This window comes from Bubalus bubalis, chromosome 2, assembly GCF_019923935.1.
Source record: "Bubalus bubalis isolate 160015118507 breed Murrah chromosome 2, NDDB_SH_1, whole genome shotgun sequence".
NCBI lineage: Eukaryota > Metazoa > Chordata > Mammalia > Artiodactyla > Bovidae > Bubalus > Bubalus bubalis.
The window spans coordinates 148,269,593-148,557,950 of NC_059158.1; the positions used below are offsets into that span (position 1 = coordinate 148,269,593).

Genomic DNA, 288,358 nt, shown 5'->3' on the forward strand with positions numbered 1-288,358 from the left:
CCCTGGAGCCAGCAAGAGCCTCAGAGCCACTGGGTTCCAGCTCACAGCCCGGCTGTACACAGAATGAGCCGCCTTCCCAGACCAGCCTCAAAAGGACCCACTCCCGGAAACTTTCCTGGCCCGGTGATATGGACCTACACACTGTCCATACTCTTCCCCTATACCCTGGATGCCTCTCCTCTCTTTCTGTGTGTCAGGTCCGGTGCTAAATGTCCTGTCTGCATTATTTCACTGAAATCTCACCACAGCCCCATAACCTGATGACTATTATTATCCCCAGAGAGAAGGAGATAACGACTTGCCCGAGGTCACCGAGCATCATAGCTGAGGAGCCAGGAATCTAACAGTTGCAATAACAGCACTGGTAAACACTGCCCTCTTGGCTTCAGGGAGCACCTCTGTCCATTCACTCTATGGACATTTCGGGTTGAGGGTGAGGAGGCAGGGAGGCTGTGCTCCAGCAGCTCCAGCATCTAACAGAACACTTGGCATATGGGAGGCCTCCAAAAGGTTTGTTGACCAAAGAGGGCAGCAGGGAGGGCTCTAACTAGCAGACATTCTTTGTGTGCTTGTGGGTCTCAGACTTCAGGCTACATCAGGATCCCCTGTGGGGGAAATTGTTAAAATACAGGTCTCCCCTCCTGTCCCCATGTACCCCAGTCATGAATGAACTGAGAATGTGCACTTCTAATACATCCCCAGCTGATGTTGTGAAGCTGGTCTGGGGACCACAGTTTGAGAAGTGCTGCTTTGGTTCCTGCATAATGTTCACATTGCATCAGGGATTCCATTCCTGCCATTATCTCTGGTTTTGTTATTGTTGTTGGTTGTTTTTGTGGTGTGAGATCAGAAGTTTTATTAAGGAGAAATTAAGGGTGAAAAGTGTTGGCCATTGTTGTTGTTGTTCAGTCATTAAGTTGTGTCTGGCTCTTTGTGACCCCCATGGCCTGCAGCACATCTGGCTTCCCTGTCCTTCACCATCTCCTGTAGTTTGCTCAAATTCATGCTCATTGAATTGATGGTGCCATACAACCATCTTATCCTCTGTTGTCTCCTATTCCTCCTGCCTTCAATCTTTACCAGCATCAGGGTCTTTTCCAAAGAGTCAGCTCTTTGCATCAGGTGGCCAAAGTATTGCAGCCTCAGCTTCAGTTCTTCCAATGAATTTTTAGGGTTGATTTCCTTTAGGATTGATTGGTTTGATCTTGCAGTCCAAGGGACTCTCAAGAGCCTTCTCCAGCACCACAGTTCAAAAGCATCAATTCTTTGGTGCTCAGCCTTCTTTATGGTCCAATTCTCACACCCATACATGACCACTGGAAAAACCATAGCTTTGACTATATGGACCTTTGTTGGCAAAGTGATGCCTGTGCTTTTTAATATGCTGTCTAGGTTTGTCACAGCTTTGACCATAATGAGAAATAATCTTAGATTCTTTCCTACTTTAAAAAACAGTCTTAATCAAACAGTGATTTATATCTGATTTAAAAAATAAGATGCTCAGTGATATGCCCAACTAACAACACTGCAAACAATGACGTGCTTTAGAAAATATCTAGATAGAGTCTTTTATTTGGGAAGACTGTCTTGGAGAGTTCTTTTCTCATCAATTTTTGTGCCTCTTAATTTTATGTCATGAATATTGTATACTTTAAAGTGAAATGCTCCCCAGTGGAAGAATTGAATAAAGAGGATTTTAATTCTAAAGTCCTTTTGGTGAGAGCATCTTGGCGGATGGGTAAGAAGTTGAGGAACCCACCCCTGGGGACCCCCAATGTGTTGGCTCAGGAGCTAGTGCCTTGGGTCCCAACATGGTGCCAGGGAACAGACAGGACTCTCTGCACTGGGGGAAACTGCCTCCCTGCAAATAAAGGGTTCTGTCTCGACTCAGTTCTCTAGGAACCAACCCTGTTTCTTGAGCTAGTCCTTTCAATTAGTCAGGTATTCAGCATCCATTGGTAAGTCACTATCGTCATGTCGGGGGTGCAGCAGACTCCTGAAATGCCCCCTTTTCTCAATTAAAGGCAACTTTCCCTCCAGCTTTGGTGCAGCTTTCTGAATGGAGAGGTTGAGGATGATGCACCCTGGCAGTGCTCACTCTTGTGTGTTCTTGTCTCCTGGCTGCATGGGCTGGCATGAATAGGGTAGGGGGTACTGTCCTCCGAAGAGACTGGGACCCCTGCTCCCTAAAGAAGGAGAAAGGGAAGCTGGAATGGAACCATAGCCCTTACGGTATGTCAAGCCTTCAGCAGGACCACCTTATTTTGTAAAAGCTTTTCCGTCAGAACAAACAAAACAAAACAAGGTATTTGGGGGACCATGAGATAAATTTGATTTGGGATCGAGCAGCAGATGATAACAAGAAATTATTACTACTTTTGTTCAGTGTGTAATGGCATTGTGACTCCATAGAAGAAAAATAAACATCTTTTGTAGATGTGTGCTAAAGCACATCAGCATGAAATATCATTATGTCTGAGATTGGCTCTGTGATATTTTCTCAAAAAAAGAAGAAGAAAAACAAGAGTAGGTGGAACAAACAAGGCAAACATCGAATAATTTTTATTTTTAAAAAAGTTTATTATTACCTCCAAATATCCCCATGGTGGGCTGCATATGAGCTGACTACTGGGGTTCCGGGGGGACAGGTTTGGGGCCAATGTGGGCAGAGCTAGTTCCCAGGACTTTCTGGTTGTTGGACCACATGTTGGTTTTGATATACGTTTGCCACAAGTACTGGCACTTGGCAAACTCCATCAGTCAGTGCCAGGCCTCTGCTGTCCCCGTTCCCCTTGGTGTGGAATTGAACTTGCATGAGCAAGAGGTATTTCCTGAGATGTCTATCGTTAGACATCTCCTCTGGGCGCTGGGACTGCAGTGGCTGCTTCCTTGGTGGCCTCACTCCTGGGCAGCAGTGAGCAAGCCATCTGGGGAGCTTGACCCAGTTTAGAATTCACATTCACTTCCCTGCCTGTGCAATTGGAATTTATTTCCTCTGCAAAAGGCTTGAATCTCAGAGCAAAATACCTCCAGCTGGGCTTGAGTATGCGTGCAGTGATCCTAATGGAGAAAGATTCTGGTTTATTTTCCTAACAGCGTGCACCTTGCAGTCTCCTTGGAACCCGGCGTTATTAAGAGGGTGCCATCACAATGCAGCACGGAAGCTAAGGCAATTTGGATGTCCTTGGGCCCCAAATTAATATGTGCTTTGTATAGTCTTGTAATCTGGAAGGCAATTTTCCATAACACAGTGAGAGATGTTCCTTTTATACATTTGAGATAATTTAGCTCAATGTTCATTTGAAAAAATGATGGTGCTAATAGCGGCTCTTCAGCCTCAGAACAACAGACCGTCCTGGGAGCACAGAAGCCATGGACAGTGATTCTCGTATCAGGCTGTCTGGAAGGGATTGGATAAAAGCTGGAGGAATTTCCCCCAGACCAACAGCTGCCTGAGATTGTATGGCAGGATCTGAATTACTGTATGAACCCATGAACTTGAACTGATTGGCTTAAAACCAATAGCTCTTAATGGAGGAATATGAGATAGAGCAGGGGGCGAGGGGGTTATTATGAATTTCCTGATTGTCCAGGTAAATTGTAAGTCATTGCACATAAATCAGAATTTCTGTATGCTCAGCTGTGGGAACAGTTTGTTCTTCCTGCTGGACCTTTCTGTCCAAGCTATGAAGGAATAGATGCAAACAAGGGAGGATAAATGAATCTGCTGTGTGGGTTTTGCCTTGGGCTTCCTATTATGTACCAGGGGCCATTGTTCTCTTGGGGAAGGAATCCTCTACTCCAATCAGAATCCAATACAGTAATAAAAATCCACTTTAAACACCCCCCCACACACACACAACCTGGCCCCACTCAAGTCAGTAATGTAATTTTTAAGGATGCTGCTTTAGAACAAGTCCCAAGTTCATTTCTACTTGCATCCTTGCCCTTTGGAAACACTGTCTTTCTACAATGATTCTCAATAAAGTCTTTGCTGTGGAGGTTGCCCCTCTGGTAAGCACTGTGGGAATGGAGCAGATCACATCTTTTATAAGACTGAACCATTTGTACAAGTGCTCCATCAATGAGGAATATTTGTCATCATCAAAGTTACTGACTTCATAAAAGGAGAGGGGAAGAACTAAGTTTCCATTCACCTGCAACTGGCAGGTGGAGAAGGCAATGGCACCCCTCTCCAGTACTCTTGCCTGGAAAATCCCATGGACGGAGGAGCCTGGTGGGCTGCAGTCCATGGGGTCGCTAAGTGTCGGACATGACTGAGCAGCTTCACTTTCACTTTTCACTTTCATGCATTGGAGAAGGAAATGGCAACCCACTCCAGTGTTCTTGCGTGGAGAATCCCAGGGATGGGGGAGCCTGGTGGGCTGCCGTCTATGGGGTTGCACAGAGTGGGACACAACTGAAGTGACTTAGCAGGAGCAGCAGCAACTGGCAGGAGAGCTTAAAGATTGTCAGTTCAATATATGCCTGGATTCAGAATGACTGTGGTTTAATTAAAGTCTATAGTTTTTCCACGAAGCCAAGGCAAATCTAGACACGGCTCAGGTTTTTCTGAATCTCCAAGGCCTTTCTGGGGAAGAAGAACCTAGTGATTTTCCATTTAAACAACACTGTCTGGAGTGATAAGTTTCATGTTTGTCAGGTGGGCCTGACCTGGGAGCAGACTGTCACTTGCATACATTTGAGGACAATTGCAGCATAATGAGGAGGAATGAAAAAATGAAAGGAAGGGTACAGGACTTTCTTTGTAGGCCAGCTTAGTCACCTGTGGCCATGACTTCTATTCACCTGGCCGTCTGGCAATGGTATATACTGGATAAATAGACACTAACCACACCCCGGAAGAAAATGAAGAGGGTATAAAGTTCAGGTTTTATGAGAACAATGGCAATCTATGAGCAGCAGGTTCCAAAGTACTGTGCCTGTTCGGTGTCTGTTGGGAGGAAGGGAGACAACAGCTGTGAGCTGGAGGGCAACTAAGACTGCTCAGTCCCCCTGCATACCTTTGACATCTTTCCCACTGTGGACTTCCAGTATCCCAAGCACTTGGCTATTTCAGGGAAACTTGTTTCATTCAGTCTGCTGCTGCTGCTAAGTCGCTTCAGTCGTGTCAGACTCTGTGCGACCCCAGAGACGGCAGCCCACTAGGCTCCCCCGTCCCTGGGATTCTCCAGGCAAGAACACTGGAGTGGGTTGCCATTTCCTTCTCCAATGTATGAAAGTGAAAAGTGAAAGTGAAGTCGCTCAGTATTGTCCGACTCCTAGTGACCCCATGGACTGCAGCCCACCAGACTCCTCTGTCCATGGGATTTTCCAGGCAAGAGTACTGGAGTGGGTTGACATTGCCTTCTCTGTTCATTCAGTCTAGTGGGTTTTAACTTTTAGGATGCACAGGGCTCACCCAGGGAACTTTAAAAAAAAATACAAATACTCAGGCCCCATCCAGAAAGATTTGCATTCAGTTGTCTGCAATGGGACCCTGAGTATTTTTGTGTTACTCCTGTGGGAACCACCGATTAAAGTCATCATCTAGTGGCTTCATCAAAGGACATGACTGGAAACGATTCAGGGAGATTCCAGTCACATCTCCTGAGGGTGGGGAGAGAGGAACAGAATGGTGTCTCTTTCCACCCTTTGGAAATGACTTGTGATAATGCGAAAACTTCCTGCAGTTATCCAGTCACTCAGGTTTGCTGCCACTGCGGGAAGGCTAACCCGGCCTGTAAATCACAGGAATCAGGGCTCTGGCTGCACTGTCTAGTTTGGTTCAGTGAAACATTAACTTGTTTCTTTTTATTGTGGATTGTGGCAGGTTGCTTGTGAAGATGAGGTCCAGTTGCTCCTTGGACGGAATGGGCATGAGCTCCAGTGGCTTTCCTGGGGGTGGAGGAGGGGGAGCTGGGCATGAACTTGTTTAGGTGTGTCCTAGAGAGTGAGGCTCAGAGTCCACCTGTGGTAAATGTTTAACCAGAAGCACCTTTTCTGGTCTCTTCAATGTCTTTGAGTAGGTGAATTTCAATGGGGCGTTTGAAAGTTTCCGAGTGGACAGTTGTGCCCATGGTCTTTTTTGTGGCCATGAGGGCCAGCCCTGGGGAAGGTCATGTAGATATTTTCCATCACCTCTCGGCTCCCAGAGGGCTGCTGTCCTCAGAGACAAGTCTCCTCTACTTTCACTCTATGCTCTCAGAGTATGGTCTTCATGGTCTTTGGGAATGACCAGTGGCCTTGCCTACCATCTGGCACTTGCTCCTCTAATTTGGAGAGTGCAGTGGTGATGAAAGCTTGGGGAAAAGCTGGGATAGATGCTCCGTGTGGGAGCTGGGGTGGGTTTGTCTCAGATGAGAAAAAAATCATGGTCTGTTTCTGCCAATGAGGCCTAGACCACCACATTTGCAATTTTTTCAAAGTTTCACTATATTTTTCATAAGCATAGGAAGGGCTGATGAGAATATTGAGGTTGAAGAAATCAGGAAAAAATGAAGTCTATAAGATTAATATTAAGAGCTATTTTATATATCTATATAGCTGAATCATTTTGCTGTATACCTGAATCTGACATTGTAAACCAACTACAGTTAAAAAAAAAAAAAAAAAGTAAAAATCTTAAGAACTATTTCAAGGTCCCAATAGCTCACTTTCAATAAAGTTTAAATCTTGACTTTGAATTAACATCCAGCGCTCATCTTGGGCTTTTACCACCCCCGCAAAAACAGCATTTGAATGGAGTTGTTATGAGAGGAGAAAGTACTTTCTGCATTGTTTATTGGGACAGAGATGACTTTATACATCAGGAACTGGTGCACTTAAATTATATGACAGATGACTGTAAAAACTAGGGGTCTTATCCACAACACAGTTTCTTTTTTTTATTATTACAGTTATTGATATTTTAAAAAATGATGTAAACAAAACTATGGATAACTTATGCCCAAACAAAAGGCAATCAAATCCAGAAGACAGAAACAATACATATATAAGTTACAGTAGATATTACAAATAGCTCAACACAGAGTGACAGAGTAATAGCCCAAGCCCCAAGTTTTAGACAGTTCTGTACAGCATGAACAGAAATAAGGGAAAATGACATCTATCTGACCCAGGAGCGTTAAGAACAAGTTGTGCAAAGACTTCCGCACCCCACGTTCAATACTCTTCATTTGCAACCTACACATTTCCTCTCTTTTTACTGTTCTCTAAAGATAGATTTTTTTCCCCCCTTGAATGTTCTAGGATAGGCTATTCACAATAGGATCCTGAGAGGTGACCAAATCAGAACCTAAGCCTCTGGTGGTGAAAGCCTAATGTAATAGCTTGCTGGACTGCCCACGCCACGTAGAAATGCCTTCACCACAATCCATCCAAGAGGCCTCTCATTTCCCACTTGGAAGACAGGTGGCAAAATAAAAGAAACCCTTTATACAGTAAAGGAAAAGAAAATCCTTATGTTTGTGTAATTTTTTTCACCTGAAAAAGGCTAAGTTCACTGACTTTACAGATTGGAATCTGAATAACCAGTTTAATTTCTCTACCCATTGGCCTTGACATCATGACATTCCCCTGAGTTTGGTTCATGAAAAGCAAGCAAGCAAACAAAAGGAGTAATTTGAGAAACAGCATAAAACAGAGTCAAAACATTATATGGTTGTATTTTTGTGTTTCCTGGGTGTCAATGGCGCCAAGGAGTGTTTCCACTAGTCTGCTCTGACAATGTGCTTCCAACAGGAACCCTTGTACTCATGAGGTTAAGGCACCAGGTTAAATGAAGGTGAAAGGTCTGACATGTGCATGGAACATGTGGGCTCCGAGTGTGCCTGTGTCGAGAGCAGCCAGCAGGGAAGAAGCAAGGTGATCCATATTGAGGCAAAGGACCCTGCAGGCTTCAAGTGGGTCTGCTAGTCTAGACTAGAAGCACGAGGCAGTACTGTAAGGCACTCCTACGGGGAAAAAGACATGAATACGATGGTCAGTGTGAGGGGCCACGAGCCGCAGAGGTCCACCAGCCAGTTTACCAGGCCTGAATCTGGGCTCAGGACTGCGGCAAGGAAGGTCAAGGGAAGGGAAGAGAGGCTGGTCTGCAGCTCAGCGGCCTAGGAGGGTATCTTATTGTGCTAAGAGTTGCCATAAGCGCCTGAATCTTCTACCTGGGTAACAACTGGCTTCACTGCAGACCTTCCTAACAAGATGGCGTCTCTCTCTACAGGGAAAATCCAAACAAAACAGCAGCTGTCTCTTCACTCAGGGTTAACAGTGCCTTCCATCACCTTGGAGGCCACTGCAGGAGGAAAGGGCTCTATTGCATGATCCCTTGGAGCCCATTTAGAATAAAAGCCCTGACGACTGTGGGTGTGCTTGAGACGGTGTTCCACGCTTTTCTCTTGACTTTTGTCAATGACTTTTGACAATGGATTGGGGTACTGGTACTTCACTGTTGAAACACTGTTCCCCATGATAGAAATCCCATTTGTCTGTTTAAATGAGCTGAGCAGGGCTTGTTCACCTGTCACTGGGTTCAAGTAGTGAAGTAGGGCAGTGAGTTCTACTAGACACAACACTCGGAACTGTTGTTAATGCCCAGGTGTTGGCAAGGACCAGGGAAGGGAAAACAGAGAGTGGTTCCAACAACTCAGTTCAGGCCAACGAGGGCACGTTCACTTCTTTCAGTTTTGCCCCAACTCTCTACTTTTCTCACATTGTCTTAGAGCAAGAAAAGTAGTGAGACAGGAACCTCAAGCAAATAAGGGGGCGGGGGAACTGCACTTACCTCTCTTTACTGGGAGAAGTAAAAAAAATAAAAAAGAAAATCACCTTGTGTTGACTCCAGGCAGTATTAGAATCAGGAGCTGAAGATTTACTTCACAGTCTAGTTACTTCAGTCAAGAGCAGCCTGTCAGTGGAGGTGAGGAACACTGCCCCCACACAGCAACAGCAGCGTTGGCTTAACCCTAAATTAGGAGCAGAGTGTATCTTGGCTTCCTCAGATCATGCCTCTATTTGCAGAAAATGCTCAGTGCGGCTTCACACAAGTCCTACCCTGATGCAACGATTTACGTGTGGCCCTTTCTGGCTCATGGGTAGAGACAAAGCCACAGGTTTGGAAGTCATGCCTTTTCGAGAAGGCATGGGAAGAAACTATCCAGTGTCGGTGTGCAGTGTGTACAGATGCACAGACAAAAACAGACGCTGGACCCCACGCAAGGGGACTCACTGCAGCTTAGCAAAGGTGGCCTCCGTGCAGCCAGAAGGAAGCCAGGCACAGTCCCTCAGCAGGGGTCTGAAGGACACCACTGGGTTGGCTGGAAACCACAAATCCCAAGTCCTAGCGATATTCCCTTCTTGGTGGAGGCCTAGTCTGGAAGAATCCAAAAGCGATTGCCTTCTCAGCTCATCAAATATTAAAGCTCCTAGAGAGATTACTCTTAAGCACAATGATCATGAAGATGACCATAATACAGTCCCCTGAAAAGGCAATGAGGCAAAGGGGGAAGATGGGAGTTTTATGTGGCTTTCACATACAGAGCTTTCAACCTGAAGAGCCACCCTGGAAAGAACATGACTCCCATCCCAGTTGACTGCTTTTTAAGTACTTTGCGGCCTTCCTGCTGCGGTGCAAACTGAGGTCTATTTTAGGAACCGGCTTTTTTACTGCAGGGTGAGATGCCAGCATTTCACCAGACTCGGACTGTCCCACAATTGAGTTTCTGGCACAGTGAGGAGGGATTTCCTCAAGTGATACACCAGGGAAGGGGCCTTTCAAGAGAAAAGAGGTTCCCTGAAGTTGGCTGCCAGCCCTAGGAGATTAATGGGCCATTTTCTCCTGGGCTTTATGTACAAGATATTTAATATGGGATGAAAAATGGACCATGAGGGAAAGCAGGTATTAGCTTAAGTCTTAAGGAGGTGGTAATCCACAGATTTGCTTTCGTTTCGACAGTTTCTTAGTAGTGGAACAATTACCTACAGTGCACCAAGTAATTTGTTAGGGTCGAAAACAGTAAGGGCGTTCAGGTGTGCGCTAAGGTATCCTGGGTTGAAAACAGCAACTTTGAATTTTCGTGGCAGACCCAACTGCTAAGCCAGCTCTGCCCTGTCCGTTCATGTTTGGGGGTTGGTGGCTGAGTGTGTCATGCAGGCCTGTGGCTGGCACCGGCCAGGCTGTCGGGGCTCCACAAAGAGGAGGGAAATGGGCTGCTGGGGTATGCTTCCAGCTCTGGTAGCTGATGGTGATAGCACATTTATCATTTTTTTTCCCTTTAGAAAATAAGCAACAATGTGGGTAGGAAGTTCTCCTTAGAGGTTCACAGGGATTGCCACTATTCTGCTGGGCCTCGAAGCAACCCTGGTAAAAGCCAAGACCTTGGGAGCACAGACCCAGAGTATCAAGCGGACTCTCGGTGGGTCTGACCCTGGGGCCTGTGAGACAGGACAGGAAATTCTGTACATGCAGCCAACGTGCTAGAAGGGAGGAGATGGCCCTGTACTCTGGGTCTCCAATTGCAGTGTGCTAGGGATGGCCTTGCTGACAGTTGGAGTCACAGATACATTAATTACGGCGAAGGCAGAAGTAAGCTACAGTGACAGGGAGCTGGGGGCGGAGGGAGAAGGCACTTTGCCGTCGGAGCACATCTGTTTTATAATAAGTGGGTCTGTAATTCTCTTGTGAAAGAACACGTTTTGCTATCTTCTCTGAGGCTGGAATATATAAATACTGTATTTCACGAAGGGGAAGAGGAAAGGGGAGATGATCAAATTTGTTTGTCTGTTTGCCAAGCGCTTGTTTGAGATTTTCCACCCTTTTTCTTTTGTGTGTAACAGTTTCTATAGAGTGGGGTGGGGCGGGGAGAGGGAGTCAACTTGTTTTTCTAAAAGTAAAAGGCACCGTAAGGCGTCTCATGAATGGGGCCCCGGCCTTTTAATAATTTTTCATGCCTTGGCTACAGCTACTGTATAATCAGAAGATAAATGCATGAGTGGTGCTGAGCTATTAACGTTGAAATGTGTGGTCTGGGGCCAAAGGAATGGGTGTGGGTTGAGAGGTGAAATGCTCATACCCAACGGTCTGCACAGAAGTGAGTCTGAAATGTCACATCTCCAAATGAACAGAAGCATCATGAGCTGGGATCAGAGGGAGCCAGGTGTGGGAAAAGGAGCAGTGGGGTTAAATGTCGCATGGGCTGTGTGAACACTGGTTCTCTAGGTCCTGCTAGGAGTGTAGCTACTAAACCATGGAGGCTTTGAAGGCATCTGCTTAGAGGAACGGTAAGAATCTTCTCATATAACCTACTGAGAATTGCTTAAATATAAGCTTATTTTTTGGTTCTGGAAAGAGTTAAGGTGGAAGGAATGGGAGCCATGCTTCCTGGTGCCAAGCTATCTGCCATTTTGGTCACCGTGGCCACTGTGCTAAGAGGGTGCTGCAGAGGGAGAATACCCCCCTGCCAAGTGCCTAAGCAACTCATTCTCATTCTCATTCCTTATTAGCTTAGCACTTTGCATCTCACTTCACGGGGGCAAGGATGCATGTGCGTGTATATATATATAGTTAAATAATATTAGATTTAATTCCTTAATTATATTTGTCAGTTTGGTATTTTCTTCATAGTCTAAAGTTGGTACTGTGAAGTTCCAAGGTGCTCTGATTTTTCAAAACAATTAAGAAAGTATGAAAGCAGACGTGGTGACATTGACAAATGAAAGGTCGGAGTGAAAGGGCAATGAAGAACAATAAAAATAAATAAAGTGTAATGAATAGGTGGGAACTCCCCACACAGGATTCTGTGAAAAGAAAACTGCAGATCCTCTCTTGGAATGTGTGGACTCTACACCCGACCTCCTGGTCTACAAACTGATGTATTTAACAATCCTAAGCAATTTCCTCCAGCCAGCACCATTAAAAAAAAAAAAAAATCATCCTGTCACCCATGGAACTCCTGGAAAACTGCTCTTCAGAGCCATATTTCCAGCCTGGCAAATATGGTCACGTCTCTGGGCGGGTGTTGGGATTCGTACCAGCAAACAGATGGACAACATGTAGGTTACTGAGGTCTCTTGTCAGGAAAAAGTGCTTTCTGAGATTAACTTCAGAACAATTTAGCTCCTCTAATAAATTAAGGACACACGCTTTCTGTCAGAGGGAGCCTGCACTCCTGATTTCCAAGCTGTTTAACTCAGCTTAGGGGATCCCAGCCTTTGCGAAGACACGGAGGTGAGAGCCGGGACATGGGCTCCTGGAAGGATCCAGGAGTCACTGCTGTGTTTTGAAGCTTTTCTTATGAAACTTGATGATGGGTGCTTGCCTCATTTACCTCATCCTCTGTGAAGGCTAAAAATAAATAACACAAAAATAACTCAAAGGACTCTTCTGGAGAAAATGCTTTCTCCTATGTCTTGTGTAATAAATGGCTCCTGAGAGCCCACAATGTCTGAACTATAGAGCCTTGTGTGTAAACCATGTTTGGCTTGGGGGCAAAGCAGCTGAAATTCATGGCTAAGTGTAATCCCGCTATTGGTAACCTCTTGAGCCACAAAGCTCCACGGACCTTTAAGACAATGACTTATACTGAACATACGTACAGGACGTATAGGTATGTGTGCGTGTACATTTATAAATATATATATCTAGCTGAGGATGAGACATTAACTTCCCCCAGAGGGGTCTAACTGTCTAGTTTGGAAGCCACTGGGTCTGATGGATGGTTGAGAGGTCACCGCCCGGCCTTGGACTCCTGCTGAGTCAGGTGTTCTGGTAGGACAGCTCAAACATGTTGCAAGCCTCCTCCAGGCTCTCGTCCATGTTCAACCTCCGCCAGAAAGACTTCTGCTTCATCTGCAGCTCTCGGCGGACACATCGCGGGCAGGGGACAGACTTCTCTTTGCATTCAGCGTGGAAAACAGCTCCACAGCTTTCACACCTGCAAGAGCCAACCACGGAGATGATGAGTAAGGTTGAAGTGAGCAGGGCAGGAGGCTGGAAGTCCAGACCTCTGCACAGCTCAGGTCACAGCCATTTATTCCTGACCCCTCAAAGAGACATGACTCATAGAAGTGGGTTCTTTCCTTTTCCAAAAGACTCAAGGTTGAATTTCATTTGAAAAACATGTGGTTTTTTTTTTTTTTTTCTGATTAGAACTACCTGGGGACAGGCTTATGTTTTCTGGGTGAAGGAGAGTCAGCAGTCAGTTAGCAATTTTGTGATCATGGTTACAATTGACAGAGCTCTAGAAGCTCCATGTGTTAGCTCGACTGAGAAAGAAGTGGGGATAGTGACTCTAGGGTGAAGTGACAAAATAAGAGTGGAGTGCCCTGCCAACTGAAAACACTCCCAACACCAGTGACAGCCCCTGTGTCACAGCTGTGAAAATGTGGCTCCTCACTTCCGCTAACAAGAGCCAAGCGGTTGGTTCCCTGTCACCCCCTACCTTTATCTGACACTTTGGAAAGGGTCAAAATGGCATATTTTCAATTTCTGAATGATAGACTGTGGTCTGTTGCTCTTTTGAGTTTTGTTTTTTTAAATTAGAAACTCCCTCAAACCTTTCTATATCTAGCTTCATAACACGTGGGAACAGTAAAGCATGAGAGAGTGGGGGAGAGATCTTGTTTTTTAAGAAAAACAAAAAACACACAAATGCTGTAATTTATAGAGAGGAGACATTCCAGGTGGATGATGTTGTTTGGCTTGGTGGAAGCCTGTAGGAGTCTAAATGGCTTGTTTTTACTGCAAAGCCTTTAATAATGAGTAACTGACAAGCTTCCCTAGTGGCTTAGATGGTAAAGATGCCTGCAATGCAGGAGACCTGGGTTCAATCCCTGGGTCAGGACGATCCTTGGAGGAGGGCATGGCTACCCACTCCAGTATTCTTGCCTGGAGAATTCCATGGACAGAGGAGCCTGGCGGGCTACAGTCCATGAGGTTGCAAAGAGTCAGACGTGACTGAGTAACAGTTTTCTCACTTTCAACTGACAAGCACAACTATAGCTGCTCCATTGGGTGGCTTGCCAGTGAGGATTAAGTTCTCATCCTTCCTCACGTGAGTGACAACCTAGGACCTCATCCCAGGAGCCCAGGGAACCGGGCCTGTGTGATTTTGCTCCACCGGCAGTGTCCATGCAGGTTCAATGACGGCTGTGAAGGAGCCAGTCCTCAGGGCTCGGCCTTATGCCTCCTACTTTTCTTTGAGTTTCAGACCTGGCTGTGAGATGGTCTTTGGAGCATCACTCCCTGGCCTGCTATTGGCTCAGGATTCAGAAAGTTTGGTCAAAGGAGGATCTTCCCACCCACCCTGGTACCCAGGAGAGAAGGCAGGGACTTAGAGGGAGAGGCACTAGCGTGGGGGGAGGGGCTGTATCTACCAGCTCAAATCTGTATCTGTATCTATCTTAAATCCGATAAATCTGTATCTATCTGTATCTACAGATTAAAAGACAGAAGCTTCACTGTACCCAGTGGTCTCTACCTCCAGCTCAGCTATCTGGTCTAAATACTGCATAGCAGTGGTTAAGTAGAGCAGGTAGGGTGAGACGGCCTAATGCCAATCTATCTTCAAATCACATTCTGCCTATAGGACTGCCATGGATGGAACTGTGTGCCCCCCAAATGCCTATGCTGATGCCTCAACCTCCAATGTATCTGTATTTGGAGATGGGGTCCTAGGAAGTAATTTAGCTTCACTGGAATCATAAAGATGCGTCCTGATCTGATATGATTTGTGTCTTCATAAGAAGAGAACTAAAGAGGAACTAAAAGAGCCTCTTGAGGGTGAACGGTGAGAGTGAAAGAGCCAGCTTAAGACTAAATATTAAAAAAACTAAGATCATGGCATCCGGCCCCATTACTTCATGGCAAATAGCGGGGGAAATGGTGGAAGTAGTGACAGATTTCCTTCTTTGGGCTCTAAAATCACTGTGGATGGTGACCTTAGCCATGAACTGCTTCTTGGCAGGAAAGTGATGACAAACCTAGACAGGGTGCTGAAAAGCAGAGACATCACTGCCAACAAAGGTCATAGAGTCAAGGTTATGGTCTTCCCAGTGGTCACATACAGCTGTGAGAGCTAGACTGTAAAGAAGGCAGAAGGCCAAAGAATTGATGCCTTTGAACTGTTGTGCTGCAGAAGACTCCTGAAAATCCCTTGGATAGCAAGGAGATCAAACCAGTCAATGGAAATCAACCCTAAATACTCACTGGAAGGACTGATGCTGAAGCTGAAGCTCCAGTATTTTGGTCATCTGATGCAAACAGATGACTCACTGGAAAAGTCCCTGATGCTGGGAAAGATTGAGGGCAGAGGAGAAGAGGCTGTCAGAGGATGAGATGGCTAGATGGCATCACCGATGTGATAAACATGAACTTGGGCAACTCCGGGAGATGGTGAGGGACAGGGAGGACTGGCATGCTGCAGGCCATGGGGTCACAAAGAGTCAGACATGACTGGGTGACTGAACAACAACAAGAAGGACAACAGAGAGCCCCTTCTCTTCCCGTCTGTACTCAGAGGAGAGGCTATGTAAGGACTGAGGCAGGAAGGCAGCCGTCTGCAAACCAGGAAGAGAGCTCTGGCCAGAAACCAAGCCCTGCTGAACCCTGACCTGGGACTTCCAGCTGCCAGCACTGTAAGAAATAAATCCAGTCTGTGGTATTCTCTATAACAGCCAAAGCTGACTAAGACAGTGACCTTGAGGAAGTTACTTCACTTCCCTGAGCTTCAATTTCCTTATCTGCTAAGTTGGATTTCCATTAACATGTACCTCGTCTGGTGCTGTGTGGCTCAAATGAGATCACAGATACAGCGTTTGCACAGTTCCTGGCACCTGGTTAACACTTAATAACACAGCTGAGATGGCTTCTTCCAGTGTCAGCAGCTACTTGCTGCCTTCCTGCAAGTCTTCATTTCAGCCTGATTTCACCTATGCCACCGTGGTGACCTGAGGGCACTCTGATCAACCCCGTCATTTCAGAGAGAGGAAACCTGAGGTTCTAAGAGGGGTAGTAGTTGTCTCATGAGGACACAGCGAGTGAAAGCCAGAGCAGAGACTAGAACCCAGGACTCCCGGTAGCCCAGCCAAGGCTTGTACCCGAGGGCTGCTTATCTAAGTGAGAGTAGTGCGTGATCACAGAAGGACATGTGGGGCTTCAAGTTAGAATCCTTATGTCCAAATCTCTAATCTCTCTTTGAGTGACCTTGGGCATGGAATTTATATTCTTGGTACTCACAATGACTTCCTTCCTAGTCAGTGGGGTTCTCAGACGAAAACGGGTGGATGTATGTGGAAGGGCCAGTCACATGGCAAGTGGTTCGAGGAGCAAGCGAGGGGGCACACCAGCTCCCATGGTGACACTGGCACCTGCCTTCTTGCCTGGAGCTGCCGGGCTGCCAGGGTGAGGGCATCATTATCATCTCTCTGGCCTCAACCCCTCCCTCCTTCCCAGGAAGAGTGCAGGTGGGGAATGAAGGGCAAATGCAGGTGTCCTTGGGCCTCTCTTGTCTGGCTGGCTCCTCCCTGGTGGCCTTGTCCTCAGTGGGTCACACCTCTGTAACCTCCTACTACTGAAGGGAGATGAATGATAACTTTAATACATTTCCTCCTTCCTGCCTCCTCGATCCTGCTGAGTTAGTGACTTACACACCTAGGGATGTTACCCTAGGGAATGACTGATAAGGAGACAACCGCTGGTTTCCTTCAGTACCACTCCCTGTCTCTGCTGATACCCCTCTCCCACGCCACTGTGAGTGGAGAGGTTTGAGTCTTATCAGATATTTCTGGTGCAACAAACACCCATGGGGTGATGGAGGGACACCTGCTCTTTCTAGCCAAAGGTCACTAACTGGAAAATAAAAATAGTGTAAGATAAAAAAATGAATGATTTCAAAATAGAACCAAGTCCTATTTATTTTTAACAATCTGTAACCCAGCAGGCATCTTTTGACCGGTTTAAGTGGATAGACTTATCAATGACGTTCCCAAATTCAGAGATTGTACTGTTAAATTCCCACCCCCCCCTCCAATCCTCCCTTTACAGAAAAGGAACAAGGGCAGGAGAAGGAAGGAGGAAGAGATACTCTCACGTAAGAGTTATGAGCTCTGTAGTAAAAATGTAGTATGCAGTGTTTATTTACATTAAATGTAATGTTTATTTACATTAAAAATGCAATATAGAGGTATTAATTATAGGTATTCTTTTCTTTGAGAATAGGACTTTACTAAAAAGAACCTTTCATGCTAAAAAGATTCACTGACCCCTTAGTTTTTACTGAATTTCTTAACTGTATTAAAAATACAAAATACAATTAAACATAACTTTTAAGGAACATGTCTTTTATATAAGGCAAAGCTACCAATGTATTTGCCTGGGCAGAAAATTGCTACAGATAATGAAAGAGCAACGTCCCTTTGGCATTCCTCAGTGATATATCAAATGAAAGCCAGCATCTTCATTTCTGAGTCATCCAGTCCAGCAGTCAGCAGCGTTTTGGATTCTGCTGTGGCCCCTGGAGAACAAAGATCGTGTAGCCTCCCTTTCCAGTGTCGTGTCATAGAGGATGTGACTGCATAGACATATACTTGCTATAACCAGGGCCATGCAATAGATTTTCCTATTTTTTTCTTGAAAGCATTCACTGCTTCACTTAATCCAGGGATCTCAACCTTGGCACTAGTGATGTTTGGGACTTATAGTTCTTTGTTGTGTTATTCTGAGCACTGTGGGCTTCCCAGGTGGCGCTAGTGGTAAAGAATCTGTCTGCCAGTTTAGGAGATGCAAGAGACATGGATTCGAGCCCTGGGTTGAAAGATCCCCTGGAGGAGCAAATGGCAAGCCACTCCAGTATTTTTGCCTGGGAAATACCACGGACAGAGGAGCTTGGTGGGCTACAGTCCACAGGGTCGCAAAGAGCTGGACACGACTGAGCACAGACACCACCACCACCTTCTGAGCACTATAGTATGTTCAGTATTATCTCTGGACTCTGCCCACCTGATGCTAGTGGCAAACCCTGCTCTTCCCGTCAATGCCTCCAGGCACTGCCAAATGTCCCTGGGGTAGGATGGAGGGCAGGCAGGGGTAGGAAACCTTCTGGGTTGAGAACCGTTGACTCAACCTATCTGGATAAGGTATCATAGAGAGGGTACCCAGGGAGTACATAAACAGCACCCTCTCCAGGTGGAATGTGCAAGTATTTCATGCGGGCTTACAGTGGCAACCCACTCCAGTACTCTTGCCTGGAGAATCCCATGGAGCCTGGTAGGCTACAGTCCATGGGGACACGACTGAGTGACTTTACTTTCACTTCACAATCAAATTAACCAATAAGGTCCAGTGTAGTGTGTTTATTCACATCATTTTCACAAATATATATTTTAATATATCACTTGATTAAAATAGCTGAAACTCACTTAGCATTAACCATCCTATGGTTTCTAAAATTGGTTTAGGCCATCATTTAAGAAGTCCACACCCATGGCACAATTCTGTGTATTGACTGTGCTGTGCTGTGCTCCGTCACTCACAGTCGTGTCCAACTCTTTGCAACCCCCTGGACTGTGGCCCGCCAGGCTCCTCTGTCCATGGTGATTCTCTAGGCAAGAATACTGGAGTGGGTAGCCTATCCTTTTTCCAGGGGAACTTCCCAACCCAGGAATTGAACTGGGGTCTCCTGTGTTGCAGGCAGATTCTTTACCAGCTGAGCTACCAGGGAAGTCCATGCATTGACTAGCAACCCTCAACTTTCTATCAGCTCACTTTGATTTTTCCATTCTCCCCAAAGGCCATCTTGGTGACTGACCCTGCACCACATTTATCCCCTCTTTGGCCAAGAACTTCCAAGGTATTTCTCTGTGGTGTTCCTTCCTTCTTTGAGCCCTATCTAAGCCATCTAGAGAACCAAAACTAAATACTTTTCTATTTGCCCTATAAAATAAATCTCTTTTACCTAATTGTAAAGCAGTTCAGTTTCAGTGACTTCTGAAATGGAAAGGAGACCAGTAAAATATCAGTGAGGCCACTTACTGCAGAAGGGAGAGCACAGTGAGAGAGAGTAATCCTGAAATCCTGTCCCTAGCATTACTGGGATCTTGGAGAACTTACTTCATCTCAGAACCTCACTTTCCCCAGAAGGCTATGAGAAAGCTGGATTAGATGGTATTTAAGGTTCCTTACAACCCACTCCAGTGTTCTTGCCTGGAGAATCCCATGGACGGAGAAGCCTGGTAGGCTGCAGTCCATGGGGTCGCACAGTCAGACACGACTGAAGCGACTTAGCAGCAGCAAGGTTCCTTACAACCTGCAGATTTTGTGCAGGGGAAAAAGAGCTACTCTGGGTTTTATCTTCTTCTTTCCAAACTTCCATGGCCCCAAGTCTGTGGATGAATGAGTGGGAATGTAGCCCTGCTGGTCCCTTCTCAGAAAAATCTCAAACTGACAAGCTGGGAATGAATGAGCCTTAACATGAGATGAGCCTTAAAGTGAAGAGTGAGATTTTAAATGTTATTTGCATTCATTAGTCAAGTGATGAAATAGCTGATATGTACTAGTACATACAACTCTGATCATCAGGAATTTGGCCAAGAGAGTTGACCTTCAAATAAAATTTCAACTAAACATTAAGGACTTCTCTCTAAGTTTTCTCCCAATCTTCATCAGCATCCCTTTTCCCCAAGAAAAATCCCCAGAATTGTTCAATGTTGCGGGGTTTTTATTTTGTGGGGGTGAGGACTGGCTAGAGGCAGTAGTCATTCACCAGCCTGCATGGAAGTACTTACTTTTGTGTTTTAAACATTGGGACAGCCACACTGGAGAGGACCAGGTGCCGATCAGTACAGTGTATGCCAGAGGATGTGTGAGGAGAAAGGAGGAACTCAAGGTTCGAGTCTGCGGAAGCCCTAGGGGTCAATACCATTAATGATTGGTGCGCCCCTCGCAAACTGGTTCCCTTCCTTGGAATGGGGCAGAGGAATATCTCCACCAGCTAGAGGAAACAGAAATCTCATTCTATGTCTTAATAAAGGCATCATCAAACAAGACTCTATTGTTCAGTCGCTAAGTCGTGTCTGACTCTTTCCAAGCCCACGGACTGCAGAGGCTCCTTTGTCCTCCACTATCTCCTGGTCACTCAAAGTCATGTCCATTGAGTCGGTGATCCTATCTAACCATCTCATCCTTAGCCGCCCCCTTCTCCTTTTGCCTTCAATCTTTCCCAGAATCAGGGTCTTTTCCAATGAGTCAGCTCTCCACATCAAGGGGCTAAAGTTTGGAGCTTCAGCTTCAGCATCAGTCCTGATGAATATTCAGGGTTGATTTCTTATAAACAGCCCTAAAACTTGGCTTACTGGCCTACAGCAAATGAAAGAGAGGTCCAGAACCTAGAAATTGAATAGTCAATTGCCAAGAGATTGGACAGACAGGATGTTCTTATTACAAGCTATCAAATTCAAGAAAACTCACCTGTGACAAAACTAACAGAACTAAATATGTGCAGGGGAAAAGGCTTGCTTCTCGAATACTATGGCAAAGAAGCAAGAATTTCTGGCTGCTGAGAGTTTCCTGTTCTGGAATGCTGATGATGTGAAACCAATTAGAGACAGGCTGATGATGGCTTTGTCTGTGCCCTTCCAGCTTCTAGCTGCACACAGGGAGGTCACAGGAAGCCGCTAGAGGCCTCTGCCCCAGGTTGAGGTCACCGAGATGCTTCTACTCTGTGCATGTTGGGTTCCTCCCTGGCTGCATTTTTATTTTTGGCTCAGGCAATGACCTCAGATATTTCACTAGGATTGAAATTCAGGCTTAGCTTGGTTGGATCTCTGACAAGGGAAAGACAGGCCCACAGAGCAGGGTGAGCTCTGGCTGATTTCCACTCAGTGGAGCCCATGACGAAAAGGGTGGGGCACAGAGTAAGTGCACATTATCAGGCATGTGTGTGCGGTTTGGGGTATGGCTGCTATGTAAGACGCCTCACAGCGTCACTAGTTATTATCGGTTTTTCTCAGAAACCAAGATGATTATTCAAATCTCTTGGCTAAGGGAGGTAGTTATTGGGGCCTGGTTATTTTCATGTTTGGGGTTGGTGTTTCCTTCTGTTCTTGAGTCAGTAAATGGATGTCAGCAAACAATTTATAATTTGCTTAAATAGGAAACCAGCCAGTATCATATACAGCATGTCTGTCTCTGTGTGTGTATGTGTGCTATGCCTGTACTTATATATCTATATATATGCTGTTTAGAAGAATACACAGAATATGTTACTAAACATTCAAAGGTAAAATGAATTAAATATGATTTAACTAGATAATACAATCTAATAGATTCATTCTTTTGAATGAATGAATGAATAAGCAAGCCTTGTGCTGGGATAACCAGAAATCCATTCCCCAGGTACCCCTCAGTTCTGGCCTCCCACTCCCCCCCCCCCCCGCCTCCCCCCCACCCAGAAGCCGGTGGGAGTGGGGAGGGAGACAACAAAGGGTCTGGCTCTTTGGAGAGTGAGGGCAGGGATGAACTGCATCTGGGTCCATCACATTTAGGGTTGATAACTGTGATTTTTTTTTTTTTTTTGGCTGGGGGGTAGGGAGGTGGGTAGTGAAAAGGTATCCCCTATAGTTTGATTGGAGTTCTATGAGACTAGAAAAGATCAAAGATCCAGTGCCTTTGGCTAAATGTCAGGCAGATTTAGGCAGTTATGTGCTAATTTGTAAAGCTATCCCAGTAGTTCTGAATTGTAAAATGCACAAATTAGATATTTAAATCAGACACCTATATGGCCCTTTGCCCCTATTTTTACATAAATTATCCTTAAAATAGCTCTCCTAGTTGTATTCCCTTTTTAAATAAGCCAGTCAGTAAATAGATAAACATGAAATGAAATAATAAAATAACTGGTGGATTCTCTGGTTCCAGAACTAGTAAATGGTGGGTCAACTTTGGCTGTGATTTCTGTCTTCTGACTTAATTCTAGCCCTCTCTCCACAGTTACTAGACACATGGCCCTTAAGTTACTTAGTATATCCCCAAATACCTGCTAAGACTCAAATCTGGGAAGAACAATTGGTATGCCCTGAAATGATCTTTTTATTTACCTTTTAATCCCTGAAGTTAATTAAGGAAGGTTTTTTTCCCCTGATTACAGCCCACAAAGCATTTGGCTTTCACAGGTCTTGCACTTTTAGTTTGTAAACCCAAGCTCAGCTAATACCTTTGACAAGAGCTTTACTGAAAATCTTGGCTTTGAAAATAGAATGTAAACAAGTGTTAATTAATTCATTTGCTAATTTTGCTACCCTACTGGGGACAGTAACTCACCATTATCTTTAGTGCTAATGCTTAATAAATGCTTCTTGCTAATTTGCAGGTGGTGACAGGACTTCTCGGTAATACTCCATGTATGTAAAATCATAATAGATTTGACCCGAATGAAATATCTTTTTGGAGATAGGGAAAAACTGGAATTTCTGACACTTCTAAGTTTTTTTTTTTAATGGTTCACCTGGCAGTTAATATCATTCTCAACAGACAAATGTCCATTACTTCAGGAAAATCTTGTTTTAATATTAGAAAAAGTAAACTGAAGGAGGATTTTAAAATTTTCTACAATTTTTGTGAACAGCTAGGATATATCACGATTGTAGCCATTAAAAAACCATAAATAAGAGCAATGGCTTTCTGTGAAAACCTCTAAAGTAGTTCAAAATATCTAAGAGTCCAAGAGATGTTTAGAAATATCTTGCTACATCTAAGATAAAGACAGTAAATATAAGAATATTATTAGGCTAATGCAGATTTAAAAAAATATATACAAAATTATCATATGTATATAGACTGCTGTTTAATTTACCAGCCTACCTTTAAAATATAAAACTGAAAAATTTAACTGTCAAGGTTTGAAGTAAAACCTCTTTAAAAGAAACAATAATTTATAAAGATAGATACCAAGATTCTGATGGGATTTACTAGTATTTAACATACTACATTTCAGTTCCTCAAGACACTTAATGGAACACAAATAAAAGAAACTGTCAAGCATGGGCACATTAGAAAAATGCAAAAAAGTTCAGAAGGTAAATCTAGTTTAAACAGTATGATTAGTTGCTTAGGAATAAGTTAAATGATGTAAATTTAAAAGGAGAAAGGCACTCAAATAAAAGACCCAAAGTGTTTTGTCATTACTTATTTCCCTATTTGTCTCTTCTCATCAATATAATTTTCTACAATACAGTATTACTTTATTTTCGAATACTCAATGTGTTCTAGGCCATTGGTTCTCAAAGTGTGGTCCCTGGACTAGCCAAACCAGCATCACCAGAGAATTTGTTAGATATGCAAATTATTGGGTTCCACGCCAGACTTACTAAATTATAAACTACAGGGTGGGGCTTGTTACTCTATTTTAACCAGCCCTCCAGAGAATTCTGATGAATAAAAAAGTTCAAAAACAACTGCTCTAGGCCAGTCATTTCCAAAGGCAGTTGCTCTAGTTGATATATTAGACAAAGCCATTCTATGTATTCTTGGGGTTCCCTGGTGGCTCAGATGGTACAGAATCCACCTGCAGTTTGGGAGACCTGAGGTTTGAACCCTGGGTCAGGAAGATCCCCTGGAGAAGGGAACAGCTACCCACTCCAGTATTCTGGCCTGGAGAATTTCACGGACAAGAAGCCTAGCAGGCTACAGTCCACAGAGTCACAAAGAGTTGGATATGACTGAGTGACTTTCACTTTTCATTCTAAATACTTAGAACAAAAACATGGACTTAGCAAAATGAAATAGGAAGTGATGTTAATTACTGTTTTTACATAGGACTTTACATTTCATGTCTATTAATATTTTCCTATAGCTGATAAGTAAGCATCTCATTTTATTTGCTTTTATCACAAAATGGAGTTGTTCTTATATTTATTGGCCACTTGCATATTTTTTCTGTATATTGGTTTGCGTCCTTTGCATTTTCTAATGACTTTTATAGATTTCTTTTTTTTATATTCAGGAAATTAATGCTTTGTCACATGTGTGGTAATATCTCTCCAAGTTTCCTGTTTACATTTGCCTTTATCTGTAAAATTTTAGGCATTTAACTTTTTTTTTTTTTTTTGGCATTTAACTTTAAAAAAATGTATTTAAAAGCATTTTGCTTTCATGGCTTCTGGATTTGTGTCAAGTTTAAAGAGACCTTCCCCATTTTAACATGATAAAAATATTCACCCTTCTTTTCTTCTAGTACTTTATGGGTTTTTGTTTTGTTTGTTTAATATATTAACATATTTGATCCATTTGGAATTTATCTTGACGTAAGGACTATGGTAAAATCCAACATTATTTTTCTTTCTCCAATGGTTATCTGGTTCCCAGTTCCTTTTATGGAATGATCCATTTTTGTGTTACTAATTTGCTGTGCTACCTTTATTGTGCATTAAATTTCCTTATAACTTGGATTTATCTCCATGCTTTCTGAAATCCTATTCCACTGATTTATTTTCCTATGCCAACACTATACTGTTTTATTTTTTAATTTTATTTTTAAAAATATTTTAATTTATTTATTTGGTTGTGCTTGGTCTTAGTTGTGGCATTCGAGATTTTCAGTCTTTGTCACAGCATGTGAGATTTTTAGTTGCAGTATGCAAACTCTTAGTTGCAGCATCTTGGGATCTAGTTCCCCGACCAGGGATCAAACCAGGGCCCCCTGCAATGGGAGCACAGAATCTTAGCCACTGGACCACCAGGGAAGTCCAAACAGTATACTGTTTTATAATACATTCGGATATCTGGTAAAAAACAATCTCCCTTCAAGTAAACAACTTTAGAAGTAATCTCAAGAGTTATAATTAACATAACTAATTAATTATAATTAATATAATCTAAAGAGTTAATCAATCTAAAGAGGGCTTCCCTCATAGCTCAGTTGGTAAAGAATCTGCCTGCAGTGCAGGAGACCTGGGTTCAATCCCTGGGACGGGAAGATCCCCTGGAGAAGGATATGGCAGCCCACTCCAGTATTCTTGCCTGGAGAATACCATGGACAGAGGAGCCTGGCAGGCTACAATCCATGGGGTTGCAAGAGTTGGACAGGACTTAGCAACTAAACCACCACCACTCCCCAAAGAGTTATAAGATTCTATCTTGACTCTATTAAGTTCAATGCTGCCCATCTTTATGTTTTTTTAAATGAAAAACTGTGAAGAAGGCTGAACACCGAAGAATTGATGCTTTTGAACTGTGGTGTTGGAGAAGACTCTTGAGAGTCCCTTGGACTGCAAGGAGATCCAACCAGTCCATTCTGAAGGAGATCAGCCCTGGGATTTCTTTGGAAGGAATGATGCTAAAGCTGAAACTCCAGTACTTTGGCCACCTCATGCGAAGAGTTGACTCATTGGAAAAGACTCTGATGCTGGGAGGTATTGGGGGCAGGAGGAGAAGGTCATGACAGAGGATGAGATGGCTGGATGGCATCACAGACTCGATGGATGTGAGTCTCAGTGAACTCTAGGAGTTGGTGATGGACAGGGAGGCCTGGCGTGCTGGGATTCATGGGGTCGTAAAGAGTCGGACATGACAGTGACTGAACTGAACTGAACTGAAATGAAAAAAGTTGAAATGTATATCATCAACTAATTAAATTTATATTATAATTTTATTTCTTGTATTTGCTGCTGCTGCTAAGTCGCTTCAGTCGTGTCCGACTCTGTGTGACCCCATAGACGGCCTCCCACCAGGCTCTACCGTCCCTGGGATTCTCCAGGCAAGAACACTGGAGTGGGTTGCCATTTCCTTCTCCAATGCATGAAAGTGAAAAGTGAAAGTGAAGTCGCTCAGTGTTGTCTGACTCCTAGCGACCCCATGGACTGCAGCCTACCAGGCTCCTCCGTCCATGGGGTTTTCCAGCAAGAGTACTGGAGTGGAGTGCCATTGCCTTCTCAATTTTATTTAAAAAGAGATGCAGCAGTATAAACATATCAGGTAATCAAGGACCAATTCTGACTTTTTTTCAGTCTTTAGATATTTGACATTTTGAACATCTCAGTTATTTATTTATTTTTATTTTTATACAGTGACAAAAGTATTAACTTTTGGTGGGTTAAACTAATAGACTGTGTACATGTTTATTAGATTAGAAAACATGGTTTAACTGTTCAATAATGTATAAGGTTTTAGCCTAGTGTGCTTGAACCAAACGTGTTGAAAAAATAATCTAATAATGCGTAAAACACTGAGAGAAAAATGCATGAAAAACATGCTTTTTTTTTTTAGCAGCTCCTTTCATTCAGTGAGAACATTATTTGAAAATTTCACTTCCAGTCTACATATTAGTAAAAGCTGGATGGGGATGGAACCCAGGTCTCCCACATTGCAAGCAAATTCTTTACCATCTGAGCCACCCAGGGAAGCCCAAGAACACTGGAGTGGGTTGCCATTCCCTTCTCCAGGGGAGCTTCTGAACCCAGGAATCAAACTGGGGTCTCCTGCATTGCAGGCGGATACTTTACCAGCTGAGCTACCAGGGTAGCCCCTGAAACTGATAACACAGTAATAAAAAAATGTTATGAATAGTTATACTATGTACACAAGTAATAAGCAGACACATTAGACACCAGGAAGTCACTGCAAATTGTATTTCTTTCAACGCTGTGTATATTCACTCATAAGACAGGACTAGGGTGGAGAAGGCTAGAGGGTTGTATATCAGCAAAGGAAACTCTCAAGGGGAGCAATGTGGTCATTCACTGGGAGAAGCCAGTGGGTGCCTTTCGCTTAGGTCTGGTTAACAACGTGCTTGCTAACTAATAACTAAGCCTTTCAGTGTCTCTGGGTGGTGATTTGGGCAAGCCCTCTAGACCCCTCAGTGAGAAAAACTGAAGCAGGAAACTTTTGTGGGGTTAGGTGGGGAAAAGGGTTAAGAACTGCTCTTAGGTACTTCTAAGCATTAGGGTTTGCCCGATTAGGTCTATCTTTTTCTTTTTTTAAATTTATTTATTTTTTGGCTGTGCTGTGCAGCTTGTGAGATCTTAGTTCTCTGTCCAGGGATTGAGCCTGAGCCCCCACACTGGAAGCAAAGAGTTTAACCACTGGACCACCAGGGAAGTCCCAGGTCTCTCTTTACTAAATAGTGGACCTTACGTAACTCTCAGGAAAGAGGAGGAAGGCAAAAGTCACCTTTCATGCTTGCTGCTTTGACATTCACATCACTTGTGTTCCTTAGCCCCTGGGCTGGTGCCTCTTTCTGACTGCATGAAAATCATGCCATGCCTCAGGTTAACTCAGGCTTCACTCTTCTACCCTAATGTCATCCTACCCAACTCCACCCCTTGTCTTCCCAGGGAAATTCTGCTTGTTTCTTCATTCCCATTTCTGAAGTTTTTCTTCCCAATCACTGATATAAGCTGCTTTCCTACCTAAGTCTTTTAATTTAAATTTCCTTTCTCTCCACCACCTCCTTCTAGCAAAAGAATGCGTCAACTCCCCTCTTAAAGAAGAGCTTTAAGATACTTCAACTTCCCCATGTTCAACCCTAACTAGATCTTTTAGCTTAAGTTACCTTACTTCAAATTAGTGGCTTCCAATGTTTCCAGTGCAGTCTTTAAACCAGTCACTGATTCATTATTTGCAAGCCAGTCTACTATGTTACCAGTTTTATAAAAGGCATTTCCGTTTTTCACATGAATTATTTTTTAAAAAATATTTACTTGGCTGTTTTGGCTCATGGGATCTTCGTACGTTGTGTCACGTGGGATCTCTTGCACATGGACTCTAGCTGTGGTGTACGGGCTCAGTTCCCTGACCAGAGATCGAACCGGCATCCCCTGCACTGCAAGCCGGATTCGTAACCACTGGACTACCAGGGAAGTCTCATGAATCACTTCTTTTAATACTCTCTTTCCCTGTTCTCTCATCAAAAAGTTCTTCCCATTAATTTTGGTGAGAGCACGCACCCCCACCCCCATCCATCAACAGAAGTCAGTGAAACTAGCTAGCTAAGGATACATAGTAAGTAGTCTTTTACCCTCACCCTCCTAGGATGCTTTGTGCCTCCCTCAAACTTCAGGCAAGTGCTGATAACACAGTGAGGCAGAAAGGATACTGTACTATTTGACAGCCTGAATCTCCAACTACCTATGGGAATGGTATTGTAGGGGATGCTGGCATCCATGGATGGTGGAGTGGAATGGGGAAGGGGAGTGTGTTGCAGGGTGTGGGGGCGATGCGTAAATGATTGCTAAGCTCCCCAAGTTCTATGCTCTGATACAATTCAGTCTAAAGAGCAACTTTTGTACAGAGTGCAAAGGTCTATGAACTGTGCCTTTAACTCTGTTTTATGTACTATGAGAGAATCAGGAACCAAGCAGACGATTATTAATGGTAGCTATAGGTGGCATAGGCAGATGTTTGCTGATGCAGCATTGAGTGGTTTAATATTCAAAATACTGAAAGGATTTCATAAAGATATGATAACGCTCATTAGATGCTGAAATAAGAACAAGAAAACAACTTTAACAGGATACTATTTGTACTTCTATAGTTGGATGAAAAAAGTCTCCAACCATCATGAACATATACTGACAAAACCAAGATACTATTGTACCTCTTGTAATTCTAAAGTATAAAAACAGTTCATTTCAAAACATATTGCTCAGTCTGAAAAGTCAACATTTTTTATATGGAAAGGTAAATACTCTTTCTCTTCTCCATTGTGTATTCAGGTTACTTATTTACAGTCCCACAGAGAAGGAAAAAGCACACACTAAGAAGTGACCTAAAAGATATTTTGAAAATTAAGTTACCTGGGTAGCTTAGCAAAGCTCAAGTTTTTGACAGTGAAGTCTCCACTGGGCCAATAAAACACATCTGCCCCTAATATATAATTGAATGTTAGCGATCACTTGATAAAAGTCAGATATCTTGGCAATGTCTACATTTAAGCAGGCAAATTCCCTGAAATGAGCTTAAAAGCTGTTTAAAATAAAATAGGTAAGTACAGGTTTGAAAAACCAAAGTAAAATAAACCATTCATTCATAAATTATTTATTGAGCATTGATATTAAGAAGAGATGGCAAGAATACACAGAAGAACTGTACAAAAAAGATCTTCATGACCCAGATAATCACAATGGTGTGATCACTGACCTAGAGCCAGACATCCTGGAATGTGAAGTCAAGTGGGCCTTAGAAAGCATCACTTACGAACAAAGCTAGTGGAGGTGATGGAATTCCAGTGGAGCTATTTCGAATCCTGAAAGATGATGCTGTGAAAGTGCTGCACTCAATATGCCAGCAAATGTGGAAAACTCAGCAGTGGCCACAGGACTGGAAAAGGTCAGTTTTCATTCCAATCCCAAAGAAAGGCAATGCCAAAGAGTGCTCAAACTACCGCACAATTGCACTCATCTCACATGCTAGTAAAGTAATGCTCAAAATTCTCCAAGCCAGACTTCAGCAATATGTGAACCGTGAACTTCCTGATGTTCAAGCTGGTTTTAGAAAAGGCAGAGGAACCAGAGATCAAATTGCCAACATCCGCTGGATCATAGAAAAAGCAAGAGAGTTCCAGAAAAACATCTATTTCTGCTTTATTGACTATGCCAAAGCCTTTGACTGTGTGGCTCACAATAAACTGTGGAAAATTCTTGACGAGATGGGAATACCAGACCACCTGATCTGCCTCTTGAGAAATTTGTATGCAGGTCAGGAAGCAACAGTTAGAACTGGACATGGAACAACAGACTGGTTCCAAATAGGAAAAGGAGTATCTCAAGGCTGTATATTGTCACCCTGCTTATTTAACTTCTATGCAGAGTACATCATGAGAAACGCTGGACTGGAAGAAACACAAGCTGGAATCAAGATTGCCAGGAGAAATATCAATAACCTTCAGATATGCAGATGACACCACCCTTATGGCAGAAAGTGAAGAGGAACTCAAAAGCCTCTTGATGAAAGTGAAAGTGGAGAGTGAAAAAGTTGGCTTAAAGCTCAACATTCAGAAAACGAACATCATGGCATCCAGTCCCACCACTTCATGGGAAATAGATGGGGAAACAGTGGAAACAGTGTCAGACTTTATTTTTCTGGGCTCCAAAATCACTATAGATGGTGACTGCAGCCATGAAATTAAAAGACACTTACTCCTTGCAAGGAAAGTTATGACCAACCTAGATAGCATATTCAAAAGCAGAGACATTACTTTGCCAACAAAGGTTCGTCTAGTCAAGGCTATGGTTTTTCCTGTGGTCATGTATGGATGTGAGAGTTGGACTGTGAAGAAGGCTGAGCACCAAAGAACTGATGCTTTTGAACTGTGGTGTTGGAGAAGACTCTTGAGAGTCCCTTGGACTGCAAGGAGATCCAACCAGTCCATTCTGAAGGAGATCAGCCCTGGGATGTCTTTGGAAGGAATGATGCTAAAGCTGAAACTCCAGTACTTGGCCACCTCATGCGAGGAGTTGATTCATTGGAAAAGACCCTGATGCTGGGAGGGATTGGGGGCAGGAGGAGAAGGGGACGACAGAGGATGAGATGGCTGGATGGCATCACTGACTTGATGGACGTGAGTCTGAGTGAACTCCAGGAGTTGGTGATGGACAGGGAGGCCTGGCATGTGCGATTCATGGGGTCACAAAGAGTCGGACACGACTGAGCGACTGATCTGATCTGATCTGATCTGATTCTAGACATAGAGGATGGAGCAGTGAGCAAAACAAGAGTCCCTTAAGAATCCTACAGTATTTCTAAATGGTGGACTGAATCAATATTTGAATTTATATCTTAATCCCTTTGGGTGGATTGTATTAAAAAAAAGCAGTCAACTTCCCTGAAAACATCATGACAAACTATCAAGAGACTAATACAAAATGGACCTGAAGTAAAGCTCTCACAAGCTCTTACTTCTTTGGTCAATAAGAGCTTAAAACAGTGTCGTATGCCTGCTATGTAGAGGGGTAGGGGATGGCTTGTTGAGGGTCACAAAGCAACTGAGTGGCAGAGTTAGGAATGACATCTAGACTTTCAAGTCATCAGTCCAGTGATTTTTCTGAGGACTGCTGCTGCTGCTGCTGCTGGTAAGTCGATTCAGTCATGTCCAACTCTTTGCGACACCATAGGCGACAGCCCACCAGGCTCCCCCATCCCTGGGATTCTCCAGGCAAGAACACTGGAGTGGGTTGCCATTTCCTTCTCCAATGCATAAAAGTGAAAAGTGAAAGGGAAGTCGCTCAGTCGTGTCCGACTCTTAGCAATCTCATGGACTGCAGCCTACCAGGCTCCTCCGCCCATGGGATTTTCCAGGCAACAGTACTGGAGTGGGGTGCCATTGCCTTCTGAGGACTAGCCTGCCTCTATTTATTAAGTGGATCTTCACAATTTTAGAGCCAGTTACATTTTTTTTCCCTGTAAAATTACCCATTAGTGAAAATATATAGGTTAAATATGACTATTTTCCTGGTTCTACTATGATGTGATAAAAAGACTGGATACAATCTCAGTTTTATTAAAAAATATATATGCATACATGAGTATGGAGAATTCTCTTCATTATATTTTTATGTACTTTAAGCATTTTCTATAATGAACATCAATCACTTTTACAGTTGGAAAGGTAAAACAGGAGTTTTAAATAACTTGCCCCTACTCCAAACCACAAAAAATTAGGTTAACTGAAACGCTTAGAGAAAAGATGATTAACACAATGTTAACCAGACACGTAACCAGAAACTTGGTAAGAAATGTGTCTGGGGGAGACAACAGCCATCTATTCAAGTGACCAAATGGCTTCAAAAAACAATAGTGGCCTCACCAGCTAGGATTGTGTTTACAAATGCATGGTATTTATCAAGTGGCTTAATGGCATAAAGGGTCAGGTCAGCCCTGAGGATTACACAAAAGTCTTGCCTGTATCAGCAGACGTTCCGAAACATTTCAATGTGTGAATATAGGAGCCACGAGGCCAAGGTGAAATGTTATTTACCAAGTTACTCTTTGACCAAAGTTTAAAAGCCGAAACAACGAGCATTGTGCTGCAGTTTTTATCAAGGAGAACCTTTACTCACTCAATAAATACACTGAAGAGCAGGCAGTCATGTAGCCTAAGAGGAGCAGAATTCCATCTTGTAGGTCAGTCTCCTTCTGCCCCTCACAAAATCTGTATGCTCTCTGGGCTTCAGTGTTTCTACGCTAAAAATGTTGACATGGTCTCTACAGGTCCTTCCATCTTTGTTAGCTTTGATTCTAGAACGCAGGCAGGGGAGTTAGAGAACTATGGAGAAAGTTCTTTAATATGCTCTTCCTCAACACCAGAGGGAGAGAGAGAGTGGGGGAGAGAGAGAGAGAAAAAGAGAGAGAGAGAGGGAGAGGGAGAGAGAGAGAAAGAGATAATAGAGCAAGAGAGAGAAACACTAAGCAGATGCAAACCACCGGTTCCTCAGCAAAGGCACCTAGGAGGAGTCGTCCAAATTCCCTCGAGCTGCTGGGAGAATCCCACACCTCATTACAATACTTGCTGAGTGGCTGCGTCCCAAGAAAAGCCACAGAAAGGAAATATCATTAAAAAAAGCGTATATGCATTGGGGGGAAGCTGTTCCCTCCCTAACACCCGACTCAGCCAAGGCTGTTGTTCCCTATTGTTGAACAGGATGTAACAGGACTGCCAAGCACAGCCCAGGAACCTGCTAATTAGGTGCACCGACAGTGTTTGTTTTGGAACCATTTACCAACAGAGGAATGTGTCAGGCTGATTAATGAAAAAAGGGTATGTAATGTATGTGTATTCGAGTCCAGATGAGGGTATAATCCAGGTATTTGGTCTGTTTGTGCAGGGACTCACAGAAACTGAAGGCTGAGCAAATTGGAAGCTATGAGGGAAGACCAGCGTCTGCGTGGTGCTTCTCCCGCCTCCTCCTGCGGAGTTTTCTCCTACTCCCCTGACTCCCACCAAAAGATTCCTGCCCAAACGTGAAACTCTCTTTCATGAAATGACAAAACTCTAATGGGTTGCCCAGAAAAATGGAAGAGCCTTTGTAAGGTCGCTGACAGATTCCGAGTTTGATAATTTTCTAGGCACGGTAAGTGGCAACTTAGGCAAAGCCATCTCCACAGTTACCTTCCATGAACAAATCAAAGGAAACTAGGGCGGTGGGAAACACAGCTCTTAATGGACTGTTGAAGATGTGCTAAGAACTGCCCATCTCAGCATCTTCTATGTGAAGAAGTAATTCTATAGTTCATAATAAAGCAGTTTTCTTTCTCTAGTTTTAAACAAACCTTTTAAAGGTTGGACTATACAGTTAGTTACTTGAAGCTTCATGTCTTGATGAAGCTTAAAGAAGGGCAGAGGGTGCCAAGACAAAGAACAAAGGCCATGTCCCAACAAGTTCAGGTCCTGAGGGGCAGGATGATGTGAATTGCAATGAGATGCAAAATGACAAAGGCCAATTCCAGAGGTCAAGGTGTTGGGAGGAGTCCCTGTGCTCTTCAGTACAAGCTAGACATTTCTGGAGTTTGGCCAAAATGGATGAAAGTGATGGGGCTTGAACTGAATTCTTTAGGAGACTTTTTTTCTTTCTTCTGTAAGCTAACCGGACAAAGGGCTTGCCAGATGGCTCAAAAAGCAAAGAATCTGCCTGCAATGTGGGAGACCTGGGTTTGATCCCTGGGTTGGGAAGCTTCCCTGGAGGAGGGCATGGCAACCCACTCTAGTATTCTTGCCTGGAAAATCCCCGTGGAGGGAGGAGCCTGGCAGGCTACAGTCCATGGGGTCACAAAGAGTCGGACACCACTGAGCAACTAAACACAGCACAACTTGACAAAATAGATTTTAAAAGTGAAAAAGAGGATAAGGCCTCTTAGAAACTCACTCACTATGGGCTGTTCCATTCGGCCAGTGTTTGTTCTCAATAGACTACTGTACGGAATGTTCTGTGAATGTGTGCAGACTGGATGTGGTGTCAGAGTACGTTAACTCAACCGGTAAGAGTTTGGTGTTGGTAAGATCAGGGTCCTGTATGCAATCGTGGTTTCTTGAAGGAGGGGAGGAAGTTGCTAACTACTAGCTAACACTCAGTCTGCTTCTCCAAGTCCCTAGTGCTTTAACAAAACATGTAACCCTTTCAGAAGACTAACCAGGGAGCCACAGATGCCCTAACACAGGAAGAACACATGCTCGGGGATGCCTTCCCAGGACAAGGGCATGTCATCACTTTCCCTAGGCCAACACTCATGCCAGAGAAATACTTGAAATGATAGATCAGCTGCTTCAACCTTATGTAGAAAGCTGCAGTGTTAGTTCAGACTTAAACTATGTTCCTCTGAGTGTTAGTCGTTCAGTCACGTCCGACTCTTTGCAACCCCATGGACTGTAGCTCGCCAGGCTCCTCTGTCCATGGGATTCTCCAGGCAAGAATACTGGAGTGAGTAGCCATTCCTTTCTCCAGAGGATCTTCCCAACCCAGGGATTGAACCTGGGTCTCCTGCATTGCAGGAAGATTCTTTATTGACTGAGCAACCAGGGAAGCCCAATGCTCCTCTAGCTTCATAAGTATTTTTTCCAGGTTTATTGAGATATAGTTAACATATAATATTGCATTAGTTTCAGGCATACAATATGATAATTTGATGTAGGTACATGTTGCAAAAGGATCACCACAATAAGTTTAGCTAACTCCATCACCTTACATAGTCACAATTTTTTTTTTCTTGTGCTGAGAACTTTTAAGATATATTCTCTTAGCAACTTTCAAATATATGACATAGTGTTGCTATCTCCAATTCAATCTCTGGATTGGGAAGATCTTCTGGAGGAGGAAATGGCAACCTACTCCAGCATTCTTGACTGCGAAATTCCAAGGACAGAGGATCCTGGTGGGCTACAGTCCATAGGGTAGCAGGGTCAGACATGACATAGCGACTAAGTCTGCTGCTGCCAACACCACCATGCTATACAGTATTCATCTTATAAACGGAAATCTGTACCTTTGACCCCCTTAACTCATTTTGCCCACTCCATACCCACCACCTCTGGCAACTGCTAATCTGCTCTGAGTTTGCTTTTTTAGATCCCACATTATAGGTGATATCATACAGTATCTGTCTTTCCCTGTCTGACTTTTTTCACTTAGTGCCAGTATTATAAATTCTCTTAACTAATCACTGCAGATGGTGACTGCAGCCATGAAATTGAAAGATGCTTACTCCTTGGAAGAAAAGTTATGACCAACCTAGACAGCATATTAAAAAGCAGAGACATTATTTAGCCAACAAAGGTCTGTCTAGTCAAAGCTGTGGTTTTTCCAGTAGTCGTGTATGGATGTGAGAGTTGGACTATAAAGAAAGCTGAGTGCCGAAGAATTGATGCTTTTGAACTGTGGTGTTGGAGAAGACTCTTGAGAGTCCCTTGGACTGCAAGGAGATCCAACCCGTCCATTCTAAAGGAAATCAGTCCTGAATATTCATTGGAAGGACTGATGCTGAAGCTGAAACTCCAATACTTTGGCCACCTGATGCAAAGAACTGACTCATTTGAAAAGACCCTGATGCTGGGAAAAATTGAAGGCAGGAGGGGAAGGGGATGACAGAGGATAAGGTGGCTGGATGGCATCACCGACTCAATGGACATGAGTTTGAGTAACCTCTGGGAGTTGGTGATGGACAGGGAGGCCTTGTGTGCTGCAGTCCTAGCGTCACAAAGAGTCGGACACGACTGACTGAACTGAACTAATCAGTTTTTTAAAAAAGCTCTGTCAGTATTCTTAATGAACACACATAACATACTTGGGAGAGCTGAACCAAACAGTAAATAGTTATGGGATGTTTACTATATGAAACCCACCAAATTCATGTGGTGGTGGTTTAGTCACTAAGTCATACCCGACTATTAAGACACCGTGGACTGTAGCCTGCCAGGCTCCTCTGTCCATGGGATTCTCTAGGCAAGAGTACTGGAATGGGTTGCCATGTCCTTCTCCAGGGGATCTTCCTGATCTAGGAATTGAACCGGGGTCTTATGCGTTGCAGGCAGATTCTTTACTGAGCTACGAGGGAAACCAAATTCATGTATTAATGTGTAATGTTCTTATAGTACTCTACATCAAAAGTGAAAATGAAAATCAAAATGTTAATTGCTCAGTTGTATCCAACTGAGTCACCCTATGGACTGTAGCCTGTTGGGCTCCTCTGTCCACGGAATTCTCCAGGCAGGAATACTGGAGTGGCTAGCTATTTCCTTCTCCAGCGGATCTTCCCAACCCAGGGATTGAACCAGAGCTTCCCTTGTGGCTCAGACGGTAAAGAGTCTGCCTGCAGTGTGGGAGACCCGGGTTTGATCCCTGGGTCAGGAAGATCCTCTGGAGAAAGAAATGGCAACCTATTCCAGTACTCTTGCCTGAAAAATCCTATGGATGGAGGAGCCTGGCAGGCTATAGTCCATGGGGTCACAGAGTCAGATGTGACTGAGTGACTTCACTTTCTTTCTTCTTTTCCTGCACTGCAGGCAGATTCTTTACCATCTAAGCCACCAGGGAAGCCCATTCCATATCTAAATACAGCCCCAAATGGGAGTGGGGTCATTAAATCTTAAAGTGCAATGTTTTCCATACTGGAAAACCTCTGGGGATGGCTTGTCTGTGACATGAAAAATTCAACACGGCTGAATGGATCAGATTGAAAGGATGGAACTGATTTATGATAGCTGGTATATTTTGTTAAGTCTTATGTTAAAATGCATGCTGAGTATTATCTAAGAGGAAGCATTTATGTCCTTGTGATGTGGAAACATTTCAAGATTGAGGACTGGCACCTTCATAGACCTGTGTGAAGGAGGATGGCCTCCTTAGCAGCATTCTGTCCTTAGTAACAAAAGAAGATCAGTGATATACAGAGATATTGGCAAGAAAGCTGGATAGAAGGTAATTTTAAGATTAAAAAAAAAACACACACCTAAGTTCTGGGTCATTCTGTGGGTTTATGTGACTTTTTTGCTTTTATACTGATTGCTTTCCCTTACATCTTAGGGCTGTTATCGGTCTAATCTTCTGATTTGTCTTTCAGAGAATTTAGAACCCTTATTGCTTACTCTCCATCAAGAAGGCTGTGTTTTGTCATTCCTCCTTCCTCAGGATGTAGACCTGGACCTTTGTTTTCACAGAAGGTCCCTCTCTCCTAGAGCTGAGCTCTCTTTTCAGTCCTCTACAGGGGTAAATGCTGGATTAGGCTCAAGTAAAGCAGTTTTGTGATTCTGGATCTTTCTACTGTATTCAAAATCTTGCAACCTGAATTTCAGTGTTTTCCTATTTAAAGGAGAGAGGTATGTATTTAATCTGGGATGTCCCTTCCTAAAACTGATAAAGGCACGCCCTCATTCCACAGGTACCCCCGGCTGCACATGGCCTGCCCCGGCTGCACAGAGGGGGAAGCCTGGCTGCGGTCCCCTTTCCCAGCTCCCCCGCCCCCTCAGGATAGCCCTTTGGGGGTTCACAAAACAAAGGCAGAGCTTTCCCCCAGCCCAATCTAACTCCAGCTCACTGCTCCAAGTATATAAAAAAAAAATCCAGGTTGGCAAATAAAGGGAAAATTGTAAAGAACAGTTTTGCGAGGAGGTTTCTTTAATAACAGGTACATACGATTTTCAAATTTCTTTTAGGGGGTATGCTGCAAAAACAGTTTGAAGACTATAGGTACAGAAAAAAACAGTGATGTACAATGAAAAAAGCACAGATTTTAGAGTCAGATATATCTGGCTTCATGTTTTGGCTTTATCTCTTGGGCCAAGTTAATTGCCTCCTCTGAAACTAGGTTTCCTCATTATAAAAATGGAGGTAACAATACTTCCTCAGAGGACTGGTAGAAGAATTAAATGATGAGATATGAAAACTGCTGGCACTAGTAAGTATTAGTGCGATTCCCCTACAAGCCCAGAATAGTGGCTATGTCAGCGAGAGGTGCTGTTCTAAAAATTAATACTAGGGTTTTATTTCTAAATTATACATTTTTGAAGTTTCCTTCTGCAGAACAATTTATTTAATAAGGAAAAGAAAGTCTTAAGAGTTGACCAATGTTTGATAATGTTGTTGTTTAATCACCAAGTCATGTCCAACTCTCTTGTGACTCCATAGACTGTAGCCCGCCAGGCTCCTCTGTCCATGGAATTTTCCAGGCAAGAATACTGGAATGGGTTGTCATTTCCTTTTCAAGGAGATCTTCCCGATCCAGGGATCGAACCCACATCTCCTGGATTGGCATGCAGATTCTTTACCACTGAGGCACCTGGGAAGTCCTGGTGATATATGGCCATAATCAAATAAGCATGTTAGAACTGGGTATATGCTGATACTGAAGTGCATAAATCAGTGCTTTAGAGCTCAACGTGGAGTTTTCTCCTCTGTTTGGAAATTGTGGAACATCTTTCTACTCACAATGCATGTCATTCCCCTTAGTGGAACCCCAGGTCGACCCCCTCCACTGTGGCTCCTCCCACATGTGAACGCAGCTGCCTGGTGGCTTGTCTGTCTCTTACTGGAGACTGTCAACTATTTGTGAGCAAGGAGCACGCCGGGTTCACTTTGTGTCTCCAGAACCCAGCCCAGTGCACAAACATAATATGCTCAGTGAATCATTTATTGAAGGAATGAATAGTTCTAATGCTTGTGGAATGTTCTTTACTGAATTGTAATTATGTTGTTCACATGATAGTTGGGTCTGAAAGGATATTAAATATAGTTCTGAGGGCACAGGGGTGCTGGATTTAGCAAGATGGTTTAGATACGTATGTGGTAACAATTTCACTAAAACTAAATTTCTAGCATTTTCACGTATAGATTTTTAAAACATATTTTACTATGGAAAATGTCAAACATATTCAGAAAGTAGAGAGGATAGTATAATAAACCTCTGCATACCTATCACCTAGTTTCAATGATTATCTCGTTCATCTATATTTATCTTCTCCCTCCCACCATCAGATTATTTTGAAGCAAATCTGATTTATTATCACTTCATCTGTAAAGATTTCAGTTATACATAGATTTTAAAATTTATCCCACTATTCAAATTTATTTTTATTTATGTATGTGTATGTTGCTCAGTTGTGTTCAACTCTTTGTGACCCCATGGACTGTAGTCTTCCAGGCTCTTGTCCATAGAGTGTTTCAGGCAAGCATACTGGAGTGGATTGCCATTTCCTTCTCTGGAGGATCTTCCTGACCCAGGGATTGAACCTGGGTCTCTTGTGCCCCCTGCATTGGCAGGTGGATTCTTTACCACTAGCACCACCTTTACTTAGTACACCTTTATAGATATGTTTTAAATCTGCAACTCTATTTCTGATTATAGTTTTCCTTCAGTAAATCTTTTATTAGGGTTTGTTTGTCCTTTTCCATTGACATGTATAATCCACTCCCAGCATTTAAGTGGAAATTGAACCCCATGAGAAAGCTCAGCAGGTTCCTGGAAAGTATTATGAACCTGGAGTTCCAGGAAGGCTCAGAGCTCCTTCAGACTCAGACATCTGTGCAAGCAAGTTAAGGGAACTGAATCTGACTAAGGGAGAAACAGAGGATTCCGACTGTATTCCTTCCTACAGGGTAAAGGCCTTATGAGCCCATGGCCGTGCAATGTGGTCATTTTGGTTGTGAGAATCCAGCATCTTGGATCATGACAACAGGTATCTTAGAGAAGGGATTCTTTCTCCTGCATATGACTCAGAATCACATGGGGAGTCTTTGAAGATACTGATTCTGGGGATTTAAATAAGCCAGATCTCACAGGAGATTCAAATGTGCAGTGAGAGGAGCACCTCCATCCTGCAAGAGACAAGTACCAAGACTGAGGGCTCTAAACATGTGTGCACCCCAGCACCCTGATTTTGGTTTCTAATATTCTCTATTAAAAAGGAACCGGGGCCCCCTGAAGAAATGGCTGCTTCTATGATTAGGGCAGGAATTATATAAGATGAGCTGGAAGCATTGGGCAGTGCTAGAAAGTAGGGAACTGCTCAACACCAAAACCTCCATAATCAACTATGATATGCCAAGGAGCCATAGGAGCCAACTGAGAGTTAAATGGCTAAAACTGGAACAGTTTGAGTAACACAAGTAAATGGTATTGGATAACCCAAAGTACAAAATAAATACTTTTTATTTATTTTATTTATTTTGGGCTCCCTGGTGGCTCAGATGGTAAAGAATCTGCCTGCAATGCAGGAGATCCAGGTTCGATCCCCTGGAGAAGGAAATGGCAACCTACTCTAGTATTCTTGCCTGGAGAATTCCATGGACAGAGAAGCCTGGTGGGCTACGGTCCATGGGGTCACAGAGAGTCAGACACGACTGAGGGACTAACACACACACACACATAAAATAAATATGCATGAGTCCATACTGATATGAATAAATAATTGAAAAAATAAATGGGAAATAAGAAACAAATCTCTTAGGCAGAAGAATTCCAAATGACTTTGTACATATTCCACTTATATAAGTCCCCACTGCTTAAGTGTGGGTCAAACATACTGACTTCCAGAAGGAAAGTATAAAAAGGAGATGGGAGTGGGTGGGGGGATGAATAACTTTGACGTGGAGACACAAAAACTATAGTGATCAGTCATGTTCATAGTATGTATCCATGATATGATATCATGATGAAAATGACACTACCTCTTTGTTCTTCCTCCCAAACATACAGAACCTGGTATAATCATAAGACAGACAATAAGTATGTCCCAATAGAAGGACTGTACAAAATACCTGACCAGTACCCTGCAAAACTGTCAAGGCCATGAAAACAAAGTCTGAAAGACTGGTACCACCACGAAGCAGAGAATGATGAAGCAATTAAATGTAATGTGACATTCTGGAACAGAAAGATGACTAGGTAGAAACTAAGGAAATCAGAAAAAAAAAAAGCCTATGGATTTCAGCTAATAATTGTATATCAATATTGGTTCATGAATTGTAACAAATGTACCATACTAATGTAAGGTGTTAATAGTGAAAACTGGGTATGGAACATAAAGGACTTTTCTGTACTATCTTTGTGATTTTTCTGTAAATCTAAAGTTGTTCTAATAAAGTTTATTAAAACTTTTCAGCTTTGACCTTTGAGCCAAATGTTCTGCTGAATGAACTGTTTTAACAGGTTTTATTTTTTAGGATAGGGCTTCCCTGGTGGCTCCCCAGTAAAGAATCCACCTGCTAACACAGGAGATGTAGGTTTGATCCCTTGGTCAGGAAGATACCCTAGAGAAGGAAATGGCAACCTGCTCTGGTGTTTGCCTGGAAAATCCCATGGACAGAGGAACCTGGCAGGCTATAGTACACAAGGTCCCAAAGAGTTGGACACAACTTAGCAACTAAATGACGACAACATTTTGAAGGTTCAGATTTACAAGAAAACTGAGTAGGTAATACAGAGTTCCCATATTATGACTGACCTCCAGTTTTCCTGATTATCAACATCTTGCATGGAGAAGGCAATGGCACCCCACTCCAGTACTCTTGCCTGGAAACTCCCATGGACGGAGGAGCCTGGTAGGCCGCAGTCCATGGGGTCGTTAAGAGTCCGACACGACTGAGTGACTTCACTTTCCCTTTTCACTTTCATGCATTGGAGAAGGAAATGGCAACCCACTCCAGTGTTCTTGCCTGGAGAATCCCAGGGACAGGGGAGCCTGGTGGGCTGCTGTCTATGGGGTCGCACAGAGTCGGACACAACTGAAGCGACTTAGCAGCAGCAGCAGCAACATCTTGCGTTAGTGTAGTAGTTTGTTACAATTAATGAACCAATATTGGTATATTATTAACTGAAGTCCACAGTTTAAAATAAAGAGTTATTCTGTGTTGTACGGTTCTATGAATTTTGACAAACATATAATGTCATGTATGCACTATTACAGAATCATATAGAATAATCTCATTGCCCCCAAATTTCCTGTGCTTCACAGGAAATTCCTATTCATTCCTCTCTACCCCCTCTCAAGAGCCTGGTAATCATTGATTTTCTTATTGTCTGTATAATTTTGCCTTTTTCAGAATGTCACATACTTGGAATCATACAGTAAGTAACTTTTTCAGATTGGCTTCTTTCACTCAATAATATGCATTTAAGTTTCCTCCATGTCCTTTTGCGGCATAATAGCTCATTTCCTTTATCCCTGAATAATACTGCACTATATGGATAAACCACAGTTTCTTTATCCATCCACTTAGTAAAGGACAACTTGGTTGTTTCCAATTTGGGGCAATTAGGAATAAAGCTGCTATAAATACCCATGTGTAGATTTTTAAGTGAACGTAAATTATAAACTCATGTTATTTAAAGGTATATTGTTAATTTTCAAATATTTGGGTATTTTGCAGGTATCTTTCTATTATTGATTATAGTTTAATTTCATTATGGTCTGAGACATACTTGTATAAATTCTATTCTTTAAAATTTGTCCAGATGTGTTTAATGGCCCAGAATGTGATCTCTCTCTTAGTAAATATTCCATGTGAGCTTGAGAAGAATGCATATTCTGTTTTTGGATGGACCACATGAATTGACATGGATGTCCATTAGATTCACTTGGTTGATAGTGCTTTTCAATTACTATACATTCACTGATTTTCTGCTTATGGGATCTGTCAGTTACTGACAAAGGGGTGCTGAAGTCTCTAGCTATAATAATTATTACTTGCTCAGTTGTGTCTGACTCTTTGTTTCCCTATGGACTGCAGCCCACCAGACTCCTCTGTCCACGGGATTTCCCAGGCAAGAATACTGGAGTGGATTGCCATTCTCTTCTCCAGGGGATCTTCCCAACCCAGGGTCTCCCACATTGCAGACACCAGGGAAGCCCAACTATAATAATGGATATACTTAAATATAATTGTGGATTCATCTGTTTCTCCATGCAGTTGTTGGTTTTTGTCTCATGCATTTTTGACTCTCTGTTCATACACACTAAAGATGGTTTTTTATTAAGAACTGATCCAGTTATCATTATATAATGCCCCTCTTTATCATGGTGTAAAGAATTGGTATTATTTCTTCCAATATTCAACAAAATTCACCAGTGAAGCCATTTGACTTCTTCATGGGAAGAAGAAGAAAAAATTACTATTTCAATTTCTTGTTGAAGGCCTATTCATATTTCTATTTCTTCTTGAGTCAGTTTTGGTACTTTGTCTTTCTAGAAATTTATCCATTTAATCTAAGTTGTCTAACCTGTTGGCATGAAGTTGTTTATACTGCCTCTTAAAAATTCTTTTAACTGCTATACCCTTTTTCTTTCCTGATACTGGCAATCTGAATCTTCTCTCTTAATTTTTTGGTCAGCCCACCTAAAAGGCTATCAAGTTAGTTAATCTTTTCAAAGAACCAATTTGTGGTTTCATTGACTTATTGTTTTTCATTTCATTGATATCTTCTCTAATCTTAATTCTTTCTTTCCTCCTGCTTGCTTTGGATTTACTTTGCTTTTCATACGTTTCTTAAAGTGGAATTTTAGGTTATTAATTTGAGACCTTCTTTCCTCTTTTCTGATATAGGTGTTTATAGCTATAAATTTCTCTCAAAGAACCACTTAAGCTGCATTCCATACATTTTGATATTTTGTATTTCATTTTCACTCATTTAAAAATATTTTAGGGATGTCCCTGGCAGTATTTAAGACTTTGCCTTCCAATGCAGGGGTTGCAGGTTCAATCCCTGGTTGGGGAGCTAAGATTCTACATGCTTCACAGCCAAAAAACCCAAAACACAGAACAGAAGCAATATTGTAACAAATTCAATAAAGACTTACAAAATTATTTTAACATTTGATACATTAAAATGCTGAACTTAATGCTCTTAAAATTTTTTTTTAAATTTCTCTTGTGGTGGATTTCTTCTTTGACACATGTGTTTTTAGAGCACATTATTTAATTTCCAAATACTTTGGGGTTTTTCAAAATTTTTTTCTACTGGAGATCTTAATTCCATGTTTCAGAGAACACATCTGGTATGGTTTTAATCTTTTAAATTTATGAAGACTTCTTTTATGGCCCAGAATATATAGCATATTTAGTTGGAAGTATTTTTTTAATTTTTACTTTTTTATTAAACATTTTTTATTGCAGTATAATTCACATAAAACTCACTCTTTTAAAGTGTAAAATTCACTGCTTTTTAGTATATTCACAAGACTGTATAACCATCACCACTATCCAATTCTAGAACATTTGTATCACCCCCCCCCAATAAATCCATGCTCATTAGTAGTTATTCTCTTTCCCCCTTCCCCAGGCTCTAGGCACCTACAAATCTACTTTCTGTCTCTATAGATTTGTCTTTTGGGTACATTTCATATAAATAGAACATATATGGCCTTTTGTGTCTGGCTTCTTGCACTTAGCATAATGGCTTCAAGGTTCATCCACTCTGCAGCATTACTTCATTCCTTTTTAGATGGGATAATATTTCACTATGTGGATATATCACATTTTGTTTATCCAGTCATTAGCTGATAGGCATTTATATTGTTTCTAATTTTTGATTACTATGAATACTGTTGCTACGAACATTTGTATACAAGTTTTTGTGTGGTATACATTTTTAAGAAGTATATAATCTTTAGGCTATGAGCTAAATAACAGTACTCAGGAATCTGGAAGCAGAAGTGTGTGTGTGTGTGTGTGTGTGTGTGTGTATGTGTGTAGGGAATCTTATGTTTCTGTGTCTGTCTTTCTGTGTGTGGGACCTAGATGTTTACAAATAGTCTTTGGGTTTAAGAAGAGGCCAGAAGGGCTGAGTGGACTCTTAATATCTTAGCTTTACCACACATGCTTCAGCTCTCCCTGGCTAAGTGCCTCACCTTCTATTCTGAACCACAGAGTAAGTGAGCCCAGCAGGGTGGGAAATGAGCCATGACATTCATGCCCAGAGAAGCCAATGCACTTATGCACAAACAATGTATATTCCTATTATGCTTTTGGAATAAAAGGAAAAGTGATATGTATCATTTTATGACTCAAGAAACAGGCAACAGGAAAAACCCCGCTCTTAAGTCAGGGGAAAAAAGTCATCCATCAATCAATGGAAGTGATGATACCCAAATATTACTTTGGTTAGAAAAATAATCCCACATGGACTCCCACTTTTCTCTCCTTTGGATCCTAAAACTTCACCACTAGACTGTGGGGCATCTATAGAGAAGAGCGTGTGGCGAGCTAGACAGCTGTTCACCAATGTCCTCTGGTTTTCTTCCTAGTCATCCATCCAGTTTGGGGCTTCCTCTGAGACTACAATTTCCATAGCCTATCACTTGACCCTGGGATGGTTGTGAGAATTCTTCCACCCCCATCTTTATTCTAAAAAATGAAGCTGAATACTCTTTGTTACCAAATAAGGCAGATCTAGACTATGGTTTTTTTGCAACTTTGTTATATCATTCTGGATAAAGGAAGCATGGTGAGTTGGAAATAAAATAGGAAACCAAAGGGTAAAAAATATTCTCCAGGAAAACGGGAAATCTGATGCAGAGGCAGAGACAGAGACACAGTGCTTGACTAAAAGTTGGCCTGATCTGGCCCATTCACTGCATGTGACATATTCAGGTATACTGTTATAAGACAAGAGATTCCATACCTGCTTGTTGAAATATCCTCAAAAGGGTAGAGGATCTCTCCATTGTTACAGATTTCACAGATGAACCCCTTCTGGCTACAAAGACTGCAGCTGTACACATGCGAGGTGGCAAATTTAATGACCTTGCCCAAGAATGGAGCCAGCTTTCCCTCTATTACCTGCAGAAAGAGAAACAGAACAGGGAAGAAAGCAAATTTGTTGAGAACAAAAAGTCTTGTAGATGCAGGACTGGAATTCCTTTCCTTTACACAACAGGAAAACCTCTAATTATAATTTCTCAGCAACTCTGAGAAAGAAAAGACATAGTATTTTTGCTCCAAAAGAACTCTCTGGCTTAAACCACTGGGGGTTGAAAAATGAAGATGTTGAAAGTTCTTTTGTATTACTCTTTTTCTGTAGTGTGTTGTAGCGGATAGAGGACCAACAAACGGGGAAGCCTACTTTCATAGACACAGTTATGGTGTCATATACGAGGAGTGTGGCGGATTTCCCCAAACAGATTGAAAACACACAGGGTAACTACTGATGTAGAATTTTATGTTATGTTATATATTCAATAATATCTGTTTCCTAATGAGTTAATAGAATAGTTTTTTTTTTTTTTTTCCACCAGCTCACCTAAGAACATGTAACAAATGTGGAAAAATAGGTTTCTCTTGCTGCTGCTAAGTATCATAATAACAGATGTTGCAATTTGGCAGTCTGAGGACTATATTTAGCCTGAAGATGTTTTTTTTAAATCTCTTAGTGTTTAAAAAAATGAGCCAATTTAATAATTGGGGGGGGGTTACATAAAAATTCAGATTTTTGGCTTCTTTTGAAAAATCATTAGATCTGGCAAAACTAGGCCTGGATTCCAACATGATGATGATCCCGGCTGTGAGTAGAGGCTGCTGGCTCCTGCTGAGACATGTGCTCTTCAACTGACACTTGACTCCACAAGGTCCCAGTGTCTTGTCTTGAGTCTGCCTGCCTCCCATGGTCCTCTCCCCTCAAACATTCATGAGTTTGGAGCCGATGGTTCATCAGAGCCCCCCTCCCTTAACTAATAATGCACAGGCTTCAAAGACTTTAGCAGTTCCTATATTAACAAGATAAAATCTGCCTTTATTTCTCTCTTACTGAGGCATGTGCATATATATGCTGATTTTGATATAAGAAAAAAATGAAGATTGAATTTAATTTGGAAATAGCTGGAAATAGATGGATACTTTCAAATGAACCATAATTAAAATGAGAATTCTACATAAAAATAACATCTGAGAGCAGTAAATTATACTTAAAGAGATATTACAAGGTTGCTGCTGCTAAGTCACTTCACTCGTGTCCAACTCTGTGCGACCCCATAGACAGCAGCCCACCAGGCTCCCCATCCCTGGGATTCTCCAGGCAAGAACACTGGAGTGGGTTGCCGTTTCCTTTTCCAATGCATGAAAGTGAAAAGTGAAAGTTGAAGTCGCTCAGTCGTGTCCGACTCTTAGTGACCCCATGGACTGCAGCCTACCAGGCTCCTCCGCCCATGGGATTTTCCAGGCAAGAGTACTGGAGTGGGGTGCCCTTGCCTTCTCCGTTAAGGTAAACAAATAGTAGTGCTGATAATACAAAAGTAAAAGACTATAAGGAATATAAAAATGTATTCTGCAATTTCTTTACACACTAACAATGAAATATCAGAAACAGAATGTAAAAAACCACCCCTTTTAAAACCACATCAAAACAGCAAAATAAAATACTTACGAATAAACCCCACCAAGAAGGTGAAAGACTTATATACTGAGAACTACAAAACATTAATAAAGGAAATTGAAGATGATTCAAAGAAATAGAAAGATATCCCATGCTCTTGGATTGGAAGAATTAATATTGTTAAAATGGCTATACTACCCAAAGTAATCTACAGATTTAATGTGATCCTTATCAAATTAACTGTGAAATTTTTCACAGAACCAGAACTGATAACCCTGAAATCTATTGGCCCTTCCCTGGTGGCTCAGACAGTAAAGAATCAGCCTGCAATGTGGGAGACCTGGGTTCAATCCCTAGGTTGGAAAGATCCCCTGGAAAAGGGAACAGCTATCCACTCCAGCATTCTTATATACTGAGAACAACAAAACATTAATAAAGGAAACTGAAGATGACTCAAAGAAATAGAAAGATATCCCATGCTCTTGGATTGGAAGAATTAATATTGTTAAAATGGCAATACTACCCAAAGCAATCTACAGATTTAATATGATCCCTATCAAATTACCTATGACATTTTTCAAAGAATCAGAACAGATAATACAAAAATTATCTATACAGAATGATAAAAAGCCCAGATTTCCCAAAGCAATCCTGAGGAAAAAGAACAAAGCAGGAAGCATAACTTTATCAGACTTTAGACAATACTACAAAGCTACAGTAATCAAAACAGTATGGTACTGGCACAAAAAGAGACATATGGATCAATGGAACAGAATAGAGAGCCCAGAAGTAAACCCACACACCTATGGTCAATAAATATTGACAAAGAAGGCAAGAATATAAAATGGGAAAAAAGACAGCCCCTTTAGCAAGTAGTGCTGGGAAAGCTGAACAGCTGCATGCAAATTAAATTTGAACACACCCTCACACCATATACAAAAATAAACTCAAAATGGGTTAAATACTTAAATATGACATAATACTCCTAGAAGAGAATATAGGCAAAACATTCTCTGACATAAATTGTACCCATGTTTTCTTAGGTTAGTCTCCCAAGGTAACAGATATAAAAGCAAAAATAAACAAATAGGACCTAATCAAACTTATAAGCTTTTGTACAGCAAACAAAACCATAAATAAAACAAAAAGATAACCCATAAACTGCAGAAGACATTTGCAAATGATGTTACCAACAAGAGCTTCAGTTCAGTTCAGTCGCTCATACATGTCCAACTCTTTTTGACCCCATGGACCACAGCACACCAGGCCTCCCTGTCCATCAACTCCCGGAGGTTACTCAAACTCATGTCCATTGAGTCAGTGATGCCATCAAACCATTTCATCCTCTGTCATCCCCTTCTCCTGCTGCCCTCAATCTTTCCCAGTATCAGGGTCTTTTCAAATGAGTCAGTTCTTTGGATCAGGTGGCCAAAGTATTGGAGTTTCAGCTCCAACATCAGTCCTTCCAATGAACACCCAGGACTGATCTCCTTTAGGATGAACTGGTTGGATCTCCTTGCAGTCCAAGGGACTCTCAAGAGTCTTCTCCAACACCACAGTTCAAAAGCATCAATTCTTTGGTGCTCAGCTTTCTTTATAGTCCAACTCTCACATCCATACCTAACCACTGGAAAAAACAGCCTTGACTATACAGACTTTTGTTGGCAAAATAATGTCTCTGCTTTTTAATATGCTGTCTAGGTTGGTCATAACTTTCCTTCCAAGGAGTAAGCATCTTTTAATTTCATGGCTGCAATCACCATCTGCAGTGATTTTGGAGCCCAAAAAAATAAAGTCAGCCACTGTTTCCACTGTTTCCCCATCTATTTGCCATGAAGTGATGGGACCGGATGCCATGATCTTAGTTTTCTGAATGTTGAGCTTTAAGGCAGCTTTTTCACTCTCCTCTTTCACTTTCAAGAGGCCCTTTAGTTCTTCACTTTCTGCCATAAGGGTGGTGTCATCTGCATATCTGAGGGTATTGATATTTCTCCCAGCAATCTTGATTCCAGCTTGTGTTTCTTCCAGCCCAGTGTTTCTCATGATGTACTCTGCATATAAGTTAAATAAGTAGGGTGACAATATACAGCCTTGACGTACTCCTTTTCCTATTTGGAACCAGTCTGTTGTTCCAAGTCCAGTTCCAACTTTTGCTTCTTGACCTGTATGCAGGTTTCTCAAGAGGTAGGTCAGGTGGTCTGGTATTCCCATGTCTTGAAGAATTTTCCACAGTTTATTGTGATCCACACAGTCAAAGGCTTTGGCATAGTCAATAAAGCAGAAACAGATGTTTTTCCTGGAACTCTCTTGCTTTTTCCATGATCCAGCAGATGTTGGCAATTTGATCTCTGGTTCCTCTGCCTTTTCTAAAACCAGCTTGAACATCTGGAAATTCAGGGTTCACATATTGCTGAAGCCTGGCTTGGAGAATTTTGAGCATTACTTTACTAGCATGTGAGATGAGTGCAATTGTGCAGTAGTTTGAGCACTCTTTGGCATTGCCTTTCTTTGGGATTGGAATGAAAGCCAACCTTTTCCAGTCCCGTGGCCACTGCTGAGTTTTCCACATTTGCTGACATATTGAGTACAGCACTTTCACAGCATCATCCTTTAGGATTTGAAATAGCTCCACTGGAATTCCATCACCTCCACTAGCTTTGTTTGTAGTGATGCTTCCTAAGGCCCACTTGACTTCACATTCCAGGATGTCTGGCTCTAGGTGAGTGATCACACCATCGTGATTATCTGGGTCATGAAACTCTTTTTTGTACAGTTCTTCCATACCATTTCTGTCCTGTATAGAGCCCATCTTTGCATGAAATGTTCCCTTGGTATCTCTAATTTTCTTGAAGAGATCTCTAGTCTTTCCCATTCTGTTGTTTTCCTCTATTTATTTGCATTGATTGCTGAGGAAGGCTTTCTTATCTCTCCTTGCTATTCTTTGGAACTCTGCATTCAATGGGTATATCTTTCTTTTTCTCATTTGTGTTTCATTTCTCTTCTTTTCTGGAGAAGGCACTGGTGACCCACTCCAGTACTCTTGCCTGGAGAATCCCATGGACGGAGGAGCCTGGTAGGCTGCAGTCCATGGGGTCGCTAAGAGTCGGACACAACTGAGCAACTTCACTTTCACTTTTCACTTTCATGCATTGGAGAAGGAAATGGCAACCCACTCCAGTGTTCTTGCCTGGAGAATCCCAGGGACGGGGAAGCCTGGTAGGCTGCAGTCCATGGGGTCGCGAAGAGTCAGACATGACTGAGCGACTTCATTTTGACTTTCACTTCTCTTCTTTTTGCAGCTATTTGTAAGGCCTCCTCAGACAGCCATTTTGCTTTTTTGCATTTCTTTTTCTTGGGGATGGTCTTGATCCCTGTCTCCTGTACAATGTCACGAACCTCCGTCCATAGTTCATCAGGCACTCTGTCTATGAGATCTAGTCCCTTAAATCTATATCTCACTTCCACTGTATAATCATAAAGGATTTGATATAGGTCATACCTGAATGGTCTAGTGGTTTTCCCCACTTTCTTCAATTTAAGTCTGAATTTGGCAATAAGGAGTTCATGATCTGCATCACCGTCTGTTCCCGGTCTTGTTTTTGCTGACTGTATAGAGCTTCTCCATCTTTGGCTGCAAAGAATATAATCAATCTGATTTCAGTGTTGGCCATCTGGTGATGTCCATGTGTAGAGTCTTCTCTTGTGTTGTTGAAGAAGGTGTTTGCTATGACCAGTGCATTCTCTTGGCAAAACTCTATTAGCCTTGGCCCTGCTTCATTCTGTACTCCAAGGCCAAATTTGCCTGTTACTCCAGGTGTTTCTTGTACTGTTACCACAGTCAATTTTAGAACATTTCCTCCACTCTCCTCCAAATCCCCACACCCATTAGCAGTCACTAATCTTTTCTCCCTAACCCATTCCACAAGCAATCTCTACTTTCTGTCTTCATAATTTTACCTACTCTGGATATTTCATGTAAATAGAATAATATATATAATATGTGGTGTTCTTTGACTGGCTTCTTTCACTAGGCATAATGTTTCAGGGTTGGTGTTGATTTTTTTTTAAACATTATTTATTTATTTATTTTTGGCTGCACTGAATCTTCATTGCTTTATGTGGGTTTTCTTTAGTTTCAGTGAGTGAGGGCTACTCTTCATTGCAGTATGTGGGCTTCTCACTGCAGCAGCTTCTCTTGTGGAGCATGGGCTCTCGGCATGCAAGCTTCAGCAGCACGCAGGCTCAGTTCTTGCAGCTTGAAGGCCCTAAAGTGCAGGCCCAGTAGTTGTGGTGCACCCGTTCAGCTGCTCCACTGCATGTGGAATCTTCCTGGACCAGAGGTCAAACTTATGTCCCCCACATTGGCAGGCGGATTCTTATCCATTGTGCCACCAGGGAAGTCCTGATTTAATAATGAAATAAGATTCTAGTTTTATTTATGGATGATAGCCTTTTTCCTTGAATCTATCCAGCATATATACTAATCAGGTTTATACATTACTTTCATTGTGTGTTATCTCTTCCCTCAAACCTTTGGTTGAATTCTTATTTTACCATTAGTAAAAACTCTTCATTCATTCATTTCAGAAAATTGCATTGAATTTGCTTGAATTCAATGCATAGTCGGCATTGAATATACTTGGCTATTGATAGAAGCATTAACTAGACAAAACTGGAGCTTATATTTTGCCTGGTGTACAAGTGTCTCCATAGGCTAATTCCAAACTGTCTATCCAAATTCATTTTCCATTCCTTGGTATTTATGTTCTGTTGTGAGGGAACTCTTCCCTGTGTAGAATATGCTTGTTCTTGTTTCTGTGCCTTTGCCAATGTATTTCTTCTATCGGGAGTTTCACTTCTTCTCTTAACACTTACTTAAATGTCACCCAGGATTCATGGCTCAGATCTATTCTGGCTTGATCTGGACAGTCATCTTTGGCTACTTCACCTGCCATGGATCTCTTGTGCTTCATATAACTTATTTTTATAACCACACAATTTAATATGGAAATTGATGTTCTCCTGTATTTTTTGCTATCCTTTAACATTTGATTGTTTTGCTTTTCCAACTGTAGATTGAAAATGTAAAAGTGGAGGTACTACCTATAAAATGGTGATTTTGTCCATAAAAGTAAAATGGTGATTTTACTTATAAAAATGGCAATTTTATGTAAAGCAGCCTAAAAGAATGTAAATTGCTTAAAGGCAGACTGAATCTCACACTAGTCTTAAATCCCCTCTCTCTGCCAGGCATCTAGGTTCTTGCTGAATGATTGAGGGTGCTTTCCAGTCTTTTTCCTTTGCTGCAACAGTCATATCTTTGCGCTATTTTTGTGTCACAACATTTTGAATCATTCCACTGTGTGATTTGGGGAGGAGAGTGAAGAACATGTGAACTTGGTGGCAACTCAGCTAATTAGAAACCCTTTTTGCTTCTTTACACTTAAGTAATCGGTCTTCCTATTTGTCAGGTGAGGTTCAGGGCCATGTTTCAAAGTGCTGAAGTTGCTAGAATTTTTTCCTTCAGAAAAGCAAGGTAATACTCTGTAAGTTTATTTTAGAATTGACAAACATTTCTTTAATATTACAGGGAAGAAAACTTTATACTGATTTCAAAGGGTAAAGGTAAAATTTAGGAGATTTAATCTTGTTTTGAATATAACAACTAGCAATACTTGGAAGCTATTCCGGCTTCTGGTCTAGAGGCTTCAGCACTAACAGAAGCAGGGTCCAGGTATCTGGAGCTCATATCTCACAGCGATATCTTTACTTGAGATACTTGCTTAAAAAGAAGTAAGATATCCTACCATCTCCTCCTGCCCTCAAGAATCGTGCTTTTCATTCCCACTTTCCTAGCCAACCTGGTGGGGTGTTGAGGTTAGGACCATATTCCACAAACACCAGGAAGATGGAAGCCTCAAAGAAGACCAAAGCTTGAGGAGCCTTTCTTTTTCACTTTTTCCCGGTCACAGGTTAATATAACTTTACATCCTTCCATCACAAGTCACAAGGCCATTCAGCTTTAGCATTTAGAAGACTGGTGGTTTGTTAACCAGGCCCTCATTTGGATATGTTGTAAGTGCTGGTGAAATAGACCTCTGAGATGAGGTTTAGTTATCCTAGGCTTAGTTATTTTCCCCAAGTGCCTGTTATTGTGAAGAAAATCATGACAAAGTAATTAGCAGAAAACATAGGTAGCTCTTCATCCACCTCCTCAATCTCCCTCATCTTCTCCATACACCAAATTGTTCTATCTCCTTGAGAAAAAGGCGTATGTCCAAAACACAGTGAAATAGTTTGCTTCTGTTTTCCATTAAACTTAATTTCTTGTATGAAAGAAAGTCCTAGTCTGATTTAATTTGGAGGTACTGCATATATGATTATTCCAGGGGTATCATAGGGCCTTCGTGTTCAAAGAATACACACTTCCATTTGTAACTTAAAATTATGTGTCTTTTTTATTGCACTGTACAATAAAGACAAATGCAATATCAAGCTGATACCTTCTTCAGGAGTTTTCTATTTTTGACTTTCACATTCTCTCTACAAATTATTTTCACTCTATCAACTCAGGTACTTCTAGAACTCCAGGAATAGTCAAATATCACTTTCCATGATCCCACAAACTGAGAAATACACCAAATATGCTTACCCTTCTTGTGTGACAGTAGCCCACGAAAGCTGCTGGTCGAACTTCCAGCTCAAGGATACACACATTTCCCCACCTCTTCTATTCTGGTCAAGATGGTCAGCACTGGAATTTGAGGCCTATGGCTTTCTTGTAGACTAAGACAACAGACTTTATTTGATTTGCCTTCTTGCAGAGCAATCAAAAATTACAATTAAGTTAAAAAATAACCTAGTGCTGCCTTCTCCAAACCACAGTTTCAGAAACAGCTGCTCATTACTCATGTGTGGCACCAGGAAATTGCAGTGTCATGTTCAAGGTCTGCAGCCAATAGAGATCTGTGGGATTGGGAAAAGGGCACAAATGATTCTTTTATGTCCATTACCTTCACTCCCTTGGCACCATCACAAAATTCAAAATCTACACTGGGAGAAAGACGGAGCACTAGGGGACTTAGACAAGAAACAAGAAAGAAAAATCTCCTTCTCATGGAATGTATGCATCAACGAATTCCTTCCCCCTGAATTGCAAGTTACCTTCCATTTCAATACTGGCATTCCTCTGCCATTGTGTAGCATCTAGATTCTGGACAACTGTTGGGAAGACTTTGATGGGGAGGGCTGCTGCACTTGACAAATGGCCCCTCCTCTGAAAGTCTAACCAAAAGACCCCATTCATGTTCAACAAAGCCACCTGCCACTTACTAGTAACAAGCGAGCTTGGCGAAATGGAAGAATCAAAATTGTCACACACTGTAAAATGATTTCAAATATAATTTCGTTTGCATTTGCTTGGCCAGAGAATTCTGAAAGACAGCACTCACTGTTTTCTTTTTGAGTGACATTTCTTAGCGTTAACAGGTGGGGACAGTGATGGTTAGTGATCTAGGCCTGGTGAGTTCCTGAAGATTTAGGAAAAACAGTTTGTGGAATCTGCTCAAGTTTGGAAAGCTAACACATGCAAGAATAATTCTGCATTCTCATTTGATTCTAAATTTTACTCCTTTTTTCTTAAAAAAATTGATATGTAATGTTATATTAGATTCAGGTATACATTGTAATGATTTGGTATTTGTATATATTGCAAAATATCACCACAGTAAGTCTAGTTAACTTAATTTTATTCCTCTTAGTAATAAATCCTTAAAAACAGAAAATAAAAAGAGTACTACCATATTATTTTTCTTAAAAACAGAAAATAAAAGGCATAGGGGATTTTCCTATTTCAAAAAGTTTGTTAAAATCCCATTTCTCCATAATTAGCCTTAAAGCTCCTTATCATGGCTCAATGCTGGGATGTTTGCAGAAAAACAGGAAACTGTGTCTTCTCTAATTAGCTGCTCCACACCCTTCTTTATCCATTATGGGACTGTTCTAACAGGACGAAGGTTCTGGCTAATCAAATACTTCACTCATGGTGGATTATGATGTCAACATTGAGTTCTTATCTGATTCTCTTCCAAGGGTGACAATCTCTACTTAGATTCTGGAAACTATGTTATAATTTGGGTTGTCTGGGTTGACGTAATTGGGTCGATTTGTAAGTGGCCATCACCATTTCTATCAAGCAAATGCAAACGAAATCAAATTATACTTTGCATTCTGGTAGAAACTATCTCCGGAGAAGGCAATGGCACCCCACTCCAGTACTCTTGCCTGGAAAATCCCATGGATGGAGGAGCCTGGTGGGCTGCTGTCCATGAGGTCGCTAAGAGTCGGATACGACTGAGTGACTTCACTTTCACTTTTCACTTTTATGCATTGGAGAAGGAAATGGCAACCCACTCCAGTGTTCTTGCCTGGAGAATCCCAGGGACAGGGGAGCCTGATGGGCTGCCGTCTAAGGGGTCGCACAGAGTCGGACACGACTGAAGCGACTTAGCAGCAGCAGCAGCAGAAACTATCTCAGGGACTAAAAGAATTTCAACTTTCTCCAATGGCTGAATGGTAAAGCTGAACCCAAGAACATAAATTTCTTAATTCACAAAAATATATAGGATGGGGTCTAAAGTGTCTCAATGGCTATAGGCTCGTGAAGCCATAACTTCATGGAACATCAGTAGAAGCATTTGCAAAGAGTAAGTACAATTATGTGGCCCACATATTTGAGCCCCAAAGCAGGCCATATGGTCTCATATAAATGTATGTGTACTATTTACAGGGAAAGTAGATTAAGATATTTTAAGTTGAGACAGTTCAGGAAATTCTTATGGTATGATCAGCAGAATCTTACTTCTCTATTGAGTTAATTAGCTATGTGTCTAATATAAACCTGATTTAGGTCACAACTATTCATTTTGGCCCAGTTATGTCATTATTACTCACTGAAAAGTATACAAGGAAAGGCTCTAAGTCAGCAGCCCCCCAAGCTTTTTGGCACCAGGGACCATTTGATAGAAAAAAGTTTTTCCACATACCAGAGATGGAGGTGAGATGGCATCACTAACTCAATGGACATGAGTATGATCAAACTCCAGGAGATAGTAAAGGCCAGGAAAGCCTAGCATGCTGCCATTTATGGGGTTGCAAAGAGTCCGACACGACTGAGCAACTGAACAACAGTGAGAGGTTGGGTAGGATGTGGTGGGAGGGGGATGGTTTTGGGATGATTCTCATAAGGAATGAGCAACCTAGAGCCTTCACACGTGTAGTTCACAATAGAGATCATGCTCCTATGAGAACCTAATGCTGTCACTGATGTGACAGGAGGCTGAGCAATGTGAGCAACGGGGAGCAGCTGTAAATAGAGATGAAGCTTCACTTGCTGCTTGCCGCCGCTTACCTCTTGCTCTGTGGCCCGGTTCCTAACAGGCCATGACCAATACTGGTCTGTGGCCCAGAAACTGGGGACACCTGCTTTAAATGATTTCTTTAACTTGGCTAAAGGGGCCCAGAGAGGTGATGGGGAGCACCCTGGTAGCTCAGATGGTAAAGAATCTGCCTGCAATGCAGGAGATTGGGGTTCAATCCCCGGGTTAGCAAGATCCCCTGGAGAAGGGAATCACAACCCACTCCAGTATTCTTGCCTGGAGAATCCCATGGACAGAGGAGCCTGGCAGGCTATAGTCCATGGAGTTGCAAAGAATCGGACACAACTGAGCGACTAACACACACACACACACATACAAGGGAAAAACTAAGGCCCAGGGAGGTGATGGGGAGCTAAGATCACCTAGCTGGGTTATGTCAGGCCTTGGCACCCCCACTCCCGTCTCCTTAAGTATTCTTCACTGTTCTCAGAAGGGGCCCTAATGAGGGCATCTAGGGTCAGAGTGCAGCCTTGGGGTTTGGTTCAGCCTGGGAATCCTGAAGTCATTGGATAACCACGGAGCCATCATATAGAAATGGAGGATTTCTAAACCGACTCAGTCCCTACATGGAAATAAGATGCGTGGGCTAGATTGGTCCAGGTTTACTCCCACAGTTTTGATCTGAACTGGATCTGTCTTTGGCTTATGTAAGGATTTATTTTCCAACATATTTACTCCTTGTACAAAAATTCTCTTAAGTAGTCACATCTTGTGTAAATTTCTAAACATGGAGTATCATTCTTATTATTGAGTGAAGGACTGGGAAATTCATGAATTAAAGTAACATGAACTTCAATTAAAAAAATTAAAAAAGATAAAGTAACATGAAATTCTATGATGAAAATGGGCTTATTAACTTAAACCCTAGGCTATTTACCAAGAGAAGTAACTTTATTAAAGGAAGAAGCAACTACGGCTGGAAAAAACCAAAGCAAACTAATTCAACTCCCTGAAAGCATGTATGTAACAGAAAGTGAAGAAACAGTGCTTTTTAGAGGGACCTGTTGAGGACATCTTACCAACAACAAAAGACCCCATGTTTAAAGAAGTAGAGAAACAGAGGAGAAATTAAAGCAATGTTACTTGATCATGCATGGGAATGACCCACTAAGGGTTAGGAGAGACATAAAAGGTAGAAAGCAAAGAACGAAAGGAGAAGTATGTAAAGGATGGAGTTAAAAAAAAAAAAAGTTTTTTTTTTAAAAAGGGAAAAGCAACTGAGACGCTCACGAAGAGAAAAAAGGATTGAAACTGATTTGAGATCTGAAATGGGAGCTAAACATCTTGACTTCTCTTCTCAGTTCTGTCCCCACTAAGCTGTCTGACCTTTTTAATAAGTCCCTTAATTTCTCCATGCCTCAGTTTCCTCACCTACAAAATAAAGTGATCATACTAAGTTATTCAAAACTAGATGATCAATAAGGATTTCTCTCAGCTTGAAGATCCTATGATTTTGTGACTAACAGACAGGGAAAACATCAAAAGAAGCTTGTTGAATACCCCCAGGAATGTAGAAAGGAAATGTCTGGGGAGATAGATAAAAGGTGAGTTTAACCAGACTAATTAGAAGATACCCAAGGAAATTTTCAAAAGAAGTAAAATAATGTCACCAGCTTTTTATTCCTCTGCTTGCTGAGCGCCATTCAAAGAGAGTTAATGCTTTTCAGGAATCATGCCCTCCCAGGTGTGCAACCAGATATCAGTTTTCCTGATGAAGTCTGCAAATCCTTTCATCAATGCATTTAATTAGTTAATGTTTAGATAGCACTTAGGGATGAAAAGTACAATATAAGTTCCCAACATTATTATTACTTAACAGCTTTTACGAGACCATCAATGCCTAAGATTAAATGAGAAACAAAAATGAGTTCCTGACTAGAAGGTTGTGATCTAATAAACTACTGGGTCACTGATGTGAGGAAAAACAAACCCTGCACATAAGTGGAAATAGGTGTTCTTTATTAGCTTGCATGCCATTGTCTTTAAGAATGTGGGCAGGTTTTTATTCTTTGCCTCAAGGTGTCAATAAGTAGCAAACCACCAGTCAGTACTGATTATAACTTCACACATCCTGTTTTTGAAGATTATCTGCTATGTTTGTGGTGTTTATGTTGTATATCTGTATACCCAGGATATGGATTCAAATACATATGGAAATTTAGTATACAGTGAAAGTGAGGAGAAAGAAATTATTTAGTAAATGATCGTGGGGCAACTGTTTAGCCATCAGAGAGGAAAAACAAAGCTGAATCTCTAATTCACTTCATAAAAAAATGTAATTCCAGACAAATGGAAAATTTAAATATAATAATAAACCATAAAGGTATTTTTAAAATTATAAATATATTAGAGAAAAATATTAGATAAACACTTATGTGAGTAAATGTTTTATAACCTTAGAAACCATAGAAAAGTGATAAATCTGAATATGTAATATTAGAAAATTAGTTACAATACAAAATACCATTTACAAAGTCACATGACAAAAAATTGGGAAAAATATTTCCTACTTAGATAAAAAGAATGCCAATTTCCTTAATATAATTTAATTATAGGTTAATGAAATAAAAAGGCAATTAACAAAAAGTACATATGGCCAATATAATATAAAAAAGATATTCAACCTTACTTACAATGAAAAAAATGCAAATCAGAATCATAGTGGGAAGTTATTTTTTATTTATCAGGATGGTTAGGATTAAAAATATTATTAACATAGAAAGTTAATGTGGATATAAGAAAACAATCATTCTTAAGACACTGAATGGAAGAAAAAATTGGTTTCTCCTTTTCAAAAAGCAAGTGGCAATATATATCAAACTGCAAAGCATGCATACCTTCTGACCTGGCAGTCTCATGTTAATGAACTTACCCTACAGACCCATTCACACAACTGTACAAGAACATGTATGAGTGTGTTCACTGCAGTACTGATTCTAACAGAGAAAAACACCACAGGTTAAAATATCAAGGTAACTCTATATTATGTATCTAATAAAAGAGTGAGGTAAACCTTTATGCATACTGAATGGGCACATGTGCCCAATGTCCACAGTATACTCTTAGTTGGAAAAGGCAAAATGCAGAAAGGTAGTATAGTTTGATCCCATTTGCAAAGAAATAAAAATATTCACATGTGTATACAGGAATGTCTGGAAGAAGATAGACCAACTATAAAACAAAAGCTACCTCTGCAGAGTGTGATGTGAAGAAGAGAAAGGCAGATGTTAAAAATAGAATTCTGCAATTATCAGAGAAATCAATACAATAATAATCCCATTTACAATTACATCAAAAAGAATAAAATACCAAGGAGGTGAAAGACCTAGACACTGAAAACTATAAGACCTTAATGAAAGGAATTGAAGATACAAGTAAATGGACAGATATTTCATGCTCATGGATTGGAAGAATCACTATTGTTAAAACATCCATACTATCCCAAACAATATACAGATTCAGACCCTATCAAACCCTATCAAAATTCCAAGGGCATCTTCTACAGAAACAGAACAAATAATCCAAATATTTGTATGGAGTCACAAAAGACCCTGAATAGCCAAATAATCTTGACAAAGATGGAAGCATCACACTCTAATTTCAAAATATAATACAGAGCTATATTAACCAAAACAGTATGGTACTGGTATAAAAACAGACACATTGATCAATGGAACAGAAATAAACCCATGATATATATTCAATTAATTTATGAAAAAGGAGCCAGGAATATACACTGGGGAAGGGGGAGCCTCCTCAGTAAATGGTGCTGGGGAAATGGAACAGCAAAATGCAAAAGAATGAAACTGGAACACTATCTTATACCACTTACAAAATTAACTCAAAATGTATTAAGAACTTGAATGAAAGATCTAAAATCATAAAACTCCTAGTAGAAAACATGGACAGTAAGCTCCTTGACATCAGTCTTAGAGATGATTTGTTTTAATCAACACCGAAAAGCAAAGGCAGCAAAAGCAAAAATAAGCAAGGGAAACTATATCAAACTAAGAAGCAAAGAAAACCATCAACAAAAGGAAAAGACGAAATCAAATGGGAGAAAATAACTACATATCTGATAATGTTAATATCCAAAATATATAAAGAACACATACAATTCAATAGCAAAAAAAAAAAAAAAATCTGATTTAAAAATGGGCAGAGGATCTGAATAGACATTTTTCCCAAAGAAGACATACAGATAAATAGTTACATGAAAAGGTGATCAACATCACTAATCATCAGAGAAATGTGAATCAAAATCATAATGAATCCTCTGGTCCCTTCAGTGGTCCCTCCCTCTCCCAGTTGAGCAGGCACTTGCTCCCAGCACCCAAAGGCACCCAAACTCCTCCTGGTGCCCAAATGGTTTCCTCTCCCCCAGCAGCCCCTCAGTCCTCTGGGAGCAAGTGAAAGGGAACACTCAGTGCACTGCGGGTGGGATATGAAATGGTGTAGCTGCTTTGGAAAACAGCCCAGCATTTCCTGAAATAGTTTAAAACAAAGAGGTACCATATCCATTCCTTTGTATATACTTAATGATAGGAGCATCAAGAACACAGGTCCACCAAGACTTGTACATGAGTGTTTATAGCAGCATTATTTGTAACAGACAAGAAGTAAAAACAACCTAAGGTCCCTCAGCTGATGAATGGATAAAGAAAATGTAATATATATCCATTCAATGCATGGCAATTCAGTCACAAAAAGGAATGACTTAACTGATACAGTCCACAACATGGGTGGACCTTGGAAATACGATAGTAAGTCCCCTTCAGCACCATCCTTCAGCTCCACCATTTCCCACCTCCTTTCCTTCCTTCAGTCAGTAACTCTTCTTGCCTATTCACTCGATGCCAGCCCCAGTAGGTCAGTTGTTATACTGTACTACTGTACTTTTCAAGATACTGTATTGTAAGATTAAAAATATTTTCTTTATAAAAAAACAACAACACAATGAGATACTACCTCACACCTGTTAGAATGGCTATCATAAAAAAGACAAGAGTTGGTATAAATGTGGAGAAAAGGGAATCTTCGTGCACTGTCGGTGAGAATGTAAATTGGTGCAGCCATTATAAAAAATGTTACGGTATGGAAGACCCTCAAAAAATTAAAAAACAGAACTACCATATGATACAATAATGCCAATTCTGAGTATTTATCCAAAGAAACCAAGACAAAAGACAGATGTACTGCTATGTTCACTGCAGCATTATTTACAATAGCCAAGATATTGAGGAGGTCATGGCAACCCACTGCAGTATTCTTGCCTGGAGAATCCATGGACAGAGGAGCGTGCAGGGCTACAGTCCATAGGGTCTCAAAAAGCTGGACATGATTGAAACGACTTAGCACACAGCACAAGATATGGAAGTGACCTAAGTGTCCATTGATGGATGAATGGATAGAGATGTGAGGCATGCATGTGTGTGTGTACATGTTTGTGTGAATATATATATATAGAGTGTGTGTGTGTGTATATATATTCAGCCATAAAAAAGAGTGAAACCTTGCTATTTGTGACAACATGGATGAACCCTGAGGGCATTATGTTAAATGAAATAAGTCAGACAGAGAAAGGCAAATACAGTATGATCTCCTCATATCTGGAATCTAAAACAAAACAAGCTAGCTTATAGTTACATAAAACAAATTGGTGGTTTCCAGAGGCAGTGGGTGGGGAGTAAGTGAAATAGGTGAAGGGAGTTAAAAGGTACAAACTTCCATTTATAAAATATATAAATCATGTGGATATAATTTACAGCATCATGACTACAGTTAATGACACCATATTGCATATTTGAAAGTTGCTAGGAAAGTAGAAGAAAAGAAATTCTGTAACCTACTGTGGTGATGATCATTTTGCAATATATACAAATAGTGAATACTCCATTGCACACCTGAAGCTATCATGTTATATGTCATTTAAACCTCAATTTTTTAAAAAAAAAACCTATCACAGATACTCACACAAAGATAAATTCTTAAAACTAACAGAGTAACAGTAAGAGTGGAGACGGAAGAAAAATTTTTAAGAAAAAATTGAGTGGTAACATTGGAAGAGCACGTTTGGTGACTGTGTGAATGATGTTTGTGATAAAGAGTTAAACTCTGCTGGTATTTGACTGCAAATAGCTTTTAAGCCTCGCACCTGCTTCTTGTGCCCCACACCTGGGTAAGCTGATAAGGAAGCCCAAACACCTACCGGAGATTCAAACCACCCTCTCTCCTGCCTTCTGATGGCAGTCCTCACCTGGCCCACTCTCAACCACAATAAAAGCCCCAAGCCAGTGTGCTTTACCTGCTCTCTGCAGCCATTCTGGACCAGCCTGAGACTGCTCTGCTCATCCCAGAGACCTCAAATTATATGTAAGTAATAAACCTTTTCGTACCTTCAAAAAATATATATGTGTATAATTTTGTATTTTTTAATGTTTACATGAATACGTGTGGCCGCTTCTTATAGTAAATGCTTAAATTGTTGAAAGAGAAAACAATGACAGTGCCACAAAGCGTGGCTTTAGAAATATGTATACATGTAATTTGCATAGTATAAATATTACAGAAATGTAAAGAACCTTCATTTTTTTGGTTTTATATGACCTGTGTTTTCACTTATCCCCATAACATGTTTATTTCCACAAAAGTTCTTGAAAACTGCCTATCAGTAAACCTGTCATGGCCAGATCAGACTCAATGCTTGTATCCAAGGAGACCTGTCCGTCTAATCAGAATGTTCTCTTGACTTATGGGTTTTTAGGTTTGGGAAGGTAACACTGCCCTGCTCAATTAGAATGATTTATAAGATATGCATAGTGTCAATAGCCGTATCTAATTCTAGGCAATTTAAGGTTGGTTTTTGTTTACATAATTATCACTGAATTCTAGACATTTAATCTTATCTTTTTAAATACCTAACTGGGAGTTAGTAAGTAAGCAGTTGGTTAGGATGAATATTGCATTTTCTACCAATGGCGTTTAAATGTTTAAAATGCCCTTCTCTAGCTCTGCTGGGTCTCCTGCTCTATCAGAATTGACTCTCCCCCTCAACGCTTCATCCCTGGAGGCACAGTACTTGATCTGGATCACCTGCTTGGTCTCGCAATTCCTCCTGTTTTAGATTGTGTTTTTGCAATCAACAGGAGAAACAGAATTGGTATCAGATTTTAAGAATCCATTCCCCATCTATTCGGAGGTCACAATCATTCCACACCTCCCGGTGCACCTGCAGGTGAAGTGTGTCGCCCGGTTTGAACACTCTCACCACTTCATTTGGTGTCAGTCCGAGAAGGGTCAATGTACCGACTAACCTGCTTTAGATGTGGCCTTGAGAACGAAATGAGAATGGTGGTTTTACAACAGGAGGACATTCAAAGATAAGATGAGCTTCAAAGAGAAAAGCACTCTGAATAGTATTCCCACCTGTGACACATTTAGAGGCTCAGTAAGACCGAAATGGAAAAGTGCCCTAAGATAGGAAGCCCTGTAAAAGAGCAGACTTTACCGAGGGCCAAGGGCGGGCAGTACTTGGATGCAATCTCAAAATGACAGAATGATCTCTGTTCGTTTCCAAGGCAAACCATTCAATATCACGGTAATCCAAGCCTATGCCCCAACCAGTAATGCTGAAGAAGCTGAAGTTGAACAGTTCTACGAAGACCTTCAAGACCGTTTAGAACTAACACCCAAAAAAGATGTCCTTTTCATTATAGGGGACTGGAATGCAAAAGTAGGAAGTCAAGAAACACCTGGAGTAACAGGCAAATTTGGCCTTGGAGTACAGAATGAAGCAGGGCAAAGGCTAATAGAGTTTTGCCAAGAGAATGCACTGGTCATAGCAAACACCCTCTTCCAACAACATAAGAGAAGACTCTAACATGGACATCACCAGATGGTGAACACTGAAATCAGATTGATTATGTTCATTACACCCAAAGATGAAGAAGCTCTATACAGTCAGCAAAAACAAGACCAGGAGCTGACTGTGGCTCAGATCATGAACTCCTTATTGCCAAATTCAGACTTAAACTGAAGAAAGTAGGGAAAACCACTAGATCATTCAGGTATGACCTAAATCAATATGATTATAGAATGGAAGTGAGAAATAGATTTAAGGGACTAGATCTGATATAGAGTGCCTGATGAACTATGGAATGAGGTTCATGACATTGTACAGGAGACAGGGATCAAGACCATCTCCGTGGAAAAGAAATGCAAAAAAGCAAAATGGCTGTCTGGGGAGTCCTTACAAATAGCTGTGAAAAGAAGAGAAGTGAAAAGCAAAGGAGCAAAGGAAAGATATAAGCATCTGAATGCAGAGTTCCAAAGATTAGCAAGGAGAGATAAGAAGAAAGCCTTCCTCAGCGATCAATGCAAAGAAATAGAGGAAAATAACGGAATGGGAAAGACTAGAGATCTCTTCAAGAAAATTAGGAGATACCAAGGGAACATTTCATGCAAAGATGGGCTTGATAAAGGACAGAAATGGTATGGACCTAACAGAAGCAGAAGATATTAAGAAGTAGTGGCAAGAATACACAGAAGAACTGTACAAAAAAGAGCTTCATGACCAAGATAATCACGATGGTGTGATCACTCACCTAGAGCCAGACATCCTGGAATGTGAAGTCAAGTGGGCCTTAGGAAGCATCACTATGAACAAACCTAGTGGAGGTGATGGAATTCCAGTTGAGCTATTTCAAATCCTGAAAGATTATGCTGTGAAAGTACTGCACTCAATATGCCAGCAAATTTGGAAAACTCAGCAGTGGTCACAGGACTGGAAAAGGTCAGTTTTCATTCCAATCCCAAAGAAAGGCAATGCCAAAGCATGCTCAAACTACCGCACAATTGCACTCATCTCACACGCTAGTAAAGGAATGCTCAAAATTCTTGAAGCCAGGCTTCAGCAATACGTGAACCATAAACTTCCAGATGTTCAAGTTCATTTTAGAAAAGGCAGAGGAACCAGAGGTCAAATTGACAACATCTGCTGGATCATGGAAAAAGCAAGAGAGTTCCAGAAGAACATCTATTTCTGCTTTATTGACTATGCCAAAGCCTTTGACTGTGTGGATCACAATAAACTGAGGAAAATTCTGAAAGAGATGGGAATATCAAACCCCCTGACCTGCCTCTTGAGAAACCTGTATGCAGGTCAGGAAGCAACAGTTAGAACTGGACATGGAACAACAGACTGGTTCCAAATAGGAAAAGGAGTATGTCAAGGCTGTATTTGTCACCCTGATTATTTAACTTATATGCAGAGTACATCATGAGAAACGCTGGGCTGGAAGAAGCACAAGCTGGAATCAAGATTGCCAGGAGAAATATCAATAACCTCAGATATGCAGATGATACCACCCTTTTGGCAGAAAGTGAAGAGGAACTCAAAAGCCTCTTGATGAAAGTGAAAGAGGAGAGTGAAAAAGTTGGCTTAAAGCTCAATGTTAAGAAAACTAACATCATGGCATCTGGTCCCATCACTTCATGAGAAATAGATGGGGAAACAGTAAAAACAGTGGCTGACTTTATTTTTTTGAGCTCCAAAATCACTGTAGATGGTGACTGCAGCCATGAAATTAAAAGACGCTTACTCCTGGAAGGAAAGTTATGACCAACCTAGATAGCATATTCAAAAGCAGAGACATTACTTTGCCAATAAAGGTCCATCTAGTCAAGGCTATGGTTTTTCCAGTGGTCATGTATGGATGTGAGAGTTGGACTGTGAAGAAAGCTGAGCACCAAAGAACTGATGCCTTTGAACTGTGCTGTTGGACAAAACTCTTGAGAGTCCCTTGGACTGCAAGGAGATCCAACCAGTCCATTCTAAGGGGGATCGGTCCTGGGTGTTCATTGGGAGGACTGATGCTAAAGCTGAAACTCCAGTACTTTGGCCACTTCACGTGAAGAGTTGACTCATTGGAAAACACTCTGATGCTGGGAGGGATTGGGGGCAGGAGAAGGGGACGACAGAGGATGAGATGGCTGGATGGCATCACCGACTCGATGGACATGAGTTTGAGTAAACTCCAGGAGTTGATGATGGACAGGGAGGCCTGGCGTGCTGCGATTCATGGGGTCGCAAAGAGTCGGACATGATTGAATGACTGAACTGAAGAGCAGGCAGACGGTGATCCAGCATCTAATACCCTTCTTCACAACATCCAGATGGCCTGCCTTTCTTGGTTTCAGCATCTTCACACTCCTGGGCTGGAAGAAGACAGACTCTCCTCTACATTCATTAGCTACTGCTACAGGCAGCTCCAGCAAAGAGAAACTATCCACAATTCAGAAAATTGTATGAGTTCTAGAGGTTTGTTTTCCTTGGGCTTCCTGTCCTTCAGAAACATGGTTCACTGAAATAAGGATTTCACTTGTTGTTCTTCAGTCGTCCAGTAGTGTCGGGCTTTTTGCAACTCCACGGACTGCAGCATGCCCAGCCTCTCTGTCCCTCAAAAGTTTGCCCAAGTTCATGTCCATTGCATTGGTGATGTCATCCAACCATCCCATCCTCTGACACCCTCTTCTTCTGCCCTCAATATCTTTCCCAGCATCAATGAATCACCATTAGCATCAGGTGAACAAAATATTGGAGCATCAGCTTCAACATCAGTCTTTCCAATGAATATTCAGGGTTGATTTCCTTTAGGATTGACTGGTGTAATCTGCATGCTATCCAAGGCACTCTCGGGAGTCTTCTCCAGCACCACAGTTTGAAGGTGTCAATTCTTTGGCATTCTGTCTTCACAGTTCAGCTCTCACAACTGTACATGACCACTGGGAAGACCATAGCCTTGACTATACAGGCGTTTGTTGGCAAAGTAATTTAGTCTTTGCTTTTCAAACACTGTCTAGGTTTGTCATAGCTTTACTGCTGAGAAGCAATCGTTTTGTGATTTCATGACTGCAGTTACTATCTGCAGTGATCTTTGGGGAAAGAGGAAATGTCACTACTCCCTCCTTTTCCCCTTCCATCTGCCATGAAGTAATGCAGCCGGATGCTATGATCTTAGTTTTTTTAGTATTTAGTTTTAAGCCGGCTCTATCACTCTCCTACTTCACCCTCATCAAGAGGCTCTTGAGTTCCTCTTTGCTTTCTGCTACTAGAGTGCTACTAGATATCATTCGCATATCTGAGGTTGTTGATGTTTCTCCCACCTATCTTGATTATGGCTTGTAACTCATCCAGCCCAGCATGTCTCATGATGTGTTCAGTGTATAGGTTAAATAGGGTGACAGCCGACAGCTCTGTTGTACTGAGAGAAGAGGTTTCATTGGTTATCTAATTTATTAAACTGAGGTATAACACAGATAAGGAGCATGGATCTGAAGTATACAGTGCAATGACCTTTTAAACTTATGTGGGAAACTCCCTGTTTTCTTGGCCTCCAGCCCCAACCACTCCAACCCATTCTCTGTGCCATCATCAGAAGGATCTTTCTAAAATACAGATTTGACCAAACAATAAAAATAATGACATCAGCTCTTGTGCCACCCCCACAGCAGTGATTAACTGTTAATATGTGCCAGTCATGGCTCTAAGCTTTTAAATTCATGATTTCCTTTAAGATAATACAAGTCAAGCACTTGGAACATTGGCAGGCATGCAGTGAATATTACTCGCAAGAGCCCTAAAAGGTCATTATTGTACAGCACATGGAACTCTGCTCCATGTTATGCAGCAGCCTGGATGGGAGGGGATTTTGAGGGAAAATGCATACATGTGTATATATGGCTGAGTCCATCCACTGTTCACTTGAAACTAGCACAGCTAACTCCCAATACAAAATAAAAAGTTAAAAAACAGTCCTAGAAGGTCAGTATTTTTATTGTTAATAATTTATAGGAAATAGAACTGAGGCTTAGAATGCTTGAGTCATTTGCCCAAGGTCACCCAGCTTGGATGTGTAGAGCAGGGAGCTGGACTCTCAGAGCCCAAGTGCTAACCACGAGGTGTTAGTGCTGTCCTAGAGTTGGCATTCCCTTAACGAGAACTCCCAAAGCCTCTTCAGCCCCTATGGGATGAGGTCTCAACTCCTCATCAGGCCCCACAAGGGATTCCCACCAGCTGGGTGCAGCCCGTGTTTCCACACTTGCTTCTGGTTTTTATCTACCTTGCATCCATCTCCTGCTCTCAGATGCCTGCCTACTCATCATTCCCTGAAAAAATTTTGATTTTAATAGCTATCATCATTGCTCTCAGCATGTGTGAGTTCTGGGTGCTTCTGTATCTATTTCCAATTCTTACTGCAACTGTCCGAAATAGTATCACACTCATTTTACATATAAACTGAGACACAGGAAGATTACGGTACTTGTTTCACGGTCAGTGAAAATGAAACGTTAGTCACTCAGTCATGTCCAACTCAGTGATCTCATGGACTGTAGCCTGCCAGGCTCCTCCATCCGTGGAATTCTCCAGGCAAGAATACTGGAGTGGGTTGCCATTCCCTTCTCCAAGGAATCTTCCCGACCCAGGGATCAAACCAAGGTCTCTTGGTCAGATCAGATCAGATCAGTCGCTCAGTCGTGTCCGACTTTTTGTGACCCCATGAATTGCAGCACGCCAGGCCTCCCTGTCCATCACCAACTCTCCGAGTTCACTCAGACTCACGTCCATCGAGTCAGTGATGCCATCCAACCATCTCATCCTCTGTCGTCCCCTTCTCCTCCTGCCCCAATCCCTCCCAGCATCAGAGTCTTTTCCAATGAGTCAACTCTTTGCATGAGGTGGCCAAAGTATTGGAGTTTCAGCTTTAGCATCATTCCTTCCAAAGAAATCCCAGGGCTGATCTCCTTCAGAATGGACTGGTTGGATCTCCTTGCAGTCCAAGGGACTCTCAAGAGTCTTCTCCAACACCACAGTTCAAAAGCATCAATTCTTCGGCGCTCAGCTTTCTTCACAGTCCAACTCTCACATCCATACATGACCACAGGAAAAAGCCATAGCCTTGACTAGACGAACCTTTGCTGGCAAAGTAATGTCTCTGCTTTTGAATATGCTATCTAGGTTGGTCATAACTTTCCTTCCAAGGAGTAAGCGTCTTTTAATTTCATGGCTGCAGTCACCATCTGCAGTGATTTTGGAGCCCAGAAAAATAAAGTCTGACACTGTTTCCACTGTTTCCCCATCTATTTCCCATGAAGTGATGGGATCAGATGCCATGATGTTCGTTTTCTGAATGTTGAGCTTTAAGCCAACTTTTTCACTCTCCTCTTTCACTTTCATCAAGAGGCTTTTGAGTTCCTCTTCGATTTCTGCCATAAGGGTGGTGTCATCTGCATATCTGAGGGTATTGATATTTCTCCTGGCAATCTTGATTCCAGCTTGTGTTTCTTCCAGTCCAGCATTTCTCATGATGTACTCTGCATATAAGTTAAATAATCAGGGTGACAATATACAGCCTTCATGTACTCCTTTTCCTATTTGGAACCAGTCTGTTGTTCCATGTCCAGTTCTAACTGTTGCTTCCTGACCTGCATACAAATTTCTCAAGAGGCAGATCAGGTGTTCTGGTATTCCCATCTCTTTCAGAATTTTCCACAGTTTATTGTGACCCACACAGTTAAAGGCTTTGGCATAGTCAATAAAGCAGAAATAGATGTTTTTCTGGAACTCTCTTGCTTTTTCCATGATCCAGCGGATGTTGGCAATTTGATCTCTGGTTCCTCTGCCTTTTCTAAAACCAGCTTGAACATCAGGAAATTCATGGTTCAAGGTGTCTTGAGCTGTAGGCATATACTTTACTGTCTGAGCCACCTGGGAAGCCCCATTTCATGGTCAGAGAGCCCATCAAAGTTGGAGTCTGAACTCAGGCTGTCTGACTGCTATGTGTGATCCATCCTACTCTGCTGCCATTCCCTTCAAGCCACACATTCTCATAACTGGCTCAAGTGTCACCTGGTTTCTAAGGCATTTTTGACTCTAGCCACCAATGTACCTGTCTTGCTCTGTTGCTTTCCACAGGTACAAAGAGATGACTCGTTAAAGAAGAATGGCCCATGCTCCATGTCTATTCTAGGCCTTTCCAAGTGCATTCAACCTCTTCATTAAAAAAGCTGAAACTGAATATTTATGGAATATTCCCAATGCAGGCCATGGAACCCAACACTGCTGTCCAGACAAACTGGCAAGTCTTAGGCCAGACGGGGTTATGATCTGATGGCGTGAACACAGAGGGCAAATGGTGACGTTTCTAACGGCATGAACACAGAGGGCAAATGGAGAAGTTGCTGCCAGTTAATCATCATGTGTACTTTAGCAGAACCTCTTGGGCTGTGTGATTCATGCACTCCTGGGACATGGATAATTCCTGAGAGATGAGCTAGCCAGCTCCTCAAACCTGAGGACAATGGGAGGATGAATTCTGTGGGCCACTGGAAAGGCCGGAGTGGGCAATTTTTGAATTGATCTTGAAAAGCATTTTATCATTGTAATAGCTAACATTCTTGTTGATTATGTAGAATGAAAAATACCAAAGCATTTGAACATTTGATACATGTTCAGTTTCTTTTGTACCTAAAAAGTGAATATTAATGTGCAATCTGTGAAAGTCTCACAACTTGATGGGGGGTGACTGGCTCTGCAATGACCTCCTGACAAATTGTGGCAGCATTTGGTTGTCATCATTCAATCATACCTGTAGTTACGATTATAAAATAAGTCACTTGATTCTTTAGCACATTATTCTTCCATAAATTTAAACTAATACTTTATTTTTTTAATCTTTTTTTATTTTTTAAACTTCAAACTTTTTATTTTGTACTGGGGTATAGCTGATTAACAATGTGGCGGTAGTTTCAGGAGAACAGTGAAGGGACTGAACCATACATATACATGTATCCATGGATGGGAGGGGGTTTGGGGGAGAATGGGTACATGTACATACAAACTAATACCTGTTTTAAATTCCAAGCTAAAAAATCTCATTGTTAAGAAGACAGAAATCCAATTCAGAATGAGCACAATTATTAAATTACAAAGTATATTGGGTGGACAAGGTAATTCCAAAGTTGATCTAGAAAAATAAAAAGGCAAGTATAAATAGGACAATTTGAAAAATGAGAATATGAGATTGTATTTATACTGCTGCTGCTGCTAAGTCACTTCAGTCGTGTCCGACTCTGTGCGACCCCATAGACGGCAGCCCACCACGCTCCCCCGTCCCTGGGATTCTCCAGGCAAGAACACTGGAGTAGGTTGCCATTTCCTTCTCCAATGCATGAAAGTGAAAAGTGAAAGTGAAGTCACCCAGTCGTGTCCGACTCTTAGCGATCCCATGGACTACAGCTTACCAGGCTCCTCCACCCATGGGATTTTCCAGGCAAGAGTATTTATGCTACCAGACATCAAAATATATCATACAATTCAAATAATTGGTGCTGGCATCAGAATGGCTATTGAGGAAATAGAAGTGACTGCTCAGAAACAGATCCTAGAATATATATGTAATTAAATTATGATATATATGGAATAAAAAGCACAGGAAGGATGGATTACTTTAAAAAATGGAGCTGAAATCACTGCTTAACCATTTGGGGGAAAATCAAACTATAGCCTCACTTTATATCAAGAAGTAGAACAAATCCCAACATTACATTATTAAATATATAAAGTTATCTTTAAAAAGACAAGAACATGCAACATGCAAATGATGATTATCTGATCTGAGCATGGTGAAAGGCTTTTCAGCCTTTAAACCAATAGAAAAGAATCAAGGGGAAAAACAGACAGATCTGGACATATAAGAGTTAAACTACTGAGCGAAGAAACATCATATATAAAATTCAAGGGCAAACAACCAAACTACAGAAAATACCACACATAAAGTATTGATAGCCTAATATAGAAGGAACTCACATAAACTGAAAACACAGCTTATCCCCAAATGGTCAAAAGATATGGTCAAACAACTCATGAAAAAAAATAGTTTTAGCAAGAAACATATAAAATGTTTAGCCTCACAAATAAAAAGTAGATATGCAAAGTCAAACAAGGAGAATTTTTTTCTGCTTCTAATATTACCAAGTATTTGCAGTTTTTAAACAACAATGGCTAATGCTCCAGTGTTAGAATTTGCTTACACTGTTGGTGTGGGTATGTGCTGTGCTGTGCTTAGTCGCTCAGTCGTGTTCAACTCTTTGCAACCCCATGGACTGTAGGTGGCCAGGTTCCTCTGTCCACGAGGATTCTCCAGGCAAGAATACTGGAGTGGGTTGTCATGCCTTGCTCCAGGGGATCTTCCCAACCCAGGGATTGAACCCAGGTCTCCTGCATTGCAGGAGGATTCTTTACTGTCTGAGGCACCAGGGAAGCCCTGGTGTGGGTATAAGTGAAGTTGCTCAGTCGTGTCCGACTCTTTGCGACCCCATGGACTGTAGCCTACCAGGCTCCTCCATCCGTGGGATTCTCCAGGCAAGAGTTCTGGAGTGGGTTGCCGTTTCCTTCTCCAGGAGATCTTCCCAACCCAGGGATCGAACCCGGGTCTCCCGCATTGCAGGCAGACGCTTTACCATCTGAGCCACCAGTTGCATCTAGAGCTTTTCAAAAGTTCAGATCCTCTACTTTAGTAGTTCCTCATTTGAATTTATCTTAAATAGTCAGAAACAAAATGATTTTGGCACAAGGATGTATATCATAGTGTTATTTGTAATAATACAAAATTGGAAACCCCACAATGTCCAATAAAAAGGAGGTTAAATTAGCTATAGCAATGGGGATTTTAACATAGGAGTTAACAGTCTTCAGAAGTACTGGGTATTTGTGAGTTAAAAGCAAGATAAAAGTTTATATGCTCTGATGAATGGCCATGCTTTACCCCCACTCATGCATAGAACAGAGCTTGCCAGATATGTACCTCAAAGTTAACCTTGGTGGGGGGGTTCACAGCTCCAGTAGCCAGCCCTGGCGGGGTCTGTGAGCTCCTTTAATTCCCACATCATCATCCTAGGGATCTTAACACCCCTGTTTCTATACAAACACTGAGTAGTGGAACCCAGAGTCGGGTTTTCAAGGCCTGGGATCTGAACCTCTCTGCCATGCTGCTTGGGCGGTTCTTTTCTCTTCAGTATCTTCCCAAACTTTCTGCAATGAGTACACTTTTATAATGCAGAAAAAACCCACAGCTTTCAAAACAGTGAATCGAGGCCAAGAGCCCCTGGAAGTTTTGTGTTCTGTTCTGTTCCGACAGCCCACAGTGTGGGAGACAGTTCTGCCATTCTTCCCCCGGCTCTGGGTTCTCCTTCCATTTCCTTCCCTTTCTTCTACTCATTCCAGTGTAAATCATGGAGTCACTCAGCCTAGAGATGGAGTAAAGGCCTTGGTGCACTGCAGAGCCATTCCAGGGCCAGCCTGGCTACTCGTTTTCTTTCCTTTGCCTCCTTCTTTTCCTTCCCTCCTGCCTTTTCAGCAACCCCTGTGAATAAGCCTGGTTCAAAGTTCTGGCTTAACAAAACAAACCAGGGCATCCTGGGGTTAACTGTGGGCTGGCCTTTCACAGTTCTATGATTAAATTGCATTTTTCAGTGGTTCTGCCTTTAAACTCCAAGTCTTTTAAAGAGAAATTTAAGGAGAGCAAAACATAGGAAACAGTGCCAAACACCAATAACATATTTTAGTTGTTTGGGGAATGGGCAGCTTTAGAAACCACAAATTCCCACTTATGCAAGGGCGACTTGAGCTTTTTCTTTATTGCTTAGTGACAGAAGCCTGGCTATAGACCATAGTCAGAGTTGTTCTCTTGTTTTCTTTTCTCTTTCTCTCTGAAAACAGTTATAAAAGGCCTGAGCTATCACAAGAAGAGTTGGCTAATCCAACAGCTCTAATCAAATACCAAAAATCATTTTCCACTGATGCAGTTAGTTCAGATTAAAAGGCAGATCCAAGTCTCGGTCTTAGTAACCTGCTATACCTGCTCAACAAGCTCAATCACATGGAAACACACACTCAAAATGGGAGGCTCCACCCGTTTGACTTTACCATCAATTGGCAGGGCTTTGGTAGCATGTGTTTAAATAGAAATCCGTCTCCTTTCTCCCAAAGAAAATAACTGAAAATGGAAGATAAGATGTGAATATTGTTTTGTGACTATGCTTTCCAAAACAAGGCTGGCACAACACAAAATGGAAAGAATCCCAGAGAGCTCTCTTCTGTGGCCTTATATCTATTCTGACTATCAGGAACAATGAATTCTAATGCCAGAATCTGATGATGAGGTTCTTAAAAACCCCCGCCATTGGAGGCTGGATGAAGGTGTGACCCAGCCAGTCCTAGGGCATGAACTGGTAAACTGTACTACATTCTCACCAAATAAATTGGAAATAAGGTGCCAGTGAGGTTGGGTTTTCATACTCATTCCTCAAATTACTAGCAAATGTGAACTAGTCCCACTTGAGAATAAGAAGATAGCAATGAAGTTCTAAAACAACTTCTTTATATAGAATACATGAAGTAAGCATGTGTAAGGTGTACACTATAAGTCAGGGAAACAGCCTTGGAATGAAGCAGCTGACAGTTATCTGAAGTAGCAACCAAGTAACATGGGTATAAGAGTTAAGTTTTATATTTACTATTATTACTTTTGGCCATGCCATGAGGCACATGAGATCTTAAGTTTTCTGACCAGGGACTGAACCTGCATTCCCTGCATTAGAAGCATGGAGTGTTAACCACTGGACTGCCAGGGACGTCCAGAGATTAATTTTACTAAGTAAAGGCTAAACTCAACAGATTCCATAAAAGTTGCAAACAAAAAAACCTAGAAAGTAAGAACTACAAAAAAGTAGAAAAAAGCTGAAAATATCCTCTTATAATAAAACACCAGCAAATTGAATCCAGCAACATGTAAAAAGAGTTATATGTTATGACCAATTGGGATTTATCCCAGGAATGCAAGGTTGGTTTAACATCTGAAAATCAAACAGTATAAGAGTTTGATTATATTAAATCACCACATTAACAGAATAAAGGACAAAAACCACATAATGATCTCAATAGATGCAGAAAAATCATTTTACAAAATCTAGTATCTCTCCACGATAAAAATACTCAACAAGTAGGAAAAGAAGTTTGTATAAGATTGAGTAACATACCTAACTGAGAGAGTCAGTTCATTCTGAATAGTGAAAAACTAAATGTTTTCCCCTCTTTTCTCAAGAAAAGACTTACCATATCTATTCAACATTGTACTAGAGGTTCTAGCCAGTAATTAGGCAAGAAAAAGAAATTTAAAACTCTAGATTGAAAAGGAAGATCTAAAACCATCTCTAGTCTCAGATGACAAGATCTGGTATAAAGAAAAGCTAGAAACATTTTGCTGACATGAAAGTCATAAAAAGAAAACTATTATATTTTTGAACAAGACTCTGTAACTATATCCATGTAGGTTGCTTATACTCTTACAGAGTCTGACTGATTAACACTATCCAGTTCAGAGTTATGGAAACACTAGAAATCCCATTCAACAAGCTAAAATGGTAATATTACTGTCAGAGCATATAATAAATTCCCATTTCAACATAAAGAGGTATATATGTATTTTTATTAGGAGAAAATCAGTTTCTCTTCCCCTATCTATCAAACATATTAAATATTATTTAAGTACCTACTGAAAATATCTTAAAAAGTATCACTGAGTAAGATTCCAAATGGCTGAGTTCAGTTCAGTTGCTCAGTCGTGTCCAACTCTTTGTGACACCATGGACTGCAGCATGCCAGGCTTCCCTGTCCATCACCAAATCCTAGAGCTTGCTCAAACTCATGTCTATCGAGTTGGTGATGCCATCCAATCTCATCCTCTCTCATTCCCTTTTGCTCCTGCCTTCAATCTTTCCCAGCATCAGGGTCTTTTCCAATGAGTCAGTTCTTCACATCAGGTGACCAAAGTATTGGAGCTTCAGCTTCAGCATCAGTCCTTCCAATGAATATCCAAATGATGAGCCTGCCCGAATATCCACAGATTTCATTCTGGCCCTGTCTCCTGCAGGTGTTCTGAGTCATCGCTACTCACAAGGGAACAAAGATGACATCAATGTGATAGGCCTGTTCCAGCTCCCTGTGCACTAGATAGTAAAAGACTCCACATGGACATGTGGCTTCAAGTTGACTGGAAACAAGCCATGGCCACCCATGGCTAAAACTGAGGCCAAAGGGTAGATGAGGATGAGAACCTACATGTTTCCCTAAAAAGATCCTTTAAGGCACAAAGGAAAGCCAAGTTAAGGAGAAGACTACTCAGACATCTTAGGGTTAGTAAAAAATAAAAGCTCCATGTAATCCAGTAATATCCACTAGTCTACAGAGTGATCCAGGTGCTTGGGAATGTCTTGGTCTGAGCCTAGTTTATATTCGCAGCACAATGTCAATGGCAGTGATCCTGTTGCTTTGGGTTTGCTGACCAATGCTAGTCTTGAACTTGCCAGATCTTCCCTGGCTAACTCATACATAACCTGAAAAACCACTTTAAATCTTGCTGGAGTCCTTCAACTTTGCTTCTTGTTTGTATTTTGGCCCTATAGACAACCCTTGCAGCTCTAGTCTCCTTGACTTGGGCATTTGGGCCTCCTCCTTTCCCTTTTACAAATCCTTCTGTATCTCCAAATGTAGCTCCTCTTTCTAGACCAACTTTGAAATCTCATGTAAAGTACTAATGTGTTGATTAAAACAATGAAGAAACAGATAGAAAAAAAAAAAAACCTTTTAAAATTTTCTTAAATCTGTCCAATTTTTTAGCTTCTCTTTCTCTTGAGTCCCAGAAACAGCAGCAGCAACATTAAAGAAAAACAAAGCAAAACAAACACTAACTTCTTAAGTATTTCTCAACCATGCTCTGAACTTGCCAGTTTGGAAGTGAAAATGAAATAAACATGTTAGCAAGTATAAGTATTCTAATAGACTGGTTGCTTACAACAGTTATTTCAGATATCTCATCTTTCAAAAAAATTTTATTAATAAGTAGCACTGCAATCCTGGCAGGAAAACTATAAACCTAGAGAAAAGATGTAACAGAATTCCATAAAAGGAGCTATTTAATCATTTCCCTGAAGAAAATGCTTGAATGCACTTTATTATTATTTTTTTTAATGCACTTTAGAAAGAATTGGCATGACTCCACATCACCCTGTCTGAAGTACTCAAAGCTACTTGGGCGACTGAAAGGAATCATACTATGAGAGTGACTGAGCAAGAGCATCCAGGTTTCATGTTTTCTGGATCAGTACAATTTTTAAAGGGGCTTCCCTGGTGGCTCAGGGGTAAAGAATTCACCTGCAATGCAGGAGACACAGATTCGACCCCTGAGTTGGGAAGATACCCTGAAGAAGAAAATGGCAACCCACTCCAGAATTCCTGCCTGGGAAATCCCATGGACAGGGGAGCCTGGCAGACAACAGTCCATGGGGTTGCCAAAGAGTTGGACATGACTGAGAGACTAAAAAACTTTTAAAAAAGTGCCCTGTTTTTAATTTTGCCTAGTAAGGACACGAAGAGCAGCACTATCACCACATTTCACAAGAGAGGACAAATTCACCACATTATATTTTTCTCCTTTCCTCATGACCTGGTGAGAACTCTGTCCCAGATGAGTTTTCAATGCACAGAAGAAAATTGAGATTTTTGTGTGATAAGGGAATAAGGATCTCACTATTTGCCAAAACTATTGCTTTAAAGTGAATTTCAAAATAGAAGAATTGGGAAAGTTTCCAAACTTCAATCATGTGAAAATACCTTCACAGATGTTTTCAAAGCAGCATTTCCACTTGCGTTCAGTTCAGTTCAGTTTAGTTGCTCAGTTGTGTCCGACTCTTTGCGACCCCATGAACCGCAGCATGTCAGGCCTCCCTGTCCATCACCAACTCCTGGAGTCTACCCAAATCCATGTCCATTGAGTCGGTGATGCCATCCAACCATCTCATCCTCTGTCGTCCCTTCTTCTGCCCTCAATCTTTCCCAGCATCAGGGTCTTTTCAAATGAGTCACCTCTTCGCAGCAGGTGGCCAAAGGATTGGAGTTTCAGCTTCAACATCAGTCCTTCCAATGAACACCCAGGACTGATTGATCTCCTTTAGGAAGGACTGGTTGGGTCTCCTTGTAGTGTAGAGTCTTCTCCAACACCACAGTTCAAAAGCACCAATTCTTCGGCATTCAGCTTTCTTTATAGTCCAACTCTCACATCCATACACGACCACTGGAAAAACCATAGCCTTGACTAGATGGACCTTTGTTGACAAAGTAATGTCTCTGCTTTTTAATATTCTGTCTATTGGTCATAACTTTCCTTCCAAGGAGTAAGCATCTTTTAATTTCATGTCTGCAATCACTATCTGCAGTGATTTTGGAGCCCCCAAAATAAAGTCTGACACTGTTTCCACTGTTTCCCCATCTATTTCCCATGAAGTGATGGGACTGGATGCCATGATCGTTGTTTTCTGAATGCTGAGCTTTAAGCCAACTTTTTTACTCTCCTCTTTCACTTTCATCAAGAGGCCCTTTACTTTCTTCTTTACTTTCTGCCTTAAGGGTGGTATCATCTGCATATCTGAGGTTATTGATATTTCTCCTGGCAATCTCAATTCTACCCTGTGCTTCTTCCAGCCCAGTGTTTCTCATGATGTATTTTGCATGTAAGTTAAATAAGCAGGGTGACAATATACAGCCTTGACATACTCCTTTTTCTATTTGGAACCAGTCTGTTGTTCCATGTCCAGTTCCATCTGTTGCTTCTTGATCTACATATAGGTTTCTCAAGAAGCAGGTCAGGTGGTCTGGTATTCCCATCTCTTGAAGAATTTTCCACAGTTTATTGTGATCCACACAGTCAAAGGCTTTGGCATAGTCAATAAAGCAGAAATAGATGTTTTTCTAGAACTCTCTTGCTTTTTCCATGGTCCAGTGGATGTTGGCAATTTGATCTCTGGTTCCTCTGCCTTTTCTAAAACCAGCTTGAACATCAGGAAGTTCATGGTTCACGTATTGCTGAAGCCTGGCTTCAAGAATTTTGAGCATTACTTTACTAGCGTGTGAGATGAGTGCAATTGTGCAGTAGTTTGAGCATGCTTTGGCATTGCCTTTCTTTGGGATTGGAATGAAAACTGACCTTTTCCAGTCCTGTGGCCACTGCTGAGTTTTCCACATTTGCTGGCATATTGAGTGCAGCACTTTCACAGCATCATCTTTCAGGATTTGAAATAGCTCAACTGGAATTCCATCACCTCCACTAGCTTTGTTCATAGTGATGCTTCCTAAGGCCCACTTGACTTCACATTCCAGGATGTTTGGCTCTAGGTGAGTGTGAGTGATCACACCATCGTGATTATCTGGGTCATGAAGATCTTTTTTGTACAGTTCTGTGTATTCTTGCCACCTTTTCTTAATACCCTCTGCTTCGGTTAGGTCCATACCATTTCTGTCCTTTATCGAGCCCATCTTTGCATGAAATGCTCCCTTGGTATCTCTAATTTTCTTGAAGAGATCTCTAGTCTTTCCCATTCTGTTGTTTTCCTCTATTTCTTTGCATTGATCGCTGAGGAAGGCTTTCTTATCTCTCCTTGCTATTCTTTGGTACTCTGCATTCAAATGGGTATATCTTTCCTTTTCTCCTTTACTTTTGGCTTCTCTTCTTTTCACAGCTATTTGTAAGGCCTCCTCAGACAGCCATTTTGCTTTTTTGCATTTCTTTTTCTTGGGGATGGTCTTGATTCCTATCTCCACTTTTGTTAATTAATTTCAATTGAGTCACTGTTTGCTTAAGTAAATACATTTTAAAATGACAGTCTTATATGAATACCATAAATGGATGGCCAGAATCCCTTATAAAATCATGATAACTTAACTGCTGAAAGGCCCTGAACTTCCAGATAACTCTGAAAGGGAGATATACAGGTATTAGGGGTTCAAGTCCTCCCAGGACTAGAATGAGACTTTGCTTGATACAACCTCAAGGAAATGTCATTTAATGCCATGACCACGTACTGCCTAAAAGCATATCTTATACCAACTAATGGGGCTTCCCTGGTGGCTCAGAGGGTAAATATCATTTTATTACCCTCTTATGGTAGATGTTCCATAGAATCAGAGGTATCCTTACATAGTAATTAAGAGCAATGGCTAACTCGGTTCAAATTTGGAGACTTACCCATGTACCAGCTAGTAACCTTCAGCAAGCCATTTACCTTCTCTGCTTAGGTCTTCATCTATGAAATGGGGATAAGAATAATACCCACTTCATTGTGAGGGTCAAACTAGCATCTACAGGTAAAGTTCTTTGAATGGTAAGTGACAGGTATTAAGAGCTCAAAAATGTTAACAGTTATTCTTATTCTCCTACACTTGGAGGAATACCAAAACGTCTAGGCATCTATTAGACTATATCAAGCCTATAGTGATACAGTAACATGTTTCTGGAGAAAACATATAGCTAGAGAATAAGAATGACAATTCCTTTGCTAATTTGCATTAAAGTGAATAACTTGGTACACATGTATCTAAGGCAACTCATTGTTCCTTTGGTTTGTTTCCTTCCATGGCCCATTTTCTAGGTCAAGAGCAAGTCTGAATGATATATTTTTGCCTCTAAGGCAGAGAACACAATGCATTTGACACAAAAAGATTACACCATAGAGAAAGGCTTTCAGAATCTTAACTGCAAGTCACTACTTAGGTAAACAAGACCATCCAAATATACTAGGCTTCTAAGTATGAAATTAATGTCATCTCTATTTAGAGTAAACAATAGAATTAATGTAGGATTGAACCCTCAGAGTGGGGGGATTTAACCCTCACATGTTATGATTTAATTTATATTATGAAACACAGTTCAGAAGGACTTACTCATTACCAAGTCATCAAATAAATGAGCTAACATCAAAAAGCAGGAGTTCTAGGGGGCTCCTAAGATGGATTAGTTGGTCTTGAACAAGAAAGACATATATTAACATATCCTAAGCTGTTGCCTTTCATGTGTCTCATCCCTTTTGTCCCTGGGACTATATTTGGCACAGTGGGAACAGCAGCACTGCCAGGGCGGTCAAGTAGAAAGACAGGGTATTAATTTAGTAGATCTTGGTCAAGGTTAGGGCAAGAGATAGTGGACAAGTATATATTTAGTTTATTAAACTACAAGATAAGGTCAAATTGAAAATTTATAGTTAATCTCTGGATCTTCTAATGGGTCTACTTGATGGAGATCTCCTTCAAAGGAGCTGGATTTTAAAAATATCTTCCCCAGTTTGTTCACTGTAGATCAGTTTCTGCCATTGCTACAAGATAGTTCTTGGTAGCATCTTTTTCTCCCCCTCTCCTCCACTCAACTTTGGCTGTTTCTTCCTCTAAGGTCTCAAGTTGAACATCTCAGCTTTTCCTTTTTGCTGTCATGATCCTCCATTTGTAACTTGCCTCCCTTTTCTCTACAGCCCCTTTCCTCGAAAGGCTTCTCTTCGGATGAGACCAAGTTGTCATCCTCAATGTCCGTGCTCTTCCAGGCAGGTCTCCCAACTTTTCTAGTGAATTCAGCATCAAACATTAACTACTCTTCCTAAAAAATGCTATCTTCCCTTTCTTCTCTTCCTTCCCTACCATCAAGGATATTTTTTTGAAAAATTCCTTCACTCTACTTTTATGTCTATAAGTGACAGAATGTTCCAAATTTTGGAAGTTTGGAATTAGGTCACATCTTTTAATTTTCCTTTGTACCTTTTCCCTAGCACTTCTTTTAGAAGCTTAGCTTGAGTTCTTTAAGAAACCAAAGAGAGCTGAATAAGCTCAGATGCAGGGCTTCCCTGGTACCTTAGTCAGTAAAGAATCTGCCTGCAATGCAGGAGACATGGATTCGATCCTGGGTGGGGAAGATCCGTGGAGAAGGAAATGGCAACCCACTCCAGTATTCTTGCTTGGAAAATCGCATGGACAGAGGAGTCTGGCAGGCTACAGTCCATGGGGTCACAAGAACTGGACACAACTTAGTGACTAAACCACCACCACCACCAAGCTCAGGTGCAAAGCAGTGAATTCCCTTCCCCTTTGTTTACTGAATTTGCATCTGGTCTGGGTATATAATCACAGAATGCCGAGGACTGGAGCTCAATTAACCTAAACTACTAGCAGCAGCTCTAGCTTTCAGTGAACCCTACACCCTACGTATAAATGGCCTCTGGCAGTTCAGTTCAGTCGCTCAGTCGTGTCCGACTCTTTGCGACCCCATGAATCGCAGCACGCCAGGCCTCCCTGTCCATCACCAGCTCCCGGAATTCACCCAAACTCATGTCCATCGAGTCGGTGATGCCATCCAGCCACCTCATCCTCTGTCATCCCCTTCTCCTCTTGCCCCCAATCCCTCCCAGCATCAGAGTCTTTTCCAATTAGTCAACTCTTCACATGAGGTGGCCAAAGTATTGGAGTTTCAGCTTCAGCATCAGTCCTTCCAAAGAACATCCAGGACTGATCTCCTTTGGAATGGACTGGTTGGATCTCCTTGCAGTCCAAGGGACTCTCAAGAGTCTTCTCCAACACCACAGTTCAAAAGCATCAATTCTTCGGCACTCAGCTTTCTTCACAGTCAAACTCTCACATCCATACATGACTACTGGAAAAACCATAGCCTTGACTAGATGGACCTTTATTGGCAAAGTATGTCTCTGCTTTTCAATAGGCTATCTAGGTTGGTAATAACTTCCCTTCCAAGGAGTAAGCGTCTTTTAATTTCATGGCTGCAATCACCATCTGCAGTGAGTTTGGAGCCCCCAAAAATAAAGTCTGACACTGTTTCCACTGTTTCCCCATCTATTTCCCATGAAGTGATGGGACCGGATGCCATGATCTTAGTTTTCTGAATGTTGAGCTTTAAGCCAACTTTTTCACTCTCCTCTTTCACTTTCATCAAGAGGCCCTTTAGTTCTTCTTTACTTTCTGCCATAAGAGTGGTGTCATCTGCATATCTGAGGTTATTGATATTTCCCCTGGCAATCTCGATTTCAGCCTGTGCTTCTTCCAGCCCAGTGTTTCTCATGATGTACTCTGCATAGAAGTTAAATAAGCAGGGTGACAATATACAGCCTTGACGTACTCCTTTTCCTATTTGGATCCAGTCTGTTATTCCATGTCCAGTTCTAACTGTTGCTTCCTGACCTGTACACAGGTTTCTCAAGAGGCAGGTCAGGTGGTCTGGTATTCCCATGTCTTGAAGAATTTTCCACAGTTTATTGTGATCCACACAGTCAAAGGCTTTGGCATAGTCAATAAAGCAGAAATAGATGTTTTTTGGAACTCTCTTGCTTTTTCCATGATCCAGCGCATGTTGGCAATTTGATCTCTGGTTCCTCTGCCTTTTCTAAAACCAGCTTGAACATCTAGAAGTTCATGGTTCACATATTGCTGAAGCCTGGCTTGGAGAATTTTGAGCATTACTTTACTAGTGTGTGAGATGAGTGCAATTGTGCAGTAGTTTGAGCATGCTTTGGCATTGCCTTTCTTTGGGATTGGAATGAAAACTGACCTTTTCCAGTCCTGTGGCCACTGCTGAGTTTTCCAAATTTGCTGGCATATTGAGTGCAGCACTTTCACAGCATCATCTTTTAGGATTTGAAATAGCTCAACTGGAATTCCATCACCTCCACTAGCTTTGTTCATAGTGATGCTTTCTAAGGCCCACTTGACTTCACATTCCAGGATGTCTGGCTCTAGGTGAGTGATCACACCATTGTGATTATCTGGGTCGTGAAGATCTTTTTTGTACAGTTCTTCTGTGTATTCTTGCCTCTATACTCTGGTGTAAATTAACGCCTTTGAATCTGTCTGATTCCTTTACAATGATCTGAATGGGTAAATAGTGCCTTAGAAATATCACTCCACCACTAAAATAAGGAACAAAATCTTCATATTCATTCACAGGGCACCTGCAGAATGCTGGGCACTGTTCCAGGCGCTCAGGATATGGGTGAACAGCTCCAACAGGTCCTGTTTTCCTGGAGCAGTGACTTCCTGAGAGTATTTAAAGGCCAAGGAAAATGATTACAGTCACTCTGGTCAAGGAAATCAGCTTAAAACCATCCTATTAAAGAAGAGGGGGGCAATTCATTGGTGGATGGGCCACTGTTGATAAAAGCTCCACCTCCCTGAACTAGGATACACATTTAAGAGTGGGCAGGAGGTTTCAAAAAAAAAAATCTTAACCCAACCCAAAAGATAATGGGAATCATCTGTTCTGCTCTCATGTACAAACCTATAATTTATGGAAAGATGGGAAAGAGAAAGTCCCTGAGGAGACCCAGCCAAGTTCTGCAGTGAAAATTCAACTATACTCAATGCTCAGACTGGAAGAGGTGGGGGTGGAGCGGAGCAAGAAGCCACAGGAAAAATAACACGTCCTGAGGTGGCCAGCTCCCTCTCCTTTCCGACTTCCAAGGCCATTCCTGGGACAAGCTGCCTTCCTCCTCTTCTCCTGCCACCCTCAACCCTTCCCATTCATGGGTGATTGCTTTTTCTTCTTTATTTTTCAGTCATTTTTTAAGGATCCCAAACTGGCTGTGGTGCTCATAATTCCTGTCACAAGGTAATGTCAACAGTATAAATTACAGGGCATCCAAGGAAGCAGGTAGTTAAGATCAAGTGCGAACGTATGTTATTAAATTAAAATGGAGTTACCAGGAATCTTCAAATTATGGAGAAGAGACCATTTCCTTAAATATATGGCTGTGTATAATATATATTTGCATATATATTTGTGCACACTTACATATAAAGTAATTTACTATTAAAAAATATGCTATACAACCCGATAGCAGCAAAGGCCATCATTAAATGCAATGTCACGAGCAGTGTCACTCTTCCAAATTCTGATTTTGCATTTCCATTCTATATCAGAATGGCTACATACTGTCTTTTTTTTTTTTTTGGTTCTTCTATTGGGGTATTGTTACTTAGCTTTATAATACTGCCTTTAAAGAGTATGGTTATTAATAAGTTGACTACTATTTTCAATGTAATTTTTTTAATGCCAGTATTAGTGCTGTGCTACTTGAAAACATTTTATTACACTTAATAATTCGCTAAGGTACCTCAATAAAATGTCAATGTATACTTTATTAGTTTCCTTATCAGCCATGTAAGGTAAATTATAATCCATGTCAGAGATGAAGAAATTGAAGCCATCTAAACTATGAGAGATTGGTGGTAGAGGCGGAAGTAGGATTTGAAATAAATGTCAAATTGTCCAGGGAGGGAATTCCCTCTGAACCATTTCAGAATTTCTATTGTCAGTTAAGGTGTCCTTCCTATTCACAGACAGCTAGAATTGCTAGTCAGACTAAAAAATCCAGATAGAGAAGCACCGGCATCATAGGGCGCAGCCTAAAGGCTCATCAGTGTTATAAATCTGCTGAACCTCGTTAATATTACGGTGAGGGACTTTCCACAGCAGCGTCTGTGGAGCATTCACTATACACCAGGCATTCTTCTAAGCACTTTATGTATTTGTGACTTGCTTAACTTCGCCGTCTTGTGAGGGAGGTACTTTAATCATCCTCATTTTAATAACTGTTTAACTGACTTGCTCAAGATCACAAGATGCAAACCCAGGCTGTCTTGTTGCCAGCCTCTGTGCTCTCAACTACTGGGCTACACGCAGAGGGCATGCCGCAGCCACACAACAGGCCATGGTTATTCAAAGCTTTACTGCAAAGACAGGTGTCTGAACTCAGAACCAAATAGCCCCAAAGCTAAAAAACAAAAAAGATAAATGTTAGTGAGGTCTTCAGTTCACAAAGGCTCACTATGCAACAACAGCCTGTAGTAACGCACAACCCCTTTCGAGTTCATTCTCATCCTCGTCTTGCTCTTCTAATAACTGATTAATTCAGCAGATGTTTACTGGGCACTTCCTCTTGCATATAAGATAGAGACTGCATTCAAGGTTGACTCTTTCACTTATAGTAGTAGAGTTAGTGGCCCAGTCATGTCCTACTCTTTGCAACCCCATGGACTACAGCCCACCAGGCTCCTCCATCCATGGGATTTTCCAGGCAAGAATACTGGAGGAAGGAATTGCCAGGGTTGCCATTTCCTTCTCCAGGGGATCTTCCCGACCTAGGGATTGAACCTGGGTCTCCTGAATTGCAGGCGGACTCTTTATGGTCTGAGCCACTAAGAAGCTTTCACTTATTTATGGATTGCTTTAAAAGTTCCTGTGAACAGGCCTAAGAGCTAAGTAACTCAGGTGACATTTTATTTGGGGAGCGTGTCTTGTAAAGAATCATACAACTACCCTTTCTGCTCCCAGCCTGGGGACTGAGGACACCCCACTGGGCCAGCTCCTCCAGATCCTGCACGTGAAGGGTGGATCTTTCTTCCTAAATGAATCTCTTTCAGCGCCCTACCCACTGGCACGTGTGTCTTGTCATATGCATTTTTAATTCAGTGCATCACGGTTCTAACAGTTAACAAATACCTGAAAAGTTGTAAAATACAGTCCATAAATCAAAGGGTGCCAGTAGTTTCCTGAGACGCTCATGATCATTTGAAAGTATTCTTTTTTTTTTTTTTTTTTTTTACTGTGGTAACTATACATAGCATAAATTTTACCATTTTACCATTTTTAGGTGTATCTGATTACTTTTGAATACACTTCATGGATTACTCTTCTAAATACTATAAACTACTACATCTTAACCTTTTCATGGGTAATAAAATCACCATCCAGATATTAAGCTGGTTTTCCTAATGAACTAGCCATAGTACTGTCTGAGAGACCAGCTTCTCTCTGGATTGGGGGCACTTCCATCCTTGGGGGTGCCCCTTTCCTCTCCACCGTTGATGGACTCAGAAGCTAGCTCTGAGGTTTGAAGTTTCTTTGCCTCCCTCATCCTAAGCAGCTGAATCAACTTCTCTCTCCACCCCTTTCATTATCCCATTCCATCCACCCCTTTGCCATCCATGGGGTGGAGACTCAGCTTACAAGTGTGCAGAAGAAAACCCCAGAAGCAAGAAACTAGAATAACTTGCCCCTGCTAACAAAACAAACCAGAAAACACAGTAGAGGCCAAGACCTCACAGTCGCTGAGTTCCAAATCCTTCCTTATCCAAAGGAGACAGACTGCCTGCCTCTCTATTCTAAGCTCAGGCAATGTGGCTTAAGCAAACTCATAGGAGGAATTCAAGCCTCAAGATCCATTTTCAGCTTCTCCCGGATCCCCATGTGCCTTTTTATCCTTACTCCATCTTGGCCAGCCAAATGTGAAAGCCTGTGTAAAGACCATTACATGCCTCACTTTGAAAGGGCTTTAATGCCCTTATGAACTAACTCCCGGCTGAAATCTTTGGTCCCATGGAAACAGAGAAAGCAGCAGCCAGTTGCAAAACAAAACAAAACAACAAAAAAGAGCTGTTATCTCTGTGTTAAATTAAACTCAGATCTGCTTAATATCTTGGCCAACTTATGCCACAATTATTTTGGCCCTTTCTGCCACCCCAAAGTCTTCTGTGGCCGAAATGCACCGTGGTGCTGCTGTCTGACACTGTGCCAGCAGGCCTGTGCCAAAGCCAAGTAACACCCTTCCTTCTTGGGGTTTTGGGGGAGCAGGGGAGGGTTGCTAATTCCTTTCGTGACCACTGACTAAGAGCTGAGTGGCCAACAATTTGGTAAATTATATACACACCTAAAATGTCAGCTGCATCAGAGATTTTTGCTCTCTATCTTTCCAGTAGCTGAAGGGAAGAGAACCTTGAGGCTAAAGGCAATTCTAGACGAGTTGGGTTTCCTAACCACATTCAGTAGGAGGGATATTCGCAGGACTCCAGGCATTCAGGATCCCCAGCAGCAAAGAATCATCTTTGATAAGTGTATATGCCAATGATTCAAACCAATGGAAAAGGCTGGGAATTAAAATGAGTCACAGTTATAAACACACACACACACACGAAAGAGGAGAGAGAGGAGCTCAGCCACAAAAGTCCTTTTTGGAATCAGACTAGCTGTAAAATACAAAAACACGCACAACACGGGTCAGCCGGTTTTAATGTAGAATGTGTTAACTCCAAACTTTTGAAATGCAAAAAGCAAATTCATAGCCCAAAGAATCCGTATGTGTTTAGCCCTGCATTCCCTTTGGAACTGTAAGTTAATATATTCTGTGGATAATCCATTTCTGTGTTCTAGAAACTCGTTGTTTTTGACATCTACAGGTCAATGGGTTAGACAGTATGGAGATATTTTGACCACCATGGCAGAGGTCAGAATGCAAACATTTTAGGGGGTCTGGCCCATGTAGGGGAAGCTGGACAGGGGACTGGGCCTGACCACTATGATCCCAGTGTCTCCACTAAGTGTCCTGGGCTCTGGGACTCTTGCCACACATGGTGCTGGCCCTCTGGCACCTCATTCTCATCCCCTTTGCTTAGAATTCCCTCCCTCCACCCACTGGAAAGACTTGGTGGGGCTTTGGCAATGGCAGGGCTTGGCCTTGCCACCTGGGGGATCTCGCTACCAGTTTGCATTTAGAAATAAGAGAGTGTCAGTGCTTGAAGCAGATGGTACAGTGTACTGCCTTGGAGTGCGTGCCCTTAGTGAAGGGACTCCTGTAGCTAGTGGGTAGTAGTTATTGGTTTTTGTTTTGATAAATCTGAAAAATTTCATACAAAATTGAAAAAGTTTGAAAAATAAGAGTATGTGCTAAAAACAGGACGGCCTGGGTTTGAACCCCTGCTTCTCTGCTTTAACTAGGAGGCTCTGGACAAGTTCATCCCACTAGCAAAAGATGAATAATAATACACCTGTCTTAGAGGGCTGTTGTGAGGATTACATGAGTTAATCCATGTAGATTTTGAATAGGATTTGGCCTAAAGTAAGCACTCAAAAATAAAAGTAACTAACATCTCTTGAAAGTGAAACTGAAAGTCGCGCAGTTATGTCTGACTCTTTGCTACCCCATAGACAAAAAGTCCATGGAATTCTCCAGGCCAGAATACTGGAGAGGGTAGCCTTTCCCTTCTTCAGGGTATCTTTCCAACCCAGGGATCGAGCTCAGGTATCCCGCATTGCAGGCAGATTCTTTATCAGCTGAGCCACAACGGCAGCCCAGCATATAATAAAAAGTAATTATTGTTAATCTAAGTATTAGTACAACCTCCTTATTTTACAAAGATTTTAAGTGCCCAGGATAGAATGTGACTTGGTAAGAGCTGGTGCAAGGTGCTCAGTCATGTTTGACTCTTGGTGTCCCCAAGGACTGTAGTCCGCCAGGCTCCTCTCTCTATGGAATTCTCCAGGCAAGAATACTGGAGTGGGTAGCTGGGTAGCCATTTCCTCCTCCAGAGCATCCTCCTCACCCAGGGATCAAACCCACATCTCCTGCATCTCCTGCATTAGCAAGTGGATTCTTTACTACTAGTGCCACCTGAGATACCCTAATATGTATAAGCAAGGATAGGCTTCCCTGGTGGCTCAGACAGTAAAGAATCTGCCTGCAATGCAAGAGACCTGGGTTTGGTCTCTGGGTTGGGAAGATCCCCTGGAGAAGGGAATGGCTACCCATTCCAGTATTCTTGTCCGGAGAATCCCATGGACAGAGGAGCCTGGTGGGCTACAGTCCATGGGTCACAAAGAGTCAGACAGGACTGAGAAACTAACACTTTCACTTTTTAAAGGATAGGCTGCTGTTATTACTGTGGATAGTGGGTTTCCTGAATGTTCCTCTCTCTCTCCTTGCTGCGACATGACAGTGGAATGAGCGCTTGGCCTTCAGTGAGATTGTGTCTTAACCACTCAGGAGCAAAGCCCTCAGGTTGAGAATCCTGGCTCTTTCTAGTCCCTTTCTTCCACTTGTCAGATGATGAGTTCTTGCCTCCAGCACGCAGTAGGCAGAGAAAAGAGAAGAAGGGGAAACTCCAACCAGTAGTTTTATTATCCATTATTGCTGAGACTTTTTCTGCACCCTTGACCTCTGCTCCAGCCAAGAATCCATTCACAATATCCTGCCTTGTTGTCAGGTCTACGCCTTCCCTTATGAATGCCCTGTCCTTTTATTGTCTGAGCTGCAGTGGGCTCTATGCTGTTAGCCTGCCAAACACCAACCCACTGATCACCAGATAACCTGAGCGACGCTGCCCATCTTAGGAGCAAACCCACTAAATGGCATATTATCTTTCATATGTTTTTATTGGCCTACTTTTGTATGCTGGGCATTATTTCTAATTGCCAATAGGTTATAAGGTATTAGGAAGACAATTTATCTGTTGAAGTACTGATGCTTTCTAATTGTGGTGCTGGAGAAGACTCTTAAGAGTCCCCTGGACAGCAAGGAGATCACACCAGTCAATCCTAAAGGAAATCAACCCTGCATATTCATTGGAAAAACTGATAATGCAGCTGAAGCTCCAATACATTGGCCACCTGATGCGAACAGCCAACTCACTGGAAAAGACCCTTATGCTGGGAAAGATTGAAGGTTGGAGGACAAGGGGGTGGCAGAAGATGAGATGGTTGGATGGCATCATCGAATCAATGTACATGAGTTTGAACAAACTTTCCGAGGTGGTGAAGGACAGTCCTGGTGTACTGCAGTCCATGGGGTTGCAAAGAGTCAGACATGACTTAGCGACTGAACAACAACAAAGGTATATACAAAAATCAGTATATTTGACTTATTTTTGTAAGCTGTCATTTAGATTGTATTTGTGAAAATGCTTAGAACTTCTATTTAATGACAAAAAGTTGAAATACCAGTTGACCTTTGGCATATGCAAATCTTGCCATTTGTTGCTTAGAACTGAAGGAGCTGAGAGCTGGCTCTCCTCCCAGGTTTCTGGCTATGCCCCAAGCTTGGTTGTTTTACGCACACTGACTGGGAAACCTCAGAAAGTAGGTACAGGTAGAGTGGCTTCCACAATTTAATTGCTTCTCAAGGATCCTAAAATCATAGAACCAGGGCCGTAGGGCTGGAATGGGCTGTAAAAATTCTTAATTCAACCTTTTCACTTCACAAATGAGGAAACTCAGGACTCAAGAAGTGAGGTGATCAACTTGGTTTTTATCCAAATAACACCTGTGATTCTCCTCTTGGGAACAGAGATAGTACAAAGCCAAAGTCAGAGAAAAAAGTGGTCCAAAGTTGGATGTAGTGTATGAATTTGTCATTTAAAGATGCCATATAGCTTTAACCAGAGGGTTAACAGGGTTGAGAATAATCCCTATGAGGGTTAAGTTAAAAATCTGTTAAAGAAAAGAAACTTGGATTTTATAAGCTATGAGAAGTGACAAGGATGGAGATATTTTCAGAGGTAAGCTGTGTTTCCATTCCTCACTAAGACTTAATAGAACACATGGGTTCAGGGAGATGCAGAGGATTTCAACACAATTCAACATCAGTTAATTCTAGGAGTAAAGGCCCTTCAGTCCAGCTCCCTTCCACCTCAGTGTTAAAGGAAGCTAGAAAGCCAATTACTCTCACAGCAGGGCCTCTCCCATACTGCATGGAAGAACATACTGCAAACCTGTGTGCTTTACAAGCAAGTAAAACTATAATTGCAGGTGGGAAAGAACATGGGTTCTCTTTGTTTCTGCCAACATTTCAGTCTAGCAAGCTCCTCCCTTCTATAGCTGCAGAAATAGCACAGACTTATTTTTTTTAGCACACAAAATATGTATTCTATGGCTCTATAAAACTTAACAGAATGCTTTTTGTTAACATTGAAAAGATAATCTCTGCACGGCCCACCAAAAGGGCATGCATTCTTCAGAGACAGGTGCTTAAGGTGCCCACCTTTATCTGGAAAGCAACACCCACCTTCTGGTTTAAGCTTGGAAAGTCTCTCAGCAAGACTAACAAAGGTGGCAAGGGTGGGAGGGTAATACCTGGCTTGCTCCAGCAGAGCCTTGGGGAGATCTTGCTGCCTGGGAGAAAGGGGTGGGATGGAGGGCTATCCAGGTGCAATCCCCCTTATGGGGTCACTTGGGAGGTCTGGTCCACGACTGCCCTGGAGGCAGGAGAAAGCTTTCCCTACCAGGGTGCTGCTCCATATGGTGACTCTGCTTCCCAGGTGGACCCAGTAGTAAAGAACTCACCTGCCAATGCAGGAGACATCAGAGATGTGGGTTCAATCCCCGGGAATATCCCCTGGAGTAGGAAATGGCAACTCGCTCCAGTATTCTTGCCTGGAGAATCCCATGGACAGAGAAGCCTAGCGGGCTACAGTCTGTCGGGTTGCAAAAGAGCCAGACACGACTGAAGCAACTTAGCATGCACACATGCAGCTGCTGCCGCATCGGAGGAACCTGTGGCCTAGAGCCCCCTGCAGAATCTGAGAGGCAGAACTCAGGGTGCAGCCAGCATTACTTATGTCCTCACAACTGCAGTCCAGTGTCCACAGATGCAGAGTCGTGGTGCCGCTGAAGAAAGCTGCAGAGGGCCGTTTACAAAGGTCCACGTCTCCAGGCAGCACTATACCAGTAGGGTACCACGGGCACATCTCCTCTCTCTTAAACCCTCTCTGTTAAGCAGGGTTCTAAGGGTCGTACATATCAACTTCTTTAAACCTCATAAGCACATTTCAGGGTAGGTACAATTACTATCCCTGCTTCAGAAATGAAGTGCTTCTTCTTTTTTTACTTAAAATTTTTTAAAATTAAAAAAAAATTTTTTTTAGAGGTTTTAAAATATTTTGGCTGAATCATCCAGGATCTTAGTTTCCTGACCAGGGATTGAACCCATGCCCCCATGTAGTGGAAGTGCAGAGTCACTTCCACTGAACCACCAGTGAAGTTCCTGAAGTGCTCCTTGAGGCACCAAGTGAAGTGACTTGCCCAGGGTCACCTAAGCGAGTCTGGGGTGAGCGTCTGAATGTGGGCAGCTGGTTTCCAAGGCTCCATGTATAATCGCTGCACTGTTCAGCCCTTCTGCGATGCCTAAGGTCAGGTATCATCCCTCTTTTGGAGACCTTTGCTCCAGGCAGAAACTTCATCCCCTGTTGGCCTCACACTGGCTTGCTGGTCTCCTAAAACTTCCTGACAGCCATCTTAGTTTTGATTTCTAATTAATTTTCCACCTCAGAAAGCAGTGCCAGGGAGGGGGGGAATCTGGGATACTTTTGAAAATGATTTATTAACCAACAGTTCGAGGAAATGGAGGGCTTCCTGGCTGCCACCTGACCTCTGTCTGTGGCCTTCCTAATGTTTGCATTACTGCCCTGACCTTGCAAAGTGACCTGGAATAGCTTGCCTGCTTCCTTTTGCATGTCCACTTTCAGAGCCCAGCTGTCAGCCTCTGCGAGTCTGTCAGTGAGTATCTCAAGGGTTTGAAATGGGGTGTGCAGCCTTTGGAGGAGCACAATCTAACACTAAGCTCCAAATTCCTTCCCATAATTGAGCATTCATTAGTTTGACGGAACAAAAGCTGGCATTCTCTCTTATAAAGCAGGGGTCAGAACCAGTAGCTGTGTTTTGTTTGGCCTGCAGAGTGTTTAAATATTGAGAAATTTCACATAAAAATACAGATTTCCGGCTCCTCTTGGAAAAAAGGGAAGGGATGACAGCTCTGGGGCTCAGAGGAACAGCTGTCCCCTTCAGAGGGGACAATCCCTGGCTTCTCAGCATGACCCGCAGTCTCACCCTTGGCCTGCTTTGGGCATGGGTGCTGCTTTCCTGGCCTCTGCAGGAAGTGGAGTCGACAAAACACTGTTCTGAAACCATACTTTCCTCCCTTAAAGTGTGGGCTGGCTTGGTTAGGCTGGTGGACCAGGATTGAACTGGGAGAGCTGGTGCTCCCAGAGTGCAGTGTGCATGCTAAGTCACTTCAGTCGTGCCCGACTCTTTGTGACCCTATGGACTGTAGCCTGCCAGGCTCCTCTGTCCATGGGATTCTCCAGGCAAAAATACTGGAGTAGGTGCCATGCCCTCCTCCAGGGAATCTTCCTGACACAGGGATCGAACCCGTGTCTCTTATGTCTCCTACACTGGCAGGCAGGTTTTTTTTACCATAAGCACCACCTAGGAAGCCCCCCACCTGCCAAGAGGGCAGACGCTGTGTATTTTCTTTCCTGTCCCTGCACATGGCACGTAACTGTCTGGCACATAACAGACATCACTTAGGAATAAGTGAGTGACTAGCTCTCTGGGAAAAAAAAAAAAAAAAAAAACAACATTTCTGAGTGACAGAAACCTGCTCCCCAGCTACAGAAGTCCAGCCTTATTAATGCTTCAATAGCTTTTTGAATGACTGAGGCTGCACCCTATACTTTTTAATTGGTTATGCTATAAAGATCTTTCCTGCTGTCACAAATGATATTGAATCCTATTTAAAATCCCAGAAAGTGTGTTGATAGTTTATTAGAATTTAGCCAGAAATTTAAAAACAAAGAACAGTATGAACAGCTGCCCCCATCAGCCTTCTAATTTTTCCTCAAGAGAGTTGGGGGTGATAACAATTGAAGAGCAGCAAGTTACAAATGCAGATGGAATTGCAGGCCACTAGCACATGCAGCCGGAGAAGGCAATGGCACCCTACTCCAATACTCTTGCCTGGAAAATCCCATGGACGGAGGAGCCTGGTGGGCTGCAGTCCATAGGGTCGTTAAGAGACACGACGAGTGACTTCACTTTCACTTTTCACTTTCATGCATTGGAGAAGGAAATGGCAACCCACTCCAGTATTCTTGCCTGGAGAACCCCAGGGACGGGGGAGCCTGGTGGGCTGCCGTCTATGGCGTTGCACAGAGTCGGACACGACTGAAGCGACTTAGCAGCAGCAACAGCAGCAGCACACGCAGCTGAGCTACCAGGGAAGCCAGGCTGGCGGGCTACAGTCCATGGGGTCGCAATGAGACAGACACAACTAAGCGACTCAACACAGCACATGCAGCCAAACGTTTCAGCTAAGACACACGCGCTAATGCTGTCCAATGAGGCTGCTCTGCTTTCTGGATCCATCTCTAGATGATATGGTTATGCTCAGTCGTGTCTGACTCTTTGCCACCCTTTTGACCATAGCCCACCAGATTCCTCTGTTTATGGGATTTCCCAGGCAAGAATGGGTTGCTATTTTCTCCTCCAGGGGATCCTCGCAACCCAAGGATTGAACCCATGTCTCCTGTGTCTCCTGCATTGCGGGCAGATTCTTTACCCACTGAGCCATCAGGGAAGCCTATCTTTAGAGGATCAAACAAATGAACTTTGTCTTTTTTTTTTTTTTAATTGAACTATAGTTGATTTACAATGTTGTATTAATTTCTTCTGTGCAACAAAGTGACTTAGTTATACATATATACTTTTTAATATTCATTTCCATTATGGTTTATCACAAGACACTGAATATAGTTCCCTAAGCTATATAGTCACTTACTCCTTGGAAGGAAAGTTATGACCAACCTAGATAGCATATTCAAAAGCAGAGACATTACTTTGCCAACAAAGGTCCGTCTAGTCAAGGCTATGGTTTTTCCAGTGGTCGTGTATGGATGTGAGAGTTGGACTGTGAAGAAAGCTGAGCGCCAAAGAATTGATGCTTTTGAGCTATGGTGTTGGAGAAGACTCTTGAGAGTCCCTTGGACTGCAGGGAGATCCAACCAGTCCATTCTGAAGGAGATCAGTCCTGGGTGTTCTTTGGAAGGAATGATGCTGAAGCTGAAACTCCAGTACTCTGGCCACCTCATGCGAAGAACTGACTCATTGGAAAAGACTCTGATGCTGGGAGGGATTGGAGGCAGGAGGAGAAAGGGACGACAGAGGATGAGATGGCTGGATGGCATCACCGACTCGATGGACATGAGTTTGCGTGAACTCCGGGAGTTGGTGATGGACAGGGAGGCCTGGAGTGCTGCAATTCATGGGGTCGCAAAGAGTCGGACACAACTGAGCGACTGAACTGAATGGAACTGAAGCTATACAATAGAACCTTGTTTATCCATTCTCTGTATAATGGTTTTCATCTGCTAATCCCACACTCCTAGTCCTTCCCTCTCCTACTCCACCCCACTTGGCAACCACAAGTCTGTTCCCCACGTCTGTGAGCCTGTTTCTGTTTTGTAGATACGGTCATTTATGTCATATTTTAGATTCCACATAAAAGTGACACCATATGGTATTTGTCTTTCCCTTTCTGACTTACTTCACTTAGTATGATAATCTCTAGGTCCATCCATACTGCTGCAAATGGCATTATTTCATTCTTTTTTCATAGCTGAGTAATATTCCACTGTGCATATGCATCATTTATACACACACACATATCTTCTTTATTCATTCATCTGTCAATGGACATTCAGGTTGTTTCCACGTCTTGGCTGCTGTGACATAGTATGAACATAGACATGCAGGTATCTTTTTGAATTACAGTTTTGTCTGGGTATATGGCCAGGTGTGGGATTGCTGGATTATATGGCAGCTGTATTTTTAGTTTTTTGAGGAACCTCCATACTGTTTTTCATAGTGGCTACATCAATTTACAGTCCCATCAGCAGTGTAGGAGGGTTCTCTTTTCTCTACATCCGTTTCAGCATTTGTAGACTTTTTTGGGGCTCCCAAATCTCCATGGATGTTGACTGCAGCCATGAAATTAAAAGATGCTTGCTCCTTGGAAGGAAAGCTATGGGAAACCTAGACAGTGTACTAAAAAGCAGAGACATCACTTTGCCAACAAAGGTCCAAAAAAACTACTGCTTTTTCCCAGGAGGCATGTATGGATATGCGAGTTGGACCATGATGAAGGCTGTGCACCGAAGAATTGACGTTTCTGAATCGTGCTGTTGGAGAAGACTCTTGAGAGTTCCTTGCATCACTAGGAGAGCAATCCAGTCAATCCTAAAGGAAATCAACCCTGAATATTCATTGGAAAAGACCCTGTTGCTGAGAAAGACTAAGGGCAGGAGAAGGGGCTGACAGAGGATAAGATGGTTGGATGGCATCACTGACTCAATGGACATGAATTTAAGCAAACTCCTTGAGATAGTGAAGGACAAGCAAGCCTGGTGTACTGCAGTCCATGGGGTTGCAAAGAGTCGGACACGATTTAGTGACTGAACAACAACAGACTTTTTAATAATGGCCAAGCAAATAAACTTTGAACATGCTAGAAATCTCCTCAGCCCCCAACACGGGACCGGACAGAGCCTTCTTCTTATTATCTCTCTGCTCTTAGAAGACTAGCCACAAATGTGGTAGAATGGCTGGCATGAAGCATTAAGGGGTAACACGCTACTGGATGTCACCAGATTGAAGCAGAACTATAGGTAGTCTCTGCTAGTTCTTGGCACTCAAGCAGAACACACGGGTTTAACCATAACCATCAAGTAACGCTAGTCCTTTTCTGAGAAAATGAGCCCTCTCAATTTCAGGGCTGACATGGCTCTGGGCACATGCTGCTGCTGCTAAGTCACTTCAGTCGTGTCTGACTTCTGTGCGACCCCATAGACAGCAGTCCACCAGGCTCCCCCGTCCCTGGGATTCTCCAGGCAAGAACACTGGAGTGGGTTGCCATTTCCTTCTCCAATGCATGAAAGTGAAAAGTGAAAGTGAAGCCACTCAGTCGTATCTGACTCTTAGCGACCCCATGGACTGCAGCCTGCCAGGCTCCTCCATCCATGGGATTTTCCAGGCAAGAGTACTGGAGTGGGGTGCCACTGCCTTCTCCATCTGGGCACATAGTATGTGCTTAATAAATATTTGCTGAATGAATAAATGAATAGAGAGAACACCCTGCTAGAGTCTGATGGAGAACCGGGTTCACGGTTCAGATGTGCAGGTGGGATGAAAAGATTATAAATGTCACGCTCCTTGCTGCTTGAGGCACATCACAGAGTCATTTCTGAGGAGAGTGATGTGATACCATCATACTTGTCCTATGAATGTTCTGAGAGAATTTATCAATATCCTGAAGCATGCAGACAGAACTGGCAGAATCAGTAATGAAAATTGCTCTTCGTAAATATCCAGGTCAGTAAGGAGAAATTTTTCCTGCTTGCCTCTCTCCATGGGTTAAGTCACAGAAGGGTTTGATGCTACCAAGGCATGGAAGTTCTCTTCCTATTGCCCTCCACCTGGCTCACATTTATAGAGCCTCACATTTTAATTTAGAGTCACAGCCACTAGGAAGCCTTCTCTGACAGCTAAGTTACTGGGTGTTCCAGTTACTATTGCTTGTAAAACAAATTACCCAAAAACCTAGTGGTATAAAACAGTCATTATGTTCAGATTCTATAGGTCAGGCTTTCAGGCAGGACACAGTAGAGATGGCTTGTCTCTCCTCCATGAAATCTGTAGCCTCATTGGAGCCTCTGCTGAAAAGACTTGAAGGCTAGGGGTGGTGGGAGTCATTTGGATGTATCTTTACTCACATGTCTGTTAATTGATGATGGCTGTCAGCTGGAATGACTACATGTGACCTCTTTCTGTGGGGTCTCTGCATGGGCTAATATGGGCTTCCTTACAACATGGTGGTTGGTTTATAAGAGTGAGCATTCCCAAAAAGAACCAGCTTGAAGCTGTATCACATTTTAAGACCTAGCCTTGAAGTCACATAGCATCACTTCCATGGTCACAGGCCCACCCAAATTCATAAAAAATTAAAAAATAAAAACCAGATACCCCTTCTCAATAGGAAGAATGTCAAAGTCACCGTGTAAGAAGGGGATGTGGGATGGGAGATAGAGTTGTGGATATCTTTGTGGACTATAATCTTCCACACTGGGTGAGATGTGTTTCCTGACTCCAGCTCCTCCTGAACTTAAAAACTGCTTGTCTGCCTCCTCCTGAGACTGTGAGCTCAGTGAAGGAGCTGTGTGACTCACTCACCTTCTGTTCCTAGCACAGGGCCTGGCACACACGGTTATTGAATTGAACCAAATAAAAAGGAAGAGTCAGAAGGACTCTTGGAACCCCCTTTCATGCTGGCTGTTGGCAGCATAAAGGAAGTCTGACCAGGGCAATAAAAGAAACATGACAGAAATGTACCCAAACATATTTCTGCAGCCTAAGGCTATTCCCTGTGAGCATATCACGTATGATAAAGGAGTTTGCTTCCTTACGTCTCTCAGGTTGTACAGGAAATAACTTTAAGAATTATAACTGACTTCATGTGTTTCTCTTCTTGAACTTTTTGGCAGTATGTTTCCTCCTTATATCTCTGTGCCATAAAAATGGCAAGTATGAGAGGAGAGTACCCCAAAGGCTGCCTTTATTTATTATTTTTTTAATACACACACTCATGGTACAGCAGAAAGAAAGGAGTCAGAAAACCCCAACTTCAGTCTTGGTTCAGCCACTGAGCAGAAGCCCTGTAGCTTTGATATGCTGGCTAATTTTTCTAAATCTCAGTTTTCTTGCCCATAAAGTGGGTAGAAAAAAGGTGATAACACAATATACAAAAAAACAAGATGCTATTACAAAGTATGTTGGTTTTAAAATATACTCACACATTCTTTGACATGCCTCCTTTTAGAAGATGGACTTTAATTTGTCCCATAAATGTGGGCCTGACTTCGTGATTGTTTCAAATGAATAGAGTATGGCAGAATATGCTGCTGACTTTCAAGGCAAGGTCTCAGAAGTCACTCACAAGCCAGCCATCATGTCATGAGGACACCTGAGAAGCTCATAGAAAGGCCCATGTAAGGAGGAGGAGAGGACGCCCACCAGTAACCAGCACTTATTCGCCAGATGGGGGAGTAACCCACCTTGGAAGGAGACTCTCCGGCCCTGTCAAGGCTCCTTCAGATGATGCGGTCCTGACCCACCAACATCAGGACTGCAGCCTCCTAACAGACTCCGCACCCAAGCTGCCCAACTAAACACCTCCTGGATTCCTGACCCACAGAAACCATGGGAGGCAGCATTTACTTTTAAGTTACTAAGTCTTGGGGTAACGTATTATACAGCATTAGGTAACATATATAATTACACCCCACTAACCAACCAAAGGTATGGCCGGCATTTGTTTCTCTGAACACACGATGGGTTAGTTTTGATCCAAATACTGTCATTCAAGGTCAGGAGGGGCAGTGGTGAGGAGATACCCCTCGTCTAAGGTAAGGAGCAGGGCTGCGCTTTGCTGGAGCAGCTATGAAGAGATACCCCATGTCCAAGGTAAGAGAAACCCAAGTAAGATGGTAGCTGTTGCAAGAGGGCATCAGAGGGCAGACACACTGAAACCATAATCACAGAAAACTAGTCAATCTAATCACACTAGGACCACAGCCTTGTCTAACTCAATGAAACTAAGCCATGCCTTGTGGGGCCACCCAAGACGGGCAGGTCATGGTGGAGAGGTCTGACAGAATGTGGTCCACTGGAGAAGGGAATAGCAAACCACTTCAGTATTCTTGCCTTGAGAACCCCATGAACAGTATGAAAAGGCAAAAAGATAGGATACTTAAAGAGGAACTCCCCAGGTCAGTAGGTGCTCAATATGCTACTGAAGATCAGTGGAGAAATAACTCCAGAAAGAATGAAGGAATGGAGCCAAAGCAAAAACAATACCCAGCTGTGGACGTGACTGGTGATAGAAGCAAGGTCCGATGCTGTAAAGAGCAATATTGCATAGGAACCTGGAATGTCAGGTCCATGAATCAAGGCAAATTGGAAGTGGTCAAACAGGAGATGACAAGAGTGAACGTCGATATTCTAGGAATCAGCAAACTAAAATGGAATGGAAAGGGTGAATTTAACTCAGGTGACCATTGTATCTACTACTATGGGCAGGAATCCCTTAGAAGAAATGGAGTAGCCATCATGGTCAACAAGAGTCTGAAATGCAGTACCTGGATGCAATTTCAAAAACGACAGAATGATCTCTGTTTGTTTCCAAGGCAAACCATTCAATATCACAGTAATCCAAGTCTACGCCCCAACCAGTAACGCTGAAAAAGCTGAAGTTGAACGGTTCTATGAAGACCTACAAGACCTTTTAGAACTAACACCCAAAAAAGATGTCCTTTTCATCATAGGGGACTGGAATGCAAAAGTAGGAAGTCAAGAAACACCTGGAGTAACAGGCAAATTTGGCTTTGGAATACGGAATGAAGCAGGGCAAAGGCTAATAGAGTTTTGCCAAGAGAACGCACTAGTCATAGCAAACACCCTCTTCCAACAACACAAGAGAAGACTCTACACATGGACATCACCAGATGGCCAACACCGAAATCAGACTGATTATATTCTTTGCAGCCAAAGATGGAGAAGCTCTATGCAGTCAGCAAAAACAAGACTGGGAGCTGACTGTGGCTCAGATCATGAACTCCTTATTGACAAATTCAGACTTAAATTGAAGAAAGTAGGGAAAACCACTAGACCATTCAGGTATGACCTAAATCAAATCCCTTATGATTATAGAGTGGAAGTGAGAAATAGATCTAAGGGACTAGATCTGATAGAGTGCCTGATGAACTATGGACGGAAGTTTGTGACATTGTACAGGAGACAGGGATCAAGACCATCCCCATGGAAAAGAAATGCAAAAAAGCAAATGGCTGTCTGGGGAGGCCTTACAAACAGCTGTGAAAAGCAGAGAAGCAAAAAGCAAAGGAGAAAAGGAAAGATATAAGCATCTGAATGCAGAGTTCCAAAGAATAGCAAGGAGAGATAAGAAAGCCTTCCTCAGTGATCAGTGCAAAGAAACAGAGGAAAACAACAGAATGGGAAGGACTAGAGACCTCTTCAAGAAAATTAGAGATACCAAGGGAACATTTCATGCAAAGATGGGCTTGATAAAGGACAGAAATGGTATGGACTTAACAGAAGCAGAAGATATTAAGAAGTAGTGGCAAGAATACACAGAAGAACTGTACAAAAAAGAGCTTCATGACCAAGATAATCACGATGGTGTGATCACTCACCTAGAGCCAGACATCCTGGAATGTGAAGTCAAGTGGGCCTTAGGAAGCATCACTACGAACAAAGCTAGTGGAGGTGATGGAATCCCAGTTGAGCTATTTCAAATCCTGAAAGACGATTCTGTGAAAGTGCTGCACTCAATATGCCAGCAAATTTGGAAAACTCAGCAGTGGCCACAGGACTGGAAAAGGTCAGTTTTCATTCCAATCCCAAAGAAAGGCAATGCCAAAGAATGCTCAAACTGCTGCACAATTGCACTCATCTCACATGCTAGTAAAGTAATGCTCAAAATTCTCCAAGCCAGGCTTCAGCAATATGTGAACCGTGAACTTCCAGATGTTCAAGCTGGTTTTAGAAAAGGCAGAGGAACCAGAGATCAAATTGCCAACATTCGCTGGATCATGGAAAAAGCAAGAGAGTTCCAGAAAAACATCTATTTCTGCTTTATTGACTATGCCAAAGCCTTTGACTGTGTGAATCACAATAAACTGTAGAAAATTCTTCAAGACATGGGAATACCAGATCACCTGACCTGCCTCTTGAGAAACCTATATGCAGGTCAGGAAGCAACAGTTAGAACTGGACATGGAACAATAGACTGGTTCCAAATAGGAAAAGGAGTACATCAAGGCTGTGTATTGTCACCCTGTTTATTTAACTTCTATGGAGAGTACATCATGAGAAACGCTGGGCTGGAAGAAGCACAAGCTGGAATCAAGTTTGCCGGGAGAAATATCAATAACCTCAGATATGCAGATGAAACCACCCTGATGGCAGAAAGTGAAGAGGAAATAAAAAGCCTCTTGATGAAAGTGAAAGAGGAGAGTGAAAAAGTTGGCTTAAAGCTCAACATTCAGAAAACGAAGATCATTACATCTGGTCCCATCACTTCATGGGAAATAGATGGGGAAACAGTGGAAACAGTGTCAGACTTTATGTTTTTGGGCTCCAAAGTCACTGCAGATGGTGACTGCGGCCATGAAATTAAAAGACACTTGCTCCTTGGAAGAAAAGTTATGATCAACCTAGATAGCATATTGAGAAGCAGAGACATTACTTTGGCAACAAAGGTCCATCTAGTCAAGGCTATGGTTTTTCCAGTAGTCATGTATGGATGTGAGAGTTGGACTGTGAAGAAAGCTGAGCGCCAAAGAATTGATGCTTTTGAACTGTGGTGTTGGAGAAGACTCTTGAGAGTTCCTTGGACTGCAGGGAGATCCAACCAATCCATTCTAAAGGAGATTAGTCCTGGGTGTTCTTTGGAAGGAACGATGCTAAAGCTGAAACTCCAATACTTTGGCCACCTCATGCGAAGAGTTGACTCATTGGAAAAGACTCTGATGCTGGGAGGGATTGGGGGCAGGAGGAAAAGGGGACAACAGAGGATGAGATGGCTGGATGGCATCACCGACTTGATGGACGTGAGTCTGAGTGAACTCCGGGAGTTGGTGATGGACAGGGAGGCCTGGCGTGCTGCAAGTCATGGGGTTGCAAGAGTCGGAGATGACTGAGCGACTGAACTGAACTGAACTGAACTGTCTTGCCTGCTCCCAGTGACTCAAAACATATTTATATGTGAGGTGGCAGGCTGAGGAGGAGGTGGGGGGCGGTGGCTGGTGGGGGAGTCCAATTTCACCTTCAGTAAGAGCCACACTAACCCGACCTTTTATCTTTAAGTAAACTGACTTTGGAAACAGGCCCTTGCCTAGTCAGTATTACAACTGCTTTTTAATAAGTGGGAAACAGCAACAGTAACACAAACCACCAAATTAACAACAGAATGCAGATGGTCAGAAGCCAAAGCAGACGAGGCGGCCAGGAAACCGGACTCCAGGGAAGTGACTTCAGCGCTGACCGAGCACCGTCCAGTGGTGTGGCTGCATCGTCATCCACTGGCTGGCTTTTTATACTCGGGGCGAGGGTAGGCTGGAGGGCAGGGGTGGCTCACGGCTGGCCTCTGGAATCTTAATCTCTGAGCTCTTTCTCACCTGGACGACATGGCTCTCCATCCAGTACTCATCACTGAGGGCCATTTTTCTCACCTGGTGTCCCCAAAAGAGCAAGACCTGTGCCCCTGGCTAGCCATGTTTTGTGGCGGAGCCCCTCCCCACCGTCCCTAGCCCTTCGCTCGTCTGTGGGCTAGGTGTGTGGCTGCAGTCGGGTGTGGGGCGGGGGTCTGTAGGCAGGCAGTTTTCTCTGGGCAAAGACTAACCAGCTGGTGTAACGAACAATCTGCAATACCACTGTGTTAATCATCTGTGTTAACCCACTCGGCTAATTGGCCCCGACACTCAAACGCCAGCAGTCATAATCAGCAGGTCTCCGAGGACCAGAGGCCTCAGGGAAGGAGTCAGAAGAGCCCGGTTACAGCCGTGGCACTTGTCACTTCCCCCCTACCCTCCTGCCAGAATCTGAAACCCTGGGAGACGAAACACGAGTTGGGAACTGTTCCCACCTGCTCTCCTGAGAAAGAGTGACTTTTCATTTGCTCTGCTACCAACCTGCCAATCCTTCAAAGGAAGGGACATTTGGTCTCTTCCCTTCACCGTGAAACATCACGTTCTCTTCAACATTCACTGTTGAAAACCCTCCTTATTTAAATGGCATGATTTGTCTCCCAGATAACTTATGGTCCTCTCTCCTAACTCATTCACTGGTTGGACTGACCTTGATGAAAGTACTCACAGAGATTTAGTGATGTTTTAATGGAGGCCTTGTCCCCATCTTGCCCCAGATTATACTCAGGAGTTTCTGAAGGCTGTGACGGCTGCAGGGGACACAGGTTCTGGCCATGAAGCAACTCAGGCAAGCTGTCACGCTTTGTTTTTCTGCTGGTTAAATCCGAATGCTCCTAATTAGTTATCCTGCCCGCTAAGGCCTGAGTGGACAATGGCGCGGGGATCAGGGGTGCTGAGAGGCCATGAATACAAGTTCCTCGGGCTCCTGAGGTCTCGGCACCAGTGACTGGGTTGTGGGCACCGAGGCGCTGTGTTCCTGCGGGCTGTGGATTCAAAGACGTCAGCCCTTGTGTGAATAAAGGTCATCACCTGTTACTTCTTCGGTGAAAGGGCAGCTGCGCTGGGTGCCCACTTAGGCTTGGCCTTTGTCTGCTGACTCTGTGAATAGCGCCCACAGAGAATAACATTCTCTGATTCTGTGTTTGCTTGGTGGGGCAGAGCCATGCAAAATAACTTGCATACTTCCTCAGAGAAGAATTCGGCCAAGTATGTTTTTAAAAAGTGGCCTCGAAATGCCTTAAACATCACCTTTTGTGATCATACTCACTAGCAAGAACACACTAGAAAATCTTCATGGTAGGGCTGGCCACCGCTTGTGTTATTTCTTCAGGAGCCAATTCTGACAAATGTTTAAGCCCCAAGGAGGACAATTCCTGAGTTCTGTGGGAGTGGAAAACTAGAGAAAAATCTAGCTGAAAAGTCAGTGAGCTGTTTGGGAAGGTTTAGTGTTCAGAAAATTTGCAACATTGAACAACCTACTGTTGTGCCAATATGTAAAACATTGAGATTTTATTTGCTTTCAGAATTCTGTGCATTATTTTACAAAGCAGCATTTCTAACATTGTTTTGTTTAAGGGCTTATGTTAAATTAATTTGTTTGCTTTTCTTTTATGGGGAGAGAGTGCTAATGAGTTCAGGACAGTGTACGTACAAGCGTGTGTATCTATCCATCCATCCATTCATCCATCTGTCCATTGTGTCATCGGAACATTCACATGCTCAGTTGCTTAGTATAAATGTTCACTGCTTTAGCATAAAACAAACAATTCAGACCACCCGAGGCCCCTCTAGAAAGGCAGCAGGCTTCTGATTTACCCCTCTCTCTCTCCATGACTCTTGAGGGCTGTGGGTCCTCCGCTCTAGCGCTCTTCCCACTTCACATCTCTTTCGGAAGTACTCCAAAGTTCAGATTCTTCCACCTTTCTTCATAATTAAAACTCACCTATTGGAATTTATCTCCCCTCAGGTATCATTCTGTGCTTTCGACTTAATAAGACAAAAGAATTTGTGCTAAAATAATAATTTACTCCTCTCAGGAAATATATAGGCATACCTCAGAGCTACTGTAGGCTCAGTTCCACACCACTGAGATAAAGCAAATATCATTGTAAAGCGAGTCACATGAATTTTATGGTTTCCCACTAAACTGCTATTAAGTGTACAAGCATTATGTCCAAAAAAAAAATCACACACCTTAATTAAAAAATACTTTATTAATAAAAAATGCTGATCATTATCTGTCAACGCAGGGTTGCCACCAACCTTCAACTGGTGAAAAACACAATATCTGCAAAGTGCAATAAAATGAAGTATGCCTGTGTTTCATATTAACTAGAATCACATTGTCTTAAGCTGGAGGTAGGGGCTAGTCTGGACAGTTAGGGCCCAGGAAGGTGAACAATGGGGAAATCAGTTCTGAGATTGGCCTACAAGAAGAGTGTGTGTGTGTGGTGTGTGTCTGTGTGTGTGTGTGCTGGCAGGTGAGACGGTGAGTGGTGGAGGGAGTGGTAGGGAAGGGCTGCTCTAGCCAACTGCCTCACCCCTGGGATCAACCAGTATCCTTTCTCATGAATCGTGTACAAATGGAATCATTCATTGCTTAACTTACATACGTCCCAAAGGTGAGTAACACCAGAAGAGTTAGTCATTTACATACATCTTAGGCTTTTGTCACAAGATCACAGGTAGCCAAAATTTAGAAGTCAAGTCTGACCTTTCCTTTCAGCAAGTAGAAAGAACTTTAGAAGAAGCCTTCATTCACTTACACAGCCCGAGGAATGACATATTAAACCGTGGTTCTGATTTGCTCCTTGAGAGCAGCTAGGATCCAGTGAATGCTAATTTGCATATACTAATGTATTCTACTGATAAAATGTGGAATTTGCTTATCAGTGTTAAAAGAGCCAAAGGGATCTGAGTAAGGAGATGTCACACATGCAACAGAGGAAGGGGAGAACTAACACAAAAAGCCAAGCATGGAGGGTTATGGGATTGTTTCCGCTGTCCCACTGGAGTGTATCTTTTTGTTGTATTTCTGTTGTAAAGCCATCCCATGAATCTCCAATAATGCTGGGCAGATTGAAAATAACAAAACACAATTTCTATTCTACTTTCCTTTCTCAAAGCATCAAACTGGGAAAAAAATCTCTAAAAAAGTAGCCTCGTTTCCCCATTAAAAACATGCACCAACACTTGTCCATTCATTCTCACATACTTAAGATAGACACTGCCTGCCAAATCCTTTCTGAGGAACTGCTGTGTCATTTTAAAACACCACTATCCATTCAAACCTCCTGAAAATTTGTAAGATTTTATTTGAAAGAAAAAAAAAGCACATTCTGTCAGGTTTATATTCAAAGAGCAAAGATCGCATGTTTTTCTAACAATATCTACTTTACTGAAAAGAAATTCATTTGCAATTCCAAACTTAAATGAATAACTCAAGCTGGTGTACCCACCCCATCACCCAGCTGCTGGGATTCGGAGAGTCCCTGCCCCCATCTTCCGTGCCCTGCTGCTAGGGCAGGAGAAGTACTTGTTCTGTCCTACATTTTACGATGCTGTCACTGATTGCTGTGTTGCTTTAGTTGCTAAGTCATGTCTTTTGCGAGCCCATGGACTGTAGCCCACCAGACTCCTTGGTCCATGGGATTTCCCAGGGAAGATTACTGGAGTGGGCTGCCATTTCCTTCTCCAGGGGATCTTCCTGACCTAGGGATTGAACCTGCATCTCCTGCATTGCAGGTGGATTCTTTACCATCTGAGCCACCTGGGAAGCCCCTGCCACTGATTAGGAATGACTGTGGGAGTTAACTGCTACACGTGCCACCTGCTAGTTAAAGCCAGTGAGCAGCTTCCTTACTGGTGAGATAAAAAGACAAGTAAGCCAGAGCAAGAGAAAAGTCATATGACATCCCTTATATGTGGAATCTAAAAAGAAATGATACGCATGAACTTATTTACAAAACAGACTCACAGACTTAGAAAAGGAACTTATGGTTGCCGGGGGGGAAGAATGGGGTGAAGGGATAGTTAGGGATGGACATGTACACACTACAATATTCAAAATGGATAACCAAGAAGGTCCTACTGTATAGTACAGGGAACTCTGCTCAACGTTATGTGGCAGCCTGGATGGGAAGGGAGTTTCGGGGACAATGGATTCAGGATGTATGGCTGAGTCTCTTTGCTATCCATCTGAAACTCTCACAGCATTGTTAATCAGCTATTGTTGTTGTTGCTCAGTTGCCCAGTCATGTCCGACTCTGTGACCCCACGGACTGCAGCACGCCAGGCTTCCCTGTCCTTCACCGTCTCCCAAAGTTTGCCCAAGTTCATGTCCATTGCACTGGTGATGCCATCCAGCCATCTCATCCTCTGACGCCCTCTTCTGCTTCTGCCCTCAATCTTTTCCAGCATATCCAATATACTGGATTATATCCAGTTAAACTCCAATACAAAATAAATGGTTAAAAAAAAGACAAGATTTGGCACTGTCATAAGCTACCAATGGTGCCAATAACTGGCAACACCACTCACTGGCCAGTGGGCAAGTGATTAAAGTGCCCAGAACAACTGAGGAAGTCTCATTTGCTGAGGAGTGTCAGTCTGTGCTATTTATTTCCCATGTTCAAGTGTACAAAAGTAGACAGAGTGCATGCAAAGAGGCCAATGAATTCAAATACTAAGAAGACGGGAGAATTTTTTCTTGAGTGTAATATCAGAGGCATAATCTGCTGATTCGCTGAAGTGAATCTATCTGCTAAAACTTTGGGGACTATTACTTATAAACATGAAAACAGCAAGAAAGAAAAAGGTTGCACATTTTTTGATACCACAATTCTTTCAGTGTCTTTAGTTAGGGTGGTAATGTTGTGTACTATATTATTTTAAGATTTTTGGATATATACTTATAAATCCCCTTTTATCATGTTTGTTCAATTTTTACCTTTTTCTCTCTGGAGAGGAAGATATTTACATTTTGTGTTTTAAATAAAAGCTAATAGGAAAACTCAAATTCACTTGAGAGAAATTTGTAGAAAGGAATCTAGGCCCTTAGGAAAGAGATACTTATACTGACATTTGTAGTCGTGGTTCAGTCACTAAGTTGCATCTGACTCTTGCAACCCCATGGACTGTAGCCTGCCAGGCTCCTTTGCCCATGGGATTTTCCAGGCAAGAATACTGGAGTGGGTTGCCATGTCCACTACTCAAGATTAATTCTTCAGTTACTTACTTGAGTTTCTTCCTTTCCCTTGCAAAATTTATAAACTGAATTCATTTTTCTATAGTCATTTCACTTGATAGAAGAGACGCTTTTATTTGTTGTTCCATTGTTAAGTCGTGTCCTACTCTTTATGACCCCATGAACTGCAGCATGCCAGGCTTCCCTGTCCATCACCATCTTCTGGAGTTTGCTCAAACTCATGCCCATTGATTTGATGATGTCATCCAACCATCTCATCCTCTGTTGCCCCCTTTTCCTCCTGCCCTCAATCTTTCCCAGCATCCAGGTCTTTTCCAGTGAGTCAGCTCTTCGCATTAGGTAGCCAAAGTACTGGAGCTTCAGCTTCAGCATCAGTCCTTCCAATGAATATTCAATTCAGGGTTGATTTCCTTTAGGATTGACTGGTTTGATCTCCTTTCTGTCCAAGGATGCTTTTACAGAGACCTTTATTTTAGGAGTGAGGATGGGAATGGAATGGAGGAAATATTCTGAAACTCCTGAAGCTGACTTGAAACAGAGTGGCATAGCATCCAGACAGAGGGGGAAATGGTACAGGACAACCTGGGCTGGCAGCTGGGTTAGTGAGGTGGGATTTCCTGCTATGTCTGACATGCACTGTCACAAAGCAATAGTATTTTTCCCCATTCTTGTGTTCACTTATCAATTTGCAAGAACAGTTCAGATTCAGAAAACAGACCAGAAATTTACAGAAACCAAGGGAAGATGGGGCGGAGGTTTCCTTCAATACTGATAGCCTAGATGTAGATAGATCAAAAGCTAAATCCAATTTAACCCACCTCAGGCAGAAAAAGTAATTGAATTAAACTTCCTCTCAATATGATAGATTTGGAGATCTTAAAGCCAGGCACAAAGAACCAGGTTAGAGAGAACTGCGGAATAAATAGACGCATGGAGCTCTGGCCACCCCCGCCTACAGGGAGTTTGATAAGCTGTAGATTGCCTCTGTTGCTTTACGATGGAGGCTGAAACTGATTAAGCTGCTTATGGGGCTCTGAGGCTAATGGTCTCACCCACCAAGAATACAGCTGCCACTGATTTAGGTAAGCTGCTTGGCATTGTATGGTTTGATTATTACAAGGGGGAACAAAAAGAAAAAAGACAGCAGGGTATAAGAGAGCTTTTTAAAAGAGAAGGCTTTATTATGCCAAATAGCTACACTACTTTGACACCCTAAAATGAATATGGAATTACAGATTCTTTCTCTTCATCTGGTATCATAACTTGTTTTTGAAAGGCTTCCTCAAAAAGTACTCACTCTGGAGCCTACTCATTCTATTTCAAACCACCTTTACAGAATATACCACCTGTGCCTTTAAACTCACTTCTCCAGTGCTAAGAGTCTGGGCCCTTAGATCACTGATCCTGATCCTAGAAATACATAGGTGTACACTGGGTCTTGTAACCAATTCCTCCCCATGAATACCACTGGGCAATCACAATTAAAACTGCATCTCTTTCCATACCAGCCAGCAGATCACTGTTTGATTACGTGGTAAAGGGCAGCAGGACTGAAGGGGTGGAGAGAGCTGGTAGGTGCAAATAGATTTTAAGTTGGATGCACAAATGAAAATCAAAACCCTAGTGTTCACTCAGCCCTCTCTAATAAACACTCTAAAACTATTCCTACCATTTAAAATAAGTTGCCTGCCTCTGGGGAAGCCAAAAAAAAAAAACAAAAACATAAAATCCTTGAGGTGAAATTACTTTTCAAGGTTTTATTTATTTTTTCAGTCTTGAAAATGAGTGAAGGATCTAAACACAGATTAAGTTGACCTTCTTTCTTCAGGGCAAAACAACAAAGAAAAGAACCGAATCACAGCAGTTTGATATGTTCTGAAAGTTGTCACAATTACTACTACTATTATTATTAATAATAGACCAGGAGCTGACTGTGGCTCAGATCATGAGTTCCTTATTGCCAAATTCACACTTAAATTGAAGAACGTAGGGAACCACCAGACCATTCAGGTATGACCTAAATCAAATCCCTTATGATTATACAGTGGAAGTGAGAAATAGATTTAAGGGCCTAGATCTGATAGATAGAGTGCCTGATGAACTATGGACAGAGCTTCGTGACAAGGAGACAGGGATCAAGACCATCCCCAAGAAAAAGAAATGCAAAAAGGCAAAATGGCTGTCTGAGGAGGCCTTACAAATAGCTGTGAAAAGAAGAGAAGTGAAAAGCAAAGGAGAAAAGGAAAAATATATCCATTTGAATGAAGAGTTCCAAAGAATAGCAAGAAGAGATAAGAAAGCCTTCCTCAGTGATCAGTGGAAAGAAACAGAGGAAAACAATAGAATGGGAAAGGCTAGAGATCTCTTCAAGAAAATCGGAGATACCAAGGGAACATTTCATGCAAAGATGGGCTCAATAAAGGACAGAAATGGTATGGACTTAACAGAAGCAGAAGATATTAAGAAGAGGTAGCAAGAATACACAGAAGAACTGTACAAAAAAGATCTTCATGACCAAGATAATCATGATGGTGCGATCACTCACCTAGAACCAGACATTCTGGAGTGTGAAGTCAAGTGGGCCTTAGAAAGGATCACTAAGAACAAAGCTAGTGGAGGTGACGGAATTCCAGTTGAGCTATTCCAAATCCTGAAAGATGATGCTGTGACAGTGCTGCACTCAATATGCAAATGTGGAAAACTCAGCAGTGGCCACAGGACTGGAAAAGGTCAGATTTCATTCCAATCCCAAAAAAAGGCAATGCCAAAGAATGCTCAAACTACCGCACAATTGCACTCATCTCACACACTAATAAAGTAATGTTCAAAATTCTCCAAGCCAGGCTTCAACCATACATGAACTGTGATCTTCCAGATGTTCAAGCTGGTTTTAGAGAAGACAGAGGAACCAGAGATCAAATTGCCAACATCCACTGGATCATCGAAAAAGGAAGAGAGTTCCAGAAAAACATCTATTTCTGCTTTATTGACTATGCCAAAGCCTTTGACTGTGTGGATCACAATAAACTGTGGAAAATTCTTCAAGACATGGGAATACCAGATCACCTGACCTGCCTCTTGAGAAACCTGTATGCAGGTCAGGAAGCAACAGTTAGAACTGGACATGGAACAACAGACTGGTTCCAAATAGGAAAACGAGTACGTCAAGGCTGTATATTGTCACCCTGCTTATTTAACTTCTATGCAGAGTACATCATGAGAAATGCTGGGCTGGAAGAAGCGCAAGCTGGAATCAAGATTGCCGGGAGAAATATCAATAACCTCAGATATGCAGATGACACCACCCTTATGGCAGAAAGTAAAGAAGAACTAAAGAGCCTCTTGATGAAAGTGAAAGAGGAGAGTGAAAAAGTTGGCTTAAAGCTCAACATTCAGAAAACTAAGATCATTACATCTGGTCTCATCACTTCATGGGAAATAGATGGGGAAACAGTGGAAACAGTGGCAGGCTTATTTTTTTGGTTCCAAAATCACTGCAGATGGTGATTGCAGCCATGAAATTAAAAGATGCTTACTCCTTGGAAGGAAAGTTATGACCAACCTAGACAGCATATTAAAAAGCAGAGACATTACTTTGCCAACAAAGGTTCGTCTAGTCAAGGCTATGGTTTTTCCAGTGGTCATGTATGGATGTGACAGTTGGACTGTGAAGAAAGCTGAGCGCCGAAGAATTGATGCTTTTGAACTGTGGTGTTGGAGAAGACTCTTGAGAGTCCCTTGGACTGCAAGGAGATCCAACCAGTCCATCCTAAAGGAAATCAGTCCTGAGTGTTCATTGGAAGGACTGATGTTGAAGCTGAAACTCCAATCCTTTGGCCACCTGATGCAAAAACCTGACTCATTTGAAAAGACCCTGATGCCGGAAAAGATTGAAGATGGGAGGAGAAGGGGACTACAGAGGATGAGATGGATGGCATCACCAACTCAATGGACATGTGTTTGGGTAAACTTCAGGAGTTGGTGATAGACAGGGAGTCCTGGCGTGCTGCAGTCCATGGGGTTGCAAAGAGTCAGATATGACTGAGTGATTGAACTGAACTGAACTGATTATTATTATTTAATTGACTCTTGAAAGAATCCAGGAAATATGGAAAAGAAAGCAATGCTTTCATGTAGCATCTGAAAACATGTTAGAGAATGAGCTGTTGATTTAAATGATTAAGCAAAGCCTAACATATTCAGAACTTTGGGTTGGTTTTCTTCCTGGCTATTAACTTGGTCAATCATTGAAAGGATATATGTATACTAATAAAAGTATAAAAAGATGATTTTCACTCCTACATGCTCTGTTCTGTTGTTTTTTTTTTTAATGTAACACCATCCAACTGTTTGGTTTGAACACAAGTCAGAGTTTAATATATTCATTGTCCTTGATGTCTTTTTTCCTTGTACAATTTTTTTTACTGATTCAATTCACCTATCATAAAATTCACTCTTTTGAAGTATACAATTCACTAGCTTTTAGTACAGTTACAAAGTTGTGCAACCATCACAAATAATTCCAGAACATTTTTATCATCCCCAAAGAAAGCCCCACACCATCAGCAGCCACTCCTCACCCCATGGCTTGTCCTGGGCACTGGCAATCACTCACCTTCTTTGTCTCTAAGGAGTGGCCTATTTTGGACATTCTAAGAAAAGACTACATAAAATAAGGACCATAAATATCTATTCTTTTCTGTCTGGCTTCTTTCAGCATGATGCTCTTAAGGCTCATCCATGTTGTACCCTTCATTCCTTTTTATGCCCAAAAACTATTGCTTTAAGTGGATATACAACATTTTGTTTATCCATTCATTAGCTAATGAACACTCAACTTGTTGCCACTTTTTAGCTATCATGAATAATGATGTTTGAACACTCCCGTACAAGTTTTTATGTGGACAAATGTTTTCAGTTCTCTAGGGTATGTACCTAGGAGTGGAATGGCTGGGTCACAGGGAAACTCTACATTTAACTGTTTAAGGGACTGCCCAGACATTTTTCTAAGTGGCTGCACCACTTGCCCTTCCTACCAGCAAGTGTACGAGAGCTCCAGTTTCTCTAAATCCTAGCCTGCATTTCTTATTGTCCTATAATATCTTTTTACATTAAGCTTTCTCATTCTGAATAGAAAATAACTGTCTGGGCTTGTGAATATAACTACACTAATGATGACAGAATTCAGTACCCAGAACGTAAGCAACAAAAACACGTGCCCAGGGAGAACACAGGCATGCAACGGCCCCATGAAGCGCTTACCTGCTGCAGATCAGCGAGGGAATACAGGTGGATCTGTTGAAGGAGGTATTCTCTGGGGAAAATTCTGAAAACAAGGACAGAAACACAAATTGTGGTACTGCCACAAAACACTTTTTTCTGAGAAGTTTCTAAGTTCTCATTCAAGAATCCTTTTCCACATAATAACTCCTCCTCCCCACATCCTCTGAGAAACCGATAATAATACCTTTTCCAGATATTTTTCTTTCTAACACAGATACCAAAGAGGAAGTAAAAGTGTGATCTTTGATTTCTGATGTACTCCAAGATACTCAGAGTCCAGTGCAGTGGTCCAGGCCTGAGGACCAGAGCGCCAGGTTTCTCGCACCAGCTGTGCCCCTGAAAGGTGTGTCATCTCAGGCAAGTCCTAAAACCCATGTACCTTCAGATTCTTCATTGTTTAATGAAGATGACTGAACTCGGTATCTTAAATATCTTTCCAGCTCTATTATTCTATGTCTAAATGAACAGATTGTGGAATTGAGAAAATCAACGAGAGTAGCAACCTGTGTGTCTTTTTCTAGAGGCTCCTGTGGCTTTCATTAATGAGGATGTGGTGCCAGACCTCACATTAATGAACTATCCTCTTACGTTTATAGGGATGAGCTTTGGAGACCAGGTATGGATGGAAATAATAGGACAAAATATTTCAAGTTGAGGCTCCCTGACAAAGTCCAATATCTTTGGATGCTGTCAGTTCATAGAATCTGGAAAAGTGACAGTGAGTGAACATGGGAAAAAAAAAAGAATTAGGGACAAGTATATAGACACTAAAGCATAGATGGCTACAAAATACCACACACACACACACACACACACACACACTCATATAAAACAAAACTCACAGTGTTAGCATTTTCTGTCTTTGCCTTAGGATACAAGAAAATTGCATAGAACCACCCAAGTGAAAGAAACCATCTCAACTTAATGAACATTAGTGATGATCTACTATATGCCAAGCATGTGCCAGGCAGTGGAAGACAGTTATGAACGAGACAGTCCCAGTATCAGAGCTCAAGTAACATAAAGTCAAGTGAGGGAAAGATCATAAACCGTTAATTACAATTTGGTGACTGGATGTAAGAGCTATGCACGGGGTACATACTTTTAGATTGGTCCAGCATGGTAGGTGCCCACCTTGGCTGTCTATTAGAATTATTTAGGAGCTTTTAGAAAATAATAGGGCATAGGAATCAGTAGAACCCAGAAATCAGTCTTAAAACAAAAACTCTCCTGGTGATTAGAGCAGCCAAGGTTTAGAATCACTGGTCTAATACCTAGCTCATTGGGGAATTCATTATTCAGTCTTTCAATTAAGTGTGCATTACTGGACAAATCCTAGAGATTAAATCCTTCATCCTTCCATTCATCTTTCTATCCATTCAATTCTGATTAAGCACAGATATGTGCCAGCTACTGTACTAGGCCACTGAAGAAAGAAAGGGCATTGAACCAATGAGAAAAAGTCCCCGGCAGGGAGGCCCCCGATAGGCATTTTGTATTAATAGTTTGGCTTTCTCCTGGGAAGAATGATAGCTTCTGAAGAATTCTGCTGAAAATCCCTGTTTCATCCACAGAGTGAGAACAGACCATTGAGTGACACGGTCCTTGTACTCTGAAGAATAGAATTCACTTCCTGAGGCCGGGATCCCTTCACCTCTAATGGTTCGGGGCTGCACATGTGACAGGAAGCAGCACACAGTCCCTGCCCAGCTGGGAAGGGTGTAGGCAAAGTGCTCAGTCCCTCCATGAGGGATGAAGCTTTCCTACTGAGAGGCCCCTGATGTAGAAGGTAGACCATGGGCCCAGGAGGGCTCGTGAGACATGACCAACTTCCATTCTCAATTCACACTCATAGGGTACAGAGATCGTCAAGAGACCTGTTCCTCATGACCCCTGCAGGGTTAACAATGAGAAGAGCCTGCTTTGGGTGTGGCCCTCAATAAACATCTCATTTTAGTTCTCACAATAGCCCCATGTAGTAGGTACCACCTCCATTTTACATAAGAGGAAACTGAGGCTCAGAGGCAAAGACTAATTTGTCCAGGGTCATAGAGTTGGGCTTCAAGGCCAGGACTTTCTGACTCCAAAGGTCTGTGCTTTCTCTACTTTCCTGGAGATAAGGATGGAAGAAGGAGAGACGTGGGTATGAACTGACTGTCTAATATAGCTGTATAATACATCTCTCTTCCGGGTAGGTGTTTATTACCGTTTAGGCCAGCAGCAATATAGACCAATTGTTATTTTTTAAAAGAAGGATACTGACACTGATGTGCTGGGTCATGCCCACTTCCTGAAGGCAGTGGGGAGGGTGGCAAGACTGCAGGTAGGGACAGTCCTGACCAGGTACCTGTGGCCTAGGGTGACCACATGGCGAAAGGAAATGGGTGAGTACATAGACACAAGAGACCCTTTGGGAGGACTGACAACACTTGGAATGGGTGAAAAAGGAGAAAGGAACTGAAGGTGATTCTGAAATACTTAGCTGGGATGTCAGGATGGTGATGTCACTGGCCAACACAGGGCAGGCTGCTGGGGAACGGGATAAAGCACTGAGATTTATCTGTGCTGGACAGCAAGTGCTCATGTGGGGGACAGCAAGTGTGGCCCTCAGGGATGTGGGGTTGAGAGACGTGGGAGAGCCAGGGGCACTTCTGACATCAGCACAGAAGCTTTGGGGATGGGGTGGGGAACGGACCTCCGAGGAAACCGAGTAGGAGGAGGCTTGGCATGAACAGGGGTTGTTTTATTTTGTCTATCTTACAAAGCCTAGAAGTATATGAAGTACACTTTGGTAGTCTGCAATTTTTCTCATGCTTGAAAAACTGCTTTGAAAAGAACCAGGATGTTCACATGTACTTGATTTCCCAATACATCCTCCCTTTGTGAAATGTTTGTGATCTTATACCTATTACCCGGCTTCCCCTAATCTTACACAATCATGAGCCATGGTTCATTGATAAAATGAAGAAATGAACAATTATGTAAATTAGAACTTATTCAGATTTCACCAATTGTTTCACTAATGTCCTTTTTCTCCCCAAGGGCCTAATCCAGAATACAAGATTACATTTAGATATTTTTAAATATATATAAACACTTGCAAGTTGAGACCCAAACATACGTGCAGAGAAGTAAGCCTAGGATTCAGTCTTTCTGTGAGGTCACTAGGGCAGCAGAATATGGTCATCTAATATGGGGAAAAAGGATGTTTGAGTGTGGTTGAATAGGAGGAATTATCTTTTTCAGATACAACTGCTTCGTAATGAAGTCTCTTAAATAAAATGAAAGCAATGTGCCAGCAGAGCTAAGAAAAAGAGACAGAGTGAACCAAACAAGTAGGCTGGAAAATCATTTCAAGGTGAGCTCCTGTCTTTTCTGTTGGTTTGAACACATGAAGGTCAGCTGGAGAAAATGTTAGAAGGAAGGTGACTGAAATGAACCCTAGCAGGGTAGCATATCGTTAATGTTTTGCTACTTAAAGTTCTTCTCTAAAATCTTTAAACTTCCACAACTGAGAGTATACAGGATGTAAGAATTAATTACAGATTTACAAGTGGAATCACACTGGTTTACCCTTACTGGGGTACTACAGCCTGTTGGTGATCCAGTCAACAAACAGTACTTAGTGCCTGAAATGAGCCAGTGTTGTGCTAAGGGCTGGAGATGGATACGTTCAATGAACACAGCTGATGAGCAACAAAGAGGATTTCTACTTTCTCCACTCCAGGTGGGTCCTCATTGCCTCCAAACACTGCTCATTCTTCTCACAATAACTAACCAACTTTGGGCACAGTCATCTCTCATACTCCTTTAAGTTCAGTTCAGTTCAGTTCAGTCGCTCAGTCTTGTCTGACTTTTTGCAACCCCATGAATCGCAGCACGCCAGGCCTCCCTGTCCATCACAAACTCCTGGAGTTCACTCAGACTCACGTCCATTGAGTCAGTGATGCCATCCAGCCATCTCATCCTCTGTCATCCCCTTCTCCTCCTGCCCCCAATCCCTCCCAGCATCAGAGTCTTTTCCAATGAGTCAACTCTTCGCATGAGGTGGCCAAAGTACTGGAGTTTCAGCTTCAGCATCATTCCCTCCAAAGAAATCCCAGGGCTGATCTCCTTCAGAATGGACTGGTTGGATCTCCTTGCAGTCCAAGGGACTCTCAAGAGTCTTCTCCAACACCACAGTTCAAAAGCATCAATTCTTCGGCGCTCAGCCTTCTTCACAGTCCAACTCTCACATCCATACATGACCACAGGAAAAACCATAGCCTTGACTAGACAGACCTTTGTTGGCAAAGGAATGTCTCTGCTTTTGAATATGCTATCTAGGTTGGTCATAACTTTCCTTCCAAGGAGTAAGCGTCTTTCAATTTCATGGCTGCAGTCACCATCTGCAGTGATTTTGGAACCCAGAAAAATAAAGTCTGACACCGTTTCCACTGTTTTCCCATCTATTTCCCATGAAGTGATGGGACCAGATGTAATGATCTTAGTTTTCTGAATGTTGAGCTTTAAGCCAACTTTTTCACTCTCCGCTTTCACTTTCATCAAGAGGCTCTTTAGTACTTCTTTACTTTCTGCCATAAGGGTGGTGTCATCTGTATATCTGAGGTAATTGATATTTCTCCCGGCAATCTTGACTCCAGCTTGTGCTTCTTCAAGCCCAGCGTTTCTCATGATGTACTCTGCATAGAAGTTAAATAAGCAGGGTGACAATACACAGCCTTGATGTACTCCTTTTCCTATTTGGAACCAGTCTGTTGTTCCATGTCCAGTTCTAACTGTTGCTTCCTGACCTGCATACAGATTTCTCAAGAGGCAGGTCAGGTGATCTGGTATTCCCATGTCTTGAAGAATTTTCCACAGTTTATTGTGATCCACACAGTCAAAGGCTTTGGCATAGTCAATAAAGCAGAAATAGATGTTTTTCTGGAACTCTCTTGCTTTTTCCATGATCCAGTGGATGTTGGCAATTTGATCTCTGGTTCCTCTGCCTTTTCTAAAACCAGCTTGAATATCAGGAAGTTCACGGTTCATATATTGCTGGAACCTGGCTTGGAGAATTTTGAGCATTACTTTACTAGCGTGTGACCATGATCTATATACAGCTAAAGTCAGCTATGTGTTGTTTCTGTGTGTAAATATATTTCACATATTTATTTTCTCTTTCCCTCTGGAAGAAATTCTCAGCCCTTCCAGAAGCACCGTATTTTCTGTCTCCTCTTTGGCACTCTTCAGTGTCTAATACTAATAATTTACAAGAGTTCGGTCCTAATGACACAAAGAACTGGAAAATGCAATATACACATATTGTGTATATTGTGTTTGGAGGAGATGTTGTGTCCAAGAGATTTAGTGGTGGCCATAAAAAATACAGACTTCATGTATACCTGTGGCGGATTCATTTGATATTTGGCAAAACTAATACAATTATGTAAAGTGTAAAAATAAAATAAAATTTTAAAAAATAATAAAATAAAACTTAAAAAATAAATAAATAAATTAAAAAATACAGACTTTTAAGACAGATAATGCCAGTCAGCTTTTCTTCTCCATGAGGATGGAAATTATATCAAGAAAACATTGAAGTCAAATATGAGAATAAACTTCCTGAGAGGGAAGATAGCGTGGTATTTAAATATGTCTCTTTAATGTAAATAAACACTTTTTAATGTACATAAAAGAAGAAAAAGATTTATTTAAAGGGAGGGACTTGCTTTTCTGCTTAGAGGGGAGAAGGGTTTCAAAGGTAGGCTCAGGTAACCCCATCAGCTTGTTCCTCTTTCTCATTGCTCGTGTCTTTAAGGCAGACTGAACTGGTAAGAGCATTCTCTGAATATCTTCTTTTTTAAAATTTTTATTCAGTTTGTAAAGGTTACCTTCCATTTACAGTTACTGCAGTGCTCGCTTTGGCCGCACATATACTAAAATCGGAACGATACAGTTATTGCCAAATACTGGCTATATTCCCCATGTTGTACAATACACCCTGGAGCCTATCTTACATCTGATAGTTCGTACCTCCCATTCTCCCACCCAATATTGTTGCCCCCCTCCCGAAATGGTAACCATGAGTTCGTTCTCTATATCTGTGGGTCTGCTTCTTCTTTGTTATATTCACTAGTTTGCTGTATTTTTTATTTTTTTATTTATTTATTTTTTTAAATTTTAAATTTTATTTTATTTTTAGACTTTACATAACTGTATTAGTTTTGCCAAATATCAAAATGAATCCGCCACAGGTATACATGTGTTCCAGATTCCACACATAAGTGATATCACACAGTGTTTGTCTTTCTTGGAATATTTTCTTTAGGCTGATGTCCACAGGGGAAGTGCAGGGCAAATAAGGACATGAAATCCAAGCCCAGGAAAAGCAAGGGCAACTTCCTGTTTGGGGGACGCCAAGGGCTTCCCCCCATGGCGGCTTCGGTGTACAAGGTGGCCCAGCTGATGGGAGCTCTTTAGGGAATGGATGAAACAAGTGGAGCCTCCCAGGGGTAAGTTATGGAAGAGCTGGTGGAGAAGTCGCAGGCCCGAGGTGTGCTTGGGGAGCATTACAGGGCTCTGCAGGGCACACAGCCACTTCAGGGAAAGCCAGGGAAGCCGCTCACGTGTGGGAGGCAAAGTCGGGCACCTCCTTGAGAGCCATGGCAGCACTGATTTTATAATTTTACTATTTGTGTGCTTAATAAAGAATGAATGGTTATTGAAGTTTTTTGGTCAGAAAACAACTTGTGATCACCATATGGTGCAAGAATTCAATGCAAATGAAGTTCAGTCCTGTGACCTCTGTGACTTGCCACCATGGTGAAGAATCTAAAATCAGCACACATTTTCATTGTAATAAGCAGGTGCTGGGAACACATGGGACAGGAAATTTGGAGAAGACAGTTTTTTTCCCCCTAATACCTATAAATAAGTGAGATAAACAGACAAGTAAGCAAGTAACTCCAGCTCTATCATGGACTGCATGGGTGAGGGAGCCTGCAGGACACCTGTTCAGGAAAAGCCTCAGAACCAACACGTCAGAACCCACATGAAGGAGTGGAAGGGCAGGTATTCCAGGTAGAGGGGGCAGCGTGGGTAAGAGCAGAGAGGCCAGGACAAGCATAATTCTTTCAGGGAACAAGCTCTGTATGTGTACATGTGTGTATGTGCCCATGCTGGGAACCAGGGTACTGCAAGGTGTGAGCTTGGAAAGTGTGTAGCCGGACATGGGAGAGCTTAGATGCCTGGAGAACAGCCTACCCCCAGAGAGATGAGTGCCACAGGAGTGCCTCAAGCAAGAGGAAGACAGCATTAGATTTGTGCCTGCCTTGTTGCTGGTGGCACTAAGTTGCGTCCGACCCCATGGACCGCAGCACACCAGCCTCCCCTGTCCTTCACTATCTCCTGGAGTTTGCTCAAACTCATTCTTTGTGCCTATAAAAGTTCATTGACAGCAGAAGGGGAGAGAGACTAAAGAGATGGGACAAATTTGGGGTAAACTAGCTGAGAAATGATGGGACCCTGAACAGAATTTAGATGGTTGCCCTTGGGTTGGAGAGAAAGGGAGCCTACCACAGACAGATTTCTGCAGTACCATCCACGTGCCATGAAGACTACCAGGAAACGGAAGCCAGGAAGGAGCCTGGCACTGCTTGTGGTAAATGCAAATTCCATTCACTGCCACAGGGGCTACGGAAGAGGAGTTGCCCATGAGGAGAAAGGGAAGCTCAGTTGTCGGGGAAGAGGTCTGGAACTGTCTGTGGAATGTCCAAGTGGAGTCATCCACGTATTCAGAGAGGAGAGCTGTGCGCCCACAGGTGAAGACATGAAAATGAGGAACAACCCAGGACAGCACACACTAGAGCAACAGAAAAGACTGCATGCCGGCAGAGCAGTTCCAAGAACAGCTGCAGGAAGAAAGCTGCAAAGGAGCAGTCTGATAGGAGAAAAGGCAGAAGAGCCAACATCCAGGAAGCCAAAGGAGGAGAGAATTTTAAGGACAAAAAAGGTCAACGGCATCAGAGGCCCGGAGAGGTCAAATAACCCGGGAAAGACACTCACAAGGCCTGAAAAGTGCCTGCTAGATTTGGCAAAATGGAATTCATTAGTGACCTCAGGAGGAAGAAGGACACCAGACTGCAGAGGGGCGAAGGGCTGTGGATTACTCTTTTAAGAAACTCACTTTAAAGGAGAGAAACTGGGCCATAGCTACAGAAGGATGCAGGACTAAGAAAGGATTCTTTTCTTAGAGATGGAAGCCACTTGGGCATATTCACGTGCTAATATTGAAGAAGCCAGTGCAGAATCAGAAGCTACAGAAAGAAAAGTGGGAAAAATGACAGAGCCTGAGCCTGGAAAGGCCTAGAGGAAATGGGACATGGACCGCACTAGGAGCTCTTCCAAATGAATGTTTGCCATGTGTGAGGGTACATGTACATACACACACTCTTTTCTTTACTGAAATGCTTCAAGTTTCTACTAAGACTTTATGTAAAACATAATTACTAATTTCCCCAGTGTTCCCTTCAGACTTCAACATCCTAGGAACGGAAAGCTACAAATCAACTGAAGGTTGTCTGACTTGGCAGTGCTTTGGTAAACGGCCTCTGCTGCAGGAGGGTGCTGCCTTTGCTTTCTGGTGAGGAAGCTGTGTTTAGGGTTTTCTGTGCAAAGTGATCTCGCTGTACTGCAGGCCTAGTCATCATCAGGTCAGACAGCATTTCACCAGCAGGCTAAGCATGAGGACGGCCCTGCTCATGCCAATGTAATGGTCCTGACACCAGAGCCAGAGGACAAACCTCATAAGGAGAGTCAACTCCACGCCTCACTCACTGACCGAGGGAAAACTGCATCGCTGGCAGGTGGCACCGTCAAGTCCTCTGATACCAAAGGACAATGAAGAAACCTGCTGAAGGATCATGAAAACCAACCAGCCCAACTGTTTCTCGTGCCAACTACTTCTATTTTATACCTTTAGAATTTCCTGACATACTGAGCAGGTAAGTCAGGCTTCATTTACAGATCGTTCTGATGAGAAAAGTGAGAAAAGATTAAAAGGGAAAAAAGGTCATGAATGATTCAGATCTCTTATATTATATAGGTGGCACTTGGGGTTAAAAATGCAGAAATAATGGCCTATGAAATCAAAGGCAGTCTATATAAAACAAGTTGGGAGTCCTCTTCTATTTTGTACCAGGACACTGAGTCAAACACATCAAGACTCATTTAACCTGACTAATTTCTGAGGACTTAAACTCAGTTTCCACTGAGCCCTGATGCTCATGAAAGAAAAGGGACTAAGTCAGGCACTGAAGTAGGCACACCCTTTGCAGGATTTAATAGATTTAGTAATATCACCATATCCCTAAAGCTCAGTTCTTTGAGCTGCATAACTGGCATTAAAAACCCAATGATTAAAATGAAAATATCTTAACACATGTAACAGATATGCTTTAAAGACTCATCTCACACAGGGTGAGGGGAAGGAGCAGGTGAGATGAATGGAGACAGCAGCATTGAAACATATACATTACCACATATAAAATCAGATAGCCAGTGAAATTTTGCTGTATAATGCAGGGAGCTCAAAACTGGTGCTCTGTGACAACCTAGAGGGGTGGGATGGGGTGGCAGGTGAGTGGGAGGTCCAAGAGGGAGGGGACATACGTATACCTATGGCTGATTCATGTTGCTATATGGCAGAAACCAACACAATAATGTAAGACAATTATCCTCCAGTTAAAAATAAATAAGTTAGAACTTCCCTGGTGGTCCAATGGCTAAGACTCCACTCTCCCAATATAAGGGCCTGGGTTTGAGCCCTAGTCAAGGAAGTAGATTCCACATGCCACAGCTAAGACCCAGAGCAGCCAAATAAATAAATATTTAAAAAATAAATAAGTAAAAAACAGACTCATCTCCCTCCCTTCTTCCACATGTATCTCTGTCTGTCTCTCCATCACACTCTCTCTTAAACACACACACACATACAGATATACACAATAAAAAAGACAACACCACCAAGGGAAAATCTCCAACTCTGATTCTAAACCATAATGATCTAAACGAAGATTATGTGTAGAAGTGCATAAGGAGTAATTTAGAAAGGAAAACCATTCATTCATGAAGTATTACTGTGTTTTCCAAGAGTCAGCGCTCCAGGTGAGGTAATTTGTATGGAATGGAAAGGGTTGCAGTATTTTTCCTTTGGAGGGCACACGTACCCACACTGAAATCGGCAAAAAGCACGGTGAAATATTCCCAGGGAGATGCAATTTGGTGTTCTTGATATGAGCTACAAATGTTCCCAAAATAAGTTACATTAGACTGGATATGGACAGGACTCTTATGTCCAGCCATGCTCCTAGTTAATGGAAGAACAATTTTAAATCAAAGGCAGATATTGCGATAGCCATCCATGTGGAAGAAACAAGCTCAATCATTTCTCTAGATACTTCATTTTGCTAATCTCATTGGTTGAAAAAATAGCAAGATTGCATCAGATATTATATCTTGGCAAACAGGTATGGGAAAAAAGGGTCTCTTTTACATGTTCATTCAGAAACTGTGCCTAAGTTTCTTCAATCTAAACCCTGGAGTAGAAATACTTGGAAAGTAATTTGCGTTGTTATTATTCTGGGGTCTGATTATAAAAGTGACAAATTATATCACATTATAGATCCTAGCTCAAATCCCTATGTTATGCCACAATTCCAAGAATATAACAGTTTTTCTGCCAGGAGTTTTATTTTTTTGTCATCTCTTAGAAAATGATTTTTTATAATCTACAGATTTCATTTAATCTCAGAATAAGATAAAATCACTTTTTAACTTGCTATGGATTTCTCAATAAATTAATAGTTCTGCATAGAGCTCCTTTCTCAAAGTTTATTAATGTCTTGGTTTTGAATGATGGTTTTGCAGACGGTCTGTAGCTCCTTTTTAGAGTGCTGATACTAGCACATATATACATGATTTGCTGAATGAGATCTCTGGAGAAAAACGAGGGGAGGGGAGGGGCTCAGGAGATGAGGCACTTAGCTGACTTGAAAACCTTGGTTCTTCGAGTCATTCGAGGGAAAAGGAATTCTTGAAGGAGACTGAGAATGGCTGCTTTCAAAAACTATCAAAATCACATTTTGTGTTTTAGTAGGTTTTGAGTCTCGATAGATTCACATAGCTAATCCGTTGAGAGGAAAGCCCCAAAGACACTTTTAACTAGCTAACTCAAAAACTAGCCACAAAGTCTAGCCAATATTAAATCTTACAGAGAACATAAAGAGCTGTGTTCATTTACTGGGCTTAAAGAAGTGTTATTTATAAATTTGAAGTGCTAACAATCTCTGGTCTTTAATGAGACTAATTTAGTGATAATATTATGGCTAAAATGGGCTCATCCTTCTAAAATTCAGTATTAACCAGATTTTGGCTAATGATTGGTTGCACGTTTGGATCTTAGATTTTGGCTATAGACACTTCTCATTTTCAGTTCAGAGACACAGCAAGTCAAGTCTGTGTAGACTATGTTTTAAGAACGAGGCTGCCAGAGGAGACATTAAGTGTATTCAAGTCATAAGAGCATGCAATCTTTTCTCTCTGTAACAGATAATCCCTCTACCTAATATGTCTGACTTACTGGGAGGTAGGGAGATGAGGAGTTGTTGCTATGAAATGATCTCTTTCAGCTCATGCAATCTTTTGTTGGGTACACTAAATAATATCCTCACATACTTCTTCTAAGATCGAGGGTGCATCAGAATGTTCACGCATCAAAATACCATTTTCACTCAGTGATTCATGATGCTTTAGACAAATATTTACTGGCATAAAAAGATGTTCACAATATACTAAGCAAAATGACTGGGTTAAAAGTAGTATGTATATTGGTTGCTGTTGGTGGTTTTAGTCGCTAAGTCACGTCCAACTCTTTATGACCCCATGGCCTCTAGCCCACTAGGCTCCTCTGTCCATGGAATTTTCTAAGCAAGAATACTGGAGTGGGTAGCCATTTCCTTCCGCAAGGGATGTTCCTGACCCAGGGATTGAACCCAAATCTCTGGCATCTCTGCATTGGCAGGCAGATTTTTTGCCACTGGTACCACCTGGGAAGCCTTGGCTCAGTGGTAAAGAATCTACCTGCCAAGCAGGAGACTTGGGTTCGATCCCTGGGTTGGGAAAATGACCTGGAGTAGGAAATGACAACCCACTCCAGTATTCTTGCCTGGAAAATTCCATGGACAGAGGAGCCTGGCAGGCTATAGTTCATGGGGTCGCAAAGAGCCAGACATGCCTGGGTGACTAACACAGTCACACACACACAGCATGGTTCAAGGCTCTGGAGATACAGCAGGGCCTAAGACCACAAAACAGATAAAAAGCCATGACCTTTCATAGCTTACATCTAGTGTGGAGACCACAGGGTCTCTGGGCACGGCTATACAGGCTGAGAAAAGCATGACCTCCACAGCCATATGTGTGGCACCAGAGAGGGAGACAGACAATATAAAACACTACATTACGTGGTAATAAGCAGAGACTAAAAAGATGAAGTGTGTGTGTCAGGGAGGGCGCTGGGTGCAGTTTCAAATAAAGTGGTCAAGGATGCCTCATGAACATGATGACTGCATATGGATCTAAGGGAGATAAGGAAGTTATCTTGGGGAAGAGGAAAACAAGCACAGAAACTCACGTGGGAGCCTGTGTGCTGTGCTCAAGGACTAAACAAGGCTGGTCTGGCTGGAACAGAGTAAAGGAGGGGGCACATATCGGGAGATGAGGGCAGAGAGGGGATGGGGAACCAGCCATACTCGTCCTTGGCTTTTACTTGGGTGAAGAGAGGTGAAGCTATCAGGTAGTCTGAGTCAGGGGTGACATCATCTAACGTACACATTACCTCTAACTGTAGTCTTAAGAACAGACTGAAGGGGGAGACCAGTTACCACGATAATCCAGGGGACAGTGACAGTGGCTTGGACCTAGCGGGTAGCAGGGGAAGTGATGGTTTTATGACGATTTCAATTTGAGTGGATATATTTTGAAGGTGACGCTGATAGGATTTGCTGGTAGGTTGGATTCAGAACTGAGGGAAAGGTGTTTGGCCTGAACAGCTGGATGGGTGGAGGTGCCAGTAAGGCGGATGGGGGGCTCTGCAGCAGGAGCAGTTTGCAACAGGAGTGGGGGAGGGGCTACTGGCTCAGTTTTGACCATATTAAGTTTGAGATGCTAGTGGACACCCAAAGGATGTTTCAACCTTTGGACTAAGCTTCCTGTCTAGTGAACTCAGTAGTCAGACAGACAGCTTTCCCTGGGGGTAAGGAGCAAAGAATTGGGAAAGGAAATCTGGTATATTAAATGACATTTCTGGGGACTGTTGCTAAGAGCAACTGAAGCAAGAGCAACTGAGCAAGCTGCTGAATTTTGCTGGAAGGAAGAGGAGGCAAGGACAGTCTGACAGGATAGACACATATACACATTCGCTCATATTTTTCTGGCATTCAGCAGGCTAGACAAAGTTAATAAAAATGCCGGTTTTTATGATAGAAATTTCTCACTGTTCAATAAAGCTGGTATTTCAGTGACAACTAATTCTGGATATAATTTCAAATAAAATGTGAGACTGAAGACAGCAAAAGGTGGCTTATCCTAAGTTAAGCTGTCAAATTGTTTAGAATGGTCTAAGCAAAGAACTAAACTTAACAAACAAGTAGGACTACCTGTTCCCCCAGAACCATCACAATTGTGCTCTAAGTAACTGGGAAGGCAGGCATAATATTGCCTACTGGCTTCAAGTAGTGTTGGAGAGAAACTAGTTTTAAATATTTATCACAATAGGAACTTTGCATTCACCAGGCACCCAAAACCCCAATCATCTGTTAATGACAGAGAATGGGAAACACTCAGGCATCCACCAATTGATTTCTGTAATATCTTTCTTTGGACTGGATAATTTCACTTCAGCATTCAGAAGAAAAAATATGACTTAATTCAGGATTTCTGAAAAGCTAGTCCAAACAACTGGTATTGCTCTGGCAATGTTTTTCAGCAATCCAAGGCAAAATGAGACCAAAAAAAGAATAGTAGATTGAATTTTAAATCTATTTGACTTTAAAAAGCTGTTTGATTGCTGTTCACTTTTTTTTTTTGCATTATTATGTTCTTTTATGAAATGATGGTGAGAAAGAGATCGTAATATTTATTTTAGACATGGATAAGATAACCCTATAGACACCTCTAGATTTACAGATCTATGCAACAGAAAGGTCTGGAAAACACAAACCTAGAGGGAAATGTGCTCATTAGCGCTAAGCCAATAGTCATGCCTTGCTCTCCAAGCCCAGCGTTGGCAGTGAGTATGGCAATCGCACCTTCCCACACAAGAGACATTACTGTCTGCCACCTCGCTGCCTTCACACTCTCCTAGACAACCTCAATGAAGGCCTTCAGGAGAAATAAAAGGGGTTCCTTCCTCTGAAGAGTCTTACTGCCACCAGCAAATGCCCCTGGGAAAGCAGCAGCAATTTGAGCATCAGAAAGCCTGGTTCCAAGTGTGAACTCTGCTCCTTGCCAGCTCTGTCACCTCAGGCAAGTCACGTAGCATCTCCGAGTCATAGTTCCTTCCATTCTTTCTAAATACCATGTCTTACCCATTTGAAGGGCTGTTGTAAAGACCAAAGAGTATATTTATGGGAAAGTACTTTTTAACTGATAAAATCATGGTTATCTCACCATCACAAATAAGTGAAATGGGCTGAGGATGAGAAACGCAGGGCAGCAACATATTATGTACCGATTGTCAGTGGATTTGGGGAGATAACAGGAGGGGCAGAGACGATGGCAAAGTGGAGAGCCTAATACGTAATGCTGATTGCTACATCCAGGAATGAGGGAAGACTTGTGTACTCAGAGCTTCTGATTTCCTAACAGAAACAGAGAGCTTTATTTTGTGAGAGCATGAAGAGGCCTGATTATTTAAAGGTTTGCTTCGGCTGTTGTTCAGTCTCTAAGTCATGTCCCACTCTTTGCAACCCCATGGATTGCAGCACACCAGCCTTCGCTCTTCTTCACTATCTCCCAGAGTTTGCTCAAATTCATGTCTACTGAGTCGGTCAGACATTTGTTACTATTTTGCAACTTTAAAACCTGGTGGGACCATCCCTGAAAGGCCAAACAAAACATGTCTACGGGCAACCCTGGTCCCGAGGTGACCATTTATGACTTCTGATTTATGCTTGGATCCCACCGTTCCTGTGTTCAGCGCGGCGTGCAGACCGGAGGCCCTTCCCAGCTCTTCCCGGGGTCTCTCCTGAACATGTCCTTAACGGCTGCTCATCCGGATGTATCCTGACAGTGCGAAGATTTTCCACAGAGTACTTCACGCACCTCCACATGTGGACACTGTAAATAATTCTTCTCGTGAAAAGTTAACTAGACCTTGAACTGATCCAGCAGGGTCGCCATCTGGGAGTCCTCAGAGGCCGTGAATTGTCAGCACTATAAACATTTTAGACTTCGTGGAAGACACTGACTTTTTCTAAACTAATCACCCCTGCCAGTCAAGATTTGCAGTTCGGGTTCAAGAACAAGGCGTTCGTTTAACAACAATAACAAAAACAGTGAGGATAAAAACCCGATGGTCATCGTAATGACAGGCCTAAAAGCCAACTGCGACTTCCCTAATAAGGCGATGACCAAAGTTGGCTCCCTGGCGGTCTAGCGCCCATACGATTAATCAGTCTGTTTCCAGGTTCCTCACGACAGCAATATTAACAGTTTGCTTTATTCTGTTTATACAGCACTGACAGGTCTTCAGCATGTTGGGCCTACTTGCTGGAGATTAATGGCAACTTTTATATGGAGGTAAAACCCAGGCAGGGAGAGAATGCCTTTTACGACTAGATAAGAACTGGATTCCCTTGCTCTATTTTGGTTCCCTTGTTGCTCATCAACTCCCCCCTCTTTTAGTTTCTATCAAGGATCTGTATGGTTAGTTGTGCCCAGCAGGTCCTTCTCACTGTCTAAACTCCCCCCCAACCCCACTCTAGAGGTGGTACCCCAGGTGAAACAAAGGAAACCTTCAGTATCCTGCTTTTGAACAAGCTTATTGTCGCTGAAGGTACTGGTGACTGATTTTGTTTTTAAAAAGTCAGATTCCGTATAAAAGTGAAAGACAGGTAAGAGATGGCTTCTGGTGACAGTCATTTTAGCATGAGGGGGGCAATCCCCTCTGTTAAATGGTTATTTTTATAGACACTGAAGAAGGCAGAATGAATAAGCATGGTCCAGCTGTAAGAAGTATGGACATCCCAGAAAACCTTAGATGTATTTCACTAAACAGTCATATTTTAAAATAAATCCAAAAAAGCTCTTAACTCCCCCCAAAACCACCCCCCTCCCAAAGCTATGAGTCCTGCTTGCTACTGGTGTACTTTTCTCTGTGCCAGGTTGGAGAGCTTGGTAACCTCAGAGATTATATAAATATACAGAAACTAAGACAACAACAAAAAAATTATAGCACCTCTTCTAGGGCTCTGTAGGAATCATCATCTTACTCTTTGCTCTTAGGAAGTCTTAGGGAGCCTCTTGCTCCACCCATTTTTATGCAACAAATGCACAGATAAGTATGCACCGCATACCCAGAAACCACAGGCCCTGTGCCAGACTAGCTCTCCAACCCACTTCCTCTTGCTCACCCCTCTCCAGACACAGTGAGTAGCAGGAGAAGGGGCCCGATTCCAGTTACAGAGCATCAGGGGTGGCTTTTAAGTGGACTCTTTTAACAAAGATTTTTAAAGCTAGAGACAAGAACAATCTAGGGTAAGAAGCAGTATTAATAATAATAGTATTTATTATTTACTGTGTACAGGCACTACTGTAAGCCCTTCAGTTGTAAAAACCCATTTAATTCCCACAACAGAATGTACTGAGGGGAGAATTAAATAATTATTTGTGTTTGTCAATACTGGGTTAGACTGGGGCAGATCTTTAATTCCATACTTGCACTTTAATAATTTGTCTGATGTGAAGGTTCAGTTGGAAAGGAAAGAAACCCAAGTGTGACAGACTAGTTAGAAGGATGCTGTAATGGTCCTGAGACTGAACCAGGGAAGTGCACTGGAAGTGAAAAGCAAAGGAAAGATTTGAGAGCTGTCCCAGAAACAGAACCAACCAAATCTTTTTTGTGCTGGTTTGGTCTGTTCATTTATTCAACAACAATTTCTAAAGGTTTCAGAAGGTTCAAACACTGTGCTAACTGACAGGGAAGTGAGAAAAAGAATAATCTGAAGATGACTGCTTCCTCCGAACTGGGCTACCAGCCATGGCTCAGTGGTCTAAAGTGACACTGTAACAGACATCCATTCATCACCCATCCCTCCTTACATCCATCCATTCAGTACTTACTAAACACGCACCGTCTCCCAGGCCCTACACTGAATGATGGTCATGAACAAGTCCAGGAAAGAGAAATGAAGGGGGGAAAAAAAGACTCCTATTTTCACTCTCACAGCCCCAGGACTGCCTTCTCTCTAGCACTTCCATTCCTTTCCTGGTGGTCTGGCCATAAGGCGTAGTAGTACATGGTGGTAAGCCACCAAATTGCTGGAACAGCATAGGTATGCTTAGTCATCCATATGGAGAGAGGATCTCCTATTTAATTTCTAAATGCATGCCCAGATTTGGCATATTTAACCAAAGCAAAACATTACAACATAAAGGTATTCAACAAGATTTCTGTGTGTAGATTTTAACATTATTCAAAAATAAAAGCACAAAGAAAAACCAGCTTTGAGCAAAGCCAAAAGGTACTAAGAATAATAGAACAAACATACTTTGAATGTCAAAAATCTTGTATCTAGCTTGGTTGGTAAATTTGTTGGAAACACATAATTTTATTGCCTTTCAGGCAAAGCCCCGATTTTTTAAAATTAAGATTTGCCTAGACTTTACAAGAGTAAATCTTGACTACTTTCTACTGTTTTCTGAAAAACAACCAGGTGAAAGAATGGCTACCACCATGAGGCATTTCGCTCTACCGCAGCTGCCTTTTCATTATTACTTTTATGAGAGCTTGTCTAGATATTACATATCCTTTACCATCTACATTTAGTTCTTTTCAAAACATCTTCTTCAGAGGCCTGGGGTTCTTCGGATATTAATTGGATTTCAAATAGCAAACGATCACTTTCCAAAGCTTCTTATTCACATACGCTTGCCTCCAAAAACCATGACTAATGTATGCCTTCAAGTTGCCATTAAAAAAAAAATTAAAAGATATGTTTAGGTACTTATGAACACCAACAACAATTTTTTCAAGTATAAGCTAGTTTGTGTATACCAAGGGTGAGAATTTAAATGCCAATAAAACCTAACTGTAAAAGAAGGAATTTGATGAGAGCAGGCACATTTTTTAACTTCAATTTTATGTTAAGGTTCTGAGCTTGGTATGGACTTGTGTGTTCCATAAACTTGGACATAACCAACCTATGGAAAAGCAGCCTATGCCAACGATAACATGAAAAGGCAGAATCCTGAGCCTTTTTATGGTGGGTTGTTTTTCTTTTTTTAATGTATTTTAATTTTAGCTCTACAGCCTGTATCATTTACCAAGTCTGTTTCTGTCTATAAAATAAGATTTGAATAACCACTTACTAATTTCTCATTGAAAAAAAATATTTTTGAGCTATGAAATATTTCAAACATGCTTATTTTCACTGACGATAATAGGAACTGAAATTGGAGAAACTATAAGATGCTACAATCAATGAAGACATTTCCATGAATATTATCTCAAGTTAACCTATAGGTAAAGAGAGGTCTTCACCGTCGTGGGAACTCGATGCATGGGTTAAAAGCCTTCAGTTCCGCTGAGATATTATTTTCATTGTGCTTGGCTCAACCAGACAGAGGCCCTCAGAGGAAAAAGTCAGAGATGAGCCCTGAGGGAGAACCACAGAATTCCAGCTACTTCACGTTGTAAAGGCCCTCGGAGATCATCTAACCACCCTCCTGGGGCGGGAAAGAAAAACAAACCGGAGCTGTCTGACATTTATGACTCTTACCTGCGGCGCAGATCCTCGGCCACCGCCGCCCGGCAGCTGAACAAATAGGCTCGCAGTGACTTCAGCCGCTGCCGCAGCCGCACCACGGTGGCCAGCGGCTCAGCGTGTCCGTACAGCATGGGGTTCTGCTGCTGGATGTCGATCAGGGGCTCCTCGTACACGTACTCCAGGAACTCTTTGGCCTGCTTAGACACCTACGAGAGAAACTTCCTCCATCAGCACTGGCGCATCACCCGGCTCTCCACACCTCCTCCAGCTAGGAACCATAGCTTAAATCCCCAAATGACATCATTTTCTGAACACAGCCAAATGAAAAAGCCCATAGTGTAACTAAGTATAAAACGTGGCTTTTCTTTCTCTCTCCCAAGAAACTCAATTGGTAAAAGCAACCTGAGCATTGAAAGGAATTACAACATATATTAACTCTGTTTTTTGATTGTGTGATTCCCTGGAGAATCCCATGATCAGAGGAGCCTCGTGGGCTACAGTCCATGGGGTGGCAAGGAGTTGGACACAACTGAGTGACTAACACTTTCACACATATGATAAAATGACACAGAACTATACAGACTCAGTATACCAATGTCAATTTCCTGTTGTTTTTAAAAAATGTATTACAGTTATTTAAGCTACACCCAGTGGGCAAAGTGGGTGAAAGATACATAGGACCCCTCTGTGTTACATTATCTATACAACTTCCTGTGAATCTACAATTATTTCAAAATAAAAAGTTTAAAAAATAATTCATTAAGACTCTTTTAACAGCAATGCTGGTTTTAAAAACTAAAGCTATGTGCATATATATGTACATATATTCTATAGTATTTTTATACAGAGGTTACTTTAAAAAGATAGGTAAACCATGTACATCGAAAGGAATGAAAGACTATCTCCCAAAAAGGGGGAAAAAAGGATATTATATACAGAACAATGTGCGTAGAAAACAAGCTCAAACGTACACTTTAGTGAGCAGAAAAGAGTTGCTTTTATTAGTAAAGGTCTAGACTTGGGCTGGGGGCTTCCCAGGTGGCACTAGTGGTAAGGAATTCACCTGCCAATGCAGGAGACACAGGAGATTGGTGGCTCAATCCCTGGGTTGGGAAGATCCCCTGGAGGAGGGCATGGCAACCCACTTCAGTATTCTTGCCTGGAGAATCCCACGGACAGAGGAGCCTGGTGGGCTACAGTCCATGGGATCGCAGAGCCGGAAACGACTGAAGCGACTTAGCACACGCTCATGGACTTGGGCTGACTCTAGCCAATAGATGCAGCAAACTCTATTACCACTTCTGTCAGTAAACACCAAGAGTTTAAGAGTATAAAAGCTGATTTTAAAGTGTCATTTGGCAGTAGAGATAAACAGAAAAAACCAAAATACACCTGAGCTACAGCTTAACTAATGCATGACCTGTGGGTGGTTTGGGGGAATCTTTACATACCAATTCACTGATACGAGGACATGGACCTTTCCACAAAGTTTCCACTGGAACCCCTCTAGTACTGGGAGTAAGACTGGAATTCAGCATAAACAGAACAAACAACTTTGCTCATTAACAAAACTGAAAATCCACTGTTCCCACTCTAGAAGAGTACTGATGAATAATAAACAGGGTATGCTCCCTAACCTCCTGGGATTCGCTGTTGAGTATGCTGCTGCTAAGTCACTTCAGTCGTGTCTGACTCTGTGCGACCCCATAGACGGCAGCCCACCAGGCTCCCCCGTCCCTGGGATTCTCCAGGCAAGAACACTGGAGTGGCTTGCCATTTCCTTTTCCAATGCATGAAAGTGAAAAGTGAAAGTGAAGTTGCTTAGTCGTGTCCGACTCTTCGTGGCCCCATGGACTGCAGGATACCAGACTCCTTCATCCGTGGGATTTTCCAGGCAAGAGTACTAGACTGGGGTGCCATGGCCTTCTCCAGCTGTTGAGTATAATAGACCAATAATTAAAACAAAAATATACATGTAGCACATAGCCAGTCATCCACCACAAAGGAACATGGATGAGGTCCACTGGGAGCTTGAAGGAGGGAGACATCAACCATGCTGGCAGAAGGGAGCTAGGAGCCAGGGCAGGCCTGGCAAAGCAGGTGACACCGGCTCAAGGTCTAGAAAGATAAACAGAAATGCACTAGGTGGGTAAGGACGGGACAACAAGCAGAAACAACCATGAACTCGATCAATCTGTACATGTGCTAAGAAAGTGAAAGTTGCTCAGTTGTGTCTGACACTTTGCAACCCCATGGACTTTACAGTCCACGGAATTCTCCAGGCCAGAATACTGGAGTGGGTAGCCTTTCCCTTCTCCAAGGAATTTTCCCAGCCCAGGGATCAAACCCAGGTCTCCTGCATTGCAGGTGGATTCTTTACCAGCTGAGCCACCAGGGAAGCTCAAGAATTCTGGAGTGGGTAGCCTATCCCTTCTCCAGCAGATCTTCCTGACCCAGGAATCAAACTAGGGTCTCCTGCATTGCAGGCGAATTCTTTACCAGCTGAGTTACTAGGGAAGCCCAGTAACTAAATGTATGGTTATTATATGTTGATTAAAACACGTGTTTATGAAATTCACTATTACCATGTTCTTTATTATAAAGTTAATACGTAATTATAGAGGTGCAAAAGAAAAGCATCAATGCTTTTTTCTAATAAAAGTCATTTTCATCATAGAAGCAATTAATTTTTGAGATGCCTGTTCTGTTGTGTGGTCCTCTGGGAACCTGCAGTTAAAGAGTAGAGAAGATAACAGTCTCTGCAGATGGTGCTCACAGAGCGGCACCGAGAATCAGCCAAAACCTTGGACTATGTAATCAGACTGGAAAGAGCAGCTCATGGGGCTAAATAATGCCTCATTTTGAGGTCTAGAGACACAGGTACATCCATGGCAGACACCAGAGCAGGTGTCTGGCCACTCAGTGGAGACCACAGTGGGCAGGATCCTGCCCTCACATAGCTCACCGTTCAGCAGGGAAAGACAGAACCGGGTTCAAATGTTTTGTTTATAATGGTTAAATATTTGCTATATTTAAAAATTTTAAATGAGGAAAAAACGGATGGTGTTTTGGAAAATGAAGTACAATCCACTTGAAACTGTTGCTGAAGAATGATGTATTGTACAATTCAATTAGTCTTTCTGGCTCTATTGAGCAGTGTTTATACTGAGCCAGGGCCCTGCTGAATTAGGTTAACAATGCTACCTTTTAGTAGGTGAACAGAAGGACAAAGGGCACTGGCCAGTCTCCCAGGCCTTAAAAGGCTTCTCTCTTCAGGTGGTACTTAAGCCCGAGTGGGGAAAAAAAAAAAGAGCCTTCTACAGAGACAGTAAAAGCAGTGAGACAAATGGGATGGCAGCTACTGACATCTGCATTCATACACTGAAATCCCTAGAAACAAAAACAGAGCTAGTCTCAAGAAAGTCTAAGGCCCTGTTTCCCGAAGTTACTAGCTAGTGTGGAGAATACAGAGCATACTATGACCCCGGCAGCCTCAGTATGTGAACAAATAAAGCCCTGCCATGCTGAGCTGTTTTTGGCTGCAAAGCACATGCTCATTTTTTGAGAACCAACCACTTGCATCGGTGAGGGAATTTGGGAGAGGACTCAAAATTCCATATGAAATGCTATTTTTGCAAAATAGGAAATCAGTGGGGATATAGTGATCGAAATTCGAAACCATCCTCTATTCTGGTATGAGCACTCTACTTTCAAACTCAACTGTAATTACAAAGCTTTTCTAAAAATACATAGTTACTTATGGAAGGAAGCCAATGATATTCTTAAGTGACGAAGTTTATGTGAGAGAAAGTTTCTTTCTCATTAATAGAACCATTTCATGAGCTATAAGGGAACACTAAATATATTCTACTTAAGAGCCAAGAGCTACTGTCCTACTTCTTGCCTACCAAATTACGAAAAACATCAAAAACCCGAGTGCTGTTTCTGATACGAAAACTCACCTCAGAGGTACAAAAGGATAAGCCCAGTATTCCTTACTTAAAAAAAAAATGAATGGCTTAGGCTGGCATTCTTTTCCATGATCCTACTCCACTTAGATCAGAAGCAATTTTTACAGGGTTGACAGTTCATTTTTCCAACCTATTGGCCTGTTAGTATCTTACTAAACAATATTTATTAATGATATTAGTATTATTAATATTAACTAGTTAATATTAGTATTATTAATACACCAGTTTCTTTCCATAGATATTTTAACTTTAGAATAGTTTAAGCTGTAAGAACTTCATTCTGCAACTGTGGTTTTGTTGCAGTTTGTGAACTGGTTCTCTCTTCACCTGGAAAATCCCATGGATAGAGGAGACCTGGTGGGCTACAGTACATGGGGTCACAAAAAGCTGGACATGGCTGAGCGACTAACACTTTTTCTCTTCACAGACCTGCAGTCAACATGGTTCGAGAGAGGTGAGGAGGAGGAGGGCCAGGCAGAAGCAGGTCTCCTCCCCATCTCATACTCAGGAGGAGTTGGAGAAAATAGCACAGTTCAGGCTATAATTATCCATAAACCAGTAATGACAAATCTGCTAGATACACATATGTATTTATAAATAAGCATATTTGTCATTTGCTTTTAACAAGCTAACCATCATTGGTATAGATTTTAATATAATACATCTTCTGTTATGCTGGTGACAGGTACCTCTGAAAATAAAAATTCTCAAATGTCATTCAGGTTTCTGTAATTCTGAGAGGTTCTGAAATGGTGTCCTGGTATGTTCCCCCACAAAAACAGTCCTGGGTAATAATGTGATGGGGCAAAAGCAATGTGGTGACCAATGATAGCAATTTGGAGAGGAGGAGAATGATGTGGTGGTGGTGAGGACTTTAGTTTTTGTTAAAGGAGGAAAATGGATCAGAGTAAAATGGATGAGAACATAATCTTAGAATAACAATAACAGGTACAGATAAAATAGACTTGAGTGCCAAAGAATTGAAGTTTTCAAACTGTGGTGCTGGAGAAGACTCTTGAGAGACCCTTGGAGAGCAAGGAGATCAAACCAGTCCATCTTAAAGGAAATCAACCCCGAATATTCATTGGAAGGACTGATGCTGAAGCTCCAATACTTTGGCCACCTGATCCGAATACCTGACTCATTAGAAAAGACCCTGATGCTGGGAAAGACTGAAGGCAGGAGGAGAAGCGGATGATAGAGGACAATATGGTTGGATGGCATCACTGACTCAATGGAGATGAGTTTGAGCAAACTCTGGAAGATGGTGAGGGACAGGGAAGCCTGGCATGCTGCAGTCCATGGGGTCTCAAAGAGTTGGACACGACTGAGCAACTGAACAACAACAGATAATCTAGTTCAGTTTTTTCTTAACCTGTGTCCCAAGGAATACCAGTCATATAGAAAAGATCCCTCTGAGGTCTGACAAAAAATATGTCACATGCCACATTCTTCTCTTGATGATTCGAAGTGCAGCGTGTTAGCATATTAAAACTCTGGGACATGGAGCACTAGAGAAAACCTGCTGAACCCAGCCACTTTCCAACCAATCTGGCTACAGACAGGGCAGCTGGTTAATGTCATGCAGACTGTAGTGAGGGGTAGGGGGTGGTGAGAAATGACTCAGCCACGGTTCCCCTCATCATCTGGAGGAAGGGACCTCTTTCTCTACCATTACCTGCACTTAATAGAAAATTGAGTCCAGAGAACTTACATGACTTCTCTGTGGTCAGCTCATGGTAGATCTCGAGCCAAAACTCAGATGTGGGGATACACTGCTCTGTGCTTGTTAGCATTGTTTACATTCACAGTTCTTTTTTAAATAACTCCACCAACTGTCTGTTCATCACTCTTTAAAAGAGGAGATCCCAGTTCCTGTTCTGTTCCTCTCTCCTCTCCAGTCACATAGAAAGCAAGTGGGCTACCAATGGAGAAGAACCCATAATTTAAGGAGGCAGTACACTGGTGTGTGGGTTTCCATGTGTCTTTAACTCTAAAACAAAACTAAAGTCCAATGACACTTCATTTATCTAGAAGTCACTTATTTGTACATTTGTTTACTGTCTTTTATCACCTGAAATTCATGATGCGGAACACATGTCCTAACGCCTAGAATGGTGAGCACAGTAAGTGTTCAGTAAACATTTGTTCAACAGATGAATGAGTACTTTACAGGGCTCTGGCCGTGACTCTGAACCACACACTTCTATCAGTTTGATTCTTTGTTTCTAAGTTCACAACATATTTAGAACTAATAACGTAGGAAAGGGGAAGGACAGCTAGAGGCAGCTCAGTGACAGCAGAGGTGACAGCTGACATCCTGGTACTAAGGGAAGGAAGGACCTGCAAGGAGATATTAAAGTACAGCATACAACCCGACGCAAAGCAATGTGGCAACATCTATCAAACTCACAGGTGTACATACTGTGTCTAGGAAGTTACCTACAGAGAGTCCCATTCATGAATCAAAGAACTTACATTCGAAATAATGTATAAAGTTATTCACAGAATCACTGTCATATTAGAAAGACTGAGAAAACTTTAATGCTGATCAACAAGTTGGAAAGTTGATGTGTTAAATTCATGATGGAACATGGAATGGCTATTTTTAAAAAGCCCAAGGAAGAGTTTTATGATCTAAATGGAATGTTTTCTAAGAGCAGCATGTACACTATATTGCCTATTGCCATTTTTGTGTAAAACACATATATGTAAAATATCTCTGGAAGGAGTGATTTGGTTGCCTGTGGTAAGAACAGGGTGGGTGTGAGGAAGAGAAGTGAAGGAGACTATCCATGTGTATATGTCCTTTGTACTTTTGAACCTCGAAATGTGGAAGTATATTATGTTCAGAAAAAGAAGAATAAAAGTATAGTAGTACAAGGTAATTTCCTTACAGAAAGAAGTCTCCCATACCATGCTAAACCACACTGAAGTTATTGGTTACAAGATTTAGAACACTCATATTTATAATGATAATTCTGAGGTATTAAAAAAAGGTTAATTTCTAGTAAATTTTCTGAAATAGAATCTACAGAGCTATGTGACAGTTAAAATTTATAAACTAATAAAAATAATGTAATCACATTACTAAAAATTTGGAGACTAAAGAGTAGGAGAAGGCTTCCCTAATAGTTCAGTTGGTAAAGAATCCGCCTGCAATGTCAGAGACCTGGGTTCAATCCGTGGGTTGGGAAGATCCCCTGGAGAAGGGAAAAGCTACCCACTCTAGTATTCTGGCCTGGAGAATTCCATAACTGTATAGTCCATGGGGTTGCAAAGAGTCGGACATGACTGAGCAACTTTCACAGAACAGAAAAGATTAGGGGAGGAAAAAATCCACCTATAATCACAGTAAAATAACCACTGATTGCTTTGGTATAAGGTTTCCTTCTAGCATTTTCCCCCATCTCCATTATGAAAAATCATGGCAAAGTTTTAAGAAGATCAATTCCAACCATAACACTTCTTGGTCTTATTAAAATAGGCGCTGTGGACTAGTGGAGGAGGAATCAAGAGATCTTAAGTTTAATTACAATTTGTTCTCAAAATCTCCCAGTGACTCTGAACAAGTGGCTTTTCCCATCAGCGAACTATTCTCCAGCTCTGCAAGGCCAGCAGAGCTTGCCTTGAATGCCTCTCAAGATGAAGAGATAGGAAATGGTTTGTGTAACATGGAAAACCCCTAGCTAAATGGAATGTGCATGTTCAGGCTAGGAAACAAAAATATTTTTTAAAAGCACAATTTGGGAAGAGTTCAGGCAAAGTTTGATTTCCTTACTACCTCTTTGCCATGCTTGATATTTTTGAAAGGGGGGAGGGTAAGAGGAAACACCATTGTCCAAAAACAATTTCATCAGAAAAATTGCTGTAGAATTGGAGGATAGAATTTAGCTGCTAGGTAATCCTGGAGCTCAATTCAATCTGCAGGATGTACACTGGAAAACAGATGAAATCCTGCTTTAAAAATAATTAGGATTATTATTACTCTGCAGGGCAGACAAGGAAGCGCTTAAGATGACAGATTTCATTCCTCTCTGCAAAACCATTTGTTCACTCTTTCAAATGGATATTCAAGCCAGTCACGTACTTGCAATTAGGGGGAGCAGGCAGCTCTAACAGAACGATGTCTGGTCTTGGAAACTGATAGGTTTGAACTGATCCTCACAATTAGGAACATTAAGTTAAATCCCAGCATTTGAGCAAAGACAGACAGACACTGGACTAAATGGAACACAGTTACTTAATGTCAGTGAGAGATGATCCAGATAAAATCGACCAGCTCTGTTCTTGATTTAAACATCTTCCCTTGTCTGCTGAGAGCCTAGGAGGGAATGGTCTCACAAAAGACACTTTCCTCTTGGATGAAGTGTGGTACCTAATAACCTTATTACTTACCTGTCCTCTCAAAATCAAACCTTGTCAGTTGAAGGACCACCACCACAAAAATATCTGCTTTACAGTAAAATTATAATAAGCCTGAGCAATGGCTGGATTGATGATTTCAGGGGGCTTCAGCCTTCACTGCAAACAGACCTGGACCTTCTCCACTGCATGGGTTCTTAAACCACGCCTGAGTTTTTCACTTTCCTCATTCAGTGTCACCTTTACTGCTTTAGTTCCATTGATGAGCACATATTCTGAGGGCAGGTGCCACCAGCCTAAGCCCTCAATGATCACGGGGTTGGGGCTGCCTCACTCACTCACTCTCTACACACATCTCAGCTGTCAAAGCTCTGCTCCAAGGAGATTAAACTGTTCAAACCGAAAACTCAACTAGCGTTCTTGCCCTAGAAATAAATGTTTATCTATTACACACATGGCCAATATATTTATAGCCTGTATTCAGAGTGTCAAGTACAAGATGCAGAGGAGAGAATGACAACTCTGTGTGACAGAGGGGAAGGGAAGAATCAGGAGAGGAAAGAACGTTTAAGCTGGGTTTAGGATTTGAATGAGGGCAAGAGGGAGACAAGAGGTGTGAAACAGCCCGGCAGGACTGGGTGATGGGAAGGCGTACGCTCTTAAGAGATTCAGGGGTGGGGGGCAGTGGATGGAAGGGCTAGAAAGGCTGGGACTAGAGATCATAAATGTCTTTATGTCAGGTAAAGAGATTTAGAGTTATCTTATATTCAATCATTGTAAAAGCTGGCATTAATTGAGCACTTATTTACATTCTAGACAGCACTAGATGTTTTCTGTGAATTATTCATTTAAGCAAATAGTAACCTTAAGAAGTAGGGACTATCCCTACTATTGTGTATGTGCTTAGTCACTCAGTCGTGTCCAGTTCTTTGCCACCCCATGGACTGTAGCCCGCCAGGCTCCTCTATCCATGGGGATTCTCCAGACAGGAATACTGGAGTGGGTTGACATGCCCTCCTCCAGGGGATCTCCTTGACCCAAGTATGGATCAAATTCAGATCTCTCACACTGCAGGCTAATTCTTTTTTTTTTTTTTTTTTACATTGCAGGCTAATTCTTTACCATCTGAGCCACCAGGGAAATCCAATCAGATAGCTACTAAGTGACAAAGCTAAGACTTGAACCCAGGTAGTCTGGGTTCATTCTACAGATTAGGAAATGGAAGCTCAGGAAAGTTCAAGTTATTTGCCTCAACCAGTCAAGCACCTAATTAGAGGTAGAGAGAGGATTTTGATAAAGGCCTGTTGAACAAAAGTTCCTGCTGCTGCTGCTGCTGCTAAGTCGCTTCAGTTGTGTCCGACTCTGTGCAACCCCATAGACGGCAGCCCACCAGGCTCCCCTGTCCCTGGGATTCTCCAGGCAAGAGTATTGGAGTGGGTTGCCATTTCCTTTTCCAATTCATGAAAGTGAAAAGTGAAAGTGAAGTCGCTCAGTCTTGTCCAACCCTCAGCGACCCCATGGACTGCAGCCTTCCAGGCTCCTCCAACCATGGGATTTTCCAGGCAAGAGTACTGGAGTGGGGTGCCATTGGCTTCTATTAACCCCTAAATAAGTGCAATTCTACAGATTCACACATGTGTTGTGGTGGCACAGAGAGAAATTCTTATTGTTTAGTTGCTAAGTTGTGTCCAACTCTGCAACCCCATGGACTGTAGCCCGCCAGGCTCCTCTGTCCATGGAATTCTCCAGGAAAGAACACTGGAGTGGGTTGCCATTTCTTCCTCCAGAAGATCTTCCCGACCCAGGGATCAAACTTGCATCTCCTGCATTGCAGGCGGATTCTTTACCACTGGGATTCTTTACCACCAGGGAAGCCCATGGGGAGTAACTAACAAAGTACAGATGGGGAAAGCAGGAAGCATTGGAGGTTTCATCAAGGAGGACATTCTTCTATCGGCCCTGGAACAAAGAGCCAGGATTCCTGAGATGGGTAAAAGTATCGGGAGCACATGTGGAAGGAGGATCTCTAAATGAGGGAAAGGGCTCTTCTTCCCAGCCCAGGAGGGGAGGCAGTAAGGACAGATACAGATGTAGGCAGGCTTGCAGGTATTCGAATTCAAATCTTCAGTTTCTCCTTGAAGTAGGAGGCATATGCTGAGAAGGACTTCTCAGGGAGGAGGCAGATTAAAGACATGTGGATGATTAATAATAACACAATAATAGTGGGAGACTTTAATACACCACTCACACCTATGGCTAGATCAACTAAACAGAAAATTAACAAGGAAACACAAACTTTAAACAATACAATAGACCAGTTAGACCTAATTGATATCTATAGGACATTTCATCCCAAAACAATGAATTTCACCTTTTTCTCAAGCGCACATGGAACCTTCTCCAGGATAGATCACATCCTGGGCCATAAAGCTAGCCTTGGTAAATTCAAAAAAATAGAAATCATTCCAAGCATCTTTTCTGACCACAATGCAGTAAGATTAGATCTCAATTACAGGAGAAAAACTATTAAAAATTCCACATATGGAGGCTGAACAACATGCTGCTGAATAACCAACAAATCACAGAAGAAATAAAAAAAGAAATCAAAATGTGCATAGAAACGAATGAAAATGAAAACACAACAACCCAAAACCTGTGGGACACAGTAAAAGCAGTCCTAAGGGGAAAGTTCATAGCAATACAGGCACACCTCAAGAAACAAGAAAAAAGTCAAATAAATAACCTAACTCTACACCTAAAGCAACTAGAAAAGGAAGAAATGAAGAACCCCAGGGTTAGTAGAAGGAAAGAAATCTTAAAAATTAGAGCAGAAATAAATGCAAAAGAAACCAAAGAGACCATAGCAAAAATCAACAAAACCAAAAGCTGGTTCTTTGAAAGGATAAATAAAATTGACAAACCATTAGCCAGACTCATCAAGAAACAAAGGGAGAAAAATCAAATCAATAAAATTAGAAACGAAAATGGAGAGATCACAACAGACAACACAGAAATACAAAGGATCATAAGAGACTACTATCAACAATTATATGCCAATAAAATGGACAACGTGGAAGAAATGGACAAATTCTTAGAAAAGTACAACTTTCCAAAACTCGACCAGGAAGAAATAGAAAATCTTAACAGACCCATCACAAGCATGGAAATTGAAACTGTAATCAAAAATCTTCCAGCAAACAAAAGCCCAGTCCAGACGGCTTCACAGCTGAATTCTACCAAAAATTTAGAGAAGAGCTAACACCTATCCTGCTCAAACTCTTCCAGAAAATTGCAGAGGAAGGTAAACTTCCAAACTCATTCTATGAGGCCACCATCACCCTAATACCAAAACCTGACAAAGATCCCACAAAAAAAGAAAACTACAGGCCAATATCACTGATGAACATAGATGCAAAAATCCTTAACAAAATTCTAGCAATCAGAATCCAACAACACATTAAAAAGATCATACACCATGACCAAGTGGGCTTTATCCCAGGCATGCAAGGATTCTTCAATATCCGCAAATCAATCAATGTAATACACCACATTAACAAATTGAAAAATAAAAACCATATGATTATCTCAATAGATGCAGAGAAAGCCTTTGACAAAATTCAACATCCATTTATGATCAAAACTCTCCAGAAAGCAGGAATAGAAGGAACATACCTCAACATAATAAAAGCTATATATGACAAACCCACAGCAAACATTATCCTCAATGGTGAAAAATTGAAAGCATTTCCTCTAAAGTCAGGAACAAGACAAGGGTGCCCACTTTCACCATTACTATTCAACATAGTTTTGGAAGTGTTGGCCACAGCAATCAGAGCAGAAAAAGAAATAAAAGGAATCCAAATTGGAAAAGAAGAAGTAAAACTCTCACTATTTGCAGATGACATGATCCTCTACATAGAAAACCCTAAAGATTCCACCAGAAAATTACCAGAACTAATCAATGACTATAGTAAAGTTGCAGGATATAAAATCAACACCCAGAAATCCCTTGCATTCCTATACACTAATAATGAGAAAACAGAAAGAGAAATTAAGGAAACAATTCCATTCACCATTGCAACGGAAAGAATAAAATACTTAGGAATATATCTACCTAAAGAAACTAAAGACCTATATATAGAAAACTATAAAACACTGGTGAAAGAAATCAAAGAGGACACTAATAGATGGAGAAATATACCATGTTCATGGATTGGAAGAATCAATATAGTGAAAATGAGTATACTACCCAAGGCAATTTATAGTTTCAATGCAATCCCTATCAAGCTACCAACAGTATTCTTCACAGAGCTAGAACAAATAATTTCACAATTTGTATGGAAATACAAAAAGCCTCAAATAGCCAAAGCGATCTTGAGAAAGAAGAATGGAACTGGAGGAATCAACCTACCTGACTTCAGGCTCTACTACAAAGCCACAGTTATCAAGACAGTATGGTACTGGCACAAAGACAGAAATATAGATCAATGGAACAAAATAGAAAGCCCAGAGATAAATCCATGCACATATGGACACCTTATCTTTGACAAAGGAGGCAAGAATATACAATGGATTAAAGACAATCTCTTTAACAAGTGGTGCTGGGAAATCTGGTCAACCACTTGTAAAAGAATGAAACTAGAACACTTTCTAACACCATACACAAAATAAACTCAAAATGGATTAAAGATCTAAACGTAAGACCAGAAACTATAAAACTCCTAGAGGAGAACATAGGCAAAACACTCTCTGACATACATCACAGCAGGATCCTCTATGACCCACCTCCCAGAATATTGGAAATAAAAGCAAAAATAAACAAATGGGACCTAATTAACCTTAAAAGCTTCTGCACATCAAAGGAAACTATTATCAAGGTGAAAAGACAGCCTTCAGAATGGGAAAAAATAATAGCAAATGAAGCAACTGACAAACAACTAATCTCAAAAATATACAAGCAACTCCTACAGCTCAACTCCAGAAAAACAAATGACCCAGTCACAAAATGGGCCAAAGAACTAAATAGACATTTCTCCAAAGAAGACATACAAATGGCTAACAAACACATGAAAAGATGCTCAACATCACTCATTATCAGAGAAATGCAAATCAAAACCACCATGAGGTACCATTTCACACCAGTCAGAATGGCTGCGATCCAAAAGTCTACAAATAATAAATGCTGGAGAGGGTGTGGAGAAAAGGGAACCCTCTTACACTGTTGGTGGGAATGCAAACTAGTACAGCCACTATGGAGAACAGTGTGGAGATTCCTTAAAAAACTGGAAATAGAACTGCCTTATGATCCAGCAATCCCACTGCTGGGCATACACACTGAGGAAACCAGAAGGGAAAGAGACACGAGTACCCCAATGTTCATCACAGCACTGTTTATAATAGCCAGGACATGGAAGCAACCTAGATGTCCATCAGCAGATGAATGGATAAGAACGCAGTGGTACATATACACAATGGAGTATTACTTAGCCATTAAAAAGAATACATTTGAATCAGTTCTAATGAGGTGGATGAAACTGCAGCCTATTATACAGAGTGAAGTAAGCCAGAAAGAAAAACACCAATACAGTATACTAACGCATATATATGGAATTTAGAAAGATGGTAACAATAACCCTGTGTACGAGACAGCAAAAGAGACACTGATGTGTAGAACAGTCTTATGGACTCTGTGGGAGAGGGAGAGGGTAGGAAGATTTGGGAGAATGGCATTGAAACATGTAAAATATCATGTATGAAACGAGTTGCCAGTCCAGGTTCGATGCACAATACTGGATGCTTGGGGCTGGTGCACTGGGACGACCCAGAGGGATGGTATGGGGAGGGAGGAGGGAAGAGGGCTCAGGATGGGGAACACATGTATACCTGTGGTGGATTCATTTTGATATTTGGCAAAACTAATACAATTATGTAAAGTTTAAAAATAAAATAAAATTAAAAAAAATAAAATAAAATAAAGACATGTGGATGATTATTGGGCACAACAGGAGCTGCCCAGGGATGCAGAAAAGGATCCTAGCCGACTGGCCACTCAGAGTGGTCAGTTTCAGTTTAGACTTCAAAGATGATAGGTAGGTAGCAGCTACACGTTCCATTCCTGCCCTTGTTGCTCCAGGGCGATACCGTTACAATGAAAGCAAGACTCAGACATCTGTTAGCAAGGAGGTATAAAACCCATCATACAGCCTGTTTTTGTATGTAGCACCTTGCATGGAAGGTTCGTTCAAGGCAGACATGACAATATTCTGGCAGAAGAATGAGGAAAGCTTCTAGTCAGATCAGGTAACAGAATTCTCTATTGGGTCCCGGGACCCAGGACCACACAAAAAATAAATAAATGTCCTAAACCTAGAGTACGAATCCAGTGGGGGTTAGATTCCTTGACTTGCCAAATTTGATTTATGCTATTTGGTTTACACAAGGGTAGACATGCTTTGCAACGGAGCTAACCAGTTCACAGGTCTGAAGGATGACTAGGCTGAAAACCACAGTTGAAATAAATGCCACCAGGCAATTAAATCCACAGGTCTCAGTTTCAGTAGCAAAACTGGAGCTGGAGATAAATGTAGAAATTATCAGCCTATGATTCCAGCCTAGAAGGGAGGGAAGTTATGCAATGGTGGTTTAGTCGCTCAGTTGTGTCTGACTCTTTTTGTGACCCCATTGACTGTAGCCCACCAGGCTCCCCTGTCCATGGGATTTCCCAAGGAAGAATACTGGAGTGGGTTGCCATTTCCTTCTCCAGGGCATCTTCCTGACCCAGGAATCGAACCTAGGTCTCCTGCATTGCAGGTAGATTCCTTATTGACTGAAATACAAGGGAAGCCCCAAATGATGCAATAGAAACAGTATAGAGTGGGAAAAGAGCATACAGTTGTAGCTTTTATGAGATGACCTTAATCAGGTCTGCCTCAGTCTCATTCTCTTTAGAATCCATGTGACAACAAGTAAAAAGCAAAATCACTGTTATGCAGTGAACCCAGGTACAGCACCCACCTTGTATTTTGAAGTGTCCCAGTTGTGGACTATGCGGGCCGGGATCAGGAAGCTGTCGTCCACGTGGCAGCTGCTGCAGTAATACCACCCGCTGTAGCTGCACACCTTGGCTTTCCCGTTGGAAAGGCCTATGGATCGCTGGCATCCTGTTCAGGGGAGAAGAAAAGTCTGTGATTACTGTACTTCTCTAACACTGTAGAATGAAGTTACACAATCCTCAAGTGAAACAAAAGTCAACAATAGGAAAGAAATTGCAGAGAATACATATACAGACACGTCCCCTTCTTCCGCCTGCAATGCAGGAGATGTGGGTTCGATCCCTGGGTCAGGAACATCCCCTGAAGGAAATGGCCACCCACTCCAGTATTCTGGCCTGGGAAATCCCGTGGACAGAGGAACCTGGTGGGCTGCAGTCCATGGGGTGGCAAAAAGTCAGACACGACTGAGTGACTGAGCATGCACGCCTCCTTCCTAGCCTGGCAGCTTCGCCCCTTTCGCCTCCTGGGGGACTGCTGATACTGGTACATTTCTGATCTCTTCTAATTCCACTTCTGTGCACAGCAGCCAGAGACCGTCTCTCTACAACCAACACCTTTTCATCTCCTCTCTTCCGCCTCAGAAATCCTACTTCCACCAGGCACTTGGCTGAGGGCTTCTCATATAGGATCTTATTTAACCCATGCAACAACTCTATGAGGAAGATATTATCAGCTCTTTTTTATAGATGAATAAACTAAGGTTTATTTATCCAGGTGAAGTATTTTGTCTTGGGGTCACCAAGCCAGTCAGGGTTTCCCTGGTGATTCAGATGGTAAAGAATCTGCTTGCAATGTGGGAGACCTGAGTTCAATCCCTGGGTTGAGAAGATCCCCTGAAGAAGGGAATGGCAACCCACTCCAGCGTTTTTGCCTGGAAAATCCCATGGACAGAGGAGCCTGGCAGGCTACAGTTTATGGGGTTGCAAAGAGTTGGACATGACTGAGGGACAAAGCACAACACAGCCAGTCAGAGATGGAGATTGGGTTGGGTTCTAAACTTGTCTGATTCTAAGATGAACCTAAAACCTGACATGTAGCCTTCCTCTGCTGACTTTCAGTGAAAGGAATGTGTCCTTTGATTGGTCCCTACCTCTCCTTTCCAACTACCTACTCCTGTGATTCTCCAATGGAAATAGAACCTCTTGGTTGAAGTCAGAGAAGTCTCTCCTCATTGTTCCCCAAATATACACAGTGTGCTCACTCCACCCTCCATATCTTGGCATGATTTACTTCTTTCATGATATCCTTTTCTTCGATCTCTACTTTGCCAGATCCTGCCCATCACTAAAGACCACTGACTGCCTGCAAATGATTGCCAAGGTCTTTTTCATGTCCAAGAAGTCCATGATTATGTGAGTACCATCCTGGTACTGACAGGGAAGCTGGTAATAATCATGGCCTTGACAAAAAAGAAGCCATTATTTACCTTTAGCTAGGAGGAACTATATTCTATTGATAACAGAAATTCAGTTACAATCAACCCAAAGCACAACATCCAGAACAGGTCATCAGCATTATATACCAGCATCATTTTTCTGACATGTCTTATCTATAGATTTCATTTTAGAAACCCTTCCTCATGGCCCATTTCATGGTTGGATGCCAAGAACTATATTGATCAAAGAAATCTCATATTAAGCCTATTTCATAAAATGGGTACAAAATGAAAGTGTCAGTTGCTCAGTCACACCCAACTCTTTGCAACCCCATGGACTGTAGCCCACCAGGCTATGTAGCCCTCTGTCCATGGAATTCTCCAGGCAAGAGTACTGGAGTGGGTAGCCATTCCCTTTTCTAGGGGATCTTCCTGACCCAGTCATAGAACCTGGGTCTCCCACATTGCAAGTAGATTCTTTACCATCTGAACCATCAGGAAAGCATAGATTACTCTTAATAGTAATAATAATATAATCAGAGTTGCTCCCCATTTCCACTAGAAGGAGCTCAAACATGTTTGACAACCTAAGAGGATACTTACATGAATTCATGAATGAAAGTATCAGAAAATTCCTAGAGCTTTCATGTTCATCACAAATAAAACAACATCAAGCAGGTCCACAAAGTACCCTCCAGAAAGAGAACTAGATCCCACTGTTTTGGAATACAAGAGATATTGAAAGATGGGGAGTAAATGTATTGGAATTGTGCTTCCAGAGTTTAATACTGTCTTCCTAGAACAACTACTTCTTTACGGTTGAGTAGCAACAAGATGGTAACAAACTCCTATTTTTCAGATTGGCTGAGGACTGAGATAAGCATGAAATTGATAAGGAAAAACCAAACACATCTGCTGCTTCTGTTGGGAGTGGGAGGTGCCATCACTAGGCTCTGAACACTGGAATGCCATCTGCTGCACCCACTGAGCATGGTGCTCATTTGGCATATAGGGCATGCCTCCTTAAATTATTATGCTTTTTGATGTGCTTGTATAGCCACAACCACACTATAAACTGCTCAGATCTATTTTTTATCCTTAGCACTTAACACAGAGCTTTACACATGACAGACCAGCAAAAAATGTTTATGTTGAAGAGACGATAAACTGAATATTATTTGGCACATAAACAGCCTCATGCATATAAAGAGATTTTAACATCCCAGAGCTGTTCTGGAATTGATCCCCCTAACCTGCTCACCTGCCTCTTGAAAACAGCCTACTTTGGTGAATACCCCTATGCAGATATGTTGCTCGTTCCAAGAATTACACATTAAACATGGCCACATATGGACTGTGAAACAGAGTTGAGCAGAACTTGACACATTCTAGACACTGTAGACATTCAAGCTGAATGTCTTCACACTGAAATGACACTGAACAGAATTCAATCTTCCCTAATGATTTAGAAAGTGAACGTGATCTTCTAGAAATTTGGGAGCACCATTATAGCTGAAACATTCACCATAAAACATTGCAAAAATAAATGTAAGTTATTTTAGCTTTTTTGCTTTTGCTTGTTTGAATTTGGGATATAATAAACATTGATGGGAGAAATATCAATAACCTCAGATATGCAGATGATGCCACCCTTATGGCAGAAAGTGAAGAGGAACTAAAAAGCCTCTTGATGAAAGTGAAAGAGGAGAGTGAAAAAGTTGGCTTAAAGCTCAACATTCAGAAAATGAAGATCATGGCATCTGGTCCCATCACTTCATGGGAAATAGATAGGGAAGCAGTGGAAACAGTGTCAGACTTTATCTTTTTGGGCTCCAAAATCACTGCAGATGGTGACTGCAGCCATGAAATTAAAAGACACTTACTTCTTGGAAGAAAAGTTATGATCAACCTAGATAGCATATTCAGAGAAGGCAATGGCACCCCACTCCAGTACTCCTGCCTGGAAAATCCCATGGATGGAGGAGCCTGGTAGGCTGCAGTCCATGGGGTTGCTGAGGGTCAGACACGACTTGAGCGACTTCACTTTTACTTTTCACTTTCTTGCATTGAAGAAGGAAATGGCAACCCACTCCAGTGTTCTTGCCTGGAGAATCCCAGGGACGGGGGAGCCTAGTGGGCTGCCGTCTATGGGGTCACACAGAGTCAGACACGACTGAAGTGACTTAGCAGCAGCAGCAGCAGATAGCATATTGAAAAGCAGAGATATTACTTTGCCATCAAAGGTCCATCTAGTCAAGGCTATGGTTTTTCCATTGGTCATGTATAGATGTGAGAGTTGGACTGTGAAGAAAGCTGAGCGCTGAAGAATTGATGCTTTTGAACCGTGGTGTTGGAGAAGACTCTTGAGAGTCCCTTGGACTGCAAGGAGATCCAACCAGTCCATTCTGAAGGAGATCAGCCCTGGGTGTTCTTTGGAAGGAATGATGCTAAAGCTTAAACTCCAGTACTTTGGCCACCTCATGTGGAGAGTTGACTCATTGGAAAAGACTCTGATGCTGGGAGGGATTGGGGGCAGGAGGAAAAGGGGACGACAGAGGATGAGATGGCTGCATGGCATCACCGACTCGATGGACATGAGTCTGAGTGAATGCAGGGAGATGGTGATGGACAGGGAGGCCTGGTGTGCTGCGATTCATGGGGTTGCAAAGAGTCAGACACAACTGAGTGACTAAACTGAAGTGAAACATCAGTAAGCATTTGCTGAATGGTTTAGTAGGTCCTACTGGGCTTATTATTCTAATAACTTTTAATGACTTTAGTATTATCTCCTAGATGCAACCTAATACATAGGCAATGTTAAAATACACAAGTGTGCTTTTTAAGAAAGCACAGAGCCTGCAAATGTGTATATCAACCAGGCACACAGGTTCAAAGCTTAACAGGCTGAGGGTTCAACTCAATAAGCTAAACAGCCTCAGCACTTTGCACAGGTGTCCAGGCTCGTAAAAGAGAAAGAGAACATGGCTAGGGTTCATACTTGTTTTAGCTGAGACACAAGCAGCAGCACATAAACTACCTCTAGTTCTTGGGTGTCTTTTATAACTTATTTAGAACCATGCTCTCCTACTTTTGATGCTGAAATTACCCTACAAAAATGAATATAAGAAAATACCTCATTCAAAATGGATGTAGGAAGCCCTGAAAGAGGAGGTCTCAGACGCATGTTATTTGTGGCAGCTTACTTTATATAGCCAAGCACGAAGAAGGAAGACTTTCTCCTTGTCTGTCAACAATCCAGCCAATGAGAAGACACCACAACCCTGCATACTCACTGTCGTCCAATGATCTTTCCTTCAACACAGCCCCTCCCAGCTTCCCCTTTCCTAATAGAATTGCTCCTCTCCACTGTTCTCCAAACTTGCTTATGGTTCACCATAGTTTGCATGTCCCAAAGCAATTCCTCTGCTATTCCCAAATAAACTCAATTTTGTTCACTAAACTCTCAACCTTTTTTGTTTTAAAAGTTGACAGCTTCTAATGACCTAGAAGGTTCTGACTTCTCCCTGTGCTTAGGAGTGTTCTGGATACATGGTGTACAGACAAGCATAAGTCTCGAGTCAGGAGCCCTGGTTGCTCAGATGGTAAAGAATCTGTCAATAATGCAGGAGACCCAGGTTCACTCCCTGAGTTGTGAAGATCCCCTGGAACAGAGAATAGCTACTCACTGGCAAGCCACTCCAGTATTCTTGTCTGGGAAATCCCATAGACAGAGGAGCCTGGCGGGCTACAGTCCATGGTGTCGCAGAGTCGGACATGACAGAAGCAACTAACACAGAACCAGGAAGCGTGCTCTTTCCTAAGGGAACATGATGAGCCTGACCCATCAAACTCCCTAGGCTGCCTCTCCTCACCACAAAATAAAGGAGTCAGCCTAAACCAGTGGTTTGCCAAGTTCAGTGAACATCAGAATTTTCTGGAGATGTTTGTGAAAAATGTAGTCCCTCTCAGCCCCAGCCTGGCCCCAGAGATTCTGACCCTGTAAATCTCGGGTAGGGCCCAGGAACTTGCATTTCTACCCAACCAACCACCACCAGGGGCTGTGGTGGGTAAAAGCTGAGGAAAGTTCCCTGATTTCTAGGTGACTGCAAAGGTCCCTCCATGCTCAAAAATTCTGATTCTAATTAAGTGAAATGCAGAGGGAGGGTAGATTGCTAAGTGAAAAGCTCATAATTTGTCACATAGTTTACTTTCTAGGCTTCTAAACTCAACATTTTAAATTCTTAGTCAATTTTCAAAAATTTACTGTGTAGAAACAACAGTTCATTTTACCAGCATTTTTTTTTCCAGAGCATTCACTGAGAAGCATCTTATTTGACTTAGAAAGAATTAAAATTTTTAATCTCCAAATCCAATGTATCTGTCATTGAAAGAACACAGGATATTCAGGAAAGATTAGAGTCCAGTTAGTGGCCTGGTGTAGATTCATTTTCTAAAAAATGACAGATACCATTTATTTGAAGAAGGATACACCCCTTCTTTTAATTAACTGCAAGATTTCCTGCTTTAATATCCTTCTAGCAAATCGCGGACTAAAACTGTCTGAAATGATTCCCCATAACACCCTGGGATTTTACTCTATCACTATGAGGTTGTCAACCGGAGTGGGGGGGACGTATTTTCTTAATAATGACCACTAGAAAAACACATTTTTTGGAGGAGGACAAAGCTGGACTCTGACAAGGGACCTTCTGAGGAAGAAAAATAGAGCTGCAAAGCAGAGACAAAAAAATAATTAACTGAAATAACTAATTAGAACTTATTTACATATTACATTTTCATGTACTTTCAAACAGACTTTTCAACAATGTTTCTAAATTAAAAGGCATTTGTAGTAGAGAACACTCCACATGTAGGATCAAAGCAAATACATTCTTCCCTGTCTCTTTTTGAAAGTTTTCAGAGAGTGTATTCAATTCATAGGAACAAAAAACTATCTCACAAGAGAACCTACTGGCCTTTTTTTTTTTTATTGCTTCCCACCCCACTTCAATCTTTAATGAACACATGTTCTGAAGAGCTTAGCTTCCTTCTGATACACTTTGGGAAACAAATGTCACCATTTAACCAAAATCCTATTTGCTGCTTGTACAGTCCATTTCCCAAGGGGCCTTTCACTACAGACACCCAAAAAAGTCTGTTGCTGGGGGCTGAAGTAGAAATGTTGGCATAATTCTCCACGAGGGCATAGTCTTTCTTCTAACAAGGGTACCTAGTTAGCTCAGTTGGCCGCAGTGAGGTGTTGCTGAGGCTGAGATCTTGAGACGCCAACCAACCATCTCCCTCTACTTCCTGGCTCCCGGCTATAGCCCTCCTTGCCCCGGCCGGCAGGTGGAAAATTCATAGGCACAAGGGAAAAGTAACAAGGTCTGTGTCTGGACCCAGGTGATTCACTAGGGAGAGAACTCACCCAGTGCATTCTAAGTGGAGCCAGCCATGCTACCCTCTCCAGCTCATTTGATAGGGGAAATCCAGGACTTTGTATTGGGAAGGAAGAAATGCCCTAAGAAGAGAACAGGAACAGAGAGAAGACAAGGTGCCTTTATAAAAGAGAGAAGAGAAAGAGAGTGCATAGACTAACTTTCATTTGCTCTGTTAAAATAGAAAAAATAAAACTGGCAAGTTTCGTTCCCTCTTTTACCTGGCGCACGGAGTAAGGACTGATGGCCATAAGAGCGGAAGCAGCCCAGTTCCTGCCTCCTCCCTCCCACCAGGTATTCTCTGGGGGAGACAGTGAGCCGTGGGAAGTGCTGGGCAAACACTGATCGAATGCCTGGAGCCTAATCAAATGCCCTAAGAATCAGATTTTCTAAAATGAAGGAAAACAATAGGACTTCCCTGGTGGGCCAGGGGTTAAGCTTCCACTGCAGGGGGCAGGGGTTTGATCCCTGGTTGGGGAACTAAGGTTCCACATGTCTCAAGGCATGGTCAGAAAACAGAAATGAGGATTTCAATGACTTACTGTTTTACAAGAATTAGGGGGGAAAGGCATAAAGAACTTCGTTTTCCTAGCTTACAGTCTATAACCATTGGCTCATTAAGAAAACGTCAAATAAGCACTTTTTAAAAATAAGATGTCACACTCAGTATACAGTAGAAAATTCTGTTTCATGAGCCTAGTATTAGCATAAAGCTGGGCACAGTGTTTAAACAAAGGATTGCTGGACACAGGGAAGAAGTGACTTTTGTAAGGTAGCTTGGTGTCCACTAAGGGAAGTTGAGGGCAAGAGAAGGGTGACAGAGGATGAGAGGGTTGGATGGCATCACTGACCCAGTGGACATAAGTTTGAGCAAGCTCTGGGAGATAGTGAGGGACAGGGAAGCCTGGCGTGCTGTAGTACATGGGGTCACAAAGAGTCAGACACGACTTAGCAACTGAACAACAGAAAAAGAGAACTTGGAACAAAGCACCCTGGCCTCCAGACTTGCATCCTCCACTGTTGAAGGGGATGGAGCTGCCAGGAGAGACTGATAACACGCGTGTTCACAAGTTAACACAGGTGGAACCAAGGCTACAGAATTCTACATAATTGCAACAGGAAGAGGACAAAGGTGAAGGACACTGAGAAATACCTTCTTAGAAATAAGTGATCCAAAACTTGATCCTATCTCAAGCATCCAACTTACTCTGTATCTTTGGGATCGGGTGGTGACCCATAAAGTAGGAGACATCTACTTAGTCATAAAATCAATTAAGACAAGAAATACTTGGATTGGAGAATCGGCACATGAAAACAAATGTCTCTGAGTATGCATTTTGTCTGTTACAATGAAAATAGTACCTATAAGCATCTCAAATGAAACTAAAGGAACAAAAGGGGAAATAAAGAAAAATCAATTGTGTCCCTCCTCTAATTGCTCATGTGAATAATATGATATGCTGCTGGTAGTCGCCGTGTTATATAGTCTCACTTTGGATGGTGTGCTGTGCTCAATTCATGCTTGACTCTTTGTGACCCCGTGGACTGTAGCCCGTCAGGTTCCTCTGCCCACGGAATTATTCCCACAAGAATACTGAGTGGGTTGCCCTTTCCTTCTCCACAGGATCTTCCTGACCCAGGAACTGAACTCTCGCCTCTTGTGTCTCCTGCATTGGCAGGAGGGTTCTTTACCATTAGTGCTACCCGGGAATCCCCTAAATGGTGATACTTCCAAATTATATTCTCCATAAGGTTTTAAGTCCTCTGGTAGGGAATTCTCCAGGAGATGAAAATTTCATGGTTGGGAGGGAATACACATACTCAACTGTATTTCTGAAATGTACAGGCTGGTTGCTTCCAATGCTATTCTGAAAATTATTTCTGTTCATCAGAAAAGAATTTTCATCCAGTGGGCTTCATTTTATGTTTGTCTATAAATGACTTTCATGGCACTGAGAGATTGTAAAGAGAAACTGTCACTCATTTTTGGCCAAATATATGACTCCAAAAGTTGGGCTACAGAGTCAGAGGGCCGACACACGTTAAAAAGTCTAAGTAACACTTGGAAGGAAATGTTCCTACTGTGGCTGACACATATTTAGGATAATTTAAGCTGGCACTTGTAGAATGGACTGTAACTGTTGCTGGGACAGCTATATCCTTAAGTACGTAACAGAAGTAAATAACTCCTCTCATATAAAATGGAGGTGCCTAACCAAGGAATTTTCCTTTCAACACAGCAAGATGGCAAATGCTATACCCGTGAGGTATGAGCACTGCACTTGGACACAGTGAGTGGTCAGCGCACATTATATCCAGAGAGACGGACAGAGGCAACTGAGACCAAGAGCCGTCAACCGTTCAAGACAGAGGTCATCTAAGCACAATCATATGTTACTTGACTATACCTGCAGGACAGTGGCAACCAAAGAGAGATCTTTAAAACATCGAATCTGAATACTAATTGGTTTAAATTTTTTAAGTATTCTAGGGCTTCCCTGGTGGCTCAGTGATAAAGAATCCGTGTGCCAATGCAGGAGACAAGGGTTCAATCCCTGGTCTGACAGGATCCCACATGCTGCAGAATAACTAAGCCCATGAGCAAAACCCACGTGCCACAACTACTGAAGCCTGGGGGCCGAAGAGCCATGCTCCGAGAGAAGCCCACACACAGCAACAAAGAGTGGGCCCACTCACCGCAGAAAAAACCTGCACAGAAACGAAGATCCAGCACAGCCAATAAATAAATATATAAAATTATTTAAAAAATAAAAGTATTCTCCAAGCTGTTAGCTGAGGTGTTTTTTTTTTTTCCCACAATGAAATATTTAAATTGCTAAGTCAGTTTCGATTTGCATGTTGTACTAACAGAGCTAGAAGTACTATATTTAAGTAAGAAATGAAGTGAAAAATGATGTCAGGTAATTACTGCAGATTGAAAATACAGGCAGCACACCTGGTGGTCTCATGGATCTGTTTCTTGTTTTGACAATGTCTGGATGGAACAGATGCTGGGATGCCCCTTCTTCCTACCTCTGACCACCTCCCAACCTCCTTTCTAGCTGTGACTGCTGGGACCCTCACCGCCCCCTGCCACTAGGACCAGACAATGCCAGGTTTTGTGGTTAGCGCCTCACTACCAACCAGATTCATCAGAATTATTCCAGCGAGGTAGAGTCCACTGTCAACTACCCGGTCGGCCATCTGTGGGCCTCCTGCACCCACGGTTCCATGGGCGTCTAGTTGCACTGTGTCACCGTGGCTCTGGGGCATGTGAATCACTTCTGCCAGGTGGCTTGGAAGAAGCACAAGGGCGAGGACTGTCTCTTGAAGATGTAAAACTAGCTCGGTGCTGCACCCTCTTCAGGACATGCAGAGGCCCTCCCAAGATTGGTGGTGTAAAACCCTGGAGAAGACCCTGAGCTGGGCCCTGTGGGCTCTTCGGGCCCTGGGTTCTGTCTGCACAGACCTCTGCCTCTGTGACGTCATGGAAAGTTACTCCCTGGATGAAGGGGTGAAACTCATCAAGGAGACGCATTGCACGTGACTAGCCCCTGCGGGTGGGGCTGGGTGAGTATCTCTTAGGAGGAGCACCCTCTGGCAGGACTAGGAGCCTCAAAGCCCAGTGGGACCCATCTGCATGCCCCTGGTGTCAGGGCTTCTGGCCCCTGCAGTCACTAGGCAGTTTTTTTTTTTTTTTTTAACCACCCTGGAGCTCTCTCCTGAGCTGCGGACCAAATGGAAACAAGAAAGCTTTTGCAGGAAAAAAAAGAAAATAGAAACTAAAGACTTTCTTCTCTTGGTAAACTCTATAATGTTTATTTGTTTAATCTCATGGCATGTTGCTATTAAGATTATAAATCGTATGAAATAAATTAATAAATACCAAGTAGACTCCAACTCAAGTTGAGAAGTGTCAAGATTTATTGGTCTTTCGGGTAAACAATGATTGAGAACCAAGAGTCAATATTTAGTCAAAATTTATCTTGAAAGGCAATAAATCTTGATTTTTGCTAAGGCAAGTTAAGTAAATATGTGCACTGTTCGAGAGATTCTGACTGCTTTTCTATCTACTAAACAGCTACACTGAGTTATAAATATAATGATCTGTGACATGGATTTTCATTTCCAAAGAAATGTTTTGAGCTGAGTTACTTTTATTTTTTTTTTATGATAAGATGCTTCAATACCAGTATTTAGAGTAGTGTCAGATAAGTTTAATAATGAAATCTTATAAATTCAGCACCTAGTATATTTAAATCAGTCTAAAGTTAGTATTTTTTCATACTTGTTTTCCTCCTAAGAGTTTCTCTTTAAGTTCTATGCCTGTCTGCTCTTTCCATAAAGACTTTGGAGAAAATAGTAAGAAATTTAAACTGGAAAAAATAAATAAGCAAATGGATAAACAAATACTGACATAATGCTTACTACTGATGGATGCAAGGTTTTGTTGTAAGCACTTTACACGCACACACATTCATTTAATTCTCTTCTCATTCTGTGAGGTAGGTGTTATCCCCATTTTACAGATGAAGAAACTGAGACAGAGGGTGGATACAGTAATTCTGCTCATGGTTGTACCTCTAGTGGAAAAGGCAGGACCTAGATGAAGTGCCTGATTTAGCACTTAATGAGCAACACCAATGAACCATACAGGTGAATTTTCACATCATCATCTCCAAGCAGAAGATATCACAAACACTGTCTCCATGTGGATGATAATATGACAAGCACAGAAAATATGAATCGATTACATGCAAGAACATCACTTAGTTCATCAATGCACTGTGCCTTGGACCACTCAAGCATTAGCATCTCCTCTGAATATGAAAGGCGAAGGGGGCAAGAATACAGATCTGCAAGGTGGCAGGCAGAAGACAGCAGAGATGAGCAAAAAAGGAAGCAATCACTCTAATTGTGAAGACTGACGAAGGCTGTGTAGACATGGAGGAAGTTGCATTTGGCTTTGAAGGGGAAAAATATATATATTTTGAAAAAGAATGGTTCAGGTCAGAAAAATGGAAGCTTGTTTGGAGAACACTGACTATTCTAGTTGTCTGAAACTCACTGTAACTAGAGGGGTGTTGGGAAAAGAGCTTGGAACAATGAACTGAAGCTAGAACATAAGACTCCCACATGCTCAGGGAGAAGTCCTTACTGATCAATCCAGGATGAGTATTAATGAGTAAGATAAAGGAACAGCTAGAGTTAGAAGCAAAACTAAAAGCTGAACTTTGGAAAGATTAATTGACAAGAAAACAGTGGGAGGGGAGAGAACCAGCTAATAAGTCACTGCCCCAGCCTGAGCTTAGGCAGGCAGGGAGATGAAGGCGATACTGTAGTGGGAGATAAAGCACAAATGATTTGGTAGGTGAATAATGGGAAGAGTGTGGCAAGGGGATTGCCAAAAGACATCCATGACACTCTGAGCCTATGATGGTTATATAAGAAATCTATCAGTCAGAAGGGGCAAGTGGTTTACATGAGAAAATGCTGTTTGAAGCATTAAATTAAAAAAATAGCTCAGTCCAGTGGTTAAGACTCTTCATTTCCTATGCAGGGAGCCTGGGTTCGGTCCCTAGTCAGGGAACTAAGATCCTATGTGCTGAATCTTGACCAAATAAACAGAAATTTTAAAAAAAAATTTTTTTTTAATAAGTAAAAAAATTTGAACTAACAGATCAATTAATACCTAAAAAAAACTCAGCCCGTTGAGAATAATTCACCTCTATAATACAAATCAATTTGAATTCAATCTTTTGTTTCTTGTGACTAAAAGCATCTGATATAGTTACACTGAATGATGGTTGGTGAAAATTCTATTTCTATAACCTACTACTTTTACTTCTGAGCCTTGTGGCTCAGATGGTAAAAAATCCACCTGCAATGCAGAGCATCTTGGTTTGATCCCTGCGTTGGGAAGATCTCCTGGAGAAGGAAATGGTAACCCACTCCAGTATTCTTGCTGGGAAATCTCATGGACAAAGGAGCCTGGCAGGCTACAGTCCATGTGGTCACAAAGAGTTGAACACGACTGAGTGAGTAATACTTTAATACTACTTTTCCTTAAACCTACCCAGTAAGAGGCTGAGGTCTCATTAGAAACCATTCAGTTCAGTTCAGTCATGCAGTTGTGTCTGACTCTGCAACCCCATTATCTGCAGCATGCCAGGCCTCCCTGTCCCTCACCAACTCCCGAAGTCTACCCAAACCCATGTCCATTGAGTCACTGATGCCATCCAACCATCTCATCCTCTGTCGTCCCCTTCTCCTCCTGCCCCCAATCCCTCCCAGCATCAGGGTCTTTTCCAATGAGTCAACTCTTCACATGAGGTGGCCAAAGTATTGGAGTTTCAGCTTCAACATCAGTCCTTCCAATGAACACCCAGGACTGATCTCCTTTAGGATGGACTGGCTGGATCTCCTTGCAGTCCAAGGGACTCTCAACAGTCTTCTCCAAATCAACATGGATTTCAGTAGAAGACATTACTTTATAAAGAACTGAGGAAGAGGAGACAGTTGGTTGCCCTTGTTTCTTGATAGCAGTGGTTCTCTACTAGTGGAAATGTCTGTCCCAACAGGGGATATTTATAATGTCAGGACATTTTTGGTTGTCACAAAAGGGTGAGTGGAGGTAGCTTCTGGCATCTAATGAATGGTGGTGAGGGATGTTGCTAAACATCCCTCAATGCACAGGACAGCCTCCCACAACAAAGGGTTGTCTGGCCCCAAATGTCAATAGTGCCACGACTGAGCACACACACATGCACTACTTAGTCACTTCTCTCTGCAAGCGATCAATATACCATCTATTATCTTGCTGTTGTTGGTCACTAAGTCATGTCCAACTCTGTGACCCCATGAACTGTAGCCCGCCAGTCTCCTCGGTCCATGGAATTCTCCTGGCAAGAATACTGGAGTGGGTTGCCATCTATTAATAGGGAGGAGTAAAAGCCCTTTCACCAGCTCTACTCTCCTATCTAAAGAGAATGATTCATGCTGCTAAGTCTCTTCAGTCGTGTCCGACTAGTGACCCTATGGACTGTAGTCTGCCAGGCTCCTCTGTCCATGGGATTGTCCAGGCAAGAATACCGGAGAGGGTTGCCGTGACCTCCTCCAGAGAATCTTCCTGACCCAGGGATCGAACCCAGGTTGATTATGTCTCCTGCGTTGGCAAGCAGGTTCTTTCCCACTAGCACCAACTGGGAAGCTCAGTTTACATGAGAGGTGCCTCCAAAAAGAGGTGTTGTCCACACTGCACCACCATCTACTAGACTACCTGATAGTTACACCTCCTCCAAGCCCGGGGCTCATCTCTTCATAAATTACTCTGCTGGTGAAACACTTGCTACCCGTAACTCTTACTTGAAAAACAAAAACAGAAACAGAAAGGGCCAGACTAAGCGGATTATTTTAAACATGCAGACGGCCGGTGGAGAAATAATGCTCCTCTGTCGTGGTTTACACAGCATCCCCTCCAGTTCTATCTTAACCCAGAATCTGTCATTGCTAAATCATAGTTATTAATCTAAAATGTAGGTTTTAGAACCCACAATTCCTTCCAGCGTGTAAACAGATGGCTCCATGTATATCAGTCTGGATTCCCCATTTGGCAGCCCACTAGACAGACAAGTGGGGGGTCAACCTCACCATCCTCAATATTAACAAGGTGAACATCAGGCTGGGCTACTTGGAACTTACACACTAAAAGCTTTGGGGGAAGATATCTTCTTAAGTAAACTGTCTTACTGGAATGTTTCTCTGGACCATATATTAGCGCCTGAGGCCCAAGGAAATCAGTCACACCGATGCTATCTGATACTGTCAAAAAATTTTTATTTTGTTCATTATGAACTTTTTGGTGTTAATTTTTATTTTTAAATAATATTCCATTAAAATAATGTTTATCTTGGTTACTGAGAGTTTTGGATTTTTTTTTTTTTTTTTTTGTATTTCCTTAAGTTTTACGCCTCAAATGAGCGCCTTCCTCTCCACACCCTAGTCACGGCCCTGCTCTGAATCCTTTTTTCTTCACAGAGGATCCACTGTGTGCCCCAGTTACGTTGTTTACAATGACTTCCGCTGGTATTTAACATTATATTATGCCACCACTAATTCTTCTGTGATTCCCCAGTTATATCTCTATTATGATTGCTTGAAAAGATCAATAACCTCTTATTGGCTTAGAGGTTCAGATTATCTTTCAGACTTACTTAAAAAGCACCTTGTCCTTTCCTGACTTGTTTCAGAACCTACATTTCCTTCCAGCATGTATACAGAAGGCTCCATGTGCATCAGCTTCATCAGCTGGTAGCTTCTGTCACACACACTGTCCCATCAGGGTCCCTTCGGAATTCTCCTTCACATCACTCCTCATTCTTAATGCCTGTTTCTCTCTGCTTATTTTGTGAGAGTCTCCTCTCTTTGAACTTTACAATATCTTTAAAACACAACCTTTCCTCTTCCTTGCTAAAACCTGTGAAGAAACCCTGACAACATCTCTTACAGCAATTTCTACCTGAGCTATTTTAGTAATGACAACAATTTGATAAAATTAAAGTCATGAGAGTGGATCTGAGCAGCACCAGGAACAGACTCAAAGTGAAAAAAAAATCACTTTCATCAGCTTCAAGTCCACGCTTGAATTCCTTCATTTTTACCTTGCACCAAATTCTTTGTGTTCCAGAGGATTTAGGAACTGCCTTAGTCTACTTTCTTCCTTTATTCTTTTCCCTTATGTCTTCTTTGTCTTGCTTTCCAAGTTTTTCTGTCTCTCTAAAAACAAAGATTTGCAACCACTGCCAAGACTAATCTTTTAACTATATGGTTCTTAAAGATATGGTTCGCATTTGAAGAAGATAGGCTGCTGGTGTCAGGATATTTAGAGCAGGTAGGCAAGAGAACAAAAAACACCTATGACTCAGAAGCAACCACAGACAATACATAAACAGAAGTGTCACCGTGTGCCAATAAAACTTTAATTTATGGACACTGGAAGACACACAGATACACACAACACCTCCAAGTAAGAAATGCCTATTCCCGGGTCTTCACGTTGCCATTTGAGAGGAATTTCCTAGAGCAGTATTCTCAGCTTCTCTCCCCATTGCTCATCCGGCCATCCTCACAGATAAGGAAATGAGGTATCTGACCAGGGAGTTTAGAAGGACCTTAGCATGCTCAGTTGGCCTGCAGGGAGCAGTTTTTCCGTTGGCTGTGGCAAGAGGACATGGCCTTAGGGACTCCAGTTGTGACCATGTGAAGCAGTCTCCCTAATTTAAGGCTCCCTTAGATAATACTGCATGTGATCTATGAGCAATGCATGCAAGATCTTGATCGCCATCTGCCTGACCCCTAGAAGCAGAATGAAGAAGTATGATTTATTAACCCTGCAAAGCCTCAATATGGATGATGGCTCAGACAGACAGCATCCAATGATGGGAGTGGGGAGGAAAGAGGGAGAGAATCAGGAAACCACAGTACGTCTGTGGGCGGGTGAGGATTACTGAGGGGAAGGTCATGCAGGACAGTTGGACTCAAGGGGTAGCCAGGAAATCCCCCACATAACTGGACACCTTTTACTCAGTTAAAATTCCTCCTCCTAACGATGGCTGACAAACATCATTTTCTTCGAGGTTTCCATCCAGTTTTATATCATAAAACAGAATGTCCTCCCTCATATTTCCCGGGGAAAAAAATGCAGTGATAGATAATATTTAGCACTTTGAGTGCAACTGACATTTTATAACATTTGAATTGTACATAGTCAAGACAGTTTAATCTTGCCTCAAGTTATGGTGTCAAAGTTTCTGACCTGCAAGATGGTGACAGGCTAGCTCGAGGCTGTTAAGATAAATCAGCCGCAGGGCTGTAAACAGAAGACTGAGCTCTTGTGCTCCTAATTTATTACTTATCCTACTGAATCTGGATCCTTCCCAGCCCCAGATCACGTGTGTCTATTATTTTGTCTGGTCTCTAAAAGTCTGGGGGTTGAGAAGAACATCTTTATTGGTAAAGGAAGAAAGAGACCAAGGCTTTCAAACTAAGTCTATCCTCTGTGTCAGCGGTATGGGCCTGGTGATTTAAGGAGGAAGTGGCTTTTAGCAAAGCTTTTGGTTCAGCCACACGTGATTTATTTACATTACTGAAAAAACATGGGCAAGACACAACTCTCAGTACAGACCCGGTTAGAATGACTATAGTTAGTAATACTGTACTGTATCCTCAAAAGTTGTTAAGAGTGGATGGTAAAAGTTCTCACTACCAAAAAAAAAAGTAACTGTGAGGTGATGGATATGTTAACTAATCTTTTTGTGACGATCATTTCACGTTACACACATATATTAAATATCATCTCGTATACCTTCACATTACACAATGTCAACCGTGAATTATGCCTCAATAAAGCTGGAAATAAATGAATGTGATTTGCACTCTTTTGGAAGCTGATACAAGGCTACATGTCTTTAGTTTTGAAATCCTAGCTCCTGTATCTAAAAATAGCAAACACTGCATTTTCAGTTAAAGGTAATATATAAAATTAATTTTGTTGATCATCTTTATAATAGCCGTTTAAAAAGGAAACACTCTATTTTAAACCGAGATGTGAGAGCAGTACCTGGGTGAGACAGCCGGGATCACAGTCACTGGACGTGGCCATCACCCCTCCACCCTGAGCTGGGCTCTGGGCGAGCTGTAGCCAGGCTGGGCAGCCCAAGACTGGCCAGTTTCTTATTTGCTTCTGAAGCTGCTTGGTCTCGCAGTGACCCAGGAAGACACCACCAGAAATCTCCCCTCCCCTGGCAGATGCAATCAGTGCTAGAAGGCACCTACCAGTAGCATACCAGAAATGAGGAAACAGGTTGAGCAGGCCATGCCTTTCTCATTCTCCGAAGTGACTCTTTGAGACCCCATGGACTTAGCCCACCAGGCTCCTCTGACCATGGGATTTCCCAGGGTAGAATACTGAAGCAGGTTGCCATTTCCTACACCAGAGTAACTTCCTGACTCAGGGATCAAAACAGCGTCTCCTGTGTCTCCTGCATTAGCAGGCAGACTCTTTACCACTGAGCCACCAGGGAAGCCCACTCACTAAGAGGCAACCACAATATCACTCATCCTCCTTTCATCCAGGCTCCATTTTTTGCGGTAGAAATGGCCCACTCAATATTCTGAGCTGCTGTATGATAATGAATTATCTGGTCTTTCTTCCTTGTTCCTGGCAGGGAGCTTCTAAAACCCTTGGAATTTCCTGAGTGACACAAGTATCTTTATTATTCATGAGCCCCATGGATCACAACTGAGTTAATGCTAGTGAGGTGAGTCCTGGTGGGCCACTAAATAGCTTCAGGTTGGGGTGAGGGGGTGGTTGCCAGAAGGATCAACCACAGAGTTAGACACCTGGGACTAGGAGTCTGTGTGACCTCTGGGGAAGGGAATGGGAACTAGAGATCGAGTTCAATCACAAAGTCAGTGATTCGATCACACATGCCTATATAATGAAGCCCCAGTAAGAACTCTCGACACTGAAGCTCTGGGGACATCCTGGCTGATGAACACATTGGTGTTCTGAGAGGGTGATGTGCTCTGACTCCATGGAGAGAGCGCAAGGAAACTCTTGTGTTTAGAGCCCTCTCAGACCTTGCTGTCCAAGTCTCTCCATTTGGCTGTTCCTGATTTGTATCCTTCCTTAATAAAAGTGTAATCATAAGTACAGTCATTCCTTAGTACCCATGGGGTATCGGCTCCAGGATCCCACTATGGATAACAAAATCTGCAGATGCTCAAGTCCCTTAAATAATAGGATGTGGTATTTGCATGTCCTATTATAGTACATAATCTATACACAGCCTTCCACATACTTTAAATCATCTCTAGATTACTTATAATCCCTAATGTAAATGCTATGCAAATAGTTGCTGATACTCAGCAAATTCAAGTTTTCTTTTTTGGAACTTTTTGGATGTAGTAGATCAGCATGATAGCAGAGGGAATTAAAAAGGTCCTGAGTCAATCAGAAGGGTTGGTTGGAGAAGGTGTTCTTGAGAAAGGGATATCTAAGTAGTGACCTGAAGAATGAGTTGGGCGTTAATGGTGAGGGTGGCAATATTTCAGGGGAGGCAACCACCATGGGAAGGCTCTCGGGCAAGTGCAAAGGAAGTGGTTGAAGGCAGTGGGGCTGGAACCCAGTGTAGGAGAGAGTGACAAGAGGGCAAGAGTTGATGGTTAGGAGGTGGGCAGGGGCCGTATCACAAGGGAGTAGTTATAAAGATGCCAGTCTTCACATCAAAGGAAGTGAGAAACTACTGAAAAATGGTGTAGAAAGGTCTACCAGTGTCAATCTTGATTTTAATAAGATCACACTCACTGCAGTTAAGATAAGATTTGGAAAGGTTAGAATGGAAGCAGGGAAGAATTTCTTGGTGGTCCAGAGAATTTGGTGCTTTCACTGCTGAAGGCCCAGGTTCAGTCCCTGGTTGGGGAACTAAGATCACACAAGTCACACCTTGTGGCCAAAAATAAGAGAATGAAAGCAGAAAACCTGGTTAGGAAGCCACTGTAGTCATCTATGGGAAAAATTACCAGGCTGGGAGAAAAGACAGTGAGGTGAAAGCCAGTCTCAAAATTCAAACACTAACTATGCCAAGTATAAAATAAAAACATAACATTAGAGTGTCTCAAAGGAAAAAGAAGCCAAAATGTGGGTCAAGGACTTGAGCTAATCACTTCCTTCATTTGTATTCACCACAGGGTAAAACCCTAACAGAACATCACTGTAGTTTCCAGGATACAATGAGGATATGAAAACCTACAGATGATCATCAGATTGATATCTCATAGGTATGAATGGTCATAGGTAGAAGAAACAATTAAAGGAAACGTACCTGTATAACCTAAAGAAAGCTGAAATACGGCTCGATCCACTCACTAAGAACATTCTGTGGGCTAGATTGGTGGTTTCTAAAACTTTGCATGTGTGTAAACCAACTGGAAAGTTTGTGAAATCTCTAGGCCTGACTGGAGAGATCCTGACTCCAGCAGGTCTTAGGCAAGAATCCAGCCAGGGCTCCCCATATCAAGCTCGTGATTTGGATGCAAATGGTGTTCCAACCACAGTTTGAGAGATGCTGGGGTCCTGCCCTCAAAAAAGTGAGACACAAGTCACAGGCCCATGAGTCCAACAGTGGAGGTGGGTGGAGTCAAGCAGGAGGAATGGTCCAATTTACCTGCAGGATAAGAATGGGGTTTGGGGAGAGTGGTCATGAAAGGCTTGGAAATAAGTCTCTAGGAGTATAAAGGATTGTTCACACCTAGAAGTCTTCAACAAAGCACAATACAAAACTGTACCCAAAACACTGGCTTTCACCTGTGATCACATGGCTTTGCAGGCCTGCTCCACTTTTTATCAGAAACATGTAAAGGAGTTTCATGTTCTTTGTTTTTTTTTTTTAACTAACATAATTTAATGAAAACATTTCCTATATTAGAATGTTTCAAGGTATAAAGACCTGTTTATAGCCATATTTTCTAGGGTCCTCAATTTTGGGGACCGTATTAGGCCCATGTCTGTTGAATGAATGGATGGAAATATTAATGCAAGAAATAAGTTGGCACTACTACATTCCCCAATTTCTATTCAGAGATATATGATAAAACAGCAAGTTTTTCAGTTAAAAATGTTTCTGCTTTTAGGCAGTATAATGGAGTTTAGAAAACCTCTCTAGTAGCTCTTATTCTAAGGACTTCATGAAAGCTTAGTTTTTCATGGAACTTAGCTAGAAATTAAAAGAACCTATCCCAGTCTGTCCTAAAACCACACCTAGACCAATTTCCCTCCCAGTGAAAGGTCAGTAAATAGAAACTTTTAACTCAACGTAGAGTCCAATAGTATATTAACACTTACTTTAGAAGTTTAGCCGGAAATGAACACACGATGAGAACAATGTTAACCATAAAGGAAGCTACAAAAAGGGACAAGAACTTTCCAGACCAAAGTATAGCAACAAAGACTAGGAGAAATGAACAGCTTTTTTAAAAAAAGATAGCACAGCTATGGTCTATGAAGTTCAGGAAGGTCTATCAAAAGATCCCTATCTTCTGAAATTCAAAATGATTTTATTCTTCTGAAACATATCAAAGACAACATGTGACTTCTATGATGAGAATACCAGGAATAAATCAAAAAGCAAATTTATATCCTATAAAATCAAACGGCCTACTTATATAAAGTGATCAGATCTCTCTGAATTTTAGGATGTGAAATAGTTCAAAACGCAAATTATATAACATTCTTCTTCTTCCATAGTGACAGTACTATTTCAGTGTGTATTCACATTCTTAATATACATTTAGTTTTACTGAAAATGAATTTCCTGGATCTAGAAACTTAGACTACGAAAGAGTAATTTATCCAATGACAGATATCAGAAAAAAAAAAAAAAAAAATCCCATCTCCTGTCTTCTTAGTCAAGTGATATTTCTAATGGTTTAAATACTGTTACCCAAAGCAAAAAGGCATTGCTTATTAAATGAAGTTTAAACGGAGGACCACATTAATCTAATTTTCTCTAATCTTCTATAGACATTTCAAAGAATCATAGAATGAGAGATAAAAGGGACCATACAGAGCAAAACTGTCCCCTCTAAAATACCGCAGACAGTTGGAAGTGTTGGAAAGATACTCAAAGACCTTCAGGTGCCAGAGTTACTTATTCAGTTGGCTTCCAGCTTTCAAGTTCTGTGAGGACATATAATGGGATTATCTTGTTCACTATGCATCAAGCATACTGCATAAAATATAGAAGAAATTCAATAAATATTAGCAGAAGGGCTGGATTAATGCACCTCTTCATCCTGCAGAGGAGAAACACGTAGCTCAGACAAGTTAGAAGACTGGCCTTGAGGTCAACGTTCCAGACCCTCTGGTCTCATTGCCACTCTACTCATTTTCACCCATGGCCATCAAACCCTCTTCAATAAGGAAAATCCATTCTACTCTGGGCATTTCTGTTACTCTGAGCCAATGGAACTACACAAAGTAAGCCTATTTTCTCTTCTAAATGGCAGCCTTCAAATAATGTGGAAACAAGACGGGTCCTCCCTATCCTGGGTGACATTTGTATGGCAGGGCTTTTTTAGTCCCTTCACTATCCTATCGAGTGTCGGTAGATGTTTGTTTGTTCCTCCAAAGCAGCATCCATAACTGAAATTTCCAGGTGTGCTCTGGCCACAGTGAAGATACGTTCTCTTCGTTCTGGACCTGTTTTGTGCTTGCACTTTGTGTAGCCACAACAGCACAATGCTGGCTTCCCCAGGGCCTCATCTGTATGACCACATGAGCTGCTATTAGATTAAGTTTCTCCTCTTTCCATCTTTGCAGCTGATTCTCTGAACCTAAGTATAGGACTATCTATTGATCCCTACTAAATCTCGTCTGTATGACCATGTGAGCTGCTATTAGATCGAGTTTCTCCTCCTTCCATCTTCACAGCTGACTTTCTGAATATAGGTATAGGATTATCTATTAATCCCTACTAAATCTCACCTCATTTGGTCCATTCTTTTAGCGTGTTTCAGAATCTTGATTGTCACTCAACACATTAGTTGTCCAACCTAGTTTAGAGATAACTGCAAATTTGGTATGTAGGCCTATGCTATCTTTATCCAGGTAATTATTGTCCTATGTAGACAAATAATAAAACTAGATAATTCTTACATATAGACAGCATATTAAAAGGCAGAGACATTACTTTGCTGACAAAGGTCCATATAGTCAAAGCTATGGTTTCTCCAGTAGTGATGTATGGATGTGAGAGTTGGACCATAAAGAAGGCTGAGTACCAAAGAATTGATGCTTTTGAACTATGGTGTTGGAAAAGACTCTTAAGAGTCCCTTGGACTGCAAGGAGATCAAACCAGTCAATCCTAAAGGAAATCAAGGGTTTTCTTGAAATCAAGACTGCTGCTGAAGCTGAAGCTCCAATACTTTGGCCACCTGATGTGAAGAGCTGACTCATTAGAAAAGACCCCGATGCTGGGAAAGGTTGAAGGCAGGAGGAGAAGGGGACGACAGAGGATGAGATGGTTGAATGGCATCACTGATGCAGTGGACATGAGTTTGAGCAAGCTCCAGGAGATGGTGGACAGGGAAGCCTGGCGTGCTGCAGTCCATGGGGTTGAAAAGAGTCAGACACAACTGAGTGAACAACAAAATTCTTATATAGCATTTACTATGTGCCAGGCAATGCGGGAGACCTGGGTTTGATCCCTGGGTTAGGAAGATCCCCTGGAGGAGGGCATGGCAACCCACTTCAGTATTCTTGCCTGAAGAATCCCCACGGACAGAGGAGCCTGGCGGGCTACAGTCCATGGGGTTGCAAAAAGTCAGACACGACTGAGCGACTAATCATAGCATATAGCACGTGCCAGGCACTGTTTCAAGCCCTTTTAACCCATTTTATTCTTACTACAAACTTATGGAGTAGATGTGATTATTTTCTCACATCTGAAATTTTAAAATGAAGGTACAGAGAGGTTAAGTAATTTACCCAGAGTCACAGAGTGAGTAGCAGATCTAGGAACTTAGCCAGTCTGATTCCAGAGTCCTAGCTCCTAATTACTAAAGTATGCTGCTTCTCACTTTTTTCGTGTATCTTTACTGACAACATTCTAGGATGAAAGGAATTTGTTAGTCAATAATCCTTGGGTAAAGCTGTCAGTCATTCACCATTCACAAAACAACATTATTAAAATCTCTGATAACCCAAGTTTCTCCGTCTTGAGGGGTTTTTACCAAATGCTTTTCTGAACACTAAGCATGGATCTGACCTAACTGTCTAGTAACCCCTCACTTTCCTTTGTGCACCCTCAACCAGACTCTAATGTCCTGGGGGTCTAGGCCACACCTATGCTTCTCTTGTATCTCCTATCGCACCTACTACATAATGAGCACATAATAGAAATTCAGGTTTTATCTTTGATAGATGGTAGTAAAAGCTGAGATGATGGTTCCCTGAGATTAATTCTCCAAGAAGCAGAAGGACAAAGTTTAAAACAGAAGAGTGAGGAAAGACACTCCTTTAGCACTTTAGCTTTCAAGTTCTCTACAACAGGGTTCTCTGACATGAACACAGCCGCGGACGTACGGGTCTCCAAACCACTGGCTTGCCCCCCTTTGTCTCCCAGTCCCATCCAGCCCCCCATACACTTCAGGAGGGGCAGGAGTTCTAGATGTTTTGAAGAGCACAGCATACACCACACTCCTACTCCCATATCCCAAGGTGCCTGGAAGAGCATGTGTGTGGCATACATGAAAGTGTCAGTCACTCAGTCGTGTCTGACTCTTTGGGACCCCATGGACTGTAGCCCACCAGGCTCTGTCCATGGGATTTCTCAGGCAAGAATACTGGAGTGGGTAGCCATTTCCTTCTCCAGGGGATCCTGCCAATCCAGGGATCGAACCCAAGTCTCCTATACTGCAGGCAGATTCTTTACCGTCTGAGCCACCAGGAAAACCCCTACATACATGAGGGGTTTAATAAATGCATGTTGAAATAAAACCCCACTGAAACTCCACTTACGGATATTACTATCAGAACGCCTCCATGGTGCTAATCAAGGTTGGGCAAATAAAACTTAGCCCTCCAGCACACAAACAAAACGAACTAGAGATTTCTTCTCTGGGAGACAGCAATCAAATACACTCAAAAACAAAATAACTTAGACAATACAAAGTGCAACCCCATGGACTATACAATCCATGGAATTCTCTAGGCCAGAATACTGGAGTGTGTAGCCTTTCCCTTCTCCAGGGGATCTTCCCAACCCAGGGATTGAACCCAAGTCTCCCGCATTGCAGGTGGATTCTTTACCAGCTGAGACACAGGGAAGCCCAACACAAAGTGAGATGGTTATAATAGACTAAATAGTTCTCATTACTCCAAGCTATTTATGTTTTGAGGGGCACAGCAGAGTCTTCCTTAATTGTTTCTTTCTCTTCCAATTGGCTACCTGCCTATTCCTTAAGTCAAATAAATCTTCACTGTATTACCATTCCTAATAAGTGTGAGACAAATTTGAAAATAGTAGTAAAGAGAGGAATTGGAGCTATCAAGGAAAGTTAATTTCTTTTTTTATCTCTCATTTCCTTAGGAGGTCTGGCACTTTGGCTACTAGAGATCCCCTAATTTTTCACATGAGAATCAAAACAGATTTTTAGCCATACTGGAATTTGTTTTTTTCAAGAACGTAAGTAGTAAGTTGTATAACTTTCCGACTTGGCACTTAAAAATGTACAGAACTTATTTTACCTAGACTCGTGCATAATCAGCTCCCAAATTCAATTTCTCTTTTTTTTTAAGAATTGCCATTCTGCATGATTTACTCTGAGGCCAATAAGTAACTAACTGTGCCCAAATACTGCTTTTTTTTTTCAGAAATACTGCTTACTTCCAGACTGGCAGCTATTTAATGAATAATTAACCACTCCATACTTTCTATCAGGGATGCTTGTATTACCAGGGTAAAGGTATCTTTTATGTCCAAACGATGCCATAAAACGGGCCTTTGCCAGAAAGACGCCCTCATTTATCACATGAAATGCCATGGGGTATTAACAAGGTCGATACTGTTTGTTTAATATATTTTGCTTTCATAGGGGCTTGAAATGATTTGTTTTTGCAGCTGTAACAGAGTTAAATTTGGGATTTAGCTTCAGCTTAGCTAGCTGAGCATATATAACTAGGGGCTATTAATTATCTGCCTAGAGGCCTTTGGTCATCTTCCCACCATTTACAGCAATCTTGGGGTGCTGAATTACACCACAAGCAGCCATGTTCTATCCTAAAATAATCAATCCTCGCTTCTCAGGAACTGAAGGGAGATTTAAATAATTCAAATTTTTATTTCTTATTCTACAACGCCGCCCCCACCTACACACATAAACGTGCACAGATTCTTAAAGTTGAAAGATTAGCTTCAGACATCCGTTCCCACACACGAGAAACTAAAAAAACAACAAACAACAAAAAAACCCCACTTCTCTGAGCTTAAAGCACCAATAATCAGCCCTCTTCCCCTTTTCTGTCTTCTCACACTCCTGTTCTGCCTTAAATGGACCAAAGGGAGAGGAGGAAGTTTGCTCGAAGATAAACTTGTCAAAAGCCTGTACTACAATTCTAATTCCTCACTACCTGTTTGTGAATGTCAGCTGGGAGCAACTGCTCAAAAGCTTTGGGGTAAGGGGAGTGGAAAGCAAAGGGGAGAGAAGGGGAAAGAAGGGGTGGGGCAAAGAGAAACTGGAGTGCAATTCAAACAAAAATGAAATCACACCCACACCCACACCCACACACACACACATACACACACACACTCAGACACACAAAAAGAGGGGAAAAAAGGCTCCCCCCACCTCAGGTCCTAACAACATACTTCTTTATCAGAGGTTCATTGTCAATCAATTAGCCGAGGCAGCAGGGGTCTGTGAGGTGGGGGCACCGGGGGGAAACAATGGGCGGCCCTGTTGTATTACTGTTTAATCACTTTTGCTAAATAAATAGAGCAGTCCCGAGGTGCTGTCATGTCAAGGGAATTTATAACAAAAAAAAACCCGTCATTTTTCATTGGTCATTCCTTTTTTTCCCTTCAGGACAAGAGAGGGTTATTACTGTAGCCTTAAGTTCCATCTTTGTGTTTCTTGCCTTTGATTTCCACTCGGACCCTGCCACTTTCTGGCACTAATTTGTCAGGCTGAACAAAGAGAGGATTTGTACCTCCTGTAAGGTCTCAATTAGGAATGGCTTCTGCTGTATTATGTGCCATTCAGAGAGGACACAATGCCGGTAATTACAGGAATTTGCACTAAATGGCTGAAGAATTCACAGCAAAACTCCCCCCACCCCTTGGGCTTACCCCTCCCAAGGGCTAGGGGGGTTAGAAAAAAGGAAAGTAAAAAGCTCTTAATGCCAGAGAGATGTAATCACCAAGAGCAGTCCTAAGAGGTTAAACAGCAGCCCAAGGAGTAAAACCATAAAAACTGACAGTGTGAAATGGTGGAGGGGATCCCCTCAGATCACTGTTTTTCTTGCTGTCTCTTCTGTTAACATTTTCAATTTCGGTTCACAATCAAGAACACTGCCCCACAGTAGGCCTTCCGATTGCACCTCCAAATTACAAAGCAGTAAGACGCTTCAAGACGTGAGTGTTGCCATCTCTTGCCACATCTATAAACAAGGCTCTGGGCTCTTTCATCATAACACTCAACTGCTATGTTTCTTGATTGTTGGGAAATTACAGGAAAACTATCTGTATATATTACTGCCAGGAAACCAAGTATCTGTTGAGGGGAAACAGGTATGTACACATTTTCTAATTCCTGAAGAAAACCGTGCTACTGCTTTATAATCAAATTTATACAGCATTTTGTGAATGACCTCATTTAGAACCACTTACAGGTACATACCCCATAAATATTTTAATAAGCCACACAGTTATTTGTTTTAGCATTAATATTTTAAAACTACAGATGCCCTATTGCCAAACATAATTTTGAATCCCAACCAGTGACTTCATTAAAGAAGCATTCCTTACTTTCTGCTAAAGTGCTTCTGTAAAGTTGTACTAAAGCACTAGCAAATTAATTGTTCCTAAATACCACTTTCCTCATGTGCTCCTTTGCCCAGGAACCTTCTGGGACTTCAAGGTCAAACACGAAGTTCAACCTTATCAAACTGCCCTTTTTTGTCGGTCAGAAAAGACACAATGTTTGCAGTTTCATAGACTTCCACTTGGCACCACTCTGCTGCTGCTGCTAACTCGCTTCAGTCGTGTCCGACTCTGTGTGACCCCATGGACTGCAGCCTATCAGGCTTCTCCATCCATGGGATTCTCCATGTAAGAACACTGGAGTGGGTTGCCATTTCCTTCTCCAGGCACTACTCTGACAGCTCCCCAATCTGACCTGTGGGCCTTGCTTCCCCAGCTCTGCTCACAGTTGCCATTTGGCATTGGTGATGAATCTGGTTCATGTTGGTTTCCCTAGGAGACTGCAAGTTCCCTGAGGGCAGGGACCACTGACTCCTCCAGGTACATCTGAGGTTCAGGCATGTGGTCAGAAACTTGGTACACAATAAACGGTGGAATGAATGGAAGAATTTAATTTTCAAAGGCACGTTCTCAGAAAGAAGGAAGAGCGTGTATAAGGGCCTTGGAGCCATGAATGAGCAAGAATAGGTTACAGAATAGCAGGAAGACCACTGTAGCTGGGTTTCCTAGCATCCATGGAGCTGGAGAGGGAGCCATGTAACAAACCACACATAATCAAACACAACTATAAAAAGTTCAAGCACATGTTAAGAAATAAACAGTTATGTGCAAACATGTATTTTCAAAACCGTAACCTCAGGCATTTGGGGATGGTCAGGGTCCATTTTCTCTGCCCGGGCTCTCTAAGTTTCTAAAGGATATAGAAAATTCTTCACCTACAGAAAGTATTCAGTGAAATGAGGCCAACTGTACTATTTTGTAGATCTAAAAGCCAACATCTGTGGCTCCCCCGAATAGCAACCGAATGACATCATGATAAAGACCTGCTCAGTGCAATCTTCCACTGTTAAAGTTTATTCATTAGGAATATTTAAAGGGGGAGGGACCAAGTGGACATAAGTCCTTGTAGTCTAAAGAGGCTCACTTAAACAGTGCGATACTGTGAACTAGCTTCTCCCCAAAATGATAAAGAAAGCCAAGATTCAACTAAAAACAGTTTATTGGACTTTTTGACAGCTTGGAAGGTAAACATGCTATGCAACCAGCTCTTTCACTGAATACACGTTTTTATGAAGATGAAAAGCTAGGGGACACAAGGACTAAATGCGCAAACAGCTGGTTTAGATTAACAGTGTTTGTGAGAAACATAGATCAATTTTTCAAGTTCCATCTGCTATAATAATCTTTGATATAAGGAACAGCCTCCTAAGTAACTTAAAACAACATTCAGAGGTTTGCTTACCAAGTTTGGGCCTTTTTCTTTTGAGACTCTGCCCCCTACAGGAGATGGAGTATGCCTATCTGAGACAGGAAACCAGTATTCTGAGCACAGGTATTTAGGAAAATGAAAGCCACGCATAACCCACGTGTACCACAGAGCGACCGAGCGTAGCTGTTTCTGATGGAAGAGGGGACATGAAGTGAAATTAAACATTTTACTTGAGAATCAGCCACATTGTACAAATTAGGACTGACTTCTCCCCACACCAAATGAGAAAGCTACTTGTGCCCCATTAGTACTCCAAACCAAAAGCAAGAAGGTAAAAGTCAAGCAGAGCAAAGGACTCTTAGACTACCTTACCCTGTCTCCAGGGTCCCTGTTACCACCATCCACAGCCTATTCTCCAGATGGCCAATCAGTGGGCACCCGATTCACACAGCAAAGTGTGGCATCCTAAAACATGGACCCTAAAGCAGATGCTCTGGGGCTTTCCGGGTGGCGCTAGTGGTAAAGAACCCGCCTGCCAATGCAGGACACGTAAGAGACTCGGGCTCGATCCCTGGGTTGGGAAAATCCCCTGGAGGAGGGCACGGCAACCCACTCTAGTATTCTTGCCTGGAGAATCCCATGGACAGAGGAGCCTGGTGGGCTACAGTCCATACGGTCGCAAAGAATTGGACATGACTAAAGCAACCTAGCAGGCACACACAAAGAAGCTGCTCCAGGTCCTATCCCAGCCCATTACGTGATCCTTTCCCTACTCTTTTCCACTTAGCTTCTGTCTCCCTGTCTCTTCCACTCACCTTTCTATGCCTTTTTCCTGTTCTCCTTTCTCCAACTGCCAGATGTGGTATACCTGCCGAGCAGTACCCTCTGCCTGTATTTCTCCTTCCTCTGGGTGTTAGAGATGCTACTCAGGTAGCCCAAGGTGTATGCAGGGCACACTCCATCAGGAAGCAGACTTAGGATAGGAAGGTGAAGTAGAGGACCACAAAGGGATCATTCTGTGTAACACCTGAGGCTTTTCTTCCCTCTTTTACTAGGAAGGTCCCAATTCATACTCTGGTCTCTGCCTTGAAAATGAAGCTGGGCTGTTCTCCCCGATTCCAGTAACACAGCAGATTTGTTGCCTCCTCAGCAGTCTAAAGCCACAAGAGTGTATCACAATTCCAGTGCATCCATAGAGCAAGCACTCATAAATTATTATTGACTGGCTGAACTCTGAAATATAATATATGCACTAGTATATGAAGACACTGCAATGTCAATAATTTCTAAAAACTGTGCTAAAACCAGCATCTCCTTATTTCAAAAACCTTTCCTGAAAGTAGCTGGCTGACTTAACACAAGGTCACACAAGCTTGCAGACGTGTGCACCTCACCCAGTATGGCTTCTTTATTGGCTCAGAGTTGCTGGTCTCTCCCAGCCCACCCTGCAAGTGTCTGCTCCCAAGCTACTGAGGCCCTCCAGACAAAGCATGGATGATTCACTTAATCCCCGCTTTGAGTAAATTATTTTTCAATAGAAGAGGCGACCACATAACTAAGGTAAATTCAAAGGTTCACTGTGCCACTGCTATTTGGCTTTTCTGAATGCAGGAAGGGGCATGAAATTGAAAATCTGCTCTTGACTGGTGGTAGGTTTCTTGTTCATTTTTAAACAACATACTTAAATCTGATACACCTGAATTGAAATTTTCCAAATCAGGCTGCCAGTTAAAGCTATTTGCATGGTACATTTCTTGTGAAAAATTGCATGGGGTTTAGTCAAAGTGAAAGGCTTGCCAGGTGGCACAGTTGGTAAAGAACCCGCCTGCCAATGCAGGAAACACAAGAGACATGGGTTTGATCCCTGGGTTGGTAAGATCCCCTGGAGTAGGAAATGGCAACCCACTCCAGTATTCTTGCCTAGAAAATCCCACGGACAGAGGAGCTTGGCAGGCTACGGTCCACGGGGTCACAAAGAGTCGGACTCGACTGAGCACACAAGCATGTACAGTGAAAGGGAAATAATTTGATTTTGCTCATAGGAGATATACAGACTTGGTTTAGTGAGGGATGTATGCTTTCTGGTTTACTGTTTGCAGGAAGGTGAGAGGAATGTTGAGTAGGGGAGAGAAGCAATAATAGGGTTTTAAGGACCACCAGATGACTGGGCCTTGGCCTCCACCTTGGGTCTCACCCTCCATAGCAGTTCTGGCAGCCCCAGGAGTCCCAAGGATGAGGGCCCAGCCCATCGTGACTCAGAGGTCACCTGCTGATTCATCATCACCCTGCACTTGGCCACCTCCAGGTTCTCTGTCAAGGCTGACTTTCTGGAGTCTTCCCTAACAGAATCTGACAAGGTCATGATCAATGACAGTTATTGACTATGGATGCTTTCCTTACCTAAGGAATACTAGCAGTCAGCTTTGGGCATGGATGTCTCTTAGGAGACAGTCTACATTCCCAGTGACCTTGATTTAAGAAGGCAGAGGAAATGGAATCACAGCGGGCTCAGGAAGTCTACATTCTAGCCTGCTTATGCTGCAGCCGAGTCATTTTGATTCAGTGGGTAGATCACAGCTGCTTCTAGTGGCATAAAGATGGATAGATGGTTTAATATGGCAAACTCCTTAAAGGAGGGGCTTCCCTGGTGGCTCAGACAGTAAAGAATCTGTCTGTAACATGGGAGAGCCGGGTTCGATCCTTGGTCAGGAAGATTCCCTGGAGAAGGGAATGGCTACCCATTCTAGTATTCTAACCTGAGAAATCCCATGGACAGAGGATCCTGGCGGGCTACAGTCCATGGGATCACAAAGAGTTGGACACGACTGAGTGAGATGCAAGAGGTATTGGGGACTGGCTTCTCAAAGGGATTTTTCAAGTGAATTCCATTTGTGGGATTCAGGATTTTGTTCTTTAATGAGTTTTAGGCTGAAATGCTGTTTCATACCTGCACATTTGAAACTCTGAGCGGTGAGCCCTCGTTCCAGAGACAAAGTCGTCAGGATGCTAAGGAAGCTAGTGGTCACCGACTGGCGTTTGTTCTTCCTGAGTTCGTGCCCACCCATCTGATCCCTGGGTTTGGTCCTCAGCGTGACCTGCAGGTTCTGTTCTGAGCTCCTTGCCACGTTGGCAGCTGTTTTCAGGGCCTCCATCCACTCCTGAGCCCTCTGCCGTGTCTCAGCACGGAGGCGGAGGACGTCTTGGGGGAAAATGACTTGAAAGCAAGAGTCACAGTCGTCCAGGTGGTCCAGTTGGACAGCCAGACACACATCCACGTTGTAGCTCAGCAGGGGGTCCTCGTCCAGCTTGCCCGGTGGAAAGGCCATCAGGCAGGTCCTGCTCAGCACAAATGTAAACGCCTTCCAGTTGTTCTGCATGGTCAGCCTGTACAGCGTCCCGGATTTGAGGATGTTTTGATACTGTTTGGGGCTATCCAGCACAGGGGACGGCATGAGCAGCTCGCGGGATTTCTTCTGTAAACAATGATTCTGTGGACAGTCAGCGTGATGGCCAAGCCCCCGGGAGTTGGCCAGCTCTCCCGGCCGGCCCATGTAGGCTGGTGCGGCAGCATGCACGCCTTCCCAGAGCTTCTGCCCCCAGTCCAAAGCCTCCCACGGTGACTCTGCCTTTAGCTGCAACTGAGTGTTGTCATACAGGACGGTGTCCACCAGCCTGGCCTCAAGGTTTCCCAGAACGGATATGCTCTGGAAGTGGGACAGCTGGTACGTGGCGTAGAGGTTCTGATTCCCACTGCTGTCGAGGCTGTAGAAGTATAAGCTATAGGGGGAGAGCTCGGCGTAACAGCTTTGCCAGTAACTGTCATGGTCCTTCCGAATCTCCAGGTAACCCTTCTTCAAGATGTTTGGGAATGCTGGCTTGTGTTCTAGAAAGAAAGGAGGAAAAAAAAAAAGAAGTAACGTATTAATCCGTGAACATGAATGAACTGAATGAGATGACAAGGCGGGTGCCAGAAAACAAACAGATCAGCCTAACCTGCTGGCTCAAACCAAACACAATATTAAACAGAGGTAGTAAAAATTCCAAGAGAGTGTCTAATCAACAAGATGTAATTGACGGAAACCCTCACATCTGAAGAACTTACCTAGGGTGCAATTCTGACTGCAAAAGTAAGTACTGGGCGGCTGGGGGTTTGCTGTCAATGAGACAGGCAGAAGCCTGTACGGAAAACAGAAACACTGGAATGACCGGGGTTATGCTCTGCGGGCCCATGAAACAACCGCTTTTTGCCAGAATTTCTTGTTTTCTAGGTAACGTTCTTTTGTTGTTGGTTAGTCACTCAGTCATGTCTGACTCTTTTCGACCTCTATGGACTGCAGCCCACCAAGCTCCCTCCTCTGTCCATGGGATTTCTACGGCACGAGTACTGGAGTGGGTTGCCATTTCCTTCTCCAGGGGATCTTCCTGACCCAGGGATTGAACCCGTGTCTCCTGCATTGGCAGGCAGATACTTTACCACTGTGCCACCAGAGAAGCCCAATGTTCTACAAAGCACCAAATATGAGAGAAAGAATGCTCTTCCTGCCACTTGACCTAACTCCCTGGCAATACTCATCTTTCTTTAGGTTGGTAAAGACAGGAAGGGCCAGTGCAAAGAACAGAGCATGATGCATGCTGCTCACAAACTCCTGTTTCTCAGACACTCCCATCAGTCTTCAAGGCCCGGCCAGGGGCCTTCTGGTTCATAACCAGTTCTCCAGACATTACTCAACTAGCTTACTTCTTAGGTGTCTGCTTGGATAGCAGTTCCCTCCCCTCTCTGAACCTGCTTACGCTATTCGCTTTGCTTGCAGCGCCCCTTCCGCCACTTCCACCAGCTACCACACACTTACCCGTCACTCAAGGAGCCTCTCTTCTAGAAGGAGTCTGCCCTGACTCCCTCAACCCCACCCCCTAGTCTGCCCACATACACCCCTGGGTCAGTATCAGGGATCCTTACTATATTATTCTCTTCTAATGGGCTCTTCTCAGGCTGTATTATAATAATCTATTTAAATATCTGATCAAACAAAATAAATGTTGATGTTTTTAAAGAAGCGTGTCTTCCCTAACGGACTATAAGCTCCACAGAGGTCAGGGGCGAGATCTGTCCTGCCATCCTTAGGTCACGGTACATAGTACAATGTCTGGTACATAGTGGGTGAAAGTGAAAGTGAAGTTGCTCAGTCGTGTCTGACTCTTTGCAATGCCATGGACTGTAACCTACCAGGCTCCTCTGTCCATGGGGTTTTCCAGGCAAGAGTACTAGAGTGGGTTGCCATTGCCTTCTCCAGGGGATCTTCCAGACCCAGGGATCGAAGCCGGGTCTCCCGCATTGTAGGCAGACGCTTTACCCTCTGAACCACCAGGGAACACAGTGGGTACTTAGTAAAAATTAGAATAGAAATAAAGCTTCTAGAACATAAAGCTTCTAGCATAATACCCAGCATACAGTAGGTCTAACTCCCTTCCCTTCTCTTCCCCTCTTCCCCACAAGTTCATCTGGTCATGCCATCTCTAATTAATGATTAGCTGCCATAGATACAGATGTCATACTTTAATAAAAGGGGACTGTCACTTGGGAGATGTCCTGATACTTTCATCGGCGTGAAAATGAGGTAGCTCTCCTCCCTAGTAAAGTTTTTCATTTCTGAGATGTTTCTCAACCTTTTTGCTGACACATCGGAGACAGTCATAAACTAATTGAGTCACTCCCTAAAGAAGACAAATCACATTCCCAAAGGGGTAGGATTTCTGATCTTGGATGGAGAAAAAAAGGAAAAAAGAGTAACACAGATCTAGATCTTAAAATAGCAAACCAAAAGAGAAAAGGAGAGAAATGCGGCGGAGAAAAGCTAATTTCACCTACTTTACATCTCTGGTCCTGACATTCATTAGTATTTCTGTGCTAATTCAAAAGCCATTAATTTCTTGCAACCCGCACTAATCCCTTTGTAGAGAGAGATAATGGAAGACTATTCTCAGGTTATCTTTCTTTTCTGATAATGCAATAAGAGAGACACACTGCTGTGGCCTCCTCCCTCTCATTTCCATCAGGCACCGATGACAGTTCAACCTTTTCCATAACAAGACCCACAACCACGCATCCCTCCATCCCCATCCCTCCTGAGACCCAGCAGCTCAGCTACGCATTCCTGAGCAAAAGAAAAACCATCTCTCTTGCTTTTAGCTAGGAAATTTCCTCTCCTTTTCTCTCCTCTCCGAGAGCTTTTTACAATAGCTACCACAAATTATTAATTCTAACTTTAACTGAACCTAAACCAGAAGCACACCTCGCTCCTTTCTGATTGTATAAGCTAGGGTGTGTGTGTGTGTGCTCAGTCATTCAGTTGTGTCTGACTCTTTGTGACCTCATGAACTGTAGCCCTCCGGGATCCTCTGTCCATGGGATTCTCCAGGCAAGAATACTGGAGTGGGTTGCCATTTTCTCCTCCAGGGGATCTTCCTGACCCAGGGATTGAACCTACGTCTCCTGCATTGGCAGGCGGGTTCTTTACCACTGAGCCACCTAGGAAGCCTTTATAAGCTAGGAGAACAGATACCAGCTTGGGTGGACTGAATGGAAGTCTAGTAGGGAGTCTCAAAAGTTCCCCCACCTTCTTGCTGCAGAATAAGGTAAAGAATGCATAGTGTTTCAATATTTTCTTCCTACCTCAGCTCAGCCCTCTCTAAATAGGTATGTTAAACTGAGAAAGAGAAGAGGGGGGTTAATCATAGGATATGACCCATCCTTATAGACTGCAGTTTGTAGTGTAATTTCTTGAAAAAGAAGAGAACAGATGTGATTAAAAAACTATTCTCAGAGTGTATTCCTTTCTGGAGGGCCTGTTTATATCAAACCTTATCAGTATGTTGTGTGTGAAGTATGAATTATCATTGACTGTAGAGGGCTGGAGAACTACCATTTCTCTTTAATCCCTTGCTGTTACTTTCTGCTGAATCTATCTTGAATATTTTTGCTATTGACAAATCAGAAGTTATACACTTAAATCTAAGCTTCCATTAATTTACCATAGGTCAATTTTTATTTCCTCAGACCATATCATTTCATCACCTACATTTTTCTAAAGTGTTCCGTTTCACAAATGAACAATATTATCTCTGTCTTAACTAATAACATAAATGATTCAGGTTGAACTTCTGACAAAGATTATCACCATTTCCCCAATGAAAACAGAAAGGTGATCAAAATGAATCACTGTATCTATAAATTTCATACTGAAACTACAAGAGACTAATTCTTTCGTGAAAAAGAGCAAGAAACAAGTCAAAAACATAAAAAGAACCTGAGAATTCTGTTTCCCCACTGCTTTCCACTGTGGCCAGTTATGAAGACTTGGCTCAGCTCCTCCTCAACAAAGATCCCTTTTCGCTCTCCTTATCCCATACTACTCAGAGCAGTGGCTTAAGGATAAAACTTGCCACTGACTGAAGAGGAAAAGGGGATTTCCGCCTCACCTTATGCACCTGATTCATTTCTGTACTGCCAACGCACCAAAGAGTTCCTCTTTTGCCATTATTTCCTCTCTCTGTTCTCAAAAAAAAAGTTTCCATTCTCATAGCCACCATCTTAATCAATATATTAAATGGGCTCCCATGGTGAGTCCTCCTCCCCACCCGCCATGTCCCACTCAGTTACCAGGGTAACCTTTCTGGGCCACTTATAACCTTTCTCATGCCTCCTCATCAGCCCAAAACCCTGCACAAGTTTCCTAGTCCTACATAATAAAGTTCAAACTCCTTAGGTCGACCGTAACACATTTTCCTATGGACCCAACGCTCAGTCTAAAAAAATCACCAAGGTTCCACACTATTGGTGGGAATGCAAACTAGTACAGCCACTATTGAGAACAGCGTGGAGATTCCTTAAAAAACTGGAAAGAGAACTGCCATATGACCCAGCAATCCCACTGCTGGGCATACACACTGAGGAAACCAGAAGGGAAAGACACGTGTACCCCAATGTTCACTGCAGCACTGTTTCCAAGAGCTAGGGCATAGAAGCAACCTAGATGTCCATCAGCAGACAAATGAATAAGAAAGTTGTGGTACATATACAAAATGGAATATTACTCAGCTATTAAAAAGAATGCATTTGAATCAGTTTTAATGAGGTAGATGAAACTGGAGCCTATTACACAGAGTGAAGTAAGTCAGAAAGAAAAACACCAATACAGGATATTAATGCATATATATGGAATTTAGAAAAATGGTAACCACTACCCTATAAGCAAGACAGCAAAAGAGACACAGATATGAAGAACAGACTTTTGGACTCTGTTGGAGAAGGTGAGGGTGGGATGATTTGAGAGACTAGCACTGAAATATGTATATTACCATATGTGAAATAGAGTCCAAGTTCAATGCATGAAACAGGGCACTCAAAGCCGGTGCACTGGGACAACCCAGAGGGATGGGATGGGGAAGGAGGTGGGGTTCTGGATGGGGACATGTGTACGCCCGTGGCTGATTCATTTCGATGTATGGCAAAAACCACCAAGATACTATAAAGTAATTAGCCTCCAATTAAAATAAATTAATTAATTTTAAAAAATCACCAAGTTTCTGCTATTGTCTCCTCTCCAACTCGTGCTTTGTGTGTGTGTGTTTGCTGGAATATTTTTGAAAGCAAATTATAGACCTTTCATCATTTCTATTGTCAATACTTCAAGCTATACCTCTAATCTAACAGATAAGAACTTTACAATATATATCATACCATTTTCATGCCCCAAACATTAATAATTCCTTACCTAATACCCAGTCTGTATCTCATTTTCCCAGATTATCTCAAAAAATGTCTTTATATAGATAATTTGTTCAATTTAGGTTTACACACTGATTTTGTTGACATGTTGTTCAGGATCTCAGTTGTGTCTTGATTCTTTTTGACCACATGGACTGCAGCACACTAGGCTTCCTTGTCCTTCACCATCTCCCAGAGCTTGTTCAAACTCTTGTCCATTGAATCGGTGATGCCATCCAACCATCCCATCCTCTGTCGTCCCCTTCTCCTCCTGCCCTTAATCTTTCCCAGCATCAGTGAAAGTGAAACTGAAAGTCACTCAGTCGTGTCCGACTACTTGCAACTCCATGGACTATACAGCCCATGGAATTCTCCAGGTTAGAATACTGGAGTGGATAGCCTTTCCCTTCTCCAGGGGATCTTCCCAACCCAGGGAATGAACTCAGGTCTCCTCCATTGCAGGCAGATTCTTTACCAGCTAAGCCACAAGGGAAGCCCAAGAATACTGGAGTGGGTAGCCTATCCCTTCTCCAGTGGATCTTCCCGACCCAGGAATCGAACCGGGATCTCCTGCATTGCAGGCAGATTCTTTATCAACTGAGGTATCAGGGAAGCCCCTCCCAACATCAGGGTCTTTTCCAATGAGTCGATTCTTTGCATCAGGTGGCCAAAGTATGGAAGCTTCAGTCTCAGTATCAGTCCCTCCAATGAATATTCAGGGTTGATTTCCTTTAAGATTGACTGGTATGATCTCCTTGCTGTCCAAGAGACTCTCAAGAGTCTTCTCCAACACCATAGTTCAAAAGCATCAATTCTTTGGCCCTCAGCTTTCTTTATAGTCCAGCTCTCACATCCATACACGACTACTGGAAAAACCATAGCTTTGACTATATGTAACTTTGTGGCAAAGTAATGTCTCTGCTTTTTAATATGCCGTCTAGGCTTGTCATAGCTTTTCTTCCAAGGAGCAAGCATCTTTTAATTTCATGGCTGCAGGTGCCATCTGCAGTGATTTTGGAGCCCAAGAAAATAAAGTCTATCACTCTTTCCATTGTTTCCCCATCTATTTGCCATGAAGTGATGGGACCAGATGCTATGATCTTTGTTTTTTGAATGCTGAGTTTTAAGTCAGCTTTTTCACTCTCCTCTTTCACCTTCATCAAGAGGCTCTTTAGTTTCTCTTTGCTTTCTGCCATAAGGGTGGTGTCATCTGCATATCTGAGGTTATTGATATTTCTCCCAGAAATCTTGATTCCAGCTTGTGCTTCATCCAGGCTGGCATTTTGCATGATGTACTCTGTATAGAAGTTAAATAAGTAGGGTGACAACATACAGCCTTGACATACTCCTTTCCAGTTTTGAACCAGTCCATTGTTCCATGTCTGGTTCTAACTCTTGCTTCTTGACCTGCATACAGGTTTCTCAGGAGGCAGGTAAGGTGGTCTGGAATTCCCCTCTCTTTAAGAATTTTCCACAGCTTGTTTGTGATCCATACAGTTGTGATAGGTCTTTTAAGTCTCTTTTAATCTGTAACAATTCCCTCTTTCTCCCTCTTTGTCATGGCATATATTTTGGGCTTCTCTAGTGGCTCAGAAGTAAAGAATCTTCCTGCCAATGCAGGAGATGCAGGTTCAATCACTGGGTCGGGAAGATCCCTGGAGGAGGAAATGGCAACCTACTCCAGTATTCTTGCCTGGGAAATCCCATGAACAGAGGAGCCTGGCAGACTACAGGACACAACTTAGCAACTGAACAGCAACAATTTATTGAAGAAATTCATTCCTTTGTCCTGTAGAATTTCGCACAGCCTATCCTCAGGGTATTGTTCAAATGCTCCTGTTTCCTAGGTTTACTGTCAACTGCTATACAGATCTCAAGGTCCAGGTAGATGCTCTTCTTTTTTGTGAGAATATGCTACAGGTGGTTGTCCTGCTTGTAGGGATGTGGAGATTGATTAGGAGGGTCAGATGATGTTAGCCTGATCCCTGTGTTATGAATTTCTCCAGGGGCCTTCCACACGCTACAGCCACTCTCCTCCACTACCCACACTCCAGCCAGGGGACCTGCTGTGACTTTTACTACTGGCCCCTCCCAACCATGGATTCTCTCTCGCTGTTCCCCCCAACCTAGATTTCCTTGAATCTCTTCTTGTCCACATTTTCCTCATATGTAAGAGCTAGTATAAAATCTCACTTCTTCCCGAGGCCTTTCCTTGTCCCCTTTAGTTGAACATAGCTGCCCTCCTCTGAAGCCACAAGGCTCTATGGCTATACCACCTTGGTGACTCATATTTCAGATACTATTTCACACTCATCAAATATGTATTAAATTATATAATAAAATATTCCAAGAAAATCAATAAGAAAGGTAAAAAAAGGTTTCTGCCTCCACATCCCAGCACTCACAATCCTTCCTCCCAGACTGTAGAGTATCTGATATTAAGCTTTTAGACATTATATATATATGTAATAATAATATAAATAATAGCGAGACTTATTCACATATATTACCATATGTAATTAAACAAAATGTGCTTCCATTTTGGTCACTTTATGCAATTTTGTTTTTAAAAAACCACCATGGTTTTTTTAAAATGCATGTCCCAGATCACAGTTAATGAAACATTTAGGTAAACATTTAGTTTACCAAGAAAGTCTGAATGGCCTGAGTCAAGACAAGGAATGAAGTCCTAAGAATAGGACTCCCAAAGATCAGGCAATAGTTCAGAATGAAAGACAAAGAGCAACATTTTAATGTTTTCAAAGAACTCAAAAGCCTATGTGCTGACAATACTCCAAAATTATGTAGGCAAATTTAAAAGGAAACATTTAAGTTCATATAACAAGACCAATAAATGTGAAAAGAGGGCCCCACCCTCACATCCTAATAAGCACACTGCAAAGCCCCCTCCTAATTCCATCACTTCTGGGGCCAGAAGTTTAACATATGAATTTTGGGGGATGCAAATATTCAGACCAGAGCGCTGGTCAAACATAAATTCATGTTCAACTTCTTTTATTGCTTTAATCCTGACAATTCATTCTTTTATTCATTTCATGGATCTCAAACACAATCCCAGAACAATTTTTCCACACCTTCTTTAGTCTTTCAAACCTCAAATTCTACCATCTCTTTCTATGTGCACCAGAGGGAGGGCCTTTATATATATTTTACTTGGCTTCACTTCAACATTACACTAACCAATGTACTATACAAGTGTAAGAGAGCACATTGGTTAAGACCACAGGTGCTTAAGCCAACTGGCCGAAGTTTATATCATAATTCTGTCCTAACTGTCTGGGTAACCCTGGTCAAATGACTTAACCCAAGTCTCAGTTTTATCATCCTTAAAATGGGGCTATAATAGCACCTGGGCTTCCCAGGTGGTGCTAGTGGTAAAGAATCCGCCTGCTAAAGAATCCTCCTGCAGGAGACATAAGAGATGTGGGTGTGATCCCTGGGTCAGGAACATCCCCTGGAAGAGGGCATGGCAACCCACTCCCAATACCCTTGCCTGGAGAATCCCATGGTGGGCTGGGATGGGCTATAATATAATGCCTGCTGGGCTACAATCCATAGGGTTGCAAAGAGTCAGACATGACTGAAGCGACTTAGCACGCATGCATAATAGTACCTACCTCATTGTATTATTATGAAGAAGAGATCAGTAACTCGCAGAATGATGCCTGACATATCTTAAGAATTCAATCAATCTGTTTCCTACTTCAGCTTCTGGTGTCAAAAGAAGACCAGGAAAAGCTAGTCCTTCCACCTCCACTCTGAAAGTGGAATCTCCCTCTTCTTCAGAATCTCTTCCTCTATTACATCTGAAAATTACCCCTCTACGGATCTCTTCTCCTCTTGTCTTCTAATATCCCAAAGTGTATTGTGTCTATTCCAAAGTACTCACTTGCACCTGCACCTCCTATGCCTCAGTCTCCTTCCTCCAGATTCTAGATGCTTCCAATGTCCCTGCTTTCTGTCCTGCACAGTCTGGCCTCTGACTATTGCTCTGACCTCACCTCGCACCATCTCACATTTCTTCTCTAACTCCAGCCAAAAGCCTCCTGTGTTTTTTGAATGAGCTGAGTGCTTTCTGGCCTCGAGGACTCTGGAGCTGCTGTGTCCTCTCTCTGGAACACTTCCCCCCCAGCTCCACTGACGTCTTCATCTCCTCAGCTTTTCACCTCAAAGGTGCCATCCTCAGTGAGGCCACCGCCCCTCAGCACCTCAGCTAAAGGACCCCTCTCAGTCTCTTATCTTACGACCTTCTTTTATTTCTTTCAAAGAACTGCTGCTCCTTGAAGACAGGGACCTGGATGTCCCTCTCACTCCCATATTAGCGTCACTGGCTCCATAAGCACTTGCTGGATGCACGCACAAAGGACTATGCTGGGATCTGTGGGAACGCCAAATGAGTCAGACAGATTCTATCAAGCGCTCACAGCCCAAGGACAGCCGTTTCTTCTCTTTTCACAAAAGAGAAAAGTCACTTTCTTTTACCGAGCCAGTGCTGGGAAAAGTCACTTTCTCTTTTCATTTTCACTTTTCACAAAAGAGAAAAGTCCCACTTTCTCTTTTGCCACAGTCATCCTAAATTGAGTCCCATCACTTCACATCATGATGACTGGCAGACTTTTCTCATTTCCACCCCATCTACCAATCCTTCCATACTCTTAGGGCCGGAGGTGACCCAGTAAATAGCATCTCTCTTCTTCACTCAAGTTGCAAACCAACTGAGATTGATAGAGGATAGTCAGACTCATAGCAATCCAAACATGAGCCAGCTGGAGGTTACAGGTTAGGGGTGTAGCCATGAACAGAACCCCAGAATTACACAGACTTACCTGTGAGTCACCAGCAACACTGGATCACTGGATCCAGTGGATCACTAGATCACTCAGTATAGACTTTCCTTTCCAGGAGGCTGCCCACACAGGGCTGATGGGTGGCAAAGCACATCGAGAAGAGCAGGCCAGAATCAGTATTTCCTGCAGAGGCTGAGTGATACACACTTGCTTCTTCTCCTAAAGCTGCCTGGAAGTTATTGCTCCCCGGGAGTGGAGTGTGCAAAGGGAGGGAGAGAGGACAAGAGTGGCATGCAGGATCTTAGTTCCCCCACCAAGGATCAAGCCCATGTCCCCTGCAGTGGAAGCTCAGAGTCTCAACAACTGGATCACTAGGAAGTCCATATCCTTTCAATCTTAATTCTCAAGAAATTTTCAAGTGCTTCTTGCCCAACATACCATGCTAATTCTCTCGGTCTGGCTTTGCAGGTCCTCCATAATCTCGTAGTCCATTATGAGTCCTGTTCTGGCTTAGCCCCTGACCACCCCCTACATAGGCTGTGTTCATCTGTACCTCTGCTAAGTGCTCAACCCTCAATGCTCAGCTGGAACATCCTTTCCTCAATGAAGACTTCTCTGACATTCTAGATCAATCAAGTCTCTTTGCTTTCCAAGTCTATTTGTTTCATATTCTAGTATCTGACCGTGTTTAAGCCAGAAACTAGGGAGAAGTTAACTAGTTTTGGGTCTTTGTTCTCATTAGAGTCACAAGAGGGAAGTGAATTTAACAGGATGCACGTCAACTATGACACTGCCACAAATGCCCACAGAAAAGACCATGAAGAGAATGATCTACAGGAATCAAAGAGGGGCTGGGTCCTGGACATTTTATATGTGGTACACAGTGCTGGCCACTGCAGTGCTCACGGATGGTCATTAACAAACTTATTCTGGGAGAAGTGAACTAAGCTCAAGTGATGAGCTACTTCAGAGATCTTTCTTTGTTGGTGAAATATCCCGTTTGCTTTCCCTTCATAAACTTAGGGGAAAGGACATACTATCTGTGTAGGCTCTAGAAGAAACAAACCTGTATTATATCTGGCTATATAGGCATTAGTTACACAGCTAGGGATCTTCTCCAAGTTCTTTGTGCTGTGAGCAATAGTGATAGCGTACAAGTCAACGCAGACCTGGTCAATTTTACTCTTTGGATGTGAACCTGACCAGAAGATCAGAGACTCAACCCCTTAAATTCAGAGGTTTTCTGTCTTCTCTAACAAGGATAATCTCTAGTGTTTATGAACTTTTTTTTACCCAGAAAACATTTCCAAACATCAGCTTGCAAATGATACTCACTGTCTGCCATGGTGAGCTTCTCATTCTGTTTCATTAATCTATAGGAATTAAGTATAAAAGAATCTCCCATACTTAGGCCACCAGATTTTAAGATAAGTGCTCTATCTTTGAGTAACACTGAATAACAGAAACACAGAGGCAGAAGGGACTAGAAATCTCTCCAGCCCAGCCCTACCAGAGGCAGAGCCTATCAGGTGCCCGGCTACTCTGTCAAGTGTCTCCCCCTTCTTTATCAAGAGAACCCTAATTGTGTTTAGGTGTGGAGATGGCTTCTCCCCGCCCCCACAGAAAATGTCATGGTTTGTTTAAAACAATTGGTAACCCCATTTTCCTTTGCCAGAGGTTGCTTTAGGGACCAGTATGGAACCCAGTTCTGACTGCTAATGGGGTGCTCTTGGGGACCTCTGAGAAAAGACCCAGACAAGGTGCCCTACTTTTTCCCTTCCTGACTTTGGCTGCTGATACATATCTTTGGGGCTAATGCAGCCATCTTGCATCAATGAGGGAAAGAAGAGACACCACCAATATACTGAGGACAGCACAGAAAAAAGATGAAAAGTACCTGGATCTTTGATGACTCTGGGGCCACCAGAGGGAGGTGTCCTTAAGTATTTACTGCCTACAGTGTTTGATATGCACTATGTCCAATAGCTATCTGTTAGATGAAAAAATAAAATGATAAGTGGCCTCACTATTTATGCCACTTTTACTGAGTTGAGTATTCTATTACTTGCTTCTAAAAGCATTTTAACTGATTTAACAGATTTGGAATGAGGTTCCAGGAAACAAAATGACTTGGCCAAGGGTACACCACAAAGTGTGCAAGTTGACGGTGGAATGCCAACCTCCAGATTTTCAATCTAGATCACACTGTGTTTCATTTGCGGTGGAGGGAATGAGTCCTACACTTCCTCAGACTTGACAGGCGGTTTTATAGCGTGGTTACGTGTAGCCTCCAGAGTGGGCCTGGAGCTTCTCCACTTATAGCCTGATGGCCTTGGGTGAGATTACCTTTTCTAAGCCTCCACTTTCTCCTTTGTAAAATCAGGACAATATTATCTAACATATTAAATTATTATTAATATTAAATAAGATAACAGATGAATACTTCTTAGCACAGGTCTGGGCATAAAGTTAACTCACTAAATGATAGCTCTTACTGACAGTATTAATAACAACAAACTTTATTCAACTTCACTCAAGCTTTAGGTAAGGAAAACTGAAAGAGAGCGCAGGTCATTTTCATTCTGGAAACAAAAAAAACTGTGCATCCTGATTTTCCAAGTACCAACACATAGAATTCAGCCAAACAGCCTCATAGGCTCATACCTGATACGATACAAAGTTGTCTACAATTCATCGTGTCAAAGAACTGCCAACCTGGTGTGAAAGGTGAATGGTCAAGCAATTACCTAAAATGCATGGCAGAATAAAATGTGCTGTGGAAACGTGAAGTAAAAGAAAAAACATAATTGTAATGAAAAATACACAGATACAGAGAACAAACTAGTTGTTATTAGAGGGGAAAGAGGTCAGGAAATGAGAAAGATAGGTGAACGGAGGTATGAACTAGCAGATATAAAATAAATCTTACAAGAATATAATGCACAGTACAGGAAATATGGCAATATTTTATAATAACTTTATATAGAGTACAGTGTATAAAAACAGTGTATCACTAACACTGTACACCAGAAGTTAATGCAATATTGTAAGTCATCTATACTTCAATTTAAAAAAATAGAAAAAGATGGAAAGGTCTCATAGAGGATGTGGCGTTTAAACTGATCCTTGAAAGATAATGGAGGATTGTGAAAAGTGAAGAAGGCTGGGAAGGTCTGGGTGAAAAGACATCATGTGCAAAGGCTAAGCTGGTTGAACACACATGGCACATTCAAAATTAGCACCGAGATGGGGGAAGAAGGGGCTTTCCTGGTGGCTCAGATGGTAAAGAATCCGCCTGCAATGCAGGAGACCCAGGTTCGATCTCTGGGTTGGGAACATCCCTTGGAGAAGGAAATGGCAACCCACTCCAGTATTCTTGCCCAGAAAATCCCATGGACAGAGGAGCCTGGCAGGCTCTAGTCTATGGGGTCGCAAAGAGTCGGACGTGACTGAGCAAATAACACCAGGGATCTTTATCACTAGGTGGGGAAGAAAGATGCAGGTGATAAACTTAGAAAGATTATCTAGATGCTTTAGAAAATTTACACTTGATTTTTGTAAAGAATGGGGAACCATGATTCATTTTTAAGAACAGAGTAGCATGAAAAGATCTGTGTTTTAAGAAGGTAACTCTAGACGTTTGTAAAATTAGTAACTATAGTCCTCCTTAGCCAAGAAAGATAAAATGCATTAACAAAACAACCGCAAAGAGAGTCAAAGACACTTCATTTTCAGAGTTCCCATATAGATTTGTTAGGAATTAGGACGCCAGGTGGCGACGAGGCATGTTAGGTTTCCGAAAAATATAACCAATGGAAACCATACAACCGTAAAACATCAACTTTCTGTGACCTATTTTGGCAACTTCTTTGCACTGACTAATGTGCTGAAGGGTGAATCATAGAGTCAGCAAGAGCCCATGTCCTGGTGACGTCACTTGTTCTAAGCCCACAGGAATATTCCCACTTCTATTGGCTCCAAGGCTTCTGAGAAAAATCATAACTGAAAAAGCAGTCAATTTAGTGGAAGTCACAAATTTGGCCTTTTTTTTTTTTTTTTTCTCAAGTGAAAGATGGGGGAAAAGGGAATTGAAATGGAGTAACACAGAACTCAGGATAAAGAAACCATACTGCCATGGTTTTTCCAGCCCTACATAAAATCTCTGTTGAGATCTTCTCCTGAAGATCTCAGCACAAGAAACACAAGCAAAGGAATGGCACTAGATCACCAGAGAGTGAGATCAAAGGAACCAAAAGCCCAGCTGACCACTACGCTTGCCAAGCAGATGAAAACGTGAACACGGCTAGGAGGGAAGCACCAGTCAGATTCGGGTTTCAGAGCTCCACAGCTAAGGCCAAGGATTTCTTTTACACTTTTTTATTTTAAAAACTGCAACAGCAGTTCATCCAGAAGTAGAGTTACAAGGCACACAGAAATCCTTCTGTGTAAAATAATTACAGCTATGCCTTTATTTCCACCATGACTTTCTATCACTGATCTGACTACAGTAATTAGCTCCCACACAGCCATGAGTCAAGGTCAGTTCAACTACATCTTAGAATTGTTTTAGAGCTGGAAAAGATTATAAAGACAATTTAACCTGCTTTACTAAGTTTATAAACCAAAGGCAACAGACAAGTGATTTTTCCAAACTTCCGTGGCGAGTTAGGAACAGAGGCGGGATAAAATGCTTGCAGGCCCTAGGTGAGTGTTCTTTCCATAAAGCCTCCCCTTCCTCTACTACGTGTATATATTTAGAGCAATAAGTGTGTGTGTGTGCGTGTGTGTGTACACCTAATTTTCATATTGATAACATTCCAGTGTCCACATATTCCTATGACTTTTCATGTTCTTACCTTAATATATTTTTATATTTGGATTGTAATCCTACAGTATTACATCCTCATCTTCTTTATCCCATGGAAAATTCCCTGCTGCCTACAGCTGTACCATTAACTCAGTAAACAAAATAGGATGATAGTCGTGCCAAGGGGTAACAGGTTAAAGCAGATACTAGTTGGGAGCATGTCTGTATAGAATGAAGATTACCATAGTGCTAGGACTAAAAAGGAGCCATTCTGGTGGTGGAAGCAGGGCCTCTACTCAGGACTGGCTCCCAGTCACACCTTGCTACAGCTGCCCCGGGCAACGCAAACCCTGGGATGATGGCAGGAGGAAAGGCTGGCCCTGGGGAAGCTTTGGGCTCCACCACCTACTCTGAGGTAGCTCAGTGGTAAAGAATGTGCCTGCAGTGCAGAAGACCTGGGTTCGATCCCTGGGTTGGGAAGATCCCCTGAAGAAGGGAATGGCTACCCACTCCAGTATTCTTGCCTGGGAAAGCCCATGGACAGAGGGGCTTGGCAGGTACAGTCCATGGGGTCCCAAAGAGTTGGACTCCACTGAACGACTAGCACTTTCACCTATCCTGAGGTTCTTTAGAAATAACTGCCTGTGATGTAAGGTGACGGATGTGTCACTTAACGGATGGATACGTGCTTCTGTAATGTATACGTGTACCAAATCATGACGGACACCTAAAATATCTTACGATTTTGTCGATTACACTTCAACAAAGCTGGGGGATAAAAAAGAACTGTTGCTGTCTCCCTAGACCTATTCCTTCCCATCAGTTTATGACCTCACCCTTTGGACATGATAATTCCATCCTCAGATAATGCAGACAGTCTTAACTAGGTTGGATTCAAGCTATACTCCACCCACCTTGTAGGACCCACTGGCAGGATCCTTTGTTCACTTAGCACTTAGCACAGTCTATCTTAGGTTTGCCTCTATGTGAGGCAATGGAATCTCAAGAATGCATTCACAGGCTTCTGAGTAAGACAGAAAGGCAGCGGAGATGGGGCAGAACTCTGAAGCCCTCTTTCCATGGTCACAAACCAGGGGTTCAGTTCCCTTGTGCTTTTCTGCATGGCTAACATTCAAGGTTGTGAAGAGCAAAGCTGCAATCTTCCTTCTGCAGACTCACTGGTCCCCTAAAGGACTGTGACCAGCTCTGCAACTGTCCATGTAGTAAATGTGTTAAAGCAGGAAACAAACCTTGCTTAGCTAGACTGCTTTGGTGCGTCTCAGTTTTTCCTAACCAGTGATTCCCCAAGGGATTAATTTTAGTTAATGAACACTATCCAGGTCTGTTTCTTCCATACCACTTCCTACCCTTTACCCCAACAGGGACTGATTCCCAACACAGCTTCCAGAGTGGAGGGTTCTGGAGATAGAACTACTGGCTTCCAAAGTAGGGGTTCAGGTCTAGCTTCATGGTTAAGAGCATGGACTCTGAAGATGGAGTGCCAGGTTCAAATTGAGGATCCACTTGTTACTAGTAGGGGGACTGTAAGCACGTTACTAAAGCTCTCTGTGCCTCAGTTTCCTCATCCTTAAAATGGAGTCAATAAAAATGAATTAAAAAAGCGACTATCTGCAAAGCACTTAAAACAGTCAGTGAACAAAGTATTATTATTATTTTTTCCCTTCTCTCTCCACCTGGGCTCTCTCACTTACCCTGAGGATAACACACCAGGTGCTTAAATGTTGGCTTGACGGTAACAAGGAGGCTATTGATCAGTTTGGTGTATATTGCTCTCATATATACCAAAAACCTAGTAAAGAAGTGATCTTCAAACCTAAAGCAATAGTCTTCTATAAAGAAACATTATGAGGGAACAGGCAAAAGTTGAAGAGTGATGCAAAAAATTACCTCACAGGACCGCCAACTACAGAAAGAGCAAAGGGCAAACACAATTATCTCCCCAGGCTCTGTGCTCCCCAAACAGCAGTCAGAAGATTCCTCTACAAAGGGCAATCGTAACCGTAACTGTGTGACCCTGGAGTCTGAGATGGTATCCGGAGACTCCTCCACGGCCAGGACACCATTCTTCCAACACGAGGGGCTATTTTATAAGCCATATCTGTTTGATTCTCTCTTATCACAAGGAGAGTACATGGCAGCCTTTGAGATGAAAGCAAATCTTCATTTTTCACTGCTGCTAAAGAACTTCACAGAAAAGACATGCAAGGTATGAGATGCTATGAGATGACCGGGCGAGGCTCTCGGAAAAGAGGGTGGAGTGGTCCTTTTTCTAGAAAGGCATAAACCTGCTAAAGAAGTTGATGTTATTAATTTATCAGCTTTATTTCTATCAGAATTATGTTCATCTCACATGTAAAAATTTGTTTTGAGCACATATTATGTTCAGAGCCCTATATTAGGTACTGAGGATAAAACAATGCACAAGAAACAATCCCTTCCTCAGTGACCATAAACTCTGGTGTGGAAGACAGTAAACTGTTGATGACAAGTCTGTATGAGACAAGGGATGGTCTATTTCTCATTAACGAACCAGTGAATAGCTATGAGAAAGTACAATGCAGGAAGGCCAATTGAAGAAATATTTATTGTGAGCCCATTTTATGAAATTGACTATGCCAGGAGAAACCAGGAGTGATTGGCAGGATCACTTTGATTCTCATGGATGAGTTTCAAATTCAATTGTAATAGTAATAATATTACTAAATGTTTAAGACATTTATTAAGTGTTTGAAAGTGAAAGCGTTAGTCGCTCTCTCCTGTCTGACTCTTTGCGACCCCATGGACTGTAGCCCACCAGGCTCCTCTGTCCACGCGATTTCCCAGGTAAGAATACTGTAGTGGGTTGCCGTTACCTTCTCCAGGGGATCTTCCCAACCCAGGGATCAAAACCAGGTCTCCTGCATTGGAGGCAGATTCTTCACTGTCTGAGCCACTAGGAAAGACTTAAGTGTTTACTATGTGCCAAACATGGTTATGAGAAGCACTTTAGATCTTTTAACCCCTTTAATGCTCACAAGATACTGAGGTAAATACTATTATCCCATGCTTTATGGCCAAAAAAATAAAGGCTCAGAGAGGTTAAGAAACTTGCCCTATGTTACACATCAAGTAAATACTGAAACAGGGATTGAAACTCTTAACAGTCTAGACCGGGAGTCATTTTTTTAATACGCTCACTACCTTGTCAGACCAGAAGGCCTTCTTCAGACAGGCTTGCCCATTAGCCAAATAGCTCTTACTATACCTCAGCTACCCACTGCCCTCAATATGCCAAAATCTGAGTTGCTTTATACCCAGAGCAATGTTTATCCTCAGTAAAGCTCAAAAGCCCAGTTAGTCACTGCCAAATGAGGCGGAAGACACAGAGGCCCTACCTAATAAAGAAGACCCTCAGGTGTATTGTTACAAAGGAAAGGGAAGGGATGGGGGTGGGCAAAAAAGGAGGAAGGGGCAGCTGAGGAGAAACCCACTTCTGGAAAGTCTCTAAGCTACTCACATGAGCTCAGAGAAGGATCCAGAAAAGAGTAAAAAATCAACTGGAGAAGACTACAAAGTAATACAGCCCATAAGTAAGGGAGAGACACAGAGATAAGGGCTGGACACAAAACCAGGCTGCCCTATTCAATGGAAACCCACCTCACTTAAGTTTATTTCTTCTGCGGAGCCCTCAACCTCTCATTACCCTGTTAGTTTTTACAACAGCTGAAGTGGAGGATGTGAGGATGATGGGCTCTTTTCTGGACACTGAACTTCCAAGTGCCTGTGGGACACTCCAGCAGAGATGCCCCAGGCAGTGGGATGTGTAAGTCAGAGGCTCAAGAATGAGGCCTGGCCTCATTCCAAACCTCCTGGGTCCTCAGCTCCAGCTCTGGCCAAGACACCACAGCACCTTCCTCGGCTTTGGCCATACTCCTTCAGGAGGAACAACTGCTGCAGTTTGGATGGCTACTTTCAAAGATTTTAAAGCGAAGTTCACTCAAAGATCTTGTCTGATTTTGACAAGGATGTACCTGGGTGCTGACACCCCTCACCCACTCCCAAATGCAGTGAGAATTACAGCGGGCAGAGTGGGTGACCAGCCGTGAATCTAACTCTTCTCCACACACCCTCCCCACCAGCCCAAGAATGGGCGGCCAGCGGCCCTGCTTACCCCTGCCCTCAACCAAGTGAGCAACACAAACAAGATTTATATCTCCTGTTCTCCACAGCGTCCCAGACAGAAAAGATGCCAGAAACCTGGCAGGTCATTTCCCAACTTTATTAATTCCTGATAGAATGTGTATTCCATGGATACCCAAAAGCTGGCCAGGAGAGATAACATCAGTACCTGCAAAGGCCATTTGTTACAGTTTGCTTTTCAAAATACCATTCAGTTCTTATATTTCAACATAATACCCAAATTTTTTAAAATTGAGAATTAAAAAGTAAAGATCATGGTCCATCATATCCTCAAGGGAGCAGCTAAGGAAGGTTCTCTCTTTAGGTTCCTTTAGAGAACTTGAGGAAGGCCAGTTTTTGCATTTACAATCTAGACAAGATAGGAAAAATAAAACTGTAGATACGACGTCCTAACTTGGGTTAGGCCAGGGATTTAGAATGGTTATAGGGGTTTAGTGATTTTTTTTTAAAATCTAGGTGCACTCCAAGAAACTAAACAAGAACTGAGCTTGCTTACTAGTCAATGAGTACAAATGTTTACACAGCATGGGTGTGTATTCAGTCCTCAGTCATGTCCAACTCTTTTGTGACCCCAAAGACTGCAACCCTCGAGGCTCTTCCATCCATGGAATTTTCCAGGCAAGAATACTGAAGTGGGTTGCCATTTCCTCCTCCAGGGGATCTTCCTGACCCAGGGATAGAACCCGCACCTTCTGCATTGGAAGGTGGATTCTTTACCACTGAGCCACCTGGGAAGCCACTTGTACATGAGCCTAAGGCAAAACTCTCATTCTTAAATAAATAAATACGTGTAATGCTAAAACAGAAACAAAGTGCAAAAAAAAGTCTCCCCAGTTAGTTGAGCAGAAGCCATCTAAACTAGGGCTTCCAAGGTGGTGCTAGCGGTAAAGAACCCATAGCCAATGCAGGAGACATAAGAGATGTGGGTTTCGTCCCTGGGTCAGGAAGACCCCCTGGAGGAGGGCAGGGCAACTTGCTCCAGTATTCTTGCCTGGAGAATCCCATGGACAGGGGATCCTGGAGGGCTACAGCCCATGGGGTCACAAAGAGTAGAACACGATTGAAGCAACTTAGCATGCACTCACACATCCAAATTAAGAGGTTATGCAAGGTAGTTGAAGAATCATTAGTAATAAATGATTACTGTATAAATGTATACATGTATAAAGCCTGTATAAATGAGGTTATCATCAAGAAAAACACTGAGAGAAACAGAGAGATGGTTTGTCGTGTCTCACAGAAGAGGAAGTTCACATGTTCATACGTACATGAGTACGTGCCCATGTGCACGGGTGTATGCATATAAAACAAGAGAAAAAGAAACTTGGGGCCTACACCATGAGGTCCTAAGCAACCTTTTCACACTGTCCCTCCCACGATCATCATGAGATCCTTTGGTCTCCTTGAGGGTCAGCCCGCTCTCCTCTGTCTGTCCCTCTGTCCGCACCATAATCCTGACCGAGTGTCCTCCCACTGCAACTCTCTTTCTGCAACATAGTGTCCTTCAAGTCCAGCTCAAGTTCCACGATGTCTCACTATCCTTTTCTGACAAGTCCAGCCCAAAGCGTCCTCTCCTCCCTCTATCTTCTTACAATCAGTGTTACCCATTCTTTAAAAAAAAATCCCAACAATATAAAGTCAAACAAAAGTTCCCTTCCAGGTGTTTCAGTTGAGCACCTCCTTTCTCTCACCACTTTCTCTCACCACTCAGGGTGTCTTTCTGAGTCTTTGGGAGTGTCTGATCCCCTCAGCCTAAGGAGAAGTTCTTTACGGCAGGGACTGTGTCTTCCTACCTCATACAAGCCTTCATAGCACAAGACTGATGCTTATGAGCTGATAAACATCTATTGATGTGAATAAGTGGTATCATGCAATGTCAAAGGAAAGTACTGCCTTAGTTACGGGAATATTCTGATTCTAACAAACAAGATTAGGAAAGAGAATTAACCACAGTTATCCTTTCCCTCAGTACCTCCTAGGACAATAATAAGACTGGAGACTTCAGATAAGGTAAGTGTGGAGGTAAATGGAAGAAGGGGCTTAAGTAGGCAAAGACAGACATGGACAGTGGAGAGGCAGACTTCCATGAGGTAGATGCAAGAGAGACAAAGCAAAATCAACCACTGTTCAATAGCAGTCAGCTATGAAGACATACCTGTATTTCCTTGAGCATCTTCTACCTTGTTTGATGAGGACAACAGCAAAGAAGGCCTGGCGAAGTGAGGACCCTGAAGAGATACTTCTTGCTGCAGAGGCATGGTTTTGAGGACCACCCTCCAGTCCACCTGGGTAATATCTGACCTTGATCGAGCATGCCCAGGCTTAAAAGTAGAGGTCTCATCCAATAAGTCATTCACAGAACGAGGTCTGTCTCTCCGACGCTGACAGATGTTGAAAAAATTAAAGGTGGATGCTTCCTTTTGTTCCATCCAGGACAGATTATCTGGGGTCGTTCCCTTCTGGACCATAAACTGTTCTTTGGCAGGGAAGACATTTGGAATTTTGGTGTCTAAGAGTTTGCTCTTACAATGGTCCCAGATCACACCCCCCTGGCCCAGGGAGGTGACATTTCTGATAGCACCATTGTCTATGTTACCGAGGACCTCCCGCCCCACCAGTTCAGGGACTTCTTGGATCCCATAAACCTCCGCTTGCTGCACAGCCTTTTCGAGCTTATTGTCAAAAGTATTAAAGAAATCCTCAGTCACTTCCAAGGCTGGGCTAATATCATCCACTTCCAAAGCTTCCATGTCATAGGCTCCAAGGGGCCAAGGCCTCCTACACTGGTTCAGGAAAGGGCTTCATGAACATTCACCCAACGAGGAGAAGCGTTTTGGGCAACAAAGTTCTGGAAGCAACTGGAAGGAACTTTCATTCAGCTGCCCAGAGCAGGTCAAGCACAAGGGTAGCTGATTTCCCGAACATGAAAAGCATTTTCTAGATGATAACAGTCATCAACAAAGATACTGGGAGACAAATACTCCTTTGAGAGTACTCTTCAGGGAGACCACTGTCAAGACAACAGGAAGTGTTTGTCAAAGCAACGTCACGACCATCTTTGATTTCCTGAAAGAAAATAAACAGAACAACATTGGCACATGGTTCATTGTATTCTACACATACGAATCTCCCAGTTATATCCTCATCTAGACATCTCTTCCATGACAGTCATGCCCAAATGTGGACAACACCCAGAAGTTCTACTGTTAAGAGTACAAGTACACATCTCTACTTTGTGTTAAAACTTACATAGAGCAGCGTGGGACTCCTGATGAGCAGAATTAAAGTCAAGAGCTTTTACTCACACAGAGAAGCCTTTTATAGCAGGTGTGAAAAGACTGCCCTGGCAAATCTCTGTTGATACTGACCTAAAATAGTAAGCAAAAGAGACTAGGAATTCTGTGACTGGACCTTTATCATAATCAGTCTGAAAGTCATAATTGCATGAGTCTTTTCACAAACTTTGAAAGCAATGATGGTTTGATCAGCTCAAAGGTGCAAAGGGGAAGCAGAGAGGAAGAATGGCCCTTCTTCCTCTGAATGTTACTGTGCTATGCTTCCTACGTTTGGATGACGTAATGCCTGAAAGATGACTCTGAACAATTTTTCCAGTCAGCTTGCAAAAAGGTTTCAGTGTTGAAACTCCCCGAGGCTTTGAGGATTGCCTATGTGTAGGTTCGGGAGATTCCCTGGTGGCTCAGATGGTAAAGTGTCTGCCCGCAATGCAGGAGACCTAGGTTCAATCCCTGGGTGGGGAAGAGTCCCTGGAGAAGGAAATGGCAACCCACTCCAGTACTCATGCCTGGAAAATTCCATGGATGGAGAAGCCTGGTGGGCTACAGCCCACGGGGTCACAAAGAGTTGGACACGACTGAGCGACTTCACTTTCACTATATGTAGGTTCAGCCTTGGGGCTGGGCAGAAAGAATCCTAATACTACTTCACTGTCTGAGATACCTAGATCCTCGAGGCCAGGCCGAATGAGAACAGTAATGCTGTCCAATATGGAGGACATTAGCCATACATGGCTATTTAAATTTAACTTTATTAAAAATCAAATAAAGTTCTTCAGTCACACTAGCCACATTTCACATGCTCAACATACACCTTTGTATCTTTACCAAAAAACGAACAAACAAAACAACTAGGTAAGCTCTGTTTTCCTTAACTACTTACAAGTAGATAAACCAGGCAATTAGCAACACCTTTGCAAGCTGCTATAAAGGTACATAAATGTGCTTTTCTCTCTAAAACTGTACAATTTCTGTGGTACATTAAAATCATTTTTAGCACTTAGGCCATGAAATCATTGTATTTACATTAACAGCACTAATCTATATTGCTTAATGTGTAAAGCTAGTATATACAGACTTTTATTTTAAATGTATCAAGGTGTGCAGGTTATAGGAACTTGGTGGCTAACCTCTCGTAAAACTGATAATGACTGTGAATTTATCTACTTTTTAGATTTTGATTTTTATTATGTTGGCAAGGAACTGACTGAAAATCAGTTATAACATTTTTCTAGTTGCAAACAGGGTTTTGTTTGCTGTGTCTATGCTAAGCCTGAGTCTCCTGAATTTTATAGCAGAGTTTTACCACTTCTGTAATTTTGGAACTTGTAATTTTCAGTTTCATCTTGTACACAGAGGCTAAGAAAAAAATATCAAGTAAATCTTAAAAATTTTAGTTCTTTATTGACTAAAATTCTAAATGAACATCATAAAGTATGCTTCCCACTTTAGAGAAGAGACACTAAGGTGCAGAGCACAAAGCTATTTACTTAAGATTCTATTTTGAATATTCCTTTCCTTACCCAGTGCTTAAAATTCAGTCTTTATATATACTAGAAAGCATAAATACCTTCAAATTGACTTTTTTTTTTTTTAAATCAAAATGTCTAGGGATATACTCGTTGTGTTCCCTGCTTTGGTATTTGCAAGCTGGTTCAGTTCAGTTCAGTTCAGTTTAGTTGCTCAGTAGTGTCCGACTCCTTGCGACCCCATGGACCACAGCACACTAGGCCTCCCTGTCCATCACCAACTCCCGGAACCTACCCAAACTCAAGTCCATTGAGTCGGTGATGCCATCCAACCATTTCATCCTCTGTCATCCCCTTCTCCTCCGGCCCCCAATCCTTCCCAGCATCAGGGTCTTTTCAAATGAGTCAGCTCTTTGCATCAGGTGGCCAAAGTATTGGAGTTTCAGCTTCAACATCAGTCCTTCCAATGAACACTCAGGACTGATTTCCTTTAGGATGGATGCGTTGGATCTCCTTGCAGTCCAAGGGACTCTCAAGAGTCTTCTCCAACACCACAGTTCAAAAGCATCAATTCTTCAGTACTCAGCTTTCTTTATAGTCCAACTCTCACATCCATACATAACTACTAGAAAAATCATAGCCTTGACTAGACGGACCTCTGTTGGCAAAGTAATGTCTCCGCTTTTAATATGCTGTCTAGGTTGGTCATAACTTTCCTTCCAAAGAGTAAGTGTCTTTTAATTTCGTGGCTGCAGTCACCAGCTGCAGTGATTTTGGAGCCCCCAAAAATAAAGTCTGACACTGTTTCCACTGTTTTCCCATCTATTTGCCATAAAGTGATAGGACCAGATGCCATGATCTTAGTTTTCTGAACGTTGAGCTTTAAGCCAACTTTTTCACTCTCCTCTTTCACTTTCATCAAGAGGCTCTTTAGTTCTTCTTCACTTTCTGCCATAAGAGTGGTGTCATCTGCATATCTGAGGTTATTGATATTTCTCCCAGCAATCTTGATTCCAGCTTGTGCTTCATCCAGCCTAGCCCTTCTCATGAGGTACTCTGCATATAAGTTAAATAAACAGGGTGACAATATACAGCCTTGACAGACTCCTTTTCCTATTTGGAACCAGTCTGTTGTTCCATGTCCAGTTCTAACTGTTGCTTCCTGACCTGCATAAAGATTTCTCAAGAGGCAGGTCAGGTGATCTGGTATTCCCATCTCTTTCAGAATTTTCCACAGTTTATTGTGATCCACACAGTCAAAGGCTTTGGCATAGTCAATAAAGCAGAAATAGATGCTTTTCTGGAACATATAACCACCACTGGCCAGCACTGCTGGTTTGCGGAACATTTCATCCCAATGCATTCTAAATTTGTAAACTTGTAGACAAGGTAGGGGCCTTTGAGATCATCCTTGCAACCCCAATCTTCCACAGAAAGGGACATTGAGGTCCAGAGAGAATAAGAGGTCCCAAGGATACTTCGAATGCAATGCCTCATTTAATCCCTCATTAAGGGCAGTAACAACTCAACTTGAGAACCACTTCAGTGCTGTTTACCCAGGAATTCTAGAAACCACTCATCTACCCATCCATTCATGATTCATTAAGGTCATGACAGATAAAAGATGCTGACGACGGAAAGATGAATCAAATACACTCTGGCCCTAGACTCGTGGTCTATCATGATGAGCCTAAGAAAATAAGTCCAAAACACTTCCTTGATAGAGAATGGAAACAGATTTGGTGGGCGAAGGAGGGAGGGGGTCACTTGACAGCAAGGGTGAGGGAGAGATTAAGGATATGTCCTTTGAGTTGAGCCTAGAAAACTTAGATGGTATTTGCCAGGATAGCTCGGAAGAAATTAGGAAGAGTAAATCACCTTTTGGTTAGCAAGGGATTTTCAAGTTCATTATATAAAATGACTTTTCATAGGCAGTGGGGTGAGCAATACAGTGGAGTATAGCAAGCAAGCTAGCAGATCTAGAGTCAGATCTAGCTCCAAATCCTAATTCTGTCTCACTCTAGCTATGTAATTTGGGGTAAGATTCCCTGACCCACCCCTATTCCAACCCAAGTCCTTGGAACTAATCTGTTCTTCCTATTCTAGGAATTTCATTTTTGGTGCTTTCCACTGCTTCTGTCCAGAACCTACAAAGCTATTTTCTTTGTTTTCTGATGTAAACATGCATTAATCGTACTCTTCACCATGTACCCCAGGATTTCCAGGCCACTCTTCCTCTCCTCATTCCTCCACTTAGTCACACAAGCCTTTCAGTTCCTCCTCCAAGGTTTACCTTTTGGATCTCCAGGCCTGCACTCGGGCTGATCCCATTGCCAGAGGAGTTATGCCCTCCTGGACTCTTTCGCCCATCACATCAATGCCTAATCATCTTTGAGGGTCCAACCTAACACCAAGTGACAAACCCGCACTCTCTAAAGAGGGCCACAACAATAGTTCCTATCCCACGTGCTTTTCTGTAACGAGAACTTGCTACTTCCCCATCAGAGAGAGTGTTTACATTTCCTCTCCTGAGAATGTGGGCAAGGCTTGTGATGTTTTGATCACTAGTGTGTGGCAGAAATGATACTGAGCCCATTGGAGGTGCAGCCCTGAATGGGCCTGGCAGCTTCCTCTTCCTATTTCTTGGAGCTCTAAGCCAATTAGACAGAAAGTCCAGGCTACTCTGCTGGAGGGAGAGGCCAAGTGTTAGAGCACAGAGGCACCAGACACATGAGGGAAGAAGCTGTCTTGAATGGCAGCCTAATTGAGCTCTTTGATGATTCTAGCCCCAGTCAGTATCATGATCCCAAGAGAGAATTTTCCAGCTGAGTCTAGTCATCCCAGACCCATGAGAGAAAATAAATTGTTTTAAGACACTAAATTTCAGAGTATTTTGCCACACTACAAACAATCATCAGGACTCATCACTTCCTTAGGGAAGCATTCTTTGGTGTCCCAGACTAGGTTAAATGTCCTTGTTTAAGGATACAAGGGCCTTGGTTCAGAAGAGCACCAGCATTTCTGTAAGTTATACACACGACATCCATAATTACTAGTTTCGATGTCAATATCCACTCAGACAGCAATTTTGTTCACCTATGGGCCCCCTAAACACAGTTGAGGTTCAACAAAGTATTTGTTGAATAAATGAATGACAGGAAAGGAGCAGGGCACAACATTTGAAGAAAGACATAGCCTCAGGACATGACACACTGATTAGAACCAGTCGTGTCCAACTCGTTGACACCCTGAATTCTCCAGGCCAGAATACTGGAGTGGGTAGCCTTTCCCTTCTCCATGGGATCTTCCCAACCCAGGGATCAAACCCAGGTCTCCCGCATTGCAGGAGGATTCTTTACCAGCTAAGCCATAAGGGAAGCCCAAGAATACTGGAGTGGGTAGCCTATCCCTTCTCCAGCAGATCTACCTGGCTCAGGAATCAAACTGGGGTCTCTTGCATTGCAGGCAGATTCTTTATCAACTGAGCTATAAGGGAAGCCATTTTAAACAATTAAATAATAATAAATAAATAAAATAATTTTTGAATGGCTAACTTTAGAATCATGACATTGTTTTCCTTTCCTCTTTTTCTTTTGTCAGTACTCAGGAAAGGAGGAGGGCACAGCCTTTAAAAGAATGACACAGCCTGAGAACATGACACGCTGATTGGAACCAATTAGGGCCGAGATGGCAGACCTTGTCAACTTCCACTAGACCGTGAGCCTCGGTATACACTCACTGTAACATGGTGACGATGACAACAAAGACGTGTGCTCAGTCATGTCCAACTCTTTGTGACCCCATGGACTATAGCCCGCCAGGCTCCTCTGTCCACGGGATTTTCCAGGCATGAATACTAGAGTGTGTTGCCATTACACCCTCCAGGGGAATTTCCTGACCCAGGGATTGAACCTGCATCTCCTGCACTGGCAGGCAGATTCTCTACCACTGTGCCACCTGAGAAGCTCTCAGTTGTAACATATCAGCATGCTAAATGACACCCCTACAAGCACCATGACAGTTCCAAGGCCAACCATGAAGGTCAAAAAGTGGACAGTGGCCCAGTCCCCAAAGTTCCCACCCCTTCCCCAAAATAGCTGGAACACTCCTCCCACTCAATAGCCTATGAAACTTCCCATCCCTATAAAAACTGACAACTCCATATCCTGGTGCCTCTCTTGACTTCTGAGATGATTCACACTCTGTCTACAGAGTATGTTATCTCCCGGAATAAACCCTCTTTCACTTTACTATGGCTCTCTCTTGAATTCTCTCCTCTGTGAAGGCAAGAAGCCACACTTGGTGGCCATCACAGGGACTAGGATGTGACCATCCTCTCAAGTCCCAGTCTCTTTCCTGAAATAGTCCCTCTCACTGACAGCCCTCTCATCACATAATGATTATCTCTAGCAATAAATAATAGAGGTACTGCTTTAACAACTGCCAAAAAAATTACCCTTTAGTGTAATAAATGAATTAACATGAGAGATACAGCTTTTTGACTGCATTTGCACAGTATAAATTAAATAGCTAAAAAGAATTTGAGAGCTGCAGTGATTTATTCATTCCATAAATACTTACTGAAGCAACTACTGTGTTCTAGGCACTGGTGATACAACAGTGAACAAGCCAGACATAAATCCTGTCCTTATGGAGCTTTTATTCCAGTGGTCAAAGTGAATCAAAGTGTTACTCACTCAGTTGTGTCTGACTCTTTGTGACCCTGTGGACAGTAGCCCACTAGGCTACTATGTCCATGGGAATTCCCAGGCAAGAATACTGGAATGAGTTATAATTCCTTTTCTAGGGGATCTTCCCGACTCAGGGATCAAATCCAGGTCTCCCACATTGCAGGTGAATTCTTTACTGCCTGAGCCACCAGGGAAGTCCCATATTCTAGTGGAGCACTTACTATTTAGACACTGTTCTAAATGCCTTCAATGTCTTTGCTGTTGTCATTCAGTCACTCAGTTGTGTCCGACTCTCTGTAACCACATGGACTGCAGCATGCCAGGCTTCCCTGTCCTACACCAACTCCTGGAACTTGCTCAAATTCATGTCCATCAAGTCGGTGATGCCATCCAACCACCTCATCCTCTGTTGTCCCTTTCTCCTCCTACCTTCAATCTTTCCCAGCATCAGGGTCTTTTCTAATGAGTCGATTTTTCACATCAGGTAGCCAAAGTATTGGAGTTTGAGCTTCAGCATCAGTCCTTCCAATGAATATTCAGGATTGATTTCATTTAGAATTGACTGGTTTGATCTCCTTGCAGTCCACTGGACTCTCAAGAGTCTTCTCCAACACTACAGTTCAAAAGTATCAATTTTTCAGCTTTCTTTATGGTCCAACTCTCACATCTATACATGACTACTGGAAAAACCATAGTTTGATTAAGCAGACCTTTGTTGGCAAAGTAATGTCTCTGCTATTTAATATGCTGTCTAGGTTGGTCATAGCTTTTCTTCCAAGGAGCAAGCATCTTTTAATTTCACGGCTGCAGTCACCATCTGCAGTGATTTTGGAGCCTAAAAAAATAAAGTCTGTCACTGTCTCCACTGTTTCCCCATCTATTTCCCATGAAGTGATGGGACCAGATGCCATGATCTTCGTTTTCTGAATGTTGAGCTTTAAGCCAACTTTTTCACTCTCCTCTTTCACTTTCATCAAGAGGCTCTTTAGTTCTTCTTAGCTTTCTGCCATAAGGATGGTGTCATCTGTGTATCATATTCATGGAAATTAATAGGTAGAATGGGGGTTACCAGGGGCTAGGGAAGGAGGTAAAAGGGAGTTGTTGTTTAATGGGTATAGAGTTTAAGATTTGCAAGATGAAAAGTTCTAGAGATGTGTTTCACAGCAATATGAATATAAATACTATTGACCTTAAAATGATTACAATGGTAAACTTTATGTTTGTTTTTTTTTAACCATGACTTAAAAACAAGCAGAGGGCCACCTTTTCTAGTGGGCTGCGGTTCAGAAGATCTAATTCCTGGCCTAGGAGATCTAGTCCAGCCCCCTGAGGAGAGGAGGCTGACGTCAGGAGTGACAACTATGGGTCTCAGTACGAAGAAAGGAGCTGCAGCTGCTTCAGTTACCAGCAATGGGACTCCGGTAAATTACCTCATCTTCCTAATCTCAATCTTCACATTTGCAAAATCAGCAAGTTAACATAAATTAACTTTAAATTTAACTTTAACTCTCCTAAAATATCAACAGCTGAGGGAATTAAACAGGACAACCCATGGCATGGTTCCCAGCACACAGTATGTGAATGTTGCCATTGTCCAGTCGCTCAGTCATGTCCAACTCTTTGTGACCCCATGGACTGCAGCACATCAGGCTTCCCTGTCCTTCACTATCTCCTGGTAACAGCCTAAAAGTCCTCACTCTCCGAACCCCACCCCCCACCCTTCAAAACACACACACACACACACACACACACTGGCCTCCCTGCTGGTTCTCTGACTTGCAGACATCTTCTCCTCTCAGGGTCTTTGCACTGGCTGACCCGTTCCTCGCCCCTGTTCCATACCAACATGGTCAACTCTCTTTTTAAGTGACTGTTCATGTCACCTTCTCAATGAGGCCTGCCCTGACCATCCTATTTTAAATTACAACATGTGTCTCTACCCTGGACTTCTGATCTTCTTTACTCTGTGGGGGTTTTTTAGTAAATTTTAAATTTTAGAACATATTGAGATTTACATAATTATTGCAAAAACAGTACAATGAGTTTGCATATACCCCACACCCCATGTCCTCCATGTAACATCTTGCATTAATATGGTATGTTTATCACAATTAATGAACCAATATTAATATATCATTGTTAACTAAAGTTCACACTTTGTTCAGATTTCCTCAATTTTGCCTGATATCTTTTTCCTGTTCCAGGATCCTGATCAGGGTAAGACATGGCATTTAGCTGTCAAGTCTCTTTAGCCTTCTCTTGGCTGTGACAGCTTCTCGGGCTTTACTTGTTTCTGATGACTTCAACAGTTTCGAGGAGTACTGGTCAGGTATTTCACAGGCTATCCTTCAACTGAGATTTGGTTGATGGTTTTCTTGTGATGAGATTAGGGTTGTATGTTTTGGGGAGAAAAACCAGAGAGGTAAGGTGCTATTCTCATCATATCATAGGAAGAGTAGATACCATCAACATGACTCACTACTGCTTACATTAACCATGATCACATGGCTGCAACCTTTTTACATCTACCATCCTCTACTGTACCACTCAATTGAATAATTATTTAATATCTAGTGTTTCTCCCTCCTCATTAAAGTGAAAGCTCCTCAAGGGCAGGAATTGATACTTATTTTGTTCACTCATGTATCCCAAGTACATTAGAGAAATACCTGACACACACACACAAAGCACTAAATAGATGCATGTTGCATGAACACATTGTTATTCCTTTACAGGACGTTCATGGCCCTTCATGACCCATCTACCTCTTTATTTTGTTGTTCCCAGCTAACACTCACCTTGCTGTTTTATTTCTCCATGCTTTGGCCCAAGCTGGGCAACGTTCCAAATTGCTCAGGCTCTCAGAACACCCTGGGTTTGCCACAACGTACTGAATGCTCAACAGTCCTCTCTTGATCCCACTCTACATTCCAAGTACTTGACAGCTGGCACATGATGTCTTATTGACCCTCTTATATAATCTCTATGTCTTCAACCTTCGGTGCTCCATGTTCCAACTTTTCTCCCCTTGGAATTTTTCTTTTCCCTAGGATGTATAGTCCTCAAATTCACTATACAAGGGTCTAATGCCAAGTTTAGTCTCTATAAGTGAACACCTCTTACTAGCTTGCCTCATCTGGTTTTGAGATTAATTAAAAATAACACATTCAGACAGATCAAAGTAGGGAGAGTACTTTCCTCTGACAAAGTGAACTGAGTGAAACCACCGTGGCAGTGCAGTCTGATTTGCTTCTACATAAAACTGGAAATCAGGAGCTAAGCAGAACTGAGTTCTAAATCTGGTTCAACCACACATGTGCTGGGTGGCCTCCGGCAAACTGTTTATACTCCTGGGCGCCTTACTCAGTTACCTGCATCCAGTAACATTGCTAATATCAAACTGCTTCACGTGTGGATCATTCTCTAGGTAGCTGTTTCGATTTCAACACACTTTTTTTAAAAAATGTAAACAGCTGTATAATTATGGAGCCCTCCACCAGACCTCACCCAAACAGCCATGTGCTCCTGGTCTCTCCTGGGAAAGACATGTCAGCCCAGCAACAGCAACATCAGCAACCAACTATTTATAGCATCCTGCATTTCAGCCAACTCAATGATCTACAGACATTTTATCTTATTTTTATAAAGAATACTCTTTCTGTAAAGCGCTATTTCCCCAGCATGACAGGTTGAGAGACTGAGGTCCATTTGTCAAGTGTGGTCATAAACACTCAACCCAAGAATCCCATGCAGGCATCCCAATGTAACAGGATGTGGTATCAGTATACTGCTATTTCCTAACAAGGAAATCTGCCGTTTACATGCTCATTAGGCAAGGCTAATTAGCAGGATGAATACAGCAGTCCTCCCACACAGAGGCAGAAGCAGATATGAGTAATAATACCAGTCTGGCCCACACAGACAGGCCACATCTCCCAAGTTGGATGGTAAAAATGAGGACTTCCTCCCACTTGACTAAATGGCTTGTATTCAGAATGTAATGAGTGCTCAAGAGGCTGGGGCACGTAGTTTTAGAAGCAGCTGGACTATGAAGAAAAATGCAATGCTAAAGACACCCTGGATAAACAGTTTCTGCCAATTCATCCTCAAATATGAGAAACAAGGGCGATTATAAGAATGATCAGCACATGTGGCTCTCACATGGTCTTCACTTTGGTTAAGGCCACAGCTGATCGGAAATCTCCTGCAAGTTACATAATGTAAAGGCTCCACCACAAAAGGATCTGACCCTAGTAAGGATGTTTCCGGGCGATCAGGCTACAAGAGGTTAAGCTCTGTTATAAAGACATGTAATGTGAGCATGTTGATGGAGCACAGGCAAGCCAGGAGCAGCAGATAAGGAAATGGTGCTGGTGTGGACCTCAGAAGAAGAAGAGTTCAGAGGTCTTTCAGGGGACAAGGACAGGTAGAAACACAGATGGAATTAAATGGCTACATTTATCTAAGTTTCAATAAATGAGAAGTGTATTGATGGGCAATACATAAGGAACATACCATTTAAAAATATAATTTTATAGTGTTTTTCCCAGTTCTGAAGGTAATAAACACTCATAAAAACCCTGGAAAATACTGACAGGTGTGCAAAAGAAACAAAAATCAGTCATGACCTCAGAACTCAGAGAAAACAGGGTTTTTTTAAAATCTAACTGGACATCAAACAACAGACTGGTTCCAAATAGGAAAAGGAGTACGTCAAGGCTGTATATTGTCACCCTGTTTATTTAACTTACATGCAGAGTACATCATGAGAAACGCTGGACTGGAAGAAGCACAAGCTGGAATCAAGACTGCTGCGAGAAATATCAATAACCTCAGATATGCAGATGACACCATCCTTATCGCAGAAAGTGAAGAGGAACTAAAAAGCCTCTTGATGAAAGTGAAAGTGGAGAGTGAAAAAGTTGGCTTAAAGCTCAACATTCAGAAAACGAAGATCATGGCATCTGGTCCCATCACTTCATGGCAAATAGATGGGGAAACAGTGGAAACAGTGTCAGACTTTATTTTGGGGGGCTCCAAAATCACTGCAGATGGTGATTGCAGCCATGAAATTAAAAGACGCTTATTCCTTGGAAGAAAAGTTATGACCAACATAGACAGCATACTGAGAAACAGAAACATTACTTTGCCAACAAAGGTTCGTCTAGTCAAGGCTATGGTTTTTCCAGTGGTCATGTATGGATGTGAGAGTTGGACTGTGAAGAAAGCTGAGCACTGAAGAATTGATGCTTTTGAACTGTGGTGTTGGAGAAGACTCTTGAGAGTCCCTTGGACTGCAAGGAGATCCAACCAGTCCATTCTGAAGGAGATCAGCCAAGGGATTTCTTTGGAAGGAATGATGCTAAAGCTGAAACTCCAGTACTTTGGCCACCTCATGCGAAGAGTTGACTCACTGGAAAAGACTCTCATGCTGGGAGGGATTGGGGGGCAGGAGGAGAAGGGGACAACAAAGGATGAGATGGCTGGATGGCATCACTGACTCAATGGACATGAGTCTGAGTGAACTCTGGGAGTTGGTGATGGACAGAGAGGCCTGGTGTGCTGCAATTCATGTGGTTGCAAAGAGCCGGACATGACTGAGTGACTGAACTGAACTGACTATTTAATTGAAATAAGATTATATATACAGTTTGGGCATATGATCTGTTTAGATATATGCTCAAAAATCAAATACCAATAAACAACTAACCTTGAAAAGAAAAAAACCTGCCCGAGTGTGCTGTGTCCAGCAAGACCTATAGCCTGGCACCAGGCCCCTGTTGACTGAACTCTCTTCCACTGAGTCCAGGGACCTCCTCACTACACCACCACTAGCTCCCTCACTGCAAAGCCCTGACCTGCCCTGAGCCTGTCAACCAGCCCCTCCTCAAACCTTTCCTCCTCAGGATTCACAGGCACTGAGGTCTCTGTTTCCCTCCTTCTTCTACCCTCCCCTTCTTGGTTCCATCTTCTGCCTTTCCTTACTGGTCTCCTCACCTCAACTCTCTTCTCTGATCATGGCCACATGTACTGCTCAGGTTGTAAGACATTTTTACCTGACTTATCCTCTGGCCAAATGAAGTTCAACTTGTCTCAAGCCAACTCAGTGATTCACTCAATGGTTATTTGCTGACTGCTCACTATGGGCTGTGTGCCGTCTAAGTTACTGGCGAGACAGAAGCAAATACAACCCTTCAGTACAGCTCCCGCTGATGATGGCACAACTCTCTAATCTAGGCCTTTCAGTCTGGGACTAGCTTGCTCTCCAACTTTCCACTTCGCTTTCGTAAGACATTCTTTTCCTCCAAACTGGAATACTACTGCTCAAATGTTAGGCTTTCCCAACTCGAACACTTTGCTTACAATTTTCTCTGAGGTATCATCTCCCACCTCTACCTACTGAAATTCCATCCACTCTTCAAGCTCAATTGGCACCTCTTTCACAAGCTTTCTTTTATTCCTGACCCTAAAACGGTCTGCTCTTTCTTCAACCATCTACAGAACGTCTTTGGTACCACGCCCACAGCTTACATTGCACAGTGCCTGTTCTTTCTGAAATGAGGTGATAAACTATCAAAAGCATATTTTGTGCCAAGTACATTGCTTAGTACTTTATATGTGTAAGCTTCACCATGTTTAAAGTGGTACCATTATTCCCATTTTTACAGATGAGGAATCTGAGGTGCAAAGATACCAAGATTCCTGCAGTCACACGCCTACCCTACTGGACATACAGCAACTTGAGAACAGCAATTCTACCCCATTGCATGTTTATAACCCTCAATGGACCTAACACTATGGCTAATACACAACGTGTATGTGTGTGTCTGTTGGGGGCGGGGAGGGGGGCGGGGTTCAGTCACTCAGTCGTGTCTGACTCTTTGCAGCCCATGTACTATAGCCTGCTGCACTCCTCTGCTCATGGGACTTTCCAGGCAAGAATACTAGAGTGGGTTGCCATTTCCTACTCCAGGGTATCTTGCCGACCCAGGGATTGAACCCATGTCTCCTGCTTGGCCAGCGGATTCTTTACCACTATGCCACCTCAGAAGCCCAGTACACAGTGGGTGCTCAGTAAATACTGGCTGAATGAACAACTACATGAAGTCTGTTTTCAAAGTACTGACATCTATACATATAAACAGCACTCTGGTTTTCTGGCAAAAATATATTTTAATTCATAAGCTCATCTAAGTAAAATCTGACATGATTTCCAAAACACTGACTTGAGCTTTTACATTTTTTTCTTGGTTAGAAAAAGCTTCCAAGCTATTAAAACGGGGTTTAAAAATAACATGGCAAAGGTCAGGTAGCAGAGACCTCATTCAGACATTTTATGAAAACAAAAGCACCTATGCAACACTTAGGAATTACTCTGAGAACCACTCCAAATTCATAGTTCAGCTGGTCAAATTTCCCAGTGATTTAGAGCTCAAGCTCTTTCTAATACCAGGAAGGACACGTTCCCTTTGAAATACCCTCAGGCAATCAACCTAAAGCATTTTCCAGTCCATCTCTGTGATTATTGTTTGTCACTTGCAAAAATCATTGAGACATGTGACACCCCAAGGTATTTTCCCAGAAAGCAAACGAAATGTAAGTATGGCATTTCAAATTTCCAACTGCTCTGTTCTTGAAGGCAGTAACGTTATTATGCCCCAATGTCAACCACTGGATTGGAAAGCTAAGGCTTCTGATTCAGAAGCCCATTTTCATAAAACCAAAATGTCCTGGTTTTAGCAACAAAACAGACACAAACTTCAGTTACTTAAGTGTCTAAAAATGCAGACTCAATGTTTTTCATTTCCCTTTACCTCCATGGCAGGAAATAGTGATTAAAAAAACATACAAAGGAACCACTCAAATTATCTTCATCCTAGGACTGAGGTGAAGAAAGTGACAAGTTCCATCATAAAAACCATATGCACTAGAGTCAGCCTCCAACTGCAGCAAGGAATCATTGACTAGTACAAGGGGGATGAGATGGCTGGATGGCATCACCAACTTAATGGACATGACTTTGAACAAACTCCAAGGGACAGTGGATGACAGAGGCGCCTGGGCTGCTGCAGTCCACGGGGTCGCAAAGAGACGAACATGACTTAGCCACTGAACAACTGCAACGTGGGGGCACCGTCTCAGCTAAACCAGCTGGCACGAAACCTCCATGACGAAGGCAACGGCCCGCCAAGGATATCACTGAGACCCAGCTGTGCAAGACACCCTAAAAGCTAGGGAAGTAGCTTTCTAGATTAGCCTCTGTAGATTTAAAGATGTCATCAGCTCAAACAACCTATTTGACTTCATTGAGAGTAACTGTCTTCATGTGCATGGTTTAGTGCGTGGTTTATAAATCACTTGATAAGCTTCTTGATAAAATTTTGTAGTAATCTCAACAAAGAGAGGTAAGTAGAGAAGCAGGATTATTTTTTAGGGATGATGAAAGAGACCAAAATACCTCACCTATTGTCAGTCGAAGGCCCCATGGGAAAGAAAAAGAAGTTCCTGTAATCCCTGTCTAATTACTGAGTACAAGTTCAACTACCTTTTAAATCACCTTAAATCACTCAGGGCCCCTAATGCTAGAAGGACCATAAACAAGGACTAAGTAAGTTGAATTCAATCCATGAGCCACCCAGTTTTGAGTCTGTTTGATGGAACAGAGGTGTAGCAACAGGAAGAACACACATTGCTGACACCAGGAGAGGGCTGATGGCTCAGCACTGCCTTCTAAGCTGAATGACCTCCAGTAAGTCAGGCTCACTCAGGACTTCTTGGCCCTTCTTATCTGCAAAGTTGAAATCCTGCCAATGCCTGTATCCCTCAAAGCATCTCTCCATTAGAGAGTTGTAATGCACAAATGCAGATAATATATGTGAAATTTTTGTAAAATCTAAAACAATTACTATTCCTATTAGAAGCTAGTAGATTCCTAAACACACAAACATTTATACTCAACAAGCACTCACAGAGGATGGACCAAGTATCCAAACACTATGTTAGATGATACTATGGTCACAAAACACAGCTTCTGCCCTCAAAAAGCTTGTGGGGAAACACAACAAAACCAAGTATAAAAAGCACTCTAACGGAAGTATACAAAAGGTGTCACAAGAACATAAATAAGAATCATCACAAATCAAGGGACAATAAAAGGTCTTAAGTGACAAAACACAATTAAATCACATAATAACATGTATACAGAGATGACTTCAGCTAAAAGAAACCAAAGACAAAGGAAACAAATGTACAAACAAAACTAATCAGACCTGCTCTAGAAATGATGCTGCTTCTGGCATGAAGCTGTCAACTTACCGGAATATCTTGAAACATCCCACCAAAGGGTGAGCTCAACGCGAACTCGCCACTGCACAAATGGGAGGCATACATGCAGAGTGCTTCCTCACAAGCTGCCCAAGTCTATACGACCCATGGGAACATCCCTGGCCAAGAGAAGCCTCTGCTGGGTGGCTGAGATGTCATGAGAAATGAATCCATGCCTCACTTCCTGTTGACTTAATTTCTTAGGTCACCACAGCTGATTAGCAGAAGGGAGAATACTCACCACTTTAACCTTTAAAGCAACAACCAGCTTATATGTGAGCACGTATTCACAGAACTGGTTCCTCTGGGCATTTAGGGTGAATGTACACGAGAAGTAATTATCTGATTTTTTTTTCTTTCCTCGGTACACTTGAACCTGCTTAAATATGAGCCCAGATCTTTGTTAAATGGCACCCAGAGAGTACCAGACCCACAATAAGGTCTAAGCAGACGGTGACTCACTTCTTATTTGAAAGGATGGAGGTACCCAGTGATGATGGGCTGCTTCCACAACTTCTCCCTCCCTTTTGGACTCAATTTTTGACAATGACCTTGGTTGGCTACCTAGCAGCCTCTTACCAATTCTCTCAGGAAACAAATGAGGCTGCCAAAAGCAGACAAAACATTGTCTTTGACCCTCAAAGATAAGGACAAGGCAAGGTAAAAATAAGAAAAGTCTTTGCTATTTTACTAAGTACAACACATAGGCCAAAAAATTCTCTGTCCATCATATAGACAGAGGAAAAGTTTACAAAGTATGAAAAGGAAGAACACTAAAAACTACATTTTCATCTCTAAATCTTGGTTTAAATTTCTCTTATTATGGACCATTGGGCTTCCCAGGTGGCTCAGTAGTAAAGAATTCACCTGCCGACACAAGAGACCTGGGTTTGATCCCTGGGTTGGGAAGATGCCCTGGAGGAGAGCATGGCAACCCGCTCCAGTATTCTTGCTTGGAGAATCCCATGGACAGAAGAGCCTGGCGGGCTACAGTCCATGGGGTCACAAAGAGTCAGACATGACTGAGCATGCACACATGCATAGACTATTATCATTGGTATGAAATGGACTTTTACGAAACAAGTCTGCAATGCCAAAACCCTCTGAAGCTGAATTCTGGAGCTCTGATTGGCCTATTTCTCTGACTGTTTTGATCTGACATTAGGATGATAAGCTTACGGTAGTTGGGATTCAAATAGTTCCCCAGCATCGGAAATGACTACTACTAAAGTCTTCAAAAATGCCCTGAAGAGGACTCCTTCAGTGTAGATGGACATACTTTAAATGTGGAAGGGTGTATTTAACCAAAAGTTTAAAAAACTATATAGAGTTCTTACAGCTCCTATGCCAAGACCAAGATTTAAGTCGTTGTAACATTTACTGAGCACTTCAGTTCAGTTTCAGTTCAGTCACTCAGTCATGTCCGATTCTTTGTAACCCCATGGACTGCAGCATGTCAGGCCTCCCTGTCTATCACCAACTCCTGGAGTTTACTTAAACTCATGTCCATGGCGTCGGTGATGCCATCCAACCATCTCATCCTCTGTCATCCCCTTCTCCTCTTGCCTTCAATCTTTCCCAGCATCAGGGTCTTTTCCAATGAGTCAGTTCTTCTCATTAGGTGGCCAAAGTATTGACGCTTCAGCTTCAGCATCAGTCCTTCCAAAGAATATTCAGGACTGATTTCCTTTAGGATGGATTGGTTGGATCTCCTTGCAGTGCAAAGGATTCTCAGCAGTCTTCTCCAACACCACAGTTTAAAAGCATCAATTCTTCAGTGCTCAGCTTTCTTTATAGTTCAACTCTCACATCCACACATGACTACTGGAAAAAAAGTACTATTGAACACTTACTAAAGTGATTATGAGAAGCCTTGTATCTTCATTATGCTGTTAAATCCTCCCAGCAACCCTACTGGAGAGCTGCTGCTATTATTATTATTACCACTTTACAGATAAGGGACTTGAGATTTAAAGAAATGCAGTAGTACCTTATCCAAGCTAATATGGTCAGTAAGTGAGTGGAAACCAGCCTCTAAAATGCACATACCAGCCAGTAGAACAACAGCAAACTAATTACCTTGAGATAACACAGCTAGAATTTTACACATAAGGTACTTTGAATGTTCATTTCAAACAGTAAGAACTTTAATAATTATTTTTAAATCTTTCTATTTGTGTATCCCACAACTCAGAAAGTTAATTGCTAAATATACTTAATTTACCAAAAAAAAAAAAAAATCACCTCTGTACTATTTCTGTATCACTGTAAATTCTCTAAGGGAATGGTGGATGAGAGGTGCCTGAACAAACAGAATAAAAGGCTGTTCTAACTAGCTAACCTCAATTCTCTGAAGTGACCTTGGACATACTGCTTGGAATGTCTGCAAGGGTATAATAACTGTGACTCCATTTTGGCCAAACAAGTGCTTTCAAAAATGTTTACATAGTCCTAATTGCCCTAACCTTTCACTAATGTTTACCAAAGACATCATTTTTCATTTAGCCAATAAATAGAAACACTTGTAAAAATGTTTGCTTTAAAAAAAAAAAAAAACTAACCCTGCAAATAAGTGTTTCTGTCAAAAGAATTGAAAGGAATATTTTCAAGTTAGATGTGACTATAGGTAATTTAAACATGCTTCAGCTATTAAGGCACTTCCAAATAAACTAAAACTAACTAAACTTTTTTTTTGGGGGGGGGGTGACAGGTACATAAAGGGACAAATACCAGTATATATGGGATTCAAACAAAATAACAAAGTTGACCCACAACTTTCAGTCTTGTTTCTTAAGATGACATGCCCAGGTTTCATATGACCCCACTACAGTGAAAATACAGATACAATATCTGACCTTTTAGCGAAGGGTAATCACTTTTGGACCACAAGGTCTGGAATGAGAAGACCTGAGTTTGAAGCATCCATGCACCACTACTACTTGTCAAGTCATTTGCACCTGAATTCTAGTTCTTTCAATGTAGGTCAAATAAGGATTCCTGTCCTACCTCCTTCAAAGATTGTTTTGGAGTGCAAATCAAATGACATAATGTAAGTGCTTTGAGAACTCAAAAGCAGGGTACAGGATACTGACAGATGTCATCTGGATGGTACCAGGGAAAAGGTCACCACAGTCTCTTTGATCTCCTCCCATTACAAACCAACAAACTAGTGGAGAGAGTGGTGACAGCAATCAGTTTTGGAAGCTCTGAGATAAGGTTTTAATTTACTCAAGGGTTCCTCCTGCACTATTCAGGCATCATTAGTTTCTGTACTTTCTGGTGGTCTTAGAGTAGAAGGATTCACTAGGACAAGATTCAGTTCAGTTCAATTCAGTCGCTCAGTCATGTCTGACTCTTTGCGACCCCGTGAATCGCATCACGCCAGGCCTCCCTGTCCATCACCAACTCCCAGAGTTCACTCAAACTCACTTCCATCGAATCAGTGATGCCAACCAGCCATCTCATCCTCTGTCGTCCCCTTCTCCTCCTGCCCCCCAATCCCTCCCAGCATGAGAGTCTTTTCCAGTGAGGCAACTCTTCGCATGAGGTGGCCAAAGTACTGGAGTTTCAGCTTTAGCATCATTCCTTCCAAAGAAATCCCAGGGCTGATCTCCTTCAGAATGGACTGGTTGGATCTCCTTGCTATCCAAGGGACTCTCAAGAGTCTTCTCCAACACCACAGTTCAAAAGCATCAATTCTTCGGCACTCAGCGTTCTTCACAGTCCAACTCTCACATCCATACATGACCACAGGAAAAACCATAGCCTTGACTAGACAGACCTTTGTTGGCAAAGGAATGTCTCTGCTTTTGAATATGCTGTCTAGGTTGGTCATAACTTTCCTCCCAAGGAGTAAGCGTCTTTTAATTTCATGGCTGCAGTCACCATCTGCAGTGATTTTGGAGCCCAAAAAGATAAAGTCTGACACTGTTTCCACTGTTTCCCCATCTATTTCCCATGAAGTGATGGGACCAGATGCCATGATCTTCGTTTTCTGAATGTTGAGCTTTAAGTCAACTTTTTCACTCTCCACTTTCACTTTCATCAAGAGGCTTTTTAGTTTCTCTTCACTTTCTGCCAAAAGGGTGGTATCATCTGCATATCTGAGGTTATTGATATTTCTCCCGGCAATCTTGACTCCAGCTTGTGCTTCTTCCAGCCCAGTGTTTCTCATGATGTATTCTGCATAGAAGTTAAATAAGCAGGGTGACAATATACAGCCTTGACGTACTCCTTTTCCTATTTGGAACCAGTCTGTTGTTCCATGTCCAGTTCTAACTGTTGCTTCCTGACCTGCATATAGGTTTCTCAAGAGGCAGGTCAGGTGGTCTGATATTCCCATCTCTTGAAGAATTTTCCACAGTTTATTGTGATCCACACAGTTAAAGGCTTTGGCATAGTTAATAAAGCAGAAATAGATGTTTTTCTGGAACTCTCTTGCTTTTTCGATGATCCAGCAGATGTTGGCAATTTGATCTCTGGTTCCTCTGTCTTTTCTAAAACCAGCTTGAACATCTGGAAGTTCATGGTTCACGTACTGCTGAAGCCTGGCTTCGAGAATTTTGAGCATTACTTTACTAGCATGTGAGATGAGTGCAATTGTGTGGTAGTTTGAGCATTCTTTGGCATTGCCTTTCTTTGGGTTTGAAATGAAAACCAATCTTTTCCAGTCCTGTGGCCACTGCTGAGTTTTCCAAATTTGCTTGCATATTGAGTGTAGCACTTTCACAGCATCATCTTTCAGGATTTGAAATAGCTCATCTGGAATTCCATCACCTCCACTAGCTTTGTTCATAGTAATGCTTTCTAAGGCTCACTTGACTTCACATTCCAGAATGTCTGGCTCTAGGTGAGTGATCACACCACCAATATTCAGGGTGATTCAAAAGGACTATTTCTTCTCAAAGAAGAAATAATGAAGAAGTAACATCTCCCGTTGTCCCCCAAGTTCCTGTATAGCTCAGACACTTTGTCACTTCTCCTCTTCCAAGTTTCTTAAGGAAATTGGTTTTTTGTTTTTTTTTTAAATACTCTCTGACTCTACTTCTCACCAGGTGGAAGCACTCTGATTCTGCCTCAGGTGAAACTGCACAGGCAGAGGTCAGCACCAATCTTCTTATTGCCAAACCCAGGAGACTTTTCACTCCACAACTGCCTGACCTCTCAGTAGTACTGAACTATTGAATACTCACTCTTTACATTGCTGTCATGAATGCATTAACACAGTCTCTTCCAGCACTTCTCCTTTATTTCTGTATGCTCCTTTCAGTCCCTTGTATGAGCTCCCTTTCCTATGCCCTTATCACTTTGCTGACAAAGGTCTGTACAGTCAAAGCTATGGTTTTTCCAGTAGTCATATATGGATGTAGAGCTGGACCATAGAGAAGGCTGAGCACCAAATAACTGATGCTTTTGAACTGTGGTGTTGGAGATGACTCTTGAGAGTCCCTTGGACAGCAAGGAGATCAAACCAGTCAATCCTAAAAGGAAATCAACCCTGAATATTCATTAGAAGGACTGATGCTGAAGCTGAAGCTCCAATACTTTGGCCACCTAATGTGAAAAGCCAACTCATTTGAAAAGACCCTGATGCTGTTTAAAGATCGAAGGCAAAAGGAAAAGGAGGCGGCAGATAGCCTCACCAACTCAATGGACATGAATCTGAGCAAACTCTGGCAGATAGTGACGGACAGGGGAGCCTAGTGTGTCTCAGTCCATGGGGTCTCAAAGAGTTGGACATAACTGAGTGACTGAACAACAAAATGCCCATATCATAAAGTAGGTGCTCCTCTATTTTCCTCATAACCGTCTTATTTAGTTCCTTTTCCACTGGGTGATCTTCTCCATCCCTGTGGCTTTCAGTAGAAGTCCACGTGGAGATGAGAAGTATTGTTCTCCTGAGCTCAAGACTCACACATGCCACTGCCTTTCAGACATCCCCTAACTCCTAACATGCACAAAACCGAACTCCTCACCTAACCCTCTGCCTGCCCCTCCTCTTGGCATTCTCCATAGAGTGAAGAATATCATCATCCTTGACCCTACTGGCTCCCTCCCCAACAAATCACTCTGAACAGCAAGTCACATTAATTCTACTTCTCTGAGATCTGCCAAATTTATCCCTTTCTCTCCTTCTTTACAACCTTAGTTCAGACACCAGCCAGTTTCCTCCCTTTATTTTTTCCTTCCGACTAATCCATTCACTACACTGCAGTCAGAGAGGGCTTTCTAAAAATAATGATAAAACTCTGTTATTTTCTGGATAAATCTTAATATTCCTTAACACTGCCTATAAGAGCCCCAGTCCACTTACTTTCCTAGGGTTACCTCATAAATCTCCATCGTCTCTTATCCCGTACCGCCCACCCCCCACAGGCACAGAACTTAGCTAGTTCTCATTCAGCCTTCAGGTCTTTGCTGAGGTACCACTTCTTCCCTGACCTCCCTTGTCCATTCTGGACATCCCTCTTGTGAGGTCCCATAGCACACACATTTCCTCAATTATAATGCTTTTCACTCTGTAAAAATAGCCTGTTTACTTGTCTGTCTCCCCTACTAGACGGCAACCTTCACGAAGGCAAGACTGTGCCTATTTCCTTCAAGACTGTATCTCTGGCTCCAAGTATAAGAGGTATGTGTCAAGGTATAAAACAAGTGCTCAATTCTTACTTGTCTAATTAACAAACCAATGAATCCCTGAGGGTGGAAGAGAAGTTGTTCTGGAAAAGTTTATGAGAAAAGATCATTTAGCTAATTTCCTGGAGCATAAAAACTGTTGGTTACATTTCCAATGTTTTCTAACCTATAATACACGTTCCTTGTTCTATGAAAATCTATAATCACATCTGTAGACTATGGGATAAAATGGATATTTAGCAATTTTGCAGTTAGATATATGTCCACAGGTAAAATGGACAATACAGACAAAGGCAGCTTCAGTTTGCATTGAATTATAAATTGGTTACACTAATCATGGTAACTAGGTGAATAATCTCTTCCATACTCATAAATGTGACATATGATCAGGGAATCAAATTTAAAACACAAAACTCAAATTGACAGTTAATGAGTGTATGAAAAACAAACAAAATGTTAGTGAAAAATAGCATGCCTGACATCACAGTGGCCTCTATATTTTGACTTTGGTTTTTTGCTCATAACTCATGTTGCCACTAACATTAACTACACTCATGGACCAAATAAACTTCTTACCCTACTGTCAATATGAAGGTGAATGATGTGGGCTTTTATTGCTGTCTGGTAAAACCTACAGTAGCCAATGAAGCAGAGCAAACATAGGCATGGAATTCACTGCTGGTGGTTATTCTTACCACACTCTCACTCAGTACCCAGTTCTCTGAATTATTTAGCTTGCACCAGAAACTCCAAGCTAGAATACAGTTCAGCTACTTAAGAACCGAATACTAAATCCACTCTAAAAGAAAAAAAGCAATTCCTTGTTAGATATTCCTCCACACGATTTCTTTTAAAGGGTAAACATGCCCCATGAAGAAAATCAGCATTTGGCTAACAGCCAGTGGGGCAAGAGACAGCTTCAGTACTTTCCTACAGATGTGGAGGAGAGGGCATATCAAACTATCAAAGGAATAGTAGGAAAAGGAGGAGGAGCAGCAGTGGTCTGGGGCTCCTGGAAAGTGTCTGTAGACAGAGAATCCTAAACATGCTACCCAAATGGTCTAACCTTTTCAGGTTTCTGGTAAAATCAGGTTTTCTGAAACCAGTAATTAAAATAGTACCCTGCAACCTGCCTGCTTCTTAAATATGTAAATGTATGACTTGACTTCAAGTATCATGGGAAAGCTGCACACAAGATTAAACTGGAACAGAGTATGTTAAGTACTTGATAAATATTCAGTAAGTATTAGCTTTGTATGGTTTTTAATGCAGATGTTACCAGCCTAGTTTGGTTTTCCTAGGAGTAACATGCAAGGGTTTTGTTTTTTTTTTTTTCACTAATGACTATATATCCATCATAGTTCTTTGTTTTCCACTTGTATAATTAACCTGAGTCTATGGCCCAAAGCCTAAAATCCATCCATCTATGAGAAAACAAAGACTTAAGGAAACTCAACCACGAGCTTCCTTATTCTATTATTTCAGTATGATACGCATCCATCCTCCTACCATAACACTTACACTGATTATCCGTATTGACAAATAAGTTATCCTACTTTGTTGTCAACCTTCTCAACCGTAATTATCATTTCCTATCTCATTGTCTTTCTTTAAAACATCACTTTCTCACACATATTTTAGTCATTTATGAATTTTTATTTTCTCCATTATTTGACTGGACAATGTCTTAGATTCATTGTATACCCCATAGCATAGAGTTTTTAACAGCATTTAAAATAATATTTGTTAACTATTATGGTTATAAACAACTACTATATACTTACTGTTAAATGTTTTGAAAATACATAAAAATGTTCAAGGGGAAATAAACTATGCCTAGTCATCCTCCAATGGGGAAAAAAAAGTGCTGCTCCATTTTGGCCCTTTCAGCCTCTTTCCTTATGTAGGTATATTTTCTGCTTTTTTAAACATAGTTGAGAGTTATTATGGTCTTCCCTGGTGGCTCAAATGGTAAAGAATTTGCCTGCAATGTAGGAGACTCAGATCCCTGGGTCGGGAAGAACCCCTAGAAAAGGGAATGGCTATCCACTCCAGTATTGTTGCCTGGAGAACCCCATGGACAGAGGAGCCTGGAAGGCTTCAGTCCACAGGGTCACAAAAAGTTGGACACAGCTGAGCAACTAACACTTTTCACTTACTACACATATATTTCTCTAACCTATCTCCTCCTATTTACCAAAAATTGGTAAATACATTTCCATACTGTTAAAACCCTTCATAAATATCCTTTTTAAAGTCTATATAACACCATATCTTTTGACAATACCATAATTAATTCAAACTGTTCCCCTCCTGTTGGGCATTGAGACTATTGTCAATACCTGACTTTTCTAACCAAAGCTATATTAAGCACTTGTGAATGTTAACTTTTTAAATATTTCTTATAAGTTCCCTTGGACAGACTGCTAGAAGTGGAACTACTGGACTGAGGAGGAGTAGACACATTAGTGAGATTTTTCAAACAGTAAGCCAACAAATTTTTCAGAAAGGTTTAATATCTATGTACCCCTCACAGCACCTGAGAGTGTCTGCTCTACTGCACATAAATTGATGTGAAGAGCTAGAATTTTTTAAAATGTATGTAAATTTGAAAGCTGGGAAAACAGTTTCCTGCTGTTGTTTCAATTTCATTTATTTAATTAATGGAAAGAGAAAGCATTTTCTTTCTTTTTTTCATTTTTATTTGAGAATTCACTTTCATATTACTATTAGCCACTTAGTTTTCTCTTCTATGGATAGTCTGTTCCTGTCTTTATGGTCTTCTATTGTGGTGTAACAAATTCCCACAAACTTAGAACCTTAACACAACACCCATTTCCTCACAATTCTGAAGGTCAGAATCTGGGTGGGGCTGGCTGGGTTCTCAGCTCAGGCTCTCCTTCACAAGGCTGAAATCAATGCGCTGGCCAGGCTGTGTTCCTAACCAACGGCTCTGGTAAAGAATCTAGTTCCGAGCTCATTCATTTGCTGGCCCTCAGTTTGAGGTCCCCATTTCCACGCCAGGTCACCCTCAGCAATTCCAGGTCTCCTGCTTTTCTCAAGGCCGCCCCCACTCCTTCTCAAGCATTCCCTCCGTCTTCAATACAGCAACAGTATGTTCAGTCCTTCTCGGTCTTCAGATCGCTCGGATTTCCCTAGCCTGAGAAAGCGCTCCTCTTTTACAGGCCCCTTTGATTAGGGCAACCCACTCCAGTATTCGTGCCTGGAGAATCCCATGGATGGAGGAGCCTGGTGGGCTACAGTCCACTGGGTCGCAAAGAGTTGGACACGACTGAGCGACTTCACTTTCACTTTCACTTTGATTAGATTTGACTTCCCTGGTGGCTCAGACGGTAAAGAGTCTGCCTACAATGCAGGAGACCCAGGTTCGATCCCTGGGTCAAGAAGATCCTGGGAGAAGGCAATGGCAACCCACTCCGTTATTCTTGCCTGGGAAATCCCATGGACAGAGGAACCTGGTAGGCTACAGTCCACAGGGTCGAAAAGAGTCAGACAGGACTGAGCGACTTCACTTCTTTTTGATTAGATTTGGCCCACCAGCTCATTCTCCTATTTTATATTCAACTGTGCCATGTAACTGGAGAAGGCAATGGCACCCCACTCCAGTACTCTTGCCTGGAAAATCCATGGACAGAGGAGCCTGGTAGGCTGCAGTTCATGGGGTCGCTAAGAGTGGGACACGACTGAGCAACTTCACTTTTACTTTTTACTTTCATGCATTGGAGAAGGAAATGGCAACCCACTCCAGTATTCTTGCCTGGAGAATCCCAGGAACAGAGGAGCCTAATGGGCTGCTGTCTATGGGGTCGCACAGAGTCGGACACAACTGAAGCGACTTAGCAGCAGCAGTACCATGTAACATAATATGATCAAGGAAGTGACACTTCATCATTGCAACAGGTTCAAGGGATTAGAGCATGCAATCCCGGGGGAGGGGCATTTTCAGAATTGTGTGGGCCACAGCGTCTTAGGTATTGCTTCTAATATTTGTTTGTTCTCTTTATGATGTCTTAATTGCATGAATTTACCAATAAGTGAATCTTACTGATGACTACCAGAAGGTGCATTTTCACAATAGCAAAGACAGCTGTGGACAGGGCCTGCTGCTGCTGCTGCTGCTGCTAAGTTGCTTCAGTGGTGTCCAACTCTGTGTGACCCCATAGACAGCAGCCCACCAGGCTCCCCCATCCCTGGGATTCTCCAGGCAAGAACACTGGAGTGGGTTGCCATTTCCTTCTCCAATGCATGAAAGTGAAAAGTGAAAATGAAGTCGCTCAGTCGTGTCCGACTCTTAACGACCTCATGGACTGCAGTCTACCAGGCTCCTCCGTCCATGGCATTTTCCTGGCAAGAGTACTGGAGTGGGTTGCCATTGCCTTCTCCAGACAGGGCCTGCTAAGTGCTAATAAAGATTCTGAACACAGTGGCCTCCATACCCTTGGCTTCCACATTCGCAAATTCAACCAATCACAGATTGAAAATATCTGGGGGGAAAAGAACTTCAGAAAGTTCCAGAAGCAAAACTTGAATTTGCTGGACACCAGGCAACTATCTGCAGATTCCCTAATGGCTCAGTGGTAAAGAATCTGCCGGCTAGTACAGGAGACGCAGGTTTGATCCCTGGGTCAGGAAGACCCCCTGGAGAAGGAAATGGCAACCCACTCCAGTATTCTTGCCTGAGAAATCCCATGGACAGAGGAGCCTGGTGGGTTACAGTCTATGGGGTAACAAAGAGTAATATATGACTTAGCAACTTAAAAAATGAAAAAGGCAACTATTTACATAGCATTTTCATTGAAATTACAGCTATTTACATAGAATATACATTATATTAGGTACTACGAGTAATCTTATAGTACCAAGAAGTCTGGGGCTACAGTCCATGAGATCACAGAGTTAGACACAACTGAGTGACTAACATTTTCATAGGTAATCTAAAAATGATTTAAATTACACCAGAGGATGTGTGTAGGTTAAGTGCAAGGCACTACATACACCATTTTATATAAAGGTCTTGAGAATTCTTGAATTTTGGTATCTGAGAGGTCTTGGAACTAAGTCCCCTTGTGTATCGAGGGATGACTGCTGTATATAACTTTGCTAACACTGCTGTTTTTAAAAGATTTAATTGCGGGAAAAGTTACAATATGATAGTTACTATCCTAACTATTTTTAAGGGTACAGTTCCTTACTGTTAAGTACATTTACCTTGTTGTGCAACTAATCTCTAGAACTCTTCATTCTGCAAAACTGAAACCATACCCATTTAACAACTGTTCATTTCAACCCTCCCCCAGCTCCTGGCAATCACCATTTACTTTTAACATTACTATATCCTTATGTATTTATTAACAAGCATGTATACTGCAGTTTCTATATGTGCTGTTCTAAGAACCTTAAAAATATTAACTCATTTAATCCTCATAATAACCCTATAAGATCAGTACTGTCATTCCCATACCAAAGATTAAGAAACACAACAAATAAACTGCTCAAGGTTACACAATAGGAAGTGACCAAGCAGGAATTCAAACCCAGAATGGCTTTATAGTTCTTGCTATGAACCATTACATTGTGAAAATACTCACTGTAAAGGCAAACTCGTCAGTCATTAATATTATTTCCTTGATGTGCATGACTTTAAAACACTCTTTTATGTGCAATTTACTCTAATATTCTTCTAGTAACTAAAAGTTAGACTATATGACTCAGAAAGACTACATGTCTACTGATTTCAGCCCAGTTTTGGTTAAAGCATTTTTTTTGAAGCTAATGAAACAAAAATTGCCTTGTATATTAAGGTGTGCCAAAGTATCTTATGAATGAATACAAATTGCAATTGACTATGACAACTGAAATTAATATATTACAGGAAAAAAAAGCCTAGATATTTATCTTTTCCAAGAAGAGAGAAAACTTCCAAATAAGTTTACAACAGCATAACTCAATCTTGGTTTAACCTGGTAAATTCAAATCTGTTTTGCTTTGCAAGCTATAAATCTAGATCAGTCTTTATTTGTCATTCATTTGTATATCTCAGTACTAACTTACTTTATTTGAGGAGTGGGCCCAAAATTTCCAAATCTCAACCTTTTAGCTTAGTAATCCTTTTATAGAAGACCAAATCATGCTTGTCATCAGTCACACAGTGGCATTTACTATATATTAAAAATGATCAAGGTCAACAGAAGGAACAATCGTTGTAATCTGGGAGCCCTAGTTAGATGTGAATTAAAAGCTCTGCTGAGGCCTCGTTTCTAGGACCCAGGAGGGGTAGGGAGGGGTGGAGGGGAGGACTAAAAAAAAAAAACGCACAGAACAGGATCAGCTATTTCAACTGCTTTCTAATTATACACCTGATTCATAAAAATAAATAGACAATGCATCATATAATCTCCTCTCATCTATTATCCACTGCATTACTGTGCAATTTTCAGGATGAAATAAAAATCAGAGGACGGAAGAAATAGCAAAATCACCGCTACCCTAGGGAGCTTCTCGGATATTTACAATACTGTCATCCCCACACCCTTCCCCCAGTGGCCAGCCAGGCAGCAAAGAAGCAGACAGACGCTCACCTGGCCACCGACTGCTTCTCTCCCTTCACCTGCAAGGCCTGCAACCTACTCCAGGCTGGGGCTAGGTTTCGGCAGCCCGCCCTCCTCACGGTGACAGCCCATTTGGCCAGCTACCACTCCGGCCCGGCTCTCTGTTTACAAGCGCTTCTTGCGGTCCCACACTTAAATGCTTCCTTCCAGCAGCTCGGGAAGCGAGACTCCGACACACAAGGTTCCAGGCCGCAAGGACTCGTCTTCCCTGCCCTAGGGACCCAGCGCCCGGCATGGCCCAACTGCACCCTCCTGGCCTTCTTACCTCTTTGTTTTCTCACAGTCTTCATCACACACTTCTTGAAACAGTGCTATGTGCCTTATTCTCCTCTCTGCTTTTCTCAACGCCCAAATGGATGTTTGCAATGCGAAATTTTTATTTGGAACAAACCTGGGACTAGTTTTTAGCAGCTCCCTTGGTTAAGAGAATTTGAGAAATAACTTATTTCTGAAAATAGGACTATTAGAACCCAGAGGTTGCTTAGCATTTCCGATTTGGAGCTGCGATGAAAGTCAATTTTCATTGCCCTCTCATGTTGTAGCCTGCAGGTTGGAACAGGATGGTTTTGAGAGGTCTTCAACCCCCATTCAGATTCACATCAAAATAGGGCGTGTGTGTGTGTGTGTGTGTGTGTGTGTGTACATGGACACTGGCAGGCGACCTGAGTTCTCCCCAACCCACCCCCCGTGACTTTGGCCAGTTTACAAGAGGATAGGCTGGTCTGACTGGAAGACTGTCCTTGAAGTTTCCTGCTTTATCTCCATCATAGCACACTTAGCCATTTTCTCAATTTATAATTACACATTTAAAAAAACAAAAAACAAAAAACGAAACTTACCTGTTTTGTTGGCATCTCTACCCCCACTCCAGCCTCACCTGTAAACTCCCTGAGTGAATGAGTGAGTGAAAGTTGCACAGGCTTGTCCAACTCTTTGCAACCCAATGGACTATACAGTTCATGGAATTCTCCAGGCCAGAATACTGGAGTGGGTAGCCTTTCCCTTCTCCAGGGGATCTTCCCAACCCAGGGATAGAACCCACATCTCCCATATTGCAGGCGGATTCTTTACCACCTGAACCACAAGGGAAGCCCAAACTCCCTGAGGGCAGGAACTATTTCAGTTTCACTCACCACCACATTATAGGTACAAAGCACAGTGGCTTCTGTGCCTACTGATCAGGGGCTTCCCTGGTGGCTCAGAATATAAAGAATCTGCCTGCAATGTAGAAGACCCATGTTCGATCCCTGGGTTGGGAAGATATCCTGGAGAAGAAAATGGCAACCCACTCCAGGATTCTTGCCTGGAGAATTCCATGGACAGAGGAGCCTGGCAAGCTACAGTCCAGGGGTCACAAAGAGTTGGACCCGACTGAGCAATTAACAGTTTGACTTTTACAGTGGCAAGGTATATATTTTTGAATGAATGAATGAAGAAATGGGCACACACACACACAAAAATTGTCAAAGGAGGCTAGAGAAAGTAGCAAGATAAGGTTTGAAAAATATGATCCCCCCACTGTCTGGAAAAGGAGTAAAAATCTTTCCCCACTGAATTAAAAAAAAAAATCTCTTTTGATGTTTAGAGTTTAAATAAGTTTGTCGAGATACCTGTTGTTGCCTAAACATGCGGTGTTCTCTTTTGCCTCAGGACTTTTGATAGTTGGTTCCCTTTGGTGAGAGCTGTCACCTTTGCCCCATCCCTTTAGCCTGGCCAACTTCTCCTTGCTCTTTAAGAAGCAAGTGTCATCACACCTCTCCTAGAAGTCTCCAACTGAGGAACCTGATCCTTTTAAGCATGCCCAGAGGAACTCATATGTTCTTCTATAAATGCATTTATCTATATACTCATTAGTCTTCCCAGGCCATTGATTCTCAAACTTCAGCATGAAACAGAATCTTCTAGAGCAGTGTTTCTCAAACTTTAATGTGTGGGGATCCTGTTAAAATGCAGATCATGATTCAGGAGTCTGTGGTGGGTCCTTTGCACCTCTAGTGAACTCTCAGGTGATGCCACATTTTGAGTGTCAAGGCTCTTAGATGTTTGTTAAAACTGCAAATTCCTGGGTCACACACCCATTGTTGGGCTGCACCCCACTGGCCTACAAGGCCTGTACTTGCACAGTTTTAAGACCAAAAAAAGAGCTTGGAGTTAGCAACAGAGACATCTATGGTTTAATGGGTGGGGGATCTTATATGTCTGAAGCAAGAATCTGAAGTGACACCCCATGGTGTACGGTGGACTGGTAGCAGTCTTCACTCCTGGGGTGGTTGCTAGTTACAAGGGGAATTGACAATTGACGTTAGATAGGTTCATGGCTTACCAAGGAAACCAGTAGGGGGCATGCCCCTCACTGCCCCTTTGATAGGAGCGATTACCAGTTGAGGCCTGGGGCAAGTACATAGGAAGGTCAGTCGTGTGAGTAGGGTGTATGTGAGCAGGGGAATGTACAGAGAGCAAGAAAACAGCTGAATTGAGCGGCCTGACCATACACCCATAGATTTTTATTCTGAAGGTCTACAATAAAGTCCTGAATTCTGTGATTTTACAGGTGCCTCAGAGTGCTTCCAATGTAGGTGATCATTGGGCTGATGCTTTGTCGTTTTTTCCCCACTATGCATTAAGCAGGCTATCTGGTACCTAAAATGTATTAAAAAGCTGCATTTACAGAATGACTAGATTTACTCATTATCACTGATACAGATCCTCAGCACTGAAACAAGTGGATGATCCCAGACATAGCAGCCATAGCATGCTTTTTCTTTATTTTGCAGAGCAGTTTTGGGTTTGCAGCAAAACTGAGCAGAAAGTACAGAGATCCCAGATACCAGCTGCGCCTGACATATACACAATTCCAATCCCACTATCAAGATCCTGCACTCGGATGATACATTTGTTATAGTCGATGAGCCTACATCATTATTACCCCGAATCCAAAGGGCCACCTGTTTATATCTTTTAGACCCCACAGTTATACTACCAATGAAATCCCTATTTACTCAAGGTAGTTTGTGTTGGTTTCTGTCATTTACAACTGAAAGCATCATCATTTACAAGTGAAAGCACTCCATCTTCCAGGCTTACTTTCAGAATACTTCTTTCTCCCACTCTACACTCTGGATTCACTTTTCTTTTTAACCACTCCTGGATACTCTTTCATTAATTCCCACTGTCCTGCTGCAGGCTCCACTATTATATTCCATCTGCATCCCCTGAAGGGCAAAGAACTTGCTTTATCCATCTTTGCATTTTCCACAGCACTTTTTTGGTTTGTTTTTTGGGTATGTGTTTTTAGCTGCTAAGTCGTGTCCAAACTTTTTCGTCCCCATGGACTGTAGCCCACCAGGCTTCTCTGTCCACAACACTTATAGTACCTAGTTACTGATTTTCACGGGGCTTCCCAGGTGGCACTAGTGGTAAAGAACCCACCTGCTAATGCAGGAGACATGAGAAACAGGGGTTAGATCCCTGGGTCGGGAAGACCCCTTGGAGGACCCACTCCAATATTCTTGTCTGAAGAATCCCATGGACAGAGAAGCCTGCCAGGCTATGGTCCATAGGGTCAAAAAGAGTCAGACACGACTGAAGCGACTTAGCACGCACACAAACAAATCATCTTCATAAATGTACATTATAACAAAGTAAAATACCAAATGACATGTAAGGCGATTCTATTATTGCATGCCTTCATTAAATTTTTTTCCTCTAAACTTTGCTTTATAACATAATGGTCAAGCCAGGATTCAATAAAGCAATGCTGTCTTCCAAGAAGTAAAACAAAAGTCTCATCAAAAAATATTTTAAACAGAATCAAAAAATGTTGGTGTTATTTATAGCCTAGAATTTGCAAGCCAAGTATATCTCACCCCATGTACACAAGCATACCCAAGTAAAGATGATTGTGATATTCACTGAGAGCAATAGAATATAATTTGTTTGTCTTATTAGGTAAATTAAAAGTATTTGATATGTAGAACCCTAAAGGCATAAATGGACTTGCATAAAAGTACAAATGAAGCTGGGAGGCGCCCACAAGGCCATTACATTGTTAAAATATTAAAACCGTTCCACAAACGCTACTTCAGTTCATTTCAGTTCATTCACTCAGTCGTGTCTGACTCTTTGCAACCCCATGAACCACAGCACGCCAGGCCTCCTTGTCCATCACGAACTCCCGGAGTTCACCCAAACTCATGTCCATTGAGTCGGTGGTGCCATCCAACCATCTCATCCTCTGTCGTTGTCCCCTTCTACTCCTGCCCACAATCTTTCCCAGCATCAGGGTCTTTTCAAATGAGTCAGCTCTTTGCATCAGGTGGCCAAAGTATTGGAGTTTCAGCTTCAATGTCAGTCTTTTCAGTGAACACCCAGGACTGATCTCCTTTAAGATGGACTGGTTGGATCTCCTTGCAGTCCAGGGGACTCTCAAGAGTCTTCTCCAACACCACAGTTCAAAAGCGTCAATTCTTCGGCATTCAGCTTTCCTTATAGTCCAACTCTCACATCCATACTTGACTACTGGAAAAAAGATAGCCTTGACTAGATGGACCTTTGTTGACAAAGTAATGTCTCTGCTTTTTAATATACTGTCTAGGTTGGTCATAACTTTCCTTCCAAGGAGTAAGCGTCTTTTAACTTGATGGCTGCAATCACCATCTGCTGTGATTTTGGAGCCCCCAAAAATAAAGTCAGCCACTGTTTCAACTCTTTCCCCATCTATTTGCCATGAAGTGATGGGACCGGATGCCATGATCTTAGTTTTCTGAATGTTGAGTTTTAAGCCAATTTTTTCACTCTCCTCTTTCACTTTCATCAAGAGGCTGTTTAGTTCTTCTTTACTTTCTGCCATAAGGATGGTATCATCTGCATATCTGAGGTTATTGAGATTTCTCCCAGCAATCTTGATTCCAGCCTGTGCTTCCTCCAGCCCAGTGTTTCTCATGATGTACTCTGCATATAAGTTAAATAAGCAGGGTGACAATATACAGCCTTGACGTACTCTTTTTTTCTATTTGGAACCAGTCTGTTGTTCCATGTCCAGTTCTAACTGTTGCCTCCTGACCTGCATATAGGTGTCTCAAGGGGCAGATCAGGTGGTCTGGTATTCCCATCTCTTTCAGAATTTTCCACAGTTTATTGTGATCCACACAGTCAAAGGCTTTGGCATAGTCAATAAAGCAGAAATAGATGTTTTTTCTGGAACTCTCTTGCTTTTTCGATGATCCAGCAGATGTTGGCAATTTGATCTCTGGTTCCTCTGTCTTTTCTAAAACCAGCTTGAACATCTGGAAGTTCACGGTTTACGTATTGTTGAAGCCTGGCCTGGAGGATTTTGAGCATTACTTTACTAGCGTGTGAGATGAGTGCAATTGTGTGGTAGTTTGAGCATTCTTTGGCGTTGCCTTTCTTTGGGACTGGAATGAAAACTGACCTTTTCCAGTCCCATGCCCACTGCTGAGTTTTCCAAATTTGCTGGCATATTGAGTGCAGCACTTTCACAGCATCATCTTTTAGGTTTGAAATAGCTCAACTGGAATTCCATCACCTCCACTAGCTTTGTTCATAGTGATGCTTTCTAAGGCCCACTTGACTTCACATTCCAGTATGTCTGGCTCTAGGTGAGTGATCACAGCATCATAGTTACCTGGGTCATTAAGGTCTTTTTTGTATAGTTCTTCTGTATATTCTTGCCACCTCTTCTTAATATTTTCTGCTTCTGTTAGGTCCATACAATTTCTGACCTTTATTGAGCCCATCTTTGCATGAAATGTTCCCTTGGTATCTCTGATTTTCTTGAAGAGATCTCTAGTCTTTCCCATTCTATTGTTTTCCTCTATTTCTTTTCATTGATCGCTGAGGAAGGCTTTCTTATCTCTCCTTGCTATTCTTTGGAACTCTGCATTCAGATGTTTATATCTTTCCTTTTCTCCTTTGCTTTTTGCTTCTCTTCTTTTCACAGCTATTTATTTGTAAGGCCTCCTCAGGCAGCCATTTTGCCTTTTTGCATTTCTTTTTCTTGGGAATGGTGTTGATCCCGTCTCCTGTACAATGTCACGAACCTCTGTCCATAGTTCATCAGGCACTCTGTCTATCAGATCTAGTCCCTCAAATCTATTTCTCACTTTCACTGTATAATCATAGTGAATAGTGTATAGGGAAGTCGCTCAGTCATGTCCGACGCTTTGCGAACCCACGGACTGTATCCCACTAGCCTCCTCAGTCCAAGGAATTTTCCAGGCAAGAGTACTGGAGTGGGTTGCCATTTCCTTAGGGATTTGATTTAGGTCATACCTGAATGGTCTAGTGGTTTTCTCTACTTTCTTCTATCTAAGTCTGAATTTGGCAGTAAGGAGCTCATGCTCTGAGCCACAGTCAGCTCATGGTCTTGTTTCTGATGACTGTATAAAGCTTCTCCATCTTTGGCTGCAAAGAATATAATCAATCTGATTTTGGTTTTGGCCATCTGGTGATGACCATGTGTAGAATCTCCTCTTGTGTTGTCGGAAGAGGGTGTTTACTATGACCAGTGCATTCTCTTGGCAAAACTCTATTAGCCTTTGCCCTGCTTCATTCTGTAGTCCAAGGCCAAATTTGCCTGTTGCTCCAGGTGTTTCTTGACTTCCTACTTTTGTATTCCAGTTCCCTATAATGAAAAGGACATCTTTTTGGGGTGTTAGTTCTAAAAGGTCATGTGGGTCTTCATAGAACCGTTCAACTTCAGCTTCTTCAGCGTTACTGATTGTGGCATAGACTTGGATTACTGTGATATTGAATGGTTTGCCTTGGAAACGAACAGAGATCATTCTGTCATTTTTGAGATTACATCCAAGTACTGCATTTCGGACTCTTTTGTAGACTATGATGGCTACTCCATTTCTTCTAACTAGCTTCTATTACTAAGCTTCCTAACTGTCCCAAATCTCTTTCCAAAGAATGCCCTTTCTACCCACCCTAAGATCCAATACCCAAAGGATTGATACCTGATCCCACTCTTGCATTAGAGGCAGGATTCTTTCTGATTGGTTGATGATCAGACCATATATGACTTTGGGTCTTTTGCTATCACTTCTACACATAGGTAAACAGGAAAAAAAAAAGGTCAAAAGCCTTCAACCAAGCAAAATATTCAATGATTCCCCACCCTACTACCACAGACTATGTCTTTTAAAACAGAAAGATCAAGAAAGTTTCTATATTTGGGCAATATGCCTGTGGTTCATTTTAGGTATTCAACAAGCACATACAGGAATGCTTTGTCCTCTTGGTCAGGGGTTCATGGGCTTGAGGTGGCTTATATGTGGTTAGTACTAACTAGGGCCTCCATTAAGAGCTGCTAAAAACTGACTCATTAGAAAAGACTCTGATGCTGGGAAAGATTGCAGGCAAAAGAAGAAGAGGTAAACAGAAAATGAGATGGTTAGATAGCATCACTTGACTCAATGAGCATGAACCTGAGCAAACTCCCAGGAGATAGTGAAGGACAGGGAAGCCTGGTGTGCTGCAATCCATGAGGTCACAAAGAGTCAGACATGACTTAGTGACTGAACAACAACAAGAACAACAAATTACGTGTTGACAGAATGGTCCAGAAAGTTAACAATGTAAAAGGAAAACTTTTTCCATTTTGATGTGGGACAGAACTGTTTTGTATGATATACTCTCAGCTTCCTTCTGGAAGAACCCAGCATTCCCAATAAAATACCTAAACAATCAGCAAAGTTAAGTAAACTTTAACAGCATTAAGAGTTGCAGGGGGTACTTCCCTGTTGGTCCAGTGGCTAAGACTCAAAGTTCCCAATGCAGGAGACCAGGGTTCGATCCGTGGTTGGGGAACTAGATTGAACATGCCACAACTAAGAGTTCTCATGCTGCAGTGAAGACCTAACATCCCATGTGCTATAACTAAGACACAGCACACCCAAATAAATAAATATTTTTTAAAAAAGAGTTGCAGGAGTTGCCGACCTTCAACACACCCTGAAAGCTATCTGAGAGGCTGTCTCCCAGACTATAGCCATCATTTTGCCCCAAATAAAACAACTCATGAAGAGAAAAAATAAAAGAGTTGCAGGTTGAATTCCCAGGAAGCAGACTCAGAGAGAATTCAGCATGCAGGGTATACCTAGGGGATCAGCATGTGTGTACGGGAGTGGATGAGAGCCAAATTGGGCAGGGGGACAGGTAGAGTTGTGCAGCCTCACAGCAGCCTCACCAGCCCCATGAAGACCTCTGAGCCAGAGTGGCCTGTCAGAGGCTTCAGAACAGTCTTGAACTGGGCAAAGAACAAGTAGTGTGCTGGGAAATTGAACTCTGAGAAAACAAAAGCCCTGACTTGTTAGTGTTGGCTGATTTCCATAGTGTAAACACCACACCATACCTAATTTTATGAATGTCGTGTCACGAACAAGGAATTGGAGATGTGCAAAAGTCAGGCCTCAAGAGCCAGAAGAAGCTGGCTCCAGCTCACCACTGACCAAGATGACCAGGCCTTTCCCTGTCCAGGAGCATGGCCTTGGGCAAGGCAGCCCTCTGCAGCTAATACAGTCCCTGAAGGGTTTGACCACTGAAGGCAGTCTACTGACACCACTCCCAGCAGCTGGGGCAATGAGTCCTTTTCTGATAGGGAGTCTGGGCCGCCCATCACAGAGTCCACCATACTTGTTCTGGGAAACTAAGTCACCTCCTACTCAACTGGCTGTCAGTCAAGAGTCTAGTCACCTTTCACCTCTAGATGGAAAGATATCCAGTGGTCCCAAATGATAAATACCCAGAGAGTGATAAAGGCAAAAGAAACTCCAGAAGTTCAGAGGCAGATGGAGCCACTCAGACAGGCCTCCACAGAAAAACAACGGTTTGAGCCTACCTTGAAGGATGAGTAGAATTGTGGTAGAAAAGAAGAGGAGACTGATGAGCAGCTACCTTGTCTTGCAGTTAGAATCCTGTCCCTAACACTTACTCATTTTCAGGCCTTGCACAAATTATTTTACTTCTTTGTGCTTCAGTTTCCCTGTAGGTAAAATGGGGATGGTGATGATAATAATAATGTAATAATAGTAATAATATTATCTACTGCAAAGTGTTGTTGCCATAAGTTAATTCACAGTAAAATTTGTATTAGTGTTTGGCAGTATAAGGCCCCCAATAAGTGAGCTGTTATTGCATGGAGATAAACATGAAAATATCATATTGCAGAGTAGTGTAAAAAAATTTACACACACACACATTACATGTATGCAAACTTCATTTCACTGGAACTGGAGAGCTGAACAGGTAGACCCTGTTATTTACAAAAGCCAGGGCAAGAAAACAAATGGATGCCTTCAGTTTCCCAGCCCAGACCGTGTCCTACACCACAAAGCCCCAAACATGTGCATATTGACACCTCAGCTGCCATCCCTAACTTCATTTACTGATTCCCCAGCCACAGTCAATCCTCAAGCTTTTGAGTACATACTGGCAGCTGGGTCAGCCCCCAGGAAGGCAAGCCCTGGGGAACAGCCCATGCAGTGCTGGAGGTAGACTCTTGGCTTTGGTACAGGGAATTCTGATACCCCAGGAACCTGATCTAGAAGGAGGGGGTTCCAGGTAGTCACTTCCTTGACCAGAAAGAGATGCAGCCAGAGAAGGACCTAAAGCAGGTCAGCAGATGTAAGGGTAGTCCTTGGTAGTTCTACTGGGGATCAACCCTTTTTACTCAATATTCCATCTTTAGTCCTTATGGGATTACCATAAAGTAATCCTGTCATGCTGATTCATATTGATGTTTGACAGAAAACAACAAAATTCTATAAAGCAACTATCCTTTGATAAAACAAATAAATTTTAAGAAAGTAAAAAAATAGACAAAAAAGATACAAACAATTAAAAAAAAAGGTAATCATGTCATAAGAGAGGCTTTGCTGTACTAAAAAAGCATTGGATTGAGGATCAGGACCTAGGATCATAGATTATATTTATTATACTTGTTATAACTCACAGCACCAAACACCATGATAGTTCATAGTAAGATCTAACAGAAAATTTATATTTGTAATATTAAAGACACTCCAAAATCACTGCAGATGGTGACTGCAGCCATGAAGTTAAAATAAACTCATTGGAAGAAAAGCTATGACCAATCTAGACAGCATATTAAAAAGCAAAGACATTACTCTGCTGACAAAGGTCTAGAGAATCAAAGCTATGGTTTTTCCAGGAGTCATGTATGGTTGTAAGAGTTGGACAGTAAAGAAAACTGAGCACCGAAGAACTGATGCTTTTGAACTGTGGTATTGGAGAAGACTCTTTAGAGTCCCTTGGACAGCAAGGAGATCAAATCAGTCAATCCTAGAGGAAATCAGTCCTGAATATTCATTGGAAGGACCGATGTTAAAGCTGAAGCTCCAATACTTTGGCCACCCGATGTGAAGAAGTGACTCATTGGAAAAGACCCTGATGCTAGGAAAGATTGAAGGTGAGAGGAGAAGGGAATGACAGAGGATGAGATGGTTGGATGGCATCACCAACTCAATGGACATGAGTTTGAGCAAGCCCCAGGAGTTGGTGATGGACAGGGAGGCCTGGCATGCTGCAATCCATGGGGTCGCAAAGTCGGACACTACTGAGAGACTGAACTGAGTGTAAAAGACTATTGGGTTCCAGAATTTAATTCAAGGTGTTTTTAAAAAAAATCCAACCCAAGGTTCAAGCCTGTCTCTGAGAGCTGGATCCCCCTTTTCTTTTTTATCTTCTAAAAGTTCACCATCCTTCCTCACACACCCAAATGAACTTTCACACTATTCAGTCCTTTTCACTAGAATGGGAATCACTGATACAAAAGAGCCCCAAGGCCCAAAGCACTTGCTTCAGTTCCTGCAGTTCAGTTCAGTTCAGTCACTCAGTTGTGTCCAACTCTTTGTGACCCCATGAATCGCAGCACGCCAGGCCTCCCTGTCCATCTCCTTATTTCACATATTTTAACTAATTATTATGCAAATGAAAGTTGTTACTCAACAGGTAGATTGTTAAAAGTACATATACAAGAAACCAACATCTCTCAGATAGATACCTGTTTGAAAGTTTGTGCTTTTGAAAGTAAATAACATCAGAAATTAAATTATACAGAAGGAACCTTATACGTAAGCTATTCGCAGTCACTGAAATGAAAGATAGATATTAAAGGGAATGAGAATGGGATGGTAAGTAATGAGAAGTAAGAACATCTTCTTAACTTTTTCTGAGGAGAATTTCCCCTGGCCTATGGTGTCTTTCTGGAATCCAGAACTAGAAAACAGCTTTTATCCTGTTGGCTGGAGTGTAATTGGTCTCTCCAGAAGTTGTCAAGTGGTGTGTGTACGTGTGTGTGTGTGTGTTGAGGATGCTTTGTGAGACTCACTGAGCTGCACATAACTCACTGCCATGTATTTGTGTAACTGGAGTCATCTCAGATTGTTTTGCTGACTTGTTTTCACACTCTGTTTCAAAACTGTTGAATTAGACCACTCTGGAACCCTTGAGAAAGTCCTCCAGACCAAGGTGGGCAAGAGCAGGTTCCAGCCAGAGCTGACTCACTTTAGTGCATCTGAATGTTGTTTTACACATTTTCACGACCAAGTTGCTCCTGATTGAACTTACTCACACTTTCATGTTGGAGCATTTGACCCTTGCCAATCCCCAACCTAGGGATCAAACCTGTGTCTCCTGTGTCTCCTGCATTGGCAGGCGGATTCTTTACCGCTAGTGCCACCTGGGAAGCCCCAGATAAAGTAAGTTTGCCCTTTTTCTCAGTCTTTGCCCATGATATAATTTGTTTTTAAATAGAACTACATAGTTGTGGAATAAAATTCATATTTTATGGCAAGATGAGAAAAATTTAAACATAAAAATTTTCTCTAACCTCTGGCTTCCCTCTCCCCAACTGTGCATTGCATATTTGCAATACATCGACCAAACCTCCCCCACCGGCAGGAATACCTGCTCAACTCTAAAGAGCAACCTTCTCCAGCGGCATTGACAGCTGCTTTAAGATAACATTCCTCCCTGCTCTTGCAAGGGGTCACATGAGCCCCACAACGATGCTTACATTTGCATTATGTAAACTGTCAATGTCGCATCATTTCAGGTACAGCCCTCTGTCTCAAGGAAATTTATATAACTGTGCCTTCTACCAGGTGAAACAGTTCTCAGAGCTTTCTGAGATGCTCTTCCCAGTTTATAATCCTCAAGTTTGGCTCAAATAAAATTTTCCAATTCTTTCTTAGATTGTCAACGTAGTCTAATTATTGGGAAAAAAGAGTTGCAAGCATCGGGAGAGAGGGCCACAGGGCAAAATATTCCAAGGATCTTGATATTTCCTCCTGTTAGCCTTGTCTCCTACTCTTTTTCTTCCACACTGTTAAGCTTTACAGCTTTGAACAGTAGACATGTAGTGCGGTGACTGTATTCTTGGCATGATTGTGGTTTGGGACTTGAAGTTTTTAGAGGGCAGAGATAAGTTGAAAATCACATCCTGCGGAGAAGTGCTTAGTAAATAACAATAAGGGGCATCTTCTACAAGCATTTGAGAAGATCTCTTGTCACTTTCAGGAGCAGATTTCTGCCCAGTGGATGACCCAGTAAATACAATGATACCTTTGATTCCTGGGAGGGATGGGTTTATTAAGGAAGGGAGGAAAAGAGGAAGAAAGTAACATTTAAATCTAATCTCTCTCATAAACTGAGCTCCTCAACACACACACACATTCACACATACACACTCACTCACTCATTGGCACACAGACACACACAGATTTGCTATTCTTTAGCTAATGGGATTGGCACCGCTTAAAGCAGATTGCTAGGTCATTGTCTGCGACCACAGCAAGAGAAACATTATTTAAAGGTCATTCAGGCCCTTAAAGAAGCGGCTGAGCAGAGTAATTATCAGAGACTCTCCATTAACTGGGGCATCTTTGCTCTTTGTCTGAGTTGGTTTAATAAGGCCCACTAATGGGACTGTGGGGGAGGGGCCCGCTAATGGTTCTAAAAAAGCCCCTTCTTCGCCCCTTTACTTCTGGGGACTGTCTTTAGAGACGTTGACTGTAAAGCCAGAAGTTACCATACTGCAAAATGACCTTCACAAAAACTTGGTGTGGACCCCTACTGCTCAGGATTCTAGATTTCAAAATGAGGAAACATCATTGTCCCTTTCTTCTTTATTGCAATGTGATTTCCCCCCACTTCCTCTTACTGGTCCTTGGCCCTTTGGGTTTTGGGGAATGCATCATTGAAAACAGCAGCACTCTGTAGGAATATAGCAGGATGACGCCCTGGGCAATTTCTCCTTTAGCTTGCTTCTCATCTTCCAGGGGTCTACTTCTCCAGAAAAATCACTGTCCCATTATTTCTTTTAAGTCTGTCATGCACTTACGTTTCAGACTTAGGATGGCCACTTGGATTCAAACTGCCGTGTTATAATCAGCCAGGTTTAACAAAGGCCTCAAACACTCAGCTTTCCTGGAGGCTTGTATCTCACAAGGGAGCTCTTGTGCATTACTTATAGTTTTAGCTGGGAAGTGACCTGAACTGTCCATTTCTCACATCCCCTGGTCCAACCCTAGACGAAGCTGTCATCTCTTCTCCCCTGGGTGACTGCAATCCTCCCCTAGCTAGTCTTCCAGCAGCACTGTTTGCCTCCCAACTCATTCTCCATACAACAACCAGAACAACTCTTTCAAAACAGAAATGTAATTAAACATCTCAGTGGCCTCCTGTTATTCATGAGAATTTTTGATATAATCTACAAGACCCAACATGGTCTGGCCCTTTCTTCCTCTCTAGTAATGTCTTATATCATGCTTTCTCCAGCTATTTGTTCCAGTCACTGGGGCCTTTTTCAGTGATTGATCATGTCCTGATCATTCCTGCCACAGGGCCTTTGCACATCTTTCTGCCTGGTATTCCTTTTGCCTAGTACCGTCCACTCATCCTTCAGTTGTCAGATCAGTAGGCAGATCTTCAGGAAAGTCTTCCCTGACTGCTCTTCTGGGTCAATAACTTTTATTTCATGCATTTATAAACCATATATGCCTTCATGGCATGTGTGCATGCTCAGTTGCTTCAGTCGTGTCTGACTCTTTGCAACCCCATGGACCTTAGCCTGCCAGGCTCCTCTGTCCATGGGATTTCCCAGGCAAGAATATTGGAGTAGGTTGCCATGCCCTCCTCCAGGGGATCTGCCTGATCCAGGTATCAAACCCGCGTCTCCTGAGTCTCCTACATTGCAGATGGATTCTTTACCACTGAGCCACTAGGGAAGCCCACTGCAATTAAACCTTTACATTTATTGGAACGATTTGTATATTTATAATTACCTCCTCAAGAGACTGTAATATCACGAGAACAGTCATAATCTCTATAAGCAATAATTACATCTGGTTTTGTACATCACTATATCCTCAGGGCTCAGAACAATATCTGTGACCTAAGTACTTGCCTATTTTCAATTTTTCAACCAAAGTTTATTCCCTGAGAGTTTTCCAAAAGGTTTCTGATAGGGGAAAATATGGGGTATAGGTAATTCCCAAACAGGCCTGTTCTCCTTTCCTGTGAGATTAAAGACTAATTTTCTAGTTTCAGAGGTAGAACTAAAAGCACATTCTTCTTCCCCTAATAAGTGGACCCATATGCAGTAACATAGATTCACAAGGCTCAAAGAAGCACCACAAGCTTTAATGATGCCTCCTGTCTTGTCATGACCCAGTGGGAAAGAGAATGGGTGTATAGCCAAAGAGGAGAGTCAAGGATTACAGACTGTCAGCACTGCAGGCATATCGGCACAGAGATGGCCAGGCGTGATTGTTCCAGTTGGTTTTGGCCCCCATGAAAACTGAGGACTTTCTCTACTGGTTGGAGAAAGAAGGGTGGAGCTCGGCAGATGCAAAGTAAGAGCACAGATTTGAATGTGTTTTCTGTTGCTTGGAGTGTTCTGGGGAGATGGCCATCAAGGCTGGCCTATATGGGGCAAGCTGAGTGTCCCGTGACTTGCACTGAGCGGCATCAGGCATTCAGACAGTGGACTCACCAATCGCACATACTCACTCCTTTTAAAAACTAAGGCTGGAAGTCAACAGCACACTTGAATTTCACAGTTGTGGCCAACTAAATTCAGACTGCTCTATTATAATCAAGTTGCATCAGCCAGCCTTGAGCTTCCACTAATTTAGGAACAGTTTGGAAATTAAAGGAAGAAAGTCTTATGATAAAGTTATGTTTTCAGAGAATCTGAGGTTCCATAAAGAAACTGTCTGCAGAGGCCAGCATGTCCTCTGTCCCTTATCCTGTAACTGTAAATTCACGTGGTCACACGCATGGATTCCAGATGTACTCAAGTTCAGAACCAGGACTAGAAAGTTTTCTGGACTTGGTAATAGTGGAATAGATGGCTGCAAATTGTTACATAATCTCTACTGCTGTCTAAATTACTGAGAAAATCTGCAAACCTCCAAACTCAGTTAACATGTATCCTATGAGCATCTCTCGACTCTCAAACTACAAAGGACACAGAAGAGTATAAAACAGGGTGTCTACTTATCACAGAGAACTGGCAATCTATAATGAAAGATACATGTTTTATAAATAAATGAGACAACAGGTACTGAATTGTTAGGTTCTAGTCCAGTGTCTCTACAAATGTGGTCCACAACCTGTAGCATCAACATCACTTGGAAGCATCGTTAGAAATGCAGGCTTCCGGACCTACTGCAGTTCCACTGAAACAATCTCTGGGGGCAGGAAAACAGGAGGTTGACAATCTCTCCAGCGGCTTCTCATACATACTGAAGTTTTAAGGCATTATAAAAGTTGAGGAAAGAAGTTTGAATGGAGTGAGAACTTGGGGAAGTGTTTCAAGGAAACCCTTGAGTTTAATCTGGGTTGTCCTTGAAGATTAGGTAAGTATAATAGAATTTGGAATAATGAAGGGTTCGTGGGAGGGCATTCCAGGCAGAAGGAATAATAGCAACAAAGGCTTGAAGGGGAAAATATACATGGCATGGAAGAGGCTAATGAAAGCTGAAAGTTTGGGAGTGGTATGAAGACAAGGCCAGAACTTGTAAGGAAGTGAGTTTTAGAAAACATGCTACATATAAAATATGAATCTATGTATGCATATATATCGGTATCTAGTTTTTTCTGATTTTAAGGATAATATATTTTTGTATAAAAATATGACATTAAAGAAGTAAGCAATATAGAAAAAATATAATGTTTCTCATGACCTCCTCAAAAAGAAAATAAGAAAGTAACATTTTGATGTAGATTCCCTTAGACTTTTTTCTATGCAGAGTCTAATCACCTCTCCCCCTGACAAAAGACAACAAATAAAAGTCTCCTCTGCTTAAGGCTGTGCAGCTTCCTTTGTTCACTTCACAACACAGTTCTCTACATTCTTGTCAGTCTTTTCTGATAGTCCTAAAGATCTACCTCATTTTTTTTTTAAATGGTCCCATGTATTCTCTGTAGAATAAGGTAGCACTTAATGCACGCCTTGCTTTATCACTGTTGGTTCTTAGGCTGGGGAGAATCTGATGAGGGGGTGTTTTAGAATATAGTTGTAAAGAGAGCTATGCTGTGTGATGTGCTCAGACTTTGAGAAGATCAGCTTGAGTGGAATTTCACACTTGAATTTCACAGTTGTGGCCAACTAAATTCAGACTGCTCTATTATAATCAAGTTGCATCAGCCAGCCTTGAGCTTCCACTAATTTAGGAACAGTTTGGAAATTAAACAGTTTGGAAGCCTGGTTATTCTGAGCCAGCTCTTTACTGAAGTAACCATAGGGGTCTATAGCTAAATATTAATATCTACTTCTGTATCTGTTTGTATATGTATATCAATATATGTGGGTTTCCCTGGTGGCTCAGTGGTAAAGAATCTGCCTGAAATGCAGAAGACTGCCTGCAATGCAAGAGATGCAGTTTCAGTCACTTGTTTGGGAAGGTCCCCTGCAGAAGGAAATGGCAACCCACTTCAGTATTCTTACCTGGGAAACCCCATGGACAGAGGAACCTGGCGGGCTAACCCCAGGGGGTTGCAAAGAGTCAGACACAACTTAGCGACTGAACACCACCACAACAGAGGTAAACATCTTCTGAAAAATGGGTTGTTTTAGCAGATTGTCCATTCAGACTGCAATAACAAAATACCATAATCTGAGTACCTTTTAAACAACAAATATCTGCTTCTCACCATTCTAGAGGCTGGGAAGTCTAAGATCTTGGCACCTGCAGATGTGGAGTCTGGGTAAGACCCTCTTCCTCGTGGGAGGCATCCTCTCCCTGGGCCCTCACATGGTGGGAGGGGCACGGGACCTCTCTGGGGTCTCTTTAATAAAGGCACCAGTTCCCTCACTCGTGGAGGCTCCACCCTCATGACCTGATTACCTCCCATCTGCCTCACCTCCTAATGGTGTCATCTTTGAGGTTAGTCTTTCAGCATATGAGTTTGAGGGGGCACAAGCATTCAGAACCTATCGTGGATCTTTCTCCTTCATAGCACTGGGACTGTGTATTAAAATTCTTGTGATTCTTAACCACAAGTCTTCCCTTATGGGAAATTCAAGTATACCCCAAGTTTGTTTATTTCAGTAAAAAAACATTTCAGTAAAGAATCTGCCTGCCTGTGCAGGAGACTCAGGAGACATGGGTTTGATCCCTGGGTGGGAAGATCCCCTGGAGGAGGACATGGCTACCCACTCTGGTATTCTTGCCTGGAGAATCCCCTGGACAGAGGAGCTTGACGGGCTATAATTCATGGGGTCATGAAAAGTCGGCCACGACTAAGCCCGTATGAACCAAATCCCCAGTTTACCTCAATGATATCCATTCTTCCCTCCAGAAAGAACTCCATCTGTATTTGGGATGTTGCAAATAAAAAATGCTCTTAGCTAAAAACAAAAACAAAACCAACAACTTTATTTCTCATTCTTGCAGTTAAGATAAGAAGTTCTGGCCAATGAGATATAAGCAAAATCTGATGGATGAGGTTTCTAGGAAAGCTAACTGTTTTCCTCATTTGGATAAAAAAGACAGGTTTGGCTTGCTGTGAGCATTTTGCTTTTGTTTTTCTAGCTGTATCTTGAGGGGACTGTTAGCACAGGATCTTGAGGTTTAGCAGCTATGCTGCGAGCTTAAAGGGAAAAGACGTAAGTGAAGGATGTTGACGCCAAAAAAACTAGAGGGAGCGTGCATCACTGATGGCACTGTCCCTTTTGGGAGAAAAATATTCCCTTCCCTGGCTTAAACCATTCTTTAAACCACTAGCTTCCCCATATGAGGACTGAGAACATCATCCCCAATGGATTAAACCATAGAACTTTCTTTGGAGGACAGTTAGAAAAAGAGAGACCTAGAGTCTGACATTCAGTTTCCCACCCCCCACCCCCAGACTTACCGGAATTATTAAAACCAACAGTCACCCAAGGGTAGGGCAGTGGGAGCCTAAGGAAACTAACTAAATGCTGTCTGCTGTTCATTATCACCACGTTCCTACAAATGTCAAAGGTCAGCGACAAAATATTCCTCCCTGAAAAAAAAGTCTTTGCCTAAATGCTAAACAATTGTTGAGGTTCCTGAATTTTAATAAGATGCATGAATGTCAACTTAGCACATTTTATTACTTGTTCTTTAGTAAATGCTCTAAATGTTCTACATGGATATTAATTACAAAAATTCCCAGTTATATGCTGGGTTTTCAACACATAGGCACATGCAAGCTCATTCCAAATGTAACTTTATACTGGTTCAGGGTTGTCCTATCTCACTTTAGGGACCCCAGTTTGTGTTTCCAACCCCTGTGGTACCACAAATGCCTGTCTTTAAGCAGTAGATTTGACATAAATATCAGAGTGGTTTCAAAGACAAATAATCAGAGCTTCTGTCATTCTTTGTGACTATTTGAACTTTTGGTATTTAAAATAGAAAAGAGTGAAATAGTGCAAACTGCAAGGTGAATATTTCTGATTGGCAATTGCAAAATTTAGTTTATATATAAAATGTTTTACTGAATTCTGACCTTATCCTTAATAGAACTCTCTTCTTGTTTATAATGTTTTTAGTTTTTGCAATTATTATTAAATTGTGGTGTTTTAATTCATTACTGTGACTGACCAATATGTAGGTACAAGTTTTTCTTTTTTGACCAGAAAAACCTCACATCATTGTTATTTAGAAGTATTAAGCTGTATTTCCCTTTTTTGTAGTATAAGTTTTTACTAGTATAGTTATATACACAAAATTTAATAAACTATTTCACTGTCTACATTTCTTTTCTTACCAGTTTTGTTTTATTTAATTATTATAACTAAAATTAATTTTGTCATATAGAGGATGGTGGTGGTGATGGTTTATTTAGTCTCTAATAAGTCATGTCTGACTCTTGCAAACCCATGGACTGTACCCTGCCAGGCTCCTCTGTCCTTGGGATTTCCCAGGCAAGAATACTGGAGTGGGTTGCCATTCCTGTCTCCAGGAGATCTTCCCAACCCAGGGATTGAACTTGTGTCTCCTGCATTGGCAGGTGGATTCTCTTATTGCTGAGTCACCTGGGAAGCCCCATATAGAGGATGATTTTGAGTAGTAAAATTGAAATCACTATTCAAAATGATTTCAATTTTACTTGATTTTCGTACTCATCACCAGTCATTTCATTTCATGACTTACCAATTCAAAAGTTTGATAGAGTCCATCATACGTAGTTTTATTAAAGGGTACATGGGTGGAGTCCTTTCTGCGTGCTGGCAAATAGGAGTCTTTGTTGCCCTTCCCCAAGTGGCAACACAGCTAAATGCTATTCAATTTCAACCTCATTCCTTTGCGTTCAGAAAGCATTGCTTTATTGTCATAGGAATTTGATGCGGCAGAGAAAGTAAAGCTTGTGAAAAGTCTGATTTTTTAAATTTGCTTGTTTCAGGTAGCTTTTCTTTTTTTAAGAAAGAAAATAGATTATGGCCGGATTTTTTTCCCTCTTAATCTTGTGCTTCAAAAATTTTGTACAAATATATTTTAAGTGTGAATTTCTTCTTCTTTTTTTTTTAATTAAAGTATTTTGTTGTTTAACCACTAAGTTGTATCCAACTCTTTTGCCATCCCATGGACTGTAGCCTGCCAGGCTTCTCTGTCCATTTGAATTCCCAAGCAGGAATACTGGAGTGGGTTGCTCTTTCCTCCTCCAGAGGACCTTCCCAACCCAATGATTGAATCAGCAAATTCTTTACCACTGTTCAGTTCAGTTCAGTTCAGTCACTCAGTCGTGTCCAACTCTTTGCGACCCCATGAATCGCAGCACGCCAGGCCTCCCTGTCCATCACCAACTCCTGGAGTTTACTCAAACTCATGTCCATCGAGTCAGTGATGCCATCCAGCCATCTCATCCTCTGTCGTCCCCTTCTCCTCCTGCCCCCAATCCCTCCCAGCATCAGAGTCTTTTCTTATGAGTCAACTCTTTGCATGAGGTGACCAAAGTATTGGAGTTTCAGCTTCAACATCAGTCCTTCCAATGAACACCCAGGACTGGTCTCCTTTAAGATGGACTGGTTGGATCTCCTTGCAGTCCAAGGGACTTGCAAGAGTCTTCTCCAGCACCACAGTTCAAAAGCATCAATTCGTCAGCACTCAGCTTTCTTCACAGTCCAACTCTCACATCCATACATGATCACTGGAAAAACCATAGCCTTGACTAGATGGACCTTTGTTGGCAAAGTAATGTGAATTAAAGCTTTTTAATATGCTAACTAGGTTTGTCATAACTTTCCTTCCAAGGAGTAAGCATCTTTTAATTTCATGGCTGCAATCACCATCTGCAGTGATTTTGGACTGACTATGCCAAAGCCTTTGTGTGGATCACAATAAACTGTGGAAAATTCTTCAAGAGATGGGAATACCAGACCACCTGACCTGTCTCTTGAGAAACATGTATGCAGGTCAGGAAGCAACAGTTAGAACTGGATATGGAACAACAGGCTGGTTCCAAATAGGAAAAGGAGTACATCAAGGCTGTATATTGTCACCCTGTTTATTTAACTTCTATGCAGAGTACATCATGAGAAACACTGGGCTGGAGGAAGCACAGGCTGGAATCAAGATTGCTGGGAGAAATATCAATAACCTCAGATATGCAGATGACACCACCCTTATGACAGAAAGTGAAGAGGAACTAAAAAGCCTCTTGATGAAAGTGGAAGAGGAGAGTGAAAAAGTTGTCTTCAAGCTCAACATTCAGAAACCTAAGATCATGGCATCTGGTCCCATGGGAAATAGACGGGGAAACAGTGGAAACAGTGTCTTTACCACTGAGCCACCAGTAAAGTCCCTGCATATATTGAATTAGAGTTTTTGTCTTTTCTGGATATATCCCCAGGAGTGGGATTGCTGGATCATGTGGTAGCTCTATTTTTAGTTTTTAAAGGAACTTCCATACCATTTTCCATAGTGGTTGTACTAATTTACATTCTCACCAAGAGTATAGGAGGGTTTCCTTTTCTTAAGTGAGGGCTTCTCTTGATTGACTTTACCTAGGACGTGGTTTAGCACTTTTACTCTAAACATCTTTATTCATTCATCCACATCTTATCTTATCTCAGATCTACTTTATAATGGTGCTGACATTTTTTTCCTAACACAACGAAGAACACAAGCACAGCCCTACCAGCAGTCACTCATTACTATAATTTAAAAGCCTACCTCTCCTACCCAGAGAGCATCATGCTTGGTAGAATAAGTCGGACAGAGAAAGACAAATGCTATATATTATCACTTATATGTAGAATCTAAAGAATAAAACAAACTAGTGAATATAACAAAAAAGAAGCTAACTCATATATAGAGAGAACAAATTAATGAGTACCATAGTGGGGAGAGGGAAACTGGATGACAAATGTAGGGAATTAAGAGGTACAAATTACTACACATAAAATGAATAAGTACAAGGATTTATTGCATAGCACAGGGAATACAGCATTTCCCAGGTGGCTCAGTTGTAAAGAATTCGCCTGCCAACACAGGAGACATGGGTTTGATCCCTGGGTTGGGAAGATCCCCTGGAGGAGGAAATGGCAATCCACTCCAGTATTCTTGCCTGGAAAAAAAAAAAATCTCATGGCCAGAGGAGCCTGGTGGACTACAGTCCATGGGGTCTCAAAGAGACACAACAGAGCATACACACACACACATGGAATATAGCCAGTATTTTATAACTATAAATGGAATATAATCTATAAAAAATTTGCTGTACACTGGAAACTAATATCGTAAACCGTTATACTGCAATATAATACATACACCCATACATACATATACACACATACATATACATATCCACACATACATACATCCATAAAAGCACACAACTCCTTCCCTGGCAATTCTGGTGCCCAACAAGCTGTGACGTGCCTCTTCACCCCCATCCTCCTGTGGAGAATGACTCTTCTATCAAATCTCTGGTGACTGAGTGTTTCCATTCCAAGCTCTTCTCAAGGAACATCTGCTGACTGTCTTCTTTGCTCTCTCTCTTTTGTTTCCATCATCTAAACTTTTTCATTTCTCTCTCCTGTTCTCTGTATTTTGGGAGTTATTTAACTTGTCACCTATATCACAATAGCCTTAATTTTGCAATACCTTCCAGTGTTGTTTTTTTTTTTAATTCCAGCATTCAGTTTTAATTTCCTTCCAATCTTTTATCACATCATTTTTCCTTTAAACATCTTGTTGCATTTTCATTTTACCCTGATGTTTTCTTGTGCTATTTCCCTCTTTTAATAACTCCTAACCCTTCCCTTTGAAAAAGTCCACTGGGACCTACTAAGGCTGTCAGTTCCCTGAATTTTCAGTAGTCTACAGTGGACCGAAGCCTGGAGCAAGCTCTTCTTAGGAGGTTCCTGCGAGTTGTTTCCTTTCTCCTGTTCTGCAACAGTATTTTTTTTCTCTCTCTAGGTTGCTGTGTTTTGTTATTTTTACTCATCCTTGAATAAGGTAATCTATGCCCAGACTGAAGCTTTGTCACCAGACATGTTCTTGAATCCATTTCTTGTCAAGTGGCGTCATGCTGAATCCTCTTCTCAGACACGTCTGGAGAAGAGGTCTTTCACACAGCTCTCAGATCACTTTTCAGGACGTGACCGGCTTCCACCCATGCTCTTCTGCAGTAGGACCTTTCCGTGGAGCTCCCTTTTTGATTGTCTCAGCCCATCCCATCCCTTCCTTCCCCCTGAGAACTAACACCATGGGAACTTCTCTGGGGGTCCAGTGGCTAAGACTCTGAACTCACAATGCCTGGCACCTGGGTTCAATCCCTGGTCAGGGAACTAGGACCCACTTGCAACTAAAGATCAAAGATCCTGCATGATGCAACTAAGACCCAGCACAGCCAAATAAATAAATATTTTATAAAAGAAAAGAACTAACACTATGCCAACACTTGTCATAATTATTTCCTTGTTTTTGTTTTATAGTCTTATCACCTATGTGACAAAGCATTCCTAAATAATTTAACTGCTGCTGCTGCTACTGCTAAGTCACTTCAGTCGTGTCCGACTCTGTGCGACCCCATAGATGGCAGCCCACCAGGCTCCCCTGTCCCTGGGATTCTCCGGGCAAGAACACTGGAGTGGATTGCCATTTCCTTCTCCAATAATAATTTAACTAGTATTGACTTTTATTAATCACAGTTAAAAGGAATTTTATATCTTTTTGTGACTTGCTTCTTTCACTCAATTTAATGTATCAGTATCCTCTAAACAGGCACACTCCTACAGTTGAGGAAGTCGAATTTATTTCTGGGTATTGTGAGAGAGAACGCAGAACAAGAGGAAGCAAGAGGCATCTCAGTAAGAAGATGATTGGGTTTCTTTTAGGACCTCATCTTATGTAAAAGTGATTTGAAAGAGTTTAGGGAAGTGGAGCTTTGCTCTGGTTTGAATCCCCCTGGTAATGAAGTAATTTTGTGATTGGGTATTACACTAACTCTTACCTAGAAGGAAGACTTGGGAGAGTTTGAAGGCTATTGTGCAAAGAAGTGATGTGACATGAAACAAATCAATATTTAATGAATATTGGACCATTAATGGTGTTTCAAGCTAGACTGGACGAGGACCTGAGCAGAGCAAGCCATGCACAATTGAGTTAGAGAGAAAAAGAAGGGTCAGCTCTAAGACACACTAAGACAGGAAAATTAGATCTGTAAGCTGGCTATTTCATTTAAGGAGGAGGCCAAAAGAAGGAAGATCAGTCGTTCAGTTAAATACACTGAGTTGACCTTTAATCTGTCATGTCTAAAAGTATCAGACAAATCCTGTTTGTGTTTTACTTGGTCATGGCTTCAACAAAATGGTTCAAATCAGTAATAGAGACGTGAGACTGTAAAACTAACTAAACATCAACTCCCCTCCTTTCCTCTCCAAAACTATCTCATCCTGTAGGAGTTTTTGTCAATTTGACTTCTAGTAACCGATCAAGAGGCTGTTAGTTGTGGTACAAAGAGCATTGAATAAAAACATTAAAACCTTCAAACATATGGAAGAATAAAAGAGTAATACAACAAATGCATTTGTACCCACTATCAAATGTTATTATTTTGTGATATTTGCTTTTGACATTTTATTGTGAAAAAATTATAGGTTCAGTCCAGTTTCATTCTTCTTCCATCCTTAGAGGCAATCATGATCACACATTTGATGTTTATGATTTTTTTAACAGAAAAATTGCACATATTTAAGGTGTACCACATGATAATTTGATGTATATATTCATAATAAAATGATTTCCTTTTTGGAGTCAGGATAATTAACATATTATCTCTTCATATAGTTGCCAGTTTTGGGGTGTGATAAGAGCACCTAAAATCTACTTCCTTTGCATTTCTAGTATTCAATACAGTAATAAATGATAACAAAAATTATAGTCATCATGCTCTACATCCTATGATTTGTGTACTGATACCATCTATATGGATCCCCACACAATATACAATATTAATATTATGTTTTTTTAAAACTTTTTATTTTGTTGGGGTATAGCCAACTAACAATGTTGTCATAATTTCAGGTGAAGAGCAGAGACTCAGCCATACATACAGAAGTATCCATTCTCCTCCAAACTCCCCTCCTATCCAGGCTGCCACATGACATTGAGCAGAGTTCCATGTTGTATACAGTAGGTCCTTTTTGGTTATCTTATTCATTATGTTTTAAAAGTTTCTAGGAGGGAGTTCCCTGGCGGTCCAGTGGTTAGGATCCAGCACTTTCACTACCATGGCCTGGGTTCAATTCCCATTCTAGGAATTAAGATCCTACAAGCTATGAGGTGCAGCCAAAAAAAAAAAGTTTACAGAAATATAACTTACATAAAAATGCATATTGTACTGATAGTTACTGCATATGATTAAGGTCATTACAATTTCTCAATTTTATGCTTTTATTATTATCCCTGTTGCTGCATATAAATTTGGTTCATTTGTTTTAATTTTTATTATGTGAATTTTTATAGAAGTATAATATACAGAAAAGCATGCAAATTATAAATACACAATTTGATGAATTCTCACATAGTGTAACCAGAAGCTATTAATAGATCAAGGAACAGAACATTAACAGCACTCAAAATATCCTTTTGTGAATGAAATAATGCTATGTGCAGCAACAAGGATGGACTTAGAGATTATCATACTAAGTGAAGTGAATCAGGAAAAGAAAGATAAATATCTTATGATATCACTTATATGTGGAATCTAAAATCCTACGCAAATGAACCTACCTGCAAAGAGTTGGATACGACTGAGCGACTGATCTGATCTAATCTGATCTGATAAAACAGAAACAGATTCACAGACATATAGAACATTGATTGCCACAGGAACAGTGGGGGTGGTGGGAGGATGGATTGGGAGTTTGGGATTAGCAGATGCAAACTACTGTGTGTAAATGGATAAACAACGAAGTCCCACTGTATTGCACAGGGAACTATATTTGATATCCGGGGATAAACTGTACTAGGTGAGAATATTAAAAAATGTCTACACATGTATAAATGAATCACTTTGCTGTACTGAAGAAACTAACATTGCAAATTAACTATAGTGTAATTTTTAAAAATTGCACAAAATTCCCTTCATATATTTCTATTCAATACATTCCTCCTCCAGAGCAATCACCCCATCAACATGAGATTTATCTCTGGACTTTTTAGGAACGTAATCAAAACAGTGCAGTTTTTCTATTTTGACTTCTTCTGCTCAACATTATGTTTGTGGGATGCATCTATATTGGTATTCATGTAGTTATAGTTCATATCTTTTCATTGCTTTATGAATAAACTGTATATCATTGCTTTATCTATTGTTCGAATATACCACATTTCATTTATCTATTCTGCTGTTAATGGGTTTTGGAGATGTTTCAAGACTTTGGCCATTATAAATAATGCTGCTATGAACATGTTTTCTGGTGAATAGATACATGCATTTCTGTTGGATAAATAGGAGTAGAATTGCTGAGTCCAGCTTTGATAGATATTGCCAAACCGTTCCCTACAATCCACAGTCATATATGAGAGTTCCAGTTGCTCCATATTCTCACCAATACATGGCATTGTCAGTCTTTCTCTTTTTAGTTGCTCTGGTGATAGGTAGGGGTGTCTAGTTATAACTTGTATTTGCTTGTTGACTGGTGAGTTTTAATACATTTTCCCGTGTTCACTGGCCATTTGGATTCCTCCTTTGAGAAGTTCTTGTTCAAATCTTCTGTCTGTTTTATATTTTGTTGTCTTTGAAAAAATGATTTGTAGGATAAATGCATTGCTAATAGTTTCTTTTATCTGTGGTTTTCCTTTTCACTTTCCTAGAGATTTCTTTTAACGAATAGCAGTTCTTAATTTTAATATAGCCTTATTTATTAGGTTTTTTCTTCTTTGTGGTTAATTTTTTGTGTGTCCTCTTTTAGAAATCTTTTCTTATCTCAAGGTCATAAAGGACCTTTACTTTTAAACTAGGATTTTTTTTTTTAACTGATAGATAATATTTAATCTGGTGATGGATATTTGCATTGTGTCCGGTTTCTTGCTGGGCTATATGTATTTGTAAGAGTGTAGGCTTCAGCCTCAGATTTTGGTTCAGATCCTACAGTGCCATTTCACTACACTGTGTAATATTGGACAATTCACTTAAACTTTCTGCCTTCTTTTACCTCATCTGAAAAATGGAGATAACAGAACCTATTGCCTGACCTAGGCAAGTCATATTGCTTTTTGAAGACAGAAATAGCCCCCTTTCTTAATTTCTTTGGTGTGTCCCAGAATCTTTAGATATTAGAATACAAATTCTTTGGGTTTGAGGCTTTAAATTTTCTTTATTGAAATACAGTTAATATCACATGGTAAATTGTTTAAGCAATACAAAAATATATAAAATCAAGAGCAAAAACTTCCTCTTTGCTATTCACACACCTGTGCTTTTCTAGTATTGTCATCTGTAAAATGGAAGTAATATTAAAAATATAGGGTTGCAAAAAGGATTTGGTAGGTTATTGTCTGTAAAGCACTTAGAAGAGATTTTGGTACATAGCCAGTGCTGAATACATAGTAGTTATTTTTATTGTTTTCTTGGAGGTATTTCCCTATCAGTTCACATAATTCCATGATATTCTTGAAAGGCTGTGTGTACTTTCTTAAATGGGTACAGATTTTCTCTTTAACCACAATTTCCTTCTGTATGTAACTTGGCGAGTTTTTACAAGTATTTCTTTTGTAATTTTTTGAATTTGAATTGTAGAATCAAAAGATGTGGTGTGTTTATATTTTGAAAGATATTGGTAAATTGTCCTCAAAAAAGTGTATGAATTTGTACTTCCACTAAGTATAAGAATGCTTGTCCTATACTAGTAACAATACTCATTATTGAATTTTGTAATCTAATGAACAAATTGAACATACCTTATTTAAAAATACGTTTAAAAACTAACAGCTTTATTGAGATATAATTCATGTATCAGACAATTCATCTATTTAAAGCTCACAGTTCATGGCTTTCAGCATCTTCACAGAATTCTGCAGTCACCATCACAATTGTCATGACCTCAAGAGACGCTAATTATTAGAAGTCACTCCCCATTTCTCCCCAGTTTCCAATCCCCCAGCCCCTGGTAATTCTTGATCTACTTTTTCTCTCTCGAGATTTGCCTATTCTGAGGATTTCATATAATTAGAATCACACAGCATGGTCTTTGTGTCTGGCTTCTTTCACTTAGCATAATATTTTCAAGGTTCATTCATGTTTGTAGCCGTTAACAGTGCTTCATTCTTTGCAGCTGAATAATATTCTAACAAAATGGATGTACCACATTTTGCTTACCCACTCATCTATTGATGAACATTTGGGTTGTTTACTCTTTTGGACTATTATAAATTATGCTACTTTTTTCTTTCCTCTTTTTCTTTTTGCCATACCAGGCAGCTTTTGGAATCTTAGTTCCCTGACTGGGGTTTGAACCTGGGCCCTTCTCAATGAATGCTTTGTGTTTTAACCACTGGACTGCCAGGGAATTCCTTATGCTATTTTTTTTATTGGTAAATAACATTCATTGTAAGGATATACTCATTGTTTTAATATGCAACTACTTAATTGTGAAAGAGAGGAAAATCTTAATATATTTGCCCATTTTCCATTTGATTTGTTTTTACTCAACGAATTGTACAAAGTGTTGCTTATCAATGACTCTATCTCTTTGCCAATTATATTGCAATCTTTTTTCCACTTTGTATATGCTCAAATTTATTTTTCTCTTCCTTTAAGACTTTAGGATTGTCTGTCTTACTTAGAAAGTCTTTTTATATGCCAAGATTATTCATCAAAGAAAATCTTTAAAGTTCTGAACTTTTAGTATTATAATTTTATTTTTTTAACATTTAGAATATTAAAATCTTCTGGAAAGTTGGGAGATATAAAGAGTGTGATAAAGGACCTATTTTGTTTCACTTTTTATTCCTAACCAGTTTACCTACCATTTATTAACTGATGCATCTTCCCTTCTTTTCATCTTCCCCAAATTTGATACATTTACCTTTTCATACTGGAGAAGGAAATGGCAACCCACTCCAGTATTCTTGCCTGGAGAATCTCATGGACAGGGGAGCCTGGTGGGCTATGGTCTGTGGGATCGCAAAGAGTCAGACAGCACACCTTTTCATACATAATTCACATGTGTATTTGGGTTTATTTCTGATTATTCTAGTCTTTTGAGCTACCTATTTCTTCTCTAGAATATTTTGATTATTGTAATGTTATCATATATTTTAATATTTGGTTGTATTAATTACTTCCTATTTTTCAGAATTTTTCTAACATCATTTACATTCTTAATGAACTTTAGTACTAGTAGAGTTTAAAAAAATCTTGATGTTTTGTCTTTACATTGAATTTATAGATCAATTAAATTAATGCTTTGTAATTGCAAATAGTTTTCTCCCTTAATGCTGTAAGCAGAGGGGAAATCTGAAATGAAAAAGGAAGAGGAAGTTAAGGGAGAAGAGACTATTTTTCTTATAAATCACATCTAAAATATGATGTAAAGTATATTTCTTCTCTGAATAGCACAAAACACTTTAAAAATAATACTTCAACCTCTAAAACATCTCAACATCACATAATTACTATTTCTAATTTATAGACTGAAAGTGCAAGGCAGAATCTTGGCCATGCTTTTTAACTTTTATATATTTATTCTTAAATGATTTTTCTTATTTTGAATATTCATAAAGAACTGAAAATAAATCTTTCCTGCCTTTCGGCTTTTGGCAGCTTCTATCTGAGTAAAATTAAATAATTGATGAGGTTAAAAGAAAACCTTTTAACCTATCTATCTATAGATATAGATGAAGGTAGAGATACAGTTGATAGTGATTTTACTGTGATACAAGCCTCTTTATGTAAATTTGACTTTTATCCCAAATTTGACTCTAAATGTTCTTGTCAAAATTATTCTCAGGTTATCCAAAGTGATAGGTAATAAACAGAAAAATAAATTAGCTCTCATTCTTAGCTTCTCATACCTCTTAATTTTGAACAGTTTCTTCTAGAGAATCATAAATTAAAGGTTATTTTCCTGCAATTTTTCTCCCCCTAAATATTTGGATAACATACTGGGGTGACTAAATGGATCGTTCGCATCTACTATGAAGACAGCCAATCTGTAAAGAAAAGCCAAGAGAACAGGGAGCCCAAATGCACTTGGAGTACCTGGAAATTACACCTGGCAGCCAGCGACCTTTTGTGCTGCTTTGTTGTACTGTGTTTTCTGGCCGCAGGCTTTCAAGGGTACCTTTATTTCACTGATTACTAAATTAGTGTTGGATTTAATGAGCGAGATCTGTCCTTTTATTTGTGCCTTTTTTCCTTCTTCTTCTTACTTAAAAAAAAAAAAAGGATCAGCATCACAAAAGCTTTGTACATTTCTAGTTTGCTTTTGATGATATGACCATTTGCTCCCATCTATCTCCATGGTAATGAGCTTCTTCTACCCCCACTTTCCGAAGCCTCAGATACTTAGGAAGCTTCAGTCCCAGAGTAGAGTTGCATGCTAAAATAATGCAGAGAAACAAATTGGTCTCTGTAAATAGGCTCCATCTTCAAAGCATTAGAATATTCTTCAAAATGTGATCCATTTTCTTTGCTTGAAAACAGGTGTGTTTTAGATAAAAATATTTGAAAGTAAAATTTGGCATCTCAGGAAATGCATCTTAGTAAGTACCTATTTTCCAAAACAAGGCTTAGATAGGATTTCAAAATTAGAAGAGGCCTCAGATTTCATTTAGCCCAGGATTTTTACTGTACATTTGAGGAAACTGAGGCTTAACAAAGTTCATTGTCTTTTTCTAATCATAAGTTGGGACTAGGACTTACATCTTCCAGCAAGGTATTCTTTCCTCTGTTACCAATAGTTCAACAATATTAATAATAACTATTAATGATATTAATAGCAATTGCTATTACTTAGTACTAATAAAAGTGATAATACACAGAATGTGTACTGTAAAATGTAAATAATTACTATTAAGTCTATGCTTGGCAACTTTTCACTGTAACATGAAGTTCTTTAAAACTGATCTTTCAGTTTTCAAATTGTACCATCTTAAAGAATATACTCATAGAAGTCAATATTCCTAAAAGATTATATATATGTTTATATACATACACACATATATGCACACACATATACTTTAGTATATAAATAAAATAGCAACAGTGGTAATTTCTGAGTAGTGATTATTGTTTTCTTTTTTATAATTTTCTGTATTAATATGTATTGCTTTCTTTATAAGAAAAAAAGACTTCTTAATTTTAGGAAAAAAATGTTGCTCATTTGTTGCTTAAGATGTAATTCATTCATATTTGGCCCATTCCACTGTTCTTTTCCCATCAAAAAGACCCAGAGTAATTTATGGTTCACAATAGCTGCAGATATTCTGCTCTGCTCCACCTACTAAGAGTCAGTGTGAGGCCTGAAAGGGCTACATGTCTTCAGAATTCACAGACTATCAGGGGTTCTCACTTAGCCAGGAAAGAATTGACTGTAAACTCAAGATCTTTGTAAAGAATATCCTCTTTACAACTTTTTTTTTTGACCCACTTTTTGCTTATTGTTTCGTTGAAGAGCTAGTTTTAAGGTAAAGATAACATTAAATGCTACTTCTATGACCTTTTCAACCCCTCGAAGTACTTCACATACCTTAACCCATTTATGGTCTCATTAAAGTTATGTGTTCAGTCTTGGGGACTCAACACAGTTCACAAACAAAATGCAATGATCAACTGTATCTTGGAAATCATGGGAAACTCTCCAGGAACAAAGAGGTGTCTAAGAATAACAATAAATGGGCCACAGTATCGGACATGGTGACAATCTCTAGCAAACCCCCCTGTGAGGGGCAGATGCTGAGAAAATGTCCCCTAAGAAATTCCAATTTAACGATCAGGGCTTGGTTATTATTTAAAGCATCTATCCCCAGTTAACTAACATCCTGTCAGACTGAGCCAGTTGCAAGCTATAAGTTCGTCTCTGCTCTTAGCCATATAAAACACTGCAAACAACTGAGTTTAACTTCCATTGATTTTTCCCTGTTTGACTACAATCAAAGTCAACTAGATTCAAAAAGCTATTATTAAATCAATAATAATATTGATTCAATCTTTTTTTTTTTAGAAGGATAATGCTTGAGACCTTGAGAAATGATCAAATGGTCATTTATTCTCTCTTTTCACCAAGCTTAAACATCTTCCTGGGAACAACTCTAACTGAAGATCACAGAAGAATAGAAAAGAAATAAACAATTTATGATGGGATGTTAAAAATTAATGGGAAGTAACCAAATATCTTGAACCAATGTGTCCAATATAGATCTGTAGATTCTTGCCCTTCTCCATATATGGTACTGTTATTCACCAGGTTAAATCGAAAATGAGAGTCATCCTTGGCTCCTGTCTTTCCCTCACTCCCAAATTCAGTCCCTCAGCAAATCCCCTGCTAGCTCAGCTTGCAAAAAATTCCCATATTCCTCTGCTTCTCCACTTCTTTTCCTCTCCACAGCTGTCCCTGGTCCATGCTCCTGGACCATCTCTCATAGGAACTCTGCGACTCCTCTCCAGCCACCCGTTGGTGACCCACACTATGATCTATCCTCCACATGGCAGCCAGATTTAGCACATAAATCAGATTGTACATGTCATGCCCCTGCCAAAAGGATCCCTTTTCATGGAACAAAATCTAAGCTCTTTTTTTTAACCTAGAGTTCCTACTGGATCTAGGCACTGCCTACATCAAGCCTCTTCTCCTGGCCCCACCCTTGCTTTCTCTTCTGACTATATTGTCCCCATGCCGCCCCTAGTTCTGCAGTTGCTCTCTCCAAGGGCCTTCACGTGATTTCCCCTTTCATGTCATTCAAGACTGCCTAATTGCTTTCTTCTCCCAAGAAGGGCTTTCCCTCACCATCCTATCTAAGGTGGTACCTTGCTCTTCACTCCTTGACTTGCTGTACTCTTCATCGTACTACTTGACATTATACCTTACATGTTTGTTTTCTGCCTCTGCCTCCAGGATGCAGTCGTCACAGGTCTTTCTTGTTCTCTATTACTATCTGAGCTCTGAGAGCAGTGCTGCACACACAGAAGCCACCTGATAAGTATCTGTAGAGCGAAGGAAAGGTCTTATCATATTAATAGTCTTTCTCCCATGAAAGAGACCATTATGGGGATGAAGATCAATGTTAGAGGTGATCAGGATACCTGGAGAATATGAAATCAGCATTCAGTATATACAATAGCAAGCAAATTGCATTTCTACCATGGATCACCGTAGACATACATAAGCACTTCACGTGGATATTTGGGTGTAGATTTTGGGGGCTCAGAGAGGTGCTAACCCAACAAATATACTGTATTAAACAGAGGCTCACTGCAGTCTTTTATGTAAGTGTTTATCGCCCCCTTCAGGTGGTTATGGTCTTAGGGTAGAGACTGTGCTTGCTCATCTCCCTGTATTTTATTGCAAATTGTAGGTATATCACCTACAATAGTTGCTGAACTGAATGACACTGGTTCTTTCCACATCTGGGGTAAATTTTTAGAGAACTGCTTGTCTCCCAAGTCTGATTACTTTTTAGATTCGTGTGTGTGTGTGTGTGTGTGTACACATTCAAAACAAAAATACCTATTTTGAAGGGATTAGATTTTTAAATAAATGGTGCTGGGACTATTTGGAAAAAGATAAAATTAAACCCATACCTCATACCAGAGTCAGAAATCAATTCAAAGTGATCAGAGATCTAAATGTAAAATACTAAATCATACAACAACCAGAAGACAATAGAATGAATCCTTCAACTTTGGTATGGGAAAAGACTCAAAATCTAAAAGCAATGAAAAAATACATTTAGGTATATTTGGCTGCACGGAATATTAAAATTTTTGTTTCTAGATGGCTAGAACCAGCCAAACCAGTCAATTCTAAAAGAAATCAACCCTGAATATTCACTGGAAGGACTGAGGCTGAAGCTGAAGCTCCAAAACTTTGGCCACCTGATGCGAAGAGCTGATTCACCGCAAAAGACCCTGATACTGGGAAAGATTGAGGGAGGAGAAGTGGACAACAGAGGATGAGATGGTTGGATGGCATCACCGACTCAAAGGACATGAGTTTGAGCAAATTCTGGGAGATAGTGAAGGACAGGGAAGCCTGGCGTGCTGCAGTCCATGGGGTTGCAATGAGTCACATATGACTTAGTGTCTGAACAACAACAATGGCTAAAACAAACAGCTAACAAATTGGGAGAAAATATTTGTAAGATGTATTACAGATAATGGGCTAATATTCTTTTTAAAATTTATTTTTTAATCAAAGGATAATTGCTTTACAGAATTTTGTTGTTTTCTGTCAAACATCAACATGAATCAGCCATATGTGTACATATGCCCCCTCCCTCTTGAAGCTCCCTCCTATCTCCCTCCCCATCCCACCCCTCTAGGTTGATACGAGCCCCTGTTTGAGTTCCCTAAGATGCAAAGAACTTTAAAAATGAGGGACATGGACCCAAAACCTGATAAGAGAATGGAAAAATACATTGATACAATTCTGGTAAGAAAAGGGGAGAGTTTTATTAGTTTTATAAGAAATAGACCATCTGTATTCAGTCTCCACAAGCAAACAGAAGACCCAAATAGAATAATTGAAAGGAGTCAGGGTGAAAGGAACAAAACCCAAACAGTGCAGTACCCTAGAGCTAGCAAGAGCCAGGAAGCTGTTACTACCCTGGGACGAGTGATGGAGGAGGCTGCCTAGGAGCCCCAGAACCAAACCACAATGACTCAATGGGGAGGGAGCTGGAGAACAAATACTGTGCCTTCATTCACCAGCCCCTACTCCAGCCATCGCTCTCCCGCTGGTGTCACCTCATGGCTGGACTCAACCAGGAGCCTCCTGGGACACAGAGCAGGTAACGAAAGGTGAAGATGTTACCTGGAGAGATGAATGGGGAATACCGCATATGGAAGGGCCTCAAATGATCACAGTACAAACCACCATAGAAACTAAGAATCTGAGGCCACTCCTCCCACCTTTTTTTTTTTTAAGATTTATTTTTTAGGTGGATCATCTTTTTTAAAAGTCTTTATTGAATTTGTTACAATATTGTTTTTGTTTTATGTTTTGGGTTTTGGCTGCTGCCAAGCATGTGGGATCTTAGCTCTCCAAGCAGGGATCAAACCCATACCCCCTGCATTGGAAGGTGAAGTCCTGACCACTGAACAGCCAGGGAAGTCCCTAAGGCCATTTTCTTTTAAGAATATGGCCTGGGCAGGAGTGAAGTTATACCTGAATTTCTGTTATCATGAAGCTTTTAACTATATTATTTTCACCCCAGGAATAAAAAACGTGACAGATGGGAGGTAACTAGAGATTTTTGATGCTACTTTCATTGAAGTATGGGATCTATGTTGCTTTCCCTTGATTTGGGGTGAGTTCTGACTGCTTTGATCAGTGGAGTATTGTGAAAATGACGTTCCCAGACTTGCCCTTAAGAGACTAGCAACTTCCATTCATGTCTCTTGGGACAGTGACTGGAGCCCTGAGCTGCCATGAAAGAAGACTGACTCTCCAGAGGCTGCCATCAAATAAAGAAGCCTAAGCTAACCACACAAAGAAACTCCCTGGAGAGGGAGAAGGAGATCAAGAGAGGAAAAAGAGATACCAGCCAGCTTCCAATTGTTCTAGCCTTCCAGATATTCAACTCATTACAGGTGAGGCTCCAGGCATTCTGGAGCAGAAATGGGCTGTCCTTGCTGTGCTATGTCCAAATATAGGAATAGTAAGTTATTTATTCAACCACTAGGTTTATTGTGCAGCAATAGATAACTTGAACAGAATTTTGTCCTTGGAAATGGGATGCTCCCCTAACAAATGCCTAAACCAGATGACACTGGCTTTGGGACAGGGTGGTAGGAAGAAGCCAAAAAGGCCATGAAGACAGTTGGTGAGGGGATGAAGGATGTGGATGCTGGAAAACAGAGGACCCCTTTTTGGAGGGGCAGAAAGTCTAGCAACACTGTCACCTGTGGAAAGGGAAAATTAGAAAGTCTGCTTAATTAACTCATGGGGTCAGCTGGGGAGATGTCCAAGCGGAACGTAGAAAGTGCCAAGCTCCTTTTCCTAGGTCCCATGATAACGTGTAAGATGGGAGGGACTTCCCTGGTGGTCCAGGGGCTAAGACTCTGCCCTCCCAGTGCAGGGGGCCCAGGTTCAGTCCTCGTTCTGGAAACCAGATCCCATACACTGCAACTAAGAGTTCTCATGCTTCAAGTAAAGATTCCACTTGCTGCAACTAGAAAAAAAAAAAAAAGATCCCACATGCAGCAACGAAGATTGAAGATCCTTGGTGCTGCAACTAAGCCACGTATGTATACACAAGATGGGAGAGATGACCCGATTCTAATGTTTCTAATAAAGAAATCATGCACATTTTTTGGCAGAATTGGGAGAAAACACAAAGAAATAAAGATTTACTGGGTTCTCAAATAAAACTGTTGGTCATCCCCAGTCACTCCCATTAAAAGATTCTTAAACAAGAAATGGCTTTGGGGCTAAGCTCACATCCAGAGACTGTGGCTATAAGATACTCTGTCAGAGAAATTAAGAGCAGGCCTGGGAGTACTTCTAAGAATCTTAAGACTATGTCTCACAGACCATCTCAGTAAACACCAGAGCTCTCAGGAATCTCATGGTGTTGTTCCACACCAGCCTCAAAGGAGGTCCTGGATTTCTACTTTAAATGGACACATTCTACTTCACAGGATGGCAGGGGCTATGGAACAAGGTCATATTCGTTTCATTTAAAATATACGTTGAGTGTCTGCTCTATGCCAGGCACTGTACTAGGCTTGGCAAATTCCCGATAGATACCAGTTGTCAAGATTCTGGAACAAGAAATTGGGATTCTCAAAAATTCTTAGAAATTCTCAAAATCATAAGTTATTCTATTATTTTTTTCTGTAATACCTTTCTTTACATTAAAAAATTGTTTATTTTGGCTATGCTGGATCTTCATTTCTGTAGTTGTGCAGGCTCCTCTCTAGCTGTGGTGGGGGGCCTCTCATTGCCGTGGCTTCTCTTGTTGCAGTGTACGGGCTCTAGGGCGCATGGGCTCTGTAGTTGTGGTGCAGGGGCTTAGCTGATCCACAGCATGTGGGATCCTCCCAGGTAGTACCTGTGTCCCCTCCACTGGTAGGCAGATTCTTAACCACTGGACCACCAGAGAAGTCCTTCTTTATATGTTTTTAAATAGCAACTGACCATAACAGTAAATGGTGAACCGTTTTTCTGTGACAAGGTTATGCTAAAAGGTTTCCAAGGTTTTCTGCAAAAAACAAAAAGCAATAGTGAATGAATGGTTTATTATTATGGAAATATATATACTGATGCAAGATTATAGCACCTTATGTAAAAAATAATAATAAACCAGAAACCTCAATTAAAATAAAGTCAGGAGACCAGAAGGGAGAGCTGTCACGCCCTAGATGATAGCTGAGTCCAACAAGGGGAAGAAAGACTCCTCTTTCTTTCCTGGCAAGAGATCACGCAATGAGAGACTCACAACTCGGCCAATGAAAACCCAGGAGACTTCAAACTCTCAGTTCCTCCAATGGACTCTTTGTTTACTACCTTCCCCTGCCCCGCCCCACCTCCAACTTCCTTTTCTCTCTTTAAAACAGTTCTCCTCTCCACTTTTGCTGGGGACTGGTGCATGCACTGTAGTTGCAGACCCTGAATTGTAATCCTTTACTGATTTCAAATAAACTCATTTTTGCTGGAGAAATAACTGTAGTCTGTTTTAGGTTGACAATTTCAGTGACATGTAAAAACGATCTATACCTGGTATTGATATTTAATAATAGAAAACATTAAAAGGCAAACAAGTGCTAAGTACAGTGGTTTTAGAATTTAAAAAATAATACCATGAACATTTAAATTTTAAAAATTATCATTCTTTTAAAAATTGAAGTATAGTTGATTTCCCACATCCAAGGAGCGGTGGCTGCGCGGGTGCAGGAGGGCCAAGAGGAGCTACTCCACGTTCAAGATCAGGAGGCGCGGCAGTGAGGAGATAGCCCTAGTCCAAGGTAAGGAGCAGCGGCTGCGCTTTGCTGGAGCAGCCGTGAAGAGATACCCCACGTCCAAGGTAACAGAAACCCAAGTAAGATGGTAGGTGTTGTGAGAGGGCATCAGAGGGCAGACACACTGAAACCATACTAGTCAATCTAATCACATGGACCACAGCCTTGATTAACTCAATGAAACTAAGCCATGCCCTGTGGGGCCACCCAAGACGGGCAGGTCATGGTGGAGAGGTCTGACAGAATGTGGTCCACTGGAGAAGGGAATGGCAAACCACTTCAGTATGCTTGCCTTGAGAACCCCATGAACAGTATGAAAAGGCAAAATGATAGGATACTGAAAGGGGAACTCCCCAGGTTAGCAGGTGCCCAATAAGCTACTGGAGATCAGTGGAGGAATAACTCCAGAAAGAATGAAGGGATGGAGCCAAAGCAAAAAAACACCCAGCTGTGGATGTGACTGGTGATAGAAGCAAGGTCCGATGCTGTAAAGAAAGAGCAATATTGCATAGGAACCTGGAATGTTAGGTCCATGAATCAAGGCAAATTGGAAGTGGACAAACAGGAGATGGCAAGAGTGAACGTCCACATTCTAGGAATCAGCGAACTAAAAAGGACTGGAATGGGTGAATTTAACTCAGATGACCATTGTATCTACTACTGTGGGCAGGAATCCCTTAGAAGAAATGGAGTAGCCATCATGGTCAACAAGAGTCCGAAATGCAGTACTTGGATGCAATCTCAAAAATGACAGAATGATCTCTGTTCGTTTCCAAGGCAAACCATTCAATATCACAGTAATCCAAGTCTATGCCCCAACCAGTAATGCTGAAGAAGCTGAAGTTGAATGGTTCTATGAAGACCTACAAGATCTTTTAGAACTAACACCCAACAAAGATGTCCTTTTCATCATAGGGGACGGGAATGCAAAAGTAGGCAGTCAAGAAACACCTGGAGTAACAGGCAAATTTGGCCTTGGAATACGGAATGAAGCACGGCAAAGGCTAATAGAGTTTTGCCAAGAGAATGCACTGGTCATAGCAAACACTCTCTTCCAACAACACAAGAGAAGACTCTACACATGGACATCACAAGATGGTCAACACCCAAATCAGATTGATTATATTCTTTGCAGCCAAAGATGAAGAAGCTCTATACAGTTAGCAAAAACAAGACTGGGAGCTGACTGTGGCTCAGATCATGAACTCCTTATTGCCAAATTCAGACTTAAATTGAGAAAGTAGGGAAAACCACTAGACCATTCAGTTATGACCTAAATCAAATCCCTTATGATTATAGAGTGGAAGTGAGAAATAGATTTAAGGGACTAGATCTGATAGATAGAGTACCTGATGAACTATGGACTGAGGTTCGTGACATTGTACAGGAGACAGGGAGCAAGACCATCCCCATGGAAAAGAAATGCAAAAAAGCAAAATAGCTGTCTACGGAGGCCTTACAAATAGCTGTGAAAAGAAGAGAAGCAAAAAGCAAAGGAGAAAAGGAAAGATATAAGCATCTGAATGCAGAGTTCCAAAGACTAGCAAGGAGAGATGAGAAAGCCTTCCTCAGCGATCAATGCAAAGAAATAGAGGAAAACAACAGAATGGGAAAGACTAGAGATCTCTTCAAGAAAATTAGAGATATCAAGGGAACATTTCATGCAAAGATGGGCTCGATAAAGGACAGAAATGGTATGGACCTAACAGAAGCAGAAGATATTAAGAAGAGGTGGCAAGAATACACAGAAGAACTGTACAAAAAAGATCTTCATGACCAAGATAATCACGATGGTGTGATCACTCACCTAGAGCCAGACATCCTGGAATGTGAAGTCAAGTGGGCCTTAGAAAGCATCATTACGAACAAAGCTAGTGGAGGTGATGGAATTCCAGTTGAGCTATTTCAAATCCTGAAAGATGATACTGTGAAAGTGCTACACTCAATATGCCAGAAAATTTGGAAAACTCAGCAGTGGCCACAGGACTGGAAAAGATCAGTTTTCATTCCAATCCCAAAGAAAGGCAATGCCAAAGAATGCTCCAACTACCACACAGTTGCACTCATCTCACATGCTAGTAAAGTAATGCTCAAAATTCTCCAAGCCAGGCTTCAGCAATATGTGAACCGTGAAATTCCAGATGTTCAAGCTGGTTTTAGAAAAGGCAGAGGAACCAAAGATCAAATTGCCAACATCCACTGGATCATGGAAAAAGCAAGAGAGTTCCAGAAAAACATCTATTTCTGCTTTATTGACTATGCCAAAGCCTTTGACTGTGTGAATCACAATAAACTGTGGAAAATTCTGAAAGAGATGGGAATACCAGACCACCTGATCTGCCTCTTGAGACACCTATATGCAGGTCAGGAAGCAAGAGTTAGAACTGGACATGGAACAACAGACTGGTTCCAAATAGGAAATTGTCACCCTGCTTATTTAATTTCTATGCAGAGTACATCATGAGAAACGCTGGGCTGGAAGAAGCACAGGCTGGAATCAAGATTGCTGGGAGAAATATCAATAACCTCAGATATGCAGATGACACCACCCTTATGGCAGAAAGTGAAGAGGAACTAAAAAGCCTCTTGATGAAAGTGAAAGAGGAGAGTGAAAAGTTGGCTTAAAACTCAACATTCAGAAAACGAAGATCATGGCATCTGGTCCCATCACGTCATGGGAAATAGATGGGGAAACAGTGGAAACAGTGTCAGACTTTATTTTTTTGGGCTCCAAAATCACTGCAAATGGTGATTGCAGCCATGAAATTAAAAGATGCTTACTCCTTGGAAGGAAAGTTATGACCAACCTAGATAGCATATTAAAAAGCAGAGACATTACTTTGCCAACAAAGGTCCAGCTAGTCAAGTTTATGGTTTTGCCAGTAGTCATGTATGGATGTGAGAGTTGGACTGTGAAGAAGGCTGAGCGCCGAAGAATTGATACTTTTGAACTGTGGTGTTGGAGAAGACTCTTGAGAGTCCCTTGGACTGCAAGGAGATCCAACCAATCCATTCTAAAGGAGCTAAGTCCTGGGTGTTCTTTGGAAGGAATGGTGCTAAAGCTGAAACTCCAGTACTTTGGCCACCTCATACGAAGAGTTGACTCATTGGAAAAGACTCTGTTGCTGGGAGGGATTGGGGGCAGGAGGAGAAGGGGACGACAGAGGATGAGATGGCTGGATGGCATCACCGATTTGATGGACGTGAGTCTGAGTGAAGTCCGGGAGTTGGTGATGGACAGGGAGACCTGGAGTGCTGCAATTCATGGGGTCACAAAGAGTCGGACACGACTGAGCGACTGAACTGAACTGAACTGATAGTTGATTTACAATGTTGTGTAGTTTATGGTGTACAGAAAAGGATTCAATTATACATATATATATCCTTTTTCATATTCTTTCCCATTATGGTTTGTAATAAAAGATTGAATATGATTTTCCCTGTGCTATACAGTAGGACCATATTGTTTACCTATTTTATATACAGTAGTGTGTATCTCCTAATTCCAAACTCCTAATTTATCACTCCCGCATCCCCTTTTCTCTTTGATAACTGTAAGTTTGTTTTCTATGTCTGTGCATCTGTTTCTGTTAAAAGTTACCATTCTTAAAATGAACTTTTAACAGCACCCAAAGCATGAATTGCTTTGGTTGTCTTAATCTTCATCTTGCTTTATGACAAATATTTCAGATATTGAAGATTCTTTCATTCTGATATCTATTTAATTAATCATTGTATTTGCCTGTGTGGAGTCCCAGTTGCGGCACGTGGAATCTACTTCCCTGATGAGGGATCAAACCCTGGCCCCCTGCATGGGAGTGCAGTCTTAGCCACTAGATCATCAGGGAAGGCCTTGTTCTTTAATTTTGTGTTGATGGTTGAATTGTTGGGAGTGTGTCTAGAAGTGTCTTCAGGCTGATTGTTAAGATACATCTAGTTTATTATAAATTCATTCCCTTTCTAAAATTAATTTTTAATGGAGTAGAGTTGCTTTACAATGTTGTGGTATTTTCTACTGTATCCCTTTTAAAAATGATTAAAATATTGTATTTCTCTGATTTTTATTTCATTCTTAAAGTTTATATTATTTTTACTAATTCAGATTTTAGACCAGTTTCAGATTTCACGATGGAGAGTCTACAAAAACATTTACTCTTCTTCACATTTCTTCTGATAAGGCATATTTTCCTTCATAAGAATCTTTCCAGTAATGATTTTGCTAAGTGATTTTCTTCTTGTTTGTCAAAACAAAGAGGCTGTCCACCTCAGATAAACTACTAACATTGCTTAAATGTTTAATAAGGGATATTAGATCTTTTTTCCTATGTTAAGCAATTTGATTCTAATTTTTTTTTAAGTAGAATTCTGTTTTTGCTTAGAAGAACTGCATCATGGTTACTTACTTTTTCAACTGCTAATCAAGCCAGTTTCGAGCAATTTAATGTCCCAACTTCAGTGGGCATAAAATCATTTTTCTCATTTGGGGTCTTTAAAAATCTCTCAATTATTATTTTTTCTGTGTGCGTCAAGGTGCTTTGCCATTCAAAAAACCTGTAAGTGTTTTTCCCCCATTCTTGTTGCAAAAGAGAATTTTTCACTGGAGAAGATGTGAACAGTCTTATAATTTTTCTGATCCTAAAAACTGTCAGGAGGACATCATTTTGCAGATCATACTGGTTAGCCCCAGCCACATCGTCTGGATCCGAGCTCATTGCCTTCACTTTTCTCATGTTCAGGATCTGCACTGTGTATGCTTCCTCTGCTAGTGGTTTTTGAAGCTTTCACCTTTCCAGGCTTGGAGTAGAACACTTCTGCTACGGCACAGTGAAGCAGCACAACTGCTGGAAAGTTGCCAGATTTTTTTCATGACTGCCACACCATCATTAGTAGTTGATATTGGTGGATTCCTTCAAACCAGTAACAGCTCCATGCAGATCATTAATCTTTATTTCTTGTAGGAAGAATTATAATATTTTCCTCTGTTTTCTCAAATGCTTTTCTCGGAATTCAGAAAAATATAAAAATTCCAAGAATTTCTGGAAAGGAATAGAAATACTACAGCAGCTTCCTGACTAGGGATTGAACCCACACCCCATCATTAGAAGGTGAAGTCTTAACCATTGAACTGCCAGGGAAGTCCCCCTGCTTCCTCTTAAGGAGGCTCCTAGGAAGTCTCACACAACATTTCCACCTACAACCATTAACCAGATGCGTGGCCACATTTAGCTGCTAGCACAGCTAGGAAATATGGATCGGCATACTTGGCATCAAAGTGCCCAGCTAAAGGTCGAGGTTCTATGGGAAGGGACAGCCAGGAGTGCATGGTTTAGGAAGTCTTTTTAGGAAGTGACAATTCACTGGAGCTTGAAGAACAAGAAGCTTCTTGTGTGATGATGGGAACAGAACATCTCAGGCAAAGGAAACAGCAAATACAAAAGAGAAGTGATGGAAAATGTAAAATGTTTGTTGACTTCATGGAATCAAGTCAAGTGAGACTGGGAAGAAGTAAGGAAAGGAGGAGAGGAAAGGGGTCCCGGGGACAGGCAATATCTGGACCACACAGGCCTTCACTTGTCACCAGGAGGGATTTGCTTTCATTTTTAAACAATTAAAAAAATTTTTTTTTTCAATTGCACTAGAAATTAGTTTTAAGGGAGGAGAGCAATGCCTTAAATGCTTATTGGAATGCTTAGGTGCTAAAGAGATCTACTCATTAATACACTAGTACTGACTTGGTTTTAACCTTGATTTCATCCTTGAAATGGATGTATGTAAATTATTGCTTACCTGCCTTTGTTTCTCTGAAGGCAACACATAAAATTCTACCAGCTCATTCGCTGCCTCAATGAGAAACAGGTAATATCATACAGTGAAATACTTTCTGTGGGGGCCTGGGATGCTGTAGATGTGAGGGACTTCAGGGTGCTAATGAATAAGCAATAGTAATAGCATATCTGTGACTTGGGGGTGGCTCTTTTAACCATTCCTTTTTGATTTTTTAACCTTTAAGGCAATTAGGTGCTTGGTAGGAATCTGTATTATATTGTTAGGCAAGACTACACGGCCACATGGACATATGTAAATTGACACTTGATTATTAGTTTCTGTTAGATATTTTGTGCTCCCTATCACCATCACAGAGAGCTGAATAAAAGCTATGAGAACTTTTAGCCTGGGTTCTCCACCGGTTTAGGAATTGCTGGAAATGCCTGTCTGTGGTCGCCCTCTAGTGGTCTAATTAAGCCTAACATTTAAACACCACATAACAACCATCTTTTCTATTCATCACCCTTCTTGTCTCAGAGAGGACTTCCCCATGGTTCCTCCTCCCTCCTTTCTGTCTCTTATAATTTGATTTGTGTGATTATTTGGTTGACAGCTATCTCCTCCCCCGTCTAACTAGACTGTACTCTGTGTGAGAGCAAGGACCTCTCTTTGCCTTTAGTTCCTGACCCCATTCTTAAATAAACATGTATTAAATGAATGAATAACTGAGCAGTAAAAGCCTGAATGTCAAGAACCTTTCCTACCTCTTCACTCCAGCCAAAGTCACTAATTAGGAGAAAATAAGTTCAAGACCTCTGTGCTTGCTATTTTCTTTTTAAAGATTTTTTTTTTTTTTTGATGTGGACCATTTTATTGAATTTTTTACAATACTGCTTCTATTTTATGTTTTGGTTTTTTGGCCATAAGGTATGTGGAATCTTAGCTCCCTGATCAGGGATTGAACCCACACCCATTGCATTGGAAGGTGAAATCTTAACTACTGGAGCCCCAGGGAAGTCGCTTATATTTTCTTAAAGCAATTGATGCTATTTAAAGGGATTCTCCAGGCAAGAATACTGGAGTGGGTTGCCATTTCCTTCTCCAGGGGATCTTCCCGACCCAGGGATGGAACCTAGGTCTCCCACATTGCAGGCAGATGCTTTAACCTCTGAGCCACCAGGGAAGCCCGCAAAATTTTTAAAATTAAAGTATAACATATATACCAAATTGTAAGTACACAGTTCTGTGATTTTTCACAAACTGATCACACCCTGTAACCAGTACCCATATCAAGAACAGAACATTAGCAGAAACCCAGACACCCACCGGTGCCCCTTCTCATCACTATTCAAGCCCAGCTTTTAACATCATGCAATCATTTTGCCTGTTTTCTTAGTTTATAAAAAGTGGAATTGTACAGTATGGATTTTTTGTATCTGGCTTCTTTTACAATGTATTACATTCGTGAGTTTCATCCACATTACTTTTTGAAAACCTATCTCAAAGATCAAAAATGATATGTGCAGAAAAGGTACAAAAGACTGCTTAAATGACCCTAAGTGGCACAGCCATATCTCCTAAGCTGAGCGCAGTCCCCCAAATACTTGGGCAGCCAAAAAACAAGCTATAAAAATGAGACCCAGGTTTTTAAAGCAATGACTTAGAACCCTCTGTTCCTCCCCTCAATTCATTGTATTCCAAACTTCATGGCAATTTTTCTCCCAGTCCAAATGCTTGGGCTAATGTCCACATCCTTCTCCAAGTCCCATGAATTTTGCATTTTTCCTAACTTTCCTCCTGTTTTTTTACCTATATGCTTCTTCTTTGTGTGAATGTGTGTGTGTGTGTCCCATTTCCTGCTTGAGGGTGGATGGATGGTTGAGGTGGGAACCGTGAAACCGAGTTTAGACATAAGGGAAGGAAGTGAAAAGGGATCCAAGATGGAAAAAATGGCAGCCAGAAATGACATACAGATGAAACAAATATTGTCTCAAGAAACACTTCCATAATCCGAAGGAAAAATAGATTAATTACAAAGGAATAAAAAAAAACACTAAATAAACCATAATTATTATATTAAAGGAGAAAATAAGATTTCATTTCTCTCAAAGGAAGGCAGCCTAGGCCTTCAAAAAACTTCCATCCACATTTATGAAATATTCAAATATGAATAGCTGCCCACTTGGGGGAGAGTCTAGGAATGTGTTTGAAGTTGAGTGGCTCTGTAAGCAGCAGTTTTATTATAGAATAACTCCATGTGTCTACCTTACAATAAAGTAGAACACTTGATAGTTTAAATATTGGCTTCCTGAACATGATCATATTTACTTCTCATAAAAATCTGGCGAGGTAGATAGGGAAGGAATTCTATAGGTATTTGAGAGAAAAGGAAACAGGTTCACAGAACATAAAGCCCTGCAACTGGCAAGAAGCACATTGGATGAGGAGGTAATGGACACGCGGTGGCTACAGTTAATAATACTGTGCTGTGTGTTTGAATGGAGTAGGAAATGGCAACCCCCTCCAGCATCCTTGTCTGGAAAATTCCCTGGACAGAGAAGCCTAGCAGGCTACAGTCCATAGGGTCGCAAAGAGTTGGACAGGACTGAGCGACTGAGCATGCACGCACACATGTGTATTCGAAAGGGGCTAAGAGAGTAGATCTTAAAATTCTCACCACAGTAAAAAGCCTCTGTAACTATGTGTGGTGATGGATGTTAGCTGGACTTGTGGTTATCATTTCACATTATGTTGTGCACCTGAAACTAACATAATGTTCTATATCACGTATTATATCTTGATAAAAACTAAAATAAAACACAAATGAGGCCAAAAAAGAAGACCGCTGGAGACTTGAAGTCAAAGCTTTGAATCCCAAATCTTAATCGCTTCTTGCTGCACAGTCACACTGTTAATTATAAGAGGGAGCTTTACAGGGAAATTTATAGCAGTTCAAAGTCTGGTTTTCAAAAATGAGATAGTAGACTAAAGGACTATATAGATGCTATGGTTGTGAGGAGACTTGGCCATTCAAAGAAATGTGATTATTTGCCGTTCATTCTAAGTCTTGCCCTTAGGAAATCAGCAAGTTCATTGGCCCTACTTTTTACATAGTTCATGGCAGAACAGTCTTAACTTCACCCAGTAATTCCATGGCAGGGTCCACTTGGTTTTATCAACAGGGATTTCTTACATAACTCTAAATCCTCCCAACAGCAAGTTTTTTAAAAAGCACTCTAAATTCCAAGGAAGAAGAAATCATATTTTGCTTCATAAAGTCAAAACTGACAGTGCTGCCCTGGGAAAGCAGAGGCGCTAGCCCTAGACTCTGCTCTCAGCTTGTCTTCCTGGTGATGATTGATCTAGTAGCTGGTTTGCAGGCGTTAGCAGAATTGTTCGCTAATGTTGGGCCACAAATCAAGTAACCGGTTTTCTCTGGATTTTGTAGTGGAGGGCACTGGCACCTTGGAGGCAGGCATCTGGACTTTTCCCTGCTTTCAATCCATTCCACTTTCCAGTATCCCTTTTGCCTTAGGGGAACATCTCTTCCTCATTCTCAAGCCAGGTGGCTTCCGTCTAGCTCATTCTATCTCCAGGAATAAGCCCAGGCTTCATCTTAACCCCTTAGAATAGTCTGTTCTACTGGCCACAGTGATCAATTCAGGAAGAGGGAAATTAACTCAAAGTAGGTCAGGGAGGCTCAATGCCAAGACTTTCTAAGAACTCCCCACTGGGATTCTGAGCTTCAGGATGCTGTACACCTGTAGCTATGGAAGTCCACCATATATGGAAAGAGCCTGGTGAGAGCAAAGCCCACACAGAGGAAAACAGGGCCGAGGAAGACAGAAGTCTACAAAGAACAGCTCCTGATAATCTTACTTGAATCCCTGCACCCAGCCATGCCCAAGGTTTATAGATCATCCTTTCGGTTAAAGCTTGTATGGGTTAGTTTGCAGACATTTGCAGTTGGAGGAGTTCTGCCCAGTGCAATGTAAGTGATCTCAGTTCAGAGTTATTTGCATTCTGACCCTCTGTAGCCTAATCTTTCCTTTCCTATTTTGCTAGAAGACAGACATGAAACCCAAGAACAGGTCAGACAAAACAGCTGCTGCTAATCTTCTACTAAATGCTCTCTGAGCAAACTTGGATCCACAACATTTGGGGGATTAAGTGTAAATCACTGAACTCTTATCTTTAGCAAGTAAGATATTTGTTCATATAGGCTTCTTTAAATAGTCAACTTTGCCTCTAATTTAAAGTTTAGTTTTAGGTTTTTTAAATGTCTACAAAACTCTAGTGTTGAAAATGTAAGCTGGAAAACGTCTGTCAAGTTAAAACCTTACTTACAAGACTTTAAGAGAAGGGAGAGCCTCATATTTTTGGGGGAAAGGCTCAATGAATTTCAGGACCATAACTTCAGGTTTGTTTTCAAAGGGAGGATGAATAATGCCAGTTATCTTTTTTCTTACTTTTCTTACTACTACGGGTATTAAAACTAGAGAAATAGGGTTTTTTTTTTTTTGTTTTTGTTTTTAAGATTGAAGTAGTTATTTGTGGTGCTTGGAATCTTAAAGAAACTCAACTTATGAAATGAGAATAATCCATTAACTACAGAAAAATACAACATATAATAATAATGCATTAGATATAACAACAAAGGAAGCTTACATATTGTGTACTTACTATATGCCCAATCCTGTACTAAAGGCTTAATATGCATTATTTAATTTATCCCTCACAACAACCCCATCAATCATCTTGTGTAATGAGGCTTAGTGAGGCTAAATAACTTACTCCTGGCCTCCTGGGAAAATATGAATCCAAATCCAGGGCTGTCTGATTGCAGGATTTAATTACCAAACTATGCTGTCTGGATTTCTAATCCCTTCTTTGTTCCTCATTGTGCATAAATTTAACTGAGAGGATATTTTGCTTGCCTGATTGTCATGATTTTTTAAAGTTTAAATCAGTATTACAAATCAGGCTGGTGCATGGATAGCTAACATCAGAATGTGTTGATACAGTTTTAGAATTTCATGAAAAGTGAGATGATCTGGTCGCCTGGCCTTTCTGTTCCCTAGGAGAGAGGCAGGGCTTATGTCTGGCTGCCCTCTGTTGATGGGGCAGGTCCACTTGGAGCTGGACCAGTTCTCTGTAAATGCTACTGTAGCTCCCTGGCTTCCTGCTTCTATCCCTCCTCCCAGTTGCCTGTCCTTTGTCTTTAAAGAAACACAGATCCAATTCCATGAAGCCTGCTGAATGCCTTCCAGGGTTTCCTATTACCTGAAAGCACTTCTTATGCTGCTCCACCCCATCTTTCTAGTATATTCTTTGGCCTTTATGTCTACCCACTCCTTATATACTGTCCTCTGGCCATGTTGGGTTCCTCACTGTCTGCCTTATGCACCATATACCTGACACCATATGCCCCTCTGTGTGTTCACGCCTTTCTCTTGCTGTTTTGGTGCATCCATGTCTGTCTGTTTTTTCTCAATGGTTCAGTTCTTCAGTTCAGTTCAGTTCAGTTGCTCAGTCATGTCCGACTCTTTGCGACCCTATGGACTGCAGCACTCCAGGCTTCCCTGTCCATCACCAACTCCCGGAGTTTACTCAAGCTCATGTCCATTGAATCGGTGATGCCATCCGACCATCTCATCCTCTGTCATCCCCTTCTCTTCCCATCTTTAATCTTTCCCAGCATCAGGGTCTTTTCCAATGAGTCAGTTCTTCGCATCAGTTGGCCAAAGTATTGGAGTTTCAGCGTCAGCATCAGTCCTTCCAGTGAATATTCAAGACTGATTTCCTTTAGGATGAACTGGTTGGATCTCCCTGCAGTTCAAAAGAATCCATTCTTTGGCCCTCAGCTTTCTTTATAGTCCAGCTCTCACATCCATACATGACTACTGGAAAAACCATAGCTTTGACTAGATGGATCTTTGTTGGCAAAGTAATGTCTCTGCTTTTTAATATGCTGTCTAGGTTGATCATAGCTTTTCTTCCAAGGAGCAAGCATCTTTTAATTTCATGGCTGCAGTCACCATCTGCAGTGATTTTGGAGCCCAAGAAAATAAAGTCTCTCAATATTTCCATTGTTTCCCCATCTATTTGCCATGAATTACAGCACAATTGCACTTATCTCACACACTAGAAGATTAATGCTCAAAATTCTCCAAGCCAGGCTTCAACAGTACATGAACCATGAACCTCCAGGTGTTCAAGCTGGATTTAGAAAAGGCAGAGGAACCACCAGAGATCAAATAGCCAACATCTGCTGGATCATCGAAAAAGCAAGAGAGCTCCAGAAAAACATCTACTTCTGCTTTATTGACTATGCCAAAGCCTTTGATTGTGTAGATCACAACAAACTCTGGAAAATTCTTAGAGAGATGGGAATGCCAGACCACCTGACCTGCCTCCTGAGAAACCTGTATGCAGGTCAAGAAGCAACTGTTAGAACTGGACATGGAACAACAGACTGGTTCCAAATAGGGAGAGGAGTATGTCAAGGCTGTACATTGTCACCCTGCTTATTTAACTTATATGCAGAGTACATCATGAGAAATGCCGGGCTGGAATCCAGCTTTTGAAGCACAAGCTAGAATCAAGATTACTGGGAGAAATATCAATAATCTCAGATATGCAGATGACACTACCCTTATGGCAGAAAGTGAAGAAGAACTAAAGAGCCTCTTGATGAAAGTGAAAGAGGAGAGTGAAAAAGTTGGCTTAAAGCTCAACATTCAGAAAACGAAGATCATGGCATCCAGTCCCTTGTTTAACTTGTACAAATCATCTGAGAAGAACCTGCCAGTGACTTGTGGCACCGTGCCCCAGATCTGTGGCGGCTTATCAAACCCATTCCTCCCCAGATCAAGGCAGGATTGTCATGGAAGGCAAACCACTATTGTAATGGGAAGTGGGGGTTTGGCTGCTCACCATTCAAAAGTCAATAAAGAAGCAAGTTTGGTGGAAAGGAAAGCTGGCTTTGTTTCTGAAGCCGGGAACGGGAGTGGAGGGTTAGATTCCTGTCCAAAGACTGAGTCCACCACCACTGACAATCACTGGGCAAGGGCTTTTATAGATGAAGGGAAGGGGCTACATGTAGAAACAGCACAGTTTCTGACAGTTCACTTCTGACAGTTATCTTGAATTTGGTCCTGCGGTATTCTGACCAGCATTATCTTGATTATTTTAAGTACAATTAATCTTCAGTTTCAGAGTCAGTTTGTTCCCATTTCCTGGAGGCTAATTCTCAGAACTGTGGCATTTTGTGTCATGGCTACAATCTGGTCATCACGCAGATAACTTCTTCCACCTGGTGAGGGTTTTAGTGTCTCTAAAACAGCTCACAGAAGATGGTTCAGAATATTATCTATAGCCTTTGAGGAGGAACTAAAAATCCTCGACTGTGTTTACTGACTTTATTATTTAGTCTTGTTGGACTGATTTTCTTTGTTTCTGTATTTTCTCATTTTGCTGGTTAAATTTTTTCTTTTCTTTTTTTTTTTATTGCTGCACCCACAGCATATGGGATCTTAGTTCCCTGACCAAGGATTGAACCTGTGCCCCCTGCATTGGAAGGATGGAGTCTTAACCACTGGACTATTAGGGAAGTCCCTAACTTATTCTTTGGCTAGTTTTTCCACAGACAAAAGGCAGGCTGAGGACACTGGGGGCAAGGACCATAGTGTCCTGCTCTGTTTCACTGTGGAGCCCACAGATTTGTTGCAAGAATGTCCATTGGCAGCAGGGACCCCACAGTCACACCCTCCTTCGTGGTCTTGCTGGCGAACTTGTCTGAAATGACAGAAGTTAGAGCATCCAGTCAGGTTTCATGAGAGTTACAGGCCTGAAAAGTCCCCATACAACTCTTACTTTTTAGGTGCAAAGATCCCTCTTTCCTCTGTTTGCAGTCCTCAAAGTGGGGAGATTTTCCTGTTTCTCCCTCTGCCTTTTCTTCTCATTTTGAATGAGATTACATCCTTCAACTCTGTCCAGGAAATAGTGTACAGTTGCCCCTAGACTAACACACGTTTGGACTGTTTGACTCCACTTCTAGGTGGATTTTTTTCTTCGATAAACATACAGTTGGCCATCTACATCCACAGGTTCCATCCAGGGCCTCCAGTGTCAACCCATGGTTGGTTGAATCCTCAGATGTCAAACTGGAGGATGCAGTCGGCCAACTGTACCAGTCACTTTAAAAAAGAAATTGTTTATTTGGCTGCATCTGGTCTTAGTTGCAGCATTCTTCATTTCCAGAATGCAAAATCTTTACTTGCAGCATGTGGGATCTATTTGCCTGACCAGGGATTGAACCTGGACCCCCTGTGTTGGGAGCTCAGAGTCTTAGCCACAGGACAGCCAGGGAAATCCCTCTACCAGCCATTTATAGAAGAGACTTAGGCATCTGGGCATCTTGGTATCCCTGGGGGCTCCTGCAACCCATTCCCTGCAGATTCTGAGGGTTGACTGTACATATTTCTGGCCCCCTCTTTTCCCCTCCCCTCAGCCTTCCTTTGTCAAAGCATGTCCTTATCCTGCGTGGAGGCTGTGTGCAGGATAACACACTGCTTGTTGGTAGTTAGGTAAACTTTGAGGATTCTGGAGTCAGAGAAATCTGGCTTCACATCCTGGCTCTGCTCCTTCTATGTGTATGTGGCCCTAGATTAATCATTTAACTCCTCTGAACTTGTTAAGTGCAGATACTGCCAATACCTGTCTCATATGGTGGTTGTGAAAAAGATTGGACAAGCAAATGGATGTGAAGTGGCTGGTACTGTGCTTGCCACCCTGGACACACCATAAATGTCAATTATTATTGGCTACACGGCAGAAAGAAACATTGGCAAAGCAGCAGGAGAGCCTTCTGACACTGTTGTCCTTTCAGAAGCTGCTTGATCCCTGTTCACTGATGTGGGAGTTATATTACACCAGTCAGCTTTCCATGTCTGGATACGTACTCCAGATGTTTAAGGAATTTCAGTATTTCCTGTGTCATAAAGTATCAATGGAAAATTATCTGAACAGTGCCGATTATGTCTTATCTCTAAAATTTTAATAATGTGCGTTATATCTCATGGGGAATTTTTTTGTTTGCTTCTAAGTTAATGGAAATATTAAAACTGAGAGCTCCGAGGGGAAAGCGGGCAGTGAAAAGTCAGCTTCCCACCATGTGGTTATGTTAAAAAGCTCCCTGTAGGGTAGCAGTTTCAGTAAATCTTCACTAGCCAAAATCAAGCTGAGATGTAGCAGTTTAAATGGTTCCAGCTTTTGTCATTAGGATCACCATCCGTGTGACTCCTGTGACTCTCTCTATTATTTATTTATTTTTTAGTATTTTCTAGTATCACTGTTGCCTGGAAAATCCCATGGACGGAGGAGCCTGGTAGGCTGCAGTCCATGGGATCGCTAAGAGTCAGACATGACTCTCCACTTCATGCATTGGAGAAGGAAATGGCAACCCACTCCATTAAGAATTGGGAGAATTCTTGCCTGGAGAATCCCATGGATGGAGAAGCCTGGTGGGCTGCAGTCCATGGGGTCGCACAGAGTCGGACACGACTGAAGCGACTTAGCAGCAGCAGCAGCAGTATCGCAAAATGTTCCATACTCATATTTATTTTCTCTATTCCTGCCTCGGAATTAATCACTTCTCCTAGGAGCCCTGGTTCCTTTTATTGGAGAAGCATTCTTAGACGTAAAGAAAAACACAATTGTTTTCCCTCATACCACACACAATACCCTGAAAGCTTTGTATTCTGCTCCCCCAAATGCATGGAGCTTCCTTCCTCCTCCTCAACCTCCCCATCAAGCAATTCCGCAACACCAAGTGGGTGTTGCACAACATAACACGATGTTATACCATCCACCTAGAGGTAGACAGCATCAGATCCTGTGGGTTAAGGGTTCCGTCTTATGAGACTGCCTCCATCTACTTAAAAAGTTAGTCTAGATTATTTTTTCACATGGGACCCTTTTAAATACCTGAAAATACTTACTAGTTCTTCTCCAGTTTCAAGAGTCCCAGGTTCTTCACTCTTAGGAAATGGTTTTTAGACTCTTCACAATTCTGGTATTCTCTTTAAAAAGTGTGACATCTTAGTAAAGATACCTTTATGATGTATGGCCTAGAGATGAGGAATTTGTTTGACGAGTTTAGAGAACATTAGATATATTATTTCCTGTATTCTAGGTACTATAGCTCCCTTATATACACTTATAAATACGTTATTTTTAGCCAAGCTTAGAGTTTCTTGATAATTTTTAAAATTCCACAATAAGTACAAAACACTATAGTCAGGACAATAAAAAGATAAACAAAATGTAACAATAATAGCTAACATCTAGTGAGTTACTATATATCAGGCATTTTATAGCATTTTACTATTATTAGCCCCACTGGGCAGCTGTAAAAACTGCAGCTGAGCAGTTAAGTGCTTCTTTGGTGTCTCACAACTAGTCCATGGTAATGTTAGTATCAAAGTTTGATTCCCAAAACTAGCACTTGAGAATGCAGAAGCAATACTTCCATCAGAAAACCAGCTAGATGGTTATGTGCTAAGTCTCTTCAGTCGTGTCTGACTCTTTGTGACCCTATGGACTACAGCCCCCTAGGCTCCAGGCAAGAATACTGGAGTGGGTTTCCATGCCCTCCTCCAGGGAATCTTCCTAACCCAGGGATCAAACCCAGGTCTCAGTATTGCAGGCAGATTCTTTTACCTCCTGCTTCTTAAATGCATACCGTGAAAATTGTGTACCATGAAGTATTGAATGGAGGTTATAATGGATGGTGAAGGGGGAAAAGAAAAATTTTTAATAGAGCCTGATTAAATAAATATTAAGAGGAAGAGTTTTCAAGAACAAAAGATGCAGAAGAAGTGAGCTGTAGGATATGGAAACCATGGTGAAGAATCTGGTAAGATTTAGTTTAGAATGGACTAGTCTGATTTCAAGGAAAGAAAAGATGATGAGGTAAAATAGAATTTATCTTACTTTCCAAGCCAGGACCCTGGGAGGTGAGGCAGGCCACACCACACTTGGCCACAGAGTCCAAGTGAGTGGGAGAGGTTACATTTCCAAGCGGGAGTGCAGTGGAACTGGTATGATTTGGGCTCATTTGCAGTGTCCCCCCTCTTCCCTGGTGGCTCAGCTAGTAAAGAATCCACCTGCAATGCGGGAGACCTGGTTCAATCGCCAGATTGGGAAGATCTCCTGAAGAAGGGAAAGGCTACCCACTCCAGTATTCTGGCCTGGAGAATTCCATGGACTATATAGTCCACTGGGTCGCAGAGAGTCCAACTTGACTGAGCAACTTTCACTTACCCTTCCGTGTGAAATGTTTGGTGGAGCTTTTCTGGAACTTTCAACAAAGCCCAAGGAGTATGAGAACAGGAACTATATTCTTGAGCTCTATCAACAGTTACCAATTTCCAGCTTTGAGACCAGCACAAGCTGGGAGGGGGAGGTTTCAGGCTGGAAGAAAAACACACTGCTCAAAACAGCCTCCAGACATAAAGCTTGGTTGTTGTTCCAAAAAGCCAAGATAGTGGCTTTAAATTGCAAGGATTGGCAGAGGAGTTGGACAAGGAGCTCTTCATTA

The 288,358-nt window shown here is 41.9% G+C and overlaps 1 protein-coding gene and 2 long non-coding RNA genes across 11 annotated transcripts; 2 read left to right on the forward strand and 1 right to left on the reverse strand.

Moving 5' to 3' along the window:
* Nucleotides 1–6,747: 6,747 nt before the first annotated feature.
* On the reverse strand, nt 6,748–232,966 carry PLEKHM3 (pleckstrin homology domain containing M3). 7 transcript variants are annotated; one of them, XR_003107232.3, is made up of 9 exons: nt 232,807–232,966; nt 202,950–203,860; nt 181,163–182,098; nt 149,395–149,540; nt 134,057–134,250; nt 114,993–115,056; nt 45,584–45,741; nt 8,827–12,929; nt 6,748–7,955 (listed from the first exon to the last, which is right to left on the reverse strand). XR_003107232.3 is itself a non-coding variant. In XM_025278111.3 (8 exons), exons 2-8 carry the CDS (start codon nt 203,542–203,544, stop codon nt 12,752–12,754), a joined length of 2,271 nt encoding a protein of 756 aa, XP_025133896.3. In that variant the 5' UTR covers nt 203,545–203,860; nt 232,807–232,966; the 3' UTR covers nt 6,748–12,751. The 7 variants fall into 7 exon arrangements, 5 of the variants coding, with proteins under 5 accessions (XP_025133896.3, XP_025133898.3, XP_025133899.3 ...); XM_025278111.3 differs by having other exon boundaries at nt 6,748–12,929; XM_025278113.3 differs by lacking the exon at nt 232,807–232,966 and adding an exon at nt 219,563–219,893 and having other exon boundaries at nt 6,748–12,929.
* LOC112582918 lies at nt 12,845–40,857 on the forward strand. Of its 3 annotated transcripts, none has more exons than XR_006548931.2 (3): nt 12,845–12,957; nt 32,806–33,051; nt 40,661–40,857. It is a non-coding gene; the product is annotated as an uncharacterized LOC112582918 (long non-coding RNA). The 3 variants fall into 3 exon arrangements; XR_006548932.2 differs by lacking the exon at nt 12,845–12,957 and adding an exon at nt 20,790–20,904; XR_006548933.2 differs by lacking the exon at nt 12,845–12,957 and adding an exon at nt 32,031–32,104.
* On the forward strand, nt 62,942–71,207 carry LOC123332171. The gene is made up of 2 exons (XR_006548930.2): nt 62,942–63,078; nt 70,679–71,207. It is a non-coding gene; the product is annotated as an uncharacterized LOC123332171 (long non-coding RNA).
* Nucleotides 232,967–288,358: the final 55,392 nt, after the last annotated feature.

What these genes read in the sequence shown, in the direction of transcription:
- PLEKHM3 (XM_025278111.3), bottom strand. Translation starts at nt 203,544, where the DNA reads ATGGAAGCTTTGGAAGTGGATGATATTAGCCCAGCCTTGGAAGTGACT. An exon ending in TCAGAGTTTCAAATGTGCAG is followed by an intron (nt 149,541 to 181,162) that starts GTATGAAACAGC and finishes TCCCCTGAACAG; the next exon opens with GATGCCAGCGATCCATAGGC. An exon ending in CCCTCGCTGATCTGCAGCAG is followed by an intron (nt 45,742 to 114,992) that starts GTAAGCGCTTCA and finishes CTCTTTCTGCAG; the next exon opens with GTAATAGAGGGAAAGCTGGC.